This window comes from Dama dama, chromosome 15, assembly GCF_033118175.1.
Source record: "Dama dama isolate Ldn47 chromosome 15, ASM3311817v1, whole genome shotgun sequence".
NCBI lineage: Eukaryota > Metazoa > Chordata > Mammalia > Artiodactyla > Cervidae > Dama > Dama dama.
Window position 1 is genome coordinate 28,071,737 of NC_083695.1, and position 204,416 is coordinate 28,276,152.

The following is a 204,416-nucleotide window of genomic DNA, read 5'->3' on the forward strand; positions in this document are numbered from 1 at the left end:
AGATCAGATTTGTGGTTATCAGAGGCAGAGAGTGGGGGGAGATGGAATTGGATGAAGATAGTCAAAAGATACAAAAACTTCCAATTAAAAAATAAATAAGCACTAGGGATATAAAGTACAACACAATATAACACTGCTAGATGTCACATGTAAAATTTAAGAGAGTAAATTGTAAGAGTTTTCATCACAAGGAAAAAAATGTTCTTTCATTTTGTATCTACATGAAAGTGAAAGTGAAGTCGCTCAGTCGTGTCCGACTTTCTGCAACCCCATGGACTGTAGCCCACCAGGCTCCTCGGTCCATGGGATTTTCCAGGCATGAATACTGGAGTGGGTTGCCATTTCCTTCTCCAGGGGATCTTCCTGACCCAGGGATCAAACCCGGGTCTCCCGCATTGTAGGCAGATGCTTTACTGTCTGAGCTACCAGGGAAGTACCTCTACATGAGATCAAGCTTATTCAGTAAATTTATTGTGGTAATCATTTCATGATGTATATAAATCAAATCATTATGTTGTACACCTTAAAGGTACAGTGTTATATGTCATTTATATCTCAATAAAACTGGAAGAAGTAAAAAAGAAATCAAGAGCCTCTCTTGATAGCCTGGGCTGTGGACAGCTTTGGAGGTTAAGAAAATAAAGGCTTAGAACAGGTCTCATGGCAGGAAGAGACTCAAAAGCTCCCAAAATAGTGATTGCTGAGGAGAAATAAAGACCTAATGTAGATTTAGGTCTTACGATGTCAAAGCTGGCTAAGGCTCTCACAGAATTCTCTGTTTGCAAACAGTAGAGAAAATGGACGATGTGGATGTAGAAGTCAAATCAGGATGCTTCCAGGAGAGGTTAAGAGGATGAATGAATTAGTGGGTTGGAAAGTTTATCATTAAAGTTGCTGGACAAGGCATAAATGGGGAAAATGGCTGAATTTTGTCATAGAAGTAGGGAAGGAGTTTTTACCAAAACAGACTGAGCTTGACCACACTCAGATAGTTATTGATTTGGGGTATTTTTTTTTTTTTTAATTAAAAAAAATTTTTTTTGGCCACAACTCGAGGTATGTAAGATCTTTGTTCCCCAACCAAGGATAGAACCAGCGCCCCCTGTAATAGGAGCTCAGAGTTTTAATTATTGTACTGTCAGGAAAGTCCAAAGGATATGGTTCTTTTGGAAGCTGACTATATTATAAAAGATCTTGTTTCATTATCATAACTAGAATATATCTTCATTCTCTATAGTTACTTTGAAGGTATGCTAATTTTTCCACTTCCTTCCAAAACCAATTCCAAAACCAATTTGGCAAGCCTAAAATTTTTTCTCCTTCAGAATATAAATTTGATTTCCTCTACCACCTTCTCAACTGAGGTGTCTTTTGGTTTGTACCTACCACGTGTTATATGTACCCTATGTTTTCTTGACAATATTTGATTCAGTTTAGAAACTTGAGTAAGAAAAAGATTTTAGGTCTGCATCTGCCAGTAAACTGACAAGTAAATGCCAATTCCTGCTGACCTGTTCCGTGAAAATTCTCTGAGAATTCCCTTGGGTCTTTTCAACTCTAGGTTTTCCTTGCTTTCTTGGACTTCTAGCAGAATTGACAGCATTACATCTTTTTCGATGCTGAGCTATTAGCACAGGTTTATCTTGCCCATCCTCCTCTGCTCTCCCAGGACCTCTCTGATTGTAGTTAGTGTCCCACATCACCAAGGGACTATTAACTCTTTCCTAACTAGTATTATATCATTATATCATCTATCAATCCATTCACCCACCCCTGTTCTCCTTATAGAGAATAGTAAGTCTGTCTTTCTCAGTTGTTTGCACAATTTTTACTTTTATGGATGTTTAAGAGTTCTCCATCAGCAGTTAGTTCTGCCAAATTTTAAAAAATTTGCTAATAGAAAAAAAAACTTTTTTTTTTTTTTTGCCAATAGAGGACATTGCCAAAGTTAATTAGTAAGCAGGGAAACTAAGCTGAAATTACAGTTATGTATTTAGGAAGTTACATGAGCAAAGTTCCAATACCGACCTTATCTTCACCTCTCTCTCCTAGAGAGGTTTTTGGAAATAAGACTGGAATTCTTGCTTTGTTATTAAGAATGGGTAAGGATAGTAGGAAATTGCTTAAACATTTATTCTTTGATATTGAGGTCTGGAAAGAATTGCACTTTCTTTTCTTCTCTTTGGGTAGATACCTCCTGTTATTGTTTAGTTTCCCACAATTTATTCAACCTTTTAGTTTCTATTATAATTATCAGACTCCTTTTCTAACAGGTTCAAATGAACCAGATGTTGCGAGGGCTCTGTTTTAAGTCACAGATACCAAGGTGACTTTCATTGTCATCTACATGCTGAAGACTTTCAAATTTGCTTTTCCAAGCTAAACCTCTTTTCCAAACTCAAAATTGTCTCAGACTTGGGCGTTGGGAGTTATCTATCCTGTTTTTTCCTTTGTTTTTAATGGACTCTTACTCAGTTTCTGATTTTTTAATTTATTTTTTGGACATGGCACGTGGAATTTTAGTTCCCTGACTAGGGATCAAAATGTGCATTCCCTGCAGCAGAGTCTTAACCACTGGATCACCAGAGAAGTTCCAGTTTCCAATTTTCTACCATCGTGAAATACAGTGAAGTTGTTTTGTCACCACAGATACAAACCCAGCTTCAGGGCCTTTGCATTTGCTCCTTCCTAAAGCATAAAATCTCCCCCAGCTTCCTCCCTAATCTCTTTCAGATCTATTCCATGAGCTGATTGCTGGATTTAAAATTGCAGCTTTCCCCAGGGTTCAGTGTCCCCTACCCTACTTATCCCCCCTCCCACTCTCACCATCACCATCACACTATATGTATTCTGCTTTCTAGCTTTTTTTTCTCCTTGTCCCCACTCCATTATTGAATGCAAGCACCACTAGAGAAGAGGTTTCAGTTTGCTTCCTGCTGTTTCCCCAAAGTATGAAACTGTGCCTGGCACATAGTATGGACTCAAATAATGTTTATGAAATGAAGGGAATAAGCATTGTTTTGGACATTTCTCTATATCTTTATGTGATTTTTCCACCTTAATAGCTTTTTTTTTTTTTCTTTTTCTTCTTTAAATAATTTATTTGGCTGCGATACATGGGCTATTTGATCTTTGTAGTAGCACAGGGAATCTAGTTCCCTGACCAGGGATCGAACCCTAGCCCCCTGCAATGGGAGCTCGGAGTCTTAGCCACTGGACCAGCAGGGAAGCCCCTCAATACCTTTTTAAGTAAATCATTTCAATTAATTGACAAAAGCCAGGATATTGCTAGTTCATGATAGCCTTTCTCCCTTTGTTCTTTAAGAAAATTAAGTTTTGAGTCAAACTCTCCCAACATTCTTTTCATTTCAGTCCTAGGAGATTGTTTCTGACAAGATACTGACAATTAGGCTTTTGGAAACATTCAGAAGAGTGGCATTTTTGCAGATAAGTTTTATTTTAAAAACCACGTTTCTTTCTCCAATCAAGGTATTTATCTGACTGTAGTCCTGAAAATACTGCAGTGGAGCCATTAGTTTATTCTGCTTGCAAACCTGGAATGTGTGTTCCTCCTGGGTAGGAAGCAAATTGCATTAATCTCTATATGCCCAGCTCCTAGCTCAAGAATAAATTTGAATGAATCAATCAGTGAGAAAGGTTGAAAGTTTAGGAATCTTTCTCAAAAGAACAACCTGGTTATGTTTATTAAAGCAGGTATAACAATAAAAATTATGTGCAGGATAAGGATAGAATGGTGTGGAAGGCAATAGAAGTAGTCTTTTCCCTTCCATTGAAATTTAACCTGGGAGGAATCATTTCCATGTTCCTTACCACTGTGACTCCATTAAAGATCTAGATTCCCATGTCTGTTTAATAACTGTCTGCTGGAAGAAGCAACAGCCCATCAGACACTTAGGGAGAAATTCGAACGCCCTAGTCAGTCTTAGTTTTGGTATATTGCCACTGGTTATTCCTCTTAATGATGAAAACTTATTTATTCCTGTGTCTCCTTCATCTGTAAAGTGAATACCGCCAAAGTACAAACGCAAATAACTAACAAAAATGTTATGATGACCCTTGCAGACATCAAACTCTGAGTCAAGGGAACACAACCCTTCTCTGGCTTCTCTCTAAGGTGCTGAGAGCAGTTTTCCATTGCTCGCGACCCAAATATTGCTCAACGGTGGCATCTCTGACTTCGCATCCCAGGTAATGTATCTATAAGCATTCAATTCAGAGACCCCAAAACTTTTCTCTCAGCCCGAGAGTACCTCGTAAAAAAAAAAAAAAAAGTCATGACAAGAAGATCTTGATAAGGTTTTCCCTCTCCAATACTCTCCTTTGACCTTAAAAAAAAAAAAAAAAAAAAAAAGGGGTTGGGAGAGAAGAGGGCCAAGGGGAGGGGTGAGGGTCCAGAGGGGAGTCCAGCTCCAGTTTGGGGAAATCCAGCTCGCGTTTTGCCTCTCGCTCAGCGGAGCAGGGTCCAGGGAAGGCAGAGCCCCAGCTTCACTCCCTGAGGTCTGTCCTGGGGAGACAGTGCTGCTCCGGGGGGCTGACCTGGCGGGGAGTGGCAGCGCAGTCCGCTCCCGCGCCGCTTTGTGCGCGCAGCCGCTGGGCCCTCTGCTCCCGGGTCTGCCCCCCCGGACGCCCCCTGCCCCGCCCCAGTCATGCAACTCTACCTGCCTCTGCGCTGTGGACCTTTGGGAAGCAGTCGCCCACCCCGGGGGCTCGGGCCCTGACCCTGCCAGGCAGCCGGTAGGTGTCCTCCCGGGGCCCTCCCGCGCCCCTCGCGCCCGCCGGGGCCCCTGACTCCGAAGTTGTGGGGACGATCGCAAGTTGGAAAGTTTCCCCGAGGGCTGGTGCGGGCTTGGAGCCGGGGGGGACGCGCGCAGTTCTCGGAGCCTGGGGGGGCCCTGGTGAGCTGGGAGAGGGGCAGAGGGCAGGGGTCTGCGGAGCCCCACGCGGAGGCCGGAAGGGCTTGCGAAGGGCAGTGCACGGCCGGGGCTGGACGCGGGCCGGGGTTCCGTGGCCGCGGGGCCGCGGGGCCGCGGGGGTCGCAGCGATGGGCCCACTCCCCGCGGCGACCCCCCACCCGAGGCCGCTTGGGGCGCTTTTGTTGCGGGTGGTAAACAATGCCCCCGGCCAGAGGACGCGGCCGCCTGCCCCGAGGCCGGGCTGGGACGCCGGGTGGGGAGAGCCGAGCGCCTCGGGCTAGGACCCCGGGCTCCGCTGGAAACTGGAGGATTGGGGGAGGGCGAGCGTGGCTTTGGGAGGGGGCGATTCCCCGACTGTGCCCGTGATTGATGCCCCTCAGAGGAGAAACGGAGGTCCGAGCGCCTCGGGCTGAGGAGAGCCAAGAGTTAGGGCAAGTTTCGGGTGTGGAACCCGGGCTGTCCCACACTCAAGTGTACCCCCCAAAGAAGCTGTCTTCCTCCCGCATGCTAATACAGGGGACCAGCTCGTTGGGAGAACATTTGGCACTTGCCTTCCCTGAGCTTTTCGGGGAGGAGGCTTCGGGGACGAAACTTTTGGAGTGGAGGTTGTAGGAGAGGCTTGCCAGAGGTTGACCCGGAGTTCTGCGGATCGGGGAGGAAGGGAGTAGGGAATAGAATCGTGTTCTGTCAAAATGGCCTTCTAAAAACCCTTACGGGCGCCGCTCGGGCGCCGAAAGCGCCGGCTTGCCGTCACATCAGTAGCACGGAATCCTGGAGTGGGGCGCTAGGGTGCGAGATGTGCGGAGCTGGGTGCCGGGACACTTCGGCCGGCACGTGAGGGGCCGGCTCTGGGGGTGCCAGGGACCGCCGCCACTTCACGTGTCGGGAAGAGACTGGGCTAGGTCTCTCTCCCTCTCCTCCTCACCCCCTCTCCTCTTCCTTCCCTCCCTCTCACCCTCACTCCCAAAGCGATTCAGCTACTGCAAAAAGCGGTCGGGAAGTTGCTGGCCCGTCACAGTACACCTCCCACTGTAATGGGAAACACAAATTGGGCATTTCTGACCCAATAAAAACTAATGTATCAACAAGAGAATAGATATTACTTGAACTGGGGGTCTTTCGCCAGCCCCAACTCGCCCATTGCTTCTTCCCCTACTCCCCGGCTCCACTCTTGGGCACAAAATGAGCCGCATAATACAGTAATGATCAGTTTACAAATACATGTTTGAAAAGTGTTGCAAGACTTTGAGCGAGGAGTCGGTTAGGTGCACAGTCTAGTGCCGGCGGAGTGCGCTGAGCGCTGCACCCAGACGGGTTAAGGGCGGCGCTACCGGGCAGCAACCTCAGGTCCTCTCTGAACTGAAAAGTGCCCATCCTTTCCACCTCCCCCTGTCCTCAATGTTATAAAGTAAAATAAAAATGTCGGCCTCCTTAGGCCTCACTCAGGATGCCAAAATGAGTTTGGAAAATGTGCTTGTGAACCGGTTAGGGCGAGAGCTTTTTAAGACATATTAGGAATTTGTGCGTACAATTAAACAAGGCGGGTAGGCAGATAAGCAGAGGTTTGGGGATTAGTCAGCGTTGTTTCTAAGAACGAAAAGCCTCAGGTAACGTTCATTCTGAGTGAATTTCCTGATTTTACTGGTTTGCGTTGGTTACACAGGTTGAAACCCAAGTGCCTTCACTCCCCAGTTAAGAGATCTTAATTAGCTTGGTTGTCAATGTATGACCGTGTTTAAAACCATGTTACGATTTCAATTAAACTTCAAAATCAAGTATGAGAATTATTAGTATCCTCTGCCCCTATCTCTTGGCAAAGACTAATAGCTCATCTTAAGAACTCCGGGATCGCCACTTACCATTTAACCGAGGGTTAACTATGGCTCCCAGCTCTGATCTTCTAGAATTGATGGGTTGGAGTTTAGGATCACCTCTGTCCCCGCCCTTTGTTTCTCTTCCTCCTCCAGTCTTCTTTATCTGGTTTGTCCCTCCCCTCCCCCACCTTCTTCTTTGCCTCTGTATTTTTCCTTCCCTCTACTCTTTAAGTTTCTCTTTTCCCACCCCTCCATCTTTCTAACTCTAGCCTTGTGCTTTGATCCAGTTGTCTTTTTATAGTCTAGCTTTATTGCTACATGTTTCTTCCCCCTTCCTCTACTTTTTTGCTTTTTTTCCCCCCCCCCTTTAGACATGTTCTTCCTTCTGCTTTTTCCTCTTCTTCTCAACATGTCTTATGCTTTTCTTGTTATTGGCGGGATCATTCTCTTTCCATTTTAACTTATCCCTTCCCTTTCGGTAGCCCTTTTTGGCTTTCCCCCCCTCACTCTCTGCAGGGCAGCAAGGGTGTTTTACATATGGAAGGAGCCTTTGACTAAATCTGCTGGCATTCTAGTCAGTTTCCCTCCAGTCTTTCCATGTGCGGAGAGCTCTCACACTTCCTGTGGTAGAAAACTATCTAGGAACTACAAGCAGCCCGCCCACCTCCTCTTCCTTCAGAACTTAGTTACTGGAGGAAACTAAGTGAAGTCGTGTCCTTTAAAAAGAAATGCTTTTTTTTGAGTCTTGTATTTCTCAGTCAAGTGCAGTAGCCTTTAAATTCTAAGAAGCTGAATGGAGTGACTATGAAATCAGAGTTTCTTTCGAAACTAGCTCTGTGTATGCAAATACTCACCACTTTTTTGGCCACTGCTGGTGGTGGGAAGGATTGCAGTATAATTTTAAATTGACATGTGGGCTGGATGGTTACATCAGTTCAGCCACTTCCTGCCCAGGGGACTGGGAGATCCAGAAGGAGGAGGGATGTAGGAGGGAGAAAATTTTTCTATCACAGTACTGTCAATATTGTCCTTTACAGGCAACTGATACAGTTTAGGAAGACAGCTTTTCAGTTTCTAGGCAAGGTGATTGCATCAGAAATTGTTTTTGCTCCCCCCCTCCCCCGCCCCTCACTTTTTAAGGCTCTTTAGGGGAAGACTACTTAGTAAACTCAAATAATACTGAGGCAGAAGTCTGATCCTGTTTATTGATCAATTTGGTTAGCTATGTTTAAATTATGTGTGAATAATTAGCAGATACATACATAGGCCCTGGGACCTGATCTAGCCTCTTCTCCACTTTCTCTGTAACCTTTGATTTTCTATTTTGGGTTAGAACCTCTTTTCATGTTTCAAATTATAAGTTGGCCCTTATCTCCTGGGCAGTAATATTTAGATTTCATGTATTACTCCAACTCCAGTCCCTTATGTCACAAGGACACTTTGGGGGGGGGAGATTATTATGGGTTGGGGATCTTGTTGCCCTCTGGTGAAAACACTAGTTAACCAAGTGATGCTTTGCATCCCACAGTTGTTGGAAGTTTTGCTTGTCTGTTTCACTTTGCTTTGTTTTCTCCTCCAGGAAAATAAGAGCTCACCAGATAGTATCAATTAACTGCATGTAGGCCCCCTCTGGGACCTACTATATATGTTTGATAACAAGGACATTATTCTCTTATTTTCTGTTCCAATCATATTATCCTGTAGGTACCTCCATGCACTCAGATTCTTGAATATACTTTAGAGTAGAATAAAACTGATTTTTGAGAAATACTGAAATGTCAGTTTTCATCAGAAATGAAAAATGGAAGTGGAATTAGTATTCAACTGTAAATGTATTTTTCTATGACTTAAATACTCTATAAAAAATAAAGCACCCAAAAAAGCAGATAAAGCATTTAATAATGTTTATAAATTAATAAGGAAAATAAGATGTGTAGAAAATTCCATATTTAAATATGAATCTATATAATAGAATGGGTTCCCTCCCTTCCCCCCAGCCCCCAAATTTCAGAAAAAGCTTATTGCCTCTCCTCTCAGAGTTCAGCCCTGGGGATAACTTAGTTTATCACAAAAGGGGTTACATTTCATCAGTGGAGCCAATGGTGATAAAATTAAGATCTTGTGGGAGTCCTTATTTTGTTTCTGATTGTTTCTTTGGCTGAGTGGTACCCAGTGGTTTCTTTCCTGCAGTTGGGTTTTTAGGGGTCATTGGCCTCTTTCAGGATCTCATAAAAAGGCTGTTACCATTTAAAGAGGCCACATCTTTCCAATCTGTGTTGTTCATACCTTTTCCATTTCCTTGACAGGCTCTTTTTCAGGAGATAAGGTTTGAATGGTAAACATTATCTTAATTACAAGTCTGAATTTCTAAAGCACTTCCATTAAAAAATATAAAAGAATATATGAGACAGAGATCAAGTTATAAACTACTTTCAAAAGCAGATCCCATGACACCCTCTGGCATATCCAGATTACTTGCCTCAATACAAAAATTTTAATTTTCATGTCTGATTGCAGTACTTAGATTATATGCCCCTAATAATTTTTAGCCATGTAATCCTGATAGAAGACATAAAGTATGCTTATACTGATATTGTTGAATTTCTGAATTTCTAGTGAATGGGATGGATTGCTTTTTGTTATCTGAAAATACATCCTTATAAAGATTGCTGACTTTCTGGAGATTAGAATTGGAATGTCTTTGTTTTCTAAAAATGGTGGTGTGAAAACCAGTGGTCTTTGGAGACAATATCCTACAGCTTTTCACAGCAAAGGAGCTAGTGTAACCAAACTTTTTTTTTTTTAAGAAAAGAGGAAAAGCAGTAAGCTTAATGCCAAGAATTCAAGTGGATTTGTATTTAGCCTAGTATTTGTATTTAGCACAGATTTATCAAAATGCTGTTTTTCTTGTGGTTAATGTTATCACTAATGTCTATTTTAAACATCTTTCTTAATGGCTTAATGCTTTGACTCTAAATGTTATGCTCTGAGATCTTTTATTATAGGGTGTGGCCTACAATGTGTTAGGTGAAGACAGAATAAAAGAATTGGATCTTGTTTTGCAGGATATGGCAGACTGAGGATTAAATTGGTTTTATAATAATGATAACTACTATTAAACTTATTTTCTCTCTCTCCCTTTTTTTAAATATATTGGAGTATAGGCAGACTTTTTTTTAAGTTCTCATTTACAAAACATTTATTATATGCCAGCTCTGTGCTAAGCCTTTACATATATCATCTCATTTTATTCTTGTAGTAACCCAGTAAAGTCAGTGCTATTATATTTCTGCTTCCTGCTACACCCCAAGGCATGTGGAATCTTATTTCCCTGACCAGGAATCAAACCCATGACCCCAGCACTGAAAGTGTGCAGTCATAACCACTGGACCACTAGGAAAGTTCTTATTATGCTTCTTATTCTAATATATGTAAGTAAACTGAGGAATAGAGAGACCAAGGAATTTGTCAAAATCACACGACTGATAATGTTTCTGATCTAGAAATTGAACCCACATTTATTTTCAAAGTCTTTGTTCTTACCTCACATATCAAAAGGATGAAACCATTACCACTAGGTTTTCCCCAGAGAAGCCCATTGGTCCCCACAAACAACCTCATTTCAAACACAGGAAACTTGACTCCTGTTAAATAGTTTGCTGAAGGACACAGCTGGTGATCACAGCTTGAAACTGAGGGTTTTCTAATGCAACACCATCTCTAGCCACAAAACCAAATAGTGTATCCCAGGATTACCTGGATCAAAAAAGTACAACCAAAACAAAACAAATTTGAGGATGGTAGAGGACTGTCAAATTTTTACTGTACCAGGTAATAATTTTAAAAGAAAAGAAAAAACCCATCTTCACCTTTTCATAAAAAAGGACTTTTATTACTTTAAAAAATTTTATTTTGGCCATGCAACTTGCAGAATCTTACCTCCTAGACTAGGGATGCAACATCTTCTCTTGGCAATGGAAGTACATTGTCCTAACCACTGGACCACCAGGGAATTCTCTACTTTTTAAATAAATTTTATTTATTTAAGAATGTGCATTTATTTAAGAACAAAATTTAAATTTTGTTTATTTATTTAAGAATTTAAGAATGGGTCTTCATTGCTGTTTGGCTTTTTCTCTAGTTGTAGGAAGTTGTAGGGCTGCTCTCTAGCTGTGGTGCTGGGGATTCTCCTTGTTGTGGCTTCTCTTGTCAGGGAGCCCAGGCTGTAGGGTGAACAGGCTTCAGTTCATGGGTTCAGTAGTTGTGGCTCTTGGGCCCTAGATCACAGGCTCAATAGTTGTGGCACACAGGTTCAGCTGCTGCGAGGCATGTGGGATCCTACCAGAACAGGGATCAAACCCCTGTCTCCTGCATTGGCAGGCAGGCTCTCCACCGCTGAGATACCAGAGAAGCACTCTATATTTTAATGAGAGAAAAAGGAAGACATTAATTAAATTAATTCAGACTTATGAAAAACTTTACATGCCTTTTTTTACTTCTTTATTTTTAAAATTGAAGTATAAAAAAAATAAAATAAAATTGAAGTATAGTTGATTTGGGTTTCCCTGGTGGCTTAGATAGGAAAGAATCTGCCTGCAATGCAGGAGACCCGGGTTCAGTCCTTAGGTGGGGGATGATCCCCTGGAGAAGGAAATGGCAACTCACTCAAGTATAATTGCCTGGAGAATTCCATGGATAGAGGAGCCTGGCAGGCTACAGTCCATGGGGTCGCAGAGTCGGGACACGACAAAGAGAACACCACTTTCACTTTTTCATTGGTTGATTTACAATGTTGTGTTAGTTTCAGGTGTACTCAGCCTCTCTTTTTTTCTCGTTTTGCCACAGACTGATGATCACTTGGTTCAGTTCAGTTCAGTCGCTCAGTCATGTCCGACTCTTTGCGACCCCAAGAACCACAGCACGCCAGGCCTCCCTGTCCATCACCAACTCCCAGAGTTTACCCAAATCCATGTCCACTGAGTCAGTGATGCCATACAACTATCTTATCCTCTGTCGTCCCCTTCTCCCACCCTCAATCTTTCTCAGCATCAGGGTCTTTTCCAGTGAGTCAGTTCTTCACATCAGGTGGCTAAAGTGTTGGAGTTTCAGCTTCAACATCATTCCTGCCAATGAACACCCAGGACTGATCTCCTTTAGGATGGACTGGTTGGATCTCCTTGCAGTCCAAGAGACCCTCAAGAGTCTTCTCCAACACCACAGTTCAAAAGCATCAATTCTTCTGCACTCAGCTTTCTTTATAGTCCAACTCTCACATCCATACATGACCACTGGAAAAACCATAGCCTTGACTAGACGGACCTTTGTTGGTAAAGTGATGTCTCTGCTTTTTAATATGCTGTCTACGTTGGTCATAACTTTCCTTCCAAGGAGTAAGCGTCTTTTCAATTCATGGGTGCAGTCACCATCTGCAGTGATTTTGGAGCCCAGAAAAATAAAGTCAGCCACTGTTTCCACTGTTTCCCCATCTATTTGCCGTGAAGTGATGGGACCGGATGCCATGATCTTAGCTTTCTGAATGTTGAGCTTTAAGCCAGCTTTTTCACTCTCCTCTTTCGCTTTCATCAAGAGGCTCTTTAATTTCTCTTCACTTTCTGCCATAAGGGTGGTGTCATCTGCATATCTAAGGTCATTGATATTTCTCCCGGCAATCTTGATTCCAGCTTGTGCTTCCTCCAGCCCAGCATTTCTTATGATGTACTCTGCATCTAAGTTAAATAAGTAGGGTGACAAATACAGCCTTGATGTACTGCTTTTCCTATTTGGAACCAGTCTGTTGTTCCATGTCCAGTTCTAACTGTTGCTTTCTGACCTGCATACAGATTTCTCAAGAGGCAGGTCAGGTGGTCTGGTATTCCCATCTCTTTGGGGTCAGGGTCAGGCCATTTGAGGAGACAAAAGTGCAATTTGATGACGGCTCTTGGCCAGTCCCGTTTCATTTTCTCCTTTTTTCTGAACTTTCAAATAATAGTTGCTTGATTTATTCTTCTTTATTGTTTGTATTATCTCATTCTCTCCTTATTTCCAATTTCCTTGCTTAGATATTCACATTGAAAATTTTGGGACCCTTGGCAGAAGGGCTTTAGAACCAGCAGTCTTTGTTTCTTTGGATTTTTAATATTTATCTACTTATTTGGCTGCACCGGGCCTTAGTTGAAGCATGTGGGATCTTTAGTTGTAGATTTTCAACTCTTAGTTGTAGCATGTGGGATTTAGTTCTCTGACTAGGGATCAAATGTGGGCCCCCTGCATTGACAGTACAGAGTCTTAGCTACTGGACCACCAAGGAGAACCTAGAATCAGCAGTCTTTGGATTAAGTTGGATGAAGGAGGAAAGAGGGACATCATTTCTGGGTGTGACAGTCCTCAGGACAATGCCTTCCTTATACTGAGGAGGTACTCAGATATTTATGGACCCATGAGTTTTATTTGTAACCTAATCTGGTGATACTGACTCCCCAGATTTTATGCTGTTTATGTGTGCATGTATAAAACTCAAAATTTGTAGATTCTTTAAATTAAATTTACTTATTTTTAATGATAAAAAGTACAATTCACAAAGAAGATAAACATTGTAAACCACTAGACCCCTAACAACAAAGAAACAAAGATAAATAAAGCAAAAATCAGAAGAAAAACAAGGGAAAATAAATATATATATAATCATAATGAGACATATTAACATTTCTCTGAGAATATTTTTATCAAGTGCAGAAAAAAAAAAAAAGAGGAACATCTTGAATGATGCCATTAATAATTTAAATATAATAGATTTATATTAATATTAATCTTATATCCTACACAAATACATTTAAAATTTTGTATCTCATATGTTGCTATTAGATGTCCATAGAACATTTAGAAAAACTGGCAAAAATATAAACATTACTAAATTTCAAAAAGCAGAATTCTTTTTTCATGGTTCAGTTATATGTATACACATATTATTTTTAAAGTTATTTTTCATTACAGATTATTATATGATATTGGCTATAGTTCCCTATGCTATACAGTAAACTTTTGTTGCTTGCTGCATGTGTATTCTTTTTTTTTTATTTTTTGTTTTGTTTTTCATGTGTATTCTTTTAAATTAGAAATCTAGCATTCTTTTTATGCTAAGTCAAACAATTGGACTCAAAATGTTATAAATTTTTTAGTTAGGCAAAAATTCATAAGTTTTCTAAAAGATACATATGTATGATTTATATATGTATATATACAAGAGCTTTTCTACTATGCTTGATAAAGGCTTGAAAAAGAATATCAAAAAAAAAGAAAAGATGGAATTGGAAATTAGAAAACATAAACCAAGTGAAATGGGAGCTGCTGCTGCTGCTGCTGCTAAGTCTCTTCAGTCATGTCTGACTCTTTGCGACCCCATAGACGGCAGCCCACCAGGCTCCCCCATCCCTGGGATCCTCCAGGCAAGAACCCTGGAGTGGGTTGCCATTGCTTTATCCAGTGCATGAAAGTGAAAAGTGAAAGTGAAGGCATTCAGTCTTAGTGACCCCATGGACTGCAGCCTACCAGGCTCCTCCATCCACGGGATTTTCCAGGCAAGAGTACTGGAGTGGGGTGCCATTGGAGCACTGAATATGAAATAGAAAAAGTGAAACAAACTAGATAAAAGATCCTCATATAGTCAATTTGTTTTTAAACATGGCTGCTTATTAGAAACATATCTGAAAAATTGAGGTTGTTAATTGAAATATGTTATTAATACTATTGGATCTCCAAGGAGTAGAGTTTCTTGGAGAATGTAGCTTTAGCAGCTTTACTGTCCAACAGATAATACCCTGCTTGTGTAGTGATGGGCTGAGAAAAGGGTGTAAGAGATAATTTTTGGGGAATTCCCTGGTGGTCCAGTAGTTGGGATTTCGTGCTTTCACTGCTGTGGCCCTGGCTCCTTCCCTGGCCACCTGGTTGGGGAACTGAGAGGGAGGAAAGTAACTTTTAAGTATTCACATTTGTAAAGATTAGGTTTGAGCTTTAAACTACTTGTAACTACAATAGTTATGGCTTCTAATTTAAAGAAACCCCCATGCTTAGCCTATTCAAAGAATTTCATTGACTTAATCAATTGTCACAGAAATTAAAGGAGCTTTCTTTGTGAATCCAAGGTTTAAAGGGTACTTTAGTATGTTTTGTGTCTATTATACTTTTGTAGTAAATATTCTCAGTTCCTTAATTTTAATTAATAATTGCTAGTGAATATTCCATTTCTTTTTTAAACATTTTTTTGGTTGTGCTGGGTCTTTGTTGCTACTCACAAGCTCTCTCTAGCTTCAGCAAGCAGGGGCTACTCTTCTTAAAGTGCACAGGCTTCTCATTGTGGTGACTTCTTTTGTTTTGGATCATGGGCTATAGGCACACAGGCTCAATAGTTGCAGCATATGGATTCTAGAATTCAGGCTCAGTAGTTGTGGTACATGGGATTAGTTGCTCCAAAGCATGTGGAATCTTACCAGACCAGGGATCAACCCTGTGTCCCCTAAGCAGATTCTTATTTACTGTACCACCAGGGAAATTCCAATATTCTGTTTCAAATGAGAGAATGCATAGAAAAAAGACTCATTGCCAATGTTTTTTTTATTTCAGACCAAAACCTCGTGCAACTGAGCACAACCATGGTGCATGCAGATTCTCCTCTGAAGTGAGACTTTCCAAAGGACCAATGACTCTGTCCCTCGTGCCCTTTCAGATTTTCCTACTTCATAGCAATGTCTCGATCTCGCCACGCAAGACCTTCCAAATTAGTCAGGAGGGAAGATCTAAACAAAAAGAAAAACAATCAACTGAAGAAGGGATCTAAGCCAGCCAACAAAAATGTGGTGACTGTCAAGACTGTGAGCCCTGGAAAATTGAAGCAATTCGTGCAAGAAAGAGATGTTAAGAAAAAAACAGAACCCAAACTGACTGTGCCAGTCAGAAGCCTTCTGACAAGAGCTGGAGCAGCACGAATGAATTTGGATAGGACCGAGGTTCTTTTTCAGAACCCAGAGTCCTTAACTTGCAATGGGTTTACAATGGCTCTGCGAAGCACCTCTCTTAGCAGACGACTGTCCCAACCCCCAGTGGTCATAGCCAGACCCAAGAAAGTTCCACCACCTAAGAATCTAGGAAAGCAACATGAGTGTGATTATAAGGTACTTACAGATACGGGAGTAAAGCACTCAGAAAATGATTCAGTCCCAATGCAAGACCCCCCAATCCCCCCTGATATAGAGAAGCTAATTGGCATACAAAATGCATCTTTCATTAAAGATGAGAGCCAAAAGACAACCCAGTCTTGGTCCCAAGGTGTTGAGGATTCCAGAATAATTTGCTCTACTCCTAGTGACCCTGCAGCAGAGATTCTTTCTGGGTCACTGGAAGGGACATGTGGTGGAGAAGGACTGTTCTCTAGAGAGACATTGAATGATATCAGTGATTCCCCTAGAATGTTTGCTCAGGACACTGTCTGTGTTCCTTTGCTCCAAAGAGCAGCCCTCAAGGTTACCTCTGAAGGAAACCCCAGCATTCAGTTAGAAGATTTGGGTTCACGAGTAGAATCTCTTAAGCTGTCTGATTCTTACCTGGATCCCATCAAAAGTGAACATGATTGCTGCCCCACCTCCAGCTTTAATAAGGTTGTACCTGCATTGGACCTTAGAAACTGTTTGTCTATTGGTGGGTCGATATATCCTACCTCATTAATAAAACTCCTCTTGGCAGGTTCAGAACAAGAAACCCTTGGTGCTAAACCAGATCATCAAGAGGTACGCAAAGCTACCCCAGATCAACAGGAAGTTCCTGATACCACCCCTGTGCTAGCACAGGCCTTGAGTGCTATCCCACATCAATGGGAAGTTCCTGGTGCTAACCCAGTTCATGGAGAGCCTTTGGGTGAGATCCCAGACCCACCAGAGATTCTTGGTGCTATTCCAGTCCAAGGAGAGGTCTTTGGTGCTATCTTAAATCAACAAGTCCTTGGTATGGGTAGTGGTTCTGCCTCAGACCCGCCTGTCTTTCTTCCTGGCCCTCTTAACCCAGTTGCTACCTGTAATGCTCTCCCAGCATGGCCTGAGCTCCAGGGCACTGTTTCATCTGGGCTTGAGGTCCCGGGCACTATGCAGATTTTGCCTTCGGGCTCAGGTCACACTCCTCAACCATCATCAAACTCAGAGATAATTTTGGTACCTCCTGTAATACCTATGAACAATATAGAAAATGAGAAGAAGATTCACATAAGCTTTCTGCCAGCTCACACTCAGGGGTTCACATTAGCCCCTGAGAGAGGACTCCAGCCGGCTCCACAGGGCATCACCCGACTCTCCCTGGTGAGTCCCAGCACATTGGAAGGAGGCAGCTCCCAGATCAGTGCCACCAGCTTGGTTGATGTCAACCCCACTGTGGCATCTAGGCCAGTGCCACTTGCTAGTACCTCTTCTCCTTCCTACACAACTCTGCTACCTACCTTGGAAAAGAAGAAACGAAAGCGATGTGGGGTCTGTGAGCCCTGCCAGCAGAAGACCAATTGTGGTGAATGTACTTACTGTAAGAATAGAAAGAACAGCCATCAGATCTGTAAGAAGAGGAAATGTGAGGAACTGAAAAAGAAGCCATCTGTCATTGTGTCTTTGGAGGTAAGCGAATACCTAAAGGGTTGGGGACACCTGTGAAACTTGGTAGAGTGATCTGTGGAGACTATTTTTTAAAATAAATTTTTAAACATTTATTCTGGTTTGGTGTGCTGGGTATTCGTTGCTGCATGCAGGCTTTTTCTAGTTGCAGTGAGCAGGGACTCTAGAGTGCACCAGTTTCAGTATTTGTGGCGCTTAGCCTTAATTGCTGCATGTGGAATGGCATGCGGAATCTTCCTGGACCAGGGATCGAACCCTTGTCACCTCCACTGGCAAGGGGATTCTCAACAACTGGACCACCAGGGAAATCCATGTGGAGATAGTTTGCTTTAGTATTACATTCTTTTGCTTTGGTAAAATGTTGCTTTATCTATAGGAATTTGAGGACCAACCTGAAGCATGTCTTGCACACTGAGTGATACATTAGCTTATTTTTAGAATTTATCTCAGAAAGCGAGAACATAAAATTTTTCCATCATAGGTTTTGATGGAGAATAGGGAAATTGTATGAAATGTGGTTTTGGAAAGATTTCCACTGTGCCTTATTTTAGTGTGTCTTATTTTGAAAGCTACATTTTTAAAAACTAGGAGTGGAACAAAGTCACTAAATGCCTTGCATCCTGAGGAACCAGAGGAAATAAACTTTTCTTTTGAGAGAATAAAACTGTCTCTATCTTTTATCTTGAAACTTTGCCTTGGAGGTATAACAATAATAGAGTTTTCGCTTCAACTTTTGGCAGGTGATTTCCACTTGCTCTACATATTTCACAGGATTGTTGGGATTCAATGGTAATCAAAGATCAAAAATGGTTTGTAAAGTCCAAAATGATATATACATAAAAACACTCATACTTATTATTACAGTTACAAAACTAAGGTAGTCAAAGTATTCATTGACTTAGACTTCATTTAAAGGAATTTTACGGAACTTGGTTAATACTCAAACTTGCTTAAATTAAAATACCTGTCAACTATGGTGTTTTATGATTTTTAGATTACTCACTTGAAATTTTTTGAGTCTACTATGAATACAACTATAGTAGAATAGATTGAAATATTATGAACTTAAATTCAGTCAACCTTTTCTTTTCATTCTAGAGATCAGACATTTAAACCCTTGTGTATCAGTGAAATTTAAGGTGTTTTGTTTTAAATATTTGTTTATCTATTATTTATTTGGCTGTGATGGGTCTTAGTTGTGGCAAGCAGGATCTTTAGCTGCAGCATGCAAACACTTAGTTGTGTCTGGTGAGATCTAGTTCTCTGACCAGGGATCGAACCTGGACCCCCTGTATTGGGAGTGAGGAGTCTTAGCCACTGGACCACCAGGGAAGTCCCACATTTAAGGTGTTTTTTTAAATACTTTGGTATTACAAACCTTACTGCAATGAATAATCTTTACTCCTCACTTCACACATGTGGGAGCAGATCAAAATGTGGCCAGTAACTTAATAGCTTACAAACTTATCTCTAAAACACTTAGTAGCAATATTTTTGTAACAGAAAGATCTCACTGGTAAGCTCCTGATTTGCAACATTGCCAAATGACATTGTTGCCAAAGGTACTCTATCTTTAATAGGTGTGAACACATTTGCTCTTTTCTAAACTTATTCCTCATCTGGTATTATACATTTGCTTCAATGGTTTACCATCTACATGGTCACCCCAAATGGAAAATTGAGTCATCTTTAATGGCCTTTTTCTCATTCTTTTAGTTATCTCTTTTCTACAAGATATGAGCACTCCTATCTCTCCATTTTCTTTGCTCCAGCTGTTGAGGCATTTATCTCTTACTGGGACAATTTCAACTTTCTCTTTATTATTGGCAAGTATTTATGGCACTTCTATTCTGGGATGAGCATACCAGCCAACTGGGAAATCAGGATGTTGAACAACAAGCTTAGGTGCAACTCAAGTTTTCTTTCTATAACCCTGTTTTTCCTAGATTAATCCAATTAGTGCTTTTCTGTATATGGGATTCATCTCACCCAAAACAATGGAAAATAGTGCCTTCCGATTATAGGTGAAGCCTAGATTCCTTAGCATGGAATATGAGATCTTTAGGGTCTTGACATGACTGACCTCTTTTGTCTTGTTTGATGTCACTACTTACATTATACTTGAACTTTCAGCTGTATCCAGCTGCTTCTGCTTCCCCAGGCTCACTGTGCATGGTCCTGTCTCCATGTTCATGCTCATGGTACAAATTCTTCCTTTTCCCTGCCTAACAAGAGCCCACCCCTTCACTCATCCTTTCCTGTGCAACACCTGTATCTGTGCATGTTCCTCAGGTTTGCTTCCAGGGAACTTTGTTTTTCTTGCACTTTCTAGCCTTGTTACAGTGATAGGTGCTAAGTAAACACTTGTTAATTGAATGAAAAGAATATATTTGTAACTCAAATAATTAGGTTTAGAAATTTAGATGGTGTGTGGTTTATTTCTGTAAACTTGATCTGGCAAGCAAGTGTGGCCATGTGGTCAAGGTCTGTCAGGGCGGGAAATACTAGTATTTGTTAAGGAATGAATGAATATATTGGCTATTGCTCACACTCTCCTAAGCACCACATTCTTTTTTTTTATTTTTTTATTTTTGCACCACTTTCTTTATTTCTAAAAATCATAAAAAACTTTTCAGTTCAGTTCAGTCACTCAGTCATATCTGACTCTTTGCAACCCCATGGACTGCATGGAGTCCTGGCCTCCCTGTCCATCACAAATTCCTGGAGCTTGCTCAAACTCATGTCCATTGAGTCCGTGATGCCATCCAACCCTCTCATCCTCTGTCATCCCCTTCTCCTCCTGCCTTCAATCTTTCCCAGAGTTTTTTCCAATGAGTCAGTTCTATGCATCAGGTGGTCCAATATTGTAGCTTCAGCTTCAGCATCAGTCCTTCCAATGAATATTCAGGACTGATTTCCTTTAGGATGACTGGTTTGATTTCCTTGCAGTCCAAGGGATTCTCAAGAGTCTTCTCCAATACTACAGTTCAAAAGCATCAATTCTTTAGCACTCAGCTTTCTTCACAGTCCAACTTTCATATCCATACATGTCCACTGGAAAACCCATAGGTTTGACTATATGGGCCTTTGTCAGCAAGTAACGTCTCTGCTTTGTCATAGCTTTTCTTGGAAGAAAGCATCTTTTGGAGGAAGCATCTTTTAATTTCATGGTTGCAGACGCCATCTGCAGTGATTTTGGAGCCCAAGAAAAGAAAGTCTGTCATTGTTTCCATTTCCGTTGTTTCCCAATCTATTTGCCATGAAGTGATGGGACCAGATGCCATGATCTTAGTTTTTTGAATGCTGAGTTTTATGCCAAATATTTGCCAATAAAATTGACTTTGGCAATATTTACTCACAAATCACTAACAATGCTATTTTGCTTCCACAGTCAAACTTCCATCTTTCCACTCAAATGCTCTTTAAACTACTGACCTTTAGCAGGTCAGTAACATGAATGGCAGGATGCCTTATGTGACCCACTCAGCAAGCAGTAAGACACCAATAAAGAGAAGATGCTGCTGCTGCTGCTAAGTCACTTCAGTCATGTCTGACTCTGTGTGACCCCATGGACGGCAGTCTATCAGGCTCCCCCGTCCCTGGGATTCTCCAGGCAAGAACACTGGAGTGGGTTGCCATTTCCTTCTCCAATGCATGAAAGTGAAAAGTGACAGTGAAGTCGCTCAGTCGTGTCTGACTCTCAGCGACCCCATGGAATGCAGCCTACCAGGCTCCTCCGTCCATGGGATTTTCCAGGCAAGAGTACTGGAGTGGGTTGCCATAGGAACTATGAATCGGAAAATCTATGAAAAAGGTAGCTCTCACTACAGCTGCCAGTCACTGAAATCTCATTATATTATCTGACCAGTAGTTTCAGCTAACTTCTCAAAACAGATTTTGTACCTTTGCTTCATAAAGAAGCCACCCATGAAAGTACAGCACTCTCTCACCTTGGAATTTAGGCTCCGCGTCCTGCCTCAGAGTCATTTATAATTGATTCACCCCTGCCTCCTCCTTCTCCCCTGACTACCTAGACACCACCAACTCTACACTCTGGGTGGGATTTGCTAGCACCTGCAGACCGCCCAGCACCACAACCCCTGCAACTGCTGGTCCAGCTGAGGGCTGCCCACCCATCATCTTTTTTTTGAATGTTGAATTTTAAGCCAGCTTTTTTACTCTCCTCTTTCACTTTCATCAAGAGGCTCTTCAGTTCTTCACTTTTTGCCATAAGGATGGTGTCATCTGCGTATCTGAGGTTATTGATATTTCTCCTGGCAATCTTGATTCCAGCTTGTGCTTCATTCAGCCGGCATTTTGCATGATGTACTCTGCATAGAAGTTAAATAAGCAGGGTGACAATATACAGCCTTGATGTACTCCTTTCCAAATTTGGAACCAATCCATTGTTCCATGTGTGGTTTGGCTGTTTCTTGACCTGCATAAAAAACTTTTGCTTTGCATAATTCAGATTTATAGAAATATTACCATACAGAGCATTTAGTTCATCTTCCAGCCAAATGATGACATTTTCTGAAACTGGAGGATGATTGCTTTACAGTGTTGTGTGGTTTCTGCTGTGCATCAACCTGAATCAGCTATAAATAAACATGTATTTCCTGCCTCTTGAGCCTCTCTACCACCCACCTGCTATGACACCACTCCAGGACATCACAGAGAGCCCTGAGCTGAGCTCCCTATGTTGTATAGCAGTTTCCCACTAGCTAGCTGTTTGACACTTTTGATTGTATTACTTTAATTTTTACAAAATAATTTTTATTGGAGTATAGTTGATTTAATATGTTGTGTTAGTTTCTGGTGTCTAGTAAAGTGAATCAGGTATACATCTATCTACTCTTTTTTTTTTTTTTTTTGAACTTTTTAAAAATTTAATTAATTTTTTGGCTTGCCCCACGCAGCATGTGAGTTCTCATTTCCCCAAACAGGGATCCAACCCGTGTGTTTTGCAGTGAAAGCATAGGGTCTTAACCACTGGACCACCAGGGAAGTCCTTCCATTCTTTTTGAGATTCTTTTCCCATTTAGGTCATTAGAGAGTACGGAAAAGAGTTCCCTGTGCTATTTCTTTTTGTCTCCTCCATGGTGGTGGTTTAGTTGCTAAGTCATGTCCCACTCCTGCAACCCCATCAATTGTAGCCTGCCAGGCTCCTCTGTCCATGGGATTCTCTAGGCAAGAATACTGGAGTGGGTTGCCATTTTGTTCTCCAGGGGATCTTCCTGACCCAGGAATCAAACCCGGGTCTCCTGCACTGCAGACAGATGATTTACCAACTGAGCTATGAGGGAAGCCCTGTCTCTTCCAGCTATGTCTCCTCCATATATATAAATAGTTTTTCTGAATTAATTGAGACTAAATTTTTCATAGACATGATATTCCTTTATCTTGACATACTAGAGAATAGATTTCCTGAAAACAAGTATGTTCTCACATATTATTATCAAAATTATGAAATTAACAATGAACCATTGTTATTATCTAACCCACAGACTTTATTTGGCCTATAAGAAAATATCCTTTTGGCCTCTATTAATTTGTAGTAATTCCTTAGACTTATAAAACAACAATATTGAGGCATAATTGACATATAATAAACTACACATATTCAAAGTATACAATTTGATAGTTATGATTTACATACACTGTGTGACCATTAGCACAGTCAAAATCCATCCCTCCCCAAAATTCCTTCATAGTCTCTACACCCCTACCTGTACCCCTTTTCCTCAAGCAAACATCTTTCCATCGTTGTACATTTGTTTGTATTTTCCAGGGTTTGATATAATGGAATAGTGTAATACAAAGGTTTTGGGGGTAGTTAAAATATTTTTTGCAATATTTTATGATATTGCTACTTTTACGAAGTGCAGATTACTTATTTTGTCCCTCACTTTGGGTTTGTCTAATGCTTCCTCATGACTTTATCTGGATTATGCATTTTTGTTTGAATACCTTCTTATAAAAGGGGCATGATGTCCTTTGTCCCACTATTTATGATCTTAATTTTTATCACTTGGTTAAAGGTAGTGTCTCCATGGTATAATCAGTATTTTTCACTTTATACTTAATAAATATCTTGCAGGGACATTGAGGCTTGTAAATATAATACAGCTATCCCTCGAATTTTCACTCTTCAGTTTTAGTATTCACTGCTAATTTTTGCCTGATAGTTGTCAAAAGCTGATTCTGTTTTCATCATTTCTTCTAAATCTATTAATTAGCTTTAAACTCCAAGGAAGAGATTTTTCTTCTTACTTTATTTATATATTTATTTCAGTGTCAACTTGTAGATTTTTGTTATATTCAGTAGATTATGCTTCTTTATTATCATTACTTATTCTGATGCTCAAATTTCCCCAAATTTGGCCAGGGAGCACCTTCAACTATGGTTTGAATAATTATTTTCTGTCACAAATGTTCCAAGGTTTTCTATTTCCCGTCCTGCCCCTGATGAAATGACAGGTAGCCAAGAAAACTTGGTTCTTTTTGGTAGAGAATGGTAATTAGAAACCAAGATCTTGGTGACAGAAATTATTGCTGTTACTGAAAAGTCAGTCGTGTGTTCAGAATTTAGACTATACCTTTGTTGAATTAGTTTTGTGGAATTAATGTTTCTTTCTCTCACACACACCACCCTCACCCTTCAACATGGTTATATTGTTCATATGAGATACAATTTTAATTAATTTATTTCTGTTCATATCTTACCAAAGTTTCCCTATATTAGATGATATTCACGTATCATTTCTTGCTTCACATACCATACATATCATCACTTGCTCTCTCTTGCTTCCCCTTTTCCCCAAAATATCACCTTTTTCCAGACAAAGCTGATTCTGAAGATGTATTGTGTTGTCCTTATACTGAACTCACACCCTGATAGACCTACTCATCCAACAGTGCATGGAGACGCAGAGAAGAAAAGAAGGAACACTTCTCTGAGGGAAAGTCATTCTAACAGAGCAGGGAACAGTTGTACACTCTTGTCTATGGTCTCCTTTTCCTAATATTATGTTTATGAGACTCAGCAATAGTCTTGCTTATAGTTATTCATCCCCATTGTAGTGTTGCTTTCCATTGTATGTATATATCACAATACAGAAATTCTATTGTTAATATCATGAATTAACAATATCTATTCTGTTGTTTTGTCATACTGTCATATTGCCTATCCATTCTGTTGTTAATGGGCAGTAGAATGTTACAGCACAGAACCGAACAGGAGAACGAGCATTGTAGTGCTACCATGGACCTTTTTATGAAAGTTTTTTGGTGAACATATGCATGCATTCTATTGCCTATATTCCTAGGAGTGGAATTGCTTTGTCATAAAATATGCCTATGTTTAACTTTCATCAATACTACCAAACTGCTGTGGTTAAGACTCTTTACAGTAATGTATGAGAGTTCCACTTGCTCCCTATCCAACAGTTGGTATTTTCTGTCTTATTTTGTTTGAATAATTTCATTGGCTGTATAGTGGCATCACTACACTGCATTTCCTTGATGACTAATGAAATCGAGCTCTATTTTTTTTTTTTTTTTGCCTTGCTGTGCAGTTTGCAGGACCTTAGTTCCCTGACCCTAACCCCTGCAGTGGAAACATGGAGTCTTAACCAGTGGAACACCAGGAAAGTCCTACTTTTATTCACTTTTAAATTGGCTTTTTACTACTAATTCATTAGTTTATTATATTTTGTTGAAACAAATTCTTTGTTGAATAAATAATTGCAGATATCTTGATCTATTTTATGACAATGTTTCACTTAATTGTGCTTCTTAGTTTTTGGCCACACTTCAAGACTTGCAGGATCTTAGTTCCCCAACCAGGGATCCAGCCCAGGCCTGGCAGTCAAAGCCCAGAGTCTTAACCATTGGACCACAAGGGAACTCCCTGTGCTTTTTAATGAACAGAAATTCTTTTTTTTTCTAAAAACTACTTATATATTTGGTTGCACCATGTCTTAGTTGCAGCATGTAGGTTCTAGCTCCCTGTTGTTCTAGCTCCCAGTCGCTTAGTCGTGTCCAACTCTTTGCAACCCCATGGACTACAGCATGCCAGGCTTCCCTGTCTTTCACCATCTCCTGGAGCTTGCTCAAACTCATGTCCATTGAGTCGGTGACGCCATTCTCATCCTCTGTCTTCTCCTTCTCCTCCTGCCTTCAAACTTTCCCAGCATCAGGGTTTTTTCTAATGAGTCAGTTCTTTGCATCAAGTGGCCAAAGTATTGGAGCTTCCGTTTCAGCATCAGGACTTCCAATGAATATTTAGGATTGATATCCGTTAGGATTGACTAGTTTGATCTGCTTGCTAGTTCCCTGACTGGGGATCAAACCTGGGCCCCCTGCACTCAGAGCTTGGAGTCTTAGCCACTGGACCACCAGGGAAGTCCCGAATGAACAGAAACTCTTATCTTTAATGTAGTCCAGTTTACCTCTCTTCTTTATGGTAACTTTTTTTTTCTTTTTGGTAACTTTTAAATAACTTTTTATTTCTTGTTTAAGAAAATATTGTCTATTTTCTGCAAATTCCAAAGACATAAAGTTGTTCTCTTTTGTTTTCTTCTTTAAAAGCTACTTTTAAAAACCATTCATTCATAGCTGTATGAAGATATGGAATTGACTTTTGCATATTGTGTGAGAGACAGGAGTCAAGATTCATTCTTCTTCATCTGGGTGTCTACTAGACCAGCACCATTACTGAAATGCCTGTACTTTCCCCACTACGGCATCAACTTTGTCACAAATCAGGTGACTGATTAGTTCTGAATCTGTTTATAGACTCTTCATTGGCCTTTTTTTCTGTCTTTGTATCTAAACTTGCATCATTATTAGGCTTTACCGCTAGTCTTGCTGACTGGTAATATGAGTCCTTTAGTATTGTTTTTTCAATATTTATTTAGGCTATTTTGTTGTTGTTCTTTTATGACTCTTTTTTCTTTTTGGGGGACTGGGCATGCTTGGCTTGTCAGATCTTAATTCCCAGATCAGAAATCCAACCCACCCTTGGCAGTGAGAGTTCAGAGTTCTAATCACTGGACCACCTGGGAATACCCAAATTTTTGAATCCACTTGTAAATTTCCACCAAAAGCCATGCTGAAATTTTTATTGTGTTTGTGTTGAATCTATATATCAGTTTGGAGAGACTGATATTTTTTACAATATTGAATCTTCCAGTTCATGACCATAGTATATTTATGTCTTACTTTATTTCAATATTTTATAGTTTCTAATATAGAGCTATTTAATTTGTTTTATTTTTAAGCATTCAATACCAGACTTTTGATACTTTACATGCTTATCAGTGATTGAAGCCCAATTACTTTGATAACTAAGAATATTGTTAAGCAAATATATTTCATATGTTTGTTCCTCACATCAGAATTATTTTACTTATTATTGAAGGTTGGAGTGAGAGAGAAAATACATTTATAGTTTTTAAATCTTAATATCTTTATTAGTGCTTATATGAAATAAATATGCATTTTAAAAACAGAATTATTTTTCTTCTAAAATATACTTAACCCCAAAGATATATGCCAGTTCTCAAGACATTAACTAATAATGTCTGGGGGAAATAAAAGCAATTTTGATTTTTTTTTGATCAGAAATTGCATTTTTGCCTCACAATAATTTATCTTAATTGTACAACGAGATGACTAGATAGTCTTCCCAGTGATATCTTTGGCCAAGAGATAAAGTGTTATTCTTCTACCTAATTTTGTTCAGTTTCTCCATATTAAGAAATACAGATAATTAAAACCACTAACTTTGTAACTCATAGTTACCTAGGAATTTGCCCTTGGCTAGGTATTCCTTATATGTATTTGTGATTTAGCATATTGACACATATGCATTATTCTATTTATTGAATAGTGAAAGAAGTTTACAGGTAGCAGGGGTGCTTTTTAGTATCAAACCTTTATTGTTCAGTTGCTAAGTTATGTCTGAAGCTTTGTGACTCCATGGACTGCAGCATGCCAGGCTTCTCTGTCCTTAGCTGTCTTCCGGAGTTTGCTCAAATTCATGTCTGTTGAGTTGGTGATGTTATCTCAACTTTTGTTGCCCTCTTCTCCTCCTATCCTCAGTTTTCCCCAGTATCAGAGTCTTTTCCAGTGAGTCTGCTCTTCCCATCAGGTTGCCAAAGTACTGGATCTTCAACTTCAGCATCAGTCCCTCCAGTGACTATTCAGGGTTGATGTCCTTTAGCGCTGACCGGTTTGATCTTGCTGTCCAAGGGACTCTCAAGAGTCTTCTCTAGCACCACAATTTGAAAGCATTAATTCTTCTGTGCTCAGCCTTCTTTATGGTCCAGCTCTCATATCCATATGTGACTACTGGAAAAACCATAGCTTTGACTATACGAACCTTTGTTGGCAAAGTAATGTCTCTGCTTTTTAATATGCTGTCTAGGTTGGTCATAACTTTTCTTCTAAGAAGCAAGCAACTTTTAATTTCATGGCTGCAGTTACCATCCACAGTGATTTTGGAGCCCAAGAAAAGAAAATCTGTCATTATTTGCCAAATCCGTCTATTTGCCATGACGTGATGGGACTGGATGCCGTGATCTTCATTTTTTGAATGTTGAGTTTTAAGCCAGCTTTTTCACTCTCCTCTTTCATTTTCATCAAGAGGCTCTTTAGTTCTTCACTTTCTGCCATAAGGATGGTGTCATCTGCGTATCTGAGGTTATTGATATTTCTCCTGGCAATCTTGATTCCAGCTTGTGCTTCATTCAGCCAGCATTCTGCATGATGTACTCTGCATAGAAGTTAAATAAGCAGGGTGACAATATACAGCCTTGATGTACTCCTTTCCCAACTTTGTACAAGTCCATGGTTCCATGTCTGGTTCTAACCATTGCTTCTTGACCCGCATACAGGTTTCTCAGGAGATAGGTAAGGTGGTCTTCTATTACCATCTCTTTAAGAATTTTAAATAGTTTGTTGTGATCCACACAGTCAAAGGCTTTAGTGTAGTCAATGAAGCAGAGATAGATATTTTTCTGGAATTCACTTGCTTTCTCTTTGATCCAGTGGATGCTGGCAATTTAATCTCTGGTTCTCTGCCTTTTCTAAATCCAGCTTGAACATCTGGAAGTTCTCAGTTCACATACTGCTGAAACCTAGCTTGAAGGATTTTGAGCATTACCTTCCTAGCATGTGAAATGAGCACATTTGTATGGTAGTTTGAACATTCTTTGGCATTACTTTTTTTGGGGATTGGAATGAAAACTGATCTTTTAATTTCATGAATTGAATATTTGAATGACTACACACTTTGTGAATTGGTTGCCAAGGTGAAATAGTCTCAATACTTATTCCAGTTTTTTTGGTGTGGTTTTGTGTGTGTGTTTGTGTGTGTGCATGGTTGTTGTTTTTTTTTTTTTCACACCAGGCAGCTTGTGGGATCTTAGTTCCCAGACCAGGGGTTGAACCCTGGCTACCATGGTGAAAGCTCTATGTTCTAACCACTGGACTGCCAGGAAATTCCCTACTCCAGTTAATATCGATTCTCCCCCCACCCCAAATATTAAAGGGTTATTATATGCTTGGTTAGATTAATAGCTACTAGATAACACCATAAATGTGCTATTTGTTACCATGCTACCTTCTTAGCTAATAGAAAGTACACCTGGAAAAATAGCAATACCTATAGAGGTTGTATTTGAAAAGCTAAAAGTTATTAGTAGTATATGATACAAATTGAACAGGTAACTGTTCACTATCCAGTGGATAGTGTGCTAACAGTCTGGTTCTGGAGATGTCTCTTTGGAATTGGTTGACATACTTGTTCAATTTTATTTTATCCATGTTAGTGGGAGTGGAGTGGAACAGGCCTCTCCTGGCCACTGCTTTTCTTACTGTTTTCAAACAGCCGGATTTCATTTTGGCATGTGTTATATATGGCATATGGAACAAATTTTTGCTACCAAGTTTTGCAATTGAGGGCAGATGTTATATGTCCTTAAATATGCCTTTAAGGAATCTCTTTGGATCACTGCTGAGTCTTCAGTAGCATACCTCACCACAGAGCTGACCATAGGAAAAAGAGCCTTTGGTATCTAGGAACCTTGCATGTTGAGAATACGTGTATATATACATAAACTATATCACTCTGTTGTACACCAGCAAATAACACTACATTGTATATTAAGTATATGTCAATTTAAAAAATAAAGCATGTCAACAAAACCACGCTGATCTTGACTGATTCTGATCAGTGTATGCTAATTTCTGGAATCTTGTCAATATGGTTCAAAACTTACCTTGCCATTTTGTGTAGACCATCTTATCCAGAAAAAAAAAATGTGAAACTGACTTAACCCCTTCATCTAATATCCATATTATCCAAGTTATCACTTACTAGTGAGCGTTGTAGTTTGGTACGTTTATTTTGCTATAGATCCTGTCTCCCCAGCTGTTTCTGGTCAGCTTCTTGATTTTTTTTTTTTTTTTTTTTAATTCCAGAGTAGTGTTTCAAGAGTTGATTGTTTCAAAGCTTCAGAAGTCATTCTCTTTATGAAGTAGGCTGTCATTGTGATAGCATAATGAATGTGGCACAAGTAAACAGGAATCACATATTTTTGCATTGTGTGCGTGTGTGCTAAGCTGCTTCAGTCATGTCCCACTCTTCACAACCCCATGAATTGTAGCCTGCCAGGCTCCTCTGTCCACGGATTCTCCAGGCAAGAATACTGGAGTGGATTGCTCTGTGCTCCTCCACGGGACCTTCCTGACGCAGGGATTGAACTAGCATCTCTTATATCTCCTGTATTGGCAGATGGGTTCTTTACCACTAAGTGACACCTGGGAATCAAATATTTTTGCATTAATTTCATATTAAAATAAAACACAGCTAACAAATGAATCAAATTAATCTAAGCAATTCAAATCATTACCTTGATAATGAGACTAGGTGCTCAAGTCATGATTATCCAGAAAGTCTATGCTAATCAGCATCAGCTCATGTCTGCAACAAGAGAAATCTTGTTCTTTTCTGATTTATTTATGTCCCATTAATACTGATTGAACCCAGATATCCCCCATTGCTGGCGGTTTCTTTACCAGCTGAGCCGCAAGGGAAGCCCAAGAGTACTGGAGTGTATAGCCCATCCCTTCTCCAGGGGGTCTTCCTGACCCAGGAATCGAACTGGGATCTCCTGCATTACAGGAGGATTTTTTACCAGCTTAGTTACCAGGGAAGCTTTAAAAAGAAGGGGATCGTGAGAAAGCAATGATTAAAGGTGAGATGTTTACTTCTAAAGCCAAAGCCCAGGCTAGGGAAGGTGCCAGCACATAATAGGTGCTCAACAAATGTTTGTTGAACAAATGATTCAATGAATGAATGAAATCTCATAAAAAATGTAAGATTCAGCCTATGTCACATACTAGTGTCTCTTAAAAAAAAAGTGCTCTGTAAACCATCATATTCCACATGTACTTAATATATCATCTTAGCAACTACTACTCCAAAATATTTTGGGGTTTATCCTATATATGTCATTTTCAAGTACCAAAGATATTAGGATCATGGCATATCTATAATAGAAATTTAAGAAGAAAACTTCAGAAAAACATTTTTAGGAAGGTAAACAGTGCTTTAAAAATATGTTTTAAAAAAGCAGCTCCTTGTTTTGTTTAAAATTACAGCCATGTCCATTTGCAGTTTGTTATATCAAGATGCTAAGTTTAGACAACTCAGAATTCTAAAGGAAAAAAGACCATGAAAAATCAAAATTATGCTTTTTTAATTATAAATGGAGTTTCAGAAAACAATTCTAGAAGGATACACACCTACCAAACCAAATGTTGGAACCGTTTACCTCTGAGGACTGGATTTTTTGGATGTAGTAGGGATGTATTAAAAAATATGTGGCTTTAAATTTTTGACTAAATTTTTCTAAAATGGTTTGAGTTGCTACATAAAGAACTTATGTTTTATTTAAAAAGTAATAAAACATACTAAATCAAAGTGATGCAATTTGCATTTAGAAAGTTTAGACGAGGCTGTCCAGTGGTTAGAACTAATGCTTTCACTGTGGAGCGTGCAGCTTCAATCCCTGGTTCTGGGAACTAAGATCCTGCAGACCATGCATCAAGAAAGAAAGAAAAAAGAAACAAATATGAAAAGATAAACTTAAATTCTATTATCTAGAGGCAACCCCTATGAGTATATAGTATTTTTTCTACATTTGAAAAATACCATTGTTTAAAATTTTTTCTTTTTGTTTCACTAGAAAGGAAAGATGATGCACAGTTTGAAATGTTAAAGGTATACAAATTGCTTTGTTACAATAAAGCTAAATGTGTGCGCACACACACAGAAAAAATAAATAACATCGTTAAAGTTGATTGGGGCAAAATTTTTTCTCCTTTTTATTTTTACTTGGTATATCATCAACATTTCCCTTGTAAGTAAAAATCTGTAAAGGTTTTAAAAATATGTGTATAATATTCTTTTGGGATAATGAATATAACCCACTAAATCATTTTTCATTACTGGATGAATTACTTTATATTTAGTGAACTTTTTTATCTGTATAAATCTTGGTTCCTGTTTCAAATTGTGTTCTTTACACTGGAATCTACTAGTCCTTTACATCAAGCTAGAAGTATTAGTGTAACTGAAATTTTGGTATTTTGCTAATGATTTATGATTTATTATTGCCTAAATAGGGAAGCCTACTGGGGCTTCCCCAGTGGCTCAGATGGTAAAGAATCTGCTTGCAATGTGGGAGACCCGGGTTCAATCCCTGAGTTGGGAAGATCCCCTGGAGAAGGAAATGGCAACCCACTCCAGTATTCTTGCCTGATGAATCCCAAGGACAGAGGAGCCTGGCAAGCTAAAGTCCATGAGGTGGCAAAGAGTCTGACACAACTCAGCGACTAACATACACACACAACAGTTTCTTAAACCTTTATCATCTTTGGAAACCTGAAATTTGTAGTACAGGTTTTTTGTTTGTTTGTTTTTGGAAAATCGGGTCAATTTCCTTCTCAAAAAATGAGAAACTAAAGTTTGTTACATTCTTTTTGGTAAACACATCTTCATGTCCTCTCAAAGATGGAGCTTGAGCCAGCATTTCAGCATACCTCTTAACTAATGACTGGATACTGGCCAGATCAGATTAGGTACTTGGTGTATTTTTAGCTACTATGGAAAAAAACAGAATTTTAACATTTATTATTATATTAGTGCTTTAGTCCTGCTAAACTTTCCACATGTTTTTGGTTGCTAGACAAGAATTCCTAAGACTAATTTGATCCTAATTTCAATGATCCCAACACTTGTCTTTCATATAATGTTTCAAAAATGATAAAGTTAGAACTACAGCAGAGGTTTTTAATCCGGATGGACTTCAGTGCTCGGTGATTCCATCCCCTCAAAATTATACGCTTTCTATGCATTTTCCTGGAAAGATGATCTTTAACTTTCATTAGATTTCACAGAAATGTAAATCATGTTTCCTACCCCCCAAAATAAAAACAAGTAAGAGAATCACACTAATCTTTTCAGGCTTGGAAAGAATAAAATTGACCCCTGTTACTATGATTAAATTATACTAAGAGTTCTGATGTTCTCCATTGTGAAAATGGATCTATTTGTAACATTGTCATAGTCAGACCCGTGAAGCAGGGATGTCCTGAGGAGCAGAGCTGAGGTCTACAAAGGGTCTAGAAGAGTCCCTGCTACATATGTATGCTTAAACGTGGTGGTGATTGTTTTATCCTTGTGGAGATTTGCCTATTCATTTCATTACTTTCACCCATTTCTCTCTTGCTATTTGACTCAGGTTTTTTAGAGGAAAGTAGCTAGAGTCTGCAGAAGTAGCCAGTACATGCCATTTCACAGGATCTGCAAACGCATTTTTCCTGCTAGAGGATTAAGATGCATTATGAATGAATTGATTTCACCATTCCCATGTGATATGGAATTATAGTTGTGGTTTCCGGCGAGACAATGATGCCACAGTTATTTTCTTGTCCTTGTATAATGAAAGGGTTTTGGTGTTTCTGCTGTATTCTAGACATTCACACTACACAGCTTATTTTCATATCATATTTCATATGGAACACCATTTTGTGGTGAGTTTTCTGTTAAAGTGCAGAAGTAGGATCAAAGCAGGAGGAGGTTAAGACAGTGGAAGCCCACAGCTGATTCAAGTCATGGACTTTTTTTTATTTTTTATTTTTATTTTTTTAGTTCTACCACTTTATTGCTACAACTCATCTCCCTCCACCCTCGTGCACACATGCTCAGTCATGTAATCCCATGGACTTCAGCCCGCCAGACTCCTCTGTCCATGGACTTTTCCAGGCAAGGATACTGGAGTGGGTTGCCATTTCCTTCTCCATGTCATGGACTTTTTTTTTTAATTGAAGTTTAGTTGCTTTGGGAGAAGGATATGGCAACCCGCTCCAGTACTCTTGCCTGGAAAATCCCATGTATGGAGGAGCCTGGTAGGCTACAGTCCATAGGGTCGAAGAGTCGGTCGAAGAGTCGGATACGACTGAGCGACTTCAGTTTCACTTTAGTTGCTTTGCATTGCTATGTCAATTTCTGCTGTGTAGCAAAGTAATCAGCCATATGTAAACATATATCTGCTCTTTTTGGAATTTCCTTCCCATATAGGTCACCACAGAGCATTGAATAGAGTTCCCTGTGGCACACAGTAGGTTCTCATTACTTATCTGTTTTATACATAGTAGTGCATATATATCAGTCCGAATCTCTCAATTCACCGCCGCCCCCCCAACTCCTTTCCCCTGCTTGGTGTCTATATGTTTTTCTCTATGTCTGTGTCTTTATTTCTGTTTCGTGAGTAAGATCTTCTATACCATTTTTCTAGTTTCCACATATATATGTGACTATGTATTTGTTTTTCTCTTTCTGACTTACTGCATTCTGTGTGACCCTCTCTGGGTCCACCCACATGACACCATTTTGTTCCTTTTTATAGTTGAGTAATATTCCCCTTTACATATGTACCACATCTTCTTTACCTCTTCCTTATATTGATGGACAGTTAGGTTGCTTCCGTGCAAGCCATGACTTTTGGAGGGAGCTCATCCAGTTTAGGTTTAGAGAGAAAAGTGTGTGTGTGTTTGTGTGTGTGTTAGTTTCCCTCTGTTCTTGAGAGAATAAGTGACTCGTTTAGGAGTTGATACAGAATTGCAGGGAGATTTGTCTACTAAGCAACGTAAAATTAAATTACATTCTTTATTCACCTAATTTCATTTTCTAGGGACATTTCTGGTGTTTTATACATATATTTAAATATATATTATATTTATATAATATTTTGTATTTTTTGTCTATTTTTGGCCACACGACTTTTCAGATCTTAGTTCCCCAACCAGAGATTGAACCCATACACTCTGCCATGAACTTTGGTGTCCTAACCACTGGACCACCAAGGAATTCCTGGTCTTTAGTATGTTTACAAGATTGTGCAACCATTACCACAATCTATTTCTTTTTTTTTTTTCCATTTATTTTTATTATTTGGGGGTTAATTACTTTACAGTATTGTAGTGGTTTTTGCCATACATTGACATGGATCAGCCATGGATTTACATGTGTTCCGCATCCTGATCCCCCCTCCCACCTCCTTCCCCACAATCTATTTCTTGAATGTGTTCATCACCCCAAAACACAAACCCAGTATAATTAAGCAGTAACTCTGCATTCTTCCCTCTGTCAGCTCCTGGCAGCCACTAATCTGCTTTTTGTCTTTATGAATTTGTCTATTCTGGGTATTTCATATAAATGGAATCATACATATTTTGTCTTTTGTATCTGGCTTCTTTCACTTTAGCCTAATGTTTTCAAGTTTTGTCCTTGTCATTGCATTTATCAGTACTTTCATGGCTGAATATTTTTTCATTGCATGAATAAGCCACATTTTGTATAAACATTCATCAGTTGATGGACTTCTGGGTTGTTTCTACTTTTTAGCTGTTATGAATAATGCATTTATGAACAAATGTGTACAGGTTTTTGTGTGAACATATTTTTCACACAAAAATATGTGTGGAAAGGCTAGGGAAATCTCTGAGTTGAAGAGTCTAGGGATCTCTCTGGAGCTGTGTATATTCTGAGGAGTGTAACTGCTGGGTCCTATGGCAACTTTTTGTTGCCGAACTGTTTTCCAAAGCAACCATGTCATTTTAGATTCAACTAGCAGTGTATGAGAGTTCTAATTTCTCCACATCCTCATCAAAGCTAGTTATCTGACTTTTTTGTTATTGTCTTCCTAGTGGGTGTAAAGTGATACTCCAGGATGGTTTTGGTTTGCATTTCTCTCATTAATGGTGTCAAGCATCCTTTCCTGTGTTTATTGACCACTTGTGTATCTTTGGAGAAGTGTCTATTTCAAGTCTGTCCATTTGGGCTGCTACAACAAAATACTGCAGCCTGGGTGGCTTATAACAGTAGAAATTTATTGCTCACAGTTCTGGGGAAGGCCCATTTCCTGGTTTATAACTGGTGCATTTTCACTGTGTCCTCACATTGTGGAAGAGACTAGGGATCTCTCTTGAGCTTCTTTTAGAATGCGCTAATCTCATTCAATTTAACTGGTATAACTTAACTATCTTCCAAAGGCCCAACTTTTGAATTCATTACATTAGGCATTAGGATTAAAACAAATTAATTTGGGGGGGGGGTCACAAAAATTATGTGGTGCTTGTCATTTGATATGCACTGAGCAAATGTTGGTTGAATTGAATGATACCAGTCATGGCTGTGAAACTGTTGTGTAGTAAACATTGACATCTAAAGGGGTTAATAACAACTATTATGTATTGAATACATACTAAGTGCCTGGAGCTGTATTAAGAACTGAAATTCTCATTGTCTCATTTCATCTTTACAATAGTCCTATGAAATGTACATTCTTCCCCCAATGTATAAAATAAGACGATGAGGCTTAGATAGGCCAAGTAACTTGTCTAAGACTACACAGTTGATCTTGGATTAGAGCCCTTGGCTCATATGCTAAGGGCTCATTTTAACCACCGTGTCCTTGAGCTAGGGCAACAATCTAAACGTGAAGAACCTGGAGGTACAGAGAAGTGGAACCAAAATGTGGGCTGGTTGAAGATAGCCATGCTAAGCTTATTGCTGCTATCTCAGACTTGTGAAACTTTGAAAGAGATGTTCTATAAGAATCTTATAGGATCATTTTAACAAGGAGCTACTGTATAGCACAGGGAATTATATTCAATATCATGTAATAGTCTATAATAGAAAAGAAAAAATATATATAAAAAACTGAATCACTTTGATATATACCAGAAACTAGCACAACATTGTAAGTCGACTATACTTCAATAAAAATTTTAACAGAAGAATTTTATAAGCTCATTTTACAAAAATATAATTTTTTGACAGGAATCAGATATTTAAACTCTTTGAGTTTGCCAATCCCACTGCTTCTGTATTTTAATTTCAAGGTTACAGTCTTTTTAACCATCTTTCTAGCTCTTTTTTTTTCCATTTTTAGTTTCTACTTAAGAAACTTTTACCACTCCCTGGACCTCATTCCTTTCTAAATCATAGTCTGGTAATTAATTCTACACTATCATGGTAATTTTTCACTCTTCTATGCCTCCATGCAAATGTTTTTATATTTTGTGTATTTTTTCTTTGTCTTAAGCAGTTGTTCCAACTTACCAATTCTGTTACAACTGGCAGTGACAGTTTCACATTCTCTTCCCCACTCCCCACCACCCCAGCACAGAATCTTAGTGTCCTGAGTAGGGTTGGTCCCAGGCCACGGCAGTGAAAATGTGCCAAATCCCAACCACTTGACGACCAGGGGACTCCCTCATTTTCTTTTAAACTAATAAATGTAAGATTAGGTTATATATCCGCATGCCCTAACTCTATCAGAAATCTTGTTAGTATTAGGCTTATCTGGGAGAGGTTCCAATGTCCTGAAATACTGTTTGCTTGAATATCTCCATTTTTATATTAAATGAGTTTTTATTGCTCAATACCTTGTTTATTTGTACTTGTTTTCTTAATTAATGACAGACATTGTTCTCTGTTGCTGCAGTGGAACACCTGGAAGTCAGCTGCCATACCACAAGCTTTTTCAAAACCATTATAGCATTTAACCCTAATGTCAGTTTTGTCCCTCATGGGGACAAAGTCTATGGGAGGCTAACTTGCTCAAGTTCACACAGTTAATAAGCATCATTGGGATCTGGATCCCACCAGAGGATGAGATGGTTAGATAGCATCACTGACTCAATGACATGCATTTGAGCAAACTCTGGGAGATGGTGAAGGACAGGGGAGTCCTTGGGGTCACAAAGAGTTGGACACAACTGAGCAACCAAATGACAACAGGGACATACTGATCTTGTATAATATCATATTTTAACAATATGTGTAAAATATATTATATTTTAAAAATGTTTTATTATTGTATTTTATTATATTATATAAAATAAATTATATTTTATGTGTAATATAACATCTTAAGGTGAACAGGGGGCCTGGAGGAAAGAATACTTTTGTTTCAAAAAAAATCTAAATAATTTCTTTCATCACATGCATAGCTACAATTGGGGAATTGTTAGGTATACTGGTCATCCCCCCCACCAAGTCACTAAGGCTTCATTATGATTATTAGCAAAAGTAGCCCTATAAAAATATGGGTATATATTTCATAAAGTTAGAAACAATCACAGCATCAGTGAACGCAGTTTGACTTACTCTCAAGTGATGTGCATGAAAGAATTGTTATGAGCAAGGAAAATATCAATCCACAGCTTATAAATATCTAGTAAAAACATCAAGGGCCATTTATTTTAAACAACAAGAGCTACTGTGCCTTTTGAATAATATTTTGAAATCAGGTAAATTAAACAGATTTGGGAGAAATTGCATTTTCTCAACTGGTCATTAAGAGTATCTATGGAAACGCCATTATAATCAGTTAGGTTAAAACATTCCTGATAATCATAGGCAAGTTTTTCATTTAAACTTGCACAGTTAACACAGATAGAAGTTTGTGCTCCATACCTGTTATCTAAGGTGCACTATAGTGAAAAATAACCAAAAAAAAAAAAAAGAAAGAAAAATAACCTTTTTTTTTCCTGTTACGACAAATATGTCTCCTTCTGATCCCACAAGGTATTCCTAAAGGTCTTTACATTGCAAAAGCTCAAAAGGATCCCCTCAGATAGTGAAATGGTACTCTCAAGTTAGAAGAAATGTCTCTATTAAGAATATTGAGAATCATTTATTTTAAACAAGAACTGATGTGCCCAATGAATAAGTATTTGGCTATCAGACAAACAAACTTCAGAAAAAGATTAATTTTAGGCATTCTATAATTGTAGATATTATGGGCTCCATGGAAAGTTTTCTGTGTTTTCTCTCTACCTGAGTTAAGTTCAATGGAAAAGTTATTCATTGAGTCGGAGATTCCACAGGTGTTAAGCAGTGCCTCTAATATAGTTGGTGTTCTCTGTTCTATTTCTAGAATGAACAAAGGAAAGACTTCCCTTTCTCCAACCATCAGAAGCATCTGTCTAGTACAACCAGTTACCCAGCTGAAAGAGAGACATTTCCAGGCAGACAAATCTTTCTTCTCCACATATTGTGTAGGACTCTAGTCAATTAGCTAAAAGACTAAAGACATTAACTCTTCTGGAGTAACTGACCTCATCTCAACAAAAACCTACATACACTTATTTTCAAAATATTGCTTTTCTTTGATTAGGAGAACTTAGTTATATGTGGGAATTTTAAACAGGAAAATACAAGGGTTTCAGATCTGGGGTAAACCAGTCATTTCTTATGCATGCTCAGTCATTCAGTTGTGTCCACCTCTTTGTAACCCCTTGAACTATAGCCCATCAGGGTCCTCTATCCACAGAATTTTCCAGGCAAATACAGGAGTGGGTTGCCACTTCCTCCTCCAGGGATCTTCCCAACCTAGGGCTTGAACCCATGTCTCCTGAATTGACAGGGGTATTCTTTATCACTGAGCCACCTGAGAAACCCTTAGTTCTCTTGAAAAGGTAGCTATTTGTGATGAACTACTTAACAGGAGTATCATGGTTGACTTTTGAAGGGACCAATAATGGAAAGTTGAAGGTTGAAATAGAAACATTTCAAACCTGAATGGTATAGAATTAAAGGTTGATCATATCTCTTTATATGCATGCTTAATGACCAGCCAAAGATGAAGAAGCTCTAAACCGTCAGCAAAATCAAGACTGGGAGGCTCAGATCAGGAACTCCTTATTGCAAAATTCAGACTTAAATTGAAGAACATAGGGAAAACCACTAGGCCATTCAGGTATGACCTAAATCAAATCCCTTAATGATTATACAGTAGAAGTGACAAATAGATTCAAGGGATTTAGATCTGATAAACAGAGTGCCTAAAGAACTTTGGATGGAGGTTCTTATCATTGTACAGGAGAATCGGACACGATGGAGTGACTGAACGACATCAATGCCCAAGTAGTAGTGTGTCTATTTACATACATTTCTCCCCATAGTGTGACTGTCAATAGCCACAGTGCTCCCAGTGTCCTTGAACATGTTACCTTCATGTGGGGCACACACCTTTCTTCTCTCCTTCTATGTTTAACCAACTTCTAACCTATCCTTTGGTCTCAGTGGAAATAAATGTCACTTCCTCTGGGGAGACTTCTCTAGTCTTGTATAGCTCTCTGGGCTCATATCCATTCTGTGAAAGTGAAAGTTCGTTGTTTTTGCTCTTGTTATCTATTAGCTTGGTCGTGTCCGACTCTGTCTCTTTTGCAACCCCATGGACTGTAGCCTACCAGGATCCTCAGTCCATGGGATTTTCCAGGCAAGAATACTGGAGTGGGTTGCCATTTCCTTCTCCAGGGGATCTTCCCGACCCAGGGATCAAACCTGGCTCTCCCACATTGTAGGCAGACGCTTTACCATCTGAGCTACCACGGAAGCCCTCATCTCCATTCTATATTACTTCTATCTCCATACTCTACTACTTTATAATTATCTGTTTAGGTCTCTTCTGAGATGGTACATTCTGAGGGGTTGGAGGGCAAGCCCAGAACATATCTACATATTGAGAGTGCCCAACAGCTGTTTTAAAAACAACACTATTCTTTTAAGGATTTTTGGTTATTAAATAGGGGAATTTCATTGTAAAAACATGAATTAACAAATGATCTTGATTTTCCTAAATTTAGGAGACACCTAGGTCTGACTTTTTAAAAAACAAGTTGTATGTGCATAAATGCTTTGGGCTTCTCAGTGAAACAAAATATTCTTAAGATTTTGCTGTTAGATCAAAAACTGAGGGTACAATGCTCTCTAGAGTCAACTTTCAGCTTTCTTGCATGATGTAGAGAAGGAGCCCAAAGGTACAGAACTTCCTTTAAAAACAAAGAAACAAAAAAGATTTCCAGAGTGTTGAGTTCAGTTCAGGGCCGCTTCCCTGTTCTGTTAATTAAACTTTGGGATATTGAAACACAGGCTAAGAGGAATGAGTGGATGGAAAGCATTACTCTATTCATATACCACCTGGCCTACAGATACACTGCAAAAAACAAATAAATAATATTAATTATAAAATATAGGACAGACTAGCAATAATAAGAAGGAAACTTCAACATATCATTCACAAAGGGGGAAATTTTTTTCTAAATCACAGCATCCTTTGTGATTTGATTTTGACAAAAAAAGAATATGACAAAAAAAAGATGATGTTATTGGATTTCTCTGTTCAAATTATGGATCTATACTGTGATAGAGGGAGTAGGATTGTCAGTTTTAAGTTAGTATGAAGAACTGTTGAGAAGAAATTGGGGCGAGGTGATATTTCAGCCCCATTTAGTCTTGGGCATTATAGTTCACCTCATCATCAACTGCGCTCTCTTGGCAACTGCAGATAATTTTTTGTTCACTTGTTCCTTAGTTCTAGCTATTGAAGAGCAGTTATTTTTACCAGCACTAAGCAGGACTGCTAGAGAGAATGGGGTTGGATATTAGGCAGACCTGGCCCCTTAGAGAAGAATAGGGCTACTGTAGATAAAGCATCAGAGAAGGAACTGGGGGAGGAAAGCACAGAGAAAGACTGTGCCAGGAGATTGACTCAGTAATCCAGGAAGATCTCCAGTGTTAGCTGTTCAGGTTCTTATAGCCCACATGAAATAAAATCAAACTGATTTTAAGATCTCCATTATAATTGTTAAAGTATGAGCTGCTCTTTTTTTATTCTTGTTGATTGAAAATTTACAGAAGATGGTACTTGGAATATCTTACCAAGGTTTCGCTGCAAAAGCCGTGAGTCTCCAACAGTACATAAGAAAAGAAATATAAAATGATTTCATGGGAGATGAGACAATGGCCTATATTAGAAGGATTTTGTGCTGCAGAGGTGTCAATGTTGAGGAATAGTGAATAACTCTTGAGATTAATTTAGAAGACTCCTCCTATGCAGTATTTGTATGTCTAGTTTCTTGAGGGTACAGAATTGCTTATGTTTAGAAATAGAAGTAGGGTTTTGAAATTATTCATAGATTTATCTCTGAGGGCACAGAATACATTTTTAAAAAGTACATCTGATGTAATGTTAATTTAAAATACTAATTAAAATTTTTTTTAATTATTTAATTTATTTGTTTGGCTACGCTGGGTCTTCATTGCTGCATGGGCTTTTCTCTACTTGCCATGCACAGGCTTCTCATTGAAGAGACTTCTGTTACGGAGCAGGAGCTCTAGGGCACAGGGGCTTCAGTACTTGCAGCACCCGGGCTCTGGAGCACAAGCTCAGTTGTTGTGGCACATGGGCTTAGGTGCTCCGTGGCATGTGGGATCCTCCCGGACTAGGGATTGAACCCATGTCTCCTGCATTGGTGGGAGAATTCTTTACCACTGAGGCTACCAGGGAAGCCCCTAAAATACTTCCTTGAGCTGCTGTTCTATGCTAGAAATGATGCATGTGAGGGTTTTTTTTTTTTTTAAATAGTTTATTTAGAGTATTGGTTTCAGGTGTACAACATAATGATTCAATATTCTTGTCCTGAAGGGTATGGTTTCGAAGACAGTTCCTTTAAGGTTATTTTGAGATATTTATAAAGGTCTATTGTTGAGTACTGAAAATGAGAAGTTACAGAGAGAGCTGTGTAAGATGGTTAAATTCAGGCTCAAGTTCTAACTTGCTATGTAACCTGAGTTAGGTAATTTCACTTCTCTGGGTCTCACCTCTTAGATTTATCTATGACCTAAATTTTCTCTGATTTTGTTTACTTATTTATTTGGCTGTGCTGAGTCCTAGTTGCTGTACATGTGGTCTTCACTGAGGCGCATATGGAGGCTTTTAGTTGTGGTGTGCAGGCTTAGTCCCCCCCTGGCATGTGGGAACCTGCTTCCCCTGCATTGCAAGGCAGATTCTTTTTTTTTTTTGTTTTTTCCATTTATTTTTATTAGTTGGAGGCTAATTACTTTACAATATTGTAGTGGTTTTTGCCATACATTGACATGAATCAGCCATGGATTTACATGTGTTCCCCATCCCGACCCCCCCCTCCCACCTCCCTCCCCATCCCTTCCCTCTGGGTCTTCCCAGTGCACCAGCCCTGAGCACGTGTCTCATGCATCCAACCTGGGCTGGTGATCTCTTTCACCCTTGATAGTGTACTTGTTTCAATGCTATTCTCTCAGAACATCCCACCCTCGCCTTCTCCCACAAAGTCTAAAAGTCTATTCTGTACATCTGTGTCTCTTTTTCTGTTTCGCATATAGGGTTATTGTTACCATCTTTTTAAATTCCATATATATGTGTTAGTATACTGTATTGGTGTTTATCTTTCTGGCTTACTTCACTCTGTATAATGGGCTCCAGTTTCATCCATCTCATTAGAACTGATTCAAATGAATTATTTTTAATGGCTGCGTAATATTCCATGGTGTATATGTACCACAGCTTCCGTATCCATTCATCTGCTGATGGACATCTAGGTTGCTTCCATGTCCTGGCTATTATAAACAGTGCTGGATGCAATGAACATTGGGGTACATGTGTCTCTTTCAGATCTGGTTTCCTCGGTGTATATGCCCAGGAGTGGGATTGCTGGGTCATATGGCAGTTCTATTTCCAGTTTTTTAAGGAATCTCCACACTGTTCTCCATAGTGGCTGTACTAGTTTGCATTCCCACCAACAATGTAAGAGGGTTCCCTTTTCTCCACACCCTCTGCAGCACTTATTGCTTATAGACTTTTGGATAGCAGCCATTCTGACTGGCGTGTAATGGTACCTCATTGAAGATTTGATTTGCATTTCTCTGATAATGAGTGATGTTGAGCATCTTTTCATGTGTTTGTTAGCCTGCAAGGCAGATTCTTAACCACTGGACCACCGTGAAAGTCCCTGTTATTCTTTTTTTATCCCTGTAATCATGTGATTTTTGGAGGGGTGGGGGACAGGGGTTTAAATATTTATTATTTGGCTGCTCCGGGTCTCAGTTGCAGCATACAGGATCTAGTTCCCAGACCAGAGATTGAAACCAGGTACCCGGCATTGAGAGCACAGAGTTTTTTCCACTGGACCACAAGGGAAGTCCCAATTATGTGATTTTTTAAGAGAAAAGAGATAGAACTATTTTGTAATATTTGAAAGAACCTAGTACACTTGAGTTAATTACAAAATTAAATATCAACTCATGCAATGAGTTCCTTGTGGTTAGGATTAGGTTGAAATAAACAAATAGACTTAAGTAACAAAAATAAGTTCTGAGTAAGTAGGACTACAACATCATGTTTCTTAGTTTCTAAATTTATCATTCAATAAAATCTAGTTGTATGCATTTTGCTCTGAATAATAAGAGAGTGGAAATGGCTCTCTTGACCTCCACTTTCTCTGCTAATAATTTCTGATTATTTTCTCCATCAAAGCTCACTATCACCTAAGCCTTGAGCTGAGACAGATAAATTGCTAAGTGTAGGATTTAGAACAGATGGTCACAACCAATAGAGGCTACCAATGTATTCTGTATTCAAACAAGTACAGATTTTCATGGTGTAGTATCGGTTGGATATTTGGAGTTAATGCTAGCTGTGATCACTTCCATTAACTCTCATTAGCTGGGACGAACTTTGGCTTTATTTATTAATTCATTTTACAGAACACTGCACATAGACCTTTGATGTTTGTTTTGCTTAGGTTACCAAGTGCAATATTATGCAGTTTCATGAGTATCCCATACAGTGAAAACGCCTGCCCATGGGGCTTTAAAAAAAAAATGAACTTCTCACCAGTGTGGATATTTAGTAGACCTAACACCATGATCCTGATTTTATTTTATTTTGAGGCAAACATAATGGATCACACAGGTAATGAAATTATTTAAAATATATAATTATGGGAATTTCCTGGTAATACAGTGGTTAGGACTCTGTTTTCACTGCCCAGGTTCAATCCCTGGTCAGGGAACTAAGATCCCATAAGCCATATGGTGAGGGGGAAAAAAAAAATATATATATATATATATCTTAATATATCATGGCCACTTTACTAAACAGTGAGCGATCAACCTGGGAAAATGTTCATGCTTTTAAAATTTTTTATCCAGGTATTCATGGGGAGAGACATAACCTTTAATTGAAATGGAAAACACTTTAAGAAATGTAGGGCTATCCTTGCATGTATTGTTGATGGGAGTGTAACATGGCAAAACAAACAAACAAAAAAAAGTGGCTTGGATGCAGAAAATGGTTTGGTGTTTCCTCACCCAAAACTTAATCAAAATTTTCATATGATTCACTATTTCTACTCCTAGGTATATACTCAAAAAAATTGAGAGCAGGGACTCAGACAGACACTTGCATACCCATTGTTACTCACAACAGAACAAATATTGCTTGATACTGCTTATATGAGGTACCTAGAGCAGGCAAATGTATAGAGACAAAGTAGAACAGAAAGTTAACAGAAGTTAGGGAGTGGGGAGTGACTTCAAATGTACAGAGTGTCTGCTTGGGATGATGAAAAAGTTCTGGAAATGGAAAGTGGTGATACTTGCATAATATTGTGAATATACTTAATGCTACTAAATTATACACTTTAAAATGGTAAAAATATAAATTTTTTTTGTTTTCTATATTTTACCACACACACACAAGCCTCCAAAGAGAAAGAAACAGGGCTAAAAGGTTTTGCACCCATTTTCAAATCCTGTTGTATTTGGTCCTGTTTTTGACCCATTTCATGTTTGCTTCATTCCCCACAGAGAGCTTTTTAGTGTGGGCTCAGTGTGCTTGAAGTTGCCGTGGTGAACGTGGTTAGGTTACAATCCACTGGTTTTGCTTGCTTCTTACATTTGTTAAAATTTTTGAGGGTGGATGGGTGGAGGAGAGGTAGTTTAGAGCGGGAAAACAATGCATGTTGGATTTCCCATTCCAACAAGAAAAGCGTGCTTTTGTGGCAAACCGAAAGGCTAGGAATCAAGGGTGATGAAATACAGGCTTTCCGGCCCTCACTCTGTTCCTGATTTCTGGTTGTGGGAATCTGTTCTGAATCCAACTGCAAGTGGAAAACCCATCTTTGGCTGAGCAGCCAGAGAGGCCCTCCTGCCAATCCCCCAAATGTGCTGCTGAGACTTTGGCCCTGTGAGGATGGGGCTGACGCTGTCTTCCCAGGATCTGTGCAGCTGTCAAGGTAGCTGTGATGCCCTGTGAGTGGCCTCTGCACCGAATTTTGGCAGTGACCTTGAGACCTGCCAGCTCCAACAGCTGTCCTGGTTCTTTGTCTATTGCCGTTATTACTGGTCCAGGGGGCTGAAGGGAGGGGCTAGCCTCCTCTGGCTCTGTCATTCCCAGAGTCTGGCAAGTTCCAACTGCGGTGCCTTGCCCTCCCAGTGCCTGCCACCCAGTGGGCATGGGAGGTGGGGGGCGTCCAGGTGTGCTGCGTATGGGTGGCTGCTTGTTCACCTCTGGCTCAGCTCCCAGCCCCTGGGAACCAAGTGGCCGTGTCTGATCATCAGCCCGTGCACAGACAGGCTCCACGTGGGGACCTGCTTGGCAGCTTTGCGGAGAGATGCTCGGTGACAGTTGAAGATCTTGGAAGGTAGAGGAGCCAAAGGGGCTTCTTATGTCCCAAAAGTATGATTCCACTTTCTGGAAGCGACAAATTTCTTGGGGGAAATGAAGGTCATCAGAAACGTCCAGAGCAAGAGAGAGAAAGCTTTTTGAAATCGCCAGCCACTCAGAGTGGCAAGTGTATTCTGAAAACTCCTCCCCCTTTCCTTGTCCTCATCCTGTCCTTTTCCTTTTAAGCGGCTTTATTATTCTTTTTTAATCTGCCTTTGTCATTGGACATTTATTGACAGAAATCAAATTGCTGTGTTTCTGGGCAAAGCGCCGGCTGCAGAGAGGTGTGGTTCCCGAGGAATGAGACACGCAGCCCAACAGCTGAGCCTACAGTGTCCTCACATAACCTCCCTGCCTTAAATATCGCCAATATTTAGCCTTGCCTTATAAAGTAAAAATGCACAATACCTTCCAGAGTTTCAGCAAGCCCAAATGCCCCCCTCAGCTCAGTTATATCTCCTGTATGTTGGAGGCAGGGCCATGCACCCCCCCACACCCCAACCCCCCCGCGCAGACCTGCCCTCGGAGCCGCCAAGAGGTTACTAATCAGGGAGACTCCGCCATCGATCCGATGGTGGAGACCTGGGGGACTTGTGTGCATTGTTTTTGCTGAAGCCTCCTGTGATTTCGGCGCGACCAGATCCTCTGCAGCGAACTCCATGTCGCAGCTTGTGGCTGCCTGTGTCCTGTGGTGAGAGCGGAGCCGCACAGGAGATCCTTTGTCTAGGAAGGCTAGGCAGAGAAGATCACTTTGGAGTTGCTAAGCTCTGCATTGCCATTGGCTGCACTCTTTGTGGGGCTGTTTTTGCAAAAGGCATGCCCAGCACGTCTACAGTGCTGGCAGGCCAGGGCTGCCTTTAAACACCATGATAATAATACCAAAAAGCAGTTTGCAGAACTGTTCCACTGTAGAGGCTTCCTCTGCAGAAGCAAGCAAGATGGCTACCTCGTGGGCTTCGCTGTGAAGAATGCAGAGGCTAATTAAGACAGACTTTAAGGGGAAAAAAGGGTATTTCCCTACTTCATCTTTATGCAAGGCTTTTTTTTCAGTGACTTTTAAAGTATACATTTTACATAAGCTCTTTAGGTTCTGCCTAGGAAACATGTTGATGATTTTAGATGGGATAAGTAGTTTTATAGAGAAATAGCCAAAAAAATTTGGGGGGGGGGGTGGGAGCTAATTTTTTTTTCTCTTAAACGGAGGCTCATTTTGCAATTTGATTTTTTTTAGGTTGTAAAGGAAAACAAGAGGCCCCAGAGGGAAAAGAAGCCCAAAGTTTTAAAGGTAATCAGCTATTGATTAAATCATATTTAATTTTTTTCCATTTCATATAGTATTTTTCTGTCACTGAGGGGTAAATTTGGAGTACAGTGGATGTGAGTTCTCCCAGATTTTCAGTAGATAAACGAATTTTCCCTCAACTAAAGTGTTTTCTCTCTCTTTCTCTTTCTTTCTCTCTTTTTATATGCTACATAATATGCATATTAGCATCCTTTATTTTCAACTCCACACAAGTCTGCAGAAGGAAAACTTTATATGCAAAGTGTTGTGAATAAAATTTGTGGCTTTTTTTGTAGCCCTCTTTGTAGCATCTGCATTTGTGCTGTTGCACCAGTGTGTAAACTTAAGCTCTTAAGGAGAAAGACACTGTTTAAAGTTGACAGCTATGATCCATTGTAGTTTTAATAGACCTTCCATTAGACACTATTTTATAATGTGTGATTTTTCTAAAGGAAAAGATGCTTAGAGGTTTTATTTCAATTTAAAATGTGTAAGCCATTGAGATTTTACAGCCAAATTACAATTGCTTAATCCCAAATTCTCATTATATCATCTTTAATTTTGGCATTCATGAAGCTGTAGGAATGAGCATGTTTCCTTTATTTTCAGTAATTTGCCTAATGAGTATTTAGTAGTTACCTAATTCACTTATAAGCTAGCAGTCTGTGTTATGAGCTTTGTCTGGTATTTAGCAGGGTTAATTTAAAATCATATCCATTACTAAAAGTTCAAGGCTAGCTTTAGTCTACTAAATAGGTGCTTATGTGTTAAAGGTTTCAGCTAGTATGTTGCTATTCTGAATGTAAGAATCTTGAGCAGGCAACCTGTTTAATTCAAGAAGACATTAAGCAATAAAATGACTAGTCTTTAAAATTATATTGTGTATATATAATTAAAAATATCTTATACTAATCTTAGTTTTTCTTTTGCAAATAAAGTGTTGGCACTCAAAGAGAAAGAACATGTTTGAACTATGGATGTGGCACATTTTTTTTCTCATCTGTTTCCTCAGTTGTGTACCTTGAAAATGCTATTGACATGCAGAACCAAACCTTGCATTGCTTTCTAATTTGTCTGACCACTTCAAGTTTCTGTTTCCTGTGTGTACACAGCATTGCCCTGTACATTTTTCATCAACCAACAAGTATTTATTGAATATTTACCACACAGTCAGTTGTGAGCTAGACACTGTGAAATGAATGAAATTGCTTGGCACAAATTCTCACTGGGCTTAGACAAATAGAATGCTGGTTATTTTCAAGGTAAAGTAAACCCTTCTCTCTTTTTCTTCTGCACATTGATCCACCTGCCTCCTTTTAATTTTTTCTCCTCCCCAAATTATAGAAGAATATCATTAAAATCCCTAAATGTATATCTTATTCTCTTTTCACACTTGCTCTATTGGGTATATCCATCTCAGGTATTTTGTCTTAAAATCTTCAAGTGAGAAATAGTTTTAGTCTTGCTGTTATAAATGCCTCTCAGATTTGTGTGTGGGGGTGGTGGGGAGGTGGGGAGGCAGGTGGGGGGTGCAGGTTGAGGGTGGGTGGGAAGGGGGCACTGAAAAAAAGGAAGGAAACTGTATGGACAAACTAATATGGTCTAACCCTGGTAGCTAAGTCATTACCTCCCTTTGCTTTGAGATAGAATTGGGCCTTGGGAATACTCTTGAATTCTGTTTATTTTGTTAGTCTGTGGGTGTCCTGTTACCTGAAATAAATTTCAGAAGTAAATATACTGTGTATTGCTTTTTTAATCGTGGCAATGAACTCTGACTTTTAAAAAGAAATAAGTGCCTGTGTGTGGCTGATATTCATGTGCCACAACAAGCAGAACCAAATTGTTGCTCACTTCCTCTGTAGTTATCAGTTGTTGTACAAGAGTAAGGAAATGCTCTAGAAAGAAAAAATTAATGATTTTCTGGTGTTGACATTTTAAAATGTTTTCTTTAATTTTCTGTTGGGCATACTTTTTTGTTCTTCTCCAAAGAAAGCTTTGTTTCTCTGCACCACAGAAGAAATGCTAAGATACTTTCAGATTTCAGCTTGATATGTGTAAAATACAGTTGAGCAAGTATAGAATTTATTTTTGGTAATGGCAAATTATTTAATGTCTGTTAAGTGTGCCTCACCCTTCCATTCCAGTTTTGATTAGATAGCCTCTCCAAACTGGATGTACCAGAGAAAACATGGGCACTTTTTCCCAGCAGAGTTCAAAAGCCATTAAAGCCCTGGTCCGCTGGACTCAGAAATGGTTGCAGGTGCAGTCTTTCCACAGCAGGCCTTGGGTCTCTCTGCTCAAGGAAAAAAGCCCGTCCATCCTACAGGGCTCCCAGGTCTTCTGTTTTGCAGCCTGGCGCTGGGAGCTGTGCCACTAGAAATAGTGGTAGGCTCGGACACTGCAAAAGTAGCCCCCGTACAACGCTGAGGACCATGATGGAGGTGACGAAGGTCTTGCAGCCAGTGTCAGCTAGTTGCTTGCCAGTGGGCATGTTGTTCCCTGGATGCTCCCACTCCCTCCTGGCCAACTGAGGCCTCCAACTTGCCTTGACCTCCTAGCACAGCTGGAGGCAGCACCCGGACCGGACCAGTTCAAGCATAGAATATTATGTAGCCCTAAAGGAGATGTTAAGAAAACTAAATCTACATTTTGGGAGGGAGGGTGGAGGAAAAGTAAAACTTTCCATTTAGGATTTTATGGGTAAGGACTTGACTTTACAGTCGACTTCTACTCAGGGTCAGTGATGGGAATATTCAGGTTACAGTTTTGCTTTTGGCCTTATGTCTGAGTTCTACTCTTCTTCCTTGGACTCTGGCCTCTAAAGTCTTAAAATCTCTTCAGTCCCTTGCTCTTGGTCAGGGTGGCTACTACCTATAAGTATCCTGATTGATTTTCATCTTCATAATCTATTAGAACGTAGTTGGGTAAATGAAGAGTCTGACTAAGGAAACTGGAAAGCTTGTCTCATCCTACTGTGAACCTGCTGACTAAATCCTGAATCTAGTTATGGGTTAAAATTGCCTGTTGCATCTCACACCTCTCATCTTTATTTATTTATTTATTTTTTACACCTCTCATCTTTATTTTTTTTTTTTTTTTTTTTTTAAATTTTTATTATTATTATTTTTTTTTCCAGTGGGTTTTGTCATACATTGCTATGAATCAGCCATGGATTTACATGTATTCCCAATCCCGATCCCCCCTCCCACCTCCCTCTCCACCCGATTCCTCTGGGTCTTCCCAGTGCACCAGGCAGGAGTACTTGTCTCGTGCATCCCACCTGGGCTGGTGATCTGTTTCACCATAGATAGTATACATGCTGTTCTTTTGAAATATCCCACCCTCACATTCTCCCAGAGAGTTCAAAAGTCTGTTCTGTATTTCTGTGTCTCTTTTTCTGTTCTGCATATAGGGTTATCGTTATCACCTTTCTAAATTCCATATACATGTGTCAGTATGCTATAATGTTCTTTATCTTTCTGGCTTACTTCACTCTGTATAATGGGCTCCAGCTTCATCCATCTCATTAGGACTGGTTCAAATGAATTCTTTTTAACGGCTGAGTAATATTCCATGGTGTATATGTACCACAGCTTCCTTATCCATTCATCTGCTGATGGGCATCTAGGTTGCTTCCATAAAAATATGGAACGCTTCACGAATTTGCGTGTCATCCTTGCGCAGGGGCCATGCTAATCTTCTCTGTATCGTTCCAATTTTAGTATATGTGCTGCCGAAGCGAGCACACACCTCTCATCTTTAAACAGTCTATTTGAATTGGTAATCTGTATTCATGCTGTTATAATTCAATATTTAGAATTATAAATAGTGATCTCACGTTCCTGACTAAAGAGAGCATTTTCTTCTAGCTGGAAGCACAGTTTCTGTCCAAAGTATTCTCATGTCCAGAATGGGTATCAAATGAGTGGGGGATGAGGTTGGGGTACTCAGCACAAACTCCTTCCTTACTGGTACTGGAAGGCAACGTTTCTGCCTTAACTCGCTGGAATTATTTTTATAGGTGACAGCTTATTAGCTGTGCTTTAATTGTTCACTTGAGTCTTGAGAAGGGTTAACGGATGAGATGATTTCAGGCCGGGTTTCATGAACGTGTACTTATGAGTGGCATGGTTTGGAACTCTTCTTGGCAGAAACCTTTATGTAAATTATCATAACTTTATGCTTTGGAGTAGAAGGATATATACTCTTAGAGAAAGTCAATTCTAGGTAACATCGCTTTGGTTAGGTTGTCAGTCATTGTCTCTGGAGAAAATCAGGTTGCTTAGTTAGTTGGAAATATTGGGGAGAATTTAAGAAAGAGTTTTTTTTTTTTTTTTAAGGGTGAGGGCAGGATTAAGAAAAATCAAGGGATGACAAAGCATCCCAGGGCTAAGGACAGCAGACACATTGCCACTCCTAAGCCTGAGGGGATAAGGGCTTGGGAGCAGAAAGTCAGTCGCTAAATAGAACAGGACTATTCTATTGTGTGGCCTATGGTAATGGGATCTTTCTTCAGCAAGGAAGTCCTGGGGAGGTGGGTATGGAAATAAATACTCTGCCCTCCAGTTTCTTGCTGCTTTCATTGGTTTATCCCAGTCAGAACCCAAAAGGAGAAAGGGAGCCTACTAATGAGATATATCTTGGTCAGCCTCCTGTGTCTTATAAGAGGGTGTAGAAGATGGAGTGGGGACCTGAAGGGACAAACAAAACATATTCAGCATCACTAAATGACCACAGGGACAGTATGATAGGGTCGAAACAGAACCATGATTATGTAAGAAAGTAACACTGACAGGGTTGGGTAAAGTTTATATAAGAACTCTTTACTATTTTTGCAACTTATCTGAAAATCTAAACTCATGTCAGCATAAAAGTATGGGTATCCCTGAGAGTGAATTGCATTTATACATTCTGTAATTTCTTGACTGGTAAGAAGCATTTTCTAGCTATTTGGTTATAAAATATCAAAGTATTATATTTTGAACAAATACTAAGAAATATCAGGGGATATTAAACCAGGAAATTGTCTACAAATGATTTAGAAAAGAAAAAAGAAAACGAACTGATCTTCCTGCTAGCTTCCGTGCTGGCAGCCCTGCTCTTCACTATTTCCTTCCTTCCTTGATGATGCTGATAAAAGAAGAAGTGGTTGAGGGGGCAGGGGGGTATGGAATGAGGGGAAATAGGACATGTCTCACTAAGAGAAGGACAAGATAATGGCGTGTTGCTATACTGATTAGTCTTTTTGAAACATGTTTTAAAAGGAGAATCAAATCATAAATGAATCACGTTTCATATGTGATCTTGATTTACATGACAGTGATATTTGAAATATTTAGTGCCATCAATCATTGCCTGGCACACAATTAATGCTCAATGAGTCTTCTTTCTTGAGAAACAGTATTACTAACATTCAGTCAATACTTTTTTAGCCCATACGGAATGCTGGGCTACAATGGTGTATAAGTCCAAAGTGATCTTTGCCCTCAAGGAGATTGAGGGCAAAAAAAAAAAAAAAAAAAAAGACAAATTAATAAATTACAAATTGTGGTATATACTTTGAGGGGGAAAAAAGCAAACCAAAAAAATTTCCAAGATAGAGCAAAACACCCCCTAGGGAAATTTACTTGGTACCTTTGAAAACTATTTCCTTCGTTTGTACATTGTTACATATACTAGTGAGGGTTCAAAAGTACCAAATTAGATACAATTGAGTTACCTTGTTTATCTTAAAAACTCCTTAAGCTACTAGAAATGAAAGATAACAGGGTTACTAAAGATTTGTCTCTGCAAGATTATCTACAACTTTGTTTCACTTAGTTAAATCATTGGTAAAGTGATAAACTTTTCTTAAGTCTAGTTATAAAGTAACTTTCTATGACTTATAGCAGCAACATGCTGCAAATTTTAGTGACATCCTATAGTGATCTTGATGGTTATTAGGGGTAGGGGGAGGCATACTGATAGTTTTTTTGTGTTTTGTGTTTGTTTTTAATTTTTTGACCACATCACATGGCATGTGAAATCTTAGTTCTCTGACAAGGGAACTGAACCTTTAACCTGTGCAGTTGAAGCTCAGAATTCTTACTAGACCACTGGGACGTCCTATGATAGTCTTACATAGTCCCGGGCAAGGAGTCCCAGACGTCTGAATATAACAGACCATCGGGGAGGAAAAAATTCAGAGTGAGTGGTAAAAGTATCCACAAAGGGATATCAGCTTTAAAAACAACAACAACAAAAGAAAACCCCACAAACGTATATATATATTGGAAGAAGATAATCTTAGCATATAAGGTGATCATATAAAACTTATGAATGTAGCTTTATGATTCAACAACACATGGTCCTTATTTTCCTCCTTATGTCATGTGCTGGCAAAAACTATCAAAGATGTGTGCTCATTCATCAATGTTTATTCACACGCTCAAAGGCACACATGGGGCTTCTGGTTTGCGTATCCAGAAATTGTAACATAGCATTTTGCCCAGGGATGATGAGACTGATTTCAGGGCTGAATTCTCACTAAGCCAGCTCACACACAGTCAAATCATTCATTTATCACTGGAACATGAACATTCCCAGTGATTCAAGACTCATGTCCATTTTGTAATTTCTAGGAATGATCCCAAACAGAATGAGAGTGAACAGAAGCCAAGTAGGGTAAATAGGCTTGAAGAAAATTTCATTCAGGCTACAAAAAAAGTCTGTTGAATTCTTCTGAGCTCAGAAAAGAACATATGCTTTGTGTCTTGAATCCTTATGCTCATCTGATAATGTGTTTGTGTTTTGATAGTGCTAGATTCATACTGTTTTCTGATGTCTGCCTTCTTTATGTATATCTCTCCATGTATTGGCTAGAATATCACTCAACAGATAGGTAAAAAGAGCCAAAATAGAAACTGTTAGTTAAATTTTTGTTAAAACCTTACTAGTGTCTGAAATAGTCTTCAAGTTGTAATTAATTTAATAATGGAATGCCTTTCAGTATTCAAAATGTGTCATAAAAATATGTTTTTAAAGATGTGATGGCAAGATTTGCCCACCATAGTGGCTTATTCAAGAGAAAGAAGATTACAGTGTCATTCTTTAACCTGTTCTTGTGCTTCATAGTTTTAAGTACTAACTTTTATTTCTTTTTGAACTAAAAACAGGACTTGCTGAACTTGAAAAATTTTAAGGGACGAGATGGTATAGTTTTATTATGTCTATAATTTAGTGATACATGGTTTTGATTAAAGCATAGGTTCTTTTCATGATTTTAGAGAACCAGATGTTAAATAATAAACTTATTTTAGGAAATTAGTTATTTTTAAGTAACAAAACTATTTATTTTAAACATTATTGTCTGTTGTTTAATTTTAAATTTTGTACACAAAAATACACATAGGATCATAAGATTATTATAGACATAAGCAAATTATTTAATACATGTTACATTGGTTATGATATCTAGACACATAGAAATTTCTCAATTAGTGGTATTATTATTAAATCTAAAAATATAATTTATCCTACTAAAAATATTAAGTGAGCCTTTAAGAAAATATGTATTTTTTTTTTTTTTTTTACCAATATGTTCACTTTCTTTCTATCTCCCAAGCCTTGCCTTTCTTTTTAAAAATGTCATTTCTGCTTTTTGTAATGAGAAGTATCAGAAAAAAGACTTTAAACCTTGAAAATAATAAATTTCTCTTTCCCCCTTTTTTATATGTATGTATTTTATAGAATCAATAATTCTATAATAAAGACTAGAATATCATCAGTATGAAAAATAATCTCACAGTTGATGATTAGTTTCTATTATAGAATTCAGCTGCACAATGGAGATAAACACAGAATAGACTTGTAGACACGGTGTTGGGGGGAGCAGAGGGTGGGATGTGTGGAGAGATTAACATGGAAACATATTAACATGGAAACATTATCATATGTAATATAGTCAATGGGAATTTGCCCTATGACTCAGGGAAAGTTCTGGAACAACTTAGAGGGGTGGGATGGGGAGGGAGGTGGTGAGAGGGTCAAAAGGGAGGGCACATATATATATTTATGACTGCTTCATGTTGCTGTTTGGCAGAAGCCAACACAATACTGTAAAGCAATTATCCATCAATTAAAAACAAACAAATTTAAAAAAAACTCAGCTGCAAAGAAAAATGTGGACTAGGATGAACACTTGAAACAGGATATAAGTTATAGTGTTGTTTGCAAGTTATGTACCTTAAGCATGATTTCTTCTAGATAAGAATCACATGAGAACATTCTCACTCAATTATCACGAAGTTTAAATATCTTAAATATCTGAATATATTTTTTTCTTGGAAAAATATTTTTATTCATACTTATTATCTTGTGTATTCATTCTACTTTAGAAAGGGGGAAAATCTAATAACTGTTTATTCCACTTCTTGAAAGTTAAATTAAAGTTTAACTAATGTTGTTTTAGATATAACTTCTCTGATAATAGAAAACCCAAATCTGAAATTTTCTTGAGTTTCTTTTTTTTTTATTTTTTTGCCACTTGGCTTCTGGGATCTCATTCCACTACTTAGATGTAGTAGTTCCACTACTAAGGATGGAACCTGTGCTCCCTGCATTGGAAGCATGGAGATGTAACCACTGGACTTCCATGGAGGTCCCTGAGTATTTAAATTTTGATATGATAAGGTATTTAGTGCTTTTGACTACTTTTCATTTTAAAATTTAAACTGTGTGTTTTTTTGTGGTTGTAGCAGTACCCAAAGGAAGGTGCTTGACTGAGGGAAAATTTATTGAACTCTCTGAGAACTGTTTTCATTATCTTTAAAGGGGGAGCAATAAGTAATCCACAGGGTTGTTTCAGTTCAGTTCAGTCGCTCAGTCATGTCCAACTCCTTGCAACCCCATGAATCACAGCATACCAGGCCTCCCTGTCCATCACCAACTCCCGGAGTTTACTCAAACTCATGTCCATCGAGTCGGTGATGCCATCCAGCCATCTCATCCTCTGTCGTTCCCTTCTCCTGCCCTCAATCCCACCCAGCATCAGGGTCTTTTCCAATGAGTCAACTCTTCGCATGAGGTGGCCAAAGTATTGGAGTTTCAGATTCAGCATCAGTCCTTCCAATGAATGCCCAGGACTGATCTCCTTTAGGATGGACTGGTTGGACCTCCTTGCAGTCCAAGGGACTCTCAAGAGTCTTCTCCAACACCACAGTTCAAAAGCACCTATTCTTCAGCACTCAGCTTTCTTTATAGTCCAACTCTCGCATCCATACATGACCACTGGAAAAACCATAGCCTTGACTAGACGGACCTTTGTTAACAAAGTAATGTCTCTGCTTTTTAATATGCTGTCTAGGTTGGTCATCACTTTCCTTCCAAGGAGTAAGCGTCTTTTAATTTCATGGGTGCAGTCACCATCTGCGGTGATTTTGGAGCCCCCAAAAATAAAGTCTGACACTCTTTCCACTGTTTCCCCATCTATTTCCCATGAAGTGATGGGACCAGATGCCATGATCTTAGTTTTCTGAATGTTGAGCTTTAAGCCAACTTTTTCACTTTGCTCCTTCACGTTCATCCAGAGGCTTTTTAGTTCCTCTTCACTTTCTGCCATAAAGGTTGTTTAGCAGATTACATAATTTTAATTTTGCTAAATTTATCCCATACAGAGTGGATGGTTATTAAATGATAGCTCTCAACATCATGACTATTTTTGTTATGACTTAATATAAAATAAAATCCTTTATAGAATATTGATGTGTTTAGATTTTTGGTTGCTTTTATTATCCTGTAAGCTAGATTGTAAACTTCTTAGGTTTAGAGCAGCATTCAACTTTGTGTTCTGCAGTCTTAGAGCAATATCTTCTACTTACCAACTCAATAAGTGTTGGTTTAATGAATGATTGAATGAATGCATTTTATGGCCTGACTTTAGTCAGTTAGGTCTAAACTGCTGAAATTATTATAGTGGCATCTAGGTGTGTAAGGGAGACTACTTTCTGAAATCATCAGGCCTGTCTTGGATAGTATTGATAATGAATTGCTATGGAAATCAGGATATATATATTATATATATATATAATATTATATAAATATAATATATACTATATAAATATAATATATACTATATAAATATAATATATACTATATAAATTATATAAATATAATATATGTATTAAATTTGGTTAATTCTTCAAATTTTATATGAAAAAAATCAAACCTACAGAAAAGATGAAAGAATGACATTGTGCATCAGTACTCTTTCTTTTCTTTTGCTGAGCCCTGTGACGTTTTACCTATAAATATTGCAGCATGCCTCTCCTTACCTATAATACAATGATTATACTGAAGACTTTTAATGATTCAGAAGATACTGTCCCTTTAAAAATCTTCTCAATTGTTCTTCCCCTCCTTCTAAATCCCTTTTAGCTGTTTCCTCCTGATCCAGCCTGTAATCTTAGATCACATCTTGGATTTGGTTGTCTTGCCTCTTTGCACTCCTTTATCCCCTCTTCCTACTATTGTGTGGGTGTGTGTTTCTTCATTGGTGATTTTGAACACTACTTCTCTTTCTTTACATTTTTGTAAAATGTTTTGATTTGAAAATGAAGTCATCTGGGTAAATTACAATAAATTTCAGGTTTCAGATAGGTTATCCAATCTACATTAACTATTGGGGCCTTTGTTGGAGATTGTCCAATGCTTCCTGGATTGGATCCTAAATTCTTAATTAGAGGAGATTAACAGATTGGAAAACTAAATGTGGTTGGCTAAACTTAGAGATTAAATTGACCTGCCACATCTATACCAAGTGGTAGCAGGGAGTGGAAGAGAAAAGGATGCCTTAATTATTGGCTTTCTGAAATAAAGAAAAAAAACGAGGTAGCAGTATTTATATAGCCATGGGGAAGCACTTGTATAAGTACTATTATTGGCTTGAAATCAGGGTATTGATGAAACTTATAAAACTCTGAATGTTATTTGCAGATTAAAATAAAAGGAAGCTATTTCAAAACAATGATTTTTGTCACTCTGCACACTTGAAATCTAGTTTATGTCTCACTTAATGGATAGTATAAAATAGCTGCACTGTAGGTTAGAACATTTCATCAGAAATTTAATCCAGTTATCCAGGGTTTATTTAAAGCCTCTGATATTTGATCACTTCCTTAAAAAGTTGGAACCATCAGAAAGCTGAGTTACCTGGGCCATGTTTTCTAAGATACTGTGCATCATGACATACCATACTTATATAAGGGACAGTCTAACTTCTGCTCAGTATAATCGCTATTGAAAAATTGTCTGTCATGACTAACTTATGTGCTGCCCATGGCCAGAAAAAAAGACAATCTAAACAATGTATTTTCTATTTTGATTTTCAACTAAGAAAATTCAGTAGTATTTGTTGGTCAAACCATGTAATATGCTCAACTCCAAAATGAGAAAGCATCTCATCTTCCTACTTCATTCTTGTTAGCTTCATTAAAATTTAAAAAATACCTTGACATAATTTCAAACAATAGAAAAGTTGTAATAGTACAAAGTATTCTCATATACCATTCACCTAGTTTACTCATGTTAACATTTTATCTTATTTGCTTTATGTCTTCTCATGTAGATTTTCCCCCCTTGAATTATTTGAGAGTAATTTCAGATCGGAGGTCTCTTTACCCCTAAATACTAAAGTGTGTATTTGCTGTAAACAAAGACCTCTTCTTGCATAGCTATAGTACCATGATCAAAATTGGAAATTAACATTGATACAATATTATTACCATCTACTGATCAAAATTCACTGTCTGTCCTTAATGCAGTACATAATCTTAGATTATGAATTGCATTCAGTTATTCTATCTCTTTAATCTTGTCAGTCTGACATTTTCAAAGAGTATATATACCTTAGTTAGAATGTCTCTTAATTTGGGTTTATTTGATGTTTGCTCAAATGCAGTACTTGGATGCAATCTCAAAAACGACAGAACGATCTCTGTTCGTTTCCAAGGCAAACCATTCAATATCACAGTAATCCAAGTCTATGCCCCAACCAGTAATGCTGAAGAAGCTGAAGTTGAACAGTTCTATGAAGACCTACAAGACCTTCTAGAACTAACACCCAAAAAAAGATGTCTTTTCATTATAGGGGATGGAAAGTAGGAAGTCAAGAAATACCTGAAGTAACAGGCAAATTTGGCCTTGGAGTACAGAATGAAACAGGGCAAAGGCTAATAGAGTTTTGCCAAGAGAATGCACTGGTCATAGCAAACACCCTCTTCCAACAACACAAGAGAAGACTCTACACATGGACTTCACCAGATGGTCAATACCAAAATCAGATTGATTATATTCTTTGCAGCCAAAGATGGAGAAGCTCTATACAGACTGGGAGCTGACTGTGGCTCAGATCACAAACACCTTATTGCCAAATTCACTTAAATTGAAGAAAGTAGGGAAAACCTCTAAACCATTTAGGTATGACCTAAATCAATCCCTTATGACTGTACAGTGGAAGTGACAAACAGATTCAAGGGATTACATCTGACAGACAGAGTGCCTGAAAAACTATGGACAGAGGTTCATGACTTTGTACAGGAGGCAGTGATCAAGACCATCCCCAAGAAAAAGAAATGCAAAAAGGCAAAATGGTCATTTGAGGAAGCCTTACAATTAGCTGTCAAAAGAACAGAAGAGAAAAGCAAAGGAGAAAAGGAAAGATATACCCATTAGAATGCAGAGTTCCACAGACTTAGCAAGGAGAGATAAGAAAGCCTTCCTCAGTGATCAATACAAAGAAATAAAGGAAAACAATAGAATGGGAAAGACTACTCATTGGAAAAGATCCTGATGCTGGGAAAGAGTGAAGGCAGGAGGAGAAGGGGATGACAGAGGATGAGATGATTGGATGGCATCACCGACTCAATGGACGTGAGTTTAAGTGAGTTCCGGGAGCTGGTGATAGATGGGGAAGCCTGGCATACTGCAGTCCATGAGGTCGGAAAGAATGGGACACGACTGAGCCACTGAACTGATGTTTGCTCATGATTAGATTCAGATTATGCATTTTTAACAAGAATGCCACAGAAGTGAATTAGTGGTGTTTTGGTTTTTATTGTTGTTGTTGGTTTTGTTTTTGTTTCTGCCTGTGCTGGGTCTTCACTGTGGTACACATGGGCTCAGGCTCAAACCTCTGTTCCCTGCATTGGAAGGCAGATTCGGTTTTTTTGTTTTTTAATTTATTTATTTTTAATTGGAGGATAATTGCTTTACAACATTGTGTTGAATTTTGCCATACATCAACATGGAAGGCAGAGTCTTAACCTGTGGAACACCAGCAAAGTTCTGTTATTTTTTTGTTTTTTTCGGTGAGTCATATCTGAAAGCACGTGATGTCAGTTTTTTCCCTTACTATGTTCTTAACATTGATCTCTTGGTTAATGTGGCATCTGCCAAGTTTCTCCTAAATTACCCTTTTTCCTTTTGTAATAAATTTCTCCTGTAGAGATGCTTTAAGAGTGTGTAAGCATTCTGTTACTTCTTGGTTTTTAGTAACCATTCATGTTTCTTGTCTGATATAATTATGTTGGACTTCATTTTAAGCTGAACATTTTATTTTGTATTTTGTTATCTTTAAGTCATCTTAACTTTCCTTTGGACATAGAAATGGCACATATTTTAAGTTTTGGAGGTTAAATGAAGGAAGCTTTTCAATAATAATGAAAAATGCCTATGACTCTTTAATGTCCTACTGCACAGTGTAACCAAATGGTTCATTTTGGTTGAGAAAATTGGATTCAGGTCACTGTATGATCAAATGTGGGTATGGTAAGTATCTGGGATGTTGAAAAATGCAAGTGAGAAGATGATGAGGCTAAGTAGGCTTAGGACTGGAAGAGAATGTGACTCAGACTTCATTCCTTCTTTATCTTGCCCTTTCCACTCTTATCTTCCACACAACCCTATCTTACAAAAAGCTCAATACAAAAGAAAGAAGGCTAACTCAGAGGAACTCAGTGGAGACAAAGTAAAGTAGAAGATAACCGGTCAATCAGTAACAGCTTACTCCCTCAATCTAGGACAAAGTAGCATTAAAGACAAAAAAAAAAAAAAAAAAAGATTTGTTTATGAGCTAGATAGGAAATAAATTACATTAATCATCTTTCAGGATGTGTATAAATTACAAAACGTACAAAATTAACTCCAGGTGACATTTATAGATTATCAGAATAGCAGCAAAAGTATACTCGCACCCAAGGTACAATTAATGATTTGAGACAAATATTAAGAGTGTAGTCAGAATTTTGTTGAGTAAGAAAATACAAACATCAGTATGATTTAAAAGGAAATCCAATGAACTCATTTAAACTCGTTTTAAATTACTAAAGACAGAATAATCTTGAAGGAAATTCAAACAGAAATGTATGAAGAAGCAGAGGTCAGGCCCCCCTCAATCTGTGGGGGACCCAAGCAGAGGACAAGCTCTCCTCAATCTGCAGGGGACACGAGCAGAGGATAGGCCCCCTGCAGACATGAGCAAAGCACAGGCCCCCCTCTGTCTTCAGGGGATGCCAGCAGAAGACAGGCACCCCCCCCCCCCCAATCTGTGGGGGACGCGAGCAGAGAACAGGACCCCTCTCAATCTGCAGGGGACTTGAGCAGAGGACAGGCCCCCTGCAGACACCAACAGAGGACAGGCCCCCCTCAATCTGTGGGGGACCCAAGCAGAGGACAAGCTCTCCTCAATCTGCAGGGGACACGAGCAGAGGATAGGCCCCCTGCAGACATGAGCAAAGCACAGGCCCCCCTCTGTCTTCAGGGGATGCCAGCAGAAGACAGGCACCCCCCCCCAATCTGTGGGGGACATGAGCAGAGAACAGGACCCCCCTCAATCTGCAGGGGACTTGAGCAGAGGACAGGCCCCCCTCAATCTGCAGGGGACTTGAGCAGAGGACAGGCCCCCTGCAGACACCAACAGAGGACAGGACCCCCTCAGTCTGCAGGGGACTCGAGCAGAGGACAGGATCCCTCAATCTGTGGGGAACTCAAGCAGAGGACAGGACCCCCTCAGTCTACAGGGGACTCTATCAGAGGTCAGGGCCCCCTCAATCTGCAGGGGACCCAAGCAGAGCACAAGCCTCTGGGTCCTGGGGCTGCATGCCAGGCCTGGGGCTCCATTCCTCCCCTGTTGCTCAGCTACTGCCCCTATAGCTGAGTGACCACACCTTGCTTATGACGTGGTTGTGGGCATACAAGGTCTGTCACATGCTTTTCAGCCATCCCCCTGGCTTCGGGACTCCGAGATACTAGAGATGCCCTGAAGTCCAGCCACACTACAGCTGTCATCTCTGCGCCTAGCTGACCCCACTTGGAGGAGGTCTCTGGGCCCCTGGCTACCCCCTGGGACTTTATAGCCTGCCGGCAGCCCCCAGCCTCTGCAGGTTCAAAGCCTCAGCCCTCTGAGTCCCTAGGCCCAGCATGGGCCATACTCACCTCCCATGCCAGGAGTGACTGGGACCCTGTGAAACATCCTGCGGGTTCTGAGTCAGGTGACTGGGAGAGGCTACCTGGGGAAGAAAACATACAACATAAGCTCTTAACAAAAAAAGCCCCAGCATGTCTTCACACGGGAATAAATTTGGAGGAACAGAAAAAAAAAAAAAAAAGAAATGTATGAATAAAATGAAAAACGTTCTTTATATTCATTGTCCCTCCCTTCTTTAACCCTCCTTACTCTCACATCTGAAGAGTGGATCCTCTTAGTAGTTTTGTGGGTATTAAATAACAGCCTTATTTATTTATTTGGCTGTGCCAGATCTTAGTTGCAGCATGTAGACTCTTTAGTTGTGGCATGTGGGATCTAATTCCCTGACCAGGGATCGAACCCAGGCCTCCTGAATTGGGATCATGAAGCCTTAATCACTGGATCAGCAGCTTCCCTCGTAGCTCAGATGGTAGAGAATCTGCCTGCAATATAGGAGACCCAGGTTCGATACCTGCGTTGGGGAGATCCCCTGAGGAAGGGAATGGCAACCTACTTCAGTATTCTTCCCTGGAGAATTCCATGGACTGGGAAGCCTGGCAGGCTACAATCCATGGGATTGCATGAGTGAGGGAATAAAACTTTGACTTTCACTGGGAAAGTCCCTAGCCTCATTTTTTTTTTTTTGTATTTATTTATTTTTTAGTTCTACCAGTTTCTTGCTACCAACCCATCTCCATCCACCCTCGTGCACACACGATCAGTCATGTAATCCCATGGACTTCAGCCCGCCAGACTCCTCTGTCCATGGATTTTTCCAGGCAAGAATACTGGAGTGGGTTGCCATTTCCTTCTCCATACTAGCCTCATTTTTTGAAATGTATTTTATATACAGTGAAATAGCCAGGTCTTAAAAATATTACTCAACCAGTTTTGATGAATGCACAGTAAGACATCCATCTTTTCTGTCATCCTAACACCTCTTCCTAGTCAATCTGCTCCCCCTCCAAGCAACTACTGGGATTTATTTCTATCACCATAGGTTGATTTTGCATTTTCTATAATTTTTTCACATATGGGATTTTATAGAATATATTTTTCTGGGAGTATTTAGTGTTGTGCATGGATCACCACAATCAATTTTAGAACCTTTTCCTTATCCCCCCAAATAACCTATTTCATAGAAAAAGAATCATATTTTGTAAGTGGTTTCTTTCATTTAACATAATGCTTTCAAGATTCATCCATGTTGTAGCATGTACCCTTCTTCCCTTCCTGCATAATATTCCATTGTATGTATGCAGCACATTTTATTTACCCAGTCACCAGCTGATGTCCTTTTGAGTTATTTCCACTTTTTGGCTCTTCTGAACAATGCTGATATGTGCATTCACTACAGGTTTTTGTGTAGACATGTTTTCATTTCTCATGGATACATACCTAGGAATGGAATTGCTCAGTCATGTTAATTCTATGTTTAACTCTTAGTGGAACTGCCCATGTATGAGAGACCCAATTTCTCTACATTCAGGCCAATACATTCTTATGCAAGGCCTTTTTTTGGGTGTGAACAAATATTTTCATTTATCTTGCACAAGTAGAATTTGAATTGCTTGTAGGGTAGGTGTATGTTTAATATTTTAAGACTCTTTCACTGAAATTATGAGAATGTTAATTGCTCTGCATCTTCTCCAACATTTGGCGTGTCAGTTGTTTTATTTAGTCATTCTAGTTATAGCTATGTTCTTGTCAATTGTTATCCATTAAATGGCTCTATAATAGCTGCTTTAATTACAACAATGTATTTATTTTAAACATTTTGTTATTTATTTATTTTTGGTTCACTGGGTCTTTGTTGCTGCACTTGGACTATTTTCTAGTTGTGGTTCAAGGGCTTCTCCTTTGGTGGCTTCTTTTGCTGGGGAGAATGGGCTCTAGGTGCACGAATTCAGTAGTTGCAGTGTGCAGGCTTAGTTGCCCCACGAGGCATGTGGAATCTTCCTGGATCAGGGATTGATCCTGTGTCCCCTGCATTGGCAGGCAGATTCCTAGCCTCTGGACCACCAGGAAAGTCTTGCTGTAATTTATTTTTGAATAATAGTCTATATATTACCTAAAATAGTAGCATTATCAAATTACAATAGCATTTTCAGGAAAATATTACTGTTCAGGAGAAATAATTGGCTTCCGCTTTTTCATCATTATAAGTATTGCTAAAATAAATATCCTTGATTGAACACAGATTTTTTAAGATATTATATAATATATGAACAGTTCAGATAACATTAAACCTATAATAGCAATATGAAAAAAAAAGTTAAAGGTGACATAATTTTTTTGTAAGAGTTTGTGTTTAGTTTTGTTAACTGTAAAGAGGAGACAACTCATCCTGTAGCTTTGTTGTTTATTGGCCTTTAATCTTTAGATTAAAACACAGATAGAACATAGAAAAGAGGAATTGAAGTTCAAGATGTTTCCTGATGGCATAAAAACCTCATGCTTGGTCTAAAAAGAGCCCAAATTTCTAATTAAAGTAGATTACATCACATAACACTGACAGTAGTTGTAAACAGGAGCACTTGCAAATAACATCAGTAAGATTTATGATGTTATGGGGAACAAAAGAGGTGCCTGGAAGTTTAAAATAAAGGAGAAAAAAACCTAGTAAGTTGTCAGCTTCACAAAAGAAGAAATATAAATGTTCAAGAAATAATTTTTAAATGGTCAGCCTCCATAATAAGTTGAAAAGCATACATTATTCTCTTTTTTCCTTGTCATATGAATTTGGAAAGCTAAAAGAACATGATTAGAAAATATGGAAAATTTGACTTAAAATGGGACAGTCTAGGCATTCTGTGAGAAAAGACATTGGTACTATCTTCCTTCTTCCCAGGTGCTGAAATGGTAAAGAATCCGCCGGCCAGTGCAGGAGACCTGGGTTCAATCCTTTGGTCGGCAAGATCCCCTAGAGTAGGAAATGGCAAGCCACTTCAGTCTCCTTGCTTGGAAAATTCCATGGATAGAGGAGCCTGGCAGGCTACAGTCATGGGTTCTGAGAGTCAGCCACTGAGCACTACCACTAGCTTTCTGGAGAGCAATTTGGATAGTCTTGAAAGTGTATGGCTACTTCAGTCTAAAGAAAGGACTCAGAGCCCTTTGTTTTATTCTATGGAGTGTAATCCATCACTGATCTATAACTGAAGGGTTAAGGGAGACTTGCCACATCAGGTTCCCAGGATAAAGTAGGACTGATGGATGACGGGTGGGACGAAACAGCACACTGGACAGTCCCTTGTTACTGTGAGCACTTAAGCAGGGGTTGGTGGATTGCTTGATAGAGGTATTACAGATAGTTCGTGCTTGGCCTCACTAGATGGACTCTGTGCCCTTGAAAATCTCTTCTAACCTTGAGATCCTCTCAGCAGCCCAGCTTAAGCAGAAAACACAGATGGCCACTTCATAACTTACTTAGCCACTAAGCTTGTGTAGTAAGGGTTTTATATCAGAGCATGGTTAGCCTCTGGTGTATCTGTCCCATAATTAGTAAAACCCAGCTGGCACCGCAGGCAAAGGGTAAGATGTATAGAACTTCAATGTAAATAACTTAAAAATGCCAGACATGAAATAGTCCACTATTTTTATGTAGCTGGGTTCTCACTTCTTAGAACTAATGATGTGTAAGTTGAGCTCAAAGTGAATTTTTCTTGGGATGTGCAAAGGAGATTATTGCATTTGCTGGTATCATTGTGTTTCCTAGTACCAAGTACATTGTTTTATGATTTGTTGCCTACTGCCAATGCAAATCCTTTTTTATCACTTCTTCAGAATTTCAGCTTTGGATTTATTCCCGCCAGACATTTCCATATTTTTAAGATGAATTCTACACTTCTCTTTATTTCCATGATAATTCCATGAAGCAATATAATAGTTTTAACAAACTTATTTTTCTTGTTTTGTATTTATTTTACTATACAAAAACATCAAACTTTATTTTTTTTTAAATAAATTTTTTCCATCCTGCATTGAGATATACTTGACATATAACACTACAAAAGGTTATGGTGTGTAATGTGATAATTTGGTATATGTGTATGTTTTGAAATGATTATCACATTTTTATGTTCTTTTGGAATCAGTGAAGTTTTCTTCTCTTTTAGTAGTTTGTAGCATTAGCCTCATTAATTACTGGCTAAAATTTTGCTCTTTGCTGTGTTTTTAAATTAACTGTTAGTTAAAAAGTCTTAGACATCATTTGAATCTCTACTAGACAAGTATTGCTTGTCCCTGGCAAAAGTCCTTTGTTTACCATATTTAATCCAGTCTTTAGTCCTTCTGATTGCTCATCCCCAAGCTGATGTGTCTGAATCACTTTTGCAAGTAGAATACCAAGAGACCTTGTTGGAATTGCTTCATTATCAATGTCCAAATGTATAACATCTGCTGAGGTTTCTTCCTGCCTGGAGCCTTGTGTTCTCAAAACTCCCATTAGTTTCCATGGATGTCGTCTCATTTGTTAGCAAGCATCAAACTGGTTTAAGGACAGACCACTAAAGGCTAGCTGGCAGCTTTCCAGAGATGTAAATTTAGGGTCAAGTTGTGACTTTATAATCCTTAAAAGATAGGTGAGAAAAATTCAGCAGTAACAAAAAACCATCAGTGTTCACAGATTAGGAAATCATTTTCTGGTGCTCTTTTTGTTTACTTTTATTAAAAGCCTTATATTTGTTTGTCAGTCTTTACAACCATACTTAGTGGATGATATTAAAACTTAAGGATTTCGCATTTCATTGTGTAACACCAGGCTTTCGGAAACTATAAAATTCGGAAACTTTTTCCGATTTATGATTTTATTCTTGTGTTCCTTTTCCTTTATTTGATTTATATCCTACGTTTAAGATGTTTAAGAGGATTTAAAAAGTAATGGAGTTGTAGATTTGAATTTGCCTGTTTATAGTTGTTAAAGAAGTACTTGAAAGGGGAAAATGCAGTGCCTTCCTCTACATGATCAAATGACTTCTAAATTATTATTTTTTGTACTGTCTATATTTCCTCGTAATGCCTTTATTTTCATCTATGACATTTTGTTTGCCCTATGAAGTACTTGAAACAAAGATGGCAATGCCAGTGCTAATGTTTTATTTCAAATATTATGTGTCCAAGCAGATACTGAAGTAGCTTTTCCTTTAATTGTAAATTTATTTGTTGTGGACTATGAGCCTCCTCCAACTTACCCAGATGGACAGTATTAACATTTGTCTCATACTCTTTCAAATCACTTTTGTTACATATGAAAGCATACATACAGAGAGTGGTATCATACTCTAACATTTTGCCATATGCTTTTTAAATTTCAGTTCTGAAATAATACATGCAGAGTTCATGTAAGACATTTGTGTAGTTCAGAATTATTACAAGAACAGTCAATCACCAGTCAAGTGGTTAAGAAATAGAATATTGCCAATACTGCAACCATCTGTGCGTATCCTTCTACCATCTCATCACCTTCCCAACCTCCAAAGGAAACTTCTTTCCTGCCCTTAGGATAATCATTTCTTTACTCGTTTATATAAAGTTTTGTCATTCCTGTATGCATCTTCAATACTGTAGTTCTTTTGTGTGTGTGTGTGTGTGTGTGTGTGTGTAATAAAGTTTTATTAAAGTATAAAGGAGATAGAGAAAGCTTCTGACATAGGCATCAGAAGGGGGCAAAAGAGTACCCCTTTGCTAGTGTTAGCAATGGAGTTATATACTCTCCAATGAATCCAATACTGTAGTTCTTAAGGGTAAATTTCTACAGGATAAATACCTAGGAGGGAGATGAGCGTGTAGTTAAAAGAAAATTTTTTCTCTTGAATAAAATTATTTTTTTCCCATTACAAGAATTAGATTGTATTATATTACTTCTTTGTGGCTTCATTGTTCTAATATTAAATTTATGTACTTCTTGTTGGGTCAGAGTAAGTAGATTTCTATCATGATTTTAATAAATTGAGAAATATGGGTTTAAGGGTACTATTTAAAGACGTAAAGGGAATCAATCATAAAATCAAAATAGTGTGTCTTTTAAATTAATAGAGTAAAAGCAAAGAAAAATAATCCATTTAACAAATATAGACCCAACCTAAAAGAAATGCCACAGACTGAATAAATAAAACAAAATCTAAATGATCTATTGTTCACAAGACACAATCCTAAAAGCAATGAGGGTTGAAATGCAAAGAATGGGCAAAAGATTTTCCAGAAAAGTGTAAACAAACATAATGTACTTCAGGTATAAATTGAAATTTTTTAATAGTTATTTTCCTCTAAATTTAAACTTAAACCTAGAGCAACAAGTTTATCACCTCTAGATATTATCAATCCTTATTCTTTATAGTCTGACATTTTTAAGTGATTATATTATTCTCATCTTTAAAATTATTACTGAGGTTTTTTTCCAGCCTTACTGAGGTATAATTGACAAATAAAGGGAATTTCCTGGCAGTCCAGTGGTTAGGACTCTGAGCTTTCACTGCTGAGGGCGTAGATTCAATCCCTGGTCAGGAAACTAGGTAGGATCCCACAGATTACCTAGTGTAGCTTTCCCCCTCCACCACCACAAAAAAATTGGCAAATAGATTTGCAAGCTATTTAAAGTGTACAATGTGAAGAGTATTCCCTCTTTTGAGTTAATTAGCATGGCTTTATCTTTCCCTTTCTCATAGATTTACCTTTCTTTTTCGTTTTTCTTACTGAAAACATGTAAATCCTACTCTCTTGTTGTTGTTCTTTTAATTAACAAATCATTCTGATTATTCTGAGACTCCATGGACCATAGCCAACCAGGCTCATCTGTCCATGGGATTTCCTAGGCAAGAATACTGGAGTGGGTTGCCATTTCCTTCTCGGGATCTTCCCAACCCAGGGATTGAACCCAAGTGTCCTGCGTTGGCAGGCAAATTCTTTACCACTGAGCCCCTGGAGTCTATTCTTTTAGCAAATTTCAGTTGCACAGTACATTCTCATCAACTATAGTTACTAAATTATACATTAGGACCTCGGACCTTATTCATTGTATAACTGAAAGCTTGTACCCTTTTACCAACCTCTCCGTTTCTCTCATGCCCCAGCTGCTGGCAATCAATTTTTACTCTATTTCTGTGAGTTTGATTTTTTTTTTTTCATATTCCATATGTGTGTGTGTGTGTGTATATATGTGTGTATATATATATGATACCATGCAATATTTATCTTTCTCTGTGTAACATGTTTCTTTTAGCATAATGCCCATTAGGTTCATCCATGTTGTTGCAAATGATAGGAATTCCTTCCTTTTCTCGATATGTGGGGCCACCCAAGACGGACGGGTCATGGTGGAGAGGTCTGACACAATGTGGTCCACTGGAGAAGGGAATGGCAAACCACTTCAGTATTCTTCCCTTGGGAACCCCATGAACAGTATGAAAAAGCAAAAAGATAGGACAATGAAAGATGAACTCCCCAGGTCGGTAGGTGCCCAATATGCTACCAGAGATCAGTGGAGAAATAACTACAGAAAGAATGAAGGGATGGAGCCAAAGCAAAAGCAACACCCAGTTGTGGATGGGACTGGTGATAGAATCAAGGTTCCATGCTGTAAAGAGCAATGTTGCATAGGAACCTGGAATCATAGGTCCATGAATCAAGGCAAATTGGAAGTGGTCAAACAAGAGATAGCATGAGTGAATGTCGACATTCTAGGAATCAGCGAACTAAGATGGACTGGAATGGGTGAATTTAATCAGATGACCATTATATCTACTACTGTGGGCAGGAATCCCTTAGAAGAAATGGAGTAGCCATCATAGTCAACAAAAGAGTGTGAAATGCAGTACTTGGATACAATCTCTAAAGCGACAGAATGATCTCTGTTCGTTTCCAAGGCAAACCATTCAATATCACGGTAATCCAAGTCTATGCTCTGACCAGTAATGCTGAAGAAGCTGAACAGTTCTATGAAGACCTACAAGACCTTCTAGAACTAACACCCAAAAAAAGATGTCCTCTTCATTATAGGGGATTGGAATGCAAAAGTAGGAAGTCAACAAACACCTGGAGTAACAGGCAAATTTGGCCTTGGAGTACAGAATGAAGCAGGGCAAAGGCTAATAAAGTTCTGCCAAGAGAATGCACTGGTCATAGCAAACACCCTCTTCCAACAACACAAGAGAAGATTCTACACATGGACATCACCAGATGGTCAACACCGAAATCAGATTGATTATATCCTTTGCGGCCAACGATGGAGAACCTCTATACAGTCAACAAAAACAAGACTGGGAGCTGACTATGACTCAGATCGTGAACTCCTTATTGCCAAATTCAGACTTAAATTGAAGAAAGTGGGAAAACCACTAGACCATTCAGGTATGATCTAAAGCAAATCCCTTATGACTATACAGTGGAAGTGAGAAATAGATTTAACAGACTAGATCTGATAGACAGAGAACCTGATGAACTATGGACGGAGGTTCATGACATTGTCCAAGAGACAGGGAGCAAGATCATCCCCAAGGAAAAAAAAATGCAAAAAAGCAAAATGGCTGTCTGAGGAGGCCTTACAAATAGCTGTAAAAAGAAGAGAAGTGAAAAGAAAAGGAGAAAAGGGAAGATATACCCATTTAATGCAGAGTTCCAAAGAATAGCAAGGAGAGATAAGAAAGCCTTCCTCAGTGATCAACGCAAAGAAATAGAGGAAAACATCAGAATGGGAAAGACGAGAGATCTCTTCAAGAAAATTAGAGATGCCAAGGGAACAATTCATGCAAAGATGGGCACAATGAAGGACAGAAATGGTATGGACCTAACAGAAGCAGAAGATATTAAGAAGAGGTGGCAAGAATACACAGAAGAACTGTACAAAAAAGATCTTCACAACCCAGATAATCATGATGGTGTGATCATTCACACTCACCTAGAGCCGGACATCCTGGAATGTGAAGTCAAGTGGGCCTTAGGAAGCATCACTATGAACAAAGCTAGTGGAAGTGATGGAATTCCAATTGAGCTATTTAAAATCCTGAAAGATGATGTTGTGAAAGTGCTGCACTCAATAGGTTAGCAAATCAGCAAAAAAACTCAGCAGTGGCCACAGGACTGAAAAAGGTCAGTTTTCATTCCAATCCCTAAGAAAGGCAATGGCAAAGAATTCTCAAACTACCGCACAATTGCACTCATCTCACACTCTAGTAAAGTAATACTCAAAATTCTCCAAGCCAGGCTTCGGCAATATGTGAACTGTGAACTTCCAGATGTTCAAGCTGGTTTTATAAAAGGCAGAGGAAGCAGAGATCAAATTGCCAACATCTGCTCGATCATCGGAAAAGCAAGAGAGTTCCAGGAAAACATTTATTTCTGCTTTATTGATTATGCCAAAGCCTTTGACTGTGTGGATCACAATAAACTGTGGAAAATTCTGAAAGAGATGGGAATACCAGACCACCTGACCTGCTTCTTGAGAAAACTATATGCAGGTCAGGAAACAACAGTTAGAACTGGACATGGGACAACAGACTTGTTCCAAATAGGTAAAGGAGTACGTCAAGGCTGTATATTGTCACCCTGCTTATTTAACTTATATGTAGAGTACATCATGAGAAATGCTGGGCTGGAGGAAGCACAAGCTGGAATCAAGATTGCTGGGTTCTCCTGGCAATATCAGTAACCTCAGATATGCAGATGACACCACCCTTATGGCAGAAAGTGAAAAGGAACTAAAAAGCCTCTTGATGAAAGTGAAAGAGGAGAGTGAAAAAGTTGGCTTAAAGCTCAACAGTCAGAAAACTAAGATCATGGCATCTGGTCCCATCACTTCATGGGAAAAAATGGGGAAACAGTGGAAACAGTGGCAGACTTTATTTTTGGGGGCTCCAAAATCACTGCAGATGGTGATTGCAGCCATGAAATTAGAAGCCACTTACTCCTTGGAAGGGAAATTATGACCAACCTAGAGAGCATACTAAAAAGTAGAGACATTACTTTGTCAACAAAGGTCCGTCTAGTCAAGGCTATGGTTTTTCCAGTGGTCATGTATGAATGTGAGAGTTGGACTATAAAGAAAGCTGAGCACTGAAGACTAGGTGCTTTTGAACTGTGGTGTTGGAGAAGACTCTTGAGAGTCCCTTGGACTGCAAGGAGGTCCAACCAGTCCATCCTAAAGGAGATCTATCTTGGGTGTTCATTGGAAGGACTGATGTTGAAGCTGAAACTCTAATACTTGGGCCACCTGATGTGAAGAGCTGACTCATTGGAAAAGACCCTGATGCTGGGAAAGATTGATGGTGGGAGGAGAAGGGGACAACAGAGGATGAGATGGTTGGATGGCATCACTGACTCAATGGACATGGGTTTGGGTGCACTCCAGGAGTTGGTGATGAACAGGGAGGTCTGGCGTGCTGCGATTCATGGGATTGTTTCCTTACCTTGACTATTTTGAATAGTGCTACTACTTTATTTGAGGTAGTATCTCATTGTGGTTTTGATTCGTATTTTTTAAATAACGGATAATGATTAGTTTATTTTCATGTACCTGCTGGCCACCTGTTTGTCTTCTTGGGAAAAATGTCCATTTAAGTCCTTAATTTTTCTTTACTTATTATTATTTGGATGAAACAGTTTTTCATAGAAATTTTATTGATACTGAAATTTCCTGGATGTGGTTTTCTGAATTTTTATTTCTATTTTTTATGTAATTAGTACTTTTACAACCTTTATTATAAAGGTAGCAGATGGTTGAAATCTGTACTTACATAGATACTTCTCCCTAACACTTTCCACATATACACACGGAGGACTGTATCATATGTAATTTTTCAGCTGCCCTTTTTAATGCTATGTTTTGAAATTTTGTCATTGCAATAGACACTGTTTTAGTGAATACCTAGAATTGTATTGTACAGACATATCATACCGTACTTTATTCACCCAGTCCTGTATCCTTTTGAAACATTTGTTGTTATGATGCAACTCAAACAAGCTTTACATAAATATTCTCCAAACTTTTTGTTTTTAATCCTTTTTCGGGCACACCACAGTCGGATCTTAATTCTGCACCTAAATTCGAGCCCGTGTACCAAGCGGTGGAAGTGCAGGGTCTTAACTATTGGACCACTAGAAAAGTCTCACAGAAATATTCTCATATTAGTAAAGAACTACTATTCAAACTGCTGCACAATTGTGCTCATTTCACATGCTAGCAAGGTAAGGCTCAAAATCCTCCAAGCCAGGCTACGTGAACCGAGAAATTCCAGATGTACAAGCTCAATTTAGAAAAGGCAGAGGAATCAGAGATCAAATTGCCAACATCTGTTGGATCATAGTAAAAAGCAAGAGAATTCCACAAAAACATCTACTTTTGCTTCCTTGACTATGCTAAAGCCTCTGACTGTGTGGATGACAACTAACTGTGGAAAATTCTTCAAGAGGTGGGAATACCAGACCACCTTATCTGCCTCCTGAGAAACCTGTATGCAGGTCAAGAAGCAACAGTTAGAACCAGACCTGGAACAATGGACTGGTTCCAAATTGGGAAAGGATACATCAAGGCTGTATATTTTCACCCTGCTTATTTAACTTATATGCAGAGTACATAATGTGAAATGCTGGGCTGGATGAAGCACAAGCTGGAATCAAGATTGCCGGGAGAAATATCAATAACCTCAGATACTGATGACACCACTTTCTGCCATAAGGGCAGAAAGCAAAGAAGAATTAAAAAGCCTCTTGATGAAAGTGAAAGAGGAGTGAAAAAGCTGGCTTAAAACTCAACATTCAGAAAACTAAGATCATGGCATATGATCCCATCACTTTGTGGCAAATAGAAGGGGAAATAATGGAAACAGTGGCAGACTTTAATTTGGGGGCTCCAAAATCACTGCAGATGGTGACTGCAGCCATGAAATTAAAAGGTGGTTGCTACTTAGAAGAAAAGCTATGACCAACCTAGACAGCATATTAAAAAGCAGACACATTACTTTGCTGACAAAGTTCTGTATGGTCAAAGTTATGGTTTTTCCAGTAGTTATGTATGGATGTGAGAGTTGGACCATAAAGAAGGCTGAGGACCAAAGAATTGATGCTTTCAAACTGTGGTGTTGGAGAAGACTCTTGAGAGTCCCTTGGATTGCAAGGAGATCAAACAAGCCAATGCTAAAGCAAATCAACCCTGAATATTCACTGGAAGGACTGTTGCTGAAGCTGAAGCTCCAATACTTTGGCCACCTGATTCGAAGAGCAGAGTCATTGGAAAAGACCCTGATGATGGGAAAGACTGAAGGCAGGAGGAGAAGGGGACAACAGAGGACGAGATGGTTGGATGGCATCACTGACTCAGTGGACATGGTTGACCAAACTCGAGGAGATAATGAAGGACAGGGAAGCCTGGCTTGCTACAGTCCATGGGGTCTCAAAGAGTCAGACATGATGGAGTGACTGAACAACAACAAAACAAGTAAGTGCAATCAATTGATGTGTTAAATATGTGTGTAGAGATAGTAAAGAAGGGAGTGTTCAGTTTTATCTGAGTGCATTAGTCCCTCAGTCATGTCTGACTCTTTGCAACCCCATGGACTGTACCCTGTCAGGCTCCTCTGTCCATGGGATTCTCCAGGCAAGAATACTGGCGTGGGTTGCCATTTTCTTCTCCAGGGGATCTTCCCAACCCAGGGGCTGAACCTGGGTCTCCTGCATTGTAGACAGATTCTTTACCATCTGAGCCACCAGGGAAGCCCCTTTTATCTGAGTGAGGCAGGAGGATAAGAAATAATTGATTGGGGGGAAAAAAAAGAAATATTTGATCCGGGATTTCCTTGACAGTCCATGTTTAATCTGGGCTTCCACTGCAGGGGGAAAGTGTTTCATCCCTGTCTGAGAGATCTGATCCCTCATGACTTGTGATGTGGCCAAAAAAATAAAAACACCACCACCAACAGCAACAAGAAAACATATAAAAGGCTGAGGCATTAAGAAGTACTTGATTCCACAGTGTCACATTTCCTCTAGTTCTTTATTAGAGGCAAATTGGACGACCAAAGAGCTTTCTATGTTAAAGTTCTACTTGAAGATAGACAGGGCTGCTTAAAATAGCCTAGAGGAAGCAAGGCTGGGGGTAGGGCTGGCTAGGGGAGTATGGTTGGTTTAAGAGACATTCTGTAAAATATGGCCCAAAGCCAGGAACTTGGAGGCCTTGCTTGCTGGACTGAAAAATGTGAATTTTGCTCTGGGGAATCTTGTTTCCCTCTTTCCTTTACCAGGCTGTTCTTTGAGTCTTTATGGGTTTTTTAGCTTCAGATCTAAGGAAACCAGGCAGGGGTTGGTTTAGAATGTGTGGTTTCTAGAACCCCCTTGGGTGATGTTGTTGTTTAGCCAGGTGCAGTGTGGAATATAGCCTAAAGCAATGAGATTTGCATTTCAAATGAATTCTACAAATAACTGCATTGTCTAATAATTTGAAATTTGGGTGGGACAACTGAGAAACCAATTTTTATTTTATTTTAATTTTAAAATTTAAAATACAACTTTATTTTGGTACCACTACATTTTCCTCAGTCATTGAATATTTAGCATTGAATTGTGATTCATTAAGTATAAAGTACAGGCTTCCCTTGTAGCTCAGTCGGTAAAGAATCTGCCTGCAGTGCAGGAGACCCGGGTTCCATCCCTGGGTTGGGAAGATCGCCTGGAGAAGGAAATAGAAACCCACTCCAGTATCCTTGCCTGGAAAATCTCATGGACAGAGGAGCCTGGTGGGTAGGCTGCAGTCCATGGGGTCACAAAGAGTCAGGCATGACTGAGCGACTAACACTTAAGTATAAAATATACACTAAATTTCATAGGTTTTATGTAGAAATGTAAACTATCTGATAATCTTTATATTAATTCCATGCCAAAATAATATGCTTGACTTAAATAGAAATATATTAAATTTTATTTTACCTGCTTCTTTTTACCTAAAGAAAATACCTTCTAAAAGCTTTGAAATGATTTCTGTAGTTCACATTGTATTTACATTGGACAGTGCTTCCTTAGAATAGCATGAAGGTTTGGGAGTGCTATATTCTGCAAACCAATCCAAATTCTGAGATTAATCCACTCAGGGTAGCTAACACTCATTAAAATGTGAGCTCCATAAGAACTGGTCCCTTTTCTCTACTTTTGATGGATACATGCCTTGTTATTGGTCTCTATAAGCATTTTGAATGCATGTACTGAGGCAGAGAAGTAGGAATGGGGAACACAGGGATCAATGGAAGGGTCTACTCAACTTAATGGCTTCTCAGAAGACTCATGGGTCATTAGATGGATTTGGGGGTTAAAGCAAGCCCAAAGAATGAGGTAATTCATTAACTTTTAGACATGAAAGTTTTAATCACTCAGTCCTGTCCAACACTCCGCTGACCCCATTGACTGTAGCCCACCAAGCTCCTTTGTCCATGGAATTCTCCAGACAATAATACTGGAGTTGCCAGCCACACCCTTCTCCAGGGGATCTTCCTGACCAAGGGTTAGAAATTGGGTCTCCTGTATTGCAGGCAAATTCCTTACCATCTGAGCCATCAGGGAAGCCCTTTTAGACATGGTTCAGTTTTAATTACCAGGTGAAGATGTCCAGTTAGTGGATAAATGAATTTCACATTCAGGAGAAATATCTTTTCTTGATGCGAGAATCAACAGCAGGCAATCATAGACTGAAAGGCAAGTGTGCCAATAAATGAGTCGGATGGAGAGGAGACAGAGGGAAACACTATCCTTTATATGTGGGCAAAGAAGCCAACCAGGAGACTGAAATGATGGACTCAGAGCTGAAAGGAAGATGTTAAGTGAGCAATTGGACTACAATGGTGAATCTTGGCCCACATGCCTTGTTTCAATGGGGTATGCCAATAGTTTCAATGGAGTAGTGGGAGCAGAAGCCTAATTACAATGGGTTGAAAGTACACGATAGGGTGATTGCAGTTTGGATGACATTCTTTGTGAACAGGGCAGTGAGGTAGGATGGGAGCTAAATATTTCTGGAGGCTTTTGTTTTCTCAAGACAAAAGATTTCAGTTTGTCCTAGGCTGTTGGGAAGAAGGTAGCTGGGAGAGATTTACGGGTCTTTGACTCCAGAATGCTCTCTGATTTTTCTGTTAGTAATGTATAAATACCTCTGTGCATACCATCACCAGCTAAGTGCTGAATAAATAGTCAGTTTTCTTGGAGATTATGTTATTGTTCTTAGAAAGTCTAAACTGAAGTAGACATATTTTCTTCAAAGGAAAATGTTGGAGGAAGGGAGCAGAGACCCGAGGCATGTGGGCCACGAGCGTGGATGTGTGTGCATGGCTAGTCGTATCTGACTCTGGGACCCCAAAGAGTAGCCTGCCAGGCTCCTCTGTCCATGGCATTTTCCAGGCAAGAATACTGGAGTGGATTGCCATTTCCTTCTTCACGGGATCTTCCTGACCCAGCGATTGAACCCATGTCTCCTGCATTGGCAGGAGGGTTCTTTCCCACTGTGCCACCACTGTGCATGCATGCACATGGGCGATGTGGAAAGCATCAAAAACTAAAACCTTTCTTGGTTCTTCTTCATAGGATCATGAATTACCTAGTTATCTGATGGCCTTCGGGAGGGAGTTAGGTGAGGCAAGGTCTTTGAATATTATCTTTGATCATGAGGGAACATTCCAGGTAGACTGATTTGAGAGGGGTTAAACCCTAGTGGAAAACAAGATTACTAATCTCCTGAAATCTTGAGGAGAGTTTAAGTGTCATTAACAGACAAGCCCAAAAAAGTGCGTGTAAACTGCATTTGGAAAAACTCAGTGTGGTTGGATTAAATAATCTGCAATTTGTATGTTCTTCTTTTGTTTTTAAAATTAATATGGCAATTCATAGTATGGTATTACTTAATACCAAGAAGTTTTCACCGTATCTTTTTCTCCTAATTACATGAAACTAACAAATTTGAAGAAAAATTATACGAGAAAGTAAAACATACCAGGGTCATTCTGAAGAGGATTTATAGGCCAATGAATATTTGTGGGAGAAATAGAAGGTGACCTCTGACTGCTTCCTTAAGAACTAGCCTCTAAATTGGGTCCCAGTTTCACTCCTTTCCTGAATAATTTGTGGGAACCCTGTGTGAAAAGTGAAAGTGCTAGTCTCTCAGTCCTGTTTGACTCTTTGACTCCATGGACTGTAGCCCTCCAGGCTCCTCTGTCCATGGAATTCTCCAGGCAAGAATACTGGAGTGGATTGCTATTCCCTTCTCCAGGGGATCTTCCTGGCCCAGGCACTGAACCGGGTTTCCTGCAAAGCAGGCAGGTTCTTTACTATCTGAGACACCAGGGAAGCCGTGTGTGAAACCTATGTGCTTACACTGAATTTGGAGATTAAGGTATGATATTTTATTTAAAAAGCAATGTTGTTCTGCTATAACTCACAGATAGCTGAATAGATGTAGTATGTACTGTGCTATACAGTAGTTATATATCTTTTTAAAATTATTTTTTAAATCCTGAGAAATTATTGTTTTTTAATTTAAGTATAGTTGTTTTGAACTGTGAAGTTGGAGAATACTCTTGAGAGTCCCTTGGGCTGCAAGGAGATCAAACCAGTCAATCCTAAAGGAAATCAATAGTGAATATTCATTGGAAGGACTGATGCTGAAACTGAAGCTTCAATACTTTGGCCACCTGATGCGAAGAGCTGACTCATTAGAAAAGACCCTAATTCTGAGAAAGAGTGAAGGCAGGAGGAAAAGGGGGCGACAGAAGATGAGATGGTTGGATGGCATCACTGAGTCAATGAACATGAGTTTGAGCATGCTCCTGAATATGATGAAGGACAGGGAAGCCTGGCGTGCTGCAGTCCATAGAGTCGCAAACAGTTGGACAGCAACAACAATGGTTGATTTACAATATCATGTTAATATAAGTGCAATTCTTTTTTAGATTCTTTTCCCTTATAGGTTGTTATAAATTATTGAATATTGTTTCCTGTGCTATACAGTAGGTCCTTGTTGGTTATCTATTTTATATATAGTAGTGTGTGTCAGTTGAGTTATTGTAAGGAAATTGAGGTGCAAAGGGGATCTATAGAACTTTATGCCATGTGGTTGGTAAGCAATAGAAAGGGGAGTTGTCAGTTTCATTCTGGGAAAGCTCACATTACTAAAAACACATGAAACAGTTAAAGTATGTAAAAAGTATAAAGATTAATACAGTGAACATCAGAGTTGGTTATTAATTTTAAGCTTGGATAGGGTTGTTCATGAAAAGTATGAAGGACAAAAAGGCAGTGGATTTAGAATCTTCTAAGGAACAGGCTTAGGGGGACACACCTATAGCCAAGGGACAGACATTCAAGAGTGAGACTCCAGGGGAGATCTAGATTTTAGTTTCATTGGAGAATCCCCTTGGGCATCTACAAAAGAGCAGAGTAGGTGTGTAACATTTAAGGAATGTTTGGATTTGGCAGTTCAGAAGTAATTTATAACCTTGAGGGGTAACCTGAAGGGGTTACCTGAAGATACTTGAATGAGGAGGGAATTTAGTGGGTTGATAGCTTGAGGCAGATTTGGAGTCTGGGTTTTTTTTTTTGTCTTTTGTTGTTTTTACATGAATTAACACATTTATTATAGGCTAGCAATGTTACAAATGGTGGACCTACAGTTACTTCAATCAAACTATAGTATGATAGAAGTGGTGCTGTAGGTTCGGGAATTACCTGCCACCTTTTCAGGAACCACAGAACCAGATCCCCAAAGCTTGTCTCTTCATTTTGTTTTTGCCACGAGAGAATCAAGTGTACTTGGTGGGCTGGCTGATTTCAATTGTCTTCATCATTTTCCTGAGGGAGGTACCATAATGGGCTCTTATTGAAGGACAGTCCTGGCCTTGGTGCTTTTAGCCTTGCCACCAGAGAGGGGGTTTTTATCTTTCTTTTTTTTTAACGTTTTACATACTTTTTTTTTTTTTCTATGCCTCGAGGCATGTGGAAACTTTGTTTCGTGACTAGGGGTTGAACTTGAGCCCTGTGGACCGCCAGGGAAGTTCTGGATTTTTATCTTTTTCACTAGGAATAAATTATACTGGCTCTTAGCTTCTGAGGAGGTGGTCTAAGACAAGGTCATCTATGACTAGAGAGGTTTAGCTCTTAGGTAAGGTGTTTTTTTTTTTTTTAAGTTTTATTTATTTATTTTTCCATTTATTTTTATTAGTTGGATGCTAATTACTTTACAATATTGTAGTGGTTTTTGTACTTTGGAACTCATTTGCAATTAACTTCGTTTTTGACTAAATAGAAGTTGTCCCTCCCTTTAGTTAAAGTCTCCTCCTTTGCCCCACCCCCAAGTAAAGGATTTACTGTGGATTCTAAAACCCTGTGGCCAAATGAGGGTGGAGTTCTGGGGGATAAGAATGAAAACTTTAGGAAAGCTTTTGGATCTGGCTTCTGGATCTGAAGGAGAGAATTGAGAAACATCTATAGTTTCTTCCATGGCTCCTATTCGGCACAAGCTTGGAAAAGCCATAAGGCCCTGTGGCACCAAGGTAGGATAGGTTGGGGTGTATACTCACCCATTCTCTATGCTCCCCCTCTTCTGGCTGACCCAGCCCTGCCTATCTGTGGCCTTTGAAACCCCTCACTGGGTAGCTGTGTAGGCAAGCTGGAAAATCGGATAAGAGGCAAAACTAAAAAAGAATGTTAGGGTTACAAATCTTGGTAGGGCAGGTATTCCTTTTTTATGCCTAAAAAAGGAAAAGGGGAAATTAATGGCTGGGATTCTGGAGTAGGTAATTTCACTGCTCTAGTAAAATTAAGTAGATCCCCTTTGAATGAGGATATTTTTAATGTATGTGTGTGTCAAATGCTTATTTTAGAATTTCCTTACGTGGATCTTTGGTGAGTCATTGGTTCATCTTTACTTTTGACTTAAATTTGATTTTGTTAGCAAGCAGTTGTGGTGAGCATTGTTTGGTGGTAGGTTGGAGAGCAGGGCTGACCTCTGTGCGTCTTTTTCATGCTGTATTTTAAAGGGAATGTGAGAGGGGAAAATACAGTATCAGAAATGATTGTGTCTTCTTAAAGTCAAAATTAATGGAGGCCTCAGTGGTTTTCCCTTGGATTTTTCTTCAGATGCTCAATTTTCAGGTTGAGAAAGCAGACTTGGAAGATATCACTTCTGATTAGGGATTAATACACTATGGGCTGCCCCTGCTGCTCTATTTGTTAGTTTTTAAGATTGCTTTTTCCTCCAAGGAGGTGAAAAAAATTGGTTCTTGTTGGGGGAGGGGTTGAAAAAACTTAAGATATCACAATGAGGTCACAGTATGTAAACAGATACACACTATATCTATGATATTACAATCTTCCGGGGAGGTATTAAGATCTTTTGGGGAGGAATATTAGGGAAAAAATGTTTTAAAAGACTTCCACAATAAGGGGTGGGAAAAAGATGAAAAGTAGTTGAAGAAACAAACTGATCTACCTGTGTAGTAAAGGTCATAGTCTTGTTGGACGAAAGCTCTGAAAATGCTTTGAAAGTTTTTATTTTTGCATGTAGTCTGGGTACCTGTTTCTGGATGTAGGAAATGCAGCACTTACGGAATGTGAGCTTGTGTTGGGAGGGGCTACAATCAGATCCTGTTCGAAGGGCAGAGTCAGAATTTTCAGAATAGAAGGCCTCTTTCCTCAGTACCATTTGGCTCCTGCAGGAGTAGGTGTAAGAGTGTCCTGAGGATAGGAATGTGGAAAAATGAGAACATGGCAGTATCTTGGGAACTATTGGATCCAGATCTCATCTAAGGAGTTCAACATTCCTGTTAGTTCAGAGTGCCTGCAACCTGTAATCTTGGGATGGGTATTTAATGGAAGACAGACAACTAGGGGACTTTGAAATCATTTACTGTCTTTTAAACTGTACCCTTGGGTCTTTTTGGAGTAGTAGAGGACAAGAATGGAACTGGGGGGGGGGTGTGGCTGGAGTAGAAGGAGAAGAGATACAAACAGAAGTAGGTAGTTATTTGGGTTTGCTTTAACAGACAGCTTCCAGAAAAACCCAAAGGAAATTTTTGGCCAACCCAATAATTTGCACTTCAAGATGGGTGGTCAGGAAATACACTATACCTAGGCAGATTAAATGCCAATAAAATTGTCAGTAAAAAGCTGTAGCCACTGGGGCCTCTTTCAAGTAGTTGGATTCACGCTCTCAGTGATGTCATGGAAACAGCTCCTTCCAGCTTGTTAGGTGTGTGCATTTCTCCCCAACTCTTACTTAGTTGGTCACTTTGATAGTGGATTGGCACCACAAAAATTGGCCAACCCTACAAAATAGGGCTTCCTCCCCACCACTTCCCAAGCTGATTGTTAAACGTTTATCAGAATACCACGGAGTAGAGTTTCTAAAAGACAAATGTTGACTGTTGTATGTAGCCTTCCTAAAATATCTTAAACAAATATTATCAAAAAATATGTACTCTGCACTCTTCCTTATGCTCTAATTTGTAATTTGATACTACATAAACTATTCTGCATTTAGATTTCTTTCACTTACTATTCTTTGAAGTCTTTGCATAGACTGCTCTGTCAATTTTTGTTTACTTTTAAGGGAAATATATTAAAAAGTCAAAATAGCTTTTAAACATATCTAGCCTAAATAAACCTTTGCTGTTTCCTCACTATGAAGTATTGCTCCTAAACTCTTTCTATTCACCATTACTTTCTTTTGTATTCCTCCAGAGTAACTTTATGCAAATATGAATGTGTATATTATTTCTTTTTCTACAAAATGTATTTCACATATAATCTTTTCCTGTTAGCTATGGAGTTTTTTATCTTTTTTTATAGTTGCAAGGCATTATATAGCCATATCACAATTGAATTAGTCTGCTACAGATGAACATTGGAATCTTTTCAGCTATTTGTTTAAATATACAAAACTGTCAAAACATGTAGTTATATGCAGGTATAACTGGGATAAATTTCAAACTGCCGTATTAAAGTTGCACTTAATTTTGATAATTATTGCCAAATTGCCTTTCATAGGGATTGCACCACTTTGTACTTTCACCATCAAAAAGCTGTGAGTTTATTTCCTCACAGCTTGCCAAAGGGTCTAGATGGTCAAACTTTTTGACTGCTATTCTAATAAATGAAAAATGTCATTTTATTTTATTTTAAATGTCATTTTAATTTGCATTTCTTTTAATGTCGAGCATCTTTCCACAGTGCCTATGTCAGGGTTGTATGAAGATTAAATGAGTTATTGCAAGTAATGACTATATTAGAATACAGCTAATAGCTTTTGAATTATAACTGTTGTGATGAAATTGTACTCTCTCTTAGTGATAGCTTATTGTCACTGTGCTCTTGAGTCAGTTGTTATCTGACATAGTTATCTCACTTAATTACCATCACAATCATATATGATCTCTTAAAAAGAGAAAACTATAGGTTATGTAGCATATCCTGGGTTGTACAATTCCTAAGGATTGCTCTGTTTCCTTCCCCATGTTAGTATTCAAGATTAAATAGTAATGGCAAATAAATTGGTTTCTTTTCAACACTTCTTTTTAAAAACAAACCTATATAGAATTTATTTAGATTTTATCTATTTAAATAAGTTGATTTTATGTATTTTTTAAATTGAGGAATAGTTTATTTAAAATAATAATTTCAGGTATACGACATAGGATTCAAAATTTTTATATAGATTATTTACTTCATTTAAAGTTACTATAAAATATTGGTTACAAAAAAATACAAAAAATATTGGTTATATTCCCTCTGCTGTATGCTAGGTCCTTTTAACCTATTTATTTTATACATAGTATTTATTTTATACATAGTAGTTGCTGTTGCTGCTAAGTCGCTTCAGTCATGTCCGACTCTGTGCGACCCCATAGACGGCAGCCCACCAGGCTCCCCCGTCCCTGGGATTCTCCAGGCAAGAATACCGGAGTGGGTTGCCATGTCCTTCTCCAAAGCATGAGTGAAAAGTGAAAGCGAAGTCGCTCAGTCGTGTCTGACTTGTAGCACCCCATGGACTGCAGCCTACCAGGCTCCTCCGCATAGTAGTTGATACCTCTTAATTCCCTACCCCAATTTGACCCTCTCCCCATTCTTCTCCCCACTAGTAACCACTAGTTCTCTATATCTATGATTCTGTTTCTGTTTTGTTAAATTCATTCATTTTATCTTTTAGATTCCAGATATAAGTGATATCATATAGTATTTGTCTGTCTGACTTATTTCACTAAGCATAATATTTTCCAAGTTCATCCATGTTGTTGCAAAGGGCAAAAATTCATCCCTTTTTATGGCTGAGTACATTCCAGTTTATATAATAAACCAACATCTTTATCCACTTATCTGTTGATGGACATGCAGGTTGTATCCATATCTTGGCTATTTAAATAATTTCTGCTATACATTTGAACTGCAAGAACGGGCTGCTTCAGCAGGCTGCTCGCTTCATTTCCGAGGCGTCCTTGTCCCTCCAGGCCTGGCAGTGCTTGCCTCCGCCTTTAGCAACCTCGTTGGTCCGACACGGTCCCCCTGGGTGGGCGGGCAGGCTGGCTCAGGCTGCCACGGGCGGGTACGTTTGGAGAGTTCCTCTGGGGGTCTGCGGGATGCAGTGCAAGCTGCTTGGCTCAGGGCTGAACCACCGCGCCCCGGGAGCAGCGATGGTGGGCAGCTCCGCGCCCCGGCCACTGGCCCGCTAGGCGGGTTCGGCGCCAACACTGCAGCGGATAGCGTTCCGGGAGGACTAGGAGAACATCAGCCCTGAGAAGGAGGCACCCGCCCAGGAGTCCCCGACCGGGTGGGCTGGTGGTTGAAGGCCGGAAACTCGCAGGGTCCAGCACCCCAGAGGCCTAACTCCTGACGGGTTGCACCTCTTAAGGATCTTCCTAAAAATGATGAGCATATCACTGTTCCTCCCTGGAAAGTAAACAGGAAATAGCCTGCCTTTACCATTCACGTGGATGAAACCGAAGAATGCGAAAGAGGCCAACTGAATCTAAAAAAGCAGAAAGTGAAGATGTCCTGGCTGTTACTTTACCAGGACCAAGAAAACCACTGGAACCTCTTGATTACCCAATGGATGGTAGTTTGGAGTCACCACATACTATGGACACATCAATTGTATTGGAAGATGAAAAGCCAGGGAGCGTTAATGAAGGACCAGACTACCATGAGGACTTTCACACATACCTTAGGGAAATGGAGGTTAAATGTAAGCCTAACATGGGTTACATGAAGAAACAGCCAGACGTTCCTAACAGTATGAAGGCTGTCCTCGAGAACTGGTTAGTTGAGGTAGGAGAAGAATATAAACTACAAAATGAGACCCTGCATTTGGCTGTGAACTACCTTGATAGGTTTCTTTCATCTATGGCTGTGTTGAGAGGAAAACTTCAACTTGTGGGCACTGCTGCTATGCTGTTAGCCTCAAAGTTTGAAGAAATAGACACCCCAGAAGTAGCAGAATTTGTATACATTACAGCTGACACTTATACCAAGAAACAAGTTCTGAGAATGTAGCACCTAGTCTTGAAAGTCCTTGCTTTTGACTTAGATCTACAAACAGTAAATCAGCTTCTTACCCAGTACTTTCTGCATCAGCAGCCTGCAAAAGGCAAAGTTGAAAGTTTAGCAGTGCTTTTGCGAGAGTGAAGTTTGATAGACGCTGACTCATATCTACAATATTTGCCATCGGTTATCACTGCCGTGGTCTTTCATGTAGCAGTCAACACAGTCATGAGACAAAGCTGGCCTGAATCATTAGTATAAAACACTGGATATCCACTGGAAATTCTAAAGCCTTGTCTCATGGACCTTCACCAGACCTACCTCAGAGCACCACAACATGCGCAACAGTCAATAAGAGAAAAGTACAAAAATTCTAAGTTTCCTGGTGTTTCTCTCCTCAGCTCACCAGGACACTAAATGTGTAACAGTGAAAGACTACCTTTGTTTTCTAAGATGTAAAGCACTCAAAGTATATGGTATACAGATTTTATCTTAGATTTTAATTTTACAATCATTTCTGAATACAGAAGTTATGGTCAGGTACAAATTATGGTATCTATTACCTTTTAAATGGTTATACTTTGTATATCTTTAGTGCATGTAATTATCTTAGATATTTGGCTAATTTTAAGTGGTTTCTATTAAAGGATTAATGATGCTAGCTGTCAGGATAATACTAAATTGATTTGAAAAAAAAATACTTCCACTATAAACATTGGGGGTGTATGTATCTTTTTGAATTACTGTCTTCATTTTCTTTAGATAAATACCTAGGAGTAGAATTGCTGGATCATGTGGTAATTCTATTTTTACTTTGTTGAGGAACCTCAATAATGTTCTCCATAGTGGCTGCACCAATTTATATTCCTACCAACAATGTATACGAGTTCCCTTTTCTCCACGTCTTCACCAACATGTGCTATTTGTGGTCTTTTTGATGATAGCCATTCTGATGTGAAGTGATATCTCGTGGTTTGATTTGCATTTCTCTGATTAGTGATGCTGAACATCTTTCGATGTGATATCTTTTAGCCATCTTTTATTTCTTCTTTCTGTCTGATTGCCATGTCTAGGACTACCAATACTATGGTGAATAAAAGTACTAAGAGCAAGTATCCTTGTCTTGTTCCTGATCTTACAGGATATGCTTTCAGCTTTTCACTGTTGAATAAGATGTTAGCTGTGGGCTTATGGCTTATTATAATGGCCTTTATTATGTTGAGGTGTGTTCCATCTATATCCACTTTGTGATGGATACATTATTTGGATGTACTTTTTGTTTCACCATGCCAGCAAAGCTTGTGAGATGTTAGTTCCCTGACCAGGGCTTGAACCCAGGCCAAGGCAGTGAAAGTGCTGAGTCGTAAGCACTGGACTGCCAGGGAATTCCTACTGTTTGTATATTTTAAATTAAAAGAGATGTTTTAATTTCTTACATGTTATCACACATTATTTTGGGTTAATGATATATTATGAATATCTTGCCATGCAATCACTAGATTGATACATAGAGTAATGACTGAACATTAATTCACAGAGTGAATATATGAGAGTTCATTTCATACTTTCTCTAAATGATATATTGCATTATGATTTGCTTACATTTTGTTTTTGCAATTTGGATTGCATTTTCATTTTCTTCTAGTAAGAAGTTGGATAGATTTTGATCCTTTTGATTTCCACCTAAGTTACTTATGCCTGTTCTTTCCTCAGTGTTCTATTGAATCATTTTCCTTTTTAATTTCTCAGAAATTTTTTTTCATTAAGAACAGTAACTATATATCTTGTATTTTTCCAGTCTGTCATTTGATTTTTTAAAAATTTCAATATAAAAATTTTTCAAAAAAATTTTTTTCAATAAAAATTTCACTTTAATTTTGACAATATTTCTCCTACCTTTGTAAGTAGCTATGCAAATCAGGAAGTAAATACAGTTTACATCCTTATTCAGTACATGGACACAAAACCATACATAAAAGAGTTTTATGATAACACTTATCTTCACTAAATATAGTATACTTATTTTTCTTTAATATTCTATTAAAAAGCATTTGTTACAAAGCCTGAAATTGGTATTGGGACTCAGGTTGCGATCAGCAATTTAAAAAGCATATTAAAATGTCTTTGCCTTTAAGAGTGTTAATATTATACGTAGTCAAAGGATTCTATCTTTTTTATGGCTTGCCACTTTTTGCTCTTGCTTTGGAAGATTTTTCCTACTTTCTAAATTTTCTTCTATTTAAATTATTAATAAATCTGGAATTTTTGTTGCATGTTATAAAGATCAAACTTCTTTCTTGTCATTATTAAGAAATTGATAATTTTCTCTGCTGCTTACAAATGTCAGCATTTTAACAATAATATTAAATATTATTGAACTTATTCTCTTAATTTGCTCATTTACCTGGAATGCTTAACTTATTATTCCTTTTAATATTAAAATTTTATATATTGCTTTTTTTTAAAAATTGGCTACCTTATTTATTTTTACAAAGTTGTTATGTGTATATAATATGTATATCTGATATTGCATTTTTTTAATGAATTTTGACATGTTAAACATAGCCTATGTACCTGTACAATGACAGGAAATTAGATATGGCCCTTCTGAACTCTGAATCTTTTTTTCTTTTTAGTCAATACTCTTGATTTTTCTATTAGAGTCAATTATACCATCATTTATTCAATATTTTTATATTTAGATTTTACTGTCTTTCAGGCATTGACTAAAACATCCAGCACCATGTTAAATATAGAGATTATTTTCTATTTGCTCCTGACAGAAATGTCCCCTCTGGTGTCATCCTGTGGTATAACTTTGGATGAGCACTGTGCGGCAGGCGGGATCTTAGTTTTCTGACCAGGGGTCAAACCTGTGCCCCGTTGCATTGAGAGTGCAGCATCTTAACCACTGGACTACCAGGGAAATCCTTGTTTCAAGGTTTACAAAAGATAGGGATTAGAGAGGGGAATACTGATCCCTTAATGAGTTCAGTGTTTCTCTCAGAAGCAATGACAGTGTTTGGGAATTAAAGGTGGTTGTTGCACAATATTGTGAATGCAATCACAGAATTATACAACTTTAAATGGTAAAATGATGAACTTTATCTTATGGGAAGTTCATCTCAAAAAAATTTTAAAAAGGGATGTCACTACCCACTCACCAGAATGGTTAACGTGTTAAGACAGAAAATACTAAGTTTTGATAAGAATGTGAACTAATTGTTAATAAAAATGGAAACATATTAATACTTCTTGTGGGAGTATATATCGATAACCACTGTAGAAAATTCTTTGGCCTATTTCCTAAAGCTCAAGGTGCATGCACATATATTAATACACACGCTAAATGATCCAGCACTTCCCTCCACCCCATGTACATATAAGTTCACCAAAAGATAACAGTAATATGTTACAGTGTACTTTGTTGTAGCTGAAAACTAAGAATGAATGTCCATCTACAACAGAACAGAAAAATATATTGTATAGTCAATGAATTACTGTATAGCAGGAGGAATCAATGGATTACAATTACACTTTACAACATGGATGACTACCACAAATATAATTTTGAGTAAAAGAAAGTCAGTTGTATAAAGTATGGAAATAAGCAAAAGAAATCTAAGATGTCAAATCAGTGGTTACCCTTTGGTTTTGGAGTGATGATGATAAGTTTTTTAAAATTAATTTTTAAATTTTTAATCAATATAGTTGATTTGCAGTGTACAGCAAAGTGTTTGTTATATGTATATAAATTCTTTTTTATATTCTTTTCCATTATGGTTTATCATAGGATATTAAATATACTATGTGCAGTAATGTAGGACCTTGTTTATTAGATGTAAATTTCTTGGTGGGATTTGGGTACATAGCAGTTTTGTGAAAATCCAGCAAGCTATATAAGTATTTATGATTTATATATTTTTTAATTTATTTATTTTAATTGAAGGATAATTGCTTTACAGTATTGTTTGTTTCTACCAAACATCAACATGAATCAGCCATAGATTTACCTATGATGAGGTATGATTTTTTTTGTATGTGTGTGTGTCTCATTACAGCTTGCATTGAAATAGTAGGTATTGCTCATTGAATGACACCAATTGTGAAAATATTTTACAATTTTTTTTAATTGTAAAAAAATTTTATTTTGGGAAAAATGAATATACCAAAATATTAACAGGCATGGGATTATGACGGTTCCTTACCTTTCTTTTTTCTTTTCTCCTTATTGATTTTTTATAACTTATTGGAAAATATAAAAAGTGAAAAAAAAAATAAAAAAAAGTGAAAATAAAATGTTTTCAGGGACTTCACATTTAGTTGCTTTTAAATTGTAAAGTAGCATTGAACATTGAAATAAGTATACTATCAAGGGTGAAACAGATCACCAGCCCAGGTGGGATGCATGAGACAAGTGCTCAGGGCTGGTGCACTGGGAAGACCCAGAGGGATGGGATGCAGAGGGAGGTGGGGGGATCGGGTTGGGGAACATATGTAAATCCATGGCTGATTCATGTCAATGTATGGCAAAAACCACTACAATATTGTAAAGTAATTAGCCTCCAACTAATACAAATAAATGGAAATAAATAAATAAACTGTAAAGTTCTTATGATTCTTCCTCAGATATTGGAGTAGATTATATGAGTAATTTCTGTGTTTATTTTATAGGCAGATTTTGACAACAAACTGGTAAATGGCCCCAAGTCAGAATCCATGGAATACAGTAGTTGTGGTCATGAGGAAGAACAGAGATTGGAATTGAATTCATGTCCCTTAGAAAATGTAACTAAAAATGAAGAAAGTATGACAGGTATTGAAGTGGAGAATTGGACCCAAAACAAGAAATCACACTTAACTGATCATGTCAAAGGAGAATTTAGTACAATTAAAACAGAAGTTGAAAATTTGAAAAACTCTGAAGATGACAGGAAAAAAATTCTACTTACTGACCTCCTTGAACCTCAAAAATTGTTTGCACAAACTGTAAGAAATGGCATTAAAAATGTACACTATTTACCAACTGAAACAAATTTGTCTTTTAAAAAAATCAACATTGAAGAACTTGGCAAGGCATTTGAAAACAATCCTTATAAATTCCTGAAAGACACCGCAAACCATAACAATGTCATGAGCGGCATTGCTACTAGTGCGAGCTGTGATCATCTCAAGGGGAAGAGTAATGTTTTGGTTATTCAGAAGCCTGGCTTTAATTGTAAGTCTTTCCCAGATCCTGTGAACTGCAACTTAAATAGTCATACTAGTATACACAATGAAAGTGATCAACCAAAATCCCTAGAAATTATCGCAAATAGAGAACTAAAAGAAGGGTCAACACTTCAACCAAGTCTCCTATCCCTAATGAAAGATAGGAGATTAACACTAGAACAAGTAGTGGCCATAGAAGCTCTCACACAACTTTCAGAAGCCCCATCAGAAAATTCCTCTCCATCGAAGTCAGAGAAGGATGAAGAAACAGAACAGAGAACAGCTAGTTTGCTTAATAGCTGTAAAGCTATTCTGTATTCTGTGAGAAAAGACCTCCAAGACCCAAGCTTAAAAGGGGAGCCACAGAGCCTTCATCACTGTCCGTCTTTGGAAAAGCAAAGCTCATGCAACACTGTAGTGTTCAATGGCCAAAATATCATTTCTAAGTCACACAACAGCTCACCTAGTGACCAAGCATCCACAAAGGCACAGGAAAATTCAATGGTCACAAATTCAATATCACTTTTTATACCAAATTCAAATTCATCTAAAACAGATAACAATAAAAATATTGCTCAAGGTAGGATTACTCTTGACAGTTCTAGGAATTTGCAGCAGTTGACCACAATAACTAGCAAATCAGAGTATTGTAACCAGTCACTGGACAACAGCATCAAGTTGGATTCAAAGGATAATTCATCATGCCAAGATTCAGTTCATAGTAAGATAGAAGAAGATGTTGCCGCACAGTTAACACAACTTGCATCAATGATTAAATTCAATTATGTGAAACCAGAGGACAAAAAAGTTGAAAGTACACCAACAAGCCTTGTTGCATATAATGTCCAGCAAAAGTATAACCAAGAGATGGGCACAACACCACAGAAACCACCTTCCAGTGTACAAAATAATCAAGGCTCATCAGTAACAAAGCAAAAGAACACAATCCAGAAAAAGACAAAATCTACTCCATCAAGAGATAGACGGAAAAAAAAGCACATGGTCATAAGTTGTCAAGAAAATGACCAGAAAAAGCAGGAACAGTTGTCATATGAGTATAGTAAATTACATGACATTTGGATAGCATCTAAATTTCAAAGATTTGGTCAATTTGGTCCACATGATTTTCCCATTCTATTGGGAAAAATTCCTCCCCTAACTAAAGTATGGAAACCACTGACTCAAACAAGTTCAGCATTAGAACACAAAAAATTATTTCCTCCACTCACTCAGATAAAATTTGAGAGATATTATCCTGAATTAGCACAGGAAAAGATGAAGGTTGAACCCCTGGATTCTATCCCCATAATCCAGTTAAAAACAGAATCCAATGGGCAGGCGTTTACAGAAAATGCATATACTCAGGTACAGCCAACAGTGAATGTCAATCAGAAAGCTCATCCTTTACTCCAGCCAGCCTCTCCAACCAACCAGTGTGCTAAAGTCCTGGATGGCAGTGACCAAAGACAGTTCCAAGAGGATGTTAAAGACCAACTCATGCATCAGAGACTGCCAACATTTCCCGGTATCTCTCATGAGACCCCTTTGCCAGACCCAGCACAAATTCTCAGGAACCTAAATGTAGTATGTTCAGGTGGAATTACAGTGGTTTCTACCAAAAGTGAAGAGGACGTCTGTTCATCTAGTGTTGGAACATCAGAATGTTCCCCAATAAACAGTGCACAGAAAAGTTTTAATGATTATGCGATGAACTTCTTTACCAATCCTACGAAAACCCTGGTGTCCACAACGAAAGATTCTGAATTGCCTACTTGCAACTGTCTTGGTAAGTGCACGCATGTGTGTTTCATTTTTTTCTTGCCTTAATTGCCTCAAGTCATGATCAAATAAAGTTTGATTTAGATTTTTATATGTGACATTTTGGCCCCATTCATATTCTAGCTAGGATGGACTAAGTAATTCTATACCCATTTTTCTGTGGGACCTTTATTGAGGCGGCTCAGATGAATGGGAAATGCAACTGGTAATTCAGAAACTTTCTTAAGTGGAAAATTTGATTTTGCTCAAGCTAGATGTCTCTCAAGTTGTTTATTGTGCACATCATAAAAATGAATTCCCTTAATACTTTATCACAGTTTATTCTTCCTCTATTCAGAAAAATTTCAACCCTTAGGCCTTTTGTTTAAAAACATGTATTTTTAAATTGTACATTTTAAAACATGTATGCAGAGAACATAAAATATATGTATAACTTAAATAACCATAAGAAAAATATTTGTGTAATTGTTAACCCAATCAAGAAGAAAATGATTCATTAGTACATTCCAGAATGGGTAGTTAAAGGATTGATTGGAAGGATGGAGTAAGTATATCATTCTGATATACTTTTTTAACCACAATAGAAAAAATAGTGAAGTATAACAATTACTTTCAGTTCTTGATTACTCAAAGTGCATTTAATATTCTGAAATGAATCCTTCCATTTTTCTGCCCATCATTCAGCACTGTTTTGACAGCCTACCTCATGCTAGGCACCAAAGATAGGCTCCTCTTAGAATGAAGAGCCTTTTAGAAGGGTCTGACAGTCTGGAGGGGTGACAGTGCTGTCTGAGTGGGGTTGAATTGGGAAAGAGAGATTCTCAGACCGAGGACAGAAGAGTGTAGTAATGATAATGGCTCCAATTCCAGATCTTTTCCTGCAAGTCTCATGACTGCTGCATCCTTGGCTTGTCATATTACAAAAACCCACCAAAGGGAAGGCTCATTATCCCCATTTTACAAGTGAAGAGGTTGAATCAGAGAAGTTCATAGCTAGTAAATGATTAAACTGGAATTTAAAGACAGGTAGTCCCAACTCCAGAGGCTCTATTTGTAACTTCCATCCTCTGTTGCATCAAAATCTGAAAAAGAGACCTTTTTTTCTTTTAAATAAGTCATTAAACATGGAAAAGAAGTCTTTAAAATGCCATAAATTTGTATAGACCTGAGATAGTCTAATTTAACCCTATACATAGTTTTGATAAGACAATCAGCTAGTTTGAAAACTCCTTTTACATACTATCTTGTAACATTGTAAGAATTGAGACAGCCAGGCTTTCAAAGTTTATTCAGTATCTTCCATGGACCTGGAACTGTGTAATGATACACTGTCAGTTACATATTTTCTTATAATTGTTCCATTTGAGATTATTGTGTTCATTGTGTAGAGATGGGAATTTAAAAAGAAAAACAAAAGAGCAGACTCAGAAATCATCCCAAGTGCAGGTAAAGTATCCCAATTATTTCCAAGGGTAAAGGATTTCTAAGCAAGTGTTACATCCTAGCAAAACTAGAGTAGTTAGTGTTCCTCATTTTAGCATTTTAGGTGGGGTAATTCTTTGCCATCTGTGTTATTTGTTATATTTATCATCTGTTGCTTTATCTGTTGTAGGCTGTTTAGTGGCATCCCTGGCCTCTTTCTCACTAGCTAGCAATAACACACACACATACATGCAGACAGTTGTCATAACCCAAAATATTGCTAAATATCCCCTTTGGCAAAACCATCTCTGATTAAGAACCGTTGCTCTAGATTGTTGTGTTGTTTAGTCGCTAAGTCATGTTCAATTCTTTTGCAACCCCATGGACTGGAGCCTATCAGGCTCCTCTTCTTCCCAGGCAAGAATACTGGAGTGGGTTGCTGCTTCCTTATCCAGGGGATCTTTCCGACCCAGGCATCGAACCCAGGTCTCCTGTATAGGCAGGCAGATTCTTTACCACTGAGACACTTGGGAAGTCCTGCTCTAGATCACCAATAAATTAAAAATTATTCACTGCTATCTTGCTTAAGTGGCCACAAAAACAGTCCTATGTTGTATTGGATTTCCAATTAAAATGGTAAGTAATACCCTTTGGTATAAATAGACATGCATTCACCATTGATTCTAGTTAGACATGATTCTCAGAGGTCAAATTGAAAATAACATTTTCTAAGAAGTACTTAATTCATACTCACAAAAACTCAAATGGTACAGAAATATGGTGCAATTATCTTTTTCTAGAGGAAAATGGCTGTTACAGTTTTTCTATTGAATTAATATTATTAGTGATTTTAATTTTTACAAAATTTTTTTGTAAAAAAAATTTTATAAGTTTTACAAAATTTAAGGCTTTAAAACATACTACTTTTGCAGCTTGCTTTTTAACTTGGATTTTTCAATGTCTGTAAATGCTATTGTTTTAATAGCTGTATCATATTCCACTGTATAAATAACCCCAAATTTAAACTATTACTTAATTGAAAGATTCAGTGTTTCTCTCTTTTGGTATTACATATTATTGCAACAACGAAGATTCTTATGTACACATGCATTATAAATAATTATGCATGTGTGTAGTAAAATAAATTAGCAGTGCAATTGTTGGGCTCAATTTTGGGGGGGAGCTCAATTTTAACAGGATTCTGAGGCAAAGCTTTTAAGATGTATTGCTCTAGGAGGACTTAATTTCATACCTCAATTTTTATAGATCTTTTTTAAAAGTAGAAGATCTGAGAATAAATGGTTAACCATAACTTAAAATATGTTTTTCCTCCTCTGATTCTTAGAGAAAGAATGGAATAATTAGGAGCAGAAAAAAGGGATAAAGTTACACTCCAGGGCCCATTGTCCTAGTTTTTAATTACTAAAGCTTACCAAAATCTTGTCAAGATTCATTGTTCTAAATAAAAATATAAAAAAAAGTAAAAATAGCTCTTCCGCGCCCCTATGCAATTCTGTAAAGCTTTGGGTCTAATAATCTTGTTCCTTCCACAGATCGAGTTATACAAAAAGACAAAGGCCCATATTATACACACCTTGGGGCAGGACCAAGTGTTGCTGCTGTCAGGGAAATCATGGAGAATAGGTGAGGAAATATGCTTCCCTGTTAAAATCATTCATTATTGGGGACCTAACTCAATGCAGAGATATGATCTCTGGGAACAAACAGGAGGTGAATGGAAAACCTTCAGGAATATGAGTTGGATGTTTCTTAGGGCCCAGGGAAAGCCCAGTGTCCTGGTGTCCCTGCTGAGTCATTCATCACACGAGCCACTGGAAACTCAATAAAGACCCTCACGAAGCAAGGCTGTCTTTGTTAAATGCAGACATACTTATTTTTATATTATTGTATAATCATAGCAATAGTTAAAATTATCTTTGTCAACACTACATGCACATTGGTTTTGCTTGTCTTGGAGCCAGGCCATTTTTTTAAAAAGAGTGATGCTTAAGGACAAGTAAATAGAACTGGACAACAAAAATATCTGCCACACACAAGTAAATTTTTAACAAAGTTATTATTATGAGGAGTGTTTGATTTTTGTGCTTCTGTAAATCTTTATCTTATGCCCATAAAGATGTTAAAAGTTTATTTCAATGATTTTCCCTTCACTGTGTTTCATACTTAGGTATGGTCAAAAAGGAAATGCAATAAGGATAGAAATAGTAGTGTACACAGGGAAAGAAGGAAAAAGCTCTAATGGGTGTCCAGTTGCTAAGTGGGTAAGTATTTTGTACTTATACACTTTCCGAAATGGATTTATTCTACATACAAACTAAGTCAGTTAATTTTTTCCATGAAAACATGGACTAGGAAAATACCACCTCCCTTATTCCCAGGGAAATAAGGAAGCTGTCTTAGCCTGGGCTTTTTATGTTAATGAACAAAAGGGTATGGCATTCCTAGTCTGTATGTAGTGATCTAGAGTCATCATTCTTACCAGTTTTTTTTTGTTATTGTTGTTACTTTTTAGAGAATGTAGAGTGTGCTTATAATTAGACAGCACAAATAAATAGTAAATAAATATATATGTGTGTGTTTTACTTGCTCAGTTATCTGACTCATTGCAACCCCATGGACTGTAGCCTGCCAGACTTCTCTGTCCATGGAAATCTCCAGGCATGAATTCTGGAATGGGTTGCCGTTCCCTTTTCCAGGGGATCTTCCCAGCCCAGGGACTGAACCCAGGTCTCCTGCATTGCAGGTGGATTCTTTACTATCTGAGCCATCAGGGAAGCCCAAGAACACTGGAGTGGGTAGCCTATCCCTTCTCCAGGGGATCTTCCCAACCCAGGAATCGAACCAGGGTCTCCTGCATTGCAGCCAGATTCTTTACCAGCTGAGCTACTGGGAAAGCCCATTTGTTTCATGGGGCCACCATAATGAAGGTCATGCGATATTGAAGGCAAAATCAAAAATTTTACAACATATTCCCCAAATTATTTGTATAACTACTCTTGAGTTTTCTAAAATTGTGGTGCTATCAGAGGTAAGAACTGGATTTAGCTTCTTTTGGAAATTCTCAGCAGAGAAACAGTGTCATTATTTTCAGGAGGATATTCACATTCATAAGTATGTTGACCAGTTTCTTTGGAAATTTGCACTAAAGGATCATTTGAGATCCTGTCCTATCATTTGTTTATAATGATGACTATCATGATGATAATAAATAATAACAGTAACCACTACCTTTCATTAAATATCAGGCACCATGTTAAGTACTTGACATACATTGCCTCATTAATCCCCACAGAGGGACTCTTAAGATTTTGCAAAAGGAAAAGTCATTATTTTTATGCCCATTTCAGAAGAACAAAAAACATTTAAAAAAAGAGAGAGTTTGAACCTGGCTATTCCTGAAGCAGGATGATTGGCGCACCTTCATCTATTCTAGCATACTGTATGTCTTTGTTTGTTTTGATTTTGGTTTTGATCTGGCATGTGGGATCTTAGTTCCCTGACCAAGGATTGAACCTATGCTCCCTACAGTGGGAACACAGGGAATCCTAATCACTGCACTGCCAGGGAAATCCCTATCTTGGTTATTTTTCAACCAACCTCTGGAAGGTGACAGCAGTGATGGGCATGAACACTAAATGTGTTAGAAAGCTTTGAGTTTCTTCAGTCTATCTGGAACGCATAGTCTTGTCAAAATATCAAGTAATTCTCCATACATATAACACTACCCCAGACAGTGATGTAAATCTTTGTAGCACCCCTGAAGTCTCCCTTTGCCTGCTCCCCATTGGTAACTCCATGTATAATCACTATTTTAACCTCCATGTCTATAAAGATCTTTTAGATAATTTCTATATAATTAGAACCACACAGAATGTACTCTTTTGTATCTGTCTCCTTGCCCTCAGCATCTATAGAACATGGGTTCAATAGTTGGAGATACAGAAATCATGTGAAACTATGAATTGACTTGATAATAGAAGATATGTGTTAGGATGGGGAGAAGACGGGAGCCTGCATCTCTGGTACCAGTAGAACTGCTATACGATCTAGTTTCTTTATCAGGGATTGAACCTGGGCCCCCTGTTTAGGGAGCTTGGAATCAACCTCTGAGCCACCAGGGAAATCCCATTCTCAGGCTTCTTAAACCTGGATTTCTCTAATATAAGAGAATTTTTTTTTTCACTTCTTTAAAACCTATTAGGAAGTTTTCTGTTTTATGCAATAAAAGTGAGTCCCAAATAAGATACCTGCCTTTAATTTGTTCAGTGTGGGTGAATTTGGAAGATAAATAGAAATTTAGGATGATAAAGGTAAGTGAAGGAACTTGTGTTTATTGAGAACTTTTCATTGGCAGGCTCTGGGCTAGATACTGGGGATACGAGTGTGAATTAAAGTTTATCAGTCATTTCATTGTGTAAATGGGAAGAAACTGGCCCTGAGTCATACATATCAGCTATCACAAACACATTTTGGAGTAAAGTTCGCTTAATATAAATTTCTGTAGTAACGTGAATGTTTCCTAGAGTCATCTTGCTTCTCAAGAACTAAAATTTTCTGAAATGCTCCCTAGAAGTGTATGCTTCCCTAGAAGTGTAGAATTTTCCCTAAAGTTTCCTTAATGTTACTGTTTGAGGTGACACTTGCAGCAGGGTGGTGTCCATCCTTGTGAAGTACTGTTTCCCAAGGATCAACTTCTTGTCTTGCTATGTACACTCCTGTCAACTCAGCTGTGAACATTACCTGGTTTCTGTATTTCCACAACATAAACCCAAACAAGTCAATCACCACATGTAAGAGTTTTGGTGAAGATAAACCGAAACACTGTTTAGTGATCTTTATTTTATATTTTATTCACTCTTGAAGAAGTTGTTTCAAAACATTTTAAAGCAAGAAATAATACACATTGTCCATTTTTTTCTATTGGGTTATTTGGCTTCTATTGATTTTTATAGAAGATCCTTTAGAAAAATAATCATTAGTGGTAAGTTGCAAATATGTTTTCTGTTTGCTTTTTTTGTTGTTTTTTAATTTTGGAGATCTTAGTTCTCCGACGAGCGATGAAACTCACACCCCTTTCAGTGGAAGCACAGTCTTAACCACTGAACAGCCAAGGAAGTCCCTCTTTGTCATATGTTTTTAACATTTGATTTTTTAAATGAGATGAAAATTTAAGTTAAATTTTTAATTTGTTTTTATGGCTTTAGTGTATCTTAATTAGAAAAATCTTAACAACTTCTAGCTTATAAATATTTTTCAAATTTTCTTTTTATAATATTTGAATGGTTTCATTTTTCTTTTTTTATTTCATTTTCATACACTTACCTATTTTATTCCTCTTGTATATAAAATGTTAGTCACAGCTTATTTTTTCAACTGACTACCCAGTTAAACAACACTACTTACCTAAATAATTATTCATCTTCTTCCTGTTGATATATTTGTTCATATTTAGGTTTTGTATTCTACCACATTGTTATGTTTCTCCTGCATCATAATCAACTTACTCTGATTATTTGGGTTTAGAAATGTATTTCATATCTGATAGAGTTAATCCTTCAGCAATTTCCTGACTCTTCTTGCCTTGTTTATTTTTCCATATGAATTTATAATCACCAGTGTCTTTGTAAGAATACATTTCTTTTGATATTTTGATTGAAATAATTGGAGAGAGAATTTGGAGAATTTACATTTTTGATGTTTAGTTTCTTATCCTACATGCTATCCTTTTCTGTTTGTTGATGCCTTTCTTGGTCCTTCTGTATTGTTTTTTTCCCATAGTTTACATGCTTCCTGTTTTTCAATTTATTTCTCTTATGTATCTCAGGTGTACAATCATATATCATGACAAATTTATATTCCCCTTTAAAATTTAAACTAGTAAGTTCTTTTTTTCATTTAATACAGTTATTCTAATAAAGTAATTCCAAATTTATAAATTTCTTTAAACATGGTCTACTTATCTTTTTCCTCTCTTTGTAAAGACCTTCCAGAGTTTTCTCTTTAAGGGCCATCAGGGAAGGCCTCTTTGGGAGAGAACTTTTAAGCTGAGAACTGAGTGACAAGAAGGTGCCTTGGATGCAAAGAATATCCCTAAGAGCACAAAGAAGAACATTCCTAGGCAGAGAAAAAGCAAGTACAAAGGTTGAGGAAGAGAGTACATTCTTGAATAATCAGAAATCTAGTGAAGTAAAGGAGGTAGAGAGTGGAAACAAGTGAACGTAAAATGTTGGCAGAAGCAAGAGCCTAAGTGGTTTTATTAGGCCATCATGAGTTTTAGTCCATGAATATGAAATCGTTGAAGTATTTTAACTTGGGATATGTTAAAATCCCTATGACTTCCCCTGTGTTTCAGTGGTAAAGAATCTACCTGCAATGCAGGAGTTGCAGGAGATCTGGGTTTGATCTGTGAGTCGGGAAGATCCCCTGGTGGAGAGCATGGTAACCCAATCCAGTATTCTTTTTTTTTTAACTCTTTATGTATTTATTTGGCCGTACCAAGTCTTAGTTCTCTAATCAGATATCAAACCCGGGACCCCTGATTTGGGAGCACAAGAGTCTTAGCCACTGGTCCACCAGGGAAATTCCCACTCCAGTATTCTTGCCTGCAGAATCGCATGGCCAGAGGAGCCTGGTGGGCTACAGTCCATGGGGTCTCAAAGAGTGGGACACAACTGAATGGACTGAGCATGCGCGCACACACACACACACACACACACACGTTATCTACCTGGTTTATGTTTTACAAAGAGCCATCTGAGGAGAAGGAAATGGCAACCCACTCCAGTATTCTTGCCTGGAGAATCCCATGGACAGAGGAGCCTAGTAGGCTATAGTCTACAAGGTCGCAAAGAGCCAGACACGACTTCACTTTCACTTTTAAGCTTATTGAATTATTATTCTTGATGAGCTCTATTGTTGGTGCTTTACAGATTACTCAGATTTAGTAGCTTTGAACAACAAACATTTATCATCTCATCAATTTTGTGAGTCAGAAATCTGTCTGTGGGTAACTTAGGAGGGTGCTTCCAGAAGAGGTCTTTTCAGAACTTTCTTTTCAGAACTTGACTGGAGAGGGAGTTGCTGGAGTCTACTTCCCATGTCACTTGCAGGAGGCTTTAGTTACTTTTTCTATTTGGATATGTCGGGTCTTAGCTGTGGCACTTGGGATACTCGTTCATGTGGAATATTGCGTTGCAGCACTCGGACTCTAGCTGTGGCATGAGGGCCTAGCTGTCCCACAGCGTGTGGGATCTTAGTTCCCTGACCTCTGATAGAACCCAGGACTCCTGTACTGCAAGGCGGATTCTTTTTTTTTTCCCCACACTTTGAACTTTTTATTTTGTATTGGCATATAGCTGGTTAACCATGTTGTGCTAGTTTGAGGTGAAAGCCAAGGGACTCAACCAACCTATGTGTGTATTCATTCTCCCCCAAACCCCTCTCCCTTCCAGGCTGGCGCGTGACATTGAGCCGAGTTCCATGTGTTATGCAATAGGTGGCTAGAGGATTCTTAACCACTGGATAGCCAGGGACGTCCCAAGACTCACTTTCTTATCATAGGACTTCTTAAGTGTTTTCTCAGTCATAGCAGCTTATTTTTCCCCAGGGTGAATCAATCAAAATATAACAAGGAAGCCACAATGTCATTTATGATATTAACCTCGGAAGTTGCTACATAGCTGACCCTTATTTAGTATAGGAGGCTACTATGCAGGGACAAAAATATTAGGTGGTGGTGATGATTGGGGGCATCTTAGAGACAAGCTATTCATAAAATTCAGTATTTCTTCTTCACTAAAAATATCATTATGCCAAGTGAAAGTGTTAGTCACTCACTTGTGTCTGACTCTTTGCAACCCCATGGACTGCCAGGCTCCTCTGTTCATGGAATTCTCCAGGTAAGAATAGTGGAGTGGGTGACCATTCCCTTCTCCAGGGTATCTTCCCAACCCAGGAATAGAACCCAAGTCTCCCTCATTGCAGGCAGATTCTTTAGCTTCGGAGCTATCAGTATGTTAAAGATACTACATTGACATTGTAACATGTAACTATCTTCCTTAGCTCCAGCTTCTCTAAAGGCAAAAAAAACATTGATTTGTAGATCTTAATTCACAAAATAATGCTGTTAAACATCAACATTGTTCATTATGGAATATGTCGAGAAAAAAGGTCATACAGTTAGAGTTTACCTATAATTATAAATTGACTACTCATCAAGCTACTACCTGGAGAAGGAAATTGCAACCCATTTTCCAGTATTTTGTCTGAAAAATCCCATGGCATGGGAGCCTGGTGAGTTCATAGGGTTGCAAAGAGGACACAACTGAGCAACCGAGCACACAGGCGACTACCTATGTGAAAAATACAACATTGCTCGGTTCTCAGAGACCCTAAGAACCATGTCCCCACCTTATGTATTTCCTTATGGTATGGTTACTGTTTTTTTGTGTTTTGCCCCTACATAATACCTTGCACATTTGTAGAAATAAGTGGTAGGTATTGGTTCCCAATATTTGACACTGATAATTTACATAGGTTTGTTAATCTTTATCTGTTTGATATTTCCAACTCTTACTTGCCTTTGAGTAACAAGGCATGAGGAGAAGGAAATGGTAACCCACTCCAACTCCAGTATTTTTGCCTGGGAAATCCCATGGACAGAGGAACCTGGTAGGCTACAGTCTATGGGATCTCAAGAGTCAGACAAGACGTAGCAACTAAACCACCACCACCAGCAAGGCATGAATGTATACTCATGGCAGCTGGCTTCCCCTTGACTAAATGATCCAAAAGAGCAAGGTTAAGGGTTAAGTGGTAGGATTTTGGATGATTCTTCCTTTCTTTCATCCCTTCTGTAGCGTAACAGTAATTACACTGATAGAATTTTTCGGTTGCATTGCAGAATTTATATATATATATATATATATATATATATATAGTATTGCTTTAAACTTACTTTTCATCTTGCATAGTTTACATTTGTCTGGTATTTGATATTAAAACATTAACCTAAATTAAGCATTTTGTGATTTGATGTATATTTTCTCAAGTGTGTGTGCAGACTTATGTGTGGTAATAGTGGTTTAATTCTTTTTTAGATATTTATTTGTTAATTTTTTATTTGGCTTCACTGATCTTAGTTGCAGCATGTGGGATCTAGTTCCCTGACCAGGGATCCAACCCAGGCCCCCTGCAATGGGAGCATAGAGTTTTAGCCACTGAACCACCAGGGAAGACCCTAGCGGTTGAATTCTATCCTACTTTTATCATGCTGCACTTGCTTTCTTTTCTTGAAGGGAGTTGTTAGGGTTAGGTCATACACAGGAAGCCTAACAACATATTCTAACTGGGCAGCAGAACTTTCTAAGCCAGTCTCACTGTGTTTTGCCTTTGTTCTTAAAACAGTTTTAATCTTTTCTTCAAAATCTTTCTTCTTTACCAGGTGGTCTTTAACACTTCCCATAATTGTAAATTTTTGACAGACATTTCTAACTCTTCCTGTCTTTTGTGTTTTGGCAGGGAGTAGTTATATCTTGTTATTCAGTAGATTTTGATGGAAAGGGCCATATAGTTTCTTCAATACACTAAGCTCTGTTAACTCCCTTTACTATAGATGACTCCAATGCTGAGAAATTCACACCAGGCCCAAGTTCATGGGTTACCCTACCTAGGATTGTTATTAGTCAGTAGAGCAGGTGTGACAATGTGTACAACTGAATGTTTTGTTGCCTACTTGAGTGTGAAGTGACCAGAGTTTTTAGGGTGTCTTGTAAATGATGCTGATGTATCTAAAGGTTTTAAAACCATCTTGCCTTGATTTATACACATATCTTCAAAGACTTGCCATTTAATGAATTCCTTTCTTCCAAGATTTTGACTCTTACCTGCCTTGAATGTCTTCAAGCTGCACTATAGTGCCCAGATTAGGCACTCTATGTGTATTACCATGTCAGAACAATAAACGGGCAGTAATGGGCTGGCTAATTGTCTGCAAAATCTTGCTAATGTGAAAAAACCATTTAATACTTCAGTGATTAAAATTGGGCAAAAACCAGAGAGGCTGGTACTGACTAACCTTTTCACTGTTCTTTTTTTGTTATAAAACATTTTTCTTCATTACTGTTTACCAATGTACCATTAGAACTACTTTAATGTTTGCTTACTTGCTTATAGTAAGATCAAATTGCCAATGTCCGTTGGATCAAAGAAAAAGCAAGAGAGTTCCAGAAAAACATCTACTTCTGCTTTATTGACTACACCAAAGCCTTTGACTATGTGTATCACAACATACTGTGGAAAATTCTTAAAGAGATGGGAATATCAGACCACCTTACCTGCCTGCTGAGAAAGCTGTATGCAGGTCAAGAAACAACAGTTAGAATCAGACCTGAAACAACGGACTGGTTCAAAATTGGGGAAGGAGTTCATCAAGGCTGTTTATTGTCACCCTGCTTATTTAATTTATATGCAGAGTACATCATTCAAAATGCCTGGCTAAATGAAGCACAAGCTAGAATCAAGATTGCTGGGAGACATATCAATAACCTCAGATATGCAGATGACACCTCCTTTATGGCAGAAAGCAAAGAAGTAAAGAGCCTCTTGATGAAAGTGAAAGAGGAGAGTGAAAAAGTTGGCTTAAAACTCAACATTCAGAAAATGAAAATCATGTCATCTGGTCCCATCACTTCATGGCAAATAGATGGGGAAACAATGGAAACAGTGACTGATTTTATTTTGGGGGGCTCCAAAATCACTGCAGATGGTGAATGTAGCCATGAAATTAAAAGATGGTTGCTCCTTGGAAGAAAAGCTATGACCAACCTAGACAGCATATTAAAAAGCAGAGACATTACTTTGGCAACAATGTCCATCTAGTCAAAGCTATGGTTTTTCCAATAGTCATGTATGGATGTGATAGTTGGACTGTAAAGCAAGCTGAGCACCAAAGAATTGATGCTTTTGAACTGTGGTGTTGGAGAAGACTCTTGAGAGTCCTTTGGACTACAAGGAGACCAAACCAGTCAATCCTAAAGGAAATCAGTCCTGAATATTCACTGGAAGAACTGATGCTGAAGCTGAAACTGCAAAACTTTGGCCACCTGATGCGAAGAACTGACTCATTGGAAAAAGACCCTGATGCTGGGAAAGATTAAAGGCGGGAGGAGAAGGGGACGACAGAGGATGAGATGGTTGGATGGCATCACTGACTTGATGGACATGAGTTTGAGCATGCTCTGGGAGTTGGTGATGAACAGAGAAGGCTGTCGTGCTGCAGTCCATGAGGTCGCAAAGAGTGGGACACAACTGAGTGACTGAACTGAACTGACTTGCTTATAGTGTTCATTTTTTAAGGAAAGTTTTTATTGAACTATAAAATACACAAAGAAAACTACACAAATCATATAAGTGTGCAGGCCAATGAAGTTTTACAAAGTCAAACCATCCAGATTAAGAAATAAAGCATCACACCAACCCCAGAACACCCCTCATGCATCCAATCACCACCACCCCTCCAAAAATGGGGTTGAAGTTCATTAGCTATAATATATAGGACATACTTTAATTTTTTTTTTTTTTTTTAATTTTTTTATTTTGTGTTGGGGCTTCCCTGGTAGCTCAGACTTTAAAGAATCTGCCTGTAGTGCAAGAGACCCGGTTTCAATCCCTGGGTCGGGAAGATCCCTGGGAGAAGGGAATGGCAACCCACTCCAGTATTCTTGTCTGGAGAATGCCATGGACAGAGGAGCCTGGTGGGCTGCAGTCCATGGGGTCGCAAAGAGTAGAAAACAGCTGAGCAACTAAGCATAGCACATAGCCAATTTACAATGTTGTGGTAGTTTTAGGTGAACAGCAAAGGGAAGGAAGCGGAGAAAGATTTAAATGATCTTAACCCATGGACATTTTGGGTTTTGAGAGGTAGTGGTGGCCTCCATCATTTTGTATTGAAAATTTAATTTTCTCTCATGGTTACAGATAAACTCAAAAAATGATTGATCTCTCTTGGGTAATGTAAGCCACACTTGACATAAATGTTGCTCCTAGCTTTAACTATAGTTTATTCTTCTGCACAGCGTGGATTTTTGTTGGAGCTAATGCAGGAACCTAGTTACCTTCGCATTTTTATTGCTAAGGTTAATATTACAAGGACTGTTTAATTCCTTTTTTTTAAATTTTAAAATAAAAATAGGGGGACATATGTATTCTTATCACTGATTCACATTACTGTAAGCTGGAAGCCAACACAATATTGTAAGGCAATTATCCTCCAATTAAAATTTTTAAAAAATTTAAAAAGAACAGTAAAATAAAAGTAAAATTAAATTCAATGTTAATTTGTATCCATGTAGAAAATTAAAACTCCATATTAAATTAAATTTCAAAACAATTTAAAATTTTAAAACACATCTTATTTTTCCCCTTCAGAGATAATGATTTTTATCAATTTTGAGTATACCCAAATGAAGAGTTAGCATGTTAAAAATTGGGTACCTGCTGAAGCATGTTAAGCAGAGAGTGAAGTCAATATATTAATAATTCTACAACTTCCTAAATTTCAAGAATGTTTAATTAAGTGAACATAGGGTTTTTTGTTTTTTTTTTTTAGCAGAAACTACTCATGAGATTTTGCTTCTCTGCATACTGAAATTGAATATATAGCTCAATTCTTCAGGAGTGGTTTGAATGCACTATTAGAAATTATTTTTTTAAAAAGGCATCAAAGAACTAGTTTAATGTAAGAAAACATTGTTGGAAATGGATAAATTTTTTCCAATTTTTTTTTTGTGTGTGTGTAATAAAATTTTATTAAAGTATAAAGGAGATAGAGAAAGCTTCTGACATAGACATCAGAAGGGGGTGGAAAGAGTACCCCCTTGCTAGTGTTAGCAATGGAGTTATATAGTCCAATGAATCCAAAGAATGTCTGGAGGTCGTAAAGACCTCACCAGACCTACGCCCATAGTTTACATTTCAAGTGTTATATTTACATTAAAAAATTTTTTTGATTGGAGGATAATTGTTACACAAGGTTGTGTTGGTTTCCACCATCACCAAATTCTTAATTCATGGTAAAGAATAAATCTTTTTCTTATTTTTTAAAGATTTAAATAGAAAAAATATATTAATCTAGTGGTGAAAATCTATTTTGTCATTGTTAACTAGCAATTAAAAATAACTACCTTGATTAAATTCACATTTTTAACTAGTAAAATTAGGTTTCTTCATATATTTATTAGCCACTTTTATTTCTTCTATTAATTCACTATTTTTTTTTTTCATTCATTTTATTAGTTGGAGGCTAATTACAATATTGTAGTGGTTTTTGCCATACATTAACATGAATCAGCCATGGATTTACATGTGTTCCCCAACCCGATCCCCCCACCTCCCTCTGCATCCCATCCCTCTGGGTCTTCCCAGTGCACCAGCCCTGAGCATTTGTCTCATGCATCCAACCTGGGCTGGTGATCTGTTTCACCCTTGATAATATACATGTTTTGATGCTGTTCTCTTGAAACATCCCACCCTCGCCTTCTCCCACAGAGTCCAAAAGTCTGTTCTGTACATCTATGTCTCTTTTTCTGTTTTGCATATAGGGTTATCGTTACCATCTTTCTAAATTCCATATATATGCGTTAGTATACTGTATTGATCTTTATCTTTCTGGCTTACTTCACTCTGTATAATGGGCTCCAGTTTCATCCATCTTATTAGAACTGATTCAAATGATGAATTCACTATTCATAGCCTTTTTTTGTTGAGGTTATTTTTTGTATTTTTGTAAATAACACTTTATCATATATTTGCCGTTATCTCGTACTAGATTTTCTTTTAGCTTTAGTGATCTGACTGTTATCTTAGTATGAAAGTGAAAGTGTTAGCGGCTCAGTTATGTCCTATTCTTTTGGACTGTAGCCTGCCAGGCTACTCTGTCCATGGAGTTCTTAGGCAAGAATGCTGGAGTGGTAGCCATTCCCTTCTCCAGGGGAATCTTCCCAACCCTGGGATCGAACCCAGATCTCCTTCATTTCAGGCAGATTCTTTACCCTCTGAGCCACCAGGGGAGACCTATTTTATAGGAGCTTGAAATGCTTAGCAGGTCAAACTTACGTCACTTAATACGTGCCTTAGAGATTTTTCATCTTGCTGTGGAAACTTTTTCCACCCTAATACTATAAAAATAGTGTCTCCCGTATTCTTATAATTTTATGTATTGATTTAGTATTTGGTTAAAAAAGTTTTTTTTTTTTTTTTTTTTAATTTGGTTGTACCTCATTGCATGCAGAATCTTAGTTCCCAGACCAGGGATTGTGTCCTCTGCAGTGGAAACTTGAAGTCCTAACCACTGGACCACCAGGGAATTTGCCCCAGTTTTCCGTTGGTCATTGACCCATTAGGGAAGACCATTCCTAGGCTGGTACAGTTTTTGCTATAGCTTTGCAGAAAAGTTTTAAATTTAAAAGGACATTTATCTTTCATGTGTAGAGAGTCTTTTTCATGACTTAATATTCATTTATTCTTTCATATGAACTTTTAGAAACTAAGTATACGTAGAATGGGGAATAAATTGGTGACTAAAATAAAATCTTTCAATGTCTGACCTTCCAGCTAGGAACAACTTAATAAAGATTTACTTACATACATTTCCCTTAAGATAATCCTCACAGCTATATTTAATTTAATGTTTAAGCTGTAAACCAAATTTCTATTTGATTATTACTGGTATATATTAAACCTTTGAGTCTTCAAAATTTATAAGTAGCCACCTGTGTTATTCTCTTTAAAAATCCAGTAAAGTTTTGCTTCTCTTGAGTTTCCTACGAGGACTCAAATCTATAAAAAATAATTGTCTCCCAATTAGAATAATACTTGTTTTTAAAGTATGTTTTAAAAATCATCTTTAATTCTAGTTTTCAGAAACAATAGTTTGATTAACCTTTGTTCAGATATCTGCAGGTACCTGTAAATGTAGTAATTCTGACCCAACAAACACAATGCTGTGTTTCCAAAAGAACAGTTATATAATTATATATAATTATACAGTCTATACTGTAAGGTAAATTAATAGTTATAATGGAAGATAATTAAATGCCAACATACTATTTATCAACATTATGATTATTTTATTGTTTGTGCAAAGCAAAACTGTTTTTATCTAGAATTCTCTGGATTTTGGAGTCAGGCGAATAAAAAACTACTTAAGTAATTGCATGACCCATGTAAATGTACTATGGCTAGAAGTCAAGCTTGACTGCTGTATAGAAACTGTATTCCTTTTTTGCGATTCTTCTTTTCATATATTTTTTTTCTTCTATGTCTTAAGAATATAAAAAAATTGTTACCTACAGCTGCTTCCTCATAAATTACAACAGTAACTTTGTTTCTCAGAACAGTCTTCTCTTCCAGAGTGGCCTTAAACCTACTAGACAGTCAGAGATTATTTAGAATATCTGAGATGATCATTCTTGATCATGGTCTATCATGCCTCAAGAGCTCCCAGTTTAGAATTTAAATAGGTTATCCCATCCAGACCAAGTTAACAGAAATAATTTAGAATGTACATTTCAGAGCTGTACATACATAGGCTGTTGAAGCAGAAAAATTGATCATCTAGAATAAGGGGACTCCATCATAGAAATGCTAGGAAATTTTTTCATAATGATCATCAGACTGATCTTTTATTGCCATTTCTGGAGATATTCAGTACTATCCCAGTGATTACCACTGATACTTTAACTGCCAAAGAAAGTCTAGATCTTCAAAACCTTTATGAAGCAGTTGAAACTATTGGTTCTACTCCCTCTTCTGGGAAGTTTCACCTGGTTTCTAGGGGAAAAACAGGTTTCCCCCATCAATCTTCACCAACTCAAGTCAGACTGTCTATAATATACCCTCTTAGGTGATCTTGTTCAGGACTACACGGTGCATCATTTATGTGCTAGTTAATTCCTATCACTCGCCTGCTTGAGAATGGCTTTTAGAGGGAGCAGGGAGGGAGGACACCAAGAGCAGCTTTTGGTGGTTACAGGAAGGACTTCATTGAGCTGTTGACCTTTGAGCTACATCTTAAAAACTGAACAAGAAGTTCTCTCAGAAATTGAACCAATTATACATATTAACTTGATGAAGGGAGTTTTATAATCACAGGGTCCATTTGATATGGCTACAAGTGGCAGAATTCTTCCTTAAATAACACCTTTACTTTGTAGACTGGTTTTCCAAAAATCTTAGAATTGCCATTGTATTGGCTTGGCCAAAAAGTTCTTTCAGGTTTGTCCTTGTGATCTTACAGATAAACCTGAATGATTTTTTTTTTCCAATCCAATACTAGCTTATTTCTGGTGGCAAACTATTTTTTCAGTTTTTTAGGAAGGGTAATATCCATGAGGGCTTTCCAGGTGGCGCAGTGGTAAAGAATCCACTTGCCAATACAGGAGACTCAAGAGATGCTGGTTCGATCCCTGGGTCAGGAAGATCCCCTGGAGAAGGAGATGGCTACCACTGTAGTATTCAGTATGGGGTATATTTTTAGCACAAGTATTAAAAGAATGTATGATGTTTCATAAGATAACAATTGCATGTCATGTAATATAAGAATATTAAAAAGTGACAGGACAGTAGTCATGAACATTACATTACTCAAATTTTGGACACATCATTTACCATCTAAAGTGATTCTGGGGACTCCCCTGGAGGTTCAGTCATTAATACTCCATGCTTCCAGTGCAGGTGGCACAGGATTCCATCCTTAGACGGGGAACTAAGATCCCACATGGTGCTTGGCCACGGTAAATAAATAAAATAAAAAGTAAAGTGAATCTGTTGTGAGACCCTGGCTTCAACCACTTACCAATTAATATTTTGTTCCAGTTACCAAAAAATGTGATTTTTGCCAAATGTTTTAAAATTTGGACTGTTTGTATCACTTAAAATCTGTTTCTGAAATAAGACTTTCTGTCTTATTAATAGCATAACTTGTTTTTGAAATTTTTATAAAATCCAACCACATTGGGTTTTTGTGGTTTTTAACCATTCCTTCAACAAATATTTAATGAGAGTCTTCCATGAGCTGAGTTCTGTTCTCAGGAGCCAAGTATGCATTAAAAAAGCAAAGAAACTTAGTGGCTAATATTTATTAGATCCTAGATCTGTGCTACTATAGAAAAGTTAAGAAACTTGCTACAGTGTCATGAGCCAGTAAGTGACTAAGCAGTTTCTGGTTTTTGTTTTAAATTTAGATTAAGAAAAAAAAAATAATAAATTTAGATTAAGGTACACTATTTTAGTATAACATACATGCAGAAGACTTCACAAATTCTTTGATCACAGGTTTTCTAAAGTGCACACACTTGTGTAACCAGCAGTCACTATTACTTACCCCTCTGAATCACTCTCCTGCCCTCTACTGTTATTGATTAATCCTGTCTAATTTGAACCTTATGTAAATGCAGTCTTATCTCATAGCATTATAATTGTGAGACTAAGCAATGTTTTTTGTAAATGTAGATCATTCTCATCTCATTAAGCTGTTCTCTGGTGATTAATGTTTGGGTTGTTATCAGTTTCAGGTAGTGATGAATAGTGGTGCTGTCTTTGGGAAATACAAAAATATATTTCTGTTGGGTCAATACAGTTTTCCAAAATGGTTGTCTGTTTTTGCATTCTCATGAATAATGTACAAGTTGCTCTACATCTTTCTCAACACAACATTTTCTTTTTCATTTCTTTCCTTCCTTTAAAAAATGAAATTGTGGTAAAATAGCAATAATAAAAAATTTACTATCTTAACCATTTTTGAGTGTACAGTTCAGTAGTATTATATATTCACATTGTTTTAAACAGATCTCCCAAATATTTTCTTGCGAATAAGAAATTCTATCCCCATTAAACAATTCTCTATTTTTCTATCACATTTGCCCCTAACACCATTCTAGTTTACGTTTCTATGAATTTGACTACTTTAGATAACTCATAAAATGTTTGTTTTTTCATGACTGTTTTATTTCATTTTGAATTATGTCCTCAAAGTTCATTCATTTGCAGTGTGTGACAGGATTTCCTTCCTTTCTGTGTCTATTTCTTTGTGTGCATATACAATATTTTGTTTATCCTTTCATCTATTGATGACCATTTCGGTCAATTTTACCTCAGGGCTCTTGTGAGTAGTGATGAAATGGACATGGGAATGCAAAGATCTGTTTCAGACTTTATTTTCATTTCTTTCTGGTATATATTCAGAAGTGGGATTGCTGGGTCATATGATTGCTGGTTCTATTTTTAATTTTTTGAGGAACTTCATACTGTTTTGCATGGCAGTTAAACCATTTTAAAACCCCATTTAAATCCATGGCTGATTCATGTCAATGTATGGCAAAAACAACTACAATATTGTAAAGTAATTAGCCTCCAACTAATAAAAATAAATAGGAAAAAAAAATAAAACCCTATTTACATATGTAGTGCTTTCGAATTTTTTTATTTTGCTAGATGACTAATAATGTTGAGCATATTTTCATATGCTCATCATCTGTTTGGATGTTGTCTTGTGTTTAACTTCCTTGGTCAATTTTCTGCTTTGCTTTTATTACTCATTTGAGGAAGTTCTTTATATATTTTGGGTAAGAATAGTTTGTTGTTTATATATATGGCAGATATGTCTCACAATGTATTGATTGCTTTTATGCTTTCTTAATCTTTTATTAGTTAATATTTATGATAAACAGGAGTTCTTAATATATTCCAATTTATTGACATTTTCCTTTAGAATTATTAAATTTGGTGATGTTTTAAAATATTATATCCACTTCAAGGTCATGAAGGTATTTTCTTGTAAAAATTAACGTTTTGTCTTTTATAGTTAGATCTACAGTATAAATTGTTACTAGTGTGAATTAGGCATCAAGATCCATTTTTTCCCCCCATATGGATGTCTGTCCAGTACAATTTATGGAAAAGATTACTTTTTGCATTGGACTGCAGTGTCATTTGTCATAGTCAAGTGACCACATATATATGGCTGTTTTATATATATATATATATATATATATATATATATATAAAACATATATATATGTTCTGTTTTATTCCATTGATCTCCTTATCTGTCACTGCACCAATACTAAACTGTCTGTCTTTGCAATCAGTCTTGATACCTGATTAATCATTTTTTCTGTCTTTGTTCCTTTTTTTCTACTTCTTCGTCCTTTGCATTTCCATATAAACTTTGCAAAATCTTTGTCCATTTCCATGTCCAAACAAAACTAATTCTAGTAGGGCTTTGATTGGAATTGTATCAAATGTAGCAACAAACTTTGGGGAAATTAACATCATTATAATAATTACTATTCCATGAAAATAGTATGTCAATTTATTTAGGTCTTCTTTAATTTCTTTCAATAATATTTCTATAATTTTCAGACGTCTCATACAAGTTTAATATTCGTCTTACTCTGATTAGACTACTATGAGAAAATACCAGAATGGATGGCTTATAAACAGCAAATTCATTTCTCACAGTTCTTTGGTTTTTAAGTTGAGGATCAGGGTGCCAGCATGATTGGTGGGTCCTTTTTCTCCATGTCTTCACATGGTAGAAGGAGCTAAAGAGACAAAGGGGTCTCTTTTATAAGAACACTGTTGCCATTAGTGAGGGCTTCCTCCTCATGACCTAATCATCTCCATCTCCCAAAGTCTCTATTAATACCATTGTTTGGATTTAGAATTCATTATATGAATTTTGGATGAACATAAATATCCATAACACAGTGATACATAAGCAGCTTACTGAAACTTTTAGAGACTCAGTATGCTTAATTTTCTTTCATTCACTGAAAGAGCTATGGAAGATCTAGAAAAGGCACAAATACAGTGAATAAATAGCATTTTAGCATTTTCTACACAAAGACTATTACTATAACTTTGTTGGTTTGACAGCATGAAGATTATCTGGTGTGATTTTGTTTGATACAATATCATTTTGCATTTGAGCTTATTTGGAAGCAAATGTATTTTTTGGCTGTAAAAGGACATAAAAACATAGAAAAAAATTTTAATGTAAATAATTGTGTTTAGGGGGAAGGTCCTAAAGCCAACTCTACTCAAGGGATGCCTTGGTAGCAATGATTGTTAACCATCTGGAGTGACAGAAGAAAGTGATATTGGGTAACTAACATCTTAAGAAGTTTCATCTCAAGTTTTTGTAATATTGTAGCAACAAAAATGGAATATTAATTATGCTATTGGGTGCTCCATTGTCCTCACAGGGTTGGGCAGTTTCATCATTTACTGATTACATACTGATTGATCTAATTAGTCTCTCTGTAATTTGCGATATGTGGAAGGAGTTTTAAGCATAGTAATTAAATGTAATTAACAAAAATAAACAGTAGGACCACTGAACAGTATTTTAAATACTTAGGAATCTTTTTTTAGCAACCCATGTGTATGATGCAGTGTAAGATAAATGGTTAAATATTCAAAATTGCTTATAATTTGCATTCTCTGTCAGCTGGAATATCTTAATCTTAATATGGGTATGATAACTATCTGTGGCAGCATGGAAAAAAATCGCAGGAATATTTTATGTACATATGCTTTATGTACATATTTATGTACATATGCTTTATGTACGTATGAATTGTTTTTTATATGGCAAAACCATTTGCCCTAGGCAAATATCCATAGTTTTTCTCAGATGCTAAATATCAGTGCTCAGAGCTTATTTTTAATGTTGGGAGTACTAGGTTATTTCCATTTAGCTAGATTTGTCCTGTTGTGGCAATTATGGAAGAGCAGATGAGTTAATTAGGCTCTTTTCCATGGGATTCTCTGTTGTCTGTTTTGCAATACTGTGTCAACAGTGAAATAAAACACAAACTGTTTCCACAGATTTCTGTTCAGCCTGTTTGTTAGTCAAGTAACCTTGGATACCCTGTGATGAGTTGTGTGGAGGCAGCTAATCTAACAACTAAAGGCCTTATAGGCGTCAAATCTTTTAAGAAATAGTAAGTTTAAAAAGCTAGAATGTAGTGATGAAGAACTTTAAAAGCCATATCCACTGCATTTGACATTAGGTTTCTTGTTTTCCACAAATGTATACATTCTGTTTTGACAGGTTTTAAGAAGAAGCAGCGACGAAGAGAAAGTTCTTTGTCTGGTTCGACAGCGTACAGGCCACCACTGCCCAACAGCTGTGATGGTGGTGCTCATCATGGTATGGGACGGCATTCCTCTCCCCATGGCGGACAAATTGTACTCGCAGCTTACCGAGAGTCTCAAGTCATACAACGGTCATCCCACAGACCGAAGATGCACGCTCAATGAAAAGTAATCAAATCTGCTTTGTACTGTTTTAACATCAGTTTTATATCTTGTTAAATTGACTACCAAATAATAGACACATATATATAATAGATGAGGACAGAATTTTAGGTATTATGCAACTGAAAAGAATGAACATTGCTTAAGAGAGAGACTTTATTTCATAGTGAGTTAAGGCCATTTTAGGATCTTTTCTTTAATTCTTTGCTTGTTCCCATTTTTGATACCTGATCTTTCTCAGCCCTGGAGTCTGAAAGAGAGAGATTTTTCTATAAAGAATCAACTCCTACAATAGAATTGTAGCATATTCCATTTTCTCTAGCAATGTAAGAGAATATCCATTTTTCTATAGCTTTCATTGTAGTCAAACTTGAATTTTGCCCATTTAATAGGGGATAAATGTCTTCAATTTCTTTTGATTTGCATTTTTCATATTATGACTGAATATTTTTTCATATGGTTAAGAACATCTGCCATTTGTTTTTTAGTTTTTTAATTTCATTGAAGTATGGTTGATTCACAATATGTGTTAATTTCAACTGTACAGCAAATTGACTTAGTTATACATGTTCAGTTCAGTTCAGTCGCTCAGTCATGTCCGACTCTTTGTAACACCATGGACTGCAGCACGCCAGGCCCACCTGTCTTTCACCAACTCCTGGAGTTGACTCAAAACTCGTGTCCATTGAGTCAGTGATGCCATCCAACCATCTCATCCTCTGTCGTCCCCTTCTCCACCCGCCTTTAATCTTTCCTAGCATCAGGGTCTTTGCAAATGAGTCGGTTCTTTGCATCAGGTGGCCAAAGTATTGGAGTTTCAGCTTCAGAATCAGTCCTTCCAATGAATATTCAGGATGGATTTCCTTTAGGATTGACAGGTTGGATCTCTCTGCAGTCCCAGGGTGTTTTTTTAATGTCACTTATTATATCTCTTTTCCCTTACTGTTTCTGAATTTTTAGTGATATTTAAGACCATTTTTCTTTCACACGAGCTCTAGAATAATTTACCCATGTTTTCTTTTATTTCTTGTTGAAATCAGAAATTTTTCAAACAGAAATCATTTAAGATTTATGCTGGATAGAAGTGAGAAGAGATCCATTTCTATTCTTTTTTCCATTTACCACAACCCTACTTGGTAGAGTTCTTCTTTCCCCCTTGACTCGAAATACTAACTTTATACAAAAATCAAGTCCTCTCTCTTATGAATTCTGTAAATTATAGAGGCATTATACATTTTAATATTTAGTAAGACTAGCTCACCATTCTTATTTTTTCAAGGCTTTTTAAAAAATGTTTCTTTCAAATGAACTTCACAATCAATTTGTCTAGTTTTAAGATAAATCTAATGGTATTTTTAATGGGATTACATTAACTTTGAATAAACAGACATTATTCTGATGTTGAATCTTACATCCCATTAAAAGATTTTTCTTTTCATTTGTTCAAGTGTTTGTGTTCTTCAACAGTGTTTTCTATGGTTTTCCTCAAAAAGTTCTCTTTTTTAAAAAAAAGAAATGTCATTTTACAAATTATAAAATATCCCCTCTCAAACCTCCTTACCATGGACAGAGGAGCCTGGTAGGTAGGGGTCGCAAAGAGTCAGACATGACTGAGTGACTTCACTTTAACCTCCTCACAGGATTGTTCGTATATCTTCCAGAGTATTTTTTTATGCTTAAAATCATTTCATTATACTTATTATTTTTCTAATGCCAATAAATACGTATACATAATTTTAATATCTATTTTATTATGTGGCTTCATAATAATAATACCTCTAATATAGAGAAACTGTTGTAAATTGTGTACATATAAGCTTATTTTTCCCAATAACTCATAAATAAGTCTTATGCTATTTCACTCAATGTAGATCCAACCTATTTTTTTAAATTTATATTTACAGAAATGATGCAAGAATACTTCAATGAATTCTTATATACCCCTTACCTTAACCTATTTGTGGAATCATTATTTCTCATTCCACAAATAATCACACAATGTACTTAAGCTTACATGTCATTATCATTACTGCTTTTTTCTATACTTTCTTCTGGATAATTTGTGAAGTAGTTGCAAACTTTTACTTCTAAATAATACTTCAGAGAATGAGAACATTCCCAGTACAATTATCACAACCAGGCTATTTCACTTGGATAACATGCTCTTCTCTACTTCAAATGTCATCTACTTTCCTATAGTGTACTGCATACTAATTTTCTCCCACCTAGGATTTGATGGAATAAGTTATTTTGTCTTTTGAGTTCCTTAGTACTTTTGTCTGTCTTTTTTCTGTGTTTCATAGCACTGTATTTTTGAAAGGGACAAGCTAATTTTGCAAACTGTTGCTCAATTTTTTATTGTCTTCCTGATTCAATTCAATTCAGGAATTATTGGCAAGAATACTACACTCAGTTCACAATATTAGGAGCTATTTTAAAGTCTTTTTGTCTCATCATTGGTGATGTTGACTGTTTAGGAGAAAATTTTAGGTCTCATAGTTAATAGCTAAACTACATTCTCAGTTCAGGAAGATCCCCTGGAGAAGATCCCCAGGGAAGCCGGTATTCTTGTTCTTCCCTAGTGGTTCAGACGTAAAGAATTCACCTGCAGTGCAGGAGACCTGCGCTTGATCCCTGAGTTGGGAAGATCCCCTGGAAGAAGGCATGGCAACCCACTCCAGTATTCTTGCCTGGAGAATCCCCATGGGCAGGGGAGCCTGGTGGCCTGCAGTCCATGGGGTCGCAAAGAGTTGGGCACAACTGAGTGACTAAACACAGTACATTTTTCTACTTTTTTGACTTCTTTGAAATTCTGCAATTTAAAGTTTCTCTTTGATACTCTTTGCATCTTATTTTTTTTCTTTTTAAGTAATTGTAATCTTCTGCTCCCTTTAAAGTATATGTTTTATCTTAGTGAAAGTTAGAATAATTGAACTATTCCTCCTTCATATTTGGCATTTTCCTGACTTTCACAACTAAATATAGTTCTGATTTCAAATTTCTATATTCTTTTATTTATTTTAAAAAATGTACTTTTTAATTGCTTGTATTTTTAAATCCAATGAGGTGCTATAATTGTCAACTTCTGATAGGAAACTGATCTATGATTAAAATCCAGACCCTTTATTTCCTTCCCTTGGATATCTCCAAGTCAAACAAGGTTATATATATTTCAGATCTGTATGGTTTCTTGCCTTTTATTGGATTTACAATCTTGAACAAACATTTTAATTGAAGCTTTAGTTACATTCAAGTATTATTAACTTTGTGTTGTTAACACTACCTTAGATAAAATAAGTAATGAAATAGGTGTGTTAAAATAATTTCATTATCCATCCATGCTTCTATATATATATGAACCTGAAATGTTCTGTTTGAGGTATTATGCTACTTTATCAGTTCATTCCCTTGCAATTATCATCTTACAGTCGTACCTGTACATGTCAAGGAATTGATCCAGAGACTTGTGGAGCTTCCTTCTCTTTTGGCTGTTCATGGAGTATGTATTTCAATGGCTGCAAATTTGGTAGAAGCCCAAGTCCTAGAAGATTTAGAATTGATCCAAGTTCTCCCTTACACGTAAGTGTTCTTTTTACTTATGAATTACACTTATTAATATGTAAGTACATTTCTTAAAAATTTTTTTAAATTATAAAAAAATTAATATTGGAACATAATGACAAAATAGTAACTATATGTGTGTATATATATATATAAGAAAATAGTTTAAAATTCTAAATAATATAGGTAAAATTTTTAATTATCAACCCAAATTCCAATTGTCCCTGACTCCCTCCTTCCCTCACCCTAAAGAGAATCACTGTTAAAAAAAACCTAGAATTTTATACCCAGCCAAAGTAGGAACAATGAATAAAGCTATTTGCCAACATTTCAAAGACTCAGTAAGTTTACTACCCACAGCACTACTATGAAAGAATTACTAAAGGACGTAATCCAGAAAGAAGATATATGAAACCGGAACCAATCTGTCCGGAACACGAGGCCATGGTGAGCAAAGAAATTAGTCAACCTTATTGTTAAGTTTAAATTAAATAAGTTGAGTACTTACATTTTTTAATTGAAATAACAACCTATAAGTATAATTCAATACTCTTCTCAAATCAGGGGTGGGTAGGCAATGGGAGGGGGTGGGGCACCTATATAAATTAAGTGTGGCAATGTTTTATGATTGTTTGGAATGGGGAGAATTTAGATAGTGATTAAGTCCAAGATCAGTGTTTTTCAAGCTTTGTGCTGTGACCAAGAGTATAAAAACATTTTATACTATAAGTATTTGGAAAAATATATCTTCAAATGAATAGATAAAACTATCACAAAATAACATTTAGCCTTATTACATATGACAAAGATAATATTTAAATATTAAAAAGTCAATATCTGACAGTTATTGCTGAGGATCACTATGATGCAGCAAAGCATTTTTTAATAAAATTTCATTTCTTTAAATTCTAGTTTTGACCTACCAAACTGAATTCTTAGCCCACTGAAGAGTCATGACCCACAGCTTGGAAAATACTGCTCTAAATATTGTCAGAAAAACGTATTTGAGAAGTGTATATTTAAAAATTTTTAGATGAATACAAATATAATTTATAACCTTTGAACTAGTTGTGGAAAAAAAATCCATTCATCAGTCAGCAAGGTTAGTTTAAAAAATCTAACTGAGATATCATATCTAATTGGGATATAAGATAAATAGGAAACACAAAATAAAGCAGCAGGAGTTAATCTAATTGTATCTATAATACAAGGAATGTAACATCTTTCAGGAAAGCTCAGAATAAGTAAATAATCCCTTTAAAGAGTAATCAAAATTATTTGTTTTCTCTAGAGTTCCCATCTACTGTAATAAAAGAGGGAAATCACTCTAGAGAGCAACTGTCTTTTACAGATAAAATACCTTAGAAGAAATCTAACAAGAAGTTTATCAGAATTTTAAGGCAGAAAACTATAGTAAAAGGACATATAAAATACCTGATAATGAGAAGGTAGTATGTATGTTCAAAGGTCAGAATATTGGATAATGAGATGTGAATTCTTCCTTAAAATAAACCTTAAAATAAAAGTTATTTTTTTCTAAATAATTATCTGATGAAGCTGCTATATTCTATAACACTCATATAATAAATGGATGATCAGTTTTTGCTTATGGTTATTATTAACAATGAGTAATGTTTATGTAGTGTTTGTAATACAGGAAGAAGCATTCCTCTCTTCAGGAACTGAGAAAAGACCAGTGTGAAGCTCAGTAGGCTAGGGAAAGTGAGGTGCATATAGTGCCCTTTAAGAACATAGGAAGATCATCGAAGAATGTTAAAGCAGAGAGTAATATAATGATACCTTTTTTTTTTTCTTCCTTTTTTTTTTTTTAAATGGGATGTCTCTGGCTGCTCTGTGGACTGGAGTTGGCCAAGAGTTCATTTAGTAAGATAGGCTAGCTATGAGAATAGTCCAAAGAAGGGATAGTAGTGACTTAGAATATGGCTGTGAGAGAAGAAATGATAAGTAGTAGTTCTGGACAGGTTGTTAAAACTAGGTGCTATTCCTTGACAAACGGTGTGGTGAAACAAGACTAGGTTTATATGAAGACAGAGTATTGATTCAGTTTGGATGCATTGGCTTGGAGATTCTTAAGAGAAATCCAAATGAGGCTATCTGGTCATTAATAAGAACCTCAGGGTTAATGTGATCCAGGTGATAGTTGTAGGCATTGATGTGGAGATGATGGCCCGAGAGATAAGGTGTAGGGTGAGAAGGGCAGAGGGATGTAGGGCGTGAGCCCCATTATGTAAAGATCTAATAAGAGATCTCCAATACACCCACTCATTCTAATGAAACAGTTAGAAAGTAAGGATTTTTATAATATGGATAAAGAAACTGCATTCAATAATAATCATCTATTTAAGTTTTATTTTTTTTCTATTTACCTGCTTTATTTCATTTGTATGCAAGACATGTTACTTCGTAAGATAAAAAATTGCCCAACCTGACTAGTGACATTGAATGATTCATAACATTCTTTTAGCAGTAAAACACAATTTACCCTACCCAATATCTCAAGTGCGATAAAATATAATAAAGTCTTTTAACTAGGCATTTAAATAGTAATTCTGAAGTTTTCCTCAAATTATGTGTCAGTATAGCCAGGAAGGGTTTTTGTTGTTGTTGCTGTTAGTGGTCTGACCTCCCTGACTATATTTATTACGCTACACTGAGTAACAGATATATAAGTAGACAGATGAATAGAAGAGAGCAGTTTAGATATAGACCCTATGTATATGAATTTCCTTTTCAATGAACACACCAACTGAAATGAGTAGGAAAGTAAAAGGATTATCACTGGTCCTCTGCAGTTGCCAAGACTGAGTCTTCTTATAAAGCACTCGAGAATTAACTTCCTATGTCTACATTGCTATGTGGCTTTGGTTTTTATAATAGTTTGCTGCATACCGGAGGGGAACTGATCCACAAGAAGGTTTTCCTTCCTCATCTCCCAGAACACAAATGAGACAGAAACCTTCAAACCTCTGAGGTCCTTCATTGCTTCAGTTCTTCATCTCTTGTCTTTTGTGACTGATCATTTATCAATCTCTGATTTGATTTAGGATACAGTCATCTCTGAAAAACTATCACGATGTTTTTCCAAACTATTGTTACTAAAGGCTCCTTTCTCTCCTCCATACCTCTTGTCACCAGTGGCATTTTTACTACTCTTGTCACGACAGTTTTCCTTTGAAAAAGTCTTACATGTTTCTACTATCATTAGACCCCAGAATCTTGATAAAGTGTTAAGGCTTCTCCACAGTTCTATCAAATCTTCCTCAGTTTGTAGACATTACTGTGTAGAAAAGAAAACACTGGATTTAGACAGCCTATTGCCTACTTATTATATTTGAAGCTCTTAGCACGGGGATCTGATACACAGTATGTGCCTTATATGTGTTGCTCTCCCATCTCTGTTATAGACGCTTGTTTCACTGTGGGAATTCTTCCACATCTCCACTTGCCACCAGGAAAGTTGTCTTGATTTACTTCAAGTGCCCTCTACTATTAAATAAATATACAATATGGTTCTTGTTTGGACATGAGCAACTTTGTAACTTACCTCTAACACCAGTTAGATTTCTCATTAGCGGATAACATAGACTTCTAATTTCAAAAGACTAAATCTAAGCATAACAATGACTAATAATTTAGATTTTATGGTAGCAATCATGTCATTTTCCATGGTAGCTTATCAGGGTAAGTATGAACTGTGCACCAACAACGAACATATCAGCAATGAGGTAGAATTCGTTTTCATATGTTATATAAATTCATCACTCATATGTAATTATGAAACAACTTTTATGGACTGTCTTTTCCTATAGGAAAAAAACCTTGAAGATAATTTACAGAGTTTGGCTACAGAATTAGCTCCAATTTATAAGCAGTATGCTCCAGTTGCTTATCAAAACCAGGTATGTTTTAGGACCTTATATAGAGCTTTTAAACATGGTTGAAATTTACATCTAAACAATGTCCTTGTTAACAGAAATTGTTTTTCAAATTTTACCCCAATGTAGATCTTTTATTGACAGTTATAAAAATTATCTAGTGTTTTTTAAAAAACAGCATTATGACAATTGAGGACTTCCCTGATGTCTCAGATGGTAAAGTGTCTACCTGCAAAGAAAGAGATCCGGGTTTGATCCAAGGGTTGAGAGGATCCCCTGGAGAAGGAAATGGCAACCCACTCCAGTACTCTTGCCTGGGAAATCCCATGGCCGGAAGAATCTGGTAGGCTACGGTCATTGGGGTCGCAAAGAGTAGGAAAGTACTAAGCGACTTCACTTTCATTTTTTTTTCATGGCAATTGAATCAAATATCCACAATGAGATTTAATTCAATTGGGAAGTGGGGGAGATCAGGAGATATCGGCCAAGGGGTACTAACTCCCAGCAATGAGATAAATAAGACCTGGTACACAGCTTGTTGGCCATATTTAATAATATTGTGTTATACTTAAAAGTTTTAATTATGTCTTAAATGTTACCTCTACACACCAAAAAATTGTAATTATGTTTAACTAACCTTATTGTGGTAATCATTTTGTAACATATACATGTATCTAGTGATCACATTGTATACCTTAATCTTACATATGTTATGTATGTCGATAATATCTCCATAAAACTGAGGTGGGAAAACACCTTTTTTAAAGAAAAGAAAAGGATAACCATACATTGGGAGAAAATAATGGTAAATCATATAGCAGACAAACTAGAAAATAAGTATAAAATACCTTTTAAACGTAACCAGGAAATTCCCTGGTGGTCCAGTGAGTGGTTAGGATTCCTCAATTTCACTGCTGAGGGTGAAGGTTCTATCTCTGGTCAGGGAAATAAGATCCTGCAAACAGAGCAACTAGGACAAAAAACAAATGAAAATGAAAAACATAACCAGGGGTGCATATTTTTAAAATATGAGATAAAAATTAAAATATTTATTTGTATTATCACGAATAACAAGTTCTCTGTTAAATTCCATTTTGTTTTTCATTTTATTTATTTATTTGCTTCTTTATTTATTTGCTAGGCCGGGTCCTGGTTGCAGCACATGGGATCTTTGATCTTAGTTGCAGCATGTAGGGTATAGTTCCTTGACCAGGGATCAAACCTGGTCTCCCTGCACTGGGAGCCTGGAGTCTTAGCCACTGGACCACCAGGGTGTTTCTCCAACCTTTCATTTTAAACAGTTACAAATTGACTTTCTATACTGGTTTTATAGACCTTGAAAACTGGATGCATGATCAAAGCACTATGTTAGTCTTTTCTCCTAATGAAATATTTCAGGCTACTCTTCTTATTTATCCACCACCAAGTATTAATGTCCTCCTGTTGCCTTCAGTGATTGTCATTTTAATTCATGTAGTCTCAAATTCTTTACCCTGAATATTAATTACTAAACTACACAATCACTGATAATCGAAATCTCTGAAATAATAAGCATAATTAAGTTATAAACTTGTCATAAAGTGATTTTTATCTTTATTGAAGGTGATTCTTTTTGTCTCTTAAAACTGTGGGTAATTCATTACTCTTCAGGTGGCGCTTGAACATATTGCCCGAGAATGTCGGCTTGGGAAGAAAGAAGGTCGTCCTTTCTCCGGGGTCACTGCTTGCCTAGACTTCTGTGCCCATCCCCACAGGGACATTCACAACATGAATAATGGCAGCACAGTGGTATGTACCTGGGTCGCTTTTAATTCTAAAGACTCCATCAACATATTCGCTGAGGTCCTGATATCAACAGTGCTACCCAAAAGTTATAGAACCAGCCTGAAATATTTTGTTGAATGTCTCAAGTTACATATTGTGGTAGGTTTGTTGGGATGGAGGACTACATGGTTATTCAAAGCTACCATTCTCTGCTATCAAACTGGTAGGTAGGAAATTAAGCAATTTAATATTACTTTTTTTGCCATCTGTACTTCATAGGTTTTTTGTTTGTTTTGGCCCCACATCACGGGCTGCAGGATCTTAGTTCACTCGCCAGGGATAGGGCCCCATCTCCCTTGTACTGGAAATGTGGAGTCTTAACCACTGGATCACCAAGGAATTCCCATTTTCAGGGTTTTTGTGAGGGAACTGTGTGCCAAAATTTTAATGTTGGTTCTTAATACTAGTTTGTAGGAGTATTTAGAAGAAATATTTGCACATATATGTGCTTGTTATGTTTACAGCCATGGAAAACAATCACATGCTTCTAGCGTGAAATCAATCAAAATATATTTAAAGTAAGGAGAAGACCTCAGGAAAGATCATGCAATAGTCCTTTTATAAGGGAAATGAGTTTGCTTCAAGTAGATAAACTTCTTACCCAGTAAAACAGAGAGTGATTACCTCTATTTCTGAACTATACCAGTTTGGCCTCTTTGAAGACAGAGCTATGATTGTTCCACTTTGATTGAATGTGTACTGTCTGATCCATCAAAACGCAGTCTTCCTTCCTTATTTGGTCTGTGCGGTCTATCAGCAACAGATTAAGGAGCAGAAATAACTTTTTGCCTATCATGCCTTTTCACTGATGTTGACTCTGGTCTCTGAGACTAATGTTATTTTCAAATGCTGAAATTTTACAAATCCATCCAGATGAATCTTAGCTGAAGAGTAATTCAACATCTTGCTTGGCTAGTACACTTTCCATCAGTTCCTTCATTAGAGATAATTATTAGTGATCAGATTGGATTAGGTTGAGAGTCAAACTAAGTTTTGATTCTCCTTCTCTTACGTACTATTCAATGCTTGTTCTCTGCATTCCTCTCATTGCTCATGCAATGAGGCGCATACCTAGAACTTGGCGTGATGCTCGATTTCCCCATCTCTGAAAACGTGAACTCCTGAAAGTTTTCTGCCAACTCTTCTTCCTCCTTGTTTCCCTGGTCTTTGTAATTATGCTCCTGCCTTGTCTTTGTCCCCTTCTTAGTTTCCCTGTGACCAAATAAATTGAAGTAAACATTTATAAGTGAAATATTCTAATTTTAAAGATGATTATTTTTAAATTATTAACAAATTACACCGAAAAGAGTTCAGTGTTTCAGGCCTTGATGGTAAATGTGACTGTAGATGTTTAGAAAGGAATGTGACTTTAAAAACCTTTAACATACTTTATCACCTGTATCCATTAAGTTCTATCAACTTGGAGAAATCAAATCTTGCAGTTTCCAGTCTTACAACACCTTGCTGTCTTAGAAAGAGATCTTAGTTGTGGAAGAAATGTTTTAATGAAAAAATAATGAGATCATTGGATATATTTTTTGATGGATCTTTAAAGACATTTGAAAATTAATTATCATTAAAATATTAATTTATGATAAATATAATTTTATGTGTCAAAGTCAGGGATTTCCTACATTTCCATGTATTTTCATTTATCTACAATGAATAGAAATAACTTAGAAAAAACTTTATTTTCAACTGTAGCATAATTAATTGCTTTACAATATTGTGTTGGTTTCTGCCATACAGCAACAAGAATCAGCCATAAGTAAACATACGTCCTTTTCCTGTTGAACCTCCCTCCCACCTCAGAAATAACTTGTAAAGAGAAGGCTGAGATTGGCTATATTCAAGACAAAATTTTTATTTTTTAAAGTTATTGATTTTTGGCTGTGCTGGTCTTCATTGCTTTGCGCTGGCTTTCTCTAGTTATGGTGATTGGGGGCTACTCTTGATTGCAGTGTGGGCTTCCCATTGCAGTGGCTTTTCTTGTTGTGGATCATAGGCTCTAAGCACACAGGCTTAGTTTCTGCTTGGCAACTGGAATCTTCCTGGACCTGGGATTGAAGGCGGTGTCCTCTGCATTGGCAGGTGGCTTCTTATCCACTGCACCACTGGGGAAGTCCAAGACAAAATTTTCTTAAGAAGTCCCATATTACATCCAAGAAAAAGACAGATTTACTGTTATACTCCTAACTAAAAGCAAAATGGGACAGAACAATTCTTTATCCAGATAAAATATTTCAGCTAATTTTTAAAAGTATTGGGGTATATAAGTCCTGCGAGAAAATGAAATCTCCTGGGCTTCTTTTGCTTCATTAGTATCTGTCAATTTTTTTAATGAAGAAGAGAAAAAAAACTCACCTCGACAAACAGGGCAGGGTAAAATATGTGTAGATAAATTTCACTTACAAGCAGAAGTGAAAAAATCATAGAGGAAATCACAGCAACTTAGAAAATTCCTCAGGATCTAACCACCTCTAAGCAAGGAATGTGACATTATTCAAATAGTAAGAAATAGTGTGATTTGTAGCCTGAAGTAATATCTTTTATTCATTGCTATTTAATATGATGATAGTGAACAATTCAGTAACTGTTAACTGTGGGAAAATGTGGAATATAACAAAGAAGCCTTAATATTGAAAATATTATAAAATTCATAAACATGTATAATATGTACTTAGAAAATCAACTCAAAATTAAACTGGTCTGCTTAAAACCAATTGATAAGTTACTCATATTGAATAGCATTGAGTAACTAGATATATAAAATATTCTTCCAAAATGAATTAACATATCACAGTAACCAATTTAAAATAGTTCCCTTTCACGATGGCAACAATAAATAAGCAGGAGCAACTAAGAAGGTAGGAATAACTGTGATGAATGTGCAGGATCTCTAGTTCCCATTTCATGTTTTCTTCCTATCAGGTCTGCACTTTAACACGAGAAGATAACCGCTCATTTGGTGTTATTCCTCAAGATGAGCAGCTGCATGTGCTTCCTCTTTATAAACTTTCAGACACAGATGAATTTGGATCAAGGGAAGGAATGGAAGCCAAGATCAAATCTGGGGCCATCATGGTCCTTGCACCCCGCCAGAGAAAAAGAATGCGATTTACTCAACCCGTTCCTCGTTCTGGGAAGAAGAGAGCAGCGATGATGACAGAGGTTCTGGCGCATAAGATAAGGGCTGTGGAAAAAAAATTTATTCCTCGAATCAAGCGGAAGAATAATTCAATGACAAACAACAGTAAGGCTTCATCACTGCCCCTTTTAGGTAAGATTTATGGACTCTGATAATTTTCTGTGTGCAACTTTCACTGGCAGTTGGGTTTGCACTTGGCCTTTGCATCTTCATCTTTGTTACTCTTTTGAGAGTGAGGCATTATGAAAAGAAAACTTTAGATCAGATACCAGTCAATGCAATTAGCTAATTATTTTTATATAGTTCATTTAGAATTCAAAAGAAGACACAGTATATTTCCATATTCTTGCCAGAATTATAAGTCAACCAGAAAGTGACCTATCAGTATTTCTTAGTATTTTTTTCCCCCTCTATTCATACTTAAAAAAAGAAAGTACAAAACCAAAGCATGTTCTTATTGTTTGTTCCCCAGCTATTGTGAACCAATACACTGTCTCAACACAGATAAAATGACATCACTTCCTTGAAGTCTTACTTCGTCAGCTTCAGCATCAGTTTAAGTAGTTCATTCAATAAATATTACTGAGCACTACTTCAGACTGTTCTAGGTACTGTAGCAGTGAATAAGAGGGGAGATAGTGCTCTGAAAGAATGCCATTTGAATAGGGTTGCATTAAAAGGATGGACGGAGGAATTTGTGTTAAGTCCTAAAGACTATGAGAATCAGCAATGTTTTTATTTGGAGAAATAGCATTCCAGGTAGCAGAAGTGGCAAGTGCAAAGTTTAGGAGAGAGGAATTTACCTTGAATACTTGATATAAGCTAAAAAAGCCAGTATGATGGGAGCATAGAGGGCTTCCCAGGTAGCGCAGTGGTAAGAAATCCCCCTGCCAATGCAGGAGACTCAACAGATGTGGTTCAGTCCCTGGGGCAGGAAGATCCCCTGGAATAGGAAATGGCAACCTGCTCCAGTATTCTTTCTTGGAAAATTCCATGGGCAGAGGAGCCTGGCAGGATACAGTCCATGAGGTTGCAAAGCGTCAGACACGACTGAGCACATGTCTGGTTGGAGCAGGGTGTGAAATGGGTAGAAGAGTAGGATATGAGATCGGAGGGGTAAGAGGGACATCTGAGCAGTTCACCTTGGGCTCTGTAGATTGCTGTAAAACTTTGGCCTGTATTGTGAGGGAGAGCAAGGTTTCTGGATATTTCATCATAGAGAGGGGCTATGATCCGAATCAAAAATAATATTCCAGTTACTGGATTATAGCTAGAGTCAGACGGGGCAGAGAAATATTAAGGTGTTGATAAACAAGCTATCCTAACAACTTAAGAAAGAGACAGTGAGGCTTGGATCAGAGGGGCTAATGAGGAGGACATGAGAAATGTCTGATTCTAGATGTTTTGAGGTACAGTCAATGGGATTTCTGATAGATTTAAATCTGGAGTATGGACCAAAAAAGTGTAAAGGTTTACCCTGATGAAATCTGAAGCTCGCTTTTGGACATGGTAAAAGTTCAAGATACCTGGCAGACATTCAAGTTGAGGTGTTAGGAAAGCAGTTGAATAAAAGTGTAATTCAGAGAAGATGAATCTTTTGTCATGACCCTGATTGTCTTTGATAACTTCCTTAATTTTCTGTGCTGACAAGATGTTCCAGGCTCCTCTTATATAATCCTGTCCCATATCTAAAATCAGCCATTCCTCTAGGGAGCCTAAAAAAAAAAATACTATGAATTTAAACTGATACTCAAAGTCGGAACTACAAGGTATTCTTTTAACTTCTTTGATTTTTGTATTTTTAAGAAAAGTTTTTTTTTTTTTTTTTTTTAAGATGAGAGATCTGATAGTGCAGACTTGATATAACATGCACTCTCAGTGAAAAGATTCAACAGAGTTAGGGGAGAGGCGAGGAAGAATTATCATTCCTTTGTGCTTGTAGCTCCACTTTACAGATACTTCTAGGTTTATTTTTAAGGTTCACATATCTGGTTCCATGCTGCTTGTTTATGACAATCAAAACATTTTCATCTTTGTGTCATTTCCCAATTGCATCTTTACATGTTATTTATTTATTTATTTACATGATGACACTTGGTAACAATATTTTTTAAATATCATTTTATCTACAAAGTACTTTACTGTTTAACAGAATACTGAAAATATAGTCCAACATCCCAGTTTTAAGTGCAATAATCAGAACCACCATTGTATCTAGGAAGTGAAAGTGAAAAGTCGCTCAGTCATGTCCGACTCCTTGCGACCCCATGGACTGTAGCCCACCAGGCTCCTCCATCCATGGAATTTTCTAGGCAAGAGTACTGGAGTGAGTTGCCATTTCCTTCTCTATTTTTTATTGTTTTAAAACAACACCACCTTACTTTTGCTATTTTTTTATTCTTAAGATCTACTGCTTTTGCCTTTCAAACATATTTTTTTTTCCTTTTGCGACCCCATGAACTATAGCCAGGCTCCTCTGTCAATGGGATTTCCCAGGCCAGAATACTGGAGTGGGTTTCCATTTCTTTCTCCAGGGGATGTTCCCGACCCATGGATTGGAACAGGCAGGTTCTTTACCACTGAGCCACCAGGAAAGCCCCAGCTTTCAAGCATTTTGCTAGAACTTCTGAAAGGGAGAATGTCCTCAAGAAAAATGTTTCCATTTGATGTGAGATTTGCATGGATATGTCAGAGTGGATGGCCCACATTTTGGCCAATATCATCATAATAATATATTGCTACCTACTTTGTGAGAAAGAAATGCAGCTTAAATACACTTGTTTTGAGGTTACAAATAGCTTATTTACTTCCCTTTGCCTAATAATAAACTTTGCCAGTTACGATACTTTTGCTATCTAGAAATCTTTATCAATTGTTACTTACTTTAACTTTTTAAAAAATTTGATCATGCAATATCTAAAATGCATCTAAACAGTTCTTTGGGTAGTGAAATGCTGCTGTCCCCATATATCATCTGCACTGCATTCTGATGTATGGTTTTAATATTTACTTCATAGCCAATTAGGGTCATTTCTAGTATCATACCATTTTAGACAATGAACATCCTGCTAAATTTGTGAACTTTTAAAATTATTATTTCCAAAGTAATCAATTCTAAGGAAAATTGTATTGAATGAAAAAGCATACCCAAACCACCTACAATTTTTAATGTGTGCATTATGTCAGCCTTAAAGTAAATAGAACAAAACTGGCCATCATTGCCATCATCTGGTTTTATTCTATTCATCTTTGTACTTCTTTTTAAAAGACAACAACTACCAAATTATGTTTATCTTTACATTTGGTGTTCTTTTCTCTGTTTAGGGAATAAAACAGAGACAGCGCAACCTGAAATAAAAAGTGAAACTGAACCCCATCTTATCTTCAAAGGTTCGGACAACACTAAAAGCTACTCACCAACCCCGTCCATTCCTCACCCAGTGAAAGAGGCAAACTTAGCTCCAGCCTTCTCCTGGTCCTCTAAGACTGCTTTGGTCACAACAGCTCCTTTTAAGAATGATGCATCACTTTCGTACGGGTTTCCAGAAAGAGGTAGCAATCCCCACTGCACAATGCCTTCTGCAAGACACAGTGGTGCTAATGTAGCTGCTGGGGAATGCGCTGAAATTGCACAGCCTGGTGAAATGGTTCCTCTTCCCACCTTGTCTACTCCTATGACAAATTCCCTGGGTTATTCTGAGCCTCCCATTGGCCCATCTGAGCAGCTAACTTCCAATCAGCCAAACCAGCAGCCTCCATTCATCACTTCTCCTCATGAGCTTGCTTCCTCTTTGGTGGAAGAAGATGAGCAGCCTTCTGAAGCAGATGAGCCTCCATCAGACGACCCCCTTTCGGATGACCCTTTGTCACCTGCTGAGGAGAAACTGCCCCACATTGTTGAGTATTGGTCAGACAGTGAGCACATCTTCCTGGATGCCAATGTTGGTGGCGTGGCCATAGCGCCTTCCCACGGCTCGGTTCTGATCGAGTGCGCCCGGCGAGAGCTTCACGCCACGACTCCTGTCGAACACCCCAACCGAAATCACCCTACGCGCCTCTCTCTTGTCTTCTACCAGCACAAAAACCTGAATAAACCCCAACACGGTTTCGAACTAAACAAGATTAAGTTTGAGGCAAAAGAAGCTAAGAATAAGAAAACTAAGGCCTCCGAGCAGAAAGACCAGGCAGCTAACGAGGGTATTGAACTGTCCACAGAAGTTAATGAATTTAGCCAGATTCCTTCTCACAAAGCATTAACATTAACCCATGACAATGTTGTCACTGTGTCCCCTTATGCTCTCACACATGTTGCGGGGCCCTATAACCATTGGGTCTGAAGGCTTTTCTCCCCTTCTTAATGCCTTTGCGAGTGCAGTGTATTTTTTCAAGGTGCTCTTAAAAGAAAGTCATGTTGTCGTTTACTATAGCTTCATCTCACCCATTTGAAGGCTGAGGTTAAAAAAAAAAAATTGGGGGTGGGTATTTCTTAACTGTGACTATATTTTGACAATTGGTAGAAGGTGCACATTTTAAGCAAAAATTAAAGTTTTATAGTTTTAAATACATAAAGAAATGTTTTGGTTAGGTGTTAACCTTGATAGAATCACTCAGTTTGGTGCTTTAAATTGTTTACTATGAAACGAGTCATTTTTAGAGGATTTTAACAGGTTCATGTGCTATGACGTAAAATTAAGACACACAGTGTTAACTCTACACAGCTCCTGGTGCTTGACCACATCGACACAAAAATAAGCTGATTTATTATTTCATGGTGCCATTGTTCCAACATCTTCCAATCATTGCTAGGAAATCGGCATATCCCTTTGAAATAAACCAATGAAGTGTTTTCTCTCTTAAAATATTTCTCCTGTATAAAATAACTCATCATTGTTAGTAATGGTTGGAAGCTGTTCATAAATTGTAAATATATATTTTAAAAGCACTTTCTATTTTTAAAAGTAACTTGAAATAGTATAGTATAAGAATCCTATTGTCTATTGTTTGTGCATACTTGCATACAAGAGAAATCATTTATTCTTGCTGTGTAGAGTTCCATCTTGTTAACTGCAATGTGTATCCTAATCATGTATATGGTTTGTGTTTTTTAAATGTGTCCTTTCTCATTCAAAGGTTAGCTACTTATATAAAATAGTTAGATCATGCAAAAAATGTTAATTCTCTGTAAAATTGAAATTAGGAAGCATATCACCAATATTGATTAACTTTTCTTTGGAACTAAATAAGAGTGGTCTCTTCTGATTGAGCAACAATGGCCCTGATTTACTTTCACCCCAGCTTTTGCAATATAATCCATAAAAGATGTTTCCAAAAAGAGATGAGACTTAAGATGATTCTGAAGAGTCAAATGCTTCTAAAGTTTCAAGGTGATAAAATTAAAAAATTAAGTGGCAAGAACCTTATCTACCCCTTATTCATTCTGAAAGTCATTCTGGTTCAGAAGACAAATAAAATTCCTGTAGAAATTTTTTTGATAGTAAATTTCTTATCCTCATCATCACACTCCCCCCCTCACACACACACACACTCTAAATAAACAGTAGGGATGGTATCCTAAACATGGTTTGTCCGTTAACAGCTAATCCAAAGTAGTTATCTAAGTATATTGTTTTGGGGAAATGTTAATTTATCTTTTTCTAGGTAACAGAAAAATAGGCATTCTAGTTATTTTAGCCCTCCCATTATTTTTCCCATTGCTTTATTGACTCAGTTAATAGCAAAGCAAAAGTGATTTCCCAATCAAAATGTTTAGAACAAGAAGAAATTTCAATGAAATACTTGATTCTGTTAAAATGCAGAGGTGCTATAACATTCAAAGTGTCAGATTCCTTGGGAGTATGGAAAACCTACTGGTGCTTCTCCCTTGGAAATGCCATAGGAAGCTCACAACCGCTAACACTCACATTTCTGGTGCAAAAGCAAACAGTTCCAACAAGCTATCTAAAGGAAAACTCATTGTAACTTAAAATAATATATGGTGCAAAGTATCAGTTTCAAGCTTTTGACTAATTTTGACTAAAGGAATATGAAGGGATTGTAAATAACAAAAGTCCGTTGATAGACCATCATCTTGTCAAGTAGATTTCTGCTTTTTGAATATGTAAAATAGAGTAAATCATTGACTTGTTTTAGTATTTTGTGTGCCTTAGATTTGTTTTAAAACATGTATATTTTTGTGAGCCTAAGGTTTCTTATACATATAAGTATATAAATAAGTGATTGTTTATTGTTTCCGCTGCTTCAATAAGATATTACTAGTATTAGACTATCAGGAATACACCATTGTGATATTTTGTTTTAGACTTTAGGCCTTAGCTCCCACTAGAAATTATTTCCTCAACAGATTTAATGGATAAAGTTGTAAGAACCTTTATCCATCCATCCATCTATCCATTCTCTATTCAGTTCTCATTGAATGTCTGCCAAATTTAAGTATTAGCTTTTGTTTTTCTTTAAGTCACCACCCTGACATAGTAAACTTGAAGAATTAAAATCCCAAAAGGTACTGTTTTTTCAAAAACAGCAAATTTCCTTCAAAACAATCCACTGTAATATATCCGCAGCTATTCAAATCAGTTTGTCACTAAGTTTGAATAAATTCCTTAAAATCTAAACTTGAAACACCATTGTTGACTTACGGGAACATTCAGATCTGTGAGGTTAGTTGCAATTTACCAAAACGAATACATGAAAATACCCTATCTTAACTAAAATATTTCCATTCTCTTATTGTAAGTAGCACCATGAATGGCTCGCCTCAACTGATAACCCCTTGGTGGGAACCACATATGATTCCTACCTTGTTGAACTCTATTTCCCAAGTTTCACAGTGTACCATCCCATTGTGTGCCCTGTGATTTTTTTTTTTCAAAGCTCATGCTTATTATATGTCCTGCAGCATTGTGATTGTATGCTGGCTCTACTGTTTTTAGAATGCTCTTTATCATGAAGCAAGGAAATAAATTTGTTTGAAATGACATTTTCACTCAGAAAACTGGTCATCTAACATTATTTCTACACTTCTGTTATGTTTTACTGTAAAACCTTTTGTTTTACCTCCTTTATAGCCTTATGTTTAATCTTCTGCCTTTGTTCATAGTATGATAATTGAATTCATTTATACTTGGCCCTTAAATTAGCCCAACCTGTTCATCATAGGTGCAAACTTACCAATTATAATGAGAGAATAACTCCTACTTGTAGAATCCTACGAGATGTCATGCTGCCCTTCAGTGTCTCTTTAATGGCTCTCAGGCCATTGATGAAAAGTTTTCTCTTGTGCCTGTCAGCCTCACCTTCATCTTTCCAATTCATCCACAAAGTACCAAATACATCATATCATAAACCTGATTGAAACATATTCTTATTGAAAATTGAGGCTAGCTGAAAATGTATAGCTATAGGTAAAGTTTTGCAAAATGTTTGCATCTTAAATATCCTTCCACATTCTTATTATACAATCTGCATGTGGATGAAATAATTTCAGTTGTTAAATATAGAATTTCAACTAGATGAGATTCATAAGCAATTTACTTAAGACATAACCCCAATACATAGTTAATTGAATGCATACCCCTGTGTAAATGAGGTACCGAATTCACATGAAGTAACCTACTTTCTAATGTTACTACTTCAGTGGATTCCTACTGATTATCATTTATTTCACGAAAGCATGTATGAAAATAACCCCAATCTATTTAAGTTTAGTTTTCTTAAAACAAATTATATCTTTTATCTCGGACAAACTTTTGACATTGCATGACAACTTCCACCAATAATGGGCACAGCATTTCCTTTGAATGTGCCCAGTAAATCAGTAGCTGTATGTGACCTTTAATATATAGCTACCTTCTATATCACAACTTCCTGATGCATGGAAATCCTTTTTGTCTAGATTTAGTACAACTGGGAATTTTGATCTTTTGTAGAAATTTATGATGAGAATTGTGAAATAAGGTAATATAGTGGCCTCTCACAGCCCTGGAAGATACCTTAGAAGTCATACAGTGCAGTCACTGGGGCCCAGACAGATGTCAGTGTTGGTGTTCAATTACATTTGGAAATAAAATTTAAACAGTCAAATGAAGGCCACTTTTTGGTTAGGAGGACTGTAGGAAAACTTGATCTGCTCACCCACAGGGGACTTTATCACTGTAAAGTAATCTTATTTTTGGTATAAGTCAAAATAAAATGGCTTTTGGGTTCTTTTTCTGAGAAATTCAGGGTAAGAAATGAAATTGAATCAAGATTTCCCTGCCTGTAGAGTTTTGTGGGCCTTTTGTGGGAAATCTAGCTGACTTTTACCTATGAAGCTGTCCTGTTAATTCATCTCACAAAATGTGGCAATTGTCCTATTTGCTATTTCAATAAATGAAAATCAAGTACTGATAGAGTACAGGTTTTTATTTCCCCTGAAACAAGTGTTTGGCATATAAAGGGAGTTATAAAAGACTGAATGGTTGGAATAATTGGGGAAAGTATATTTCCATTGTATATATTCCCTGGCCATAGTTGTACAGTCTGTTCACATTCTTGCTATATAGTTGGCCTCACAACTGAGTCCTAGACTAGTTTAATTTTGATGGGACTGTCTATGTGGGTTAGAACACTGTTTTGTTGTGCACATCTCCTAAACTTGCCCATAAATGTACTGAACTTGTGTTAACTTCGATGTCAGTGATATGGCACACTTAACCAAAATAGAATTCAGTGCCCCGATTACTGAAGAAGTCTGGATTTATTTAAACCAAATTAGGCTCCATGTTGAGCTTTCTTCTAATGGTTTACAAAACGATGCCAGCAGATGTCCCTCAGAACTATCTGAGAGACTGCCTCCTGGGCTTGAAGTTCTTAGAAATTTTGCTGAATAAAACAGAATTCTCAACTTGGCAAGTGAAAAAAAGATGCCATCCATGGCTCTGAAATACAGTTTGGAAAGAATTAGTATGTTCTTTATCAGAAGTGGAATTTGTGTATTTTCTTGGAATATATTGAAAATCATTGGAATCTTCGCTTTTCTCTAGTGTATAAAATAAGAGTGTGAGTTCTTATGTTAATTTTGGAGATGGTGGAGCTGGTTTTAATGCAGTACATCACTCTTATCCACAATGAACTCGACAAACTAATTATCTGCATTCCAGTATCTGGACGACTTCCCTTCAATGCCTGTTTCTTCTCAAGTATCGAATTAAATACCATTGTTCGCTTCAAAGGGCATGTGTTTTGTTCCTTCAGTAATCCAAGTGTATTTTGTCATTGCTTATTTTCCCTTCTGTGAGGGTCTCACTTTGTGTTTCTCTTTTGCTAGTATGCACTGTTTAATATCTCTAGCTGTAAAAGTCTAACATTAATCTTTTCTCTGTTGGTTGTACTCCTTTCCCATCCTTACTGTGACGTTCATGATCTTCCTTGGGTCATAAATTTTCTTCCAGTTTGCTCAGCCATAGATGTCCCTTAAATCAAAATAAATCTTAGTCTAAGGTAAATGTTATAAATAAGCGGATTTAACCCCTTTATGTTTGAGTGCAACTTTGGAAACCCTTGGTTAAGAGTATAAACCTAGTATTCCTCAAAAAAAAAAAGTCCTAGTAGCTGTTACGAAAAGCATTCTCTCAATCACCAGAAAAAAAAAAAAAAAAACCACCAAAAAAGAAAACAAAAAACCTCAACTCTCAGAAACATTTTCATTTTTGGAGAAATAATATTGAAAAGTAATTTGGTTTCTTCTCCATCTGTCTAGGTATAAGCTTACATCTTTGACCAGAAACTCTGGTATTATTTTTCTTTTCTCATTTTACAGAAGCTACATTGTCACTCAGTGTACTTTCATTCTTTTTACAGTTTTTAATCCTTTCCTCTGATTTTCTTTAAGACTCTATTTCTTCCACCCTCTCTGTTCTATCCCCCATGTATGTCCCTTACATAAATATACATGGTTCATTTTAAGAATAGCAGTGAACTTGATCAGTTGTCTTTTCCTGTCTTTTAAAAATCACTTCATCAATCCTTTTTGGGATAATACCAAAAAGATTTAAAAGCTTTTAGTCAGCCCTTTTCTTAGAGGCAAATTCAGTTTTTAGGAACTCCCGGTTAGGATCAAGTGCTCTTTACCTATCCCAGTGATGTTTGACCCTCAATTCATTTGTTAGTGTTTGAATGTTTTACAAAAAGTTGTATGAGAAGTTATATGTTCTAGCACTCTGGCTTTGCTATTTCTGTGTAACACATCATACTAATTATCAATTTTCTGACCAGTGACTTTGAATTAGTGAGTGTGATCTATAGACTAGATAGTATTTTCTCTTTTTTTTTTTGCCTGTTTTCTTCCTTATCTCCCAGCTCAATTTTGTGGATGGTTTCTGTTTTCTAAGGTAGATTTATTCCTTTGGAATTTGGTTGTTGGCAATAATAGGAACTGTTTTATAACCTGGATGAGAAAAGTTTTTTTAAAAATGGACTGAAAGTAATCCGAAGAGATCTTAATTCAATCATCAGAAGTGCTTTCTTCTGAGCACAGGTGGAGGAAGTAAAGGGGCAGAAAGGAAGAACTGTGTTCCTATAAGCAGCCTGTGGGTTCACCTACCAGCTCAAAACCACGTCATAATGTTTCTACTCCTCACTCCATACTAGTTTCTTTCCAAAAAATAGCAACTCAAAATGAGGAACCCTTTTGAAAGAAAATATGGAAATAAGAATTATAATACTTGTACTTTATAATGTTTTAGGTTATCAAACTCTTTCCTATCTGCCACTTCTTTCTCCACAATGCTGATGGTTGGACAGCAAACAATGTTCCCTTCTTACTGGTGATAAAGCTGCAGATCGGCAAGAAAAGCAAATGACTTTCTCCAAATCACAAAGCAAGTCAACTCATTTGAGACTAAGGTAATAATTGCAGACTGCTGAACAGATTTCTTTGCCATAAACTATGACTTAGAGAGTGTTACTGAGTGGATATTTTGTCAGATCTAATCTAAGAATAATACAAAGTCTACTTATTGTACAGAAAATATGCTTCTGAAGTATTTTGTTTCCACTATTTATTTTAGCCAGCTATTTTCTTATGCATATATTGGAACATCTGGTCAGATTCACAGGACTTCTGTATTAGGGCCTAGATTAACGAAGCTTTATATTTACCCCTGTAAAAAATTTTTTGTTGTTGTTTTTGTTTAAAGAATGTCCCCATACTACTGAAACAAAGGGAAACAAGGTCAACAACTCATAATCAAAATTTAATGGTTTTGTAATTTGAAATGCTTGAAGGGAATGTGCTGGGTAAACTGATTATTTCAGTTCCCAGGCACTCATGGTAAACATGTAAAATTGTTGACATCTCTAAGAGATAGCTCTGTCTCCCACTTATTTGAATTTGTTTTTTGTTTCACTTTTCCAGCCATGTAAAATCTCTGTGTCAAAGGTTAAATATACCTTTGTTCAGAGAGTTAAGAACAATAATAAGATGTACTAGTTTTTAGTAAGCTCTTTATAAAGAGGAAAGTTGGGCTACTTCATCAGTATATTATGGGTACTAACAAAAAACATAGTCCAGACTGCTCTAAAAATAGTCAAGTAACACTTTTGGTGATTCAGTTCAATAACTGCCTACCCTAATGCTTCTCTGTGATATTGCAAAATAAATGCCTGATGACGTAAGACTTTACAAAAAGAGCTCTTTTAAAAAAAACAGATATACGGTCTTTTTTTTTAACTTTTATGAGTTAACATTGTGATAGGTGCTTTAAGAGAAATATTTTTCCAGAATGATTTTGTAGTAAAAATAAAGGGCAGCTTTTGTATTGTGATGTCTGAGTGGATAGTCATCTTTGGGTTACTAAGAAATCATGAAGTGTTCCCTAAAGAGAAGCTCAAAAGTCTGCTCAGCAGAAAGAAAAGTACTGAATACCGGTTTCTTCATCTTCTCTTATGCTATGTGGTGACCTACCAAATAGATTAACAGGCACATCAATATCTGTTTGAAGGAGACCGATTATGCTTATCATTAGTGGGAACAAAATATTCAGATTCTTCACCATAGTGAAGTAGAGTAGTACTAAATTCCCAATAGAGAATTATCAATTTTACAAAATAGTATTTATGTCTCCAGCTGACTTTTTCCTCTCTTTGGGGTGTATTTACTATTTATTTGTATCTTTGATTTTTTTCTTTGGAAGATTTTACCTATTGCCGTCCTACTGTATTAAATATCCCATACAATGAAATAGGTTAGTAAAGGTTTTAAAACCCCACAAATATCCATTTTTGGTTCTTAACACATGGGGGGAAACAGTTTTTATAAAAGCACTTCAACATGTAGAAGGGAAAGATAATTACAATGATTTCAATTCAGGATCAATAGGTAGTGGCTCTGCAAACAAGGGAACACTTACTAGCAGTACTTGAAGACTTGTGAGTTGGAATTGCATGTTACTTGAAAGACCTAATTAAGCTAAATTTTGGTGCACAGCAGTTGTACATGATTTCATGTTTATGTAGCAAAATGCTTTGAAATGTACTAGTTTTGAAAAATACATGTAAAGATAGTTGTGAAAATTGTCTATTATATTTTCCTGTGTGTCTCATTTATTTAGAGCATAAAGTTTTTTTAGTTGTTCTAACTGAATAAGGCTAAATGAATACTGTAATTGAAATTATATTTTAAATCTTTGTCATGAGTTTTTAAAAAAAAAAACTATTGCAAATTGTATCATTCCTGATTACACAGAACTTTGTGGGTGGTTTTAAATAAATTTTATACTTCTATTTTGCACCTGGTGGTCTAATTTTTCTTTCCTTTTCATAATCATATTTTTTACATTTACTATCCAATAAAATTCACACATTTTTTAACTACAAAGGACTATACGATTTATTTGGAGATGACCAAATATATGCATTGGGTTCAAAACCAAGTCAAGATGGCTGTAGCAGAACCCTTGCATTTTAAACTATTTAATCCCCACAGTGATGCTATTAAGTAAGGGCTCTTACCAACTCCACTTTACAGATCAATTGAGGAACTTAAAGTGGTTAAGCTCACACCTCTAGTAATTAGCAAAGCTGTTAATCAACCTTGTTCTATATTGACTCATGCCCTCCCTTGGATTAATCATTATTTAAATAAAACTTAATCCAGAACACAGAATGCTAACATTATTTTAAGTTTGACATTGTAAAAAGTTAGTAGCTCAGTCATGTCTGACTCTCTGCAACCCAAGTACTGTAGCCTGCCGCTCCTCTATCCATGGAATTCTCCAAGCAAGAATACTAGAGTAGGTAGCCATTCTCTTCTCCAGGCGATCTAACTGACCCAGGGAAGGAACCCGGGTCTCCCTCATTGCAGGCAGATTCTCTACCATCGGAAATGAAAACAAAAACAAAAAACAAATAGGTTTTTAGTGATATTCCAGCAAATATTATAGAAAAATAAGTTACTTTAAATTCATCTAGTTTGAAACCTCTATCTCTGTAGCATCCCAGTAGTCTTCCTTCGAGTGATAGAAACTACTCCACTGGCCCCCACCTCCTCTTCCCCACCTCCTCTCCAGGTTTAGCTGGGCAGCTAGAGACTACATTTTTTACCTCCTTCCTGACTGGTTAAAAGGGAGATATCAGAGATGCTGAACGTACAAAAAGACCTGAGTAACACTCTAGGGGATGGGAGAATAAATAGCTCAGCTAATATCCTAACTAGACAGGTACCCTACAAGGCAACTACCAGGTTTTTTGTCTTCTCTAGGCCAAATAGACACTTCCTTCACTGTTCCTTTAGTGAAACGGTTTCTACATCTTTCATCTTAGTTCCCTGACCAGTGACCAGGGATTGAAACCTGGGCAGTGAAAGCACTAATTCCTAACCATTGGACTGCCAGAGAATGCCCTCCTTTATCTTTATTGATGCTCTTTTAGACAACAACCTGAATAATCCTTTAAAACAGTTGTCTTATAATAACAGATCTTGCGGGTAATTCCTTGACAGTCCAGTTTTAGGGTTCCATACTTCCACATCAGGGTTCATGGGTTTGATCCCTGGTGGGGGAACAGATCCCATAAGCTGCACGACGCGGCCAGAAAACAAACAACAAAACACAGATCTTGGTTCATGACCTTCCCCAGCTTAAAACATTCCAGTGACTTCCCCCTGTACTTAGTATGAAACCACGCTCCTTACTTGGTCATTTACAATAGTGTGAAGAACAATTTAATAGTTGATGAAAAACTATATTTACTCAAGGAGATGCAAGGGAATTTCTTGGTGGTCCAGTGGTTAGGACTCTTTAGCCTCCACCGCTGGTTGATCTCTGGTTGGGGGACTAAGCTCCATCTAGCTGTAGAGTGCAGTTAAAAAGGGGGGGGGGGGGGGGGGAAGTGTGAGAAATTGAACTGTGATATCTGTAATACATGCTGAAAGAAGACCTAAATAATTGGAAAGATATTTCATATTCATAGAATGGATACTTAATGTTGTTAATCGTGGGAATGTAAACTCGTGTAGTCACTGTGAAAACAAGTTCGCAATTCCTCAACAAGCATAGAATTTACCAGATAACCCAGAATCGCACTACTAGGTATAATCTAAGAGAATTGAAAACAGGAGTTTAAACAAACACTCCTATATGAATGTTCACAGCAGCATTATTCATAGTAGCCCCAAAGTGGAGGCAACCCCAAAAATCAAGTGACAAATGGATAAACAAAATATGGTATTATTCATTTAAAGTAATCGTTTTAGGTATAAAATGAAGTACTAAGGCACGCTACACGAGGAACCTTGGACACCATACAGTAATCACACAAAAATTCTGTAATGTTGTATAATACTTTTTTTTTTTTTAAATATTTATTTGATTGTGCTGGGTCTTACTTCTGGCGTGTACGCTCTAGTTCTCTCACCTGGGTGGGATCGAACCCCGGGACCCCAGCATGGGTAGCTCAGAATGTTAGCCACAGAACCACCAGGCAAGTCCCAGTATGATTCTATTAATAGGAAGTGTCTAGGACATGCTAATCCATAGAAAGAAAGCTGATTAGTAGTTGCCTGGAATGGAGGGCGCGGGGATTAAGGAGGGGCTGCGTAACGGGTAAGAGTTCTTTTCAAGGGTTGGAGGCATGGTGGTTGCACAGCTTTATGTAATTGCTAAAAGCCTCTGAATTGTACAACAAAATACTTAAACGATGGAATTATATGTTAAGTGAATTTCATCTCAATTTTTCAAAAAGTTAGGAAGATGTCACTGGATATAGTCATTCTCCCACGTACCTGAACTACCAAAAAAAAAAAAAAGACCTCCCCCCCCCCCACAAAATGGCGGCGGGCTCACGGATCACATGACTCCCGATTCTTTCCTTCCCACACTCAGCGAAGCCTTTTCCTTTGAGCTTGCGCAGAGATACAGACTCTTGGCTCATTGTTATACAAGGGGCAAGGTAACCCGTCTGAGTCAAGCTCCCATTCCAGCTGCGTAGTGAAAGGGGTGAGCGCATTGACGGCTACCTCGGGAGCGCGCACGTAGAACGTAAGCCCGTTTGCGCCGTTCCTCGGAGAGATTGGGGAGGGGGCAGAGGCGCGGAGGAAGAGGGGGAGGTTGACGCATGCGCTTACGCCTGATGGGTTTGAAATGGCTTCGGTGTTAACCGGGACCGGATTCAGGTGAAGGTTTGGTCCTCGCGGCTGGAGCGGCGGGCGGCCGAGCCGGGGTTCCTAACGTCCTATCGGATCCGCCGAAGCGCCGGGAGCGGCCGTTTTGGTAGCACGGCGTCCGTAGGCCGGCGACGGTGGGGCTCTCGTGGGACTGGGACGGGAGGGACACAGTCCCTTTTGTGCGGGTCGGAGCAGGCCCGGCGCGGCCGGCCCCTCCCCCACCGCCTCGGGTTTTTTTTTTTTTTTTTTTTCGGCGGCCCCTCCGGTGCCCCCGGCAACCCTTGGCTTCAGCCTCTGCCTGGCAGGCTCGAAGGGGCTGCGGGCTGCTGTTCTTCGCTTTCCAGCCGGTGAGGCTTTAGCCTCCTGGCTTCGGTCCGGGACGTCGGAGCCTTGCACGGAGGCACGGGTTTTGGTGAATGGAGGCCTCTCCGCACCGCTGGGGGCTTAAGGGTACCGGAGCTTTCGGTATCCCATTCTTTGCATTTCGGCTCGTCTCCGGGACGGAGGATTCCCCCTCCCCTGGTCTGCGGCCCGCGAGGAGCTGGGGCTGGAGGAAGATGGATGGCACAGCTCTGGCTCCTCCGAGGTGTGGGGGGAAGGGAGTGAGTGCGCGGGCTGAGATCTTCGCCTCTTCTGGCTGGATTTTGGGGGGAGGGGTCTTCGCGTTGGTTTCTTAAGGGGCATCCGTTGTTTCAACTGTCTTTTCCCTCGCGGAAGGGGAGAGAAAAGGAGCCCCCAGTTTCTTCCCTAGTCTGGAAAGTAAGGAGATGTTCGTTATTTAAATGATATTCTTGAATACCTTTCTTCGGTGTCTCGTCCCAATTTCCGTTATTGATTTTTCCACTTTTAGCCCCCAGCCCATTGCCAAAAGAAACAAGCAGGCTGTTTTCCTGTTGAATGTAAAGCTGTCTATTTTTTATTGTTAAGAATTGGGTAGAAAACGTCAGACGGTCTTATGTTTAAATGTGAGTTTGTAGTCGAAGGAAGTGCGTTTCTTGTAAGTCGACCTCTAATGTCATGTATTGAAATTGGCTACTTTTGTGAACTATTTTACGTAAAATGTTTTTGCTGCATATTGGACATTCACGTGCCCCTTGTTATTTATAGTTGGTCTACGAAGATGTCCTTGACAAATCAAACATTTCTTTAAAATAAGACTTTTGTGATGGTTGTAGTTTGGTTGAACTTTAAACTGTGACTCCTTTCTTGATAGATCGCTGCTGTAGAAGACAAACAAGCGAAGGCCCCCCTCCCCTTTTGTCATGGCTCAGTTTGGAGGACAGAAGAATCCGCCGTGGGCTACTCAGTTTACAGCCACTGCGGTATCTCAGCCAGGTCAGGCTTCCTCTGAACACATGTGCTATATAGATGCCGGATTGGGCCTATGTTTTAACTGTGTGCATTAATCTATGCATAATATTGTGAATATAACTTTGCAAATGATGTATCTTTTAAGATTATCTGTGAAGCGTCTTTTAAAAATTCATGGACCAGCTAGCGAAATACCCGCTTTACCCAGCAGTTTGGACAGTTATATGTAGTCTTTTAAACGTTAAATTGGTTTAGTTATGTTAGAGGTTAGCAGCCACTCATTCATCCTAGTTTACCTCATTTGGCATGTTACGGTGTCAGTATTCATAAGTTATATTTAAAATTAAGTGTATTCATACTTTATGAAAAATTACAAGACTGGTTTTCAGGTATTTGAATTTAAAGTGGAAAAACCAACTCTAAAGAATTTATGAAGCAAAGGAAAAGAATAAATAGATGGAAAGGAGCAAATATTTACATATTCAAAATAAAACCTACAAAATGTCATTTTCAAAATAAAGTAACAAAATATGCCATTAAAAGTGTTTATTTCAGCGTTTCATCCTATTGCTCTTGGGAAGACTTTTATTTTTTTTGCCATTTCTTGACTTATGGTTTGACTCTTCAGTTTACAAAATGAGATTTTGAGTTTCTCTGAGTACCCAGAAAAGTTGCAGCTTATTCTCTTAATTCGAATATATTTTATTTATGATAGACTTGATACTAGTTTTTTGCTGCATTTTACTTAAATTTTTGTTATTTGAGGTCAGTTGCAGAGACACTGTGATCTTCTAACTCTGATGTTCTGAATTTGATAGACAGGATTATCTTGTTATGTAGGTGACCTTTCTCTTTAAGGAAATGAATATATTAAGGTTTTTATTTTAGTTACTTTTGATTTGAGGTATTAAATGAGCAATAGTTGATTGATTTGAGGGATTAATGAGCAACTGAATATAATATGAAATAATAGTTATAATTCGTATCCAAGTATTTCTTCTCTGTGTTAAATAGTGGGGAACCTGATGATGACTTAATTTTGATAAAACAGGAATTATTAGCAAATACTGTGTGTCCAGAAACAAGTGATGTGTACTGGTATTTTGGTAAAGAACATGTTTACCTGATTTCCTGTGTACAGTTTGCTTTAATTTCTTATCTGTATTGTTCCAATAGAATAGCTGTTATGGTGAAATTGTATTGTCCATAGTTCTTAACATCTGTATTGTAATTACTTAAATATGCACTGTGCTTTAGTTTTTATTTTGAAACTGAGCAAAGGAGACACTATAAAGGTTTTAAAACTTGTCAGAGTCAGTAGTAAATACAGACCTCCTTTCCCATATTTGACAATGGAGATTCCAAATGTAAATGATGGGATTTGTGTAAACAGTTTGTGCTGTAACAAATTATGGATTTTTCTGGGACCTGTCATTAATCATAATTTTTCAAAGTCTGATATGTTATTGATGCATCATGACATTAGAAACTAGGCAAGTATTTTGTTAGCATCTGTGCTTAGTTTTACTACAGAAATCCTGGAGTAGGTTCTCTAGTGAGTGTTTTTATTAAACTATTGAAATTTTTATGTTCTATAGTTGGTAAAGAATCTCCCTGCAATGCGGGAGACCCAGGTTCGATTCCTGGGTTGGGAAGATCCCCTGGAGAAGGGATAGGCTACCCATTCCAGTGTTCTTGGCCTTCCCTTGTGGCTCAGTTGTAAAGAATCCACCTGCCATGTGGGAGACCTGGGTTCGATCTCTGGGTTGGGAAGATCCGCTGGAGAAGGGAAAAGCTACCCACTCCAGTATTCTGGCCTGGAGAATTCCATGGACAGTCCATGAGGTCGCAGTCAGACATGACTGAGTGACTTTCACTTTCATATTTTGAGCTGTTCCTGAAAGCTTGATATTTTCTAGCCTTCATTTTCAAGCCTTTGTGGCTAATCATTATCTTATTAGAATTGATTCTCGGTTTTCAACTATAAGGCAGTTATGGTTTATTTACACCTCATTTCAATGGAGAATTTCAGTCTAGTGTGTATATGTGTGTGTGTGTGTGTGTGTGTGTGTGTGTATATATATATATGGCTTTACGTTTTCTGCTATAAGCTTCAAATGCAGTTTGATTTAAAAAAATTTCAGCAGAGGGCATCAAAAGAACTTAATCAGGATAGTAGTGTAGGTGCCTATTTTATTCTAGTAAAAATAAAAATGCATGCATTGAAATATGCCAGATATATTAGTATCAGGTCAAGGTCAATCAAATGGTGGTCACACAACAGAAAAAGTTTAACTGAAAATTCAATTCAAATGAAAATATTTTGATCTTTGTGCCTGTGTATCTGACTCATTTTCTCCTGAAAGCAATATAAAAAATTACTGCTATTTCATTTTAGTATATGACTTAAGGTTATGTTCAGTTAATGATTTTACTATTTCATTTTCTAGCAAGATTGTCTTGCATTTGTACTTAACTCTGAAATCAGCTAAAAGTGATTTGAACATTTAAGTGCATTCACACAAATGACATGTGTAAGATTAAAAACTTCAATTAAAAAAAACAACAACCAAAACTTCAATAAAAGTATATTCAGCACTTAATTGCTGAAATCTGTCATAAAGTTGAAGATCAATATTTGAATTATTTCTGATTAATTTTAATGCTGTTTTCCAATTGTGTCTGTGCTGTTTGCTCAATCATGAATGACTGTTTGCAACCCCATGGACTGTAGCCCACTCCTCTGTCCATGAGATTTCCTAGGCAAGAATACTGGAGTGGATTGCCATTCCCTTATCCAGTGGATCTTCCTAAATCTGGGATTGAACCCCGGTCTCCTGCATTGCAGGCAGATTCTTTACCATCTGAGCCACCTGGGAAGCTGTTCAGTTAAGGAGTTGAATTAAGTCTGTTCAGTTAAGAAGATAATAATTTCTAGTTTGTCATCTTTAATTTTCCTTTCCTTTATTCCCCATATTCAAACATATATCAAACTTTGACTTTCTTCTCCTTTGAAAATGCCTCAAATGTATTCCTTTGTTTTACTTTTAGGCCCTCTGTGCTTCACATTTGGATGACTGCATCCATAAAAGCTTTCTCATGCTTACATAAGCTATGCCAAAGTCTCTCACCTAACTTTGAGGCTCTTCCCTACCCTTCCCAAAACTTCATACCCTGATTGTAATGTGGACTTCCCAGGTGGCACTAGTGGTAAAGAACCTGCCCGCCAATATAGGAGACATAAGAGATGCATGTTCGATCCCTGGATTGGGAAGATCCCCTGAAGAAGGAAATGGCTATCCACTTCCGTATTCTTGCCTGGAGAATCTCATGGACAGAAGAGTCTGGAGGGCCCGTGTCCATAGGGTCTCAAAGAGTCAGATACGCCTGAGTGACTAAGCACATGATTTACCATAAGATTCACTTAAGTCCGGATGCTCTTTTTCCCAATCCGTCATTTGGTCATACTCTATATTTATTATTCTTCGTTAAGTTCTAACTGCTTTAATTTGCTTTCCTCTTTTACTAGATATGATAATTACTATTTTCCCCCTACCTCCAATGTCTCTGTCAGGTGTGATAATTATTCCTAAAGCATTATTTCTATCTAAATTACAGAATTTTCCAAAGCAGAATGGGCCCTGATTCTGTATCAGCTAGATAGATAGATTCTGATCAGCTTCTTTCTGTAACAGATGAAGAATTTGAGGCCCAGGAAAGTGATGAAATTTATCAAGAGAAAGTCACAGAAGAGTCTGTTGTTAGGACCTCAGAATTGTCGTTCATTGCTTCTTCCATTACTCTTCTTTTCAGTTCAGTTCAGTTGGTCAGTCGTGTCCGACTCTTTGCGAGCCCATGAACTACAGCACACCAGGCCTCCCTGTCCATCACCAACTCCAGGAGTCCACCCAAACGAATGTCCATTGAGTCGGTGATGCCATCCAACCATCTCAACCTCTGTCGTCCCCTTCTCCTGCCCTCAATCTTTCCCAGCATCAGGGTCTTTTCAAATGAGTCAGCTCTTCGCATCAGGTGGCCAAAGTATTGGAGTTTTAGCTTCAACATTAGTCCTTCCAATGAGCACCCAGGACTGATCTCCTTTAGGATGGACTGGTTGGATCTCCTTGCAGTCCAAGGGACCCTCAAGAGTCTTCTCCAACACCACAGTTCAAAAGCATCAATTCTTGGGTGCTCAGCTTTCTTCACAGTCCAACTCTCACATCCTTACATGACCACTGGAAAAACCATAGCCTTGACTAGACTGATTCATCCTCAAAATTCCTTCAAGAACTTTAGAATACGGTTCAAACTATGTGAGATGGTATTTAGGGTCTGTATTTCCAGCTTTGTTTCTTATTTCCTATACTGGAATACTTGTTTTTTAATATTTACCGTTGTCTTTAAAATTTACCCTATTTTTCCATTTCCTAGCTGAAGTGCTGGGTTACATATTCAGTGACGGTTATAAGTGGGACCAGACCTTTTAGGTTTGAAAGTTTAACAATTTCTGTCGTATAAGGGGACATTGAGGGAGACAGCTGGTAAATCACTGATTGAATCTTTAAATATCCTTTAGATAAATTATAGTGATATAGGAATATCTTCAGTATATTTGACTCAAGATATTTGCATGTGTATATGTATATAAATGCAACAGTATTAAGATGTTTGGGTTGATTTAGCCAATTCCAGGACATATTTTCTCACCCATTTCTTTGACCATTTGTAAGGTGATGACATTTCGGCTATAGACAGAACAATGAACTAGGTCAGTAGTTAAAGTCATAGTGATTATGTGATGCTCTAACAAGTGAAGCTAATACAGTTGTTTTAAATGTGACTTCATTTAAACACATTTTTCTATACAAACTATTTATTTACGCTGTGCCACACAGCCTGTGGGATCTTAGTTCCCCAACCTGGGATTGAACCCGTGCATTGGAATCATGAGTCTTAACCACTGGACCCCCAGGAAGTCCCCCCATACAAATTTTATTAAGATCGCACTCCATTTAAAGTTACTTCAAAATACTGACTTTATTTCTTGTGCTATAGTGTGTTAGCTTATCTTACACCCAGCAGTTTGTATCTCCCACTCCCCTACCCTGTCTTGCCCCTCCCTCCCTCTCCTGAGAACTAGGTACTAGTTCTCTGTGACTCTGCTTTTTTGTTACAGTCACTAGTTTGTTTTATTTTTTAGATTCCACATATATGTGATATACAGTATTTTTTCTTCTGCTTTTTTTCCCCACTTAGCATAATACCTTTCAAGTCTGTCCCTATTGCTGAAATGGCAAGATTGTTTTTTTTTTTTTTAATGGCTAGGTAATATTATATTGTGTATATGTACCACACATGTTTATCCATTCATCTGTTAATAAACACTTAGGATGCTCTCATAAATATGACCTCATTTTTTCTTCCTTTTTAATCTGGCCCAGTGGTTGTCTTAAAATCCCCATCTCTTGAGTCAGGAGCTCACATTGTTAAATTGCAAGATTCATGGTCTTTTTCAAATAATGGCTGATGTGCTATGTATACTTACATTAGTTATCTCTTGATAGAGTTGGGTATATCCAACTCATTTGGTAGAAATCAACGATTGCAGAAATTCCCTGGCTGTCCAGTAGTTAGAACTCAGTGATTTCTCTGCCCGGCTCCCTGGTTTGATCCCTGGCTGGGAAACTAAGATTCTACAAGCCAGCATTCCTTCCCCCCGCCCCCTGAAAAAAAGGGAAGATTGCTGCTGGTGTGGGCTAGGCCTTTTTAAACACTGCTAATGCTATGTAATAGGAAATTGTCTCCAAAACATTGTTCTAAAAGTAAAAATAAATGTACATAAAATCGTATGCTCATCAGTATGTATGTTTTCCTTCGTCTCTGAGCATGACTTGGTCTCTCATCAGTGAGTGTTGTTATTAACATCCTGTAAGCTACACGCCAGTGAGTACTCCATCCTTCTATCCTAGATTGAGTGGGCAACTCATGTTTATGCATTCGTGACTTCCCTTGAACTATTTGTTTTATGATCTGGGAAATAATTTTGGCCTCTTATTGCTGAAAATGTTTTGGAAGTGACTTTGAAAGTTTGAGTACTAACTTTGGGTAATAGAAAACTCATTGAAAGAAATGGAGTTGGAAACTAAATTTCAGAGTCATTCAAGGATGGAAGAAATGTGACATTACAGATGGTGTCTTTAACTTTCTGAGAGGGTTGACCAGCAATTAGTTGAGTAGTAGCTAAGAGACTGTGGCCAGGATCATTAAGCATCACTTCATGGGATTTCAAGAGAGTGAAGAGCTGTTGTCTGCTAGAGTATTAGTCTTCATAGAGACTCCAAGAACCCTGTATAACTCTGACTTATTTAAGGGTTTTACCTCTTCCTTGTAGAAGAGCTTTTTTCACTAAGTATAACTTTCTGTGATGATGGATATATTCTGTGTCTGTGTTATCTAATATGGTGGCCACTAGCCTCATGTAGCTGTTGAGCCCTTGCTGCTTGAAATGTGGTTAAAGTGACTAAGATTTTGTTTTAATTTTCATTAATTTGAATTGAAATAGACATGTATGGCTGGTGGCTGCTGTATTGAAAATGTGATTAGTATAGAAGATTACAACATTTAGAATATGTTATATTTAAAATATTATTTTATGCCTCAGTTTTTAAAATATGTTCATGGCTTATTTATAACTGGAAGTTTGTACCTTTCACTGTCTTAATTTCTTATTCTTAATGCCTTCCAATTCTTAAAAGATGATGAAGGGGGGAAAAGGTAATGAGTGTTTCTTATCACTTGCATACGTTATGGGCTTAGAATATAGTCTCCAAAGCAACAGCAATATATCGACCAGTAAATATCTGTTCATGGAGGCATCAGAAAGGTTTTTGATTTCTGTGAGGATCACTTCTTAGGAAGGATGTTGAGTTGAAGATGACATTTAGCAGACTTGTTCACTTGGTTTAAAATTTGGGTTTATATTGTTTTAGTAAATCCACAAGTTACAAGGAGAATCTTCCATGTCTTCTCCCACATTGCTTTTTCTCTCCATAAGATGTAAGATTGCTTTTGAACGTATATTGATACACGGTAATTTCAGAGGATAAAGCATTGCTTCACCAGTGCCTTAAATGCAGAAGGTGAAAGAAAATGAAGTTTCTTGGATCAGTTTGAAGTTTTTTGTTTGTTTCTTTATTGCAATTTGTTAAGGGTGTTTGTTTTTTTTTCCTAAGGTTACTTCTAAGTTATTTTTTTAATTGATGTGTAGTTAATATACAGTGTTGTGTTTGTTTCAGATGTATAGCAAAGTGATTCCGTTATGTGTATATTTATATATGAAGTTTTGAACTTTATTATTTTGGAAGGGTGACTCAGTTTAGTAAAGATAGGTATAAAGATAAGAATTTTTAAATTTGTGGGTTTATTAAGATAAAGGAACAGCAAACAGGACAGGTTTCTCTTACATGTTTTAATGGTGTGTTCTCTGGTATTCAATATATGATAACTACTGGTATGTCATAAAATGAATACTTCAGTCATATGAAACTGATTTTACATTAAAAAAAATAATATATTTTACATTTGTCCTTGTTATTGACCTCTGGTAACCTTTGGTCATTTAGGGCTTATTTCATAGGTCTGTGGATGTATTGATACATGGTTATAAGTGTATCTGTTTCAGATGTATCATGAGACCTTCAACAGTCATGTTGAATCAGGTACAGATAAATGAACAGACTGTTCCAATGTGGATAATTGGGAAAAATGTCCAACTGATAAGTGTTAGGACACTTATGGAGAGAGATTAAGTCAGAGATTCATACCTTTGTTCTTTGCAAGTTATAGAGTTATCATGCAGAATATTAATTTTATTCAATTCAGAAGAGTAGAGAATGCTATATACAAATATTCAAGGATAGCTTCTTAGATCGAGCTACAAAAAAGAGCATTAATAAATTTTAATGAAGTGTACTTTATTGAGCTTAAAATCTCAAATGATTTTAAAAGAGCTATATTATATAGACACATGAAAACCACAACCTACGCACAGTGGTCTCACAAAGTTTGAATTAACTAGCTAGTAGTGTGCAGCAACTACTAGAATGTAAGTTTCCTTCCCATACACTTCTGCTAGCATTTGAGCCTTTCAGTACCTGTCAGTCTGCATTGCAGTTTCTAATTCATCACATTGACTGTCAACAGTGGAAAAGAGATTACAGATGTCAGCTATCATCCCACCTACTTATGCTGGGCTGCTATATGTTGTCAGAGTCTAGAACACTTAGAAAAGCTGCAGGGAAAAGAGCTGTTTGTGAGATCCTGGCTGTGAGCCCTTCTACTGTGACAGCTGTCGGTACTTTGCAGTGTTCTGGAAATTGGTACCAGCAGAGTGAAACAGCACATCAGCGGTCAGAGCTCCTGTAGGGGAAGGAGATGCGGGCATGATTTGAGTCACCAGAAGTTACTTTTGTCAAATGCAGAACATCCAATTGAATTTTAAATGCTAGTGATTTTTCCTAGGTTCTTTACCTGTCTTGTGTTTACGTGAGAATTTTGCTTCTGTTATTCTAGAAAAGTGGTTCTTAAGCTTGTTGGGGTTTCTTACCCTTTTGAAAATCTGATGAGAGCTTTAAACTTTCTTATCTGTAATTTTATGTACAGTTTCAGAAGTTAACAGGATCTACCTGTGCTGTAGTTTTGAACGTTTTTTTCCATTCTCAGTGCAGTTAACCTCATTTTGAATTTGCATTGGTGTTAAGACATTCCCCACTTCTATTTAAATTAATTTTGTTATTCTTGGTTTCTTCTTTTTATCCATCTATGGCATCTGACTTACCTTAAAAACAAAGAGAATAAAATATTAATGTTGTGAGGGTTTAGGGTTGTGTATTCAGGACATCCAGTAGGTTTTTTTCCCCCACCTTAGATTCTTTTTTCCCCCCTTCATTCTTTTTTAATTTTTAAAAATCATGTTTTATCAGGGAGTAATTTGTAATTTATATGAATTCCAGACATGATTTCTGGGATTTGCTTGTTTTTACCTCATTTTGTTGTTGGGTTGCTTTATTTTTGAGTAGAATTAATCTGGACTCTTAAACAAGATTGATGATGAACTTCACACTTCTACAGATTCTCTGGTAGATTCTAGACTGGGTGCTTTGATTAATTCATAAATGGTCTCTGTTCTGTTCCTGTAAGACACAGTATTGTTCTTTCTGTATGGTTATTAACCAATAGCTGTTGAGCAGCATTTTTTCAGGTTACTCTAAGACACAAGCAAGAGGATTTGGAAAAGGGAGTGTTACATGAGCAAATACTGTTTTATGGTGACCTCTTTTGAGATTCACAGTGCTTAGTGGCAAATTAAATGTTCTGAGGATTCTTGCAGTAAAAATATATACTTAATTTGCTGTTGCATTAACTTTTAAAACCTTGGACCACTTTTTTCCAACTTTAATATCCTGGGGAGCTAGTCACCATTCTAGGAGATAAAGTTTTGGGAAGTGCAGTGCTAGACTGCAGTTTAGCTTTGTATTTAACTGTTCCTATCGTCTGTTTGCTAGTTTTACAGTTTTTTAATACAGAGTAGAAGTACGTACAAGAAATACATGAAAACATCCTTGATAGTAGGATATTTGAAGGGTGGATCACTTCCAGCAACACTGTCCTTAATGTATGATTCTAATCTGCTTGAGGGTAAAACAGTACATTCTAGATGAGTAAAATAAGATAATGTATTTTCTGCTCTTCCTGAAAATATTTTTTGAGGGTACTTTAGCCTCTTGGTCTGGCTGAGGTTGGTTGGGTTCATTCTGTAGTTTAATTTTATAGATTAATGTCTTCTTGTATTTACCATGACTTGAACAAATATTTAAAGGCATTGGAATCTGAGGTGAGGCATTACTGAAATTTTTCTTTCTTTCTTTTTTTTTTTTTTTTCCTTCGCTAAGCAGTGGCAGACTGTAATGCATAACTAAGCACTCATTGAAAATTTCTGGAAAGGATTCAAATAATCTTGTGTTTTGTTTTTTTCCTTCCCCCCTCTTTTTAATCTCATTTTAGCTGCATTGGGTGTTCAGCAGCCATCTCTCCTTGGAGCATCTCCTACCATTTATACACAGCAAACTGCCTTGGCAGCAGCAGGCCTTACTACACAAACCCCAGCAAACTATCAGTTAACTCAGACTGCAGCGTTGCAGCAACAGGCCGCAGCTGCAGCAGCCGCGTTGCAACAGGTGAATGTTTAGGTTTTAACATGTGACATAGAAAACTTCCACATCTGAGTAGCCAGGGGTAGGTACCTCTACATTTTAAGGAATGAGTAATTGTGGAGTTGCATTATGCTTATTTTTTTCTGATGATACGAATTATTTATGCCCAGGACATAACAGAAGTGCAGCTGCAGAGTCAAAATTCTAAAGTCCTTATATCTTAGTTATTTGAGTAAAATTTCATTCTTGATGAATCTGAAAGTATAAATAATCACTATTTTGTTTATTTTAGATGAAGTGTAGCTGTTTAGAAAATTCCTTTTTGGTGTAATGCTGGTTATGTATTTGAATGTACATGTGTGTATATTGCTTTTTGAGAATGACTAAAACTAATATCCTTTTTTTTCTTTAAAAAATCTTTTTTCCAGCAATATTCACAACCTCAGCAGGCCTTGTATAGTGTGCAGCAACAGGTTAGTTTATATTTTCCATGTTAAAAACTGATTTTTAAAAAGTTGTTTGTTCCAACTAAACTTACACAGATTTTAGTTCCCCTCAGTAACCTTAATGTGTGATTTGAATTCTTCTGGAGTGGAAGATATGTGGTAGGTATAAAGAAATGTCTCCAAGGGAGAGGAAGATAGAAGAGAGGTTCTGAAAACTCAGATCCTAACCAGCAGCCAGTCTTTTTCACATGTGTTTATGAAAGCATGTAGAAGATAATCTGGAAAGAATCACTCTAAATGAATCTTTGGTCCAATACTCCTGTTTGAAACCTTCAGGCCTTCTGTCCTGTACTAGACTACATGTCAAAATGTAAAGCTCCTTTTTCCCATTTGAAGCCTAAACCCTAGACACCATTGACTTTCAGCCTTTATTCATTTAAAGCAACGGAGCCCTACTTTCCCCCCCTCCTCAATCAAATGGTATATTGAAATCCAGTATGTAAAATATAAAAATAGTGTTGCAAATGGGAGGAAGCCTCCCTTTGTAGTTCCCGTATTCCCCGGGCAGAGTTGAACAATTTGAAAGCTCCTTACTTGGACTGAAATAAGTTTCTTTGGCTCCTTTCCCCAATCTCCTACTCTAATCATCATCTTCAAGGGTTATTATATCTGTGATGGTAAGAAAAACAGAACCCAAGGAGAAACAATAGCAAGCAAAGGAGAAAGTCTGCCTTTAGCTTTTATTTTAGTACTGTTAGGAAATACATTATCAAAGCCTATGTGTTGTTTTGAACCACATCAAAATGGCAATACTCAGTTTTTGCCCTAAAAACTGCCTTTACTTATCCATTCTTAACTTTCAGATAAAGAAATTTGATAGATTTAACATTTATACTGTTTTGAGTTAAAATCTCAACAGATTGTTATATCCTAGCTTTTTAAGTCTAGTAAGAATTTATTGGGAAGTTTATTAGTCACAATGAGTAAAAAAACAGAAGAACTGAGATCTTCAGATTCTACCATTGGGCTTAAAACACTAGTTAGAAGCTAATAAACATTTGAATCTTATTTAAGCCCAAATCTTACCCTGCCCAGGATATCCACAACTCAGAAATGATGCCCATGCCTTCCTCAAACTGCTTACCTAGCCAGTAGGAAAAAAGACCTTTCCCTCAAGCTGTTAAGCATCATCAGGAGATGCCTGCTCTTCTAGCTGTATACTCTTCAGTACTGTTGGGGCACTAGTGCGTGATAGGACAGCTCCAGGCTGGGGAGCTTATTAAGAATGTTGAAAAATGACAGGGAGAAGGAGCACCAAGGATAAGTAGTTTTTAGAGAACCTCCTGATGATTAATCAAAAACACAGTGCTGAGACTTCATAACGTCTCTTCCACAGAAGAAAAATTTAGAATTTCTCCCTTCCCACCAATTCCTTTTGCTTTCTGGTAATGTTATACTTTGTTATTGCCGTCAAAACTATGTCAGAATGTATGGTCGTTTATGGTTCCCATGCCTTTGGCAAATCTGACTCTGAGGAGGTGCTTCTCATTTTATGGATATATATATATATATAAATAAATTAGACATCTAGCCAGTACTATTTTTATATAGATAGCATACTGATATTGAATCATTTCTGTAGCCTGGTAATTAATGTGGGGCAGAACCAGAAGTTTTCCCCACTAGGGACTTGTGGGTTTTTTCCTGGGTGTTATTCCTATGAAATAGCAAAAATAATGTCTTGATCCTTATTGAATGACTTAGTTATATTTAAGGTCTTCTGCAGTTGTTACAAATACTTGTAGGAAACCTTACTCTAATGACTTCTGTTACTTTTCATCTGTTTCTTAGTTAGAAATAATCATTTAATAGAAATTTTTCCTTTTGTAAAGCATCTGTGAAACAGCAATTCCGATTGATCCTTATCTTTTTTCTTTCCTGTTTTTGTTTGGTTTTTGTTTTGTTTTTAGTTACAGCAGCCTCAGCAGACCCTTTTAACACAGGTTAGTTTGGCGTTACTTTATTTCTTCTGAATGTCTTAATGCAGAGTAGACTGAAGCTTTATTCCTATTCTGGATTTTCTTTCATCGTTTAAAAATCAATATTTGTTGGATTCACATAATAGTTTAGCAATATAATGTTCAATAGAGCATGTTTCTGCCTTTTCTTTTATGTTGTTAGATTGCTGATCCTACTGTGATCTAGTTTGAATAAATATGAGGCCTTATTTTAAATTTAATACTGATTTTTTTACTTGTACATTTTCTTTGTAGCTTAAATTTTAGGGATTTTTTTTTTGTATATGTTATATCTTTTCATTTGACTTTAGTATAGGAAAGTTATTGTAATGCATTATCAACTTAATTTTTCAGCAACATTAAAAATTTTGTGAACTTTTGATACATAATGCTACTTTAGGCTTTGTGGACCACTTACAGTCTATGTTGCATGTTTTTTTTCCTTTTGTATAATTCTATACAAGTACAAAACCCAGGAATTCCCTTTGTCCAGTGGTTAGGACTCCGTGCTTTCAACTTTTGAGAGCTCAGGTTTTGATCCGTGTTTGAGGAACTACAATCCCACAAACTGCACGGTGCAGTTTTGAAAGAAATAAAAAACGTAAAAACCATCTTTGACTAGTAAGTTGTATAAGAATCATAAGCTGTGAGCTGGATTTGGTCCTTGAATTGCAGTTCAGTGGCCCCTGGTGTATGCAGCTGTTAAGAAAGCAGAACCTGTAGTAATAACTGAGGACAGTGATTGCCCCATGGATAGGGAACTAGATGGCAAAGCAACTGGAATAGAGACACTTTTTACTCTGTAAACTTTGTACCTTTCACATGTTGAATCTGTTAGTTACTTTTAAGAAAGTACACTTCCTTTGACAAATCAGCTTCACTTTGTTTTTATAAAGAAGCTAAAATTGGGACTTCCCTGGTGGTCCAATGGTTAAACTGAGCTTCCACTTCAGAGGTCACGAGTTTGATCCCTGGTCTGGGAACTAAGATCCCACATGCCCTGCAGTGCAGTCAAAAAAAGAAAAAAACAGCTAAAATTGATTAACACGTATGTCCTATTTTCGGTCTTCAATAGTAGGATTTTCAGACTAAATAGAAAAGGTGTAAAAGTTAGCCTTTTCTTAGAATGCTCTGCTTACTCGCTCAGTTGTTTCCGACCCCAGGGACTGTAGCCCACCAGTCTCCTCTGTCCGTGGGGATACTCTAGGCCAGAATACTGGAGTAGCTTGCCATGCTCTTCTCCGAGGAATCTTCCCGACCCAGGGATCGAACCCAGGTCTCCAGCATTGCAGGCGGTTTCTTTACCGTCTGGGCCACCAGGGAAGCCTTTTCTTAGAATAGCATTTCCCAAAGTGTACCCATATTTTTTTTTCTTGTATATAATTCTTTAAAGGTGCAAAACCCAGGAATTCCCTTTGTCCAGTGGTTAGGACTCCGTGCTTTCACTGTTGAGAGCTCAAGTTTCGATCCTTGTTTGAGGAACTACAATCCCGCAAACTGCACAGCGTGGTTTTGAAAGGGAACAAAATGTCTTATGATGTTAAAGAAACGTCATGAGAATTTTGTGGCTGTAGTTTCGAGAGATGCTGAGTTCTTACTAATTATAAGACTGGACTCACCTTTGATTTTTTTAGTTGTAGAACGTCGAGACTTGCTTTATTGAGAAAGTGTAAAGCAAATTATGGAATTTGAGTTGAATCATGATTATTCCTTTCTTTTTAATGATTTTGTTTCTGTTTATATAAAGAATAATATATATAATGTGTTGTCATATACATTGACATATATAATGTCAATAATGTGTTGTTATTCATGCTTGATTATGCCAGAAAAGACCAATGAAACTGTTACTTTTTCATTCAAGTTTTATTGAGTTATAATTGACATATGACATTATATTAGTGTAAGGTGTACAGCATGATTTAATATCATATGTACATATAATGAGATGATCTTCATAATCCGTTAACATGTATCACCTCACATAAGTGAATTTTCTTTTTCTTGTGATGAGAACTTTCAAAATCTACTCTCTTAACAAGTTTCAAATGTATGATACAGTATTGTTAACCATAGTTACCATTCTATACATCTCCAGAACTTATGTTTAACTGGAAGGTTGTACTTACTGATCACTAGCACTCGTTTCCCCCAGCAGACTCACCTCTGGCAGCGCCCAATCTGTTTTCTGTTCTTATGAGTTCTTTGGTTTTTCTAGATTCCATCCATAAAAGTGAGATCATATATAATTGTATTTCTCTCTCTGCCTCATTTCACTTATCTAGGACTTCCTTGAGTCTTTGTTATGCTATTACAGATTTTGAATTTCTAAGAGGGGGCTAGAATATGCAGTGTTTTTTAAAACTCATTACACTATGGTGGCTTTTTCCCCCTGAAACTTCCATGTAAAAGCATTCTTCTAAGGGAACTTAATCATGAAATTGATTAAAAAAAAATTTTTTTTTCAGACTTGAGTTGCGTCTTCAAGGTGTACCTATGTATTAAATTGTTTTTAGAATTTTGAGTTAGTTTTAAGTAGTCAGTTTTTATTTCTAGCCTACTTGTAATCCTTACCTTAATTTGATGTTGATTTTGTTTTATAGCCAGCTGTTGGACTGCCTACAAGCCTTAGCTTGTCAACTCCTCAACCTGCAGCTCAGATAACTGTATCATATCCAACACCAAGGTCCAGTCAGCAACAAACACAACCTCAGAAACAGCGTGTTTTTACAGGGGCGGTCACAAAACTACACGATACATTTGGATTTGTGGATGAAGATGTATTCTTTCAGCTTAGGTAAACTTAATTAGTTGTTGGCGGATGGTTGCTTGTCTTTAGCATTAAGTATTTTGATAAGACACCTGCTTAACTGTGGCATGGAATTGTGGTTTAGCTATAATTTTCTGCTTTAATAATTCAACCTGTACTGTGACATTTTTTGATGGAGAATGTGATGGAAGATATCTTTAGATTATTGAACACTCTAGTCATTGTGAATTGTTTATAAATGTTTTATAGGGGTGAGTTTACATTTCATAGCTGTTAATGAGCAGACTTACAGTAAGATTTAAGATTAAAGTAGTCATATGCTTTTTAAAATTTAATCTTCTGTTTGACATACCTAATGATAATATATATGTAAAATGTTTTAGCTTCCCTGGTGGCTCAGACAGTAAAGCGTCTGCCTGCAATGCAGGAGACCCGGGTTCGACCCCTGAGTTGGGAAGATCCCCTGGAGAAGAAAATGGCAACCCACTCCAGTATTCTTGCCTGGAAAATCCCATTGGATGGAGGAGCCTGGTGGACTACATACAGTCCATGGGGTCGCAAAGAGTCAGACATGACTGAGCGACTTCACTTCACTTAGTTGAAAAAAATAATAGGATTAAATGATTGATAAACTAATGGATTTGAAGTAGTGTTTTTGTTCATGTAGTGGTTAATGGATTTGAAGTAGTGTTTTTGTTCATGTAGTGGTGGTTGCAGGGAATATGTATTTCCTTTGATATTTCAAATGTATTTTTTTTTTTTTTTAATATTTCAAATGTATTTCTAATGAACTTCCTTAGAAGTACTTTGAAATACTAAGTTTAATTACTATGTAAGATTTTTCTGTTTAAGTGGGTCTCCTGTTTTCTATATTTTCTGCTTAAGTCTCAGGTGTATCTACTTTTTAAAAGAGATTTTCAGGCTTCCTATTTCTGGTGTACTTTACAGTGTTTAGTATTAACATATAAATCTTTTTTGGAAGAATTTCTTCTAATAGTGTTTGTATTTAACTTAATTTTTTTTTCAGTGCTGTCAAAGGGAAAACCCCCCAAGTGGGTGACAGAGTATTGGTTGAAGCTACATATAATCCCAATATGCCTTTTAAATGGAATGCACAAAGAATTCAAACACTACCAAATCAGGTATATAAAATAGTATTAGGTATTATAAAAACTTGGTGATTGAGTCTTCCAATTTACAAAGATTTTTGTTTGTTTTTTAAAATGTTATTTCTTTTTGTTAAGAATCAATCCCAAACTCAACCTTTACTGAAGACTCCTCCTGCCGTACTTCAGCCAATTGCACCGCAGACAACGTTTGGTGTTCAGGCTCAGCCCCAGCCCCAGTCACTGCTGCAGGCGCAGATTTCAGCGGCTTCTATTACACCACTGCTGCAGACTCAGCCGCAGCCTTTACTACAGCAGCCTCAGCAGAAAGGTATTACAGGCTAAAACATAACTGTTCAGGTATTAAAATAATGAGAGTGTGCTATTAGTTACAAAAAGGGCAGGGACTTGCAGAATACCTAAAAAGAAAGTTAAATATCTTTTGTAGAGAACTTCTACTTGTATAGCGATCAGGAAGTGTTTTTATTTTATTTATAGAGGAACATGTATTGAGACTTCTTATGAACATGACATTGTGTATATATATGGAGTCTGGTGGCAGCATCTCACTCATTGAACCATAGTGCATCAAATAAATGAACTGTTTTAAATTTTCTTCAGCAAATTGATAATTTGTAACTCTGTATACAGTTTTCTTACCCAAAAATACTAAAAATGATAGTCTTAACTTTTGCAAAAGTCTACTTAATTGGTATTTCTTAAAATGTAATTGTGGCATTGTCTGCTTTATCGTAAATTGGCACAAAGATAATATTTATAAAACAGATTGCAGTTATTATTAAATAAACACCCATGTAATCATTACTTGGGTAAGAAAGTACATTATTATTTAACTCCTTTTCTTTTTTAACAGTTTTACTCTAAGTGTGTATGCTCTTAATATACTTCAGCTTTGCCTGTTTTTGAATTTTACATAATATGTGATTGTCTGTATAATCTTTTTTATAAGAATTTTGTTCATTATATTTTAAAGTTCTTCATACTTGTTTCATGCGACTGTAATTTCTTTGTTTTCACTCTTGCATAGTCTTCCATTGTATGAATATTGTACAGTTTATAGTTTTCTTTGGTAACTGTACTGTTTCTAGTTTTTGTTTTCTGAAAACATTTCAGTGAATGTTCATGATGTAGGCATTTTGACATTTCACCCATTAACGTAAGTGTGTCTTTCCTTAAAGAGAATCTTTTCCTATTATTACCACAATCTATTGTCACTTCTAAGAAAAAGCATTTAAATACTTTATTTGTATTTAGACACCCCCAGTTGTCTCCCAGATGTCTTTTAAAAAGGTTGTTTTTTGTTTCCTGAACGAAAAGATAGTTAAATTTCATGTGTTGTATCTGGTTATTTTACTTTGGGCTTCCCAGGTGGCTCAGTAATTAAAGAATCCTCCTGCAATGCAGGAGACAACGGGTTCGATCCCTGAATTGGAAAGATTGCCTGGAGAAGGAAATGGCAATCCACTCCAGTATTGCCTGGAAAATCCCATGGATAAAGGAGCCTGGCAGGCTATAATTCATGGGATTGCAAAAGAGTTAACTAAACAATAGCAACAACAGTGTTTCTTTAGTCTTTTTATTCCAAAATAGTTCTCCATTTTTTCTTTCTTCCTTTATAGCATTGACTTTTTAAAATATTGGTCTAGTTTACTTGTAAATTCTTTTGTAATGTTATATTCTGGATTGTGTGGATTCCTTGTGGTATTTTTACCTTGTTTTCTTTGTGCCATATAAACTGTAAAGTAAAAGTTAAGTCTAAAGGCTTTTGGCACATTTTAGGTGATGTTTTCTAATTCGTACTGCATCATACTAGGAGGCACATGTTGTCAGATTCTTCCAGTATTATAGGTGGTAGATTACTTGGTCAAAGTGATGGCCATAGATCTCTTTTTATAAAGGTTTTTCTCTGTGTAGAAAATGTCTGGATGATACTCTGGAATTGTGAGAATGTCTTGTTGTGTAGCCAGCAACAATGGTTTGTTGTTTTTTAATGTTTTTGGTTTATTTATTTATTTTTAATGTTTTTGGTTTGATATCTGTAGGTCAGAGATTGGCACATCGTAGCTCTAGGATTTGGTCTGTGGCCTGGTTTTGTGTGGTCCCTGAGCTAAAAATGGTTTTTACACTTTTAAATGATGGTTTAAAAATATACAAATACGCAAATCATCCCTGACATTTACCATTTATGGGTCACAGAACCTAAAAGCCTAATTTTTCTGTATAAAATTTAACTGAGTAATGCTTTTAAACTTCATTTAAATAGGTTAAAATGTATTTTTCTGTATCTTTTAAAGCTGGTTTATTGCAGCCTCCTGTCCGTATAGTTTCACAGCCACAACCAGCACGAAGGTTAGATCCACCATCCAGATTTTCAGGAAGAAATGACAGAGGGGATCAAGTGCCCAACAGAAAGGATGACCGAAGGTATGTTTTTAGAAGTGTAGTTTTGACGGTGGTGATGGTTGTACAGTGTGAATGAATGTACTTAATGCCACTGAACTGTAAACCTCAAAATGGTTAAAACAGTAAGATTATTATATTGTGTGTATTTACCACAGTGTTCAAGAAGTTATTTAAAAATGTGCACCGTGAAGTGTTGCTTATATTTATATATATGCTTATACATATTAATTTACTTCATTAAAGAACTCTTTGATAAGGCTAGAAAAAGTAATTTTAGAAAAATTTGCTTTAAGTCGTGAAAGAGAGAGAGAAAGACGTAGATCCAGAGAAAGATCTCCTCAGAGAAAACGTTCCCGAGAGAGATCTCCTCGGAGAGAGAGAGAACGGTCACCTCGGAGAGTCCGACGTGTTGTCCCACGTTACACAGTTCAGTTTTCAAAGTTTTCTTTAGATTGGTAAGTTCTTTTTTTCCCCATTGTTTTCTTAAATTACTAATTTTTTACTTTTTGTAATTTGGAGGAATGTGTTACATTTAGAGAATTTTTTTTTTTTTTTACAATTTTGATTTCATAACATTTAGTTCTTAGTCATATAAGAACAGAAAGGCAATTTGAATTAGCATTTATGTTCTTTGCAAGATTGCATTATTTTTATACACTCATTACAAGTACTAGCGATTGAAAAAGGCAGCCCCTCTGTAATGAAGTTTTTCCTTAAAAGTAAAATTATTTAAGATTCTAGTTTATTAATGACTTTATTAAGGTCATGCATAGTTCATTGTGTATGATGAAGTAATGATACATTAGTGACCAGTTACTTCAAGTTCTCTGTGGCCATGCAGTATGATAGAAACATAGTTCTATGTATGTACTTAACAGACATATAACATATGTGTGTATACATATATATATATTTTAGCTTTTGAAATCAGAAGTAACTGGAAAGTTACCAAGAATTTTTGAGCTTCACTTGTGAAATGGAAATTATATTAACTATCAGAACTAATTGGGAGGTTGAGTTGATTTCATGTAAGTAAAGCACTTAATCCAGTGTATGGCAGTTGTAGATACTGATGGTTGGGATGTGGTGGCCAACTAGGTAATAGGTGCAAAATTGTAATTCATAAAGAGACAAATTGATAAATGACTGATTTACTCTAAAGGAAAGGAAGAATCCTCTAAAAGCCTTGAAACTGGTAGTTGTGTAAAAGATAAATTAACATGTAAAAGCAAATTTATAGTAAAATAAAAATGAATCAGTGAAAGTGTTTAAAACTGTTTGACATAGGAACAAATAACTATGCAGTTCAGTGTCTTGAGAGGGTATTGCTCCATTTGACAAAAGTATTCATAATACTGACCTACAAAAATTGAAATTTCTCTTTATTCAGTTTTACATTGAGTAAACCAGTGTAGTGTCTAAGCTACTCCACGCCCCCAAAGTCCTGCTTGATGACTTTGCTTAGTTGTTAGGTAGTCGTCGTTCATTTACTCTTGCATGTGGTAAAATCACTAACGATTCTTAATTTTTATTAGTTTTTTTTGTTACTCCTGTTTACTTGTATATTTAAAAAATATGTCTGCATATTTCAGAGGAATTCATTTGAAACAAAATCACATCTCCAGATATTAACTGGAGCAGCTCTGCTTTTAAACTCATCTGTTCCTAGTCTCAATTGCTATTCTGGGAGGAATTGATACTTAGGATGTAATTTGAGCAACTGTCTTTATCCTTCCAAGTTAAATCTTCATAGTATCACTTCATCACTTTGAAGTAAATTCCCAGATATCAGAGGAACACATTACAAATAAAAGTTATTTTAAAGTTTCCATATTTCTTCTCATCAGTAGTTGTGGAAATCAAGATTTTCGTGTAGTAGTGTGATTATAATAGGGAATATATGGCAAGAAGTGGTGATGTTTCATTCATTTATAGATTTTATTCCTTTATTCCTATGGGATAAAACATGGCTTCAAAAATTCTAGTGATGGAAAACTAAAACATTTTTTGTTTGTAACACTTTTAAAAAACAATGACAACACAAATAACTTCACATTTTTGATATTTTGACAGCAAAATTTTATCCAAATATGTCAACAACTGTAATGACAAGCTTATATTTTAGGTTTCAAATGAAAAGACATCCCTGTGGATACATAGAGCTCACATTTTGTACTTTTTGTTTTTTAAAAGGACAGTGTAGTTAAACTTTTTATCTTACACACTATTGGTATTTTCCACTTTTCATTATGTTTTTAACATATCTCTCAGCCTTTTTCCTAGATTGATTTACTTTTGAGTGTCTCTCCTTTAAATGTTCTGTTTCTTAGGAAAAAGGAAATCATCCTTTAAAAATAAATTCAGTATGTCACATTTAAAAGAAACTTATCCTCTCTTTACATAATAAATCAGTTATGGATCTTAATCATTAAATAGAGAGGTATAGAGATGCGAAGAAATAAAGGTTTTATTTTTTTCTATACTGTATGAGCCTGATGGAGGAGCTGTCATACTCGTTGGTACTATTCTTATCCCTTCTTTGTATTCATTCTGTATGAATCATAATTTTCTCAAGAATACAGCTTTAACTGAAGCAGAATTGATTTTGTTTAGATCTTCTCTGGAACTTGGTTTGAAGTTATTTCAGAGGGTCTTCTCTAAGTGAATTTTAAGCTACACACAAATAATAAGGTAACATGTAGGTGCTATTTATTCAAAACTAAATAAACGTATTTGAAAACATTTTCATATGATTCTGTGTAAATATAAAGCTCGTTAATAGTTGACTATTCATTTTCAACTGGCTTTCAACTGTGTCAGATTATATATTTATAGCTTTAGAATTGAGTGAATCTTTGCATAATCTTTGGTGTTAAGGCACTTTATTCACTACTTATGTCTGTTTTTCAGTCCTAGTTGTGACATGATGGAACTAAGGCGCCGTTATCAGAATTTATATATACCTAGTGACTTTTTTGATGCTCAGTTTACATGGGTGGATGCTTTCCCTTTGTCAAGACCATTTCAGCTGGGAAATTACTGCAATTTCTATGTAATGCACAGAGAAGTAGAGTCCTTAGAAAAAAATATGGCCATTCTTGATCCACCAGATGCTGATCATTTATACAGTGCAAAGGTTTGTATTCTGTGATACACAGCTAAAATTTCTGAGCAGTTATTTGTATTAAGAGTGTATGTGAAGTTAATCTTCAGGAAGTATTTATTACGTTTAAGACCTGAAAGCCTGTGTTTTCTTGTCTGCCTGATTCTGTTTGGTTGTTAAAGTAATTTAACCTCTTTTTTGCCTTAACTCTTGAGCTGTAAAACTGTGATATTGCTCCAACATTTTCAACCTTATAAAACGTGAAGATAAAGTTCTTTTTATTGAGTTTTTTGAAATGTTCTATGGCTTCTTGTAGATCCACATAAAATGTTTTGTTGGGTAAATGCACCGTACTTTAGTCTTCAGGATAACATTGAGTATATTGCTTATGGTCAGTAGTTTTCTGCAATTTGGTAAATATAGATCAAAATTTCTTTCTTCCAAAGTTAAAACTATATAATTATAAGGTATCCAATACCATTTCTGCTGTAGCATTTTCCATTTTTACAACAACAAAAAAAAACTTCAGATAACTGTTATGGAAGGATAATTAGTAGTGGTTCTCATTTTTTTACATTACTTTAGACTTTTGACAGGATTGAATTATTTGACTATAATAGGTAATGCTGATGGCTAGCCCTAGTATGGAAGATTTGTATCATAAGTCATGTGCTCTTGCTGAAGACCCACAAGAACTTCGAGATGGATTTCAGCATCCTGCTAGACTCGTTAAGGTAAACTGAAAGATTTACTTTAACTTTAGCTGTATATTTACTTTGCTTAGTTCTGTCTATATATAAAATTTAAAAGTACTGCCTTTTAAATTTTGTTGATTTGTTTTATAACTTATTTTTATAAATATAGTTACAGCAGTCAATGATGTAGATGTTTTTCTCATTGCAGATTGTGGCTGTATCTTACTTGTATGTGGCTAGTTCAGCTGTCGTTTTGATGCTATAAATTTGAAGCATAATAAAATCTTAGTGGATTTAGTGTATCTGGATGCTCTTAAAGTTTGAATTATAGCTTGTTTCTTTAAAAGAACTTTTTATCTGAGGAAATATTTTAGAAGGATGAGTTATGATGTGTAAATCCTATTCCATTGCTGAAATGCAGTGTGGAACACGATGAACTGAACTCTTCCTTGACTGACAGATACCAGAGGTAGTAAAAATGGTATTGGAAAGGTTTGTTCCTTTCCTTTTCAAGTATTTAATTTGTAATTTGACAGGTTACATAATACATGTAAATGATTCTTTGTTTTAAATTAGTTTTTAGTGGGCATGAAAGGCAAGGATGAAGCCATGGCCATTGGAGGCCATTGGTCTCCTTCGTTGGATGGACCAGACCCAGAAAAAGACCCTTTTGTGTTGATTAAGACTGCTATTCGTTGTTGTAAGGCTCTGACAGGCATTGATCTAAGTGTATGCACACAATGGTAAGTACTAATTCATTTCTTGATTAGAAATGTTTTTCTAATAGTTTATGTAGATGTTCTTGTCCATCAGCCTTCTCCCACCCCCACCCCCCATATTTTAGCAATCTTGATCATGCAGATAATCTCAAAGGAAAATGCTCATTTGTAGCAAAAGTTTATTTGGTGCCAAAAATGTTTGGGGGAAAAGGATTAAGAACTAATCAAAATAAACTGAAAATATTAATGTTTTGTTACGCTGTACTTTGGAAGTTGGATGTATGTTGAAAATATTTTTCATTTCATGCATAGCTGGAGAAGATCGTCAAGAGAGAACTTCATTTCATTATAATTCTTTTGTTATAAAATGATGTAGTTGCTGATTATTTTTGTTCAGCCATATTTTCTCTTGAGGCTTATTTGTCTTGTGTATTTTAGTGTATTTCTTGTGATTTAATTGAGAACATTCTTTTTTTAGCACATGAAATCTGAACAGCTATCCAGCTTCTTCAGGTATTCTCTAAAGTATGGGTAGCTCTGTAATCAAACTTGACAATGCCTTGGGGAACATATTCTTCTTTTAACCATAAAATATTGTACAAATGTACCAAAAGAGGAACTATGGCTTCTATAATTTTTTTTTCTTTAGACCAACCTCAAGTTCTTGCAGCAAAATTTCTTTACTTGATGTGCTACAAGTGAACTAGGGTCTTTAAAATGTATTTTAGAATTTTTTTTCCAACATGCTTCTTCCCTTGCAACAGGTACCGTTTTGCAGAGATTCGCTACCATCGCCCTGAGGAGACCCACAAGGGGCGTACAGTTCCAGCTCATGTGGAGACAGTGGTTTTATTTTTCCCGGATGTTTGGCATTGCCTTCCCACCCGCTCAGAGTGGGAAACCCTCTCCCGAGGATACAAGCAGCAGCTGGTCGAGAAGCTTCAGGGTGAACGCAAGGAGGCTGATGGAGAACAGGCACTGAACGCTAATCCCTTTTTCTATTTCCGCTTCTCACAGGCACAGGAACACAGGCACAAATGCACACCACACACTACATAACAAACACACATGGAGGAACATAACTGGTAACAGCGACTGGTAATCCAGCTTTCAGCAGTATAGTTGTATGTTCTTTTCTTGTAAAAAAAAAAATTGTCTATTACGCTAACTTTAAGAGTGCTGAGACCTCAAAGGAAAATAAGTTGTGCTTAAATTGCACAGAATTTTGTTTTTATCATAGGTCTAGTTGCTGGAATCTGGGACCAGTTGTTGAGCAAGATTCAGTATTAAGCCATTTTAAACATTTTGCCATTTTCTAAAATTTAAAAAATTTTCTCTTTCACGGTCATCATTTCTAGTCATGGATATTTGAAATTGGACAACCACAAGTCTGAGAGATTTGAAATTTCAGGCTATGTGGCGGCATCTTTGGTACATTTGAAAGGTCTGACTAAATCAGTCTTAACTTTGGGTGGTTTGAAAATTGGGGCAAGATCACACACTGTGTGGTTAGTGGAGAACCGGCAGTGTTTGTGCATCCCTGATATCCTTTGTGTTGTAATTTATCACCCTTTTGTGTTTCACAGATCTGGCTTTGATTGGCTGATGAGTGTCTTTGTGATCAGTTAAAAGTGGTAGAATGTATGTACGTGGACTTGCCTAAATAATAACTTTAGGAGAAGACAATCTGAAACATTTGTGACCTTGCACAGATCAGCAACAGACTTTTAAAAATAAATTAACCTTTATTTTAAGGTTTCAGAATAGTAATTCTGTTCTTAACTTTGTATATCAGGATGAAGAAGAGAAAGATGATGGTGAAGCTAAAGAAATTTCCACTCCTACCCATTGGTCTAAACTTGACCCAAAGACAATGAAGGTAACTTTGAAAGTAATGATATTTAATTAGAAATCTATGAACAGGAATAGAGGATATTGTAGACAATAGTTTTTCAGATATAAATCATTAAAAATGAAGTCTGCTGGTTATATATAAAATTCTGTGTTGTGTTTGTGTGTGCAAAAATTAAGTAGTTCAACCAATAACTGGTGAATGTAATATGCATATGTGGATAGTGTGAGCAATATTGTTTTCTGATTTGGGAACTGACCAAGAGTTGGAATTTCTGCAAATTAACGTAAATTCCACGAGAAGGAATGAAACATAGAAAAAGATTATCCAGTTTTTAAATGAATTTAAAAGTAAAATGTGGATTCATAATACATCTGAACTAGGAGGAACATAATATAAGACTCTGTTTGAAAATCTTTGGCTGATTTTACTAGTTTTTCTTTGCTTCCCAGGGTCTTTGGACCTGTTACCTTTTGACGGTTTTGCATCTCCGGGTCTATACTGTGAATGTAGATCTAGAGCGTCACATACATAAATTCTACATAGATCAGAAACTTGCTTGCTTTTGCAGCTTTCTGTTTATTAACACATAGAAGTTGACCTTTTGATTAACTTCTGTCCTCAGCAAAATCAGAGTTTTTCTTATGAAACTATAGTTTTTAAGCCAACATTGGTTTTTAGTAAGTAGAGAATATATATATATATCATAATTTTGACACTCTTGTATTACTCCTCAACATCAGTTTTCCTCAACATCAGGTTTACTATAGAATCCTATAGATTCAGAAGATTAGATTAAGCCTGCAGCCCCAAGAAATTTTTGTCTAACTGATGGCTTCTCTATTGTTTCTTAGTTTAAAACTTGTATTTCTTTGACTATACATATTATGCATGCTTATTTTAAAAATTAGTGTATACATAAAATATTGAAGAAAAAATGACTCAAGTCTCACTCAAACACAGCAACCTTTCTTAAAAATTAGATGTGTTATCTTCTGTTATTTTTTCTGGGTATAAAGTGTTTGCTTGGTTGATTCTAATCATGTTGTATAAAAAAGTTGCCATCTCATCCTTTTCAGTTAATATAGTGTTTCTCATGTAATTTATTTTTAAATGTTTTATACTGTTCCATTCAAATGGTTTACTGTTTTTTCCTTAGGTATTAATATTACTCTTTTATTGGATATTTTGATTCTTCACATTTTTGGATGGAGGAATTATGACAAAGAATGTATAAAAAGTTTTTTTTCTTGTGTATAAGTTATTTCCTTAGGGTAATTTCCCAGAGACTAGAATTTCTAGGTCAAAGAGCATTAACTTCTTTTAACACATCTTAAAACATGTTGCAAGTTACTTAAAAAAAAAAATTCTGTCAGTTTGCATTTTTACAAATATTTTATGAGCTGTACAAGGGTACCTTTCACCAAAACTTTAAAAAAAATCATACATGGAGAAGGAAATGGCAACCCACTCTAGTATTCTTGCCTGGAAAAGTCCATGGACAGAGGAGCCTGGCGGGCTGCAGTCCATGGGATTACATGACTGAGCATGTGTGCACGAGGGTGGAGGGAGATGGGTTGGTAGCAATAAAGTGGTAGAACTTTAAGAAAAATAAAGAAAAAATTAAAAAAATCATACAGAAGATAATTGCATGATTCCTTATTTCATGATCCTGTTTCCATTTTCTGTGTTTTTATGCTGTGTATATTTAGGTAAATGATCTCCGCAAAGAATTAGAAAGTCGAGCTCTTAGTTCCAAAGGCTTAAAATCCCAGTTAATAGCCCGACTGACAAAACAGCTTAAAGTAGAAGAGCAAAAAGAAGAGCAAAAGGAATTAGAGAAATCTGAGAAAGAAGAGGAAGAGGAGGATGATAGGAAATCTGAAGATGATAAAGAGGTATATACTAAATCATTTCTTTTTTTTTTTTAAATCATTTCAATACTATTAAATTTAATATTGGTTTATAGGGTTCTTCGAATATGTATGTGTATATACATCTATTAAGATATAATTTACACCAGAAAGATAAAGACCAATACAGCATACTAACGCATATATATGAAATTTAAAAAGATGGTAACAATAACCCTATATGCAGAACAGAAAAAGGGACACAGATGTACAGAACAGACTTTTAGACTCTGTGGGAGAAGGCGAGGGTGGGATGTTCTGAGAGAACAGCATTGAAACAAGTATAGCTTGTTGGATCATCAGTCGAGGTTGGATGCATGAGACAAGTGCTCAGGGCTGGTGCACTGGGAAGATCCAGAGGGATGGGATAGAGAGGGAGGCAGAAGGGGGGATTGGGATGGGGAACACATGTAAATCCGTGGCTGATTCATGTCAATGTATGGCAAAAACCACTACAATATTGTAAAGTAATTAGCCTCCAACTAATAAAAATAAATGAAAAAAAATATAATTTACATAATACTAAAATTCATCCTTTTAGTGAACAGTTGTGCTGATTTTGACACATACATGTGGCCATTTAACCACCACCACAGTCATCATATATATAAAAAAGGTCTGTCATCCCCTAAAAATAGCTTATAGTAATGTAATATCTCTTTGTAAGCATTTTCTTGTCCTACCTGGTCAGCCTCTGGAAGCCACTGACGTGTTTTCCTATAGTTTTGCCTTTTCAAGTACGTCATGGAATTATATAACCTTTTGAGTCTGACCTCTTTAATTTAACATAATGCATTAGAGATTCACCCATTTTTGTTGTGTGTTTCTGTAGTTCTTTGTAGTTGCTAAATAATATTCCACAGCATCAGTGTATCAGTGTTTATTCATTCTTCACTTGAGAGACATTTGAATGATTTCTATAAGTCAGGTGTTTTCAATCCTTCCTCTTAAAAAATGAATAATAATGTTTTAGATATTAAAAAATCAAAGAAAGTTTGCTTGACAGAGCTATTAAGTTCAGAGATTGAGTTCTAGTGAAGTGCTTGTCTGAGAATTTTGCTGCTTTAAAGCTGTGTACTTGATTGCATCTCAGTTCTTAAGACTCAGAGTCTGTTTATTCACCCTTGTTTGTGCCTCCGTCTTATATGCCCAGAAGAATAACACCTGGGTGTTTTATGAATTTGAAACATGGGGATATCAGAAGTGTGTTACACCAACAGTAATTGGATAAACCAACATTATGTCTGTACTAATGGAATGTATTGTGAAAGTACACATCATTATTTATTAAGCCTTCCTACCAAAAATGTTTTACCTTAATCTAATTGTAAGATTTAGAATGTATGAAATTTTACAAAGCATCTTGTCTGAACTTTTCATAAATGTTCATGTGATGAAAGTAGAAAAATGGTTTAAAGAAGGCTAATAATGGCAACTGAATGCATTGAGTAAAACTTGACTGGACCCTGGATCAGGGTGGGGGGGGGGGTAGCCATTAACAGTAGTTTTGAGATAATAGGAGAAATTTGATTATGGATGTAATTGTATATTTGATAGTGAAATTATCTCAGAGTTGGCCAGCGGGAGGCATTTCAAGTTGACTTCTTTGTTCTTTGGAATAGCCCTGTGTCATCTTTTGAAGACTTTGCTTATTTTGCATTATGATATAAAGTGTTTTAGTCTCATTGATTACTATCCCTGCCCTGTTTCTGAAGTCAGCCATTTCTCCAGGAAGCCTTGATACCTTTTAGTGAAGAATGGTATATTGTATTTACTGTGGTATGTACATGGAAAGTGAAGAGCTTACACTAGTAACTCCAGTTCTACTCCGCATCACAGACTTCATTCTGGTTTTCTCTTTCCATGTATCTTAACTCCTTTCCCCAATAATGAGAAACATATCTTCTATTATACTTAATGGATTTTCTTACTTCCTCAGTTATATATCACAGTCCCTCTCCAATCTGTATATCCTCCTTATTCCACTTTAGTCTTATTTTCTGTCCTACACTTTCTCTGTATGGATGCCCTCCTTGTTTCATTTGGATATCAGTGCCTGATAACTGGGCAGCTCTTCTACTCTGGGCCATTGTAGCTCTAAACTTTTCTCACCAACCTCAACCTGTGTAGACACCTACTTTGCTTGTAGGAATTGCTTTAGAATTGAATTCAGAACAGCAACAGAAGAAAGCAGATTTTCACTTTTTGATGTTAGTGTGCAGTGGTGCTCAAATCCTAAATCCATTGATTTATTGAGGTTAAAAATGGTGGTATTATAATTCTTATTTTGTTTTCACATATTCCTCTCATCTGCTGTTTTGGTTACGCAGTGGTACAGGTTTGCCTTTTGGTAAATTCATGTGGAAGACAGGATCAATACTTGATTGTTTTCTTTCTTTTGAAAATATAGACTGTTGGCATTTCTCTGGTGGTTCAAAGGTTTAAGATCCTGCCCTTCCACTGCACAGGGCACGGGTTCAATCCCTAGTTGGGGAACTTAAGGGAAAAAAAAAGACTTCAGGAATTTGCATCATTCCTCTGCCATACTAATGTAGTATATATGGTGCTCCATCAAGCACTATTTGTTGTTGTTTATCCAATTTTCACAATAGTGAATTGGTTTCCTGCATCTTCAGATGGTTACCTGTTTGTTTCTAAACATTATGAATACATGGATTTGAACATTTTTAATGGGTTTCAATTCCGTGTGATTCTTCTCCTTATTAAAGCTCAAATTATCAACTTTTTTTTTTGCCAGTGCTTGTGAGTATATATACAGATACACAATACAAATATAATACTAGTAGTCCCACCACCAGTATTAACGTCTTGCTTACTCTAAGTATATTTTTGAATTTCCTATTCCTATACCTGCTTTCTCCCCATTTTTAAAATGTCCTATAAATACATTGTCCTAGCATGTAGCGTACATATTGTACTCTTTTAATGCTCACTTAATTTTGGTTTTACTACTATATACCTAATGCTTACAACTAATCCTTTTGTCATTGTACCTGTAGCTCATCTCTAGTAGATACCTCAGGGCTCATGGTAGCAAAAATACTTGTTTTTGCCTCTTGACTATTGTGAATAATAGTGCTATGAACAAACAAGTTGTGTCAAGTAATAATTTTATATTTGTTCTGTCCACCTTTGTTTTCTTTAAGGAATTCTGATGTCTTGAGTTTACCTTTTTTGCCTCCTCAATGTTGGTCACTTTTTCATTTCTTTTGATAGTTAATATTTCCATATTACCTCCCTTTCTCTTTAAGACATTATCTTTTTTGGTTTTTTAACTAATTTATTTTAATTGGAGGCTAATTACTTTATAATATTGTGGTGGTTTTTGCTATATATTGACATGAATCAGCCACAGGTGTACATGTGTTCCCCCATCTTGAGCCCCCCTCACACCTCCCTCCCCACCCCATCTCTCTGGGTTGTCCCAGAGCACCGACTTTGAGTGCCCTGCTTCATACGTCACACTTGCACTGGTCATCTATTTTACATGTGGTAATATATGTGTTTCAGTGCTATTCTCTCAAATCATCCCACCCTTGCTTTCTCTCAAACAGACCAAAAGTCTGTTCTTTACATCTGTGTCTGTTTTGCTGTCTTGCATATAGGGTCATCATTACTGTCTTTCTAAATTCCGTATATATGTATTAATATACTGTATTGGTGTTTCTCTTTCTGACTTACTTCACTCTGTATAATATGCTCCAGTTTCATCCCCCTCATTAGAACTGACTCAAATGAGTTTTTTTTTTATATAGCTGAGTAATATTCCTTTGTGTATGTGTACCACAACTTCTTATCCGTTCATTTGCTGATGGACATCTAGGTTGCTTCCATGTCCTAGCTATTGTAAACAGTGCTGCAGTGAACATTGAGGTACACATATTTCTTTCAGTTCTGGTTTCCTTTGTATGTATGCCCTGCAGTGGGATTGCTAGATCATATGGCAGTTCTATTTCCTGTTTTTTACTGAATCTCCACGCTGTTCTCCACAGTGGCTGTGCTAGTTTGGATTCCCACCAACAGTGTAAGAGGGTTGGTTCCCTTTTCTCTACACCCTCTCCAGCATTTATTGTTCATAGACTTTTTGGTGGTCGCCATTCTGACCAGCGTGAGATGGTACCTCATTGTGGTTTTGATGTGCATTTCTCTGCTAATGAGTGATATTGAGCATCTTTTCATGTATTTGTTAGCCATTTGTATGTCTTCTCTGGAGAAATGTCTGTTTAGATCTTCAGCCCACTTTTTGATTGGGTCATTTATTTTTCTGGTATTGAGCTGCATGAGCTGCTTGTATATTTTGGAGATTAATTCTTTGTCAGTTGCTTTGTTTGCTATTATCTTCTCCCATTTTGAAGGCTATATTTTCACCTTGTTTATCGTTTCCTTTGTTGTGCAAAAGCTTTTAAATTTAATTAGGTCCCATTTGTTTATTTTCATTTTTATTTCCATTATTCTGAGAGGTGGGTCATAGAGGATCTTCTGATTTATGTCAGAGAATGTTCTGCCTACCTTTTCCTCTAAGTGTTTTATAGTTTATTGTCTTACATTTAGATCTTTAATCCATTTTGAGTTTATTTTTGTGTATGGTGTTAGAAAGTGTTCTAGTTTAATTCTTTTACAGGTGGTTGGCCAGTTTTCCCAGCGCTACTTCTTAAAGAGATTGTCTTTTCTCCATTGTATATTCAAGGTTTTTTTTTTTTTTTCCCCTGTACAAATTGTGAAATTATTTGCTGTAGTTCTGTGGGAAAATACCATTGGTAGCTTGATAGGGATTGTGTTGAATGTAAAGTTTGCTTTGGGTAGTATACTAATTTTCACTATATTGATTCTTCCAATCCCGGAACATGGTATATTTCTCCATCTGTTTGTGTCATTTTGATTTTTTTCATCAGTGTTTTATAGTTTTCTACATATAGGTCTTTTGTTTCTTTAGGTAAGTTTATTCCTAAGTATTTTGTTCTTTCCGTTGAAATGGGATAGTTTCCTTAATTTCTTTTGTTTTGTCATTGTTAGTGTATCGGAATGCAAGGGATTTCTGTGTATTTTTTTAATATGAAACTTTTAGTATTTTATTCATTTTCATAGTTCTACAGTATTAGTAAAAATAATGGCCATTATAAATAAGTATAAAGTGGAGGTTGATGAAAAAATAACCTCAAGTCGTCTTTAACTCCCACCCTCCAACCAAAAAACTAGCTAGTAAAAAAAAAAAAAAAATAGCTAGTATATGGCAAATATCCTTTTCACACATTATCTTTAGGCATATATTCCCTTTGTAGTGGTTGATGGTTTAGTCACTAAGTCGTGTCTGACTCTTGTGATCCCACGGACTGTAGCCTGCCAGGCTCCTCTGTCCATGGGGTTTTCCGGGCAAGATTACTGGAGTGGGTTACCATTTCTTTCTCCAGGGATTTCTGTGTATTGATTTTATATCCTGCAGCTTTACTATATTCATTGATTAGCTCTAGTAATTTTCTGGCAGTGTCTTTGGGGTTTTCTTTTCTATTTTTTTTTTTTTTTTTGTCTTTGGGGTTTTCTATGTAGAAGATCATGTCATCTTCTAACAGGGAGAGTTTTACTTCTTTTCCAATATAGATTCCTTTTATTTCTTCTCTGATTGCTGTGGCTAGGACTCACAAAACTATGTTGAATAGTTCTGGTGAAAGTGGGCACCCTTGTCTTATTCCTGATTTTAGAGGAAATAAAGCATTATCTGTTGAGTTCATTTGCTTTTTTATTCCTTTACTTTTTCTTAAATTTCTGGGACTAAGTTTTCTGATTGTTCCCTAAATTCTGTCACCTCGTTTTCTACTTTTTAAAATATTTACTCATGTTGTTCTTTCATATCTTGTAACATTTTCTTTATGTCTTTTAGCACACTTAAAAATAGTAAGTTAAGGTTTTTTTAATCTGTCTTTTGGCCATGTCTTCTGGTCCACTTTCATTGTCTGCCAGAGACGTGATTCTGCTCCTTATTCTCCCCCCCCCCCTTTTTTTTTCACCAATAATAACTTTGCATGGAATTTGACCAAAGTATCTTTCTGTTGCTCATTTTTATGTGAATGTTTTTCTAAAGTTTGTTAGAAGGAGGTTGCTTCAGATTGCTTTTGACTTTATAGAGCTCTATGTTCTGTTATTTTCTTGTTCTGCCAAAAAATATGGTGGCTTGCTGAGATTTCTGTCTTTATTGCTGCCTGTCACTTTTTATCTGGACCTTCTCCTCCCACATCTCTGTTCTCTCTGTTATTCTTGCCCTGTTCACTATTAATTCTGCTCCCAGAAGTTTCTCCTCAGTTTGGCCTGTGCTGAAAGGGTGCCCTGATAAGTCAGCTTTGCAAGTTCATAGGTAGGCCTAGAACGCCTTAGCCATTTTAGATCTTAACACTGACCCCTTGTACTCAACTCACTTTTTCCTAGTTTCAGCTACTATTCTTAAATTTACCTACTGTGCTTTCCATTGCCTGTTTTAGGTTTTCCTATTCTTAGATTCAGCAGGTAACCTCATTGCTTGCTTCTGCTTCCCCTGTACACAGATGTCAGTAACACATAGATGTTTTAGATCTTGTGACTTTTCCCCTCCTACTTGTATATTGGGGTTTGTGGAAATACCTTGTCATTTCATTTTGTTGTGAATATGCATGGATTTTGGTTTCACTGTCTAGGTTATACTGTTTCTTTTTTAAATGTGGGAATTGCCACCATTTTCCCAGAATATCCTGATTTATATGATGGTAATAGAGGTTTGTGGGGTCTTTTCCCTCTTTAGAAGGCAGAGCTTACCCTGGAAAATTAAAGAATTAGGAGCCATAAAAGCGGCTATCTTCTTTAGTAAATTTGAACTTCGCTCTCTTCTTAGCCCTTAAAGTTGGTATTATCATTGTTAGAAATTCACCCTTTTTCTTTTGGTATGATACATAATGTACGTGGAAGTTTAACCATTATTTAAAATTTCAAATATGTAGGAAGAAGAAAGAAAACGTCAAGAGGAACTGGAACGCCAGCGTCGGGAAAGAAGATATATTTTGCCTGATGAGCCGGCTATCGTTGTACATCCAAACTGGGCTGCAAAGAGTGGCAAGTTTGATTGTAGCATCATGTCTTTGAGTGTACTCTTGGACTACAGATTAGAAGATAATAAAGAACATTCATTTGAGGTAATGTTTTACGTTTGAATTGGGGTCCAGATAAGGCTCATATATTTTGATCGGTCAGTGTATCTCAGATCTCTTTTGAGTACCTCCTTCATTGTTTCTGTTTTTAAAATTTTCCTTATAGTGTATTTTTTTTATGGGAAAAACAACCAGGTGACGTTTCCTACAAACTTTTTTTGCTAATTGCATTCCTGTGGTATGGTTTAAATGTTTGGCTTCTCTGTTTCCCATAAATTGATACTTGGATCTGAAGTCTCAGTCCAGTTCAGGTTCAATCATTGTTTTTCTTTGACTACTTCACAAGTAGTGGTGTGTTTTTTGTTTTTTATCAGGATATCAGGAGTCATAATACAGTAATGTCTAACTGCCACTCTTGGGAATGTAGCAGCACTTTATTATTTACTGTAGAATTAAAATACCATTTAGTGGGATTGAAACTTTTACATCTGACTGATTTAGGTGTAAGATAAAATAATTGATGTTTATCTTTTCATTGTGAATCTGTTTCTCTGTATCATTACTCTGGAGCAGCTTTACAACATAATTTGTCATTTTTCAAAATAGTTGAAATGCACTTCTCTTTCTATGTTAGTGATTGGTTCATTCTTTAAACAAACGGGTGTAAAATATGAGTTTTGTAAATAGCCTATGTGAAGTTATAATTGTGTGCAATTATTGTATCTTATCAACATATTTCACATTGTTTCATTTGATAAATTAAATTGTAAAAATCAGTCTTACCTACTTGACCCAGAAGGTCATTCATTGTCCACCAGATGGTAAGATAAAAATGATGTTTGCACACAAATATAGAGGGCTACTGAACTTATTAAACATGAAGTGCAAGCTTATTCATCTTGATGCAAAAAGTGTTTACAGTTTTTGAAAATTCCAGTAACTCAGTGTCCTTAAACATCATATGTTATATGATTTTATTTTTATTACCAGTTGCTATAAGTTTAACTCTTAATAGTGCCTCTCATGCAGTAGTCATTTTAAAAATAAATTAATGAAAATTATAGTCTTTGATATCTCTACTTATAATGTATATACTGTATATCTAATGGATGCTGTAAGAGGATCTCAAATTAAGGCCATACAGTGGAAAACAGTGATTTGAGAAACAGACATGTGCTAGCAAAATGCTTTATTTTTTTCTTCTCCATCTAACATATCCCCCTAGTTAATTTCCTTTTAATCTATCATTAGAATGTAAGTCATTTTTGTATGTGAATTTAACATCACTTTTCAAATGTCACTTGATCAGAAAGGCCATCTCTGGCTGTACTCATTACTATCTATGCTTTTACCCTGCTTGTTTTTATTATAATTTGATACTGATTTTGTTATTCCATACTTTGTCCCCCTAGATTAGTTATTTTATGAGAGTTGGGATTTTTATCTGCTTTCTTCACTTCTGTATCCACATTGCTAAGAACAGTCCTGATACATGTAGGCATTTCATAAAAACTTGTAGAGTACATCTTATTGATACACATGCAGTTATTTTTTATACTATTTGGTCAAAAGTATACTAAACACAATATATCTTCAGAAGAGTTTTTGAGGATTTTGAGGCTTTTTGGCATCATCGACATCAATTATTATAATTTATTGTTAGTGCACATTAATTGTTGGATGTGACAAGTCATCGTATGATAAATTACTGAATTGCTGGATTTATTCAGTGTTTCTATCTAAGTTGGTTGGGTTACTGTTTGTCTTTTTATAGGTTTCATTATTTGCAGAGCTTTTCAATGAAATGCTTCAAAGAGATTTTGGCGTCAGAATATACAAATCATTATTGTCTCTTCCTGAGAAAGAGGATAAAAAAGAAAAGGAAAAGAAAAGCAAAAAAGATGAGAGAAAAGATAAAAAGGAAGAAAGAGATGATGAAACTGATGAGCCAAAACCCAAACGGAGAAAATCAGGCGATGATAAAGATAAAAAAGAAGATAGGGATGAAAGGAAGGTCTGTAATTATTTCTATGACCAGCAACTTAAGTTACTTTTCTAATTAGTCTTCTGTAGTGTAACACAGAACAATAAATTTCAACGGAATAGTGAAATATAAAAGTCAAACTAAAAAGTTTTAGTGTATTATTAGAAATTTGTCTTTTAAATTAAGCTTATATAAGCATGTATAACTAGTTTTGTTAGTTTATTTTTAAGTTTGAGGTATATAGCATGATGGCTTATTTATGTATGTATTAATGATAAAGGTATATTATTATAAGATATTTATAATGGATTACTATTTCAAGTAAATTTGGTGAATTTAATTTTTTTCAAATCTTGTTTAATTTTAAGACATTTTAAATTACAGAAAGAAGATAAAAGAAAAGATGATTCTAAAGATGATGATGAAACTGAAGAAGATAATAATCAAGATGAATATGATCCAATGGAAGCAGAAGAAGCTGAGGATGAAGAAGATGGTAGGATTCATTTATTCCCCTTAGGATGAAAACTACAATTTCTGTTTGGTGACTTCATGTCACTGAAATGTATAATTACAGTAATTTTTATAATAGGAAAGGTAAAATATTCTCTGGTGAAAGTATGTTATATTAAGTACTGTTGATATATTAAGTACTGTTTTACTAATTTTTAGGTGAGAGCATTGTTTTAAGAAATATATAGTTTTAACTGTCATATGTTCCACATATAATTAATGCTTATTCAACTTGAGTAAAATTTTCCCTAAAAACAGTTGTTAAAGTATGTCATGAAAAGGTTATAATCTTCCTTAGAAAACTAACTATAGTATTTTTTTAAATTATGAAGGCTATCATCTAAGCAAAAGAGTATATCTAACATTCAGATTGAGATTAAAGACTAATAATAAACACTTTCATATCTATTACCCAAGTTTTAAATTATTATTTAAAACTTTTACCAGTAGTAATGATACTCAAAATGCTTTATTGTAGATGTCTTGACTAATCATATATGCCAGCTCTATAGTACATATGGAGTACCACTGAATATTGGTTTCCATGTAGATTTGGGACTTTAAAAAAAAAAAAATTTTTTTTTTTTTCTCAGATGAGAAAATGGTAAGTTTTCTTTGTAATACCTATCTTTGAGAATTATTACTACTTAAGGTATTTTTGGTTTGCCTCTCCATTTTTTTCTTTTTATCCTAGCATTTTAATTTTCTTCTAATTGATGAAAATATTCAAACATACAAGAAGCTGAAAGAATGGAACACGAAAGAAGTTGAACACTTTATACCCAACAGTTGATTCATTAGTTAATATTTTATCTTATTTATGTTATCTTTGTGTTTGTATGTGTTTCTGATCCATTTGAAGGTAGAAACTCTTCACGTTGTCTAAGAAAAGACATTCAGCTCAGTAGCAGTGATATAATATAACATATATCACTGTTTCTTTTATCTTCATTACCTGTTTTGCTCAATGAAGTTTAACACTTTTTACAATCCCATTTTTTTCTCCCCCATTCTCCCAGTATTGTTTTAATCACTGCTTTACTTAAATCACTGAACGTTGTTCTCCTTTTCTTTTACGTCAGAATGTCCTGGCTCTCATCTTTTAGTTGTTTTCTTTATTCCTTTTCTACTGTGTAACTCCCGTAGTGGTGTTCTTGTCCATTCTTCTGACTTTAAATACTATCTACCTGTATTGACAGTTCTCAAATTTGTATCTCAAATCAGGCTTCTCTTATTCTTCCATATCAACTGGCTGTATGTCATCTCCACTTACCTGACATTTCAAAATAAACATGTCTAATACTGAACTTCTGCTTTTCCTCTTCACCATAAAGAAAACATACAAATCCTCTGACTCTTGATGGCTATCTCATCCTTACAGATGCTTAAGCTAAAATCTAGGAGTCATCCTTGTTTGTTTTTGTCATATTCCATTTCCATTCTATCAGGAGGTCATATTGCCTCTGTCTTCAAAATATACCCAGAATCAGACCATTTGTCACCAACTTTATAGGCTTTACCATCTGAATTAGTGGTAAAGAATCCCATCTGCAGTGCAGGAGGCCTGGGTTTGATCCCTGAATTGGGATGATCCCCTGGAGAAAGGAATGGCTACCCAGTCCAGTATTCTTGCCTGGAGAATTCCATGGACAGAGGAGCCGGGCAGGCTACAGTCTGTAGCGACTGAGCGACTAACACTGTCACTTTCACTTGGTTTCTTTCACTCGTGTAGCCCTAAGGAAGCCCATACCTGCTTTCCCTCCCTATACCCTTCCTCTACAGTCTCTTTTCAGTACAGTTGCTAGAATAACCTTTGTATAAAACAATAGGGAGTTATTTAAATGCATTTTGACATAGACATGCAGTTAAATTCTGTGCAGTCATTGAAAAAGTAGGTAGGGGATAGTGATGTGGAAAAGATTACAAAATAGTTTTTATACACAGCATGTTCTAAGATTTGAGCAGTGATTACTTGGAATTTTAAAAAGTGTTTTAAAATTAGGTTTCTAGAGTGATGGTTTTGAAACTGATACCTTTCAAGTTAAACACTCAAAATGCATCATGTCTGTAAAATGTAAATAAAGAGAATACTTAACCATTTCATAATTGAGGAAACTGCAGCTCTTAGCTGTAAATTAATTTATCCATGGTAATAAAACAAGCAATTGAACCACTCTGTACTTTATATGAAATAATTAGGTTCAAAACACATAGTCTTTCTCTTTTTCTAATACTGCTTATTGCTGTTGTAATATATATCACAAACTCATGCATTTTAAATGTATGTAATTTAGTTAAATAATTTAACAATATAATAATTCCTAGTAACTTTATAGAATTGTGAAACCATCACCACAATCCAGTAGTTTTAAACATTTGTCTGTTTCCCTTTATTTATTTTTTAAGATTTATTCATTTATTTTTTATTAATTTTTGGCTATGGTGGGTTTTTATTGCTACGCACGGGCTTTGTCTCGTGGTGAGCAGGGTGCGGTCTTATCGCATGGCCTCTCTTGTTGTGGAGCACGGGGTCTTTGCACACAGGCTTTGGTAGTTGCAGTGTGTCGGGTTAGTAGTTGTGGCTCACAGGCCTAGTTGCTCCACAGAACATGGGATCTTCCCTGGACCAGGGATTGAACTGGTGTTCCTTTATTGCAAGGCGAGTTCTTAACCGCTAGACCACCAGAGAAGCCCAGTGTTTTCTTTTTTTTAATACAATTTGAGATGTAATTCATGTATCAGTCGTTTCACCCACTTACAAACATGCAACTCACCTGTTTTTGATATATCCACAATTTTAGACAATATTTTGTATAAATAGAATCATGCAGTATGTGATTTTTTTTTTTTGGGGGGGGGTGACTGGCTTCTTTTCACTTAGCATAATGTTATCAAAGTTCATGTGTGTTTTAGTGTGTATATTCTATTTAATACAAAGTTTTCTCTACTTTGTTACTGTTTGCATGCAACTGCTCACTTAAGACAGTCCTTCTCAGAGTGTTCCAAAATATTAACTGGTATTAAGGTTAGTAAAATTTTCTAGGGTCAAATAAATTTGGGAAACTTGGGCTAAAAGCAAAGGTTTACATGTTTTACTACAGAATTTCTTAGCTGCTTATTTATATTGTGTATGTTCAAGAAGGGAATATAGTGTGAATTATTTATGGATATATGCTCTGTAATATCTCAAAGACTAATCAACTCCTTGTGTTTACTGTCTCTTGTATTGTACCAACAAACCCTTTGTTACTCTGGGCTTTCTGATGGAGATCCATTTGAAAGATCCAGAAACCTCTAGAACTAAAATTTCTCTTTTAAAATTGTTGATCATTAAATGTCTGCAAAAAAACCCTTTAATTTTGAAGGCTAAATCTAAGATGAAAGAGTTGGCTGGGTTGGTTTCTTTGGAGGGCTGTGAGGAAAGGTTCTATTCCAGGTAAATCTGATCAGCTTGTAGATGGCTATCTTTTCCCCGTATTCTCGTATTGTCTTCTGTCTGCATGTGTCTGCATACAGATTTCTCCTTTCTGTAAGGACACCAGTCATTGAATTAGAGCCCTCTCTGATAATCTCATTTTAACTTGATTATCTCTGCATAGACCATTTTTCCAAATAAGGCAACATTCTGAAGTATTAGGGGCTTAGGACTTCAACTTACGTATTTTAGGAGGTAAGAACTGAATCCATAAGGAAGTTTATTCTTTAATTATTAGCTGAGTATCAAGCTGGTAGTGGTATTTACCTGAGGGTGGTGGCCAAGGTCTTCAAAAACTGGATAGATAGCCTATGATAGGTAAGAGAAAGGAGTTTACTTTTTTGTCAGTTTTCTGTTTGTTTATTTATTAAGAATAATTTATCCAATTTCCTGGGCTTCTGTGGTAGCTCAGATGGTAAAGAATCTGCCTGCCATGTGGAGACCAGGTTTGATCCCTGGGTGAGGAAGATCCCCTGAAGAAGGAAGGGAATTGCAACCCTCTCCAGTGTTTTTGCCTGGAGAATTCCATGGACAGAGGAGCCTGGTGGGCTACATCCATGGGGTCACAAAGAGTTGGGCACAACTGAGCTTTAACTTTCATCTGATTTCCTATCTTTTATCATGAAAATCTGGATATTACCATTGTTAGGTCTTCTTAGTTATGAAAAAACGTTTCAATTCTCACATACACTTTTATTTTGCAATAATGCATCTGCAGTTAGAGTTGCTATATTGACTGTTTCTCCTTTAAGAAAATATACTTGCTCTGTTTTAAAAAATTTTTAAGTTTCAATCTTTTTGTATTAAACCCATTCATTTTTGGAAACGAATTCCCCCAAATACGTATTGAATTAAGTCCTTGTATTCAAATCATTAAAGTCCACTTTCTTCTTCCCTCTGGTCTCCTTATAAGTTTCTTCCTGTTCAAGGCTGTTTTATAATTGTTTCTTATAAAATCCAAACTATTTTTATTTATATATTTCTTCGCTGTTGTATCTTGTGAAAAGTGATCAGTAATAGAAAAGTATTTTCAATCTGTGTGATAGTTGGAAATTTATCTATTAAATGAGTCTTTTGCTCCTGTTGTATTTACTGTGTAGATCGAGATGAGGAAGAAAACAAACGAGATGACAAAAGAGATATTAATAGGTACTGCAAGGAGAGGCCCTCTAAAGATAAGGTGTGTATGAAATACTGAAGTCTGTTTGACGTACATCGTTAGTTTCTTATGTAAAGCACAATAATTTCCATTTCTTACATAAAACATACTTACTGTTAAACGTAACACGGTGATGAACTTTATTGATCCTTGTATATCTATATAGTACCACTCAACAGAATTCAGTCAGTTGTATTTTTATATTAATGGTTATGTCAGATAATCAGTGGGCTTCCTAGGTGGCTCAGTGGTAAAGAATCTGCCTGCCAATGCAGGAGATGTGGGTTTGATCCCTGGGTTGGAAAGATTCCCCGGAGAAGGAAATGGCAGCTCATTCCAGTATTCTTGCCTGGGAAATCCCGTGGACAGAGGAGACTGGTGGGTTATAGTCCTTGGGATTGCAGAAGAGTCAGACACAACTTAGCGAGTAAATGGCAACAACACAACAGATAATCAGTGTGTTTTATTTATTTCTTCATACATGTAACTAGATCAACTCAATTTAGCTAAGATGAGACAAAGGTCTTTTCATATTTTTGGTATATTATGGACACAGTCTAATTTTGTCACTTTTCAGGGGTTAAAATTATGTACTATATCTTCTGCATTTTCTTTAGGAAAAAGAGAAGACTCAGATGATCACAATTAACAGAGATCTATTAATGGCATTTGTTTACTTTGATCAAAGCCATTGTGGTTACCTTCTTGAAAAGGATTTGGAAGAAATATTTTATACTCTTGGACTACACCTTTCTCGGGCTCAAGTAATCTATCTTACAAATATTTGAAATGAAAAGCATTTTTAAATAACTCTTTTTATATCTTTGACTTTTTGAATATTAAAAGCAAATACAGGCTCATAGTAATATAGTTAAACAATATTGAAGTAAAGTGTAAGAAGTTAAAAGTCTCCTCTCCTCTATCTAATTCTACTCCTTTGGCCTAGTATATAAACTTCTAGATCTTTTTGTAAGCAACTCATATGTGTTTATATATGATAGTTCCAGTTTTATAAACAATACATGAAATCATTCTGGCGATATCTGAGACTTTTTTTCATTTAATAATGTATCATCAGCGTTCTGCCATGAAAACAGAGACCCATTTTGTTCTTTTTATTACTGCATAGTATTCCATGGTATAGGTGTGCCTTTATTGCCTTAACTAGGCCCCAGTTGCTGAATGGTTCTCATTTTTTAGAACCACAAACTATGCTGTAATACGTGTGTTTGTACATAAACTTTAATGTGTGTGTTAGCATTTCTTTCAGTGTTGCTTTTTTTTTTCTTAGAAATTTTTTTCAAATGATAATTTGAAATTTAGGTTTCTAGAGAAGACATTTAAAAACGTAAGTGCTCTAATTGAATGGTAGTGGATACCTGACAGATGCTATTGATGTTCATCATATGTGAAAATTACAACACAGATGTTAAGGAGAATCAAAAACTTAACTTTGATCTTTTTGATTTGTTTACTCTATTACATAACAGGTAAAGAAGCTTCTTAATAAAGTAGTACTCCGTGAATCTTGCTTTTACCGGAAATTAACAGACACCTCAAAAGATGAAGAAAACCATGAAGAATCTGAAGCATTGCAGGAAGATATGCTAGGTTTGAGTATATTATTTTAAGGTCATGCCATTTTATAACTGCATTATTAATTTAAAAAGAAAATAACATAATAAACTATGGTATCTTTTTTTTTTTTTTTTTTAAAGTATGGTATCTTTTAGGGATTTCTTGGAGGTCCAGTGGTTGGCACTTCATGCTTCCACTGCAGGGGTTATGGTTTCAATCCTTGGTCAGAGAACTGTGACCCCCACATGCTGTAAAATAAAAGTATCTTTTATATTACAGGAAACAGATTGTTACTTCCAACACCAATAGTGAAACAGGAGTCAAAGGACGTAGAAGAAAATGTTGGCCTTATTGTGTACAATGGTGCAATGGTTGATGTAGGAAGCCTCTTGCAAAAATTGGAAAAGAGTGAAAAAGTACGAGCTGAAGTGGAACAGAAGCTGCAGTTACTAGAAGAAAAGACAGGTAAGGAAAAGCATTGGTATGTTGGTACTTTTAACATTCTGCTGGTGTATATATGTGTGCACACATATATACATACCTATACACATGCATATCCATACTTTATAGTGTAGATAATAATGTAACTTTACATTTGACTATTTCTGTTAAAGGTTGTAAAATTGCTTAGCTTAATAATGAGAATTAATCTTAAGATCTTCATGTGTATTCTCAAGTTTGATTGTTCTGTTGTATCCTTTAATTCCTCCCGTAGTTCTGCTTTGTTTTCACCAGTTCCTGCTACTTTCTCTAGTCTGTGCAATCATCTAAAAAATGGAACTTGGTTTTAGAAGTAATACTTAGGTAAAGCTTAAATTAACTGAGTGTTGTGAGTGAAAGTGAGAGTCGCTCAGTCCTGTCTCACTCTTTGTGACCCCATGGATTATACAGTCCATGGAATTCTCCAGGCAAGAGTACTGGAGTGGTAGCCATTCCTTTGACCAGGGGATCTTCCCAACCCAGGTCTCCTACATTGCAGCTGGACTCCTTACAAAGAAGCGTTACATTGTGCTTTTTAACTATTGAAATTGACACTGTGGCCAGTTTAAGGAATATATACACTTTTTAAGTCTAATAATAAGTGTATTATTAAGTCTAATAATACACTTATTATTATTTAAGTCTCCTAACTTAAATATTTTTAACCTCAAGGTTAAATTGGAAATATTAAGTGGTAAATGGTGAATTTTGAATTTGATTTCTTTTTTTTTTCCTTTTGACAGATAAAGATGAAAAAACCATATTAAATTTGGAGATTTCTAACAAAAACCTCTCTGGTGAACTTAGAGAAGTTAAAAAGGACCTTAGTCAGTTACAAGAAAACTTAAAGATTTCAGAAAACATGAATTTGCAATTTGAAAACCAACTGAATAAGACAATCAGAAACTTATCCACAGTAATGGATGAAATCCACACTGTTCTTAAGAAGGTTAGCTATTTTTTACCTGCAACATTTTCATAGTTTATTCTTTTTCAGAAAAGCCTATCTCTGGAAAATTTACTATTATTAAGCTCTTAGTGGCTTTTCTAACAGAAACTAGTGGTAGCATTCTGTCCTTGGTTCTCCAAAGATAGTATTTTTCTAGAGCTTACTTCAAATGTCAACATGATTTATGTTCGCAGACTTCTTTATAAACAAGATTTACTCATCTAGTAACTTAGTGCCATTGTAAACTAACTTCAGTAATTGAGAGACCTTCTTTGGCCTGGGTCTCACTCAGAGAAAAAGGAAAAAAAAATCTCCACCTCAAGGGCTATATTATTGTTAGTAATGTATTCTTAAGAACCTCTGATTTCTTAGGACTTATATGGCTTTCTCAAATACTAAAAGTCATTCTGCACAGAACTGAGAGATTTCTTTCAAATAGTTCCCCAAGGGTTCACTTTTCCATAGATGGTGAAATGGGCTATCTGGAGTATCTCTGTTTATTGATGGTATTATTTTTAAAGTTACATCTAAGGGAATCTAATAAAATATACTTTTTCTTTGTGTATTTTATAGGATAATGGGAAGAATGAAGATAAAGATCAGAAATCTAAGGAGAATGGTGCAAGTGTATGATAAAATATGTGTAGTGACAAAGAATGGTGATAAATAATGTAATATATAAAATCATGATACAAGAATGAAAGTGATGCACGTTTGATCCTCGTAGTATAAATATCTGTTAGTTCAAATGATGTATAAAGTTTTATGAATGTGAGTCTTTGCTTTTGAAAATTGCTTGTAATTCCTGGCATCCACATTATTAAACACTCCTTGAGTGAGATAATTTTGCATTGCAAAATGTTTTAGGATGAACTTTGTTATAGTTTTAACCCCAATAAAGTTCATCAGTTTAATTGACAATAGTATTTAATTACAGATGTCATTTATTAAAAACTTGGAAAGTTGTGATTTTATTTATAGCATTGTCATTACTAGTTTTTAAGAAAGATACTAGCCTTTTAAAACCTCAATATAAATCATAAAATAGCATGCTGCTTAAATTTTGCAAGTTTTTTGGAACACACTTTTTTTTTACTTGTTCTAAAATCCTAACTAGTCTCTAAAAACATTTATTAAAAATTTAATTCATCCAAAAGACAGTACATCGAAAACTAAGAAAATAATAGGTAATTTTCAGTGTTGTTATATATGTTAGGCTTTACATAAAACATAGTTTTGATGTTAATGTTAACTATTTTAGTTTCCCAGAATAGCATGTATATTACTTTCAATTTTGAGGGTCTTTTTTTTTAAATGCACTATGTGTCACATGTACAGTTTAGTACCAAGCCAGTATGATACCTTAAGTCTTATTTAATTAAAAATTATAATTTTTATTAGTCTGTGTACCTCCTTCAGAATTTTAGATACATAAAAGTTTATTAATTCAGTGAAAAGGTAGGAAATGTGGTGATACACTCTAAAGCAGTGGTATTCAACAGGGGGTTAATTTGCCCCCAAAAGACACTTAGCTATATCTGGAGACATCTGTACCTGGCCCAGCTGGGTGAGTGCTACTGGCATGTACTTGTTAGAGGCCTAGAACTTTGATGAATAGCCTACTTTGCATATCCTGCCTGCTGCTGCTGCTGCTCGCCCCCAGCCCCACCCCACAGCAAAGACTATCCAGCCCAAAATGTCAATAGTTGAAAAACTCTGGTCTAAAGGAATGTAGGGATAAATTCTGGTCTTTTGCTTGAGAGAGGGCATGCCATACAGCGTGTGGGATCTTAGTTCCCTGAACAGGGATCAAACCCTTTGCCCCTGCATTGGGAGTGCAGAATCTTAACCACTGAACCGCCAGGAAAGTCCCCAGAATGACATCTCTTTGCAGTAACACTAAAAGCTGAATTGCAGCTTTAGCAAATAATCAGTTTATTTGTGTGTGAATAACTGTTCCTGGAATGTTTCACTGGCACAAAAATATATACTATACTAGAGTTTTTATGTTTTTTTGCTAGAATAATGATTTGGTGTTCCTACAGTTTAATATGAGAATGTAAGTGCCTTTTTACACACATATTAAGCTAAATGTAATCCACATAGCTCTTACTAAGAAATAGATTAAAATACCTGAAATTCTTTCAAACCACTTTTTTTTAACCATAAATTATTTTTGCTCTTAATGGTTTGTTGAACTTATGAAGTTGAACCACTGGATTGATCTGTAACTGTACAGTTATTCTATAAGTGTTTCTGTTTCTTTATGGTAAGATAAATCATTATAGAATAGTTAGAAAGTTTTTCTCAGGTGGAAATCTTGGAGATAATTTTTTTTTTGAGATAATTTTTAACTAAAAGACAGTGAATACAGTTCTTTCATACAGTATGATTTTGAAAGAAAAATGATAAAGTCTACTTATCAGACTTCTTTTTTTCAGAGATAGTTAAATGAGAATAATAATGGGAGAATGGAGAAAAAAATATAAATGTTTCCATTATATTATTGCTTAAAGGTGAATTGGAAGTGGAAAGTGAGAAATTGTCTTTAGTGAAAATGAGGTAAAGGGAACTTGTTTGTGTCTAAACTCTTTTGGGTTTTTATTCAGAAGGAAACATGCAGTCTAATCTTAATAAGGTAACAAGTCTATGATGACATTTAATTTTGTTTTCCCATCTTTTTTATGTTCTGGATACCTGTTTTTGCATTTGTAATGTTTGATTCAGTCATTGTAAGACACTGAGATTTTAAGATGTTAATATTTTTTTCTGAATTTTCCCTAAGTCCTAGAAATTACTCCTCAAAATATAACAGCACAAAAAATCCTTTTTAAAGATAATTATAGCAATAGTTAGACTTTATATGTATACACTTCTCACTCTGAAAAGAAACATGTAAAGACCCTGACCTGGGTAGGCTGGAGTAGGTGGGACAGAGTAACTGATGCCCTTTTCATGTGCCCATGCTGTGCCACCCTGAGGGCTTCTCTGTAGCATTTCACCTGTTACCATACATCTGCACCTCACCCCTTGTACAAGTATGTTACTTGCAGAGAACAGTTCATCAATTTTGTACCCCTGGGCAATTCATCCTCTCTTAAAACCCCAAGAGTGGCCAGGATATGGAGTTGTACCTTTGCTAACGGACCAAGCTTTGGGGACTTCGGTCAAAAGTAGACTCAGGAGGAAAGACACTCGAAGATGCTTTTACATTTCTGGTAAATCTTAGGATCTGTTTTCAGCACCAGTGAAGACATGAACTTTTACACAGGAGCAAAGAACATGACAATCCGAAGAGTCTTAGCTCTTGGGTATCTTGCCTGTGCTTCAGGTGAGAGGAAAATATTAGGTGCCTTTGTTTTATGAGCCACAGTCTTAGCTGGGAAAAGGAGGAGAAACGGATTTCTGCCACAGGACAATTGTGTTGTGCTGTAATACAGAAGCAGTCACTTCTTTCTGGTCAGAAAAGCAGCATTTGTTTAGGGAACAAAATAAAAAGTTTGGAAATCTCTAATTTTCTGCTAAAGGAAGACATTTGAAATACATTAAAACATGGATGAGTTTGCTTATTAAAATATGGGTGAAAATTGTAACTGTATTAGGGAATTTACCTGTGGATATATGTTCTCACAAGGCATTAAAGAATTTGGTGGAAACAGATAATGTTAACTGTACATAGCAAATAATAAAGACATTTTGTTTAGGTACCTAAATAGAATAGCTGACAATTCCAACAGAAAAGCTGTATCTTCAGTGGTTGGAAGAGACCAGGCTAGTCTTAGTGAGTTCTCTCTCATTCAGGTGATAATTGACCCTTGAGAGGCTAGTAAGAGCCTGAATTTTCTTAGCTGTTTAGATCTGTAAGTGCTGACTAGAATTCATCAGAAATATTACTGTGGAAACTATAGGGTTTGACATAATGCTGAAGGGCTTTCAGAACATTCTGCTAGTCATATTAATAGTGTAGAAGGGGCACTTGTTCCTGCTTCCTCCTATATGGCCCTTCTAGCCCAGCATACTCTTACCACATCAGACCTTTGCAAATCCACAAGTTAACGCTGGGATGGCATTGAATGAATCTTTTTGTGGGTCTGAGATAGCCTGAAGTTGTTTTCATTGGTAGAAGCCATGTAGGTTTGTTCCCAGTGATGTGAAGTCAGAGTAGGTACAAAAAGTAAGTCTTGATTTTAGGCAAAAGATTGAAGTGAGCATGGTAACTAAAGGCACCAAAAAAGGCCCCTCCCTAGGACATGTAGTGGGCAGCAAACTTCCCAGTGTAACTGCACTGCAGTTGCTGTGTCTGGGTTCTAGGAAAGAAACTTGTTCCACTATAGTTTTGTATTGGGACTTTTGGAAGTTAATAAAAACTAATATCTAAGAATATCTTTACAAATTGTTTTTGTCTACTGAAGCTTACTGGAATGATGAGAACTTTTTAGGTATCATTAACACATTTTCCTGCCTTTATGTTTTATTAACATTCTATCACTAAGAATAGGTGAGACTTAGACCCTAAACTGGGAACCTTTTGAGAGAAGAGCAGATTGCCAAGAATAATTATTAATGTATCAAGACAAAGTGTAAACCAGTCTAAGACACACTGTTAACTTATTTATTTCACCTTATGGGTAAAATTGGCCTGCTTTCAGTGTTCACTAGTTCTGGGTTTTTTGGTTTTGTTCTGTTTTGGCCACAGCTTGTGGGATCTTACTTCCCCAGCCGCACCTTGAGCCTGGCTTCCCCTGTAGTGGGAGCACTGAGTCCTAACCACCAGACTGCCAGGAAATTCCCTGGTGCTCACTAGTTTTACAACAAGCCTCAGGCTTGTACATAAATGAAGGTTAAGTCCGAAAATACTTTTGACCATAAATTAATACACTTGGGTTTTCCTGTTGTAGAGAGGACATATTATGTTGGGTACTAGGAATAAGGTACTACTTAAGTCATTGAGTCACCTCTTTGTTTAGTCCTATTAAGGATGGAATAAGAATGTGATCACTGAGCCTAAACTAAGGCAGTGGTTCTAAAGCTGGTAAGTATCAGAATCACCTGGGATTCTTGTTAAAAATAGATGGCTGGGTCCCATCCCCAGAATTTCTGATGGAGACAGTCGGGTAGGGCTCAAGAATTTGCATTTCTAACAAGTTCCCTGGGTTAGTGCTGCTGCTTTTCTAGGTTAGCATGCTTGGAAAACCTCTAACCCAAAGTGTACACAGCAGTTTTTTCTACCGATAGATGATTTTTAAAACTCCAAGAAAAGCAGCAGTTGTTGTGGAGTTATCTCCAAGCATTTTGGTCTTTTTGTAGAGGTAAATAATCTCTACATTGGATATAGTAGATACTGAAATACTTGGGTTTTTTTTTTGTTTGTTTGTTTTCAGATTTATTTATTTACAATACTGTATTGGTTTTGCCATACATTGACATGAATCCGCCATGGGTGTATGAGCTATGTGCATGAGTGCTAAATCGCTCAGTTGTGTCTGACTCTTTTCGACCTTATGGACCTTAGCCCACCAGACTCCTCTGTCCATATGAGGCTGCTTTTCTGAAGCAGCCTGTGTGCATGGGATTCCAGCTGGGCTGACAGTTGATGTGTCATCTGACTTGAGATCAGGGAAACACCATTTTGGGCAGATGGTGAGATGATCAGGGAAAGCACTGGGATTTTGCTGGTCTGAGTGAAGAGTTCAGCAGTTTCTGAACTTGCTTATCAGTTCTTTTGAACTCCCCTAGCAGTGAAGCTTGATGAAATATTTGTTGAAAGAGTGGATGCAGGTCTGGTAACCTGCAGGGTAGTCACTTTGAGAAGCTACTTTGAAAAACAGTTTATGGGAATGGTCACAGTTGCTTACACAACTGAATTTTTTTTTTTAATTTTTATCATTTTACTTTTAGTCTTTATCATTACATTAGTCTTTACATTAGTCTTCATCAATTGACTTTTTTCTTTTCCACTTCTCATCCTCAAGCTGGCGTGACTGTAATTCCTTTTAGAGCTATCAAATACTGAACGTAATCTAACTAATGTGGAATGACTGACTTAATCGTCCAAAGGTCAGTCTGGTGGGTAGAAAGAGTAAAGAGGGTTGAAAAGATGATAATCTTTTAGGCTGTGTTAGTGTTACTGAAAATCAGGCAGATTATAATCTTAGTTCCAGGGAAAACTGATGAGTTAGAATTAGACCTCAACCAGTGTCAAGCTCATGAAGACAGAGCTTGTTCATCCAGCCCTGAAGAGATTTTACAGACTGTCAGGATCCCAAGCAACCACAGGGGCAGGATTCAGAGCGGGGGCCCCAGGTTCAGCGAACGAAGTGGAAGCCAGGAAACATCTACACAGATTTTAATTGAAGATGAGTTTTGTGAGGGTGGTGGCATTTGCATTCACACTGTATTTATGGACAACCTACCTAATGGTGTTATTAATAAAAAGTAAGCATTTTCATGTATTTAATATATTTTATTAGCGTGAACCATCCTAATTTCAAATTGAGTGGAATTAAATCCAAGGTAAATCTGGATTTGAAATTAAAAAAACCCTTCTAAAGCTCAGCCTTCAGCTCCACAGTTAATTTTTCTGTTTCAGAACTTGATCATGTTTAGCTCTTTGTTGCCTGGGACCTGTAGCAGTCTGCAGATAAAGATCACCTTAGGAAACAAGCCTCTGGAGGTAAAAGCTGTGATTCACAGATTTCTTGCTATCCCAGGCTTTCAGCATTGCTCCAGCAGTACTCTTGCTTTAAAAGTAAACTCAAGATCAGAAGCAAAACCAATGCTTTTAAAGAGATGCTAAGTTGTTGTGAGGTTGAAGAGATTTTGTACATGTAAAGTGTATAAATCAGGAGAATTTAAGTAATTTAAAAACATCTATGTTTTACTGTTATTTAAACTTTAAAATATTTTGAAGTCTAGGTATTTCAATCACCTTTTGAATATTTGGATCTTGGCATTGTTTTGCAGTGTCTTGAGTGTAGATGGCATTCCAGTTCACCAGTTTTAGAACCCATGTGCCCTGGACCTAACATCAAAGAATGCCATATAATCACTTTAATTTTTCTCCTTTATTGCAATACTGCAGTTTCATTATTGTTAACATGTGATTAAGATGGTACCTCTTTATATGAAGTTCTAGATTCTCAGATTTGGATTAATTTAACTTCAGAATTGAAGTTTTTCAAACATTTCTTTTAAAATTAGCATTTATTTGTGTTCATAGCCTTTGCCCTAAAAATTCTCTGGGGCTACTCATCAGGTGCAAGTTTTACCTTTGACCCAACAACAGTTGATACTTGGCTGTTGCTGTAGCAATTCAGGCAAATGAAGCATCATACAGAGCAGGTCACAATTTTAAATGTGAACACTTTAGGAAGCCATTATATAGAGGTTATTACAACATTGATCAAAACTTTATCACATCTAAAGAGACAAAATATGAGGAATTTGTGTGCTGTGTGGTTCATGATCATTCTAAACTTTCAGATTCAAGATAAACAAACTTGGCTTGGGTTTAGTTTGCTAGGATAGATTCTCCTTTGCAAGGGTCATATAAGGGTTTGAAAAATTGATACAGCAGTTATTAGCCTGTGAAAATGTTAGTCTTTCAGTCGTGTACAACTCTTTGTGACCCTATGGACTGTAGCCTGCCAGGCTCCTCTGTCCATGGAGTTCTCCAGGCAAGAATACTGGAATGGGTAAGCCATTCTCTTCTCCAGGGAATCTTCCTGACCCAGGGATCAAACTCCGGTTTCCTGCATTGCATGCAGATTCTTCACTGTCTGAGCCACCAGGGAAGTCCCAGTTAGTAGTCTATGCTTCAGCAAAGAAATTGTTATTTTTCCCATTCTAAAAGTTAAAAAATTCAACCAAAAACAATGGAAAGTTATTCCTTTGTGGTCCCCAGATAAATAATAAAAGGCTTAGTATTTCACATTATCTGGCCTCAGTAAAACCCTCATATTCACTTAAATTGAACCTAGCCTCTTAGTATTTCCAAATGCAGCTCACTGGTTATCTTTAGCCTTTTTATCTTTCTTCAGGCAGGGAAAGAACAGAATCTACTTCCAACATATAAATATTTAATGTTCATTCATTTTTTTTCTTAGACCTTCTGAAAGCCAGTCCCTAACTACACAAAGACCACTTGCTGTTTCTGGCTATAACATAAATATTTAATTAAAACCCACTTTGAACCATTCTTCCTTAGGTATAAATCAAGTATACTAGCCTTGGGCTGCACTTCTGCCTTTTCCCAAATCCATCTGTTATTTAATCACATGGTTTTTACCAGCTTTGCAAGTTCAGGAGGCATTCACCTGGCTGTTGGAAATGTTTCTAGGAAGTGAGTTTTAACCTTTCAGCTAGTGCTTTCAAAATAGAACCAGTCAGTCTGGCTATTATGAATAATGCTACCATGAACATTGATGTAATAAGTTTTTGATTTATCTTGGGTATATACCTGGGAGTAAAATTGCTGGGTCATCCATTGAGTTTTTTTTTCCTGTTAATATATATATTTAAAAATTTGCCCCCAGTTCTATTAACATGACATACACCACTGTATTTAAGGTGTACTGCATAATGACTTAGATGTATTGTGAAATGATTACCAAAATTATTTTTATTAATTTAAAATTGTTGACTGTACTGTGTGACTTGTGGGATCTTAGTCTCCTGACTGAACCCATGTCCTCTGCAGTGGAAGCAGAAAGTCGTATTAACTACTGGCTCGCCAGGGAGGTCCCATCTCAATAATTTCAGTTAACAGTCTTCATCTCATATAGATAGAAAAAGAAAAGGATTTTTTTCCTTGTGATGAGAACTCATAGGATTTACTCTTTTTAACAACTTTCCTACTGTTATAACTAATACAGATAATGTGATTAACATGGGGGTTGAAGATATCCCCCAAGGTCTAATAGTTATTATGAAATGAGAACAAGACAGAAAAGTTTGTCTATTCCATCTTCTTGATACTAATATTTTTAATTTAAGATGTGATATATAGTATGATTCCATTTTTCTAAACTTGTTTCTGTCTATATTTACCTAAAACAGTGTTCGCCCTGTTGTTAAAGATGATCATTTCTGGATGGTAGAATTTCAAGTTAATGTTTTTCTTTTTGTACTTTAAAATTTTAATTATGAGGTATGTCATTTTTCAGAAATAATAGAGGCATTCTTTAAAAAAAAAAGTATGTGGTTTGGAGGACTATTGGGAGATATTAATGTCCCCAAAGAAATATCTGCAACCTAGCGTGTGTGTGTATGTTAGTCGCTCAGTTGTGTCCTACTCTTTGCGACCCCATGGATTGTAGCCCACCAAGCTCCTCTGTCCATGGAATTCTCCAGGCAAGAATACTGGGGTCGGTTGCCATTCCCTTCTCCAGGGGATCTTCCCGACCCAGGGATCAAACCCTAGAAAACCTAGTAAATCTTTCTGAGTGGTTGTAATCAGTTTAAAAGAATTTTTCTTTTTCTCATCCTCTAGTGTGATTTACCTCTCTTCACCATTTGGCAATTTGAATGTCCAAGAGGGACAGTTTCTTGGTTTGAAAAGCAGTTCTTGGCGTCAAATTCATTTGAGGAACATGGACAGTATGGGTGTTTGTGCCCTCTTAACTGTCAAAATATTAATATAATAGTATTATAAATACTATAAATAATAAAAGGCAACATTGACATAAGAAACCATGACATTGTAAATGCAGTGATTGCCACTAAATTGTTCATTTTAAAATAAACAATCTTGATTTATTTAGAACAATTTATATTATGTGAATAGCACATCACTTTTTGAAAATTAGGAATTCTTTCGAATAACTATGCAGTCTCCAGAAACAAGTTTTTTTTTTAATGAAGTGATCCATCAAAAGGTTTTAAGAAGTAAGCTCTGCTCATCTTATTAAAATATTACAATGTGCACATAAAAATTTATTTACAGTAGAGTTTTAGGCAATCTAGTACAAAACAAAGTTGCCTATAAAAGAATATTTTCACTTGTAAGAAATGCATTTTGAAAACTCACTGGCCCTTGGAGGTGGGTCAAGTGGAAAACCTAATGCTCTTGAATTCCAAGGAAGCTGATCACTACACATGGCTCTAATAAAGTTTTGCCATAAACATCTGTGGGAAATCAGAGTAATCTTGTGGAGGGATATTAAATTTGCAGGGCCTGTTGGCTGTTTACCCCTGTAGTGTTAGGTCCCCTTGTGGTAAATGAGGTAAATTCTTGGACACTTTTTCCTAAGGAGTCTAGAGAGCTCTAGGGCTTTGTAAGAAAGGCTGCCTTTCACTTTTTAAGCCCTGGTTTGACTCTAACCAGGTTAACCTTGTGACCTTGAATTGTTTGTGTGAAATGAGGTGGAGATCTCAGTTCTGCCTTAAGGAAATGCCTTTCACATCGAAACTGGCACTAATTGGTCTCCCTGTTGACAGGGTTAGCTGAGAAGCTCCTGATTAAATGGGCAGTGAGAACAGAAACTAAACCCCCACCTCAGCTCAGCATGTCGGCCGGAGGACAAGCAAGGGCAGCTACCAATTCTCCCCTCTTCCAGCAGCATCCAACATGCAGAGCAACCGGGTTGAACCAGGAGGCCTACCATTTGTGCACTAAGAATACTTTCCATATGTCTGGCCCTGTTCTGTGAAGCAATCTTGACATGAATAGAGCTCTAAACCAGGATTCTGCAGTCTTCTGTAAAGGGCCGGAGAGGAAATATTTTAGGTCTTGCAGACCATATAGTCTGTTGCAACCACTTAACTCTGCTGACAAGAGCAGCCATAGAGAATGCATAAATGAAAGAGTGTGCTGGTGTTCCAGTAAAACATAATGGACAACCCAACATTGTAAGTCAACTATGCTTCAGTAAAACTTAGTTTAAAAAAACGTAATGGCCATAAATTTGAATTTCATTTAATTTTCCCATCAAGAAATATTATTCTCTTTATTTTTTTTTCCTTCAACTATTTAAAAATGTAAGTATCAGTCGTAGCTTGCAGGCCATACTAAAACAAGCAGTAGGCTAAATATGACCCACCATCCATAGTTTGCCCATCTCTGCTCTAGACTTGAGTGTCGAAGATCTCTCTCACTTTCTCTCTTGGCTCAAACACTAACTAGCTATGGACCCTGTGCAACTCTAACTTCTGTGGCCCTCCCTCAGATTATGAAGTATTTTGACAGAACAGATGAAACAAAATTCCTTTTAGCTATACTGTTAGATTTCCTGATTCCATTACAGGAGAAGAAGTCAAGCCAAGCAATGTTATTTTATGTATGTGGAATGGAAATTAGTTTACTTAAGGGAAACAAATCTTAATATATCCTCAGTGTGAATCTTTGTCCTAATATGAGGAACAATGTCACAGCTCTGATAGTAAGATCAAAATTTGTAGCCTCCTAACTCTATACAAAGGCTCATTTATACCACTTGTATTTTTCCAGTGCTATTCTTTCCTATTGTTGTTTTTTTCATTTGTTTGGTTTTGGTGAGTGAAGAGGACACAATGCCAAAGATTATTAGAAAGCAGACATTTTTCTCCTTTAAAGATGTTACTTTAAAATATTAATTTTTTTTTTGGTCTTACTGGCAACTATATTTTACAAGCACTCAGCTACCTATATGTACTTTGTTGTTAGAGGTGATGACTGAGGGTTAGTAGTAATTTTTACTGAAGAGCAGAAAAGACAATCACCAACTTATTCAACAAATTGACATACGTATTTAAAGGTGAAGATATTTTAAGAGCATATTTGTTTCTTCATAAATCACATTTCACGTGTCCCTTCATTTGTCCCTTTGTTCTTCATATCAAATATCCAGACAGTGTTTGTATCTCATGTTTCACATTCAATTTGTTCAAAGTGTTCAGTAACCCAAATAAGGCCCACACTTTGTTGCTTTGGTTGGCATGTCTCTTAAGTCTTTTTTTTATTTTAGCGGGGGAGGGCTTGCCACGTGGTGTGTGGGATGGGATCGAACCCCTGCCCTCTGCACTGGGAGCATGGAGTCTGAACCATTGGACTGCCAGGGAAGTCCTCCCCTGCTTTGTTTTTCTTGTCATGAAAAGAAAAACATTAGATTGTAAACTACTTGAAATAATGGAAATGCATCCTTTATGATTGTATCCTATTTATTACCCAAGGCAGTGCCTGGGATTCAGCAGGCTCAGTAAGTATTTGTTCTTTTATTATAGATTCTTCTATAAAGCTGCATGTTTCATTCAGTTCCTCTGTAGAACAGAATAGTCAGTGAGTTATATCTAGGCCTAAAGCAGGGTTGTTTGGTACCAACTTGAACTAGTTCTTTGGTACCACACTTTTGTTCTTTATCATCTTGTTCGGGATCTGTTTCCTTGCTTTTGAGCAGGGATGTGGGGTCATTCTAGAGGATACATAGATGAATAAAAGATAATCCTGGACTCCTGCTTAAACAACTGGTAACAAGTAGACAGGCTGTCAGAACAGGGAAAGCAACACTTTGTTTCACAATCCATGAGATTTCAGTGTGAGGGAAGTTAGCATCCTTCTTCCCCATAAGAAAGCAGAGAAGAAAGACTTGTAGCTGGAAGGCAGGGGCCTCACTGGAAACAGTTCGTTTGAAATCTGGGCACCTGGAGTGAGGACAACTCATTTTTGATCAGATCTGCCTGTAAATAATGGGATACCCAGGCGGCACAGTGGTAAAGAATCTGCCTGCCAAGCAGGAGACATGGGTTTGATCCCAGGGTTGGGAAGATTCCCCTGGAGAAGGAAATGGCAACCTGTTCCAGTATTCTTACCTGGAAATTTTCATGGACAGAGGAGCCTGGCAGGCTACAATCCATGGGGCCACAAAAAGTCAGATATGACTGAGTGCACACACAGGTAGGCTCCTTTAAAATGCCTGAAATTGAATTTGGCATCTTGCCTTAGGCCTCCATACTTTATTTTTTGGTGTCAGGGAAATAGTTAATCTGATTTTCCATGTTTCAAGTAATAGGAATTCTGCTGACTGGCTTTGGCTGCAGGGCACTTAGTTGCTATGCCTTTTTGACAGATTGCTGTTCCAGCTTTCTTTCCAGAAGTAATATTTTCCAGGTCTGAAACCTGCCCTCTGACCCCAAGTTTAATGGGGACGTGGAGTGATGGAGTCGGCTCGTTTTGGTTAGAAAACTTACTGGTTTTAATGGACCCAGTGCAGAGGAGCCGGCTGCCTTTACTTCCTTTAACTCAAAAATTACTGGGGCCTCTTTTTAATTGTAGAATTTTTTGAAAGTATAGAGAAGCTCATAGAAAGAAAAATTGTAATCTGTCTACAAACAATTTTTGTTAACATAATGATAATTATTTCAGTTGTCCCCTCCCCAAACAAAAGTAGGATTATGGGGTGTTTTAAATGCTTTATGGATATTAATTCCTTTAATGAAGTAGGGAGGGGCAGAGCGATGGAAAGTTTTGTACTGGCTTCTGACAAAGATGTTCCTTGACCAAAGTACACAGTCAGTTCTTTATGAGCCCTGTTGTTAAATTTTTATTTATTTATAGTATTTTTTAAAATTTTTATTGAAGTATAGTTGACTGATAATGTTGGGTTAGTTTCAGGTATATAGCAGAGTGATTCAGTTGTACATCCATAAATATATTTTTCTCCAGATTCTTTCCCATTATAGGTACTACAAGATACTGAATAAGTTCTCTGTGCTATACAGTAGGTTTTTGTTGTTTCTTTTCTGAGTCCTCTTTTTGACTAGGCCCCAAATTGGGCCTCATCTTAATCTTCTGCCTGCCCTGCCCAAGAATATTGCTAAATCAGGTTAGTACAAATCCTTTAACTGATCAAGTTCTGCATCCCCCACCCCAATGTATAAACCCTCGAGGTTTAGCAAGGATTCCCCATCCTTGATGTCTCCTATCAGTGCTTTTCTATCCACTGACTTCCTTACTCTGCTCCTCGGCAAAAATCCC

General features: G+C 37.0%; 2 protein-coding genes, 3 non-coding genes and 1 pseudogene across 16 annotated transcripts; 5 read left to right on the forward strand and 1 right to left on the reverse strand.

The window, feature by feature from the left end:
• Positions 1-4,633: 4,633 nt before the first annotated feature.
• Positions 4,634-134,461, forward strand: TET1 (tet methylcytosine dioxygenase 1). 5 transcript variants are annotated; one of them, XM_061161666.1, is made up of 13 exons: positions 4,634-4,755; positions 15,365-17,391; positions 47,752-47,805; positions 91,466-93,788; positions 96,757-96,847; positions 97,392-97,485; positions 116,340-116,551; positions 119,974-120,124; positions 120,467-120,553; positions 123,937-124,026; positions 125,653-125,790; positions 128,758-129,106; positions 132,299-134,461. In XM_061161666.1, exons 2-13 carry the CDS (start codon positions 15,487-15,489, stop codon positions 133,309-133,311), a joined length of 6,507 nt encoding a protein of 2,168 aa, XP_061017649.1. In that variant the 5' UTR covers positions 4,634-4,755; positions 15,365-15,486; the 3' UTR covers positions 133,312-134,461. The 5 variants fall into 5 exon arrangements, with proteins under 5 accessions (XP_061017649.1, XP_061017651.1, XP_061017653.1 ...); XM_061161668.1 differs by lacking the exon at positions 120,467-120,553; XM_061161670.1 differs by lacking the exons at positions 4,634-4,755; positions 15,365-17,391 and adding an exon at positions 47,050-47,211.
• LOC133070899 (small nucleolar RNA SNORA36 family) lies at positions 40,834-40,967 on the forward strand. Its single transcript, XR_009696290.1, has one exon. It is a non-coding gene; the product is annotated as a small nucleolar RNA SNORA36 family (small nucleolar RNA).
• Positions 51,442-51,548, reverse strand: LOC133070821 (U6 spliceosomal RNA). The gene has a single exon (XR_009696225.1). It is a non-coding gene; the product is annotated as a U6 spliceosomal RNA (small nuclear RNA).
• LOC133070562 (cyclin-A2-like) lies at positions 85,945-87,208 on the forward strand (annotated as a pseudogene).
• Positions 134,462-144,384: 9,923 nt separating the features above from the next.
• On the forward strand, positions 144,385-191,391 carry CCAR1 (cell division cycle and apoptosis regulator 1). Of its 8 annotated transcripts, none has more exons than XM_061161675.1 (25): positions 144,385-144,507; positions 145,846-145,967; positions 156,006-156,178; positions 156,583-156,627; positions 158,571-158,603; positions 161,222-161,415; positions 162,416-162,530; positions 162,633-162,825; positions 164,810-164,939; positions 165,212-165,373; positions 167,829-168,054; positions 168,642-168,755; positions 169,293-169,459; positions 170,200-170,410; positions 171,231-171,314; positions 173,000-173,185; positions 180,184-180,375; positions 182,105-182,344; positions 182,699-182,810; positions 187,403-187,482; positions 188,079-188,225; positions 188,952-189,072; positions 189,319-189,504; positions 190,263-190,468; positions 191,042-191,391. In XM_061161675.1, exons 2-25 carry the CDS (start codon positions 145,895-145,897, stop codon positions 191,099-191,101), a joined length of 3,450 nt encoding a protein of 1,149 aa, XP_061017658.1. In that variant the 5' UTR covers positions 144,385-144,507; positions 145,846-145,894; the 3' UTR covers positions 191,102-191,391. The 8 variants fall into 8 exon arrangements, with proteins under 8 accessions (XP_061017658.1, XP_061017656.1, XP_061017659.1 ...); XM_061161673.1 differs by having other exon boundaries at positions 144,506-144,641; XM_061161676.1 differs by lacking the exon at positions 144,385-144,507 and adding an exon at positions 144,551-144,647.
• On the forward strand, positions 169,097-169,161 carry LOC133070918 (small nucleolar RNA SNORD98). Its single transcript, XR_009696306.1, has one exon. It is a non-coding gene; the product is annotated as a small nucleolar RNA SNORD98 (small nucleolar RNA).
• Positions 191,392-204,416: the final 13,025 nt, after the last annotated feature.

Excerpts from the sequence above, each read along its gene's own strand:
- TET1 (XM_061161666.1), top strand. The coding sequence starts at position 15,487 with ATGTCTCGATCTCGCCACGCAAGACCTTCCAAATTAGTCAGGAGGGAA. Across the intron at positions 116,552-119,973 it reads AGATGCACGCTCAATGAAAA|TCGTACCTGTACATGTCAAG; the intron begins GTAATCAAATCT and ends ATCATCTTACAG. Across the intron at positions 124,027-125,652 it reads CAGTTGCTTATCAAAACCAG|GTGGCGCTTGAACATATTGC; the intron begins GTATGTTTTAGG and ends ATTACTCTTCAG.
- CCAR1 (XM_061161675.1), top strand. The coding sequence starts at position 145,895 with ATGGCTCAGTTTGGAGGACAGAAGAATCCGCCGTGGGCTACTCAGTTT. Across the intron at positions 165,374-167,828 it reads TCAAAGTTTTCTTTAGATTG|TCCTAGTTGTGACATGATGG; the intron begins GTAAGTTCTTTT and ends TCTGTTTTTCAG. Across the intron at positions 170,411-171,230 it reads AGGAGGCTGATGGAGAACAG|GATGAAGAAGAGAAAGATGA; the intron begins GCACTGAACGCT and ends TTTGTATATCAG.